General features: G+C 43.8%; 8 protein-coding genes and 1 pseudogene across 17 annotated transcripts in view; 4 read left to right on the forward strand and 5 right to left on the reverse strand.

The window, feature by feature from the left end:
• Nucleotides 1-76,215: 76,215 nt before the first annotated feature.
• Nucleotides 76,216-149,902, forward strand: LOC109905457 (latent-transforming growth factor beta-binding protein 4). 3 transcript variants are annotated; one of them, XM_020502835.2, is made up of 38 exons: nt 76,216-76,725; nt 80,348-80,418; nt 85,718-86,003; nt 93,918-94,132; nt 101,833-102,045; nt 111,510-111,746; nt 115,771-116,060; nt 119,611-119,713; nt 121,709-121,771; nt 125,185-125,307; nt 128,145-128,321; nt 132,232-132,651; nt 133,598-133,714; nt 136,094-136,222; nt 136,531-136,656; nt 137,111-137,230; nt 137,398-137,517; nt 137,601-137,720; nt 137,854-137,973; nt 138,122-138,361; nt 138,464-138,583; nt 138,710-138,829; nt 138,918-139,037; nt 140,126-140,251; nt 140,363-140,488; nt 140,848-140,976; nt 141,154-141,279; nt 141,834-141,959; nt 142,145-142,288; nt 142,582-142,839; nt 143,226-143,294; nt 144,080-144,208; nt 144,343-144,489; nt 145,017-145,169; nt 145,394-145,700; nt 145,799-146,091; nt 146,336-146,485; nt 148,390-149,902. In XM_020502835.2, the coding sequence occupies exons 1-38, from the start codon at nt 76,439-76,441 to the stop codon at nt 148,521-148,523; spliced, it is 6,354 nt and encodes a 2,117-aa protein (XP_020358424.2). In that variant the 5' UTR covers nt 76,216-76,438; the 3' UTR covers nt 148,524-149,902. The 3 variants fall into 3 exon arrangements, with proteins under 3 accessions (XP_020358424.2, XP_031646349.1, XP_031646350.1); XM_031790489.1 differs by lacking the exon at nt 125,185-125,307 and having other exon boundaries at nt 76,329-76,725; XM_031790490.1 differs by lacking the exon at nt 111,510-111,746 and having other exon boundaries at nt 76,330-76,725.
• Nucleotides 149,903-153,401: 3,499 nt separating this feature from the next.
• Nucleotides 153,402-160,426, forward strand: LOC109905456 (estrogen-related receptor gamma-like). The gene is made up of 7 exons (XM_031790495.1): nt 153,402-153,707; nt 154,066-154,487; nt 155,923-156,039; nt 156,544-156,654; nt 156,765-156,926; nt 157,100-157,369; nt 159,206-160,426. The coding sequence occupies exons 1-7, from the start codon at nt 153,649-153,651 to the stop codon at nt 159,448-159,450; spliced, it is 1,386 nt and encodes a 461-aa protein (XP_031646355.1). The 5' UTR covers nt 153,402-153,648; the 3' UTR covers nt 159,451-160,426.
• Nucleotides 160,427-160,448: 22 nt separating this feature from the next.
• On the reverse strand, nt 160,449-171,620 carry LOC109904769 (SH3KBP1-binding protein 1). Of its 4 annotated transcripts, none has more exons than XM_031790493.1 (18): nt 171,402-171,619; nt 171,144-171,211; nt 171,012-171,065; nt 170,794-170,839; nt 170,608-170,681; nt 170,441-170,499; nt 170,254-170,334; nt 169,988-170,158; nt 167,636-167,726; nt 167,334-167,524; nt 167,034-167,149; nt 166,730-166,817; nt 166,462-166,578; nt 165,811-165,999; nt 165,410-165,565; nt 165,004-165,285; nt 164,767-164,899; nt 160,449-163,882 (listed from the first exon to the last, which is right to left on the reverse strand). In XM_031790493.1, exons 6-18 carry the CDS (start codon nt 170,475-170,477, stop codon nt 163,216-163,218), a joined length of 2,319 nt encoding a protein of 772 aa, XP_031646353.1. In that variant the 5' UTR covers nt 170,478-170,499; nt 170,608-170,681; nt 170,794-170,839; nt 171,012-171,065; nt 171,144-171,211; nt 171,402-171,619; the 3' UTR covers nt 160,449-163,215. The 4 variants fall into 4 exon arrangements, with proteins under 4 accessions (XP_031646353.1, XP_031646354.1, XP_031646351.1 ...); XM_031790494.1 differs by having other exon boundaries at nt 165,811-165,981; nt 171,402-171,616; XM_031790491.1 differs by lacking the exon at nt 171,144-171,211 and having other exon boundaries at nt 171,402-171,620.
• Nucleotides 171,621-173,778: 2,158 nt separating this feature from the next.
• LOC109904770 (spectrin beta chain, non-erythrocytic 4) lies at nt 173,779-235,999 on the reverse strand. 4 transcript variants are annotated; one of them, XM_031790497.1, is made up of 37 exons: nt 235,616-235,999; nt 225,318-225,491; nt 224,547-224,698; nt 223,932-224,105; nt 220,475-220,566; nt 220,229-220,309; nt 220,016-220,131; nt 219,671-219,783; nt 217,502-217,689; nt 216,197-216,314; nt 215,828-215,986; nt 215,231-215,533; nt 214,830-214,980; nt 213,524-214,394; nt 213,200-213,337; nt 210,931-211,687; nt 208,914-209,116; nt 208,061-208,151; nt 203,484-203,630; nt 190,458-190,721; nt 186,529-186,753; nt 186,104-186,193; nt 185,731-186,009; nt 184,991-185,121; nt 184,047-184,251; nt 183,380-183,625; nt 183,153-183,287; nt 182,726-182,970; nt 181,900-182,038; nt 181,698-181,782; nt 181,323-181,519; nt 180,027-181,123; nt 179,877-179,946; nt 179,462-179,745; nt 178,087-178,254; nt 177,929-177,971; nt 173,779-177,733 (listed from the first exon to the last, which is right to left on the reverse strand). In XM_031790497.1, exons 2-37 carry the CDS (start codon nt 225,466-225,468, stop codon nt 177,467-177,469), a joined length of 8,175 nt encoding a protein of 2,724 aa, XP_031646357.1. In that variant the 5' UTR covers nt 225,469-225,491; nt 235,616-235,999; the 3' UTR covers nt 173,779-177,466. The 4 variants fall into 4 exon arrangements, 3 of the variants coding, with proteins under 3 accessions (XP_031646357.1, XP_031646356.1, XP_031646358.1); XM_031790496.1 differs by having other exon boundaries at nt 173,785-177,739; XR_004203102.1 differs by lacking the exons at nt 173,779-177,733; nt 177,929-177,971 and having other exon boundaries at nt 178,144-178,257; nt 178,449-179,745.
• Nucleotides 236,000-237,451: 1,452 nt separating this feature from the next.
• Nucleotides 237,452-240,143, forward strand: LOC109905459 (flavin reductase (NADPH)-like). Its single transcript, XM_020502836.2, has 5 exons — nt 237,452-237,645; nt 238,401-238,562; nt 238,881-238,970; nt 239,072-239,203; nt 239,545-240,143. Exons 1-5 carry the CDS (start codon nt 237,561-237,563, stop codon nt 239,697-239,699), a joined length of 624 nt encoding a protein of 207 aa, XP_020358425.1. The 5' UTR covers nt 237,452-237,560; the 3' UTR covers nt 239,700-240,143.
• An 812-nt stretch (nt 240,144-240,955) lies between these two features.
• On the forward strand, nt 240,956-244,487 carry LOC109905460 (cell division cycle-associated protein 4-like; annotated as a pseudogene).
• A 5,349-nt stretch (nt 244,488-249,836) lies between these two features.
• LOC109905461 (potassium channel subfamily K member 6) lies at nt 249,837-266,195 on the reverse strand. Its single transcript, XM_020502837.2, has 3 exons — nt 265,729-266,195; nt 253,493-253,888; nt 249,837-251,199 (listed from the first exon to the last, which is right to left on the reverse strand). The coding sequence occupies exons 1-3, from the start codon at nt 266,042-266,044 to the stop codon at nt 250,967-250,969; spliced, it is 945 nt and encodes a 314-aa protein (XP_020358426.1). The 5' UTR covers nt 266,045-266,195; the 3' UTR covers nt 249,837-250,966.
• A 1,539-nt stretch (nt 266,196-267,734) lies between these two features.
• Nucleotides 267,735-274,539, reverse strand: LOC109904771 (uncharacterized). The gene is made up of 6 exons (XM_020501915.2): nt 274,093-274,539; nt 270,968-273,417; nt 269,918-270,117; nt 269,635-269,759; nt 269,065-269,179; nt 267,735-268,783 (listed from the first exon to the last, which is right to left on the reverse strand). Exons 2-6 carry the CDS (start codon nt 273,162-273,164, stop codon nt 268,655-268,657), a joined length of 2,766 nt encoding a protein of 921 aa, XP_020357504.2. The 5' UTR covers nt 273,165-273,417; nt 274,093-274,539; the 3' UTR covers nt 267,735-268,654.
• An 8,178-nt stretch (nt 274,540-282,717) lies between these two features.
• LOC109905462 (periaxin-like) overlaps nt 282,718-288,358 on the reverse strand; it is a 25,180-nt gene continuing 19,539 nt past the window's right edge. The window contains exons 7-8 of one of the 2 annotated variants that reach the window (XM_031790499.1): nt 287,435-288,358; nt 282,718-286,690 (exon numbers count right to left, since the gene is read on the reverse strand). The exon at nt 287,435-288,358 is cut by the window's right edge and continues 7,129 nt beyond it. In XM_031790499.1, the coding sequence (XP_031646359.1) occupies nt 283,224-286,690; nt 287,435-288,358 (4,391 nt within the window). In that variant the 3' untranslated portion in view covers nt 282,718-283,223. The other variant, XM_020502839.2, reaches the window with a different exon arrangement.

The following is a 288,358-nucleotide window of genomic DNA, read 5'->3' on the forward strand; positions in this document are numbered from 1 at the left end:
ATTAATAATTATAATAATTTAATTCGTAAATTAGTAGTATGGCTCATCCCTTGTTCAAAAACTGCCTTTTTCCCTTTATCTAGACTACACCCTCTCACTTCCAGTTAATTGAAAATGGAACCATTTTTAAAAACATTGGCCTTTCTAAAATAAGCCAAACAAAGCTGGTTGCAATTCCAGTTTCATCCTCCAGAAAATACAACAAATATTACAAGAAATAATATGATTCAAATATACTTATTGACAAAAAAATGTTCTTTATAAAAATACGATATTATGAATAGGAAAGGTGGAGTTGTCACGTGCTGTTAACAAACATATGAAAATGTTTTCTCTATCCAAAATTACAACCAACTGATTGCACCATTACAGCAACAAAAATGAGGGATGGGGAGAAGGTAGGGATCTTGTTTGTTTGCCCTTTATTAAAGAACAAAATTGGCAAAAAACTAAATTATTATTTGTCATAAATTAAAATATACCAGTTTTACTTGAGGACCAACATGTTGACCGCAGCGCCATACAGGTTGCAAAATAGTTGGAAGAGAATTCTGATGTGCCGATTCCTTGGCAATTGGTTTATAAACTGATATAACAAAACAACACTTGATTCAAAGGGAAGGAGGTTCTCACCCAAGAATTGACGGTACATGGCCCCGTCCATCGTCCCTTTGATGCGGTGAAGTTGTCCTGTCCCCTTAGCAGAAAAACACCCCCAAAGCATAATGTTTCCACCTCCATGTTTGACGGTGTGGATGGTGTTCTTGGGGTCATAGGCAGCATTCCCCCTCCTCCAAACACGGCGAGTTGAGTTGATGCCAAAGAGCTCCATTTTGTTCTCATCTGACCACAACACTTTCACCCAGTTGTCCTCTGAAATATTCAGATGTTCATTGGCAAACTTCAGATGGGCTTGTATATGTGCTTTCTTGAGCAGGGGGACCTTGCGGGCACTGCAGGATATCAGTCCTTCACGGCGTAGTATGTTACCAATGGTTTTCTTGGTGACTATGGTCCCAGCTGCCTTGAGATCATTGACAAGATCCTCCCATGTAGTTCTGGGCTGATTCCTCACCGTTCTCATGATCATTGCAACTCCACAAGGTGAGATCTTGCATGGAGCCCCAGGCTGGAGAGAGATTGACAGTTCTTTTGTGTTTCTTCCATTTGCGAATAATCGCACCAACTGTTGTCACCTTCTCACCTTCTCATTGATTGCTTCTGTGGACAGGTGTCTTTTATACAAGTAACAAACTGAGATTAGGAGCACTCCCTTTAAGAGTGTGCTTCTAATCTCAGCTCGTTACCTGTATAAAAGACGCCAGGGAGCCAGGATTCTTTCTGATTGAGAGGGGGTCAAATACTTATTTCCCTCATTAAAATGCAAAGCAATTTATAACATTTTTGACGTGCGTTTTCTGGATTCTTTTGTTGTTATTCTGTCTCTCACTGTTCAAATAAACCTACCATTAAAATTATAGACTGATCATTTCTTTGTCAGTGGGCAAACGTACAAAATCAGCAGGGGATCAAATACTTTTTTCCTTCACTGTACACCTTAGCCAAATACATTTAAACTCAGTTTTTCACAATTCCTGACATTTAATCCTTGTAAAAAATCCCTGTTTTAGGTCAGTTAGGATCACCACTTTATTTTAAGAATGTGAAATGTCAGAATATTAGAGATAATTATTTCTTCCAGCTTGTATTTCTTTCATCACATTCCCAGTGGGTCAGAAGTTTACATATACTCAATTAGTATTTGGTAGCATTGCCTTTAAATATTTTAACTTTGGTCAAACATTTCGTGTAGACTTCCACAAGCTTCCCACAATAAATTGGATGAATTATGTCCCATTCCTCCTGACAGAGCTGGTGTAACTGAGTCAGGTTGTAGGCCTCCTTGCTCACACACACTTTTTTAGTTCTGCCTACAAATTGTCGATAGGATTGAGGTCAGGGCTTTGTGATGACCACTCCAATATCTTGACTTGGTTGTCCTTAAGCCATTTTGCCACATTTTGCAACCCATTTGCAACCAAGCTTTAATTTCCTGACTGATGTCTTGAGATGTTGCTTCAATATATCCACATAATTTTCCTACCTCGTGATGCCATCCATTATGTGAAGTGCACCAGTCCCTCCTGCAGCAAAGCAACCACACAACATGATGCTGCCACCCCCCTGCTTCAAGGTAGGGCGGGTGTTCTTCAGCTTGCAAGCATCCACCTTTTTCCTCCAAACATAATGATGGTCATTATGGCCAAACAGTTATATTTTTGTTTCATCAGACCAGAGGACATTTCTCCAAAAAGTACGATATTTGTCCTCATGTGCAGTTGCAAACCGTAGTCTGGCTTTTTTATGGTGGTTTTGGAGCAGTGGCTTCTTCCTTGCTGAGCGGCCATTCAGGTTATGTCGATATAGGACTCGTTTTACTGTGGATATAGATACTTTTGTACCTGCTTCCTCCAGCATCTTCACAAGGTCCTTTGCTGTTGTTCTGGGATTGATTTGCACTTCTCACACCATAGTACGCTCATATCTAGGAGACAGAACTTCCTGAGCGGTATGATGGCTGTGTGGTCTCATGGTGTTTATACTTGCATTCTACTTTTTGTACAGGTGAACGTGGTACCTTCAGGCGTTTGGAAATTGCTGCCAAGGATGAACCAGAATTGTGGAGGTCTAACATTTATTTTATGAGCACTTGGCTGATTTCTTTTGTTTTCCCATGATGTCAAGTAAAGAGGCACTGAGTTTGAAGGTAGGCCTTGAAATACATCCACAGGTACACCTCCAATTGACTCAAATTATGTCAATTAGCCTATCAGAAGATTCTAAAGCCATGACATCATTTTGGGGAATTTTCCAAGCTGTTTAACAGCACAGTCAACTTTGTGTATGTAAACTTCTGACCCACTGGAATTGTGATACAGTGAATTATAAGTGAAATAATCTGTCTGTAAACTATTGTTGGAAAAATTACTTGTGTCATGCACAAAGTAGATGTCCTAACCTACTAGCCAAAACCATAGTTTGTCAACAAGAAATTTGTGGAGTGGTTGAAAAACGAGTTTTAACGACTCCAACCTAGGTGTTTGTAAACTTCCGACTTCAACTGTAAATATATAAAAATGTATATGCCCACACAATCAGACTGAGCATTTCAATGACAAAAGGGGGCTCAGGAAAATAAGTGATAAAAAAACATATCTGGAGTTATTTTCATGAAACATACAGTGATTATTTAAAAAACTAAATTTAAAAGACTGCATGGGGGCTTGAAGAGCTGGAATGTTTACCCTTAAAGGGATACTTTGTGATTTTGGCAATAAGGCCCTAAAGTGGAGTACTTTTTTCAGTTCTTAAGGAAAGTCATATTACAGATTCATATATTGAGAGACTAATAGCGAGGTATAAGAAAAATAGAAAATATATAACTCTCAACTTTGATTTGATGGTCCTAGAGCAATGCACGATTCACGATGCCCCATGGTTCTGCAGACGTGGAGAGATGTGATAACAACTCGGACGGGGACTCCAATAACTACTCTCAAGTGTTGCTCTGAAAAACCTGTGCTGGATCATGCCTGGAGGTGCATCCTAAGCTTCAGTAGTGATGTGGATACTGAAATGTTCCATGGGGATACGGGCAAGACACATTCTGGGAACTATTTAGAGATACTCGAGGGTGAAACACTTGGGCAATTGCTTAAAATATTACTTGAAGATGAGTTGACAAGAGGTATTGGAGAAAATTGCTCAAAAATATGTGAGCAACTGCTTTCTCCTGAATTCAAGGAAATGACTCAGACAAACTATGTAGATCCTTTGATCATGTGTTTGGACAGTGTCTATGAGGGATATGATTTTTAGATAGTCATGTTTGTCTATGTACTTTATTTTTCCCTTCAAAGGCTCATTTTCAAACTGCTAAGTATGTGTGTATAGATGTGCTACCTGGTCAGATGGAGTATATTATACTGAACAAAAATATAAAGGCAACATGTAAAGTGTTGGTCCCATGTTTCACGAGCTGAAATCAAATTAAATGTATACGCACAAAAAGCTTATTTCTCTCAAACTTTGGCCACAAATTTGTCTACATCCCTGGTAGTGAGCATTTTTCCTTTGCCAAGATAATCCATCCACTTGACAGGTGTGGCATAACAAGAAGCTGATTAAACAGCATGATCATTATACAGGTGCACATTGAGCTTGGGACAATAAAAGGCTACCCTAAAAGGTGCAGTTGTCACGCAACACAATGCCACAGATGTCTCAAGTTGAGGGAGTGTGCAATTGGCATGCTGACTGCAGGAATATCCACCAGAGCAGTTGCCGGAAAATATGATGTTAATTTCTCTACCAAAAGTCGCCTCAGCCATTTTACAGAACTTGGCAGTACGTCCAACCAGCCTCACAACCGCAGACCACGTGCAACCCCTCCAGCCCAGGACCACCACATCCGGCTTCTTCACCAGCGGGATTGTCTGAGACCTGCCACCTGCTGATAAACTGTGGATTTGCACAACCAAAGAAATTCTGCACAGACTGACTGTCAGAAACCGTTGCAGGAAGCTCATCTGCGTGCTCGTCGTCCTCACCAGGGTTTTGACCTGACTGCATCAGCATTGTAATATACTTCAGTGGACAAATGCTCACCTTCGATGGTTACTAGCACGCTGGAGAAGTGTGCGCTACACGGATTAATCCCGGTCTCAACTGTACCAGGTAGATGGCAGACAGCGTGTATGGCGTTGTTTGGGCACGCGATTTGCTGATAATGTTGTGAACAGAGTGCCCCATTGTGACGGTGTGGTTATGGTATGGGCAGGCATAAGCTACAGACAACAAACAATTGCATTTTATCAATGGCAATTTGAATGCACAGAGATACAGAGATGACGAGATCCTAAGGCCCATTGTCGTGCCACTCGTCCGCCGCCATCACCTCATGTTTCAGCATGATGATGCACAGCCCCATGTCACAAGGATCTGTACACACATCCTGGAAGCTGAAAATGCCCCAGTTCTTCCATGGCTTTCATGCTCACCAGACATGTCACCCATTGAGCCTGTTTGTGATGCTCTGGATCAACGTCTATGACAGCGTGTTCCAGTTCCCACCAATATCCAGCAACTTCACAGAGCCATTGAAGAGCAGTGGAACAACCTTCCACATTCAACAGCCTGATCAACTCCATTCGAAGAAGATACGTCACATTGTAAGAGGCAAATGGTGGACACACCAGATACCGACTGGCTTTTCTAATCCACGCCCCTACCTTTTCATTTAAGGTATCTGTGACCAACAGATGCATGTCTGTATTCCCAGTCATGTGAAATCCATAGATCAGGGACTAATTAATTTATTTCAATTGACTGATTTCCTTACATTAACTGAAATTGTTGCATGTTGCATTTATATTTCTGTTGAGTGTATACACCTTTCAAAAACCTATCAAGTGGGTAATGTCAAATGTTGCAATAACCAGCAAGATTCCAGGAAACCTCTCAACTTCAAAAGGCATAATGCACAGTACAGTGCATTCGGTAAGTTCGGACCCCTTCCCATTTCCACATTTTGTTACGTTACAGCCTTGTTGGAAAATGTATTAAATAAAAATGTTCAAACTTAATTTACACACAATCAATTCCCCATAATGACAAAGTGAATAAGTTGAATTTTTTTGGCAAATTATGAAAAATGAAAAACAGAAAATGCCTTATGAATATACAACCTCCATACACTTAGGTTGGAGTCATTAAAACTCATTTTTCAACCACTCCACAAATTTCTTGTTAACAAACTATAGTTTTGGCAAGTCGGTTAGGACATCTACTTTGTGCATGACACAAGTAATTTTTCCAACAATTGTTGACAGACAAATTATTTCACTTATAATTCACTGTATCACAATTCCAGTAGGTCAGAAGTTTACATACACTAAGTTGACTGTTCCTTTAAACAGCTTGGAAAATTCCCCAAAATTATATTATGGCTTTAGAATCTTCTGATAGGCTAATTGACCTCATTTGAGACAATTGGAGGTGTACCTGTGGATGTATTTCAAGGCCTACCTTCAAACTCATTGCCTCTTTGCTTGACATCATGGGAAAAGCAAAAGAAATCAGCCAAGACCTCAGAATTTTTTTGACACCTCCACAATTCTGGTTCATCCTTGGGAGCAATTTCTAAATGCCTGAAGGTACCACATTCATCTGTACAAACAATAGTACACAAGTATAAACACCATGGGTCCACACAACAATAACACCGCTAAGGAAGGAGAAGCGTTCTGTCTCCTAGAGATGAACGTACTTTGGTGCAAAAAGTCCCAATCAATCCCAGAACAACAGCAAAGGACCTTGTGAAGATGCTGGAGGAAACAGGTACAAAAGTATCTATATCCAAGGTAAAAACGAGTCCTATATCAACATGACCTGAAAGGCAGCTCAGCAAGGAAGAAGCCACTGCTCCAAAACCACCATAAAAAAGCCAGACTACGGTTTACAACTGCACTTGGGGACAAAGATCGTACTTTTTGGAGAAATGTCCTCTGGTCTGATGAAACAAAATTAGAACTGTTTGGCCTTAATGACCATCGTTATGTTTGGAGGAAAACAGGGAAGGCTTGCAAGCCAAAGAACACCATCCCAACCGTGAACCACGGGGGTGGCAGCAGCATGTTGGGGGGTGCATTGCTGCAGGAGGATCTGGTGCACTTCACAAAACAGATGGAGCAACATCTCAAGACATCAGTCAGGAAGTTAAAGCTTGGTCGCAAATGGGTCTTCCAAATGGACAATGACCACAAGCATACTTCCAAAGTTGTGGCAAAATGGCTTAAGGACAACAAAGTTTAGGTATCGGAGTGGCCATCACAAAGCCCTGACCTCAATCCTATAGAAAATTTGTGTGCAGAACTGAAAAAGCATGTGCGAGCAAACCTGAATCAGTTACACCAGCTCTGTCAGGAGGAATGGGCCAAAATTCACCCAACTTATTGTGGGAAGCTTGTGGAAGGCTACCCGAAACGTTTGACCAAAGTTAAACAATTTAAAGGCAATGCTACCAAATACTAATTGAGTGTATGCAAACTTCTGACCCACTGGGAATGTGATGAAAGAAGTAAAAGCTGAAATGAATCATTCTCTCTGCTATTATTCTGACATTTCACATTCTTCAAATGAAGTGGTGATCCTAACTGACCTAAAACAGGGAATTTATACTTGGATAAAATGTCAGGAATGGTGAAAAACTGAGTTTATATGTACTTGGCTAAGGTGTATGTAAGTTTCCGACTTCAACTGTAAATATTCAGACCCTTTGCTATGAGACTCGAAATTGAGCTCAGGTACATCCTATTTCCATTGATCATCCTTGAGATGTTTCTACAACTTGATTGGAGTCCACCTGTGGTGAATTTTATTGATTGAACATGATTTGGAAAGGTACCCACCTGTCTATATAAGGTCTCACAGTTGACAGTGCATGTCAGAGCAAAGACAACCATGAGCTGGAAGGAATTGTCGTGGAGGTCCGAGACACGATTGCGTCGAGGCACAGATCTGGGGAAGTGTACGAGCATTGAAGATCCCCAAGAACACAGTGGCCTTCATCATTCTTAAAGGGAAGAAGGTTGGAACCCCCAAGACTCTTCCTAGAGCTGGCCACCCGGCCAAACTGAGAAACGGTGGAGAAGGGCCTTGGTCTGCGAGGTGACCAAGAACCCGATGGTCACTGACAGAGCTCCAGAGTTCCTCTATGGAGATGGGAGAACCTTCCAGAAGGACAACCATCTCCGCAGTACTCCACCAATCAGGCCTTTACGGTAGAGTGGCCAGACGGAAACCACTCCTCGATAAAAGGCACATGATAGCCCACTTGGGGTTTGTCAAAAGGCACCTAAAGGATTCTCAGACCATGAGAAACAAGATTCTCTGGGATGATGAAACCAAGATTGATTCAGAATATGTTAATGCCCCCAGAGAGGCAATTCATCTTGCAGCAGTCATAAAACATATCACATAACATTTTTTTTAAATAAATAGCCCCGGATATTTACAAGAAAATATGCAGGGTAAGTGCAGTTTCATAGTGCAAGAGCTAAGTGTAATTAGTCTAACATTTTGTTAAGTTGCAGAATTGCATTCGGAATAAGAGTACTTGACCCTATTTTTATTTTTTTACCTTAGGTAGTCTGTATCTGCAGCCAGAGGGAAGGAGCTGGAATTCAGGATGGAGTGGATGGGAAGAGTCGACCACTATTTTACTCCCCTTAAGGAGGCCTCTGCCCAGGTAGAGAGATGACAGTTCTTGATGTTGCTGCCCCATGATTTTTCTGCAAGTCCTGACTATCTTGCCCAACCTATTTTTCCGTGCAACTTGATATTCACAAACCAACAGGTCATGTAGTTGGACAGAATGCTCTCAATGAATGATTTATAAAAGAGAACCATGATGGTTAGATCAACATTTTTTTTTTTAAGTGCAGTTTCCGTAGGAAATACAGTCTGTTGGCCTTTCTTAAAAAGAGCGTCAGTACACTGATTGTTGTCAAAGATTAACCCAAGGTTTTTGTACTCTTCCACTATTTCAATGGGCTCACCTTTAATCAGTGATGGTGTGTGCATGGTAACATTGGTAGTGAACTCTTTGGCCTGAATGCCAAGCATCATGTCTGGAGGAAACCTGACACCATCCCTACGGTGAAGCATGGTGGTGGCAGAATCATGCAGTGGGGATGTTTTTTCAGAGGCAGGGAGTGGGAGACTAGTCAGGATCGAGGGAAAGATGAAGGGAGAAAAGTACATAGAGATTCTTGAAGAAAACCTGCTCCAGAGCGCTCAGGACCTCAGACTGGGGCGAAGGTTCCCCATCCAACAGGACAACGACCCTAAGCACACCGCCAAGACAGCGCAGGAGCGGCTTCAGGACAAGTCTCTGAATATCCTTGAGTGGCGCAGCCAGAGCACGGACTTGAACCCGATCAAACATCTCTGGAGAGACCTAAAAATAGCTGTGCAGCGACGATCCCCATCCAACCTGACAGGGTTTGAGACGATCCGCAGAGAAACATGGGAGAAACTCCCCAAATACAGGTGTGCCAAGCTTGTACCATCATACCCAAGAAGACTCGAAGCTGTAATCGCTGTCAAAGGTGCTTCAACAAAGTACTGATTAAAGAGTCTGAATACTTATGTAAATGTGATATTTCTATTTTTATATACATTTGAATACATTTTAACAAAACTTATGTTGCTTTGTCATTATGGGCTACTGTATGTATATTGTTGACGGGAAAAAAACTATTTAATCCATTTTAGAATAAGGCTGTAACACAATGTGGGAAATGTCAAGGGGTCTGAATACTTCCCGAATGCACTGTACACACACTGATGTCAGTGAAAGGTAAATGCGGTGACAAATGTGCATGATCATTAGGCTATAATTTCCATCTGATTATAAATGTATGGCAATGATTATGCTCATTATTAGGCTGCTATGAGTAGTAGCGGTGGTAGTTGAGGTTTGCTAGTATAAGTAGTAAGTTGCCAGGTTTCTACTCAATTTTAAAAAGCACAATATCCCAGATGGAACCATTTGCCAGAGGTGATCAATTTCCCGCAGTCGATCATTAACCGACAGCAAGAAATAGCCTAATCCCTTTTGAGCCCGCTGATGCACCTGATAGCCTACCTTACACAACACAACACTGCATATCATCTCAGTCACCTGTCTGCATCCAAATGCCATTCACCTGTCCCGAAGTAAGTGAGACACTGCAGACTACTGTTGCCCTACACGTGCTATGACGCAGGCTACCTTGAAAAACCGCCTATCCGAAATCTCAAGTGTTAACCTCATTACTTTGATGAGCGTAATTGTAGCCTTAACGCCGTGATGTCATTGAGCTCTAACATACTACAGTTAGAACGGAAGGTTTCTTACCTGCGCGGAAATCAAGGATAACTCCATCATTAGGTTTGTGGGGTTCAGAAATCGGCAGACTGTTAGAAAATTAAACACACTAACGGTGTGTAAAATGTACGATTGAGTAAAAGGAAAGCTTCGTATTCAGCGAGGTCTCACCAGTGTTGAACACTACTACGCTTCCCTGGCACAGCGCGCTCTTGATTCGTCTTAACGCACTTAATGGAATAGCTTTTTTTTTCCTCTGCCGGAGTGGATTTGTGCTGCAGGCGCGCAAGGCAACCTTGCAGAATTATTGATGCAAGTTTGCCTTTAACAGTTAATAAACTCTTTTGACACTTATACCCCCTACATCTCCTTCCTCTTTATCTTCAGATGATTTTGAGGGGAGGACATTATACTGGAGATGGATTGACATTAAATAGGCAAACTCTGTTATTCCCATTGTAACCAGGATTGGACTGGCCATTTGGCATTTCGTGCAAATGCCAGATGTGCTGGTCCATTTGTAGCCTAGTGGGCCTGTTTTCACTAGTTTTTTTTGTGCAATATTATAATTATCTGGCTAATAATCGGGGCCTCAAGGAACAAAAAATGCCAGAGTGGGGGCCTTGAGGAGGAAAAAATGCCATAGATTATTACTGGTTCCAGTCTGGCCCTGCTTCTAACTCCGACATAGAAAACATGTTGATGGGGTCATTTTTAAGAGGGATATTACCCAGATTTACCCTCCTAGACCTGTAGTAGGCTAAGGTCATACGTGGATTAAGAAATTGTTTTTTCATGAAGACCTAGAAACAAGAGAATCCCAGTGGAGAGACGGAAGCCGGCCAGGCTCTAATGTCTTGCCATTCACCTTCACACCCCTGGGCCAGACTACACTCAATCATAGGAAGGACCTACTGAAGAGATTTCAGTAAAGACTTAAAGGTCAAGACCGAGTCTGCGTCTCTCCCACGGATAGGCAGACCATTCCTAAAAAATTGAGCTATATAGGAGAAAGCCCTGCCTCCAGCTGTTTGCTTCAAAATTCTAGGAGCAATAAGGTGGCCTGCATCTTGTGACCGTAGCGTACATCAGGACCAAATCGGAGAGATAGGTACTGTAGGGGCAAGCCCATGTAATGCTTTGAAGGTTAGCAGTATAAACTTGAAAATCAGCCTTGAACTTAACAGGAAGCCAGTGTAGAGAGGCTAGCACTGGAGTAATATGATCAAATGTTTTGGATCTAGTCAACAATCTAGCAGCCGTATTTAGCACTAAATTAAGTTTATTTAGTGCTTTATCCAGGTAGCCGGAGAGTAGAGCATTGCAGTAGTCTAATCTGAAAGTGACAAAGGCATGGATTACCTTTCTGCATAATTTTTGGGCAAAAGGTTTCAGATCTTTGCAATGTTATGAAAAAAGCTGTCCGTGAAAGATTCTTGATATGTTTGTCAAAAGAGAGATCAGGGTGATGAGTAAATCCAAGGTCCTTCACAGTTTTATTTGAGACGACTGTACAACCATCAAGATTAATGGTCAGATGCAACATCAGATCTCTTTTGTTTCTTGGAACCTAGAACTAACATCTCTGTTTTGTCTGAGTTTAAAAGTAAAACATTTGCCTCCATCACCCTTCCTTATGTCTGAAACACAGGCTTCCAGGGTGGGCAATTTTGGGGCTTCACCATGTTTCATCGAAATGTATCTGTGTAGCTGTGTATCATCCGCATAGCAGTGAAAGGTTGACAATGTGTTTCCGCATGACATCACCAAGAGGTAGAATACATAGTGAAAACAATGTGTCTGAAGGAAGGACTCTGCCTACCTGGCTCACTGTCCCGACTCACCGTCCCTTTTCCCTCCCTCCCTCCGCTGAGAAAAGGGGACACAGTCTTCCAGCTGATGGCGAAACTTAAATCGCAATGCATTACTTTTGCTGTCATCAAGGCAAAGGATTTGGATTTGTTTAACCATTTTTTTGGTTGCTGCATGATTCCACATGTTATTTCATAGTTTTGATGTCTTCATGTTTAGTCTACAATGTCAAAAATAGTAAAAAATCAAGAAAAACCTTACAAATAAAAACGTGTGTATATATATATATATATATATATATGTATGTGAGATGAACAAAAAAGAAATGTCCTCTCACTGTCAACTGCGTTTATTTTCAGCAAACTTAACATGCGTAAATATTTGTAAGATTCAACAACTGAAACATAAAGTTCCACAGACATGTGACTAACAGAAATGGAATAATGTGTCCCTGAACAAAGGGGGGGCTCAAAATCAAAAGTACCAGTCAGTATCTGGTGTGGCCACCAGCTGCAATACGTACTGCAGTGCATCTCCTCCTCATGGACTGTCACGTTCGATATAAGGCAATGCAGTGCTAACAGGCAACTAAACATAAACAATATCCCATAACCCACAGGTGGAAAAATGCAACTTAAGTATGATCCCCAATTAGAGACAACGATTACCAGCTGCCTCTAATTGGGAATCATATACATACCCCAACATAGAAAATAATAAACTTTACTAAAACCCCTAGTCACGCCCTGACCTACTCTACCATAGAAAATGCAGGCTTTCTATGGTCAGGACGTGACATGGACTGCACCAGATTTGCCTGTTCTTGCTGTGAGATGTTACCCCACTCTTCCACCAAGGCACCTGCAAGTTCCATTTCTGGGGGGAATGGCCCGAGCCCTCACCCTCCGATCCAACAGGTCCCAGACGTGCTCAATGGGATTGAGATCCTGGCTCTTCGTTGGCCATGGCAGAACACTGACATTCCTGTCTTGCAGGAAATCACGCACAGAACGAGCAGTATGGCTGGTGGCATAGGCAAGCTGGAGGGTCATGTCAGGATGAGCCTGCAGGAAGGGTACCACATGAGGGAGGAGGCTGTCTTTCCTGTAACGCACAGTGTTGAGATTGCCTACAATGACAACAAGCTCAGTCCGATGATGCTGTGACACACCGCCCCAGACCAAGACGGACCCATCACCTCCAGATCCCAGAGTACAGGCATCAGTGTATTGCTCAATCCTTTGACGATAAACGTGAATCCAACCATCACCCCTGATGAGACAAAACTGCCACTCGTCAGTGAAGAGCACTTTTTGCCAGTCCTGCCTGTTCCAGCAACGGGAGGTTTGTGCCCATAGGCGATGTTGTTGCCGGTAATGTCTGGTGAGGACCTGCCTTACAACAGGCCTACAAGCCCTCAGTCTCTCTCAGCCTATTGCGGACAATCTGAGCACTGATGGAGTGATTGTGCATTTCTGGTGTAACTCGGGCAGTTGTTGTTGCCATCCTGTACCTGTCCCGCAGGTGTGATGTTCAGATGTACCGATCCTGTGCAGGTGTTGTTACACGTGGTCTGCCACTGCAAAGACGATCAGCTGTCCGTCCTGTCTCCCTGTAGCGCTGTCTTAGACGTCTCACAGTACGGACATTGCAATTTATTGCCCTGGCCACATCTGCAGTCCTCATGATTCCATGCAGCATGCCTAAGGCACGTTCATGCAGATGAGCAGGGACCCTGGGCATCTTTCTTTGGGTGTTTTTCAGAGTCAGTTAAAAGGCCTCTTTATTGTCCTAAGTTTTCATAACTGTGACCTTAATTGCCTACCGTCTGTAAGCTGTTAGTGTCTTAACGACCGTTCTACGGGTGCATTTTCATTCATTCTTTATGGTTCATTGAACAAGCATGGGAATAGTGTTTAAACCCTTTACAATGAAGATCTGTGAAGTTATTTGGATTTTTACGAATTATCTTTGAAAGACAGGGTCCTGAAAAAGGGCTGTTTCCATACACACACACACACACACACACACACACACACACACACACACACACACACACACACACACACACACACACACACACACACACACACACAGAGACAGAGAGAACAAAAATGTAAACGCAACATGTAAAGTGTTGGTCACATGTTTTATGAGCTGAAATAAAAGATCACAGAAATTTTTCATATGCACAAAAAGCTTATTTCTGTCTCACATTTTGTGAACAAATTTGTTTGCATACCTGTTAGTGAGCATTTATCGTTTACGAAGATAATCCGTCCACCTGACAGGTGTGGCATATCAAGAAGCTGATTTAAACAGCATGATCATGATCAGCACCTTGTGCTGGGGACAATAAAATGCCAACCTAAAATGTGCAGTTTTGTCACACAACACAATGCCACAGATATCTCAAATTTTGAGGGAGCATGCAATTGGCATGCTGACTGCCACATGTCGCAAGGATTTGTACACATCCTGGAAGCTGAAAATGTCCCAGTTCTTCCATGGCCTGCATGCTCCCCAGACATGTCACCAATTGAGCATGTTTTGGATGCTCTGGATCGACGTGTACCACAGAGTGTTCCAGTTCCTGACAACATTCAGCAACATCGCACAGCCATTGCACAGCCAGAGTGGGACAATATTCCACAGGCTGTAATCAACCCTTTGCGAAGGAGATGTGTCGCTCTGCATGAGGCAAATTGTGGTCACAACAGATACTGATTGGTTTCCTGATCCTCAACCCTACCTTTTTTTAAAGGTATCTGTGACCAACAAATGCCTATCTGTATTTCCAGTCATGTGAAATCCATATACTAGGCCCTAATGAACTTCATTAGGGCCTAGTATCAAATCAAAATCAAATTTTATTTGTCACATACACATGGTTAGCAGATGTTAATGCGAGTGTAGCGAAATGCTTGTGCTTCTAGTTCCGACAATGCAGTAATAACCAACAAGTAATCTAACTAACAATTCCAAAACTACTGTCTTATACACAGTGTAAGGGGATAAAGAATATATGAATGAGTGATGGTACAGAGCAGCATAGGCAAGATACAGTAGATGATATCGAGTACAGTATATACATATGAGATTAGTATGTAAACAAAGTGGCATAGTTAAAGTGGCTAGTGATACATGTATTACATAAGGATGCAGTCGATGATATAGAGTACAGTATATACGTATGCATATGAGATGAATAATGTAGGGTAAGTAACATTATATAAGGTAGCATTGTTTAAAGTGGCTAGTGATATATTTACATCATTTCCCATCAATTCCCATTATTAAAGTGGCTGGAATTGAGTCAGTGTCATAGTATATATTGTTGGGTTTGTATTTGTTGAGTATATATATATATATGCAATAGACATATTTTATTATTATTGTTATTGAAAGTACTACTCATATGGGTTGGGTTGGGTTAAGGCCAAAATGTAATAAATATGCTAACTTTGATCATTTCTCAATGATGCTTTTAGATGCAATGTCAGATATATGTCAACAATCCTACTTCCAATGGACTATGCTATGCATTAAATTGTGAAAGTCCCCCAAATCATTATTTTGTTGTCTTGGTTTTATACGAAATCACACTCTATACTAAGATTAGAGAAATATATCCTTTTGAATATAGAAAACATTCCTCTCTGGGTTACTTTGAAGGAAGGGATGGTAAAGCTCTCCCCTGTTGGTGAAACGATTACATACAGAGAAGAATCAAGAAACATGTCACCCTTTCAAAACAGATTTAACTTTAGGGTTTTCAGTGGTCTTATTCAACATTTCCATTTGGGAATGTAATTGTTTTAAAAGATAGAATTTCTTGAAGCCTTGAGTAACTCACGAAGCTTGGCGTGACATCTGTCCATTAACTTTCAGGAATTGAAATTATCACTGCATGAACCAACGCCTAATTATAGTAATTTTCTTTTCACCCTCTTGGACATTGCCTCCATGTTAGATAATAATGACAGCCACCTTCCCTGAAGCCCAGATGCCCAGTGTACAGCTTTCAGTGGCTATTATTTACCCATTCACCCCCCTTAGTTTTTAATTTCAATAGAGAATAGGTTATTAAAAGCCTCTCAGTTTTTGGACTAAAATGTTTATTGCATGAATCCTATTATTTTCCACAGGGAACCTGGTGACTGCTTCAGTCATTTTCAGAAACAGATCTGTCTATCTAGCGCACAATGACATATTAGCAGAGATTCTCTACACAAAGAGCTTACACTTCTAGCCATGTATGTCTTCCCTCAATAAGTTGTACCTTTTGATTGATGTTTGGATTTTAATAAACATGGACTGATTTTCGATTATGAGAGGAGGATGCTGCAGAGGAGCCGGACTGAATCTATGAACAGAACATTGTTCAACTGCCAGGACACTGTTGTTTATTGGCAGATAGATTTTCTCTCTCACTTCCAAATGAGATGCTTCTCCCACAAGACTACATGATAATCAACAACAAACATTAAGCTGGTTACTGACGTGTGATGTGTAAATCACTCCCTTTGGCATTGGTAGAAAGTTCCCGGAAGGTAATGTAGCATGTTCTCTGGACTACTGTAGCTTCAATGACCTGACTCCCGGTAGGCATAGTTTGGCTTGGTGACATGCCACTATCAATCTCCTCGTTCCAGGTAAGGGCCATGATGTAGCTCGACAGAATCTCCACACTAGATCACTAGATTCACGATGATGACTGAATGGATTTGGCCTAGTTAGTTTCGCAGGTTTAGAAGTCACCGCCATTCCTTTGTTCGTGTGGGCGATGCTCTACTGAGCCTATACCAGGAGCAACACACATTGAAGTTACACTCCCCTACATATTTATTAGGACGGTGAAGCTAAAACGTTTCATTTGTCTCTATACGCCAGCATTTCGAATTTGAGATCAAATGTTTCATATGAGATGACAGTAAAGAATGTCACTTTTTTAGTTCTTTGAGGGTGTTTTCATGCGTATCCGTTTCACGCTTTAGAAATGAAAGCACTTTATGTATCTAGTCGACCCATTTGAAGACGTCATAAATATTTTGACAAATTCACTTTGATGTGCATTAAAGAAGTCTTGTATGTGTTCCCGTATTCCTACGTATGGGAGCATATGTCAAACTTGATTCTGGCGTCAACACATCCAAGTTCCCATTCTTTGTTGTTGCAGTTGCAACGAGTGTGGCTGTCTCAAATACTATGCCACAATTTTTTTTTTTGTTCAAGCAATTGACTTGCTTTGTTCACTTTGTGGATGATCTTAAAACCCTTTTGAGTTGGATTTGTACTAGATTCTTCTGACAGGACCCCTGTACCAAACCTCATTCTATTCACATGTAACACACTCTGCACATGTAACACACTCTGCACATGCAACACAGCTTCTGCTTCTAGTCTTGACGTCCAACTGAAGTACAGTATTTTCGAATTGCTCTGCCAAACGTGTAGATACTTGAGACAGAGTCTGTCTGAGAGTGTTTCAGCCACAGCTATAGACCTTTTCTCTTGCCGTCTTCTGTATCTCCCTTTCTGTCTAAGATGAACGGGATTCGGGTCAAATTCATCCAAACCTGAATCGATATCTGTCCTAAAGCTCTGTGCCAAGGGCACTGTATCCCTAAAGTAGGAGTGAGCGTCACAAAGCAAATCAGGAGAGACTTCCCCTTTGGCAAACAGTAGTATTCCACATATACTATTTGTTTAGTTTTCAGTAGTACCTATTCCTCATTGAGTCAAACACATTGTTACAACCACCAATATGAATAAGCTACTACTATTAGTACTACTGTAGTGCTATAGATAATGTGTACCAGTGCTACTCCTTATGTGCTATTACTACACGTATTATCATAACAATAGTATATGACTTCAAATACCATCTCTCTTCTCTCTACTGTATGTTCATAATTACTTGACCCCAAGGGGATTGACCCCACACTCCCAGTCACAGCATTCATAATGGTACTGTGTGGGATGTGTGGCGGCTCAGCAGTCATAAAATTAAAGGCATACATTGGCAGGCGAACCGTAATAGTTATGAACATGCCTCAACCCGCCCCACACTCCCTTAGCCGACAGATGATTAACCTTTAACTGCAGTGGGCTAAATCAGGGTCACACAGAGTGTTTCCTGGTAGTCTTAAATCTACTTTAAAACAGAAGAATACACCTCACACAGATGGTAATGGTCTTTAAAAAAGAAGAGACCCGTACCATATCAGATATAGAGTTAAAATGTATAATACTGTATGTTGATTTTGCATTCCAGTGTTACACTTTATACACACCACAGAAGACCGTTTGACATAGAAACACCAGAGTTTTTGGCTGCTTTTTGGAAAGAATGTATATTCATTATGAAAAATATGAATAACGTTTCACCCATGAGGCCACTAGGTCATTTGGCTGCAGGAAAGGACTACGCCTTCTCACGCGTGTCTGGACTGGGACAAGTGCTTGCGGAGGTTCCCATGCTGACCGTGACCACCATCCTACTATACCCAGCCCACTTGTGTCATCATAGCCAACATCCCCATGAGCTCCCCAACCAGAGCAGGATCTAAAGTGATTTGAGAAGGAGGAATATGAGGGGACACTTGGGAAAGCCTGATATCTTTATGTTGCATTGAGCAGTGTTTAGCTCCAGCTAGTGCCATATTGTTGCATGGCTGGAGATCAAAGATGAAAAGAGTGTGTTTTACATTACCATTCAATTGTCTTTAGTAATTTCTCATGTGGAAACAATGGAGTTATTATGTACTGGAAAAGGCATCAGTTGGAGCTTACAAACTCCTTAGGGTGTGATTTTGCTCAAGAAAATGTACAAGGGATGCATATAGTTAAACGGAGTCTTTTGTAGTTCAAGAGAAAATTAACTGAAAGATTCTGTAAACAATTGTTGCTGTCTTGTAGGCAATTCTAACATTGCCAAGCTGATAATGTTATCGATTTCTCTCTCTAGAGATGCGCAGCTATTAACGATCTTCCTACGTCCTGCTGTATCCACCCACATCCCAATGTCCCATTCCTTGCTGCTGGGGTGGATCAGAGAGCAGCGTGGGTGTGCACCTCTCGGGCAAGGGTTGTTTTCATTTTGGCTCGCAGGCCAGCTGAAGTCACAAAACCACCCGTGGCAGTGTACTTTTGTGTACGTTTCTGAGAAAAGCGTGATGCTCGCTGTAATTCGCCAGTCAGCGTGCATCCTAGTTGACATTGTTTTGTGTTTTGTTCGTGTTGCATTAGCAGCTCATGACAATGCTTACAGTAATGTAGCTATAGCATGCGACCGGGAGAGTGCATGGAGTCTTGTTCAAACGAATGAGAACATAATGGGGGCTGATGCTGACTAGTGTATTGTGGATATGCTGAGTAGCTTGTGACGTCCACTTGCACATCTGCAGGATTAGTTGCAAACATCACAACAAGTACACTCAGCAGAGCCAAACCTACTCATGTTGATTTAATAGCCTCTCCAAAATAGCTGGAGACCGGTTAGTTTATGGGATATCCCAGTCATTGTACTGATGAACTTCACGTCACTCCTGACAACAACTCTGTGTGGATGGCTTTCTCTTCAAACCTCAATATGTCCATCAAGTTATGGGACTCTTCTTACTTCCCCAGTCATGCCTTCTCCTTCAGTCCTTGCAGTGAATGCACAATCTTTAACAATTTTGAATTGTGATTCTCAGTAGCCCTCTCTTTGATTCTGCACCTTAACCCTCTACTTCAGTCGTCTACTTCAAGGCATTCCTAGTCGATCACCAAACATTTCTGTCAAAAAGCCAATGATAAGGGCATAAAGGCTTGTGCTCCTTTTCATTTTGTGTCGCACAGTTGACTGTATGTGCACTTGATTCAGAAGCCCTGCCTACCGAGTAGGCAAAGTGTTCCCATTTTGAACCATTTCATTCTTTAAAAAAAATAAAACATACTCCGCCTACATGGCGGACCTTAGAACCTACTGCTCTGACCAATCGGATAGCTCAAATCACGACCTTGGACACACCACAGTTTGAAACTAGCCTACGTGAGGTTTACTTGGGTTTTTTTCAGAACTTTTAAAACAATGACCAGAGAGAGACTAATGGGTTATAATGTGGTCTGAGAATAACAAAATTGGTAGGCCAGGCATATAGCCAATATGACTGCACAAACCTCCATTCCTACAGAACTGTTTTTATTAGCTTAATGCTACATTTTTGAAGTCACGTTTAAAACCAATTCTGAGCGGTAAATCTCGGCTCGCTTTCTGACTGCGAAAGTGACTCAGAAAAGGTTGGTGACCACTGCTCTACTTTGTTCACTCAACATTAGGTATTCTCTCGTTCACTTTGCCAAGTTCATTTATCCCATTGAGACCCATTAATGCTACAGTGCACATGTGCTATGGCGTGTTTGTCCCTATCACATAGATAAAGCCATTGTTGGAGAGATGGATAGCACACTGTTGCTAGGTCAGTTAGGGCATGTTTCTCTTCTCCTGGCAGTATTATATGCAATATTATTGGTAAAGCCATGCAAATTCCTAATTTTGCTCTATTAATGGGCAAAGAACTTCAAATAGAGCTTATTACGGATTCTGCTTATGGGAGGGATTTTCATAATGGAGGGTAATGGAGTCAAATAATCTTCTGAAACTTGCCCTAGGTCTTGAAAACAAAGATAATACAGTGCAATTTTGCATTTCTCCTCAAAAAACAACAAACAAAATAAAAAGTGGTGTACTATGAAACACATTACATATCTGGCATTCTCAAGTTCATAATGTGTCATTAAATTCATCAGGTTCGAATTCATAATGGAATTGGGAAAATATTCATTTACTTTGCATGTTACTTCAAATGGAAGTAAGACTTTTAAGGTCACCTTTTTTGGGGGGATACCTCTGAGCCATTTTAAAAATGAAAACATCTCAAAATAGCGAACAAGGTGAAAGAGCTCAAGTGTAATGCTTGCAGCAGCATAGGACTAGCTGCTCCTCTTATCACAAAATAAGACACGATTTGGTTGTTATTAACAGATGATGCCTCGGGATGACAAGAAAAAGTAACCTCCCCATTTCTCTTTACACTTCCAAGACGATAACTGTGCTATGCAGAATGTGCCGTTTTGAAAGGCAATTATGTCACAGCTCTCAATTAAAGTGCACCCACTGGCAAAGTGGCATTTATTGTCAAGAGAAATATAACAAAACACAATGTATGTTTTAGCTGGCATTATACATAGACATCAAACAGAATAAAACTTTTCAGTGCCCCTAACTTCTGGACTAGCACTTTTTTGGAGCAGGGTTGAAGCAAGGTCAGGTTTCCAGTAGTAGTTGTGAAAGTAGCATCATGTTTTCTCTGAGCCAGAGTGGCAGTTTAGCTTAAAAAAGAACTCCCCCTTTCTGGCACAGAGTGTGAATGTACCCTATTACGGATGATGTTGCTGGTTCTGTGAAAACGGTTGCTGTTCACGAAAACATTAGGAGCACCTGCTCTTTCTATGACAGTCTGACCAAGTGAAAGCTATGATCCCTTATCGATGTCACTTGTTAAATCCACTGAAATCAGAGTAGATGAAGGGGAGTAGACAGGTTAAAGAAGGATTTTTAAGCCTTGATACAATTGAGAAATGGGCTGCAGTCCAAACTCAAAGTAGACAGCCCTTGTCCCTAAAACGTCAGACCTTGAATGTCGTTTTAAATTGTCACATCCTAGTGTACCTTAAATGTCCCTTGCCCAAGCGAAGGAGAGTGATGATTGAGAGGCAACGTCCTTGGTGGAAATCTTGAAGTTGAGCTTAAAAGCACCCAAACCTCAAAGCTATTAACATACTGAGCAACCTAACAGAGCTAGAAAGCACTCCTGTCAGGTAGCTAGCTGCTGTTACCCATAGCTTGGTAATTTATTCAAATACATTTCAGAATTCTCAAAATATGTTTATGAAGCTAGCTATGTTTTATGGGCTCCTCACTACGAGACTAAGTGAATTTGCCAACGTTAAAATCAACGTCATCTTGATTGATGATTTGGAATGAGTTGGACCGCAGAGTGAAAGAAAAGCAGTCAACGTGTGTTCAGCATACGTGGGAACTCCTTCAAGACTGTTAGAAAAGCATTCCTCAAAGCAATCCTCATGAAGCTGGTTGAGAGAATGCCAAGAGTGTGCAAAAGCTGTCATCAAGGCAAAGGGTGGCTACTTTGAAGAATCTGAAATATAAAATATATTTTGGTTTGTTTAACGCTTTTTTGGTTACTACATGATTCCATATGTGTTATTTCATAGCTCTGATGTCTTCACTATCATTCTACAATGTAGAAAATAGTCCAAATAATGAAAAACTGTGGAATGAGTAGGTGTCCAAACTTTTGACTGGTACTATATATTTTTTAGCAAGCTAGCGTCATAATTTTGTCTAACATGCTGTGAATGCAGAAGTGTTGATTAAATTTGACACTTCTGCCACCAGAGTTTGACACATGAATATAGTTTGCATTGATTTGTGGGTCATATTAACCCCACAAGTGATCAAAGTTCCTCACTCACTCCCTCAAGCTAAATCGAGGACCGAGGGGTCAACGTTTGTGAATTGGACCTACACTTAAGATGGGAATCAAACAAACTGCATCCGGTATCGACAGTGATTCCCCCGAGGGAAAGTGGCTAACAATAGGGCTGAGGTGGTAAAAATAACATTTTGGACTGTAGCCATGGATTGTGTATGTGTGCAATTCAGAGGTTGAATAGGCAAGACAAAATATTTAAGTGCCTTTGAATGGGGTATGGTAGTAGGTGCCAGGCGCATCAGTTTGTGTCAAGAACTGCAACACTGCTCGGTTTTTCACGTTCAAGTTTCCTGTATGTATCAAGAATGGTACACCACCCAAAGAACAGCCAGCCAACTTGACACAACTGTGGATAGCATTGGAGTCAAGCATCCCTGAGGAATGCTTGACACCTTGTAGAGTCAATGGCCCAAATAATTTAGGCTGTTCTGAGGGCAAAAGGTGTGTACTCAATATTAGGAAGGTGTTCCTAATGTTTTGTACTCTCAGTGTATGTTTTGAATCTTCTCTGCCACATCTTCATAACAGCAGAACATACAGTGCATTCGGGAAAGTATTCAGACCCCTTGACTTTTTTCACATTTTGTTACGTTACAGCCTGATTCTCCTCATCAATCTACACACAATACCCCATAATGACAAAGCAAAAACTGTTGTTTTTTTACATTTTTGAACATTTATAGAAGAAAACTGAAATATCCCATTTACATAAGTATTCAGACGCTTTACTAAGTACTTTGTTGAAGCACCTATGGCAGCAATTACAGCCTCAAGTCTTCTTGTGTATGACAATACAAGCATAGTACACCTGTATTTGCAGAGTTTCTCCCATTATTTTCTGCAGATCCTTTAAAGCTCTGTCAGGTTGGATGGGGAGCGTCGCTGCACAGCTATTTTCAGGTCTCTTCAGAAATGTTCGATCGGGTTCAAGTCCGGCCACTCTTGAACATTCAGAGACTTGTCCCAAAGCCACTCCTGTGTTGTCTTGGCTGTGTACATAGGTTCATTGTTCCGTTGGAAGGTGAACCTTTGCCCCAGTCTGAGGTCCTGAGTGCTCTGGATCAGGTTTTCATCAAGGATCTATATGTATTTTGCTCCGTTCATCTTTCCCTCGATCCTGATTAGTCTCCCAGTCCCTGCTGCTGAAAAACATCCCAACATCATGATGCTGCCACTACCATGCTTCACCGTAGGGATGGTGCCAGGTTTCCTCCAGACGTGATGCTTGGCATTCAGGCCAAAGAGTTCAATCTTGGTTTCGTCAGACCAGAGAATTTTGTTTCTCATGGTCTGAGAGTCCTTTAGGTGCCTTTTGGCAAACTCCAAACAGGCTGTCATGTGCCTTTTACTGGGGAGTGGCTTCCGTCTGGCCTTATTGGTGGAGTGCTGCAGAGATGGTTGTCCTTCTGGAAGAATCTCCCATCTTCACAAAGGAACTCTGGAGCTCTGTCAGAGTGACCAGCGGGTTCTTGGTCACCTCCATTATGGTGTATTGTGTGCAGATTGATGAGGAAAAAAATATATTTAATCAATTTTAGAACAAGACTGTAATGTAACAAAATGTGGGAAAAGTCAAGGGGTCTGAATACTTTCTGAAAGTACTGTAGTCCTTCTGAGGGACTATATTGCCTGTATGTTGCTGTTGTGCCCTCAGATCAAGTTAAACTCGTTGTGAGAAATGTATGTTTTTCAAAGCAGAACCATAGGGATCTTCCAAGACAATTGTGGGAATTGGGAATTGTATTAGCTTAAAGGTAATGCTTCCACACCACTGGGATAATCTGCACTCAAATGTCATTAAACTGGCATGACTGTTACAACTCGCCAGATTTCCTGCAGCAAATCAATGTGAAATCCTCTCAAAGCCTGTTAGGAAATTCACTATGCTTAAAGGCCCAACGCAGCCATTTTTATTTCAATTTCAAATCACTTCTAGGTATCATCCCCCTTTTTCTCCCCAATTTTCGTGGTATCCAATTGCTGGTAGTTACTGTCTTGTCTCATCGCTACAACTCCCGCATGGACTCGGGAGAGGCGAAGGTCAAGAGCCATGCGTCCTCCAAAACACAACCCAACCAAGCCGCACTGCTTCTTAACACAGCGCACATCCGACCCGGAAGCCAGCCGCACCAATGTGTCGGAGGAAACACCGTACACCTAGCGACCTGGTCAGCATGCACTGTGCTCGGCCCGCCACAGGAGTTGCTAGTGCGCGATGAGACAAGGATATCCCTGCCAGCCAAGCCCTCCCTAGCCCGGACGACGCTAGGCCAATTGTGCGCCGCTCCATGGGCCTCCCGGGTCGCGGCCTGCTGCGACAGAGCCTGGGATCAAACCCAGAGTCTCTAGTGGCACAGCTAGCACTGCCTTAGACCACTGCGCCACCCGGGCCCCTTTGTTTCAAGTTTTAATGTCACATGCACAAGTACAGTGAAAAGCCTTTGTTGCAAACTCAAAACCCAACAATACAATAATCAATAACAACGTATTGCTACTAATAATAAAGTAAATATGTAAATGAGCATACTATATACCCTCCTCATTTGTTATTGGTCTATGAACTTATACTGCCTGGTGATGTCACCGGGTTAGCCAAAACCTCATCCATGCAAAACCTGCTGATTAGAAGGCCCTGAGTATATTGTATTTTCAACCAGAAAATAAGTGATCATATTTTTCCACACTTTTTACAGTGTTAGTTTCATCAGCAATATGATACAAAACACTGGAAATACTGAATTTTGACTGCACAGTAATAATTTAAAAACACTGCACAGTGGGCGCTTTCCACTGACTTTGCTTTTCTTTCTGTTGTCTAAAACAAGTTACCTTGTCATCTTAGTCCAATTGACCAGAGGTTTGACTGCAGGGATGTTACTACCTGTCACGACTCCTGCCGAAGCTGGCTCCCCTGCCTGTTCGGGCGGCGCTCGGCACTCGTCGTCACCGGCCTACTAGCCGCCACCGATCCCTTTTCCCTTTTCTGTTAGTTTAGTCTAATGAGTTGCACCTGTTCCTATTTGTGTTTTCTTGATTTGCTTACCTATTTAAGCTTGTGAAGCCCGCCCTTGTTTGTGCGGGATTGTATTTTGTTCACGTCTTGTATCGGAGGTGTTATTGTGCTCCGGACCGCTGTTACCCCGTGTTTTGGGTTGGTCTGTGTTTTCCGACCTGTGTTTTGGGCATGACCATTCTGTGCCGGATTAAAGTGCATTTCTCCGTGAACCCTCTGCTCTCTGCGCCTGATTCCTACCTTCCCCTCCTAGTCATCCGTGACACTACCTTTAAAGTGCTCAGCAGGTAGTCCCTTATTTATGTTTTTATTCTTTAGAAATGCACCTAGTGCACCATAGAGACTGTAGAAAATGAATGTGTATACTATAAGTTCATGCAGGGCAGGAGCAGAGAGACCAAACTGGTACTTCTGACCTGAGTCAATGACCACTGGGTGTCTAGACCCATGACAGTCTGGTGAATTTTATTTTAACCTCTTGTGCATGTCACACCCTAATCTATTTCACCTGTCTTTCTGATTGCCTCTAGCCCCCTCCCTGTTTCGCCTATCTTCCCCAATATCCCCTGTGTATTTAAACCTGTGTTCTCTGTTTGTCTGTTGCCAGTTTGTCTTGTATGTCAAGTCAAGCAGCATTTTTGTTCTCAGCTCCTGCTTTTCCCAGTCTCTCAATTTCTCACCATGCCATGCCTATTCTGATCCCGCCTGCCTGAACACTCTGCCTGCCCCTGAGCCTGCCTGCCTGCCGACCTGTACCTTTGCCCCACCTCTGGATTATTGACCTCTGCCTACCCTGACCCTGAGCCTGCCTGCCTGCTGTCCAGTACCATTAACCAACCTCTGGTTTACTGACCCCTGCCTGTATTGACCTGTCTATTGCCCCTGTTGGATTATTAAACCTTTGTTCATTTGATGTGTCTGCATCTGGGTCTTACCTTCATACCTGATAGTGCATCCAATTTAGTGTGTCTTCAGACTGACCTCCCAAATATGTCAGCAATGTGGGTAAGGATAGACATGACAGCTCCAGAAGACACTTGGCCAGGCTAACATGTTCAAATGCATCTCTGGTTGGACATCGAACCATCCAAAATGGCATGAATCATTAAGCAAGGCTGGCTGAATGCTATCCCTAGACATCCATGCTACGGATCTGTGTGCTCGCTCAGTGGGCACCAGTACACAGGAAATCAGACATTCCATGGACAACCTATTGCAAACACACACACACTCACAAACAAACACACCGAAATTTAGAATGCTACCCATCTGCACGTTAAAACTGGTTCATACTCAGACTCATTTAGCCTTCCTGATGATGAGGAACTATCACGTTATGCTCTACACCAGGAGTCTCCAAGATGGGGGGATATCCCTCTCTCTGCCCTGGGAAATGCTTTATTTATCCCAAACAACATACTGGAGAGAGGGACACATTTGCCCAAGGTGCAGTGACTTCACTGTAGTGCAAAAGGCCACACACACACCCACACACACAAACAGTGAGACATACACAAACAGAGTCACGCACTCAAACAGTATACCCACACAAACAGATAAAAAGAGCCTCTAATGCTGAGCTGCACGCAATATCTTTCACAGATGAGCTGATTCTCCCTCCCCTCTCTCCTCTGTCTACACTGGCTACGGTACAGCTCCAAACTCTGTCACTAACATTCACGTCATACAAACATGCACAAAGCACTGATCCCAGGTCAGGTCCTATACAATGGAACAGTCCATAGGTACCAGGGTGGTCAGACAATAGACACCCTATTACATGACTGAGTGGTTGATGAAGATGAAGCAGGGTGGTTTAGGGTCAAACGTTTGACAAGCAGGGTCTATGATGGTTGAGGGAGAGTGTGAAACTATAACCTCACATGCATTGTTAATTAGATTGCAAGGCAGAGAGAATGGAGGGGACAAAGAGGAGGAAATCAAGTCACATTGTGCTGTTTCATACCCGAGGAAGGAGTTTGTTCTTCTGCCATTTTGTCTTTTTAATAGTCTGTCTTAGATGAGTTAGAGGCTACAGTATATGCTGAAACAGTGCTTTCATGTGCTGTTACTGTGAATTGAGAATTGTCAAACGAGGCTATGCAGGTGGGAAATTAGGGTCAGTGTTCATAACGCTCACTCCAGTGTCACAGAACATGAGCATGGAAATAAATGAATCTGAGAATGAGACTGATTCATCCAGATCCCTTCATTTAACATTTACCAAAGTGAAGTAATACTGCTCACTTTAAAATGCAATATATCAAGCTAAATTCCATTGCATATCTCTTCACAAATCTACACAGGAAAAAAAATGGAATGGCTTCCCTCTATTCCTGCCAGTAGTCATTTAGTTGGTTGGTCTGTGAGCCAGAGTTCTAGTCTTCCTGTATAGTTAATGTACTTTGTTCCCAGCGAGGGGAGAGGTGGAAAGGATGGGGATGGGGCAGCAGAATGCGAGAACAGAAGATGGCAAGCTCTAGTAGCATCCAGGGTCAGCCCTGTGCCCCCGGTCGTGGCAGTCGGGCTACTGTACAGACCACCCCGGACGGACGGAGGGAAGACCGGGCTGCCATGAGCCTGGGGGTCTCAGTGGAGCAGAGCATCATTATGTAGCTCCAGTCCCCTGAGCGGCTGCTTGGCTCCGTCTGTTACTGCTGGGGCCGCCCCACCCTGTACTCGCACATCGTTGTTCCCAATGGAGATCCAGCACCCTCCGTCACCCTGATCTGTGCCCACTGAGCCCTGGCTGGGCAGGCACCCATGGAGGGGGGGGGGGGGGGGGGGGGATGGGTGCCGGTAGAGATAGTGGCTGTGTGACAAGTACTAAGGCCGTGAAGGGACAGGGATTGACAAAGACCCTGGCACTCAAAAGGTTAAACTTCACCAACCAGTAATAAGATGACTCTCATGCAATGAGATGCATTCAGGACTTCTGATTTGTGCAAGGCCACAGAGAGCCAAAATACTTGTTTTAACCACTGCTAGTGGTCGAGGGGTTTTGAAAACCGTATTCTCTCTCGGTAAGAATAACCTCCTACATAAATAAAGATGAGGCATGCATTTACAAGTGACCTCATTTGACCTGCCCAAAACGCCCCATCATCTCGTTGCATTACATAACTAATGGATGCAGGGGTTGACGTAATCTACAGCTGTGGGAGGTTTGCAGCGCATCACAAACACTGCTACCAGAAACAGGTGAAAACAGAATAGGACCTTTCTAAGAATCAATAGAACTCCCTCTCTCACTTTTAGCATACTTCAGAATCCATCAGGATGAGCCTAAATGGTGGGATGAGGTCAACACATCTCATGGACCATCCACCACTTCACTGATAAGCAATGCGAGGAAGAGCCGTCCAACTGACTTTACCTGTCAGCTAAAATGATTAGTTGCCTACGCAAAGTCTACCAGATTCTCTCTTTCACACACACACATACGTACACATACATTTTCCCGTGCAGTTCTTATAACATACTTTCAATTCAGGTTTTCTGACCAGCAGAGGGCAAGCACGCATTGTGTGTCTTCATCACGGAAACATGGAATAACTTATACATGGTTGGTTAGATGAGAATTTTGGAATGGTGGATGTTGATTTCTGGAGGCTGCCATCAAGGGGAAAAAATAAATAAAAATCTGTTAATTCACTTCAACAAATCACAACCCGCCATAGGATATCAACAGTGACAATGGTTAGCTGCTATTTAAGTAATAGTTTGACTGTCAAATCCATGTGTTGGTGTGTGGCCAGCAACTTTTATAGAAGGGAATTATCCGTGCCAGATTTGAGTTTGAAAGTTAACTCTGTGTTCTAAGTTCTAACCCAGCTCGTGACAAAACCAAAGGTACAAAACAAAAGATATTGATCCGTTTTAAACAATCCATCTTATGTCAGTGATGAACGTAAACTTCTATACAAACATCACCAATCTGAGGTTAAAAGGCTGTGTAATTCCCCTCAATTTGATGTGTTCAAAATGTGAGCTTGTGTCATGTAGAAACAGTGTCCACATCAAGGAGAGTAGCCTATATACAAATTAAATATGGAAAAAAATGATTACATATTTTAATTTAGTATGATAGTAAATAATAATAGTAAGTAATAATCACATATTTCACTAGTTTAACCATTTAGAAAGTTTAAAAATGCTCTTATGCACAATTTAACCGGGTGCTCTAGAAAGAGTTGGGTAGCCTACATTACGGGAACATGTTGTTCTGCTGTTCTCAGTTGTTGCTCATATGATAAGCAGGTTTTTGTTACATGAGAAATATAAGGAAAGCTATTACTGCCACCAGTACAGGCATTGTGAAAAACACAAGACTCGTCGTTAATGAATTGCATGGCATCCGTTGGCAGTTTGATGTGCGTGAGTGATGTAGTGATGTCCCATTCCCTAGGCCTTATGGATCTCTCCCTACCACTAGTTGTGCCGTTTTCGGTGCCACTCCCCCACCAAGGAACACACGTAAACGCGGGGGAGGGTTGAGTCCAAGTGCTCAGCAGGTAGCCCCTTATGAATGCACCTAGCGGACCCATAGAGACTGTCGGAAGTAAAGGGTGTACTGTAAGTTAATGCAGGACAGGAGCAGAGAGACCAGACTGGTACTTCTGACCTGAGTCATTGACCGCTGACAGTCTTGTGAATTTGTTTCCAGCCTCTCCTGCACATCCAATTAAAAGTGTCCTTAGACTGACTTGTTCATTCCAAATGGTGCTCATGCACCCTCAAGTAACCTGACCTGCAATGTCGATGTGTGTAATGAGGAACATCCTGACGCTGCCCTTCTGAAATTATTAAGACCCCTAGACTTTTTCCACATTTTGTTAAGTTACAGCCTTATTCTGAAATGAATAAAAAGATAAACATATTCATCAATCTACACACAACACCCCATAATGGAAAAGTGAAAACTGGTTTTTAGACATTTTTGCAAATGTATAAAAATAACCACACAGAAATACCTTATTTACATAATAATTCAGACCCTTGCTATGAGACTCGAAATTGAGCTCAGGTGCATCCTGATTGGAGTCCACTTGTGGTAAATTCAATTGATTGGACATGATTGGAAAGGCACACACCTGTCTATATAAGGTCCCACAGTTGACAGTGCATGTCAGAGCAAAAACCAAGCCATGGGATCGAAGGAATTGTCTGTAGAGCTCCGAGACAGGATTGTGTCGACTCAGATCTGGGGAAGGGTACCAAAATATTGCTGCAGCATTGAAGGTCCTCAAGAACACAGTGGCCTCCATCATTCCTAAATGGAAGAAGTTTGGAAACACCAAGACTCTTCCTAGAGCTGGCTGCCTGGTCAAACTGTGCAATCAGGGGAGAAGGGCCTTGGTCAGGGAGGTGACCAAGAACCTGATGGTCACTCTGATAGAGCTCCAGAGTTCCTCTGTGGAGATGGGAGATCCTTGCAGAAGGACAACCATCTCTGCAGCACTCCACCAATCAGACCGTAATGATAGAGTGGCCAGACGGAAGCCACTCCTCAGTAAAAGGCACATGACAGCCTGCTTGGAGTTTGCCAAAAGGCACCTAAAGGACAATCATCCCATGAGAAACAAGATTCTTTGGTCTGACGAAACCAAGATTGAACTCTTTGTTTTGAATGCCAAGCGTCACGTCTGGGGGAAACCTGGAACCATCCCTACGGTGAAGCATGGTAGTGGCCGCTTCATGATGTGGGCATGTTTTTAAGCAGCAGGGACTGGGAGACTAATCAGGATCGAGGGAAACGGAGCAAAGTACATAGAGATCCTTGATGAAAACCTGCTCCAGAGCACTCAGGACCTCAGACTGCTGTGCAGTGACACTCCCCATCCAACCTCACCGGGCTTGAGAGGATATACAGAGAAGAATGGGACAAACTCCCCAAATCAGGTGTGTCAAGCTCGTAGAGTCATACCCAAGAAGACTCAAGGCTGTAATTGCTGCCAAAGGTGCTTCAACAAAGCACTTAGTAAAGGGTCTGATTTCTTTTTAATTTTTAAAACATTTGCAAAAATGTCGAAAAACATGTTTTTGCATTGTCATTATAGGGTATTGTGTGTAGGTTGATGAGGAAAAAAACTACTGAATCCATTTTAGAATAAGGCTGTAACATAACAAAATGTGGAAAAAGTCAATGGGTCTCAATACTTTCCGAACGCACTGTATGAAACTGCTTCCTACAGTTACTGATGGGCATGCGCCTTCAATCTGATTTATAGGACATAGCCTGCAGTATGCTGGGTATTCAATGCAGGTCTACATTGCATGAAACTTTTAACAACGTTTTTACATTTGAGTAATTTAGCAGACGCTATTACCCAGAGGGTTAAGTGCCTCGATCAAGGGCACAGACATATTTTTCACCTAGTCGGCTTGGGGATTCGTTCCAGTGACTTTTCTGTTACTGGCCCAAAGCTCTTAACCACTAGGCTACCTGAAGGGCTTGACATAAATTCATGATTTACCATAGGCCAAATAGGTGACTGTAAATAGCATTGTACGTTGCAAGAAACCACTTTGCAAAATACAATTCATTATTAGTACCATGCAGTAATCAGATAATGTAGACTACCCCTCTGCCTATTGGCTTATTTGCATATTCAAGCCTGTTTCAAAATGCAACACTGTCAGTGAGTACTACCTGACTCGCTTTTCAAAGACTGCTTGAAATGTAGCCTACACATGTTGTGCTCTTGTAGGAAGCAGTAACTCCCCATTGCTGGCCTATACTTATCTGTAACTGGGTAAATGATTTGCTAACTAGCAAAGAATATCAACAAAATGTGCTCCCGCTCTGGCTCTGCCTACAACAAAATCACAGACTCAATCTTGCAAAGTTAGATTTGTTTTGGTTTCTTGCTATGAAAAAGGGCTGATATAAGGCTGATTCGATATGCTGCGAACTCAGTGAAGTTCAATCTTGCGTATTTGTGCAGTTTGGCATTATCTGCGCTGCACGTGCGCAGATTAGAGGGAACATTGCTCATCTGTACAACACAAGACATGCAACCAGAGGTCTCTCCACAGTCCCCAGGTCCAGACAGAGGCTGGGAAATGCACAGTATTAAATAGAGCCATGATTACATGGAACTCTGCCACCACAGGGAACTCAAGCTAGCAATAAAGCCAGATTTAAAAAAAATATATATATATATATATTTTAAACATGAATACACAGCCATATATATATGTTGTATTGTAATTTGCACTGTATTATGTATTAGACTAAGATATTGTGTGCATGTGCTGATATGTAGGCTATGTGTGATGTTTTAAATGTATGTACTTCAGTCCTTGACAAACCACGTTCTGTACTATGTATAATGTCATGTTTCATGTGGACAGCAGGAAAAGTAGCTGCTGCTTTTGCTTCAGCTGATGGGGATCATAATAAATACCAATACCAAACTCTGTCACTACCATTCACATCATACCGACATGCACAAAGCACTGATCCCAGGTCAGGTCCTATACAATGAAACAGTCCAAAGGTACCAGGGTGGTCAGACAATAGACACCCTATTACGTGACTGAGTGGTTGTGGAAGATGAAGCAGGGTGGTTTAGGGTCAAACGTTTGACAAGCAGGGTCTATGATGGTTGAGGGAGAGTGTGAAACTATAACCTCACATGCATTGTTGGTTGGATTGCAAGGCAGAGAGAATGGAGGGGACAAAGAGGAGGAAATCAAGTCACATTGTGCTGTTTCATACCCGAGGAAGGAGTTTGTTCTTCTGCCATTTTACTGCTTGCCATGTGGTAACAGAGAGAACAGTCTATGACTAGGGTGACTGGAGTCTTTGGCAATTTTTAGGCCTTCTTCTGACACCACCTGGTATAGAGGTCCTGGATGGCAGTAAGCTTGGCCACAGTGATGTACTGGGGCCATACGCACTACCTTCTGAGGCCGAGCAGATGCCATATCCATTGCACTGTATTACATATTACAGGTAGGAAATTAGGGTCAGTGTTCATAACGCTCACTCCAGTGTCCCAGAACATGAGCATGGAAATAAATGAATGTGAGAATGAGACTGATTCATCCATATCCATTCATGTAACATTTACCAAAGCAAGGTAACACTACTCACTTTAAAATGCAATATATCAAGCTAAATTCCATTGCATATCTCTTCACAAATCTACACAGGAAAAAAAACATGTTGTGGCTTCCCTCTATTCCTGCCAGTAGTCATTTCGTTGGTAGGTCTGTGAGGGGGATGGGCGCCGGTGGGGACTGCAGCAATTTCTGGTGCCTGGGTCTCGCTGACATCCATCTTTTGCAGAGATAGTGGCTGTGTGACATGACGGCATGATGGAGTCAAATAGGCATAAAGTACTGAGGCCGTGAAGGGACAGCGATTGACAAAGACCATGGCTCTCAAAAGGTCAGACTTCAGCAACCGGTAATAAGATGACTCTCTCATGCAATTAGATGCAGTCAGGACATCTGATTGATTTTTGCAAGGCCACAGAGCCAAAAACCCATGACAACAACGTTTAAGACTTGTTTTAACCACTTCTATTCTTGAAAACTGTATTTTATCTCAGTGAGAATAACCTCCTACATACATAAAGATTAGGCATGCGTGACCTCAGTTGACCTCCCCATAACACCCATCATATCTCATTGCAGGACAAAACTAATTGATGTGGGGGTGGATGTAATCTACCGCTGTGGGAGTTTGCAGTGCATCACAAACACTCTTATCAGACACAGAAGGTGATAACAGAACAGGACCTTCCTAAGAACCACTAGAACTCTATCTCTACTCAGAATCCATTTTTCCATTGACCTCGTTCGCTTCTTTGTCAGTGTTCTCCTGTGGCTGCCTACTGCCTTCACTATGATGTAACTACTTAAATGTTAGGATGCTCAAATCAGGATGAGCCCGATCGGTGGGATGAGGTGAACACATCTCAGGGACCAATCCACCTCCTCACTGATAATGTGAGGACAAGCCATCCAACCGACTTACCTGTCAGCTAAAATGATTAGTAGCCAACCCGAAGTCTAGCAGATTCTTTCGCACACACTTTTCCATACAGTTCTCATCACAAACCTTCCCCAGCAGAGGGCAAGCATGCATCGTGTGTCTTTATCAAAGCCAATTTCACTCATTTCATGTAATGCATTCTTCATTACTAACACTAGAGGGTGGAATGGCCAAATTTAAATCCCAAGTATGTGTATTGACTAAAGTATAACCATGCAGTACTGTAATAATACTCATACACACACATTCTTCAACGTACAAGGCACTTTACTCCTGAACGGATCCTGTTCTCCAACCTCTCTCTCTCTCTCTCCCTCTCTGTTTGTTGCTCTGACGCTCGTCGGATGTGGCAGGGCCTGCAAACCATTACAGACTACAAAGGGAAGCACAGCCAAGAGCTTCCCAGTGACACGAGCCTACCGGACGCACTAAACTACTTCTATGCTCGCTTCGAGGCAAATAACACTGAAACATGCATGAGAGCACCAGCTGTACCGGAAGACTGTGTGATCACGCTCTCCGCAGCCAAAGTTAGTACGACTTTTAGACAGGTCAACATTCACAAGGCTGCAGGGCCAGACGGATTACCAGGACGTGTACTGTGAGAATGTGCTGAGTGTCTTCACTGACATTATGAAGCTCTCCCTGTCCGAGTCTGTAATACCAACATGTTTTAAGCAGACCACCATAGTGCCTGTGCCCAAGAACACTAAGGTAACCTGCCTAAATGACGACCGACCAGTAGCACTCATGTCTGTAGCCATGAAGTGCTTTGAAAGGCTGGTCATGGCTCACATCAACACCATCATACCAGAAACCCTAGACGCACTCCAATTTCCAAACTGCCCCAACAGATCCACAGATGATGCAGTCTCTATTGCACTCCACACTGCCCTTTCCCACCTGGGCAACAGGAACACCTATGTGAGAATGCTATTCATTGACTACAGCTCGCTGTTCAACACCATAGTGCCCTCAAAGCTCATCAATAAGCTAAGGACCCTGGGACTAAACTCCTCACTCTGCCCCCAGGTAGTAAGGGTAGGTAACAACACATCCGCCACGCTGATCCTCAACACAGGGGCCCCTCAGGGCTGTGTGCTCAGCCCCCTCCTGTACTCCCTGTTCACTCATGACTGCATGGCCAGGCACGACTACAACACCATCATTAAATTTGCCGATGACACATCAGTGGTAGGCCTGAACACCGACAACAACGAGACAGCCTATTGGTAGGAGGTCATAGACCTGGCCGTGGTCCAGGCACACCATGACAGTCGTGAAGCGGGCACAACAAAACCTATTCCCCCTCAGGAGACTGAAAAGATTTGGCATCGGTCCTCAGATCCTCAAAAGGTTCTACAGCTGCACCATCGAGAACTGGTTGCATCACTGCCTGGTATGGCAACTGCTCGGCCTCTGACCGCAAGGCACTACAGAGGGTAGTGCGAATGGCCCAGTACATCACTGGGGCCAAGCTTCCTGCCATCCAGGACTTCTATACCAGGCGGTGTCAGAGGAAGGCCTAAAAATTGTCAAAGACTAGAAATTGCCACCCCCTTCCCCTCCCCTCCCCTCCCCTTTCCACACCACTGCCACTCTCTGTTGTCATCTATGCACTATGCATAGTCACTTTAATTAACTCTACCTACATGTACATACTACCTCAAATACCCGGTGCCCCTGCACATTGACTCTGTACCGGCACCCACCTGTATATTTTATAATTTTTTACTGCTGCTCTTTAGTTACTTGTTACTTTTATCTCTTATTCTTATCCATATTTTTTAAGGTTAAGGGCTCGTAAGTAAGCATTTCACTGTAAGGTCTACACCGATTGTATTCGGCGCATGTGACTAATAAAATTGGATTTGATTTGATTTGTGTGTGTCTCTCTCTCTGTGTGTCTCTCTCTCTCTCTCTGTGTGTGCGTGTGTCTCTGTCTCGCTCTCTCCCTGTGTGTGTCTCTCTCTCGCTGTGTGTGTCTCTCTCTCTGTGTGTGTGTGTCTCTCGGCAGGGTTGGAACAAAGGAAGACATTTCAAGTTTCCTCAAAATACTACAAAAATAGACTTTTGTGAGGTGAATGCTTCCATGTCTGCACACGTGCCTGCTTGAAAGCATGTGCATACATGCATGCGTCGCTCGGGTTGGGGTGATTGGGTTGTTATGCCTGCAGCTTACTAAAATGAAAACTTCCGTCCCATCTGTTTTGGTCCTGAGCTATAATTCACCCAGACAACTTTATGCTAATCAGTGCCATTGTAAACAGTCTGTCACATTAACTCATCCTCTGGGTCAGACAATCTATCCTCTCACACTGAAAATAGTTTTCAAATTGATGATCCCCAGACATTCATCATATAATAATGAAAACTATTGCGGTTCTTAAGGATTGATTACATCTTCAGTGCTTATTTAGATGGAGAGATCAGTGAGCTGGCCAAAATGAAGGAAGGAATGAAAGGAACGGTGTGATGACGCCATTGGGCAGCCCACTGAAGTGTTGCGTACACAGTGACCTCATGTGACCAAAGATCATGACCTCTACAACTATTCCTTCCCCTGAGGTGTTAACCCTCCACAGCTCTTCCATAATAGTGCAGTTACCCCTCTTCATTATATAAACTGGCACAAGTCATATAAGCTTTTCTATGTGTGTCGTTCTTGGCGTGCGGTGAACTACAGATCTAAAGGGTTAATGATCTCAACATTATGTTGCAGTATTGTTTCTGTAGCATCTTAAACATACTTTTTGCCTCTAGTCAAATGAAATCTCTCAAAGATTTCGGGTTCTGTGAAATGACAGGGAATCAACACATGATAAATCCTGCCCACCTGCTCCTCTCATAGGGTATCTGAGACATCCATCATGATGGGAATAGAACCTGACCTCCCTGTGTCTAGGGTTTGCTCTCACCATCATAGCCAGTCACATCTAAGCTGACAAGTGTATTCAGAAAGGCAATCAGGGTGGCTTTAGCCTCATGGTAAAGTGCACAAAGGGCATTCTATAGGCCAGTAAGCTGTGACAGGTCCACATAGCAACTATGGACCACTAACAATTGGAAGAGAGAAGGGGCTCTCCCATTTACTTTTCCCAAATTCTCTGATTTTCAACAGGCTCCTTGGGGATTTATGGATGTGACAGACAGACTGAGATCTGTAGCAGCTCTGTCATGCACTGACCAAAGGAGATAAAGTCTTTGTGTTGAAATCAATGACATGCAATTTTCTATGGTGACAGACACAATGCACAAGACACAGGGCAAATGCCTAAAAGCACACGGACCTCCGTCTCAAGGCCCGGAATGGAACCTTAGCTATTTCACTGAACCCTTTTCAGTGGTACCAACTTTTTCTGCAAAACTTTTTTTTTGTGGACTCCAGCTTTGAGAGAGAGAGAGTTAACTCACACACAAGAGTTAACTATAGATAACAGTTAGGGACAACAAATCAATAGAAGCACAACAAGGGGAACTCAAATAAACACTTGCTGCAGAAGGATGATGGAAAAGAAAGGAAAAACAGATCACACAAGATAAATCGGTTAGGTCCTGAGTGGAAGCACGGTAGCTCTAGGGGTGGGGGCACAGGGTGCCTTCAATCATTTTTCAACTCGAACTAGCTAGCTAACATTAGCTAACTAGCCAACTAATTTCAACTCGCACAATGATATTGACAGCTAACTAACCCAGATTTGCAAGTTAGGTAGCTAGCTAGCCGGTTAGGTGAATTCCAGCGCAGAAAAGTGGTAGTGTGTTTGCTTTTGATCAGATGAACATCCTGATTATAGTGTACTCGAGAGTAATGGAGGACACATTGATCAGGTAGGTAACATCTGATCTGGTCAAAGGCTAAACATACTACCACGTTTCTGTCCTGGAACTCACCTTTCCATCAGAGATAATGATATAATCAGTGCTGTGCGTGTTTGTATGCATGTGTAAGGAGGTGCCCCCTTCCACGGTCCCTTTTAAATTAGGTGTGAATCATAGGTACTGATGTGTTCCGACTGGTGGATTCTGCTGGGTGAGAATGTGATATAGGGAAATTAAAATTGAAATGTAAGACAAGTCGCAGACGTGGAAACTATTAAGTTGAAACTGTAGCAGGAGGAAACTCCACACGATTCAAGGCAGGACTGTATCTTACCTAACGAAACCCATAGTGGGTGTTAATGTAACAAAAATGCCTGGAAGTTCAAGAGATTACAGGTTACCCCAGGAAACCCATTGCGGGTGGTAACTGTAGACAACAAGGTAGCTTTATTCACATCAGGGGGAATTTAACGAACAAGATTGCTGCGTTCACATCAGGGGAACATAGCAGGGGTGAACCTTAGGTGCATACGATATTATATATGGCTCTGTTCACGCCAGGGGAGCAGAGCAGGGGTTAACAACTTTGGTGAAACCTCACATGGTTTCATGTGTTGCACTTGCATTTAGTAGAGTCTATGAATCACATAATAAGGCACAGTAATGGCGTCAAACAGAAGAATCAAGGACACGGACGGTTCCTGAGGTTGTGAGATTCTCTCTAAAACTATAAACAATTTCCTAGTCACCAAACATTTCTGACATGCAGCAGATAGGAAGATAGAGGTGAAGCAAGAGCGTTTACTCCGCTCAAAAAAAACAGTTCATGAAAAATAAGTACACAAAGTGAGGAATTTTTGTATTTGAGTGAATAGAAGTTCCCTAATGGTAAGGTTGTTAAGAATGCACTGATATAAGTAGACTTGTGGCATTTCCATTATTAATTTTATTTGTACTGTAAACTGACAAAAAACATTTTAAAATAAAACTTCCTCTTCAGTCCTCCCGCTTCAGTCCTTCACAATACCATATCTCCCTTCTCAGGCTCCGAAGCCTGAGAGGGTGGTACGGCTCGTGCTCCACGTAGCGCCTCCGCCAAGAAGTATTCCAATCCCGGCACCAGTCTTCCGCAGCCACAATGATGTCCATCTTTCTGGACTTCCTCTCCACCTTGGCAATGCCATTAATCACCATAGCTTATAAGGCGACACCATGGACTCTTCAGGAGGACCACTCGAACCCTCAACCCTTTTAACAGCTGCTGCATATGAAATGCTCTCGACAGCCCTGACTTTGATCGCCTCATTCTCTTTCACCCTCGTTGGGCATTCCAAAGATGTGACTTCATGGTTAAAAAGAAAACACGTTTATACAGACGTGTGCCAGTTGTTCACATGCGTATCTGCCCTCTTATTGGCTAGAATGTTCCCACCTGATCTCATCTCCCTTCAATCTTTGAGGACGTGTATTTCCATTGTTAGACCGGTCACTCTAATATCTTGTCAATATCATTATAACTGTCACATGTCCTTTCAGAATCAGTGTGCTATATAAAAACAAGGAGTGGGAACCGTGTAGCGATAGCTTGACCCCTAGACCTTTTTTCAATTTCAGAGAAAGTATAAATATGCACAACCCCAGCCAAAAGCAAAGCACTTTTAAAGGATAATATTAACCCTTGTGTGGTGTTCATGTTTTAGTTATTCACCCAATGTTCGCTGGTCTGATGGACCCACAACATTATTGGGTTTTTAAAACAATTTACGTAGAAATACTTAATACATACATGCTTAGTATTTGCCATTTACCTCTGCTAGATCACATTTACCAATAAAATAACTGTTTGTTTTTTAAATAAAGTGTGATTTTTGAAAACAAAAATCAATTATAATCAAGACATAGTTGGAATAAATCATTTTTATCTTGAAAAAATATAAATGAAACAAGGTTTTCATCACTATTGATGTGTATTGCTTTGAACTGAACAAACTGACAAATGTTACATACAGTATTTTATTGGAAATGATAAATGAGCCCCATTGAACACAAACTACACACCGCATGAGGGACAGAGTTTTACTGTGTGTTGCAAATGTATTTATTGCACTTGATGCATGTGTACTGCGTCTTCCTGTTCTTCTTCGCAGCGAAGTTCTTGTTGTTCCGGCTGCAATCTAGAATGATGAAAACATTTAGTTCAGGAATTTTACTAGTGTCTCATTCACTCACATATATACAGTGGGGCAAAAAAGTATTTAGTCAGCCACCAACTGTGCATGTTCTCCCACTTAAAAAGATGAGAGAGGCCTGTAATTTTCATCATAGGTACACTTCAACTATGACAGACAAAATGAGAAAAAAAAATCCAGAAAATCACATGGCAGGATTTTTAATGAATTTATTTGGGGGAGAACTTGCACAATTGGTGGCTGACTAAATACTTTTTTGCCCCACTGTAGTTACAGCAGGCCACGGTGTCAGTCACGCACACCTGCAACAAAGTCAAAGTTATTCAGTTCAAACAAAAATGTCCTTTAAATCCATGCTTCTCAAAAATAATTCAATTCAGATCTTAGAGTTCGTTCCCAAAGAAAAGCAAGTCCACAACAACAACAAAAAATACATTTTAATCCAATGGGAATACACGCATAACCTTTCATTCTGTTTAATTTCCTATCACATTTAATGTGGAGACATTACATAATAGAACATCTTCGGTTAGAGCAAATGGAGTTTGTGTTGAAATGTATAATGCCTGCATGTCCCCAGGCACCCTCATTTGTTGACTTCTGTGTTCGAAAAAGCCTTGGTTTCATGCATGTCAACATCAGAAGCCTCCTCCCTAAGTTTGTCTTACTCACTGCTTTAGCACACTCTGCTAACCCTGATGTCCTTGCTGTGTCTGAATCCTGGCTCAGGAAGGCCACCAAAAATTCAGAGATTTCCATACCCAACTATAACATCTTCCGTCAAGATAGAACTGCCAAAGGGGGAGGAGTTGCAGTTTACTGCAGAGATGGCCTGCAAAGTAATGTCATACTTTCCAGGTCCATACCCAAACAGTTCGAACTACTAATTTTGAAAATTACTCTCTCCAGAAATAAGTCTCTCACGGTTGCCGCCTGCTACCGACCCCCCTCAGCTCCCAGCTGTGCCCTGGACACCATTTGTGAATTGATCGCCCCCCATCTAGCTTCAGAGTTTGTTCTGTTAGGTGACCTAAACTGGGATATGCTTAACACCCCGCCAGTCCTACAATCTAAGCTAGATGCCCTCAATCTCACACAAATCATCAAGGAACCCACCAGGTACAACCCTAACTCTGTAAACAAGGGCACCCTCATAGACGTCATCCTGACCAACTGGCCCTCCAAATACACCTCCGCTGTCTTCAACCAGGATCTCAGCGATCACTGCCTCATTGCCTGTATCCGCTACGGAGCCGCAGTCAAACGACCACCCCTCATCACTGTCAAACGCTCCCTAAAACACTTCTGTGAGCAGGCCTTTCTAATCGACCTGGCCCGGGTATCCTGGAAGGACATTGACCTCATCCCGTCAGTTGAGGATGCCTGGTCATTCTTTAAAAGTAACTTCCTCACCATTTTAGATAAGCATGCTCCGTTCAAAAAATGCAGAACTAAGAACAGATACAGCCCTTGGTTCACCCCAGACCTGACTGCCCTCGACCAGCACAAAAACATCCTGTGGCGGACTGCAATAGCATCGAATAGTCCCCGTGATATGCAACTGTTCAGGGAAGTCCGGAACCAATACACGCAGTCAGTCAGGAAAGCTAAGGCCAGCTTCTTCAGGCAGAAGTTTGCATCATGTAGCTCCAACTCCAAAAAGTTCTGGGACACTGTGAAGTCCATGGAGAACAAGAGCACCTCCTCCCAGCTGCCCACTGCACTGAGGCTAGGTAACACGGTCACCACTGATAAATCCATGATTATCGAAAACTTCAATAAGCATTTCTCAACGGCTGGCCATGCCTTCCGCCTGGCTACTTCAACCTCGGCCAACAGCTCCGCCCCCCCCGCAGCTCCTCGCCCAAGCCTCTCCAGGTTCTCCTTTACCCAAATCCAGATAGCAGATGTTCTGAAAGAGCTGCAAAACCTGGACCCGTACAAATCAGCTGGGCTTGACAATCTGGACCCTCTATTTCTGAAACTATCTGCCACCATTGTCGCAACCCCTATTACCAGCCTGTTCAACCTCTCTTTCATCTCGTCTGAGATCCCCAAGGATTGGAAAGCTGCCGCAGTCATCCCCCTCTTCAAAGGGGGAGACACCCTGGACCCAAACTGTTACAGACCTATATCCATCCTGCCCTGCCTATCTAAGGTCTTCGAAAGCCAAGTCAACAAACAGGTCACTGACCATCTCGAATCCCACCGTACCTTCTCCGCTGTGCAATCTGGTTTCCGAGCCGGTCATGGGTGCACCTCAGCCACACTCAAGGTACTAAACGACATCATAACCGCCATCGATAAAAGACAGTACTGTGCAGCCGTCTTCATCGACCTCGCCAAGGCTTTCGACTCTGTCAATCACCATATTCTTATCGGCAGACTCAGTAGCCTCGGTTTTTCGGATGACTGCCTTGCCTGGTTCACCAATTACTTTGCAGACAGAGTTCAGTGTGTCAAATCGGAGGGCATGCTGTCCGGTCCTCTGGCAGTCTCTATGGGGGTGCCACAGGGTTCAATTCTCGGGCCGACTCTTTTCTCTGTGTATATCAATGATGTTGCTCTTGCTGCGGGCGATTCCCTGATCCACCTCTACGCAGACGACACCATTCTATATACTTTCGGCCAGTCTTTGGACACTGTGCTATCTAACCTCCAAACAAGCTTCAATGCCATACAACACTCCTTCCGTGGCCTCCAACTGCTCTTAAACGCTAGTAAAACCAAATGCATGCTTTTCAACCGGTCGCTGCCTGCACCTGCATGCCCGACTAGCATCACCACCCTGGATGGTTCCGACCTAGAATATGTGGACGTCTATAAGTACCTAGGTGTCTGGCTAGACTGCAAACTCTCCTTCCAGACTCATATCAAACATCTCCAATCGAAAATCAAATCAAGAGTCGGCTTTCTATTCCGCAACAAAGCCTCCTTCACTCAAGCCGCCAAGCTTACCCTAGTAAAACTGACTATCCTACCGATCCTCGACTTCGGCGATGTCATCTACAAAATGGCTTCCAACACTCTACTCAGCAAACTGGATGCAGTCTATCACAGTGCCATCCGTTTTGTCACTAAAGCACCTTATACTACCCACCACTGCGACTTGTATGCTCTAGTCGGCTGGCCCTCGCTACATATTCGTCGCCAGACCCACTGGCTCCAGGTCATCTACAAGTCTATGCTAGGTAAAGCTCCGCCTTATCTCAGCTCACTGGTCACGATGGCAACACCCATCCGTAGCACGCGCTCCAGCAGGTGTATCTCACTGATCATCCCTAAAGCCAACACCTCATTTGGCCGCCTTTCGTTCCAGTACTCTGCTGCCTGTGACTGGAACGAATTGCAAAAATCGCTGAAGTTGGAGACTTTTATCTCCCTCACCAACTTCAAACATCAGCTATCTGAGCAGCTAACCGATCGCTGCAGCTGTACATAGTCTATTGGTAAATAGCCCACCCTTTTCACCTACCTCATCCCCGTACTGTTTCTATTTATTTACTTTTCTGCTCTTCTGCACACCAATATCTCTACCTGTACATGACCATCTGATCTTTTATCACTCCAGTGTTAATCTGCAAAATTGTAATTATTTGCCTACCTCCTCATGCCTTTTGCACACATTGTATATAGACCCCCCCTTCGTTTTCTACTGTGTTATTGACTTGTTAATTGTTTACTCCATGTGTAACTCTTTGTTGTATGCTCACACTGCTATGCTTTATCTTGGCCAGGTCGCAGTTGCAAATGAGAACTTGTTCTCAACTAGCCTACCTGGTTAAATAAAGGTGAAATAAAAAATAAATAAAAAATAATGGGGAACATGGACAGCTGCCTGCTGGGCTGTGTCAGCATCTTGTCAATATGATAGATCATCTTTGCATGCATTTAGAATGGCTTCCACACACAAAAAGGTGTATTGCCGCCACCAACTGGACACTTTATAGTGTTTGTAATGCATGTATGGTGTACTTGTCTAGATGATTATGCTGGAGACATGGCCTTTGCTTTAGACATAATATAACTTTAGGAAGTGGTACCATTTTCCATTTGTATTTGAATACTACTGTAATATAAACACTACATGAAAATACAGCTGATTTCATGGCATTCGTTTTATTCTCAGGATATATACACTTTTGGTAGCAACATTGTAATATAGCACAATTTTGCAAACACAAATACATAGAGTTAGACAATTGCATGGAAATGCAGAAATATAATGCTCCGTTATAATGCCCCATCCTCCCCTTTTAACCTTTAACATAACTTATAACCCTGGCAAAAAGATGAGTTTCGATTCTTTGTACGGAACTATCCAATATTTCCGTATTTCAATATTTCATGACTTTAAAATAAGAAAGAAGGGTGAAACATGTTCATCTTGTTCAGACACATCTGAATCATCCACCAAATATTCCCTTTAGTTCCAAAATGCAGGTCACTCATACATCATGAATCAAGTTGAATTGTCTGAGTTAAAGTCTGGGAAACAAAATCTAACCCACTGCATAGACAGAAGATACAATTCAATGAAACGTACACGGTGGAAAATAACCGGTGTAGCATCACACCAATGTGAAATAAAACAAAAACACATTTTGATTTTAATAAAAGGATGCACAAACGGAGTGATTTTTCTACCCTAAATACTGTATGCAAACTGGTGAAATGAATGGTGTTGAGAAAATCGGAGCACACACAGGGCAGTGAGGACACGCAGTAAAAACTCACATTCTGAAGTTCCATTTTTACCCACGAGTCCCTGAATTGAAGTACTTCTGTCAGTTCAGTTTAAGTAGTGGAATAATGAGACGGAGAAGGAAGCCACTCTGGCTCTGGCTCTGTTCTGGGTTGAGGAGGTGCCACTGTCCAAAGGGACAGCAGATGGTCTTGAGTCTGCTCCGGGCTCTTCCCTCCCATTGGTCCCTGTTTACTTCTCGCCTGGTCCAAAGCAAAAGCTCTATAATGTCAGAAAGCCCTGCACTGCCGCTAGCTAACTATATACCGGACTATATCGTACACACCCATACACACACACACAAAGAAAGGATGGTCGACTCCATTTTCTAGTGATGCGTTGCACTGTAAAGACTTGTTTTAACAAGATTTGTTATTCAGTGGTTAGCTGTGTGTAAACAGTGTTTTGGGAATTTGAAGCATGCTTACAGTCAGTATCTTTGTGTTGTTATGATATAGGACACAGTAGAGCTGCATGATGTTGTATATCACTTAGTATACATCACCATGCACTACAGCCTAGACCAGTGTCCGGTCCTCGAGTACCCCCCGACAGTACATATTTTTGTTGTGGCCCCAGACAAGTACACCTGATTTTACTTGTCAACTAATCATCCAGCCCCTGGCAAGTCGAATCAGGTGTTTTTGTACGGGGCTACAACAAAGGCATGTGCTGTTAGGGGTAGCCTACTCAAGGACCAGAGTTGGGAAACACTGGTCGAGACAACAATCAGCCCAAACATGCCACGGTATTGGGTAGTTTAAGTAAGTTTATCTGGCAATAGAGTCCATTCTGTCCATCCCCATTACTATTCACTCCGATTCACTTCAGTGTAGAAGCTCAGTGGGACGGCATAGTGAACTGGAATCATGTCCTTATACCAATATACAGTGATGATGTTAAAAAAGCATCAGGAAGCATTTCCCATTTCAGCTACCAAAGTGTCTCTTCGATGACATCAGTAAGGCAAGTGTTTTTTCAAGGTGAGGAGTGTGGGTCTGTGTTCTGTTCAAGTACTGAACTCTTCTGGAAGCACTGGCGATTGACTTGAGATGTCGTTTTGCAGCCAGGTTGGCAATTGGGGCAAAACAAATGTGCTAAACTAGTGTATGAGTGAAACTCGCGGAGGTGACCATGTAATGCTAGGCTACACAGCACAGCAGGATCTCAAAATCTCAAATCTGATGCCCTGCCGGTTAAATAGTCTGACATCAATTGTAAATGGAAACCCAATAGATTGCTTTAATTGGTGCAGTGACAACCCATACTCAACTTTTCAATTGAAATTGGCATGTTGGCTACAATGGGAGTGAGGGATAGTTTCTGTGAAAGCACATTACATTCCAAAGATAAAATCGAATGAATTACAGCGTCATACATGAATGTGGGGAAATATAATGATCATAAATGTTTAATAATGATATAAATGAGCTTTGACTCTTATCAGTCTCTTTTGTTATTGCAGCAAACATTTATAATCACAAGATGAAACGCGTGCATCAAACAGGTGTATGAAGCAAGAGTTCCATGGATATTCTCATGGTATCATGTCTTCTCAGGTTTGAGCTTGTTAGTAGAAAAGAGTATGTTGAGGATGAAGTGAATATTGAGGCCTGCTCCACGTACAGTGCGGTGATATTGGGGACTCAATAAACAGCCTCTCTTTTTCACTATGTCAGGGTGAATGTCATATCCTTCAGCTTTGGAATGTGGTCCAGGTGACAATGCCGTTTTGACCAGGATAAAATCCTCCATCCCTTCCACAATGGGGAGGGTCTTTGTGCTTGTTGACAAATGTTAACACTAGCCAACCATAAAGTGTGAACAAGTCAGAACAAAATGGCCAACAATAGAGTACAGTTAGGAAAATGTGTGGCCAATTAATAATCAAACAGGGTGAACTCTACAAAAAAATACACGTGAGAGGGTCTGTACAAAACAATAGAATCGTCATCAAAGAAGCGGTGGAAGTTTCCTATGTTTTTGATATCAAAATGTCTGCACATGAATACGCCTGCTCTTCCTCACCCTTCTGAGCCTAAAGATGGAATGGACGGCGGTTTGGTCAGGCACTGCTTCGATTTTGGGGGGCAAAGCTCAATGACACTGCTGGTCTTGACGGGCTTGGTCCTACTCCTTCTTGGTCCACCTCCATTTTCTTCCTGTCGCTGCGCTGCGTTCCCCTCTCCCTTGGTGATGTGTGTGTTAGCCTGGACCGTGGTCCAGTACTGGTTGGAAGGTTGCGGTGGTGGTGGTGGTTGTCAGATGGTGGTGTATATGTAGACGAAGATGACCACTAACAGGTTGAGCACGGTCCCGATGATCCCCAGCACGGCCAGGATGCGCTCCTCTTGGTCATCCACAGGGTCTGTGGCGTGGGCGTGGCAGACATGCCGGCCGTGGGGGACCATGTTTACCATTAGTGAGCCCCACCCCCACAGGGTGCTATGCCTACAGAGGGGAGGAGAGAGATGAGTGGGATACTACCATTTACCATTGTATGTGTTTATGCTGTACTTTATGTAGAGGTCTCCAATTCAGACATTAGAAGGCAGGCAGACAGACAGACAGGCAGACAGACAGACAGACAGACAGGCAGACAGACAGACAGACAGACAGACAGACAGACAGACAGACAGACAGACAGACAGACAGACAGACAGACAGACAGACAGACAGACAGACAGACAGACAGACAGACAGACAGACAGACAGACAGACAGACAGACAGACAGACAGACAGACAGACAGACATTGATTACGTTTAATTTTAGACAAGCTGGCATTTCACATGATTCAAGGGATGAAAAGTTAATGAAGAACAAAATCAAGCTTGACTTTTTTCTTATGATTTCCCATATTTGGTTAACCCTTGCTATGGTTCCAGCATGACAGTGAGATGTTGGGCTGGCCAGCCCAGGGTCCCTGCTCCTGTCCCTTTTCCATGCAACAGCCCCATGTGTTAATTCAAGATGATGCTCATGTGAAACTGAACGTTTTATCGTCCAATTCCAGCCTCATCATGGGCATGACAGTTCTGTGCTACTTTGTCAATGAGGGGCCATTCAAGTGGACTGAAGTAGAGAGGACAGATTGTAGTAGGTGTCTGTGGAATGCTCTTACTGATGCAGCTTACAAGAAGTGAGCCCAGGTCAATTTGTGACAAGACAGAAACAAACTTTCTCCTGTACTGCACTTGTTGGCTTCTCGCTGCACAACACAGGGCCAAACAGAATAAACAATATAGGAGCCAACCGAAGTTGTGGCAGCATAGGGGGCCCCGGTGAGGCCTGGGAGACACTGATGTCTCCCTCCCTCTGCTCTGATGTGACTTAGCCATTCAGCGGTGAAACGCGATTATTTCCAACCCAATTAGGGGGAAATACATGTGGCACCTCCTCGCTCCAGGCCCCAGCCAGGGAGTCACTCACGCACACATGCGCATCCGCGCTGGCCTCTCAGAAGGGGAGGAGAAAAAAGACTGTTCCCCTGCCAAATGATGAGAGAGAGAGAGAGAGAGAGAGAGAGAGATGAAGAAGAAGAAAACTAAATAAAGAAAAAGTAGAGGGGGAAGGGGTATAAAGAACATAGATAGTAAAACAGAAATAGAAGGAGAGATGTGGCGGTCTTCAGCAGTGTTCTCAATAGACACCACACTACCTCTTGATGCAACGGAAACAAACAGGCTTCAATGGTTTTAAAGTGTCTCCAGTGGAACATTAACATTGAAAGATGCTTTTCCTGTCTACATCCAGGTATTGGTTCTCAGTTCTGCACTCCACTTTGACTTATCCAGCTTTATCGGATCTCATCATAACTGAATTTACGTGCAACTGATAGCCTACTGGCGCTCTGTTGTTCACTCCATACCCAAAGCCCCATGTGTAACAGTGAGTCACTGGATGCTGACAGTGGACAGGGATCTGATGGGATGGGTGGGGACGAGTCACGGTATGTGCTCCCTAGCCCAGCTCCAGTGTCACTGAGAAAACCCGTAGCAACGTGATGCCTATTTTCCTATAACCAAGGCATTACCAACCCAACATACTGTATGTTATCTTTACAAGCATCAAACAGCATTGAAAATAATTGTATGTAGATGGTATTAAAACACTTTCTTTAGATATATCGCTCCTCATACAAGTTGCAGGCATATACTGTATGTTCCTCATTTACCCACCACAGCTATGGATTACACTAACCTATTCTTTAAGATCCACATTGGACTGAGGTAGATGATAGGAAATTGATGCTCTATTGGAAAATCCCTCAATGGCCCAGACACTGTGATTGACATGGCAGCCAGCCCAATCGGAGGCATATTCACAACCATCATCAGTAAAAGAGAACGTGTAACCCGGTTAGTTCGAGTCCTTAGCAATGTTCTATCTTAGCCAGTCTGCACACAATACAGGCCTGTTCAGAAAGCATGTATTAGTGATGGTTCAGCGGCTCGCTGAGGTTACAAGACGTCGCCCTGCAACATTAATATCATAAGGGACCCGAGCGAGACGCCATCGATGATTAATGCACTTGAATTTGCTCATTAAAGAGCGCGAGTACAGCGGAGTTAGAAACAGAGAGAACAGTACTGAGGCTACTTGCATAGCAGAGCCTGGGTGGACCTCCATCTGCAGTCCCCATTAGAGTCAACTGAAAACTATTACAGTATCGTTAAATGGCGTTCAAATGAGACCAAAACAGCAGCTCAGTCCAGACGTTTTCTCTGCAAGAGTCTAATGGAAGCTTCTTGATGTTTCATTGTTCTGAAACCTCTTCAAAGGCAACCCCCAAAATCTCCAAATACATTTTCTGAAGACACAGAGGACATGGTCTACTAATGGACTGCACATCTGAGCACTTTACATCTCAAGTGTAATGGGGAAAGGTTTTGAGAAATAGTCCAATGTAATTGTGTGTACATCTATAGTACTAAGTACCTTGCCCTGCTCCCTCTCCCATTTTAGCAGCGGCAGGTAGAATTCTATTGGATTGCCCTCTGTACACTGAGCTCGATAAGGAGCTATCTTTAAGTTCACAAACAACTGCTGCTGGCTTCCAGTCAAACCTTTTAAGCACTAAAGAGAGATCGGAGCTAGTTATTGATGAAGTGTTGGCGACATCGGACCGTTCACCTTGAGGAATCATGCGAGCACGCACACCTGCACGGCAGGTCCAGAGAACTCCGGGTCACCGCTGCTCAGAGAGGAGGTTGATAACAGAATGTTCCCAGTTTTACTCAACACTAATTGCCAGTTAAATCAATCATGCTAATTACTGTCAACGAGTAGAGATCCATTCTTATGTCGTTTGTTACTACTATTGTGGTGTTACTGGCAAACAGCAGGAGAGAAGTGGTACTGTACACATGATCGAGAAAATACAGTAAAACCTTCCATTACAAGGCTTTGTGCAGCTTCAGGTTTTTCCTGGCTGTGGGTTGGGCTGGGCTGTGCTGTCTCTCCTTGTGCCACAACATTATGTTTTCAGCCAGAGGTGGAAATATGAAGGAATAATGAAAGTGAAACAGAGTAAAAGAAAGAGATACACTACATGGTCAAAAGTAGGTGGACACCCCTTCAAATGAGTGGATTTGGCTATTCAGCCACTCGCGTTGCTGACGTGTGTCTAAAATTGAGTACACCCGCCGTGCAATCTCTATAGACAAACATTGTCAGTAGAATGGCCCGTACTGAAGAGCTCAGTGAGTTTCACTGTGGCACCGTCATAGGATGCCTTTCCAACAAGTCAGTTTGTCAAATTTCTGCCCTACTAGAGCTGCCCAGTAAGTGCTGTTACTGTGAAGTGAAAATGTCTAGGAGCAACAACGGCTCAGCCATGAAGTGGTAGGCCACACAAGCTCACAGAATGGGACCACCGAGTGCTAAAGCGCATAGCTACAGTCACTACCGAGATCCAAACTGCCCCTGGAAGCAACGTCAGCACAAGAACTGTTCGTCTGGAGCTTCATGAAATGGGTTTCCATGGCCGAGCAGCTGCACACAAGCCTAAGATCACCATGCACAATGCCAAGTGTCGGCTGGAGTGGTGAAAAGCTTGCCGTATTGGACTCTGGAACAGTGGAAACACATTTTCTGGAGTGATGAATCACGCTTCACCATATGGCAGTCTGGCAGACAAATCTGGTTTTGGCAGATTCCAGGGGAATGCTACCTGCCCGAATGCTGTAAAGTTTGGTGGAGGAGGACTAATGCTCTGGTGCTGTTGTTTATGGTTTAGTCCCCTTAGTTCCAGTGAAGGAAAATCTTAACACTGCAGCATGCAATGACATCATAGACGATTCTGTGCTTCCAACTTTGTGGCAACAGTTTGGGGTAGGCACTTTCCTGTTTCAGCATGACAATGCCCCGTGCACAAAGCGAGGTCCATACAGAAATGGTTTGTCGAGATCGGTGTGGAATAATTTGACTGGCCTGTACAGAGCCCTGACCTCAACCCCATCAAACACCTTTGGGATGAATTGGAAGGGCTACTGTGAGCCAGGTCTAATCGCCCAACATCAGTGCCTGACCTCACTAATACAGAAATGTTCCAACATCTAGTGGAAAGCCTTCCCAGAAGTGTGGAGGTTGTTACAGTAGCAAAGGGAGGACCAACTCCATATTAATGCCCATGATTTTGGAAAAAATATGTTTGATGAGCATGTGTCCACATACTCTTGGTCATGTAGTGTATATTTAGGAGATGTGGTTTATTTTGGTCCTGCATTTAAGTGGTCTATGCCTTTTAGCACCCATAGAGGCTGGAACTTGCTTAAAGTTTATGCCCCATAAAAGGATTAACATATCTCTCTCTCCAGTGGAGGGATGCATACAAAGCTCAGCCACTTGTGCGATGCCAAGTCTTCAGTCATCAGAATTGGGTAGAAACAAACCAGAAGCACAACATGCTCAGAGTTGTGTTGTGGCATGGAGGTATGGTTGGTAAGCATGAGCGTGAGTAATGAGATACACCAATCGAAAGAACAACAGAAACGTATCACTAATTGGCAGCTGTGTAAGGTGTCTCATTTGAAATGGATGAAACCGCCTCTTACCATCATATCTGCCATTACAGCCTGGATACCTGGCTAGTTCTGTATTCAACGTTGCTTTGCCAAACGGCAAGTAGTTTCGACAACAACATTGTCTTGGTACTAGAGGTTGAAGTGGTCGGTCAATGTTTCAGGCCAGAAGGATCTGTCTGAAAGCCCCAGACCCAATGATATGTTGACTGTAAACGCTTCTCTTGTGGGACGAAACACAAACATTTGTCAAAGGATAGCATATTAGTGCTGGATATGTGCACCGAAGAAATTACAATGGCACGGTTACAGCCTTGAACACGGAGATAAAAAACGCAGAGACATGCCGAACCTCAGATTTGCTCCCCGCTCTATCTTTCATCGGTCTGTCACACATTGTCTCTCATCTTAAAATAATCATGAGATTTGCATGTTGCAAAATGCATATTTTACAGAAGTACGACATATCATGGGCTCTGGGGCTTTCAGACAGATCCTTCTGGCCTGAAACATTGACCAACCACTTACAGTATAAGACAGCACTTAACATAGAAACTCTCCATTTTAACTCAGAGCTGATACCTTTACTGAAGAATGCCGATGAGAATAGGTATTGTTTCAATAAATGCATATCAATAATTACTGCAGTGGAGGCTCCTCAGAGGAGGAAGGGGAGGACCATACTCCTCAGTGAAATTTAATGAAAAATGTAAATAGTGAAACATTTTTAAAAAGTTATCCTTTTCAAATAAAACTATATTATATACAGTTGAAGTCGGAAGTTTACATACACCTTAGCTTAAAACATTTAAACTCAGTTTTTCACAATTCCAGACAGTTAATCCTAGTAAGAATTCCCTGTCTTAGGTCAGTTAGGATCACCAATTTATTTGAAGAATGTGAAATGTAATAATATTAGAGAGAATTATTTATTTCAGCTTTAATTTCTTTCATCACATTCCCAGTGGCTCAGAAGTATACATACACTCAATTAGTATTTGGAAGCATTGCCTTTAAATAGTTTAACTTGGTTCAAATGTTTAGGGTAGCCTTCCACAAGCTTCCCACAATAAGTTGGGCGAATTTTGACCCAATCCTCCTGACAGAGCTGGTGTAACTGAGCCAGGTTTGTAGGCCTCTTTGCTCACACACTCTTTTTCAGTTCTGCCCACAAATGTTCTATAGGATTGAGGTCAGGGCTTTGTGACGGCCACTCCAATACCTTGACTTTGTTGTCCTTAATCCATTTTGCCACAACTTTGGAAGTATGCTTGGGGTTATTGTCCATTTGGAAGACCCATTTGCGACCAAGCTTTAACTTCCTGACTGATGTCTTGAGATATTGTTTCAATATATCCACACAATTTTCCTATCTCATGATGCCATCTATTTTGTGAAGTGCACCTGTCTCTCCTGCAGCATGATGCTGCCACCCCTGTGCTTCACAGTTGGGATGGTGTTCTTTGGTTTGCAAGCCTCCCCCTTATGGCCAAACAGTTCTATTTTTGTTTCATCAGACCAGAGGACATTTCTCCAAAAAGTACGATCTTTGTCCCCATGTGCAGTTGCAAACCGTAGTCTGGCTTTTTTATGGCGGTTTTGGAGCAGCGGCTTCTTCCTTGCTGAGCGGTTCTGGGATTGATTTGCACTTTTCACACCAAAGTACGTTCATCTCTAGGAGACAGAAGGCGTCTCCTTCCTGAGCGTTATGACGGCTGCGTGTGACCATCGTGTTTATACTTGTGTACTATTGTTTGTACAGATGAACGTGATACCTTCAGGTGTTTGGAAATTGCTCCCAAGGATGAACCAGACTTGAACACAGACAAATCTGAGGTCTTGGCTGATTTCTTTTGATTTCCCCATGATGTCAAGCAAAGAGGCACTGAGTTTGAAGGTAGGCCTTTAAATACATCCACATGTACACCTCCAATTGACTCAAATGATGTTTGATCAGAAGCTTCTAAAGCCATGCCATCATTTTCTGGAATTTTCCAAGCTGTTTAACGGCACAGTCAACTTCGTGTATGTAAACTTCTGACCCACTGGAATTGTGATGCAGTGAATTATAAGTGAAATAATCTGTCTGTAAACAATTGATTGAAAAATGACTTGTGTCATGAACAAAGTAGATGTCCTAACCGACTTGCCAAAACTGTAGTTTGTTAACAAGAAATTTGTGGAGTGGTTGAAAAACTAGTTTTAATGACTCCAACCTACATGTATGTAAACTTCCGACTTCAACTGTATATATTCATATGTCACCAAATAATTGGTTAAAATACACTGTTTTGCAATGAAGGTCTACAGTACCTTCAACAGAACTCGCTGGGGTAGCACAATGCTGCAGCCAGAGGACAGCTAGCTTGTGAAAGTATTCACCCCACTTGGCATTTTTCCTATTTTGTTGCCTTACAACCTGGAATTAAAAATGATTTTTCAGGGGTTTGTATTGTTTGATTTACACAACATGCCTACCACTTTGAAAATGCAAACTATTTTTTATTGTGACAAACAAACAAGAAACAGAAAACTTAAACATGCTCAACGTGCATAACTATTCCTCCCCCCCAAAGTCAATACTTTGTAGAGCCATGAGAATGGTGGCAATAACAGCTGCAAGTCTTTTGGGGTATGTCTCTATAAGCTTGGTACATCTAGTCACTGGAATTTTGCCCATCCTTCAAGGTAAAACTGCTCCAGCTCCTTCAAGTTGGATGGGATCCACTGGTGTACATTCTCAATTGGATTGAGTTCTGGGCTTTTTTTTAACCTTTATTTAACCAGGCAAGTCAGTTAAAGAACAAATTCTTATTTTCAATGACGGCCTAGGAACAGTGGGTTAACTGCCTGTTCAGGGGCAGAACAACAGATTTGTACCTTGTCAGCTCGGGGGTTTGAACTTGCAACCTTCCGGTTACTAGTCCAACGCTATAACCACTAGGCTATTCCAAGACATTTAAATGTTTCCCTTTGAACCACTCGAGTGTTGCTTTAGCAGTATGCTTAGGGTCATTGTCCTGCTGGAAGGTGAACCTCCATCCCAGTCTCAAATCTCTGGAAGACTGAAACAGGTTTCCCTCAAGAATTTCCCTGTATTTAACGCCAGCCATCATTCCTTCAATTTTTACCAGTTTCCCAGTCCCTGTCAAGGAAAATCATCCCCATAGCATGATTCTGCTGCCATCATGCTTCACTATGGGGATGGTGTTCTCGGGGTGATGAGAGATGTTGGGTTTGCGCCAGACATAGCATTTTCCTTGTGGCCAAAAAGCTCAATTTTAGTCTCATCTGACCAGAGTACCTTCTTCCATATTTTTGGGGAGTAGCCCACATACCTTTTGACGAACACCAAACGTTTGCTTATTTTTTTCTTTAAGCAATGGCTTTTTTATGGCCAATCTTCCGTAAAGCCCAGCTCTGTGGAGTGTACGGCTCAAAGTGGTCCTATGGACAGATGCTCCAATCTCCACTGTGGAGCTTTGCAGCTTCTTCAGGGTTATCTTTTGTCTCTTTGTTGCCTCTCTGATTAATTCCCTCCTTGCCTGGTCCTTGAGTTTTGGTGGGTGGCCCTCTCTTGGCAGGTTTGTTATGGTGCCATATTCTTGCCATTTTTTTTATAATGGATTTAATGGTGCTCCGTGGGATGTTAAAAGTTTCAGATATTTTTTTTATAACCCAACCCTGATCTGTACTTCTCCAAAACTTTGTCCCTGACCTGTTTTGACAGAAGGCGTCTCCTTCCTGACCTGTTTGGTGCCGCTTGCTTGGTGGTGCCCCTTGCTTAGTGGTGTTGCAGACTCAGGCCTTTTCGAACAGGTGTATATATACTGAGATCATGATCATACTGGAACACAACGAGAAAGTAAGAAGAAACAGGGATGTTCTCAAGCAGCTTGTCAAAACCACTGCGTTTTTGGGCAAGCAATAATTTGCTTTAAGAGGACACGACGAGAGGGAAAGTTCTGCCTACAAGGGCAACTACAAGGAGCTTGCAGACGTAATTGCACGTTACAATGCTTTAATGGCTGAACATTTTGAACTTTTGACTGTCACTTCTGAATGATTTGATAGCTTCTATCGCATCATCCATTAAAATATTAAAGAGAGGTTGATGCAGCGCATATTTTCAAAATCCTCCGGTCTTCATTTAGCAAAGATGATAACACATCACTCCGGGCCAGACACAAGAAAAAACTCATGACATAAATGTTGCAGCAGCCTAGGCTACACCTAAACATTAGAGATCTGACATGCAGTACGGGATGAAAACTAGACTATTATTCAGTCTGATCAACTGTAGACTACTAATAAGAGCAGCTGCATACAGCCTATGTGCCCTGTCCATCTGGTCAGGGTAAACCAATTGGTAACGTTATGTATTTAGAAAATGTGAATGTAATCAAATTTGGGGTGGCTAGGCTGCCTATATGTTTTTCATCCAGAATTATTAACTGGATATAATGAATCAACATAATAGTGATGAAGGCATTCAGTTGCATAGGCCTGCATGATGCAAACATGCATAAAGCAAGCTCAGCCCTGTGAGTTCCATTGTCTATCAGTTGTTATCTATGTGTCTGGGTAGAGGATATCCCCCTCCTAATCTAACCTAAATATAATTTATGTCAACAAATGTAAGGTAGCTGCAGTTTGAATGGGTTTTCATCCCCCCAGGGCCAGGAGTTTTTTTTCAAGATTTCTTTTTAAACCACGTGACCAGATTAGGACAAACTGGTCCCATCATAGCCCATATTAAAACATTTTACAACTGATTAAGCACTGTCATACCTTATAGGGTCCAGAGTTTTCCTAGTTAGGTTAACGTATAAGGACAAACTCCAGGTCCCAGGGGGTAAAAACTGCCCCACTGCTCTGGAACTGATGGTGGCACCAATCTGCTTGCAGTGGTCAGTTATCATCAGGTACGTGGATGATCAGGGCTTTATTCAGGAAGTTTCTTGAGCTACTTTGATGTGTCAAGTGGGCGAGATGCACAGTCTGTGTTTAACTTTATGAATTTTGAGATGTCTGAGTTTAAGTTCTTCGAGATTCGTTGTCCAAACCTACGAAGGCACAGTTGTAATGGAATGTATTTTCTATTTGTATTTACAGCTAAGTCCCCTCCTGTTCTCTGATTTAAGAGGTGATGACTACTCCACTACCATTGTCAACTTTCTCCTGGCATGAACTGAAGCCACATCTCATGTGACCGCTCATCCACTGGCACATTGAATGTTTCCCCTCCAAGAACAGAGTACCCTTATCCATTTTCTCTCATTGCTGTACAGTCGTGGCCAAAGGTTTTGAGAGTGACACAAATATTAATTTTAACAAAGTCTGTTGCCTCAGTTTGTATGATGGCAATTTGCATATACTCCAGTGATCAGATAAATTACAATGAATTACAAAGTCCCTCCTTGTCATGCAAATGAACTGAATCCCCCCAAAAACATTTCCACTGCATTTCAGCCCTGCCACAAAAGGACCAGCTGACATCATGTAAGTGATTCTCTCGTTTAAATAGGTGTGAGTGTTGACGAGGACAAGGCTGGAGATCAATCTGTCATGCTGATTGAGTTCGAATAACAGGCTGGAACCTTCAAAAGGAGGGTGGTGCTTGGAATCATTGTTCTTCCTCTGTCAATCATGGTTACCTGCAAGGAAACACGTGCCATAATCATTGCTTTGCACAAAAAGGGCTTCACAGGCAAGGATATTGCTGCCAGTAAGATTGCACCTAAATCAACCATTTATCGGATCATCAAGAAAATCAAGGAGAGCAGTTCAATTGTTATGAACAAGGCTTCAGGGCGCCCAAGAAAGTCCAGAAAGCGCCAGGACTGTCTCCTAAAGTTGATTCAGATGTGGGATCTGGGCACCACTAGTACAGAGCTTGCTCAGGAATGGTAGTAAGCAGGTGTGAATGCATCAGCACGCACAGTGAGGCAAGACTTTTGTAGGATGGCCTGGTGTCAAGAAGGGCAGCAAGGAATCCACTTCTCTCCAGGAAAAACATCAGGGACAGACTGATATTCTGCAAAAAGGTACAGGGATTGGACTGCTGAGGTCTGGGGTAAAGTCATTTTCTCTGATTAATCCCCTTTCCGATTTTTTGGGGCATCCGGAAGTCCTGTGTCTTGCCAACAGTAAATCATCCTGAGACCATTCATGTGTGGGGTTGATTCTCAGCCAAGGGAGTGGGCTCACTCACAATTTTGCCTAAGAACACAGCCATGAATAAATAATGGTACCAACACATCCTCCGAGAGCAATTTCTCCCAACCATCCAGGAACAGTTTGGTGACGAACAATGCCTTTTCCAGCATGATGGAGCACCTTGCCATAAGGCAAAAGTGATAACTAAGTGGCTCAGGGAACAAAACATCGATATTTTGGATCCTTGGCCAGGAAACTCCCTAGACCTTAATCCCATTGAGAAACCCACAAATTCTGACAAACTCCAAGCATTGATTATGCACGAATGGGCTATCAGTCAGGATGTGGCCCAGAAGTTAATTGACAGCATGTCAGGGCAGATTGCCAAGGTGGCATAGCAGTTCAGACGTCTTTTGTCCTCGTCTTGTCGTGTCCTGTATATATATATATTTACAACTTTTTCACATACATTTTATTTTTATTTTCCATCAACTCATCTTCAAAACACTCTCCTGCAACCCGCCTCACCAATGTATATTTATAAAAAAGTATTATTTACCTCAGATCTGTAATCCTCCAAGAAGCTAGCCAGAAACTCCAAGAAGCTAGCCTGAAACTAGCCAGAAGCTAATCCAGAAGCTAGTTCAGAAGCTAGTTAGCTCCTTTACTGGCAAATCGTTAGTATTCAGCTAACCACGGTTTGTGGTCATCAGCTATCCTTTAGCTCGAAAATCTATCGCCAGTTCTGTACGGCGCAGCGCGGCTCGGAACGGAACATACCGGACCAATTTTTCTCTCCATGTCCCTGGATTTCGACTGCTCTCTGGACATTCATGCCCGGATCTCACAGCTAGCTAGCTGCTATCCGTGTGACTATCGGCCTTCGTCGATTCCGGAGCAAACATCAATTATTCCGGAGCTAGCAAGCTCCGTCAATCACTCCTGAGTTCCATCAATCACACCTGGGCTGCAGTCACCTATCCGGACCCGTTTTACTGCTTTCGCGGAGCCCCACCGGGCCTTCACAACGGGACTGCCGACGTTATCTACCCGAAGGAGTTATTCGGCTGGCTCCTGAACGCCCATCTGCGGCCTGCTAACCGTTAGCTGTCTTACCGGCTGCTATCTGAATAGACAATCGGACAATTTTTTTTATATATATTTATTTTTATTTTTTATTATTATTATTATGTTTTCTTCTTGGGCCTCTATAACTATATCTATTGTTTTTATTTTTGTTGTTGTTGGGTGATTTGGATTAATCCCCTCTACCACACGGAACCCCACTAATCTACTGACGGAACGCAAGAGGTAGCTAACAACAGACCTCCATCCTATGCTAGCTTGCTACCGATGCCCTGGCTAGCTGTCTAAATCACCAACCAACCTCTCCACTCACCGGACCCTTTTGATCACTCGACTAAGCATGCCTCTCCTTAATGTCAATATGTCTTGTCCATTTCTGTTCTGGTTAGTGTTTATTGGCTTATTTCACTGTAGAGCCTCTAGTCCTGCTCACTATACCTTATCCAACCTATTAGTTCCACCACCCACACATGCAATGACATCTCCTGGTTTCAACGATGTTTCTAGAGACAATATCTCTCTCTTCATCACTCAATACCTAGGTTTACCTCCACTATATTCACATCCTACCATACATTTGTCTGTACATTATACCTTGATGCTATTTTATCGCCCCCAGAAACCTCCTTTTACTCTATGTTCCAGACGTTCTAGACGACCAATTCTCATAGCTTTTAGCCGTACCCTTATTCTACTCCTCCTATGTTCCTCTGGCGATGTAGAGGTGAATCCAGGCCCTGCAGTGCCTAGCTCCACTCCTATTCCCCAGGCGCTCTCTTTTGACGACTTCTGTAACCGTAATAGCCTTGGTTTCATGCATGTTAACATTAGAAGCCTCCTCCCTAAGTTTGTTCTATTCACTGCTTTAGCACACTCTGCCAACCCGGATGTTCTAGCTGTGTCTGAATCCTGGCTTAGGAAGACCACCAAAAACTCAGACATTTTAATTCCAAACTACAACATTTTCAGACAAGATAGAACTGCCAAAGGGGGCGGTGTTGCAATCTACTGCAAAGATAGCCTGCAGAGTTCTGTCCTACTATCCAGGTCTGTACCCAAACAATTTGAACTTCTACTTTTAAAAATCCACCTCTCTAAAAACAAGTCTCTCACTGTTGCCGCCTGCTATAGACCACCCTCTGCCCCCAGCTGTGCTCTGGACACCATATGTGAACTGATTGCCCCCCATCTATCTTCAGAGTTCGTGCTGCTAGGCGACCTAAACTGGAACATGCTTAACACCCCAGCCATCCTACAATCTAAACTTGATGCCCTCAATCTCACACAAATTATCAATGAACCTACCAGGTACCTCCCCAAAACCTTAAACACGGGCACCCTCATAGATATCATCCTAACCAACTTCCCCTCTAAATACACCTCTGCTGTCTTCAACCAAGATCTCAGCGATCACTGCCTCATTGCCTGCATCCGTAATGGGTCAGCGGTCAAACGACCGCCACTCATCACTGTAAAACGCTCCCTGAAACACTTCTGCGAGCAGGCCTTTCTAATCGACCTGGCCGGGGTATCCTGGAAGGATATTGATCTCATCCCGTCAGTAGAGGATGCCTGGATATTTTTTTTAAATGCCTTCCTAACCATCCTAAATAAACATGCCCCATTCAAGAAATTTAGAACCAGGAACAGATATAGCCCTTGGTTCTCCCCAGACCTGACTGCCCTTAACCAACACAAAAACATCCTATGGCGTTCTGCATTAGCATCGAACAGCCCCCGTGATATGCAGCTGTTCAGGGAAGCTAGAAATCATTATACACAGGCAGTTAGAAAAGCCAAGGCTAGCTTTTTCAAGCAGAAATTTGCTTCCTGCAACACTAACTCAAAAAAGTTCTGGGACACTGTAAAGTCCATGGAGAATAAGAACACCTCCTCCCAGCTGCCCACTGCACTGAAGATAGGAAACACTGTCACCACTGATAAATCCACCATAATTGAGAATTTCAATAAGCATTTTTCTACGGCTGGCCATGCTTTCCACCTGGCTACTCCTACCCCGGACAACAGCACTGCACCCCCAACAGCAACTCGCCCAAGCCTTCCCCATTTCTCCTTCTCCCAAATCCATTCAGCTGATGTTCTGAAAGAGCTGCAAAATCTGGACCCCTACAAATCAGCCGGGCTAGACAATCTGGACCCTTTCTTTCTAAAATTATCTGCCGAAATTGTTGCCACCCCTATCACTAGCCTGTTCAACCTCTCTTTCGTGTCGTCTGAGATTCCCAAAGATTGGAAAGCAGCTGCGGTCATCCCCCTCTTCAAAGGGGGGGACACTCTTGACCCAAACTGCTACAGACCTATATCTATCCTACCGTGCCTTTCTAAGGTCTTCGAAAGCCAAGTCAACAAATAGATTACCGACCATTTCGAATCTCACCATACCTTCTCTGCTATGCAATCTGGTTTCAGAGCTGGTCATGGGTGCACCTCAGCCACGCTCAAGGTCCTAAACGATATCTTAACCGCCATCGATAAGAAACATTACTGTGCAGCCGTATTCATTGATCTGGCCAAGGCTTTCGACTCTGTCAATCACCATATCCTCATCGGCAGACTCGACAGCCTTGGTTTCTCAAATGATTGCCTCGCCTGGTTCACCAACTACTTCTCTGATAGAGTTCAGTGTGTCAAATCGGAGGGTCTGCTGTCCGGACCTCTGGCAGTCTCTATGGGGGTGCCACAGGGTTCAATTCTTGGACCGACTCTCTTCTCTGTATACATCAATGAGGTCGCTCTTGCTGCTGGTGAGTCCCTGATCCACCTCTACGCAGACGACACCATTCTGTATACTTCCGGCCCTTCTCTGGACACTGTGTTAACAACCCTCCAGGCAAGCTTCAATGCCATACAACTCTCCTTCCGTGGCCTCCAATTGCTCTTGAATGCAAGTAAAACTAAATGCATGCTCTTCAACCGATCGCTGCCTGCACCTACCCGCCTGTCCAACATCACTACTCTGGACGGCTCTGACTTAGAATACGTGGACAACTACAAATACTTAGGTGTCTGGTTAGATTGTAAACTCTCCTTCCAGACCCATATCAAACATCTCCAATCCAAAGTTAAATCTAGAATTGGCTTCCTATTTCGCAACAAAGCATCCTTCACTCATGCTGCCAAACATACCCTTGTAAAACTGACCATCCTACCAATCCTCGACTTTGGCGATGTCATTTACAAAATAGCCTCCAATACCCTACTCAACAAATTGGATGCAGTCTATCACAGTGCAATCCGTTTTATCACCAAAGCCCCATATACTACCCACCATTGCGACCTGTACGCTCTCGTTGGCTGGCCCTCGCTTCATACTCGTCGCCAAACCCACTGGCTCCATGTCATCTACAAGACACTGCTAGGTAAAGTCCCCCCTTATCTCAGCTCGCTGGTCACCATAGCATCTCCCACCTGTAGCACACGCTCCAGCAGGTATATCTCTCTAGTCACCCCCAAAACCAATTCTTTCTTTGGCCGCCTCTCCTTCCAGTTCTCTGCTGCCAATGACTGGAACGAACTACAAAAATCCCTGAAACTGGAAACACTTATCTCCCTCACTAGCTTTAAGCACCAACTGTCAGAGCAGCTCACAGATTACTGCACCTGTACATAGCCCACCTATAATTTAGCCCAAACAACTACCTCTTTCCCAACTGTATTTAATTTTAATTTATTTATTTATTTTGCTCCTTTGCACCCCATTATTTTTTTTATTTCTACTTTGCACATTCTTCCATTGCAAAACTACCATTCCAGTATTTTACTTGCTATATTGTATTTACTTTGCCATCTTGGCCTTTTTTGCCTTTACCTCCCTTCTCACCTCATTTGCTCACATTGTATATAGACTTGTTTATACTGCATTATTGACTGTATGTTTGTTTTTACTCCATGTGTAACTCTGTGTCGTTTTATCTGTCGAACTGCTTTGCTTTATCTTGGCCAGGTCGCAATTGTAAATGAGAACTTGTTCTCAACTTGCCTACCTGGTTAAATAAAGGTAAAATAAAATTGCAGAGGTCTTGAAAAAGAAGGGTCAACACTGCAAATATTGACTCTTTGCATCAACTTCATGTAATTGTCAATAAAAGCCTTTGACACTTATGAAATGCTTGTAATTATATTTCAGTATTCCATAGTAACATCTGACAAAAATATCTAAAGACATTGAAGTAGCAAACTTTGTGGAAATTAATATTTGTCATTCTCAAAACTTTTGGCCACGACTGTATGTAGAGTCATTCACATACACAATCACATTATTACACATCAATGATTTTAGTCCTTGCTTGGACTAACTCATTCTTAGCTCTTTTGTCTAACTGTGTACTGTGTTGTGTTATTGTTTTTTTGTCTTCCCAGTCAAATCCTGACCTGCACTGGTCAAGCCTCTGAACACCTCAACTCATGCCTCATACCCTTATTTAATCACTGATCCCTTTCCAACACTGTAAGTAGCCCTCTCATTCTCATTCCCCATAATATTGTACTATAAATGTATTTTTTAATCTTTAGATTAAAATAATTAGTCTTTGACGATTTTTGAAACACACTTGTTCGTCTCCGTGTGTTCCGCCTATACGTCTCCCATCCTCCGCCATTTTCAAGTCACCAACCTCCACTGACGTACTGTATATATCTAATGCTTAGGGGAAAGAAGTTAGGACAATTCCAGTGGGGTGGAAAACAGGAAGCAAAATCCTATTTATACAATGCAAATACAATACGATGGATTGAAAGAGCTGCAATTCAACACATTGCCTTACTGAACGTTTTGGATTCTCAATTTAGATAATACTGTTATTCCACTGGATGCCTTGTGAATGCCTTGTAGGCCTCTGTCATTGTGAACAATGGTTGTTGATCCATACCTAAATGATCATGGACTGTCTTGCCTATAGAGTGATGTGAAAGCACTAACATAAAACGTCCAAATAGACACCATGCTGCCGTCCTATCCGTTGCCCCTCTCTCTCCCTCAGTCCAAACCACTACACGGTTGCCTCTGATGCAGAGGTTATTGCATAATGTGGCAAGAGTCTGGCTGTCTCATTTTAAAGATATGGTGTTGACATTTCCCAAAAACGATCACACTATAACACACTATATTAGAACCCTTACTAAAACAGCACGGACACACACACACTCATATACAGACACGCACAAACGGTACACACGCGCGCTTACACACAGCGAGATGAGTCACAAAGAGTGATGGCAGAGGAACCAGAGCCTTATGACGGCCCAGACATCCACGGGCCTCATTATAAGCTCCGATGGACAGGCAGCGTGGGAGGGAAGAGTGGCGCCCAGGGCCAACGGATGACTGTCAGTTCGCTTCCCATTCTTTCGTTCATCTTTCGCTTTTTCCCCGCTCGGATTAGTGACTACCCGTCCTTCCGACCAGAGCATCCGGGCTGGATTCAATTCCTCGCTTCGCCCTTTTCCGGTGTTATTCCCATTAGCTTCACCAGTGACCTCTTTTTGGGATCTGCTCCTTGATGTTCAAGAGGTGGCAGGTTAATCGTGCCCTTTCCAATTTCACTCCCTTTCTCTACAAATGAAATTAAAATTGACTGGCAACACCATTTGGATGTGGTTGTCGTGGTGGTGGTGGTGGTGGGGGGGGGGGGGGGGGGGAGCAGCAGTCTTTCTATTTAGATCTGCAGCTCCTCTATCTCCACCTGTCCTCCAACCAATGAAGCTGAGAGATGGTGGCTTTAACTGGCTCAATCTAATCAAATACAAGTTGATTGTTAGTGATTGAGTGGTATTTCAGAGAGTGTTTGGAGGATAAAATGTAAGAAGCAAGGGGGATATGCAGAGGCTATTGAAGGAGAAAACAGACCAGAGACCACTCTGCTTCCCTGTGGCTTCCAGCTACATTCTGATTGATCAATCCCTCATCCCCTGGCTGCTCTGTGAATGAATCTGACCTGTGGAAATGCCCTGTGTAGCCACACATGTCTGGGATGAAAGCCCCTGTGTTGATAGTGATAGATGGACATGCTTCTGAAGAACACTCTCAGACATAGGGACATACACCCAGGGGGCCAATTCACACTTGTCAGCCATGCAAAAATTTTCAAATCGATGAGGGAACGCAGTACTGACACCAAACGGTTACATGGGAATTTTCAAAGTGGGAAAGTTGCAGTCCCCTGATTTTCTACACGAATATGTCAAAAAAATCTGCTACGTCACATTATGATCATAATTCTTAATTTTATATTCTTCAAACGTGTCAAAAGTAAGCATGTGGTTTATCAGAACCATCAAAAAATTAAGTCAAAGGGAGTCCAAAGGTGCAGCACAAGTGTAAGCATTTGAACATTATCCTACAGGATGCGTGTGCTTTCAAAACTATAGTCAATTCTCTGCCTTAAGCGGAGGGCTTTTCAGCATGAAGCTGTCTGACCATATGACCTATTCGAAACACTGACAGGAGTCATTGTTGCAGATGCTGGAAATCACATAGTGGACATTTAGTTTTTATCCCTAGCACCACACAGCTGATTCAAATAATCCAAGCTTGATGATGAGTTGGTTATTTGAATCAGCTGTGTAGTGCTAGGGCAAAAACCAAAATGTGCAACCAGGGGGGGGCTCAGGGGCCTGTGTGATGTCACACTTTTACCCCCAGCTAATATACCTGACTCCAATAATCAACTAATCATGATCTTCTGTTTAGAATGCAATTAGTTTAAATCAGCTGTGTTTGCTGGGGATGTGGAAAAGGTTTGACACCCCTCCGCCCCCGTAGACTGGAGTTGCCCATCCCTGCTTTAGAGTCAACAACAGCCTGACCTCTGACCCAGCTCACCTTCCACACAAACCCCTGTGGGAGCAACGTAGATAGTACCCTTCAACAACATGTTCAGTGACACTTTCTCTGTTTGGCTTTTTGTCTATTCGATAAGCATTGAGAAGCTGTATTGGATAACATGTTTCTCTCTTTTTCCTCTCATAGCGCACCGCGACACAATGACACTCATCATGCACAGACAGACAGGCAGACAGCACACGAATGCACACACAACCTCTCCATATCTCTATGACTGTAATGTGCAGTATTGTCAACTAATGACTTGCATACTCACCACACATTGCACCAGGGAGGTAACCAATATGCTCCTTCTTTTTTGCTATTCCAGTACCCTCGCCATGTCTCCACCGTCCTGCCAAGCTCCTTCTCCACCCCCTCCCTATCCCCCGGCACACTTCTTTCTTCCTGGTCCAGGTCTCTCGCTGTTGGGAAACAGTTCAAATGTCCTGCTGCAGCACCGATTTGTTTGCAGTTAGTCTCTGTTTCACTGAAGCGGTCCCTTTGAAACTCTGACGCTTTTAAGTGTGGCTTTGGCTTCTCAAGTAGAATAAATCCTTACCTTGACTTTGTATATGGTTCAACTGCTTTTCAGTCCTCCAGAAGGAAGAGTCCCACCTGATCTTTTCCTCAGGTGTCAAAGAGCCTCTTTCGTTCGTTTTGTTTCCACTATGGAGGTAATGGAACATTGATGCATGCTTTTCCAACATGCCTGTCGTTATCAATATTTGATAAGAACTCTTGCTGTTTGAGCTTGATTCCCACTGTCCTTGTCATGAGGCGGTGGACAATGCTTTTCCTCCGCTTCATAGAGTTGAAGTCCCATCTTCTGTCCCAGAGGTCTGTCTGCTCAGTGTCAGTTCTGTATCAAAGTCTTAACATAATATAATCTGATCCATTGCACTTGTTGTGGACCTGCAGACAGTCTTCCCGCACCCAAAAGTATGTATTATTCAATTTTATCTTTCTATTTCTCCAAATAAGATCTGCTGCTGGTTGGAGCTGTATTCAAGTAGGAGGCGTCTTCCGTAGCGACAAAAAGGTCTGGGAATGTCGCCATAACAGAAATCAAGCCAATGGGATTGGATGAGAGGATTGTGAGATATAAAAAATCCAAAAATAAAAAGAGATCCCCAAAGAAGCTGCTGAACTGACAGCAGAGGAGTTAGGGGAGGAGGAGAGGGAGGGAGGTTGGCAGAGAAACGTATGTGGGGCGTGCGATGGAGGGGAGGGGGACAGGTGGGTCAAGTTGCGTGTCGAGCGGTCCTCTGTCACACCTATGGAGGCAAATAAAGGCAAATAAAGTTGTGAGTAACAGCCACAGAATCCCAGATAGGGCTTCTATCGCTCTCTCTCTCTCTGAGGCTGTCAAACATACTCCATATGCTCATCCATCCATCATTAACTCTTACACTCCCTCTCTTCTTCGGTCCTTCTCTTGACTTCTCTGGGTGTCACCTGGTTGGCGGTCAGATACCCAGCTTCTCCTCTCACAGGGACGGATGATGATTTATAACCTGGTGGTTAACCTGTAGTGGAATCCCTTTTTGTTGCTGGTCCACATTTTCATGATCCTCCTCAAGTCTGAAGGAGGATCCATCACTCTCAGGTTTACAGGTTTGCACCTTTCCACAATCCCACTGTCCCTCTCTTGCTCCACATGCGTCTCTGTGTGTCGCTGAGCAGCTCTGCCCCCCCTCCCTTTCCCCTCTTTCTCTCTCTCCCCCTCCACTTCGAAGCTCCTAGAACAGCTACTAACTGACAGCATCCAAAATCCATTCATAATTCTGCTTTATAAATCACCCATGTTCCTGGTTATGCGCACACTAACACACAGAAAGATACCAGAACACACTCTGGGGAGACATAAATAATGGAGTGCTAGGTTACAGTAGTAGTATGGTTATATATAGAAGACAACAAATTTCACTAAATATATATGGCCCGGAACAACAATTTGAGCACTTCTCACAAGGCTGTTACCACAGAACTAGTCTACGGCTCAAGAAGAAGCATCAGTGCTGCCGTAATAACAGTCCCCATTTCTGGCATAGCACCAGCATGAGCTGCTGTATTCTCTACAGTCCTCCAGTAGCACCGGTGTCAATGTGCCTGGGACTGTGGCCCACTGGCCTCCAGCTCCATACCCACTACCCAACGCCACCATCTGGGCACTGACAGCCAGCACACAGCTTGACAGAGAGGGAAGCACGCTCGCTGGAACCAAGGAAGAGGCATTGTGGTGTTGGTGCCATTAGGTTGTTGAAATACAATGAATGGAACAGACCTTACACTGCAAGGTTCTCACGTTCTTTGCTACATGTTCTGTAGAGGTACAGCTAGTACACATACAGACACAGACACCAACAGGCACACACATACGCACACGCACACACCCATGCACAACCACGCACGCACACACCCACACACGCACACACCCACACCCATGCACACACCCACACCCATGCACAACCACACCCACACCCATGCACACCCACACCCATGCGCACACCCACATGCGCACACACCCATGCACACACCCATGCACACATGCACACGCATGCACACACACACACACACACACACCCATGCACACACAAACCATGCACACACACAAGAAAAGTACAAACATACATTATCGCATTATCAGGGATTTAAATTACATGAATGAATTCTTTGTCGCAAGATGTGATGAATGAAAATCAATTCCTGTAGCTTAAGCTTTATTGCCGAAAAACTTTTCAATCAACACCGTAGGTGGTGAAATTTCCTTTATTTTATTTTTTAAATGTCCTCCGCCAGCTGGAGCAAAGCCACCAAATAATTAACTGGAACCATGGTAATGGCGAGGAGGAGAATAACCCTTCCTGTAGGCTGAATGGGCACATTGGCTCTCGATTAGCAGAACAGGGGATAGAAGACACACTGTGAAATAAATGGGCTACAGTAATTGGAAAGTGTGTGGGCACTGGAAAGAAAGTGAGGGAGTGGGAGGTGGTTGGGGGGTGGTTAGTCAGAAGGAATGCAGTCAGTCCCTTTCTAACTTATTACTCCTTTATTTTCAGGAAAGATTATCTCTTTTTACCCGAAGAAAATACTGATAAGAACACACACAGACAGATGTGCACACGCGCACACACACACACACACACACACACACACACACACACACACACACACACACACACACACACACACACACACACACACACACACACACACACACACACACACACACACACACACACACACAAACACTCTCTCTCTCCACTCACCTCTTCCTCCCGTTGCAGGATATCCTTGAGTCTGACTTATACCATATTCAAACAGAATGTGGTTGCTAAGGAACTGCCTCTGTTGAGACACCTGCTGCATCAGAGCCAACCTGCTGATAACAAGTCAGATAAGCAAAAAGAAAGGGAGGACTGGGTAGGGATGGGCTGTTATAAAGCATTCAGCGTGTTATACTTTAGAAGATATTTAGGAGCAGACTGAGTCATGCACTCTGTGGTGCCTCTGAAGGCAGAGAGACATGTTCCCCCCTTAACGCCCCCCTCCATGAGAGACTCTGTGGAGATGTGACTGAAAAGGAAATGCAGATGATAAAATATTGACTCAGTCAGTACTACAGGGACCTCTCTTCACCAGCGTTCTGCAGGAGGCTTAACCGAAGCAGCTCAAAGTCCTTCATTCGCAGCCTGGTCAGGCATTACTGATAACCTAGCTTGCCAATTTCTGGAAAGGCAAAGGAAAAATATCACACCCATTAAAGGGGTTTTTAATGGTTGTGATATTTGCACACTATGAAGTCGAACTAACGGTATGACATTGTGAAAATGATGATAATGCCCTATTTAAGAGCTGTTAAAAAAAATGTACAGTAAACGCCTGTTCAGGTGGGATGGAACTTTTGGCCAACATGACGTCACAATTTGATAATAGGCCAATGACTGTATATCTGGGTAAGCGGGCGGTCTCTAGACCAGCCAATCAGGGGTGTGCATGTAAATATCTTCAAATGTGTATCCTAACACCCGCACGATCAGACTGAGCATTTGAAAGGCCAAAGGAAGCTCAAGGAAAAAAAGAAAATGACAAAGAATACATGGGGCTTTAAGTTTGTGTAATTCAAATGGCTATCACACTCCTTGAAGTGTCCCCCCTACAGTCATACCTTGGTAGAAGCCCCTGAAGCTTCTGATCTGGAAAGAGACAGAGGCCCGAGAACCTGCAGAGAGTGGAAATTGGGAGATAGATACCCCAAACAACAGAAATACCTTATTTACATAAGTATTCAGATCCTTTGCTTTGAGACTCGAAATTGAGCTCAGGTGCATCCTGTTTCCATTGATCATCCTTGAGATGTTCCTACAACTTGATTGGAGTCCACCTGTGGTAAATTCAATTGATTGGACATGATTTGGAAAGGAACACACCTGTCTATATAAGATCCCATAGTTGACAGGATTGTGTCAAGGCACAGATCTACGGAAGGGTACCAAATAACTTCTGCAGCATTGAAGGTCCCCAAGGACACAGAGGCCTCCATCATTCTTAAATGGAAGAAGTTTGGAACACCCAAGACTCTTCCTAGAGTGAGCAATCGGGGGAGAAGGGCCTTGGTCAGTGAGGTGACCAAGAACCCGATGGTCAGAGCTCCAGAGTTCCTCTGTGGAGATGGAAGAACCTTCCAGAAGGACAACCATCTCTGCAGCACTCTACCAATCAGGCCTTTATGGTAGAGTGGCCAGACGGAAGCCACTCCTTAGTAAAAGGCACATGACAGCCCTCTTGGAGTTTTCCAAAAAGCACGTAAAGACTCTCAGACCATGTGAAACAAGATTCTATGGTCTGATGAAACCAAGATTGAACTATTTGGCCTGACTGCCAAGCTTCACGTCTGGATGAAACCTGGCACCATCCCTACAGTGAAGCATGGTGGTAGCAGCATCGTACAGAGAGCAAAGTACAGAGAGATCCTTGAAGAAAACCTGCTCCAGAGTGCTCAGGACCTCAGACAGGGGCAGAGGTACACTTTCCAACAGGACAACGACCCTAAGCACACAGCCAAGACAACGCAGGAGTGGCTTCGGGCAAGTCTCTGAATGTTCTTGAGTGGCCCACCCAGAGCACCGACTTGAACCCGATCAAACATATCTGGAGAGACCTGAAAATAGCTGTGCAGCGACGCTCCCCATCCATCCTGACAGAGCTTGAGATGATCTGCAGAGAAGAATGGGAGAAACTCCCCAAATACAGTTGTGCCAAGCTTGTAGCGTCGTACCCAAGAAGACTCGCGGTTGTAATCGCTGCCAAAAGTGCTTCAACAAAGTACTGAGTAAAGGGTCTGAATACTTATGTTTTTACCTTGTTATTATGGGGTATTTTGTGTAGATTGATGAGGGAGAAAAGCAATTTAATCCATTTTAGAATAAGGCTGTAACGTAACAAAATGTGGAAAAAGTCAAGGGGTCTGAATACTTTCCGAATGCAATGTATCATATTAATGTTAGAGGTAACAAGACCTCAAAGTAGCACACTTTCCACAGAATTTGACAGTACATTAGTGCACATCCCCTTTTGATCACTTCTATTCCAAGCTGTGGGTGTAGCTCAAGTTCCAGCATAAATGACATCAATAAGATAATATTTTATGAAAAGCCAGAGTAGAAAAGAACTTCCTAGGGTTTGTGTGGCTCGAGGCTACCACCCACATCCCAACACACACCCACACCATGACCTGTACACAACCATATGATGTATGCGATCAGACACTACACGCCGCATACACAATCTCAAACTCACTCATTCACAATTACCATCTGCATCATTACCCCTATCAAGCCTGTTGCACATTGGAACTCTCCTCGAGCACAATGCTGCTCAGTTCTCCCAGCTTGCAACTACAAAAATCCCTGTTTCTACGGGAATAGAAAGGAAAGAAAGGCTAAACTAAGTAAGGCACTCACGTGGAACAGAACAGAGAAAGATGCCTCTGTGCATACCAATAGTGGAGTGGGTGTGTGTACACCGTAGAGACTCATGGAACTCCATGCTACGTAAATTTGCTTGCGGTTCAACTCCCTCCCTCCCTCTTTACCATAGTTCATACAGCTAGCTGGATCTGGAGTCATAGAGATCTCATTGGTCCAAGATGGCCAATAAAATATATCGTTGTTGCAGGGGCCTTCTTCAGTCATGGGAGAAGTGAAACGTAATGTGAATGTAATTGACTTAATGGTATGATTACACAAAGAAATGTCAATGTGCCACTGAAATGCTAGTACTGATGCCTATCCTATCATATGGCCCATTGGCCTCCATCTTATCAATCAGATCAAAGGCCTGCTTTGCTCCACTGATTGTCAGCCATTGAAAGATGGAGCCTGCAGCGATATAAGTTCCATTCAGCAGGATATCCCAGGGTAATTCACTATTTCCACCACTGTCTTCATTAGAACATTTCCACGACCCCAGGGAATGTGGAGTCTTACAGGCAGAGCACTTGGCAGGCCGGGGAATCTCCCAGGCATAAAACAGCCCTGACAAAGATAATGAAGCTAGCTTTGATTGCTCAGGTTAATATCGAGAGATGGGTGTGTTTGGGTGATGATGATTATAGTTGGAGTCTAAGATAATCAGAGTTACATTAGAGGTTCGATAATGACCCTTCTCTCATTCCCCTGGCCAGTGGATACAGCTCTTCAGTTCCCCTAGCTAACACTAATCCACCCCCATGGGAGCTATCTACACCATGCATGGGATTGTGGCTGATTGTGGCAACCAATTTCCTAATTTAGTCCAATGTCAGTCACATGTCACATCAAATAGGAACTGGGATATCTCTAAGCTTAGACTTAGGCCCGGGTCTTAGGTTTCTAATGCTGCAAAAACGTTATCTCCATAGTGTGCCAGGCTGAGGTCCTCCCTATCTAACCTGAGTGTACAAAACATTAGGAACACCTCATTTGCACTCCTTTTGCCCTCAGAACAGCCTCAATTCAACGGGGCTTGGACTACAAGGTGTCGAAAGCGTTCCATAGGGATGCTGACCCATGTTGACTCTAATGCTTCCCACTCCTGAGTGTCGCAGCGGTCTAAGGCACTGCATCTCAGTGCTAGAGGTGTCACTACAGACCCTGGTCCGATTCCAGGCTGTATCACAACCGGCTGTGATTGGGAGTGCCATAGGGCGGCGCACAATTGGCCCAATATTGTCTGGATTAGGATTTGGCCGGGGTAGGCCGTCATTGTAAATAAGAATTTGTTCTTAAAAACTTCTTATGGCTGCAAACCCGTTAACGGGATTGATATGACAATAGCCAGTGAAGGTGCAGGGTGCCAAATTCAAAACAACAGAAATCTCATAATTAAAATTCCTCAAACATACATGTATTTTATACCGTTTTAAAGGTAATCTTGTTGTTAATCCCACCACAGTGTCTGATTTCAAATATGCTTTATAGCGAAAGCACCACAAACGATTATGTTAGGTCACCACCAAGCCACAGAATAAACACAGCCATTTTTCCAGTCAAAGATAGGAGTATCAAAAAGCACAAAGAGATCAAATTAATCACTAACCTTTGATGATCTTCATCAGATGACACTCATAGGACTTCATGTTACACAATACATGTATTGTGAGTTTACATTGGTGTGTTATGTTCACTAGTTCCAAAAACATCCAGTGATTCTGCATAGCCACATCGATTCAACAGAAATACTCATCATACATGTAGATGATAATACAAGTTATACACAGGCAATTATAGATATACCTCTCCTTAATGCAACCGCTGTGTCAGATTTTTTTTTTTAACTACTACCATACCCCGTTCAATGGCACTTATATCTTTTGTCTTGACCTTTCAACATCTGAATGGCACACATGCACAATCCATGTCTCAAGGATTAAAATTCCATCTTTAACCGGTCTCCTCCCCTTCTACACTGATTGAAGTGGATTTAACAAGTGACATCAATAAGGGATCATAGCTTTCATCTGGATTCACCTGGTCAATCTGTCATAGAAAGAGCAGGTGTTCCTACTGTTTTATACACTCAGTGTATTTGGACTTTTCTACAATACCTATGAGAGGCCATGTGATTGAGGGCTGGGTTGAGACGGTCTCTGACTGCTCCGCAACGTGAATGTCCCCATGCGGAATAGTTTCATGGGCATTTACCCTATATTCAATTATCCCCCTGCAAGATGTATTTATCATTGTCATTTCTCTGGTACCTAGGCGTTAATTTACATCCCAGTTTCACGTTAAAGAAAAAACCCACTCAAATATGAATTAGTCCACTGTTCATACATTCCCAAATTGTTTTGCATGTCAGCAATCAAGTTTTCAAGATGTAGAATTTTCAAGAAGCGAAGTGTCACTTGCCACATCATCATGACGCTAAGTTTTGCATCATGCAAAATGCAATATATCGACTCCGTAAAAAACATACACTAGGCTAAAACAAAGACAGTTGAGTCATTCAATTTTACATGTCAGTCATCTTATTACTTAAGTATTTCAGATTACTGTCTCGCTTGCCATTACTGGTGAAACAGAACCTTTACCAAGCATGAAAAATTATACAATCAGAAACTGTCCTTTGCCACAATTACTTTGCATATCTGTACCATTACTGCCATCTAGCGGCTTTTTGAATACCCTTCACCTCTGCACATTCGCAAATTGTTGTCCTATTTCAAATGCAATAGCACCAAGTCAATGGTGGAAGACATGCTTCTGCTTCGGGGGTTTTTCAATACATTTCAGATACAAACGATCTGTCTCAGTCTGAACTTTCATAGTCAAATATGGAGATCTGTCAAACATCTTACCTAAAACAACACTTGGTTTCCTTAACTTCTCATTAACTCATCCTTTTCCAGGAGGTATAAGGCATCCTTGGAATCAATGGGACAGCGCTCAACCTTTTGGTGGTGGTGTTTGTGTATGTTTACATTCCAGTGCACCATGCATGATGACAGAAAACTGCTGCCCTTAATAGCATAGATTGATTATTTATCCACACACAAAGTACATGCACAGGGAGAGGACAGAACGCAAAGTACACGCACAGGGAGAGGTTATGCATTCTAATGTGTAATCACTGCAAGGCATGATAGCATACATGTTGCAAATCATAAAGGTCCACTGAGAAAGAAAACGTATGATGGGGTGGCAGGTAGCATAGTGGTTAAGAATATTGGAGCAGAAACCATGAGGTTCCTAGGTGAAAAATCTGATGATGTGCTTTTGAGCAAGGCACTTAATGATTACATACCGTTTTACCTACTTCATACAAATATACAGTACTGTATTCCAGTCAAGGCTCATCCTATGTACTTCTATACACACATGATCTATTAATTTACTGTCCATAAGGTCAAAAACAAAACAAAAACGATGAAACGAAAGGAATAAAAACAGAACAAGTGGAGGTGTTTGGGCAGCACATAATTTGGGAAAGGCCGGGCATATACACACCATCACAAACATATCTGTTTATGTTCCAGACACTGTGTGTATTGTTAGGTTTTACTGCATTTTTGGAGACAGAAACACGAGCATTTCGCTGCACCTGCGATAACATCTGCAAAATATGTGTTTGCTACCAATAACACTTTATTTGATTTAACCCTAATTGTTCCTATAAGTCTGCTAAATGACTAAAATGAATAAATCAATTGCTTATTGAATCTTATTGAAACTATGAAACTATGAGTGTGCTGTTGCAAATTGTATTATTAATAAACGTCCTCGAGGATGCTGGCAACCTCGACACAGGGCAGACTCTGCTGTAGGCTGTGGTGGTCACCCCTCTATTTCCATGTCTATGCGCTGGTCCTACACATATCTGATTGGCTGTGCTGTCCTTATATTTTAGAACTCCTATCCCATTGGCTCAAAGTTTTTAAGGCGAACTTTAAACCGACTTTACCATTTTCTAATGGGGTAGGCTCCGAATAATGCAAGAACTAAGAGTGGAGTCTGAAGAGTCGCGTTTATTTTCTATTTGAAAAGTAAATGATCTAGCCTATTAACTTCATTTGCAAAAATAGGCCAAACTAAGACATGTGCTCAAATTGTATATGATTGTTTTGTTTTGGCTCACCTATTGCATAAAATTGTTTTCTATTTCTTAGTTTCTAAATTGTATTTTTCTTTTAACAATTTCCTGGTGATTCCGTTGCACTTGGATTATTTATAGGGTCGATTTGTAACGCAGAAGATACTTCTAAAGATGTCAAGCAGGAGATATGCTAACGTTTTCGTTCTTGGAGTGACATTTCTTGTATTTCTTACATTTTCGAAATGTGGGACACTAGTGAGGCGTTCAGCCCGTAAAGGGCACGAGATGCAGAGGCGAACGGCGGGCAGGTACCAACACGCAACCGTGAATGATCAAGTTTATCAGACTCAGTGGAGAATGACGACGACTTCAAAACCCAAATTAAAACAGAAACAGTACCATTTTAATGGAAAGAAATACTGGAAATACGCAACTAATGTCACACTTCAGTTAAATGGGTGAGTAGCCAGTAATAAATGTAGATTACAACCTCGGAGCCCGACAGTCAAAAGCAGGTGTTTTACAATAGCCTACATAACGTAGCCTATAGTATAGAGAATCAGACCATGTTTCAGTGTCCTTTTGTCGTTTGATAGTTTCATAAACATTTTGATTAAGACGGTACACATTTGGGGGTTCATTATTTTGTCTAATGGCTTGCCAATTATTGTCCTCTGGAAAGTCAGGCTACTAGAAAATAATAACTTGTGCTTATAAAGTACATTTCTTTCAGATGGGTAGCCTCCTTCAAGTGATCTGTTTCAATTATCCATCAAAATGGTAGACCACAATCCAATGTCATTCCATCCTAAAAATTTACACAGGTATGTATGTTTGCACAAGTCCCTCTTGGATTGTGAGAAATTCTTCTATTTGACATAAGAGTTATCGATGTAAGTTGTATGTGACTTGACTGCACCTTTTGATGAAAGTGCATGACAACAAGTGATAAATGGACCCAAAGTCAAATCACACAGGACTGGGAAATTGGCACTTCATGCACAGCAAAGTTCATGGAGTTTGCCACTTTCTGAACTGGCCAGATTAGAGACTCAACACATCATCCGGTGAAGTATTCCCCTGACCTGCAGAGGAAATGTTGATCCTTAAAGCTAGGGTAGGAATTTTGATTATCCCATTGCATTAGTACATTACAGTACTTCTGGTCATACCATGAGCGGAAAACAGGATACAAGCTCTCTAAGCAATTAACAGGATTAATCATTACTTCCCATTTTCCAGACTGCTTTATTTGGATGCCTCAACTCATATGTTTTCAGTCAGTGAAAAAACATTTCACTAATTGAGATAAACTAGTACACACAACTAACTTAGCACCAACAGGCCATTTCTCTTTGGGGGCCATGACCGTCCCACTCTGCTCTATTTAGCCCCAATGCACAGAAGGAGCCTGGCTAAATGTCCAAAATAAACACTGTCATGGTTCTACTCGGGGGGGGGGGGCTCTGGGGTGGCGGTTCAGCAGTTCAACCCGGGCTTAGGTGAGCGACCGACCTTCCCCGGAAACTGGCATCGCTTCAAAGCCTCTTTGATGAGGATCTTTAGCACCCCACGTCATTTAAGAGGGTAAAATATATTATTGATCTTCTCACCGGGGGTGAAGTGGAGGGAAGTGGGACAAATCCCTGAACTCTGCTAGAACAAGAGCATGAATTGACTTGGCGGAGCTGCAGTGAGCCTATAGAGTGTGACTGTGTGTAACTAAGGCTCTCTTTGTGTGAGCCTTTTTATTCACAGCCACAGAGCTCCTCTGAAACATTGCAGCATTATGTGCTTGTACTGTACGGCAGGCTATAGGCCCTAACGCAACACATGCCGCAATGCAGAAGCTCTTGGATTCTCTTGTGTTCCAGAACATTAGTCCTGTTCCAGAGCAGAGAGACCCTAGAACTAAAGAATCTGCATTCAGTCTGAGCCTTTTAGAATAAGTCCTCAAAGATGAGAGGATAGAAAGCCCAAGTCTAAGAGTCAGGCACTTCAGAATCGGTGCTCAGTCACCAGAAGAAAAGGTTGAAGATAGAAAGTTGGATAGCCTATGGCAGTGGATGGGAGCAGTGTGAGTATGCAGGCTCTTAATGGGGTGGCTCCTCCACCCAGATGACAGGTCCCACTTAGTTCTGTAAACACAGGGGCTGGGGATTATTCTACTGTATTAGAGCAGTGTCAGCACCGCGTTAAGACTCGACTAGAGATAAAAAAAAAAACATCCAGTATTTTTCCATTCCACAACCACCGCTGCTGACAACTCCCTATTTGGGGTGAAAGCAACCCCTCCACCTTGTCTCAGTGGTCTCTGCATTCAGCTGTCAGGTCGCGAGGGAGGAGGAGGCGCTGACCGCACCGAATGAACGGCACTCATCCCATCGCCAGCTGACCCCTTCCCCTGTGCCTAGTCATATAGGACCGTCATGTGACCCATGCCCTCTCTGTTGAATGAGGCCATGTGCAAATGTTCACACATCCACTAGCTGCTATCTAAAAACCGTCTTCATAGTTGGCAGAACCCGGGTGGTGTTCAGTTCTCAAGACCTGCACTGAAGGGAACTGTCAGTCTGAGAGAACAATGATATGCCTGTCACAGTCCTGTTTGGGTTTGGTTAGGAAGTTTGCACATCTTTTGTTGAGATCAATTGGATGTTGCTGGTCAATTTTTAAAAAACTTTACAAAATGTCTTCAGGATTGTGTCCAAACTGAAAGATCCGCAATTTAGCGTTGATATAGTTGTAATTCCGGCGCATCAATGGTCTGACAGTCTGTTTTGGTAGTGACATCTGCTGAATTAGCCTCCACCTTGGCCTGGGGTTGGGTTCAAAAGTCATTCAGTCTCCAGACAGGCTCACCTTCCTCTGGGTGAGTTCACTGCTGGGTTTGAATAGGGGCCCTGCCTCTGCTACTTTGCAGACCCCCAGTCAGACCCTTTTGGAAGAGGCTCCTGGCCCACTATTTGCAAACACACAATAAACCCAGAAAACTGTAACTAATCAGCAAATCCCACAAAGGAGATATAAGGGGAGCTCGGTGGCGCGGGTCACGCTGAGCTGTCACTTTGAAGAGGGCGTCGTCACCGTGGCTTGTGTTGGCGTGCTAATTGCCTCTTCTCCCAGAAGCCCCCTGGATAAACAGGCGGGTGCCCCAGAAACGAGACTCTGCAGAGGACCCTTAATCCGGTTTTGTTTACCCAATCTGTGGAGCAGAGGGGGCAAGTGGCTGGCCCAGAGACAGACAGATACGGCCAGACCAGTGTGGGAACACAATATCTGTCATGCATTGTGCACAGGATGGACAGAGGCCCTTCTCACCCAGGGCAACCACACCATGGCCCCTCATTCATATTCATAGCTCCCCTTTTAAACAAACTGAATCTATTACGTCCAAAGGCAAGTGTAAAGACAAGGAGGTATTAACTGTTTCACACTGAAGCAACAGTACATTTCTGGGGGCCCCAAGTAGTGTTTTATGAATATCCAGGAAGTTGTGAAAATAGGACCATGTTTAGATCCTTTTGTGATCAAATTAACTTGAACTGTGTTATAAAGCAGTAGTGTCTGTGATTTCTGTGTGTGGGGTTCCTGTCTTTAAGCGTAACCTTAACTTATGACAGCCTAAACTATGTACTGTCATAACTGCTGCCAGGGGCGGATTGCCATTGGCATTTCGGGCAAATGCCAGATGGGCTGATCTATTTTTAGCTTTGTGGGCCTGTCTAACTTGGATTTTTTTGCACAAAATTATCGTTATCTGGCTAATAATGTTGGCCTCAAGGAACAAATGGGCTGTTGTGCTGGCCTCGAGGGGAAAAATGGTCCAGTGTGGGGGCCTTAAGGAAAAAAATGGTCCAGTGTGGGGGCCTTAAGGAAAAAAATAGTCTAGTGTGGGGGCCTTAAGGAAAAAAATGGTCCAGTGTGGGGGCCTTAAGGAAAAAAATGGTCCGGTGTGTTAGAAATGCCAGGGCCAATTTCTGGTCACAATCTGCACCTGACTGCTGCAGTGATCTGATCCTATAAACTCTGCTATCTTTAATATGTCGTCTGTCTGTCTGTCTCCCTTGCTCTCTGCAGGACTAACGTATGTGGAAACAGGTGCTGCCACGGATGGACCGTTTCACCCAAGACTCAGAAATGCACCAAACGTAAGATTCTCATGTTCACTAACCTTTCTCCAAGCATAGCAGGACTGTCAGTCCTTCCATAACGTGTAATGTTGTTCTACATTGTTGGGGAAATATTATATAAAGATCTCATCATACCGTATAATGGAATATCATGCATAAATATTTTTTGTTGCAAGGAGCCACCTTATACAGTAGGGGATGGTTGTCCTTATATCACCACGACAACCAGAGTTTTCTTGCCCATAGGGTGCACAGGGGCACGTGCCCCCTCAGATTTGTCCTGTTAACAAAATATATATAATAACTCTGTAATACTACTAACCACCAACAATTTTATGAAGTTGGGTTAAGCTAGCCCAGATAGGTTCCAACTTCATAACTAGCTACCAAGAAGCCATTTCAGGCTATCAATCAAGTGAGTTATTAACAAGCTAGCTACTCTATCTTAGCTGGCATGCCTGCTGGCAAGGTTGGTAGACTTTAGAAAAGCGAGCAATAACTAAATATTCTGAATAAGACTGCCATTTCTTTTATTATTTGACCCAGATTTTAGCAGATAAGTATACTAGTTTCTTTAATTAAAAAAATTAGCCACCAGTCAGGAGGATACAGACAGCTCAAGAGGTAAGCTTAGATATGCAGAAAAATACATATTTGTTTTTACATAGAATTAAACCTAATGATTATGGCTCTAGATTGCAGGAAAAAGCTGTTTCAGGCCTAGCCCCCCTCCGGACCACCCCCCCAGCCATCCTCACGTACTTTATGCCCCCTCAGATTTTTGGAGGACATGACACCCCTGATAACAAAACTCTCTATCATGGTACTTGTGATTGATCTATTCCCAGTACTGTACTGTATATAGATGGCAAGCTGTCAGTAGTTGGTTTAATAAGGAGTGAGCGAGCATCAATCAGGCTCTATAGGACAATGGAATGTTCTCTCCACCCAGCTGGAAGTTGTAATGTCACATCCAACATCAGCAGAACCCAGTCCAACCTGTGTTTCCTCCCATTTCACTCAGCCAGACATCTGGAGAACGTATGATTTCATTGTATCATCATTTTCTGATTATGATGGGGGTGTGGATGGCAAATGTGAATTCCGGTCAAGACCTACACAGTTTACAGATATACTATCTTAATTTGACCTTTTTAAACCTCGACCACACTACAATTTGCATTTCCTGCTACGCCGGAAAATTCTCTGCAACAACAGATTGATCAAATTAAGATAGGACACCTTTCGACAGCACACATAGTGTGCAGTGTAGCAAAAAGCGTCCGATATCGATATGTTTCGATATGTTATGAAAGTGAATATGTCATGTGTTGATAGTGTTGAGCACCTCTGGTCTTGAAGAGTCTGTCGTAGGCTGCATTTACACAGGCAGCCCAATTCTGACCTTTTTTCAGATAAGCTCTGAAAAATATATGATTTGAAAAGACCAATTAGTGGGAAAAAGATCAGAATTGGGCTGACTGTGCAAACACAGCCATAGTGGTCTGTGATGATGGCCTAACTTGGACTTGACCCTGGACCAGCGGGCCTTTTGCTAAACCCTTGACAGGCCTGGGCCCATATTCTTAAAGCGTCTCAGAGTAGGAGTGATAATCTAGGATCAGACCCCCCCCCCCCCGCCCATATAATCATATTAATTATGATCTAAAAGGCATAACTGATTCTAGATCAGCAATGTAACTCTGAGGCACTTTGTCTACACACAATGCGAGCACTACTTTGTCTACACACCATGCTGTACACAGAGAAGAGGTCGGGACCTTTTAAGAAAGGAAGAGCTCCTATTCATGTCTGTCTCCCAACACATCTCTGTGGTGTAATCATTATAATCCACACCTCCATAAACCTTGTCGACGGGGATGGGACACCTTTACATGTTCCAACCCCTTGACCCAGAGGATTTAAAGGGCCAGTGTCATGTCAAAACAACCTGGCTCAGCTTTCCTGCATAGCACGGCTCTGCACATTGTCAGGAAGCACAAACTCACTGCGAAACTCACACTCACTCACACACATTCATGCATGCACCCACAGAGGCACACACACGCAGGCATGCACACACACAAATATACTCCCATAATTCCTTTCCCCCTCTAAGGTGTATTGATCAAATATAAAAGCCATACTGAAAAGGCGACTCTGAAGTGGAAGCAGATTTAGGCCTATATTCAATCAGATCAAGCGTTAACCGGCGATGGCCGACACCCACATAGCCAATGTTTTGGTGTTGTTGGCGGTGGAACTGCGTTGGAGCTGTCGAATCGGTGAGCAGCTGCTCTTCTGATCTTTGTCATGAAACCACACCTGTCCCACTCGTGTTAGAAGTTCAGAATGAGAAAGTGTAGGCTATATCGAAATATGACCCTCAAATTGAAAATCATTAAACAAAATAATGAGGATTTCTATAATCCTAATCGAGGTGTAGATTCATTCTCACATTCCAGTGTTCACATTTGAAAGCAGTGCTGCATGGGATTTCTCTTCGTTTTTTTTCAATTGATAACATGTATTGGTCAAAACTGAAGTCACATTGTCAAAACTCTTCACACAGTCAGAAAAACAGAAGTGTATGTGGACCAAACTGTGAATCATTTCTCATTGCTTTCACACAAAATGCATTCAATGACCACATTCTCCAAAATCCATGAACTCTGTTCTCATTCATACTCCACCACCTAAAAAACTATATAGTTGCAGCACATGTTTTCAAATACAAACACATTGTTTCCAAAACTGTTAAAAACACATTCAAAACAGAATGATGGCAAATGTATTGCATTTCTGCTGTAACCAGATTGAAACATATAGAACATTTTAGCAGAATATTTAATCATTCCAAACACAGCTGATTGCAATTTCAGCTGAAAGCCGACCCAAGTGTCCTGTTTTTAGTCTCGTTAACAAACAGACAAAAGAGGATGGCTTCGGAATGATTTAGTTTGGAAACATGGATCAAGGAAGACCGGTTGGTGGGGAAAGTAGACTGCCAGGGTTGAATTAGACATTCCAGAAGATACTTTCCAAGATGCATCGCCAGAGAAGACATAAGATGTGATGTTGATGAGAACTTGTGGCCAAATGCAGGAGAGAGGGAGAACTAGAACCCTCACAGTACTCTACAGTATGAGTGATTATACTATACATGTTGATGAGAACTAGAACCCTCACAGTACTGGACAGTATGAGTGATTATATTATACATGTGGATGAGAACTAGAACCTCACAGTACTGTACAGTATGAGTGATTATATTATACATGTGGATGAGAACTAGAACCTCACAGTACTCTACAGTATGAGTGATTATATTATACATGTGGATGAGAACTAGAACCTCACAGTACTCTACAGTATGAGTGATTATATTATACATGTGGATGAGAACTAGAACCTCACAGTACTCTACAGTATGAGTGATTATATTATACATGTGGATGAGAACTAGAACCTCACAGTACTCTACAGTATGAGTGATTATATTATACATGTGGATGAGAACTAGAACCTCACAGTACTCTACAGTATGAGTGATTATACTACACATGTTGATGAGAACTAGAACCCTCACAGTACTCTACAATATGAGTGATTATACTACACATGTTGATGAGAACTAGAACCCTCACAGTACTCTACAATATGAGTGATTATACTACACATGTTGATGAGAACTAGAACCCTCACAGTACTCTACAATATGAGTGATTATACTACACATGTTGATGAGAACTAGAACCCTCACAGTACTGGACAGTATGAGTGTTATATTATACATGTTGGAAAGAACTAGAACCCTCACAGTACTCTACAGTATGAGTGATTATACTACACATGTTGATGAGAACTAGAACCCTCACAGTACTCTACAGTATGAGTGATTATACTATACATGTTGATGAGAACTAGAACCCTCACAGTACTGGACAGTATGAGTGATTATACTACACATGTTGATTATGCTTTTTGTTGTTGTAATTATTATTGCAGCCCTGGAATTTCAGGAATTTGTTTTTTGTTTCAACCTTTTATTTTTCACAAGTAAATTACTACATGCAAATATATAGAAAAAATAAAGGTTATTGAAGCAAATTGCTGCATGTATTATTCATTCTTGTTACACATATATTTTAGTACAATCAATAAAGTGAAAAGGTGTTATTCTTATTCTATAATGAAATGCTGATTTACGTGAAAAATCATTCAAACTTCAAAGAGTTCATCATTTATGTAATGCTCCCTGTTGTTAGTGTTTTTTAGATCAGTGTGTTATGAGTGATAATGTTATGCTTTCTGAGTGAGAATTGTTGCCAGTGTTCTGGTCGAACGAGCTTATTCTGAGACATGTGTGAAGTGTTTTGGTGGTCTGAGTGAGTTTTGGAGGTGAGATTAACTGTTTGGCCAAATGCATGTTGATAATGCAGACTGTATGAAGAGTTTTGGAAAAAGTGGCTTCAGTATTGACCGATGCTTGTCAGCAATTGAAAACAAAACTGTAATGTGACTCAGTGCAGCCAATGACAATGTCCGCATTATGTATAACGCCGCTCGTGCTTTTGGCAGCCCTTACGCAGTTCCACGTCCAGCACCACCAAAACAGCTGCTATGTGGATGTCGCCTGAAGCCAATCTGATTGAATAGAGCCCTTCGTTAGATTCAGTCCACTGTGCACTTTGAGCCTCACTTCTGGTTGGTCACATTGTGCTAGCCTTCGTGCGAAAAAGCCACGGATAAAAAGGGTTTCCGTGCACAACCCCTGAAAAAAATGTCAGTAAGCGGTGCCCATCGCTGTTGATATTCATGGAGGCGGCCAGGAGATTTGTGGTAAGCTGCTGGGTTTGGGATATGCTGTTGTTGTCTGTGTCCAGTGGGCCATTACTGGAGCCCTCCAGGGGGTTCGACCCGGGCACAATGGCGCCCAGCCAGGGATGATGGGAGAAACCAAGAGCCTGGAACTGGGGGTGGGGGGGCCTGCATCATGTATGCATGAATACCCCCTCCCTGTATCCAGGACCATGGCTCTCGCCCTCCTCTCCTCTTTTTTTCATTCCTTAGTTCATTTCAGGGGAGTGAAATCTTGACCGTTCCACCATTGGCTGTTTTTCTTGTTTAAGTTACAGTCCACATTAAGCTGTTTGTCCTACTGAGTTTTTATTGAGATAGTAAAATGTGCCGCACGAAGTGGTCGAAGCAGTTATCCTCTTACGGTTGAGTTTCTGCTCTAGCATCTTAGCCCTCTCAACCACAGTCCACTGTTCTGGTTTTATGAACCTTCTCCTCTCTCTCCCCCTACTTGAAGCAAGATGCCTTCCACGTTGCCACAACGGAGCCGTGTGCAGGCAGCCCAACATCTGTGAATGCCGAACGGGCTTCTACGGGGCACGCTGTGAGTTTGCAAGCGTGACCTATGGCCTTGTAGGCCTACCCTGGGCCTTCCTGCGCCCCACCAGCCCCATGGTCAGCACCACCACCACCCTCTCACCAACCACCGTCATCCCCAACACCACCCCAGTGCCCACTGAGACCACAGCTGCATGGAGGACAGAGGGGACACCAGTCAGCACTGTGCGCTGGAAACCTCTTACGTGAGTTTTTGACTTCTGTTTACTGTGCACTGCCTTGATTTACTGCATCACCAGCTTGTGCCATTTAGTCCCTTCTCTACTCCTCCATTTCCTCTTCCTCCTCTCAGTTTGCTGGCTTTGATGTGCCAGTCTCCAGTCAGAGGCCTGGGTTAGCCCAGCATGTGGGCCACAGGTGCAGAGTCAGAGTGTCTGTAGCGCTTAGTTTGGTCCAGCTGATGCAGTGCAGGTGTTGGGATCAGGGCACCTTGCCAAATGGTAGAAAGGGTTGGCTCAGTGCCAGCCTAGGGGTAAAGATAGAGTACAGTATAAAATATAAGACTTATGACAATATTTTGCAGCCTCAACTGATAAAGAGGTAACCCTTAAATTTGTGGAATGTGAAAGAAAGCTTCTATTAAAATTGACTGTGGAGTGAAGTTACCTAGGATAGTCAGCAGGTGGAACTGTTCTCCAAATAAAATCTACTGTAAATAATAGTGGAACTAATACTGTACTGCAAATGGAGCCAGTGTGTGTGTATGTGCGTGTGTTCTTGTTCATAGTAAAGAGATGTGGTTTTTACAAGGGGTCCTAGGATTTTATTTTCAAAACCGTTAATTATGCAGACAATGGTCAGAGTGAGTCATGTAAAGAGACCAAACAGCCCTTGAAGTCATGCAAGAGGATTACCTGTGAAAATAATATACTGTATATTTATGCTCTGAAATGAAAAAGAAAGCTTTTAGTCTCCGTAAGTCTTTTGCCAAAATGTGAAAGTTGTTGGTGGACGACTACTGTTGGAAACTTTTAATGTTCATCATTCATATAATAGTTCAAGGGTTCTTCACCTTTTTCACCCAAATAAGACATTCTGTTTTCCTGGGACCATGCTCATAAAAACATGCACCCTTTTGGGTCGCGAACCCATAGTTTAAGAAAGGCTGCAATAGTTATTCATGTTATTCTCTTCAAGTCGTCTTGTTGCGTTGTTGAAATTTGGTTAAAAATACCCCAAAAATCATCATGTTATTTATTGTATACCATACTGCAATGTTAGTTATTTAATGTATACACCATACTGCCTCGTGTAGTGATTCAGCATACCCTGCAAGACATGTAGTGCTAGGGAGAACTTTATAGCGTTAACACTAGCTGTACTGAAGCCAGTCACTTACAGTCTAGCTGTTTCCTTTAGTTGAGGAACATTTCCCCTAGCTGCGTACAGGCTGTCTCCAATGAGGACTAATGAAGACAACAGAGTTTCCCTTTACAACCCCCAGCAGCCACTGCTACTCATTCACAAAACAACAAAAACACTGTATGCAAAAGAGAGATCCACTGGAGGGCCTGAGGCGTCCAGCTCTGTGGGAATTTGGACCAAATCACCGTAATCGTTTCTGATGATGTTGATGGTGAAATTGTATGTTGTTGCAGTGACGACCTCAACATAGTTTTTTTCTTAAAAAAACAAACATTTTTACACGAAGTCTGTTGAAATTTACAACATAATACATGTCTTTGTGACTACTACTTGATTTTGTGTATTCTATTGTTGTGGCAAACCAAAGCTAGAGCATCACCACCCTATGTCACATGCATCACTACAAACAAAGCAGTCTTTCAAAAAGATTTAAGGGAGCGTTGTTTCATTTGAACCTTGTGTCTGCGTACAATAAAACCATGTCTTCTGGAGACGAAAAAAACACAGTGGAGAAGTTAAGCCCAGCAGTGATTTAATGTGTCTTGGAAAGGACGGAGCGTTTTCTCTCGTCTTTGGCTCTGCTCCTCGTCTCATTCCTGAGTTCACATTTCACTAACCCTGCTTCCTCATCCATGTAAACAGTTTGATCTCGGCAGGCTTCAACACCACAGTATGTTGGATTTAAACTAATCACGTCTCTGTGGCTGTGTCCCAAATGGCACCCTATTCCCTGTGTAGTGCACTACCTTTGACCACAGCCCTATGGCCCCTGTTCAAAAGTAGTGCACTACATAGGGAGCCATTTTGGGACGCAGACCATGTGGGGGCATTAGTACACTGCTTTGACTCGAACCATGGAATGGGAAGCACGTTTGTGTTTACTGTGAACCAAAGCAGTCTGATAATGTACAGTATGTATGCATTACTATGGCCATTCTACAGGATTACATGTAATCTGCTACACTGTGCTGCTGTCGGTCAGATTGATGGAATAGGTACAACCACTGTCCATTGACCATCTATCTCTGCTCTGTTTGCTGTCCAGTCTAAGTCAAGTTAAATGCCTCAGACCACCAGGCCGGCTCCCTGTCATCACACACGGACACGCGCACACTCATCTAGGTTTAGTCTGGTCCCGAGACAGTTAGACATAAACCCTATTTCTTCTTAGAGTATGACCCCAATGCCTCTGCATAGTTTGACTTCTCCTTATCTCTATTCTCTGTTCTCTTAATGATTCTGCCCAGCAACAACACCCTTGAATCAGGTTATTAGATTGACTTTTAGCGACGTGTCCAAATAGTTTCACAATGTTTTTAGGTAAACAAATTCACTGTCCAAAGATTTTCAACCTCTTATGGTGGCACGTTGCTCCAACTTGGTTTCAAGTTACTCTGAGTTGATTTAGGCAAGCTTTTTGGAACACTCTTAAAGGGGGTCCTACTCCAACGATTCTCATTGTTTTTCACTCAACGATGCTAATGCTAAACTGTAACTAAGTAAATATCTTGGGTCACTGATTCACCAGGTCCGTGGTACTCAACAGAAGGTAAATGCATAATGTAGTGTAGGTGAATACTCCTAACAGGCCCATGCTGTGCTGTACTCGTGGCTCGGACACAGATGGACTCTGTGTAAGATCACCCTGTCTGCAGGCACAGTGCACTCTCTCAGAATTCCACAGAATGTTATAGGCATCTGAAATGATGCCGAACCGCGAGCTGTCAAAAACAAAAGTGCTGTAACCTGGGGACGGCATTGCGCAAGACATGAGTGGTGTGTTAAGTAAACAGTGATCGCATCAAAACATAGGGATTTGGTGGATATCTTTATTAAGTAAACATGGGAGGAGAATGTATTAACTTGGTATGGTGGAGCCTGTAACAGACTGAGGTCTGTCACCCCAATTATGATTTCCCAGGCTTGAATGAACTGGCCTACCATTTGTTTGGTTTTCATTCACCACACTCCTCCCTGTAATGAAGAACACTGGCTTTATCCCTACTCCCACTATGCACCTCCGCTGCAGCTGTTTGATGTTGGATGTTTGTTTCAAGTTCTGTCCCCCCCACACACACAAGTTATGGTCGGTCAAGTGCAGGTCAGGGCTACATGTTCAGCTGGGGAATATCGAAATGATGCTATCACCAAAACATTTCCAACTTCAACGTTCAAGTGTCTCTACTACGAGAGATTCTTACATGGCTGACCAAACTGGCTCCTTTCGCGCACAGTTGATTTTGTCTATCTTCACCAGAGAGGTTCATGACACGCAGGTTAAAATAACAAAACCAACTGTGAACCAACTATATTCATTTGGGGACAGGTCAAAACACACATGAAACATTCAAATTGTATTTTAGCGCGTGGCTACGTAGACTCCCGCATGCAGTTTGGAGGAAATGATTGAATAACATGTGTAAATTGATTTTGCAACACTCACACGTGCAACGCAAGTGGTTTGTTCAGCATGTTAGTGATTCACTTAGTTTTTTATTTGTATTTCCACAAGGGACGTATAATCTATTGGTTCACTGGAGTTTGTCAAACTAGGCTTTATTTGACAAAACCAATGTTTTTCAAGGGTCAGCACTTGAGATAGTAGTGAGTAGTCTTGGGCCGTATACCATATATATTGTATACCGGGGTATTTGGAAATAGCCACGGGATGGTTTTTCCATCCTGTGAATTTTTGGTCTTTGAAGTTTTTCAATAAATTGTCATATTTGTATCTAATTTTTAAGTAAATACCTGCAGACAACTTGTTCAATACATTAGAAGGTAAAGCAGATCGCGCTCTTCATTTCACCTGTCACATTATTTTACATTGAGGCTGACCGTAGTTCCCCAGAACAGTTGAACCAGCTGTTTATTTGGTTTAGCTTGCTAGTTAGCTAAGTAAGTGGCTGAATTAATAAGGAGACGGGGCATCATATAGTGTTAGCTTTCTGCCATGTTTGAGAAGTCAAAGCTCTTTGGATGAGTTAGCCATGGCAGCTGTACAGATATCTTGATTTCCTAGAGTCCCCCCCCCCCTCTCCTCGTCCCCTCAATCTGCTCCTCCCCCATGTTCTCTGAGCAGAGCAGGCATGTCGTTGCCCTACTGTCACGTTGTGTAATGATAGACAGGTTCAGAAATACAAAAATAGGGGCTTTTATTTCTCTACCCAAAATAGCGTACATCATAAATAATGACGGGGACGAATCCCAAAACATGCGTGTGTATATACAGTTGAAGACGGAAGTTTACATACTCCTTAGCCAAATACATTTAAACTCCGTTTTTTGTGTGTGTTTTTTTACAATTCCTGACATTTTAATCCTAGTAAAAATTCTCTGTTTTAGGTCAGTTAGGATCACCACTTTCTTTTAGGAATGTGAACTGTCAGAATAATAGTAGAGGGAATGATTTATTTCAGCTTTTATTTCTTTCATTACATTCCCAGTGAGTCAGAAGTTTACATACACTCAATTAGTATTTGGTAGCGTTGCCTTTAAATTGTTTAACTTGGGTCAAACGTTTCCGGTAGCCTTCCACAAGCTTCCCACAATAAGTTGGGTGAATTTTGGACCATTCCTGCTGACAGAGCTGGTATAACTGAGTCAGGTTTGTAGGCCTCCTTGCTCGCACACGCTTTTTCAGTTCTGCCCACAAATGTTCTATAGCATTGAGATCAGGGCTTGTGATGGCCACTCCAATACCTTGATTTTGTTGTCATTAAGCCATTTTGCAATAACTTTGGAAGTATGCTTGGGGTCATTGTCCATTTGGAAGACCCATTTGCGACCAAGCTTTAACTTCCTGACTGATGTCTTGAGATGTTGCTTCAATATATCCACATAATTTTCCTACCTGTTATTTTGTTATTAGTCTGTTATTTTATGGTGGTTTAAAGGTTATGTCGATATAGGACTCGTTTTACTGTGGATATAGATACAGTCGGGCAAAAAAGTATTTAGTCAGCCACCAATTGTGCAAGTTCTCCCACTTAAGTTAAGTTCTCCCATTTGCAAATAAATTCATTAAAAATCCTACAATGTGATTTTCTGGATTTTTTTTCTCATTTTGTCTGTCATAGTTGAAGTGTACCTATGATGAAAATTACAGGCCTCTCTCATCTTTTTAAGTGGGAGAACTTGCACAATTGGTGGCTGACTAAATACCTTTTTGCCCCACTGTACACATACTAATCAGAGGAAATGGGAACCGGGTGTGTGTAATGAGACAAGACAGTCCGGGTTTGGTGGTAATGAATCCAGTTCAGTGACGCCTAGAAGGCTGGTAACGTAGACCTCCGAAGCTGGTGAACGGAATGAGCAGCAGTCCTGGGGGAATCCATGACACCTACTGACTCCATACACCACACAGACACAGTTTGTACACATGCTGCTCCAGTGTTGTTCTTTCAGACAAGCATGCATCAAAACCTTGTTCATTAGCACAATATCTCTCGTTCACATTTGCTTATAAATTACCAAACTCACCAAAAATGACTTTTGGTAGCTACTTCCTATATTCAGTACCAGTCGAACATTTGGATACACCTACTCATTCCAGGGTTTTTCTTTATTTTTTACTTTTTTCTACAATGTGTATTAATAGTGACATCAAAACTATGAAATAACACATGGAATCATGTAGTAACCAAAAAAGTGTTAAACAAATCAAAACATATTTTATTTTTGAGATTCTTCAAAAGTAGCCATCCTTTGCCTTGACAGCTTTGAACACTCTTGGCATTCTCTCAACCAGCTTCATGAGGTAGTCACATGGAATGCATTTCAATTAACAGGTGTGCCTTGTTAAAAGTTAATTTGTGTAATTTCTTTCCTTCTTAATGCGTTTGAACCAAACAGTTGTGTTGTGACAAGGTAGGGGTGGTATACAGAAGATAGCCCTATTTGATAAAAGGCAAAGTCCATATTATGGCAAGAACAGCTCAAATAAGCAAAGAGAAATGACAGTTCATCATTACTTTAGACATGAAAGTCAGTCAATCTGGAACATTTCAAGAACTTTTAAACTTCAAGTGCAGTCGCAAAAACCATCAAGCGCTATGATGAAACTGGCTCTCATGAGGACCACCACAGGAAAGGAAGACCCAGAGTTACCTCTGCTGCAGAAGATATGTTCATTAGAGTTACCAGCCACTGAAATTGCAGCCCAAATAAATGCTTCACAGAGTTCAAGTAACACATCTCAACATCAACTGTTCAGAGGAGACTGTGTGAATCAGGGGCCAAAAAACACGAGCAATGGACATTAGGCCGGTGGAAATATGTCCTTTGGTCTGCTGAATCCTCTGTGAGGCACAGAGTAGGTAAACGGAATGATCTCCGCATGTGTGGTTCCCACCGCGAAGCATGGAGGCAGAGGTGTGATGGTGGGGGGGGGGGGGGTGATTTGCTGGTGACACTGTCTGTGATTTATTTAGCATTCAAGACACACTTAACCAGCATGGCTACCACAGAGTTCTGCAGCGATATGCCGATCATTTGTTTTTTTAACAGGACAATGACCCAACACACCTCCAGGCTATGTAAGGGCTATTTGACGGAGAGTGATGGTGTGCTGCTTCAGATGACCTGGCCTGCACAATCACCCGACCTCAACCCAATTGAAATGGTTTGGGATGAGTTGGAACTCTTTCAAGACGGTTGGAAAAGCATTCCAGGTGAAGTTGGTTGAGAGAATTCCAAGAGTGTGCAAAGCTGTCATCAAGGTAAAGGGTGGCTGCTTTGAAGAATCTCATTTATAAAATATGTTTTGATTGGTTTACCACTTTTTAGGTTACTAAACTCAGCAAAAAAAGAAATCCCTTTTTCAGGACCTTGTCTTTCAAAGATAATTCGTAAAAATCCAAATAACTTCACAGATCTTCCATTTCTGTTAGTCACATGTCTGTGGAACTTGTTCAGTTTATGTCTCAGTTGTTGAATCTTGGTATGTTCCTACAAATATTCACACATGTTAAGTTTGCTGAAAATAAAAACAGTTGACAGTGAGATGGCGTTAATTTTTTTGCTGAGTTTACACAATTCCTTTGTGTTATTTCATAGTTGTGATGTCTTCACTATTGTCCTACAATTCACTATTGTCCCTTGTGTACTCAACCGGTAATACCGTAAATCCCGGGATGTAAGTCCTCGGTTTAGTCAGTGTGTCTGCCCCATCAAACTGATAACTGTGTATAAAAATTGTTTTTTAAATAACATGGATGAACATCTCATGGGATTTCTTTCATTTCTTGGCAGATGCTGTAGGAGAGTTGATGCTGATCAAATAAGTATCTAATTGAATGAACAGGCTATTGTTGCTTGCTTAATACACTACAATAGTGTATCTGATGTACCCCCATGTAATAATACAGTGAGTAAATCTTTAGTCCAGGGATTTTAGCAGGCTGCCAATCTACTGTAATACATTTCTGTCAGTAGTAACAGACGCACAGCACACACTCTTAGTTACCATAATTGTTGACGTTCTCTGTAGTCTCCCGTGTCCAGTCTGAAGTAGGCCCAGTCTGCTGACTGTCTGTTCTGTCTCCTGTCCAATCTGAAGTAGGCCCTTCTGCTTGCTGACTGTCTGTTCTGTCTCCTGTCCAGTCTGCAGGAGGCCCAGTCTGTTGACTGTCTGTTCTGTCTCCTGTCCAGTCTGTTGACTGTCTGTTCTGTCTCCTGTCCAGTCTGAAGGAGGCCCAGTCTGTTGACTGTCTGTTGTGTCCCCTGTTCAGTCTGCAGGAGGCTCAGTCAGTGCTGCTAAAGAAGGCATTGGCCCGTGGGGGTCGAGGTGACAAGATGACCTCCATCCTGATGAAACACATCGAGACAGAGCGGAAGAAGCTTCAATCAGCCTCACCGTCAGACCTACAGGACACCCGGACCACCAGTGTCAAGAGCTTCCACACCCAGAAGGGCCAGTACACCATCCACATGAGCCCACCTGCAGGTGAGTACAGACAGGCCCTTCACTTAGACCCCCAGCCTCTCTTACTTTGATGACACTATGTGCTGATAACGTAGGTTGTTGTGATGAGTAATATGATAATGATCAGTTATCATATTCTGTCAGGTTCCTGCTTGTTGTGATTAACAGGGTGTTGATATGGAATGCTTTGCTCCCAGTGGACTGGTGGTGACAAAGTCATGCGTTTTAGAATGGATATTGTGTTGGTACATAGCATGGAATTTTCCATGAAAACTTACCACATCATAAACAAAACACCCTGATGTTATTTGAATGATTGAGCCCATTTCCTAGTTGTTTACACTTAGGTAATGGGATAAGGTTATCGGTGAGTAGATGCGAGTTTCAGACCAGTACGGACCCTGATAACCCATTGTGACCAATTCCTGCCATTGTTTTCCTTGGCCCACTAGCATAGGTAGAGTAATGGCCCAGATGATAGACCATGTTTAACTAATGGGATCCCCCAAATCTCCTGTCCCTATGACCTCATGGCATGTTGAAATGGCCTTCTGTGGTGGTGGATGGGAACCAACCTAATCTGAAGGGTGAAACTGGCATATTATTCACGAGGGCAGACACAATCTTCCACATCGTCTGTGGCACCAGTGACCTATGAGAAGTTCCAGTCCCTTTAGCTCAGATTTGAACTACATAGTACCGGAATCTAATAGGAAAATGAAAATGACCTGGGGTTGGTGGAAAATGAAAATGACCTGTTTGCAACTGGCATTAGTTTGCCTGCCATAATATGGAGAACCATGCTTTAGTTTATGTTCTGAATGTACTTCGAGTTGTCTGGTGTGGTATTCATTTTTTGATGCGACACTAATCTCTGACAAATTTACACTACTGATTTGTAGGGTAGTGTAATGGTCAATCAGTGCTATTCAAGACATGATCTCATAGCAAAATAGCACATTAGTTGCACTTACCCAACACCACAAGCAAGAGCACTATATTTCTCTCAGCAGCCTGGTTTGCTTTTAACAGTGTAAGGCCCATTCTAAGTATTGTACAGTTGTGTCTATATACCACTACTACGCCCTACTCTCTTTTAATATCCAATAGGTGGCCGTCACTCGAACAGAGCATGTTGTCTCGCATGGAAAGAGAGAGTATCACTCTATATAATGCTTGATTTTCCCCTCAAAACCCAATTTAAATGTCTGCTGTAAAGCTTTAATCCAAGTTTCCAAGTCAGAGGAGTAAGGGTCAGGTTTAGCATTTTTTTCACATTCTTTTCCAGAAGTGAGACAGTGCCTTGAACATTTTGAGTAATCTGTCATTCCACAAGAGCTCAGGGTCCTGGTCTTTTGTATCCTCTGACCTCTTTAAGTACCCAGGCACTTTGAGTTTTTTTCCCCTGCAAATATTTGTGTAAGAGGTCCTTCTCTAAATTCCTCCATCGGTTTAATAGCTTTAGTACCCCTCGCCCCCCTCTTCTCTTGAGTGGCAAGCAGGAGCATTGTGGATGAACAGTTGCTGTGTATGAACAAAGCCATTGTAAGCACAAGAGAGAGAATTCATTCCCCCTCCCTTTGCAATCCCCTATAGGCTAAGATTTGACCGGGCCATAGACCAATGAAGTGATATTAATTTTTTTAATTTTTTAAGTCACCTTTATTTAACTAGGCAAGTTAGTTAAGAACAAATTCTTATTTACAATGACACGTTTAGTCCTCCCTGTCATTTCAGGTTTCGCACCTGTCAATCACTCTTGGTAATCTCACTAAAGAAACGTAATTTTAAAACTAACAAAGAATTAGCCCACCCCGTTTAAGGGTCATAGGCCAAAGTCTGCTGTGTAATGTGGGCAGCTTTTTCCAATCGTCCAATCTCTTCATAATGTTGATCTGCTGTTTCGCCTTGAACCTGATTAAAACAAGGCTGGAGTAAAAACCTTGCAAACATAAAGGCCCTCCAGGACCAACTTCAAAGGCCATTGCCAAAGGCCACCATCGTTCACGGAGACGTATACACACTCGACCTAAAAATTAAAGAAATGGAATCATTTATCTGAGCAAACCAGAAATCTTTCAATATATAACTAAATATAATACATAGGAAAGTTGTACTGGACTATGGTAGGTGAAGAATCAATCTATCTTTTTAGACTGTTAGAGTATTTATCTGGTCAATATGTCAGTGTATTATTTGTTTGTAACAGTGTGTTTATATGTGAAAATGTGATTGTGCTTAAATGTTTAAATGATTAGTCCAAAAGAGGACTAAAATAAATCCTAATAAAATCAAACCTCCATGAAGATAAACCACACACACACACACACACACACACTTCAGTATAACACTTCAGTTCCATTCTTGATCCTTTACACAGCCACTAGACTGATTGATAGTATTTTGGTAGCTGTTGCTTCCATGCGTGGAGGGGCATTCTGTTGTACATGGAGCAGAGCTTCCTGTTTCATAATTGGAATAATAGTCCTATCTGTAGAAAATGTGGATGTGTGTGTGCGTGTGTGAGTAGGACTGGACTGGTCTGGACAACTGGCAGAGCGATTGAGTGCACTGAGACAGAGACTCGGGCTGCACTAAACGTCCTGCACGGTGAAACGTTGCGTTCGGATTCGTACAATTTACTGGCTATTTAACAGCTTTTTCCTACAGTACCAGACAAAAGTTTGGACACACCTATTCATTCAAGGGTTTTTCTTTATTTTTACTATTTTATACATTGTAGAATAATAGTGAAGACATCAAAACTATGAAATAACACATATGGAATCATGTAGTAACCAAAAAAGTGTTAAACGAAGCAAAATATATTTGAGATTTGAGATTCTTCAAAATAGCCACCATTTGCCTTGATGACAGCTTAGCACACTCTTGGCATTCTCTCGACCAGCTTCATGAGATAGTCACCTGGAATGAATTTCAATTAACAGGTGTGTCTTGTAAAAAGATAATTTGTGTAATTTCTTAACCTTCTTAATGCATTTGAGACAATCAGTTGTGGCAAGATAGGGTTGGTATACAGAAGATAGCCCTATTTGGTAAAAGACCAAGTCCATATTCGTCGCCAGACCCCCAAGGATGGCAAATAAGGGTTGTGAGGAGGTTCGGCTAGTGAATGGTGAACAACACCCTCCTAGCTCACAGCTGTGGGAGACGTACACCACAAACCGCTCCTTGAACAACCTGCAGAGCCACCCGCCTCTGCTCTTCCCTCACCTACATCATGTTACACACAAACACTGCACACAGCAGGCTACATGAGGCAACAAGCTCAAACTTTAAAGCTACGAAGTATGAACGTCCGTCTATGAGTATGTGTGGGGTTGTATGTGTGTGTACGGGTGAGAGGGAGAGTGAGAGAGACGGATACGTAGTTAAGACATGCGGCCTGCAGAGAAGGTGAATTAAAACGTTCTAATGGCGGTCTACATTGTAACCAAGCACCAGCTAGTGCACACTCAGATGTTTAGTATGTCCCCATTTGTATTGTGGCTGATGGACACTGAGTACACCAAACATTAAGAACACCTTCCTAATATTTAGTTGCACCCCCTTTTTCTCTCAGAGCAGCCTCTATTCGTCAGGGCATGGACTCTACAAGGTGTTGAAAGCGTTCCACAGAGATGCTGGCTCATGTTGACTCCAATGCTTCCCACAGTTGTGTCAAGTTGGCTGGATGTCCTTTGGGTACAGGTCATCTTCAAGTCCATGCTAGGTAAAGCTCCGCCTTCTCTCAGTTCACTGGTCACGATGGCAACACCCACCCGTAGCACGCGCTCCAGCAGGTGTATCTCACTGATCATCCCTAAAGCCAACACCTCATTTGGCCACCTTTCCTTCCAGTTCTCTGCTGCCTGTGACTGGAACGAATTTCAAAAATCGTTGAAGTTGGAGACTTTTATCTCCCTCACCAACTTTAACATCTGCTATCTGAGCAGCTAACCGATCGCTGCAGCTGTACATAGTCCATCGGTAAATAGCCCACCCAATTTACCTACCTCATCCCCATACTGTTTTTATTTATTTACTTCTCTGCTCTTTTGCACACCAGCATCTCTACCTGCACATGACCATCTGACCATTTATCACTCCAGTGTTAATCTGCTAAATTGTAATTATTCGCCTACCTCCTCATGCCTTTTGCACACAATGTATATAGACTCTTTTTTTTCTTTCTTTTTCTACTGTGTTATTGACTTGTTTATTGTTTACTCCATGTGTAACTCTGTGTTGTTGTCTGTTCACACTGCTATGCTTTATCTTGGCCAGGTCGCAGTTGTAAATGAGAACTTGTTCTCAACTAGCCTACCTGGTTAAATAAAGGTGAAATAAAACATTTAAAACATGTACAAATATTATGGCAAGAACAGCACAAATAAGCAAAGAGAAAAGTCCATTATTACTTTTAAGACATGAAGGTCAGTCAATCCGGAAAATGTAAAGAACTTTGAAAGTTGCAAAAAACATCAATCGCTATGATGAAACTGGCTCTCATGAGGGCCACAGGAAAGGAAGACCCAGAGTTACCTCTGCCGCAGAGGATATGTTCATTAGAGTTACCAGCCTCAGAAATTGCAGCTCAAATAAATGCTTCACAGAGTTCAAGTAACAGACACATCTCAACATCAACTGTTCAGAGGAGACTGTGTGAATCAGGCCTTCATGGTCAAATTGCTGCAAAAAAAACACTACTAAAGGACACCAATTAGAAGAAGAAGAGACTTGCTTGTGCCAAGAAACACGAGCAATTAACATTAGAGCGGTGGAAATCTGTCCTTTGGTCTGTTCAGTCCAAATGTGAGATTTTTGGTTCCAACCGCCATGTCTTTGTGAGAGACAGAGTAGGTGAACGGATGATCTCTGCATGTGTGGTTACCATCGCGAATCATGGATGAGGAGGTGTGATCGTGTGTGGGTGCTTTGCTGGTAACAATGTCAGTGTTTTATTTAGAATTCAAGGCACACTTAACCAGCATGGCTACCATAGCATTCTGCTGCGAAACGCCATCCCATCTGGTTTGGACAATGACCCAAAACACACCTCCAGGCTGTGTAAGGGCTATTTGATCAAGAAGGAGAGTGGTTGAGTGCTGCATCAGATGACTTAGCCTCCGCAATCACCTGACCTCCACACAATTGAGATGGTTTGGGATAAGGAAAAGCAGCCAACAAGTGCTCAGCATATGTTGAAACTCCTTTAAGACTGTTGGAAAAGCATTCCAGGTGAAGCTGGTTGAGAGAATTTCAAGAGTGTGCAAAGCTGTCATCAAGGCAAAAGGTGGCTACTTTGAAGAATCTAAAATCCAAAATATATTTTGAATTGTTTAACACTTTCTTTTGTTTACTACTTGATTCCATATGTGTCATTTCATAGTTTTGATGTCCACTATTATTCTACAATGTAGAAAATAGTAAAAATAAAGAAAAACCCTTGAATGAGTAGGTGTGTCCAAACTTTTGACTGGTACTGTATAGCTAGAAAATACTAGCCTTGGAGCATTTTTATGGCAGTATTTGAAAAGTTATAAGTGAATGCTAATTGGACTACAGTTTTTCCACTGGCTAATATCCCTAATAAAACACTCAAAAAGGAGGCAAAACAATCTGCTGTGACCTCATTGACCCGTACTATAAAACATTGTGAACACCTGTCCTGAGCAGACACCAATACCTCCTCCTCCTCCCCCAGCAAGACAGGAACCCACAGTCCAGACCCAGACGGCACGTCCCAGCGGTAGCATGGTAATTTACTGTGTGTCCTAGCCTACACCAAGGCCCTCCCCTCTCTCTCTCTTTCTGGCAGTGTATCCCACCTCCCAGCCTCCAAGTCCTGGCCCAGAATGACGCACCACGTTGAGCTACAGGTGTGGATCAGACCAGTGGTGCAGTGCCTCCACAGGTGGTTCAGACACTTCATATAAGGGATGACCACAGTACCAGTGTACCTGTAGTTTGTTTTATAGCAGACGCTCTTCTCCAGAGCGACATACAGGAGCAATTAGGGTAAAGTGCCTTGCTCAAGGTCACGTCGACACAATCTCAAGGATTCAAATCAGCAACCTTTCAGTTACTGGCCCAACCCTCTAACCACTAGGCTACCAGTTCTCTCTGGGTTCTAGTTTGGTCCATTCCCATGAGCTATATTACGTCATTCTCCCAGATTTGTTGATGACCCGTATAAGCTTAAAGTCAAACATAATTCTTTCAGTACTTAACCTTACCAAGCCTTTGATGTGACCTAGGGCCTTTGTGAAGTGGACTGGCGCGTGCCTCGCTCGCTGTCCTCACAGGTCTTCCAGGTTTTATACTGATGTAGTAATACTGGTGAAACTGGAGATATGGTCTGTAATGGGGCACCTGTGTTTGAGCCCAGTCCAACGCAGCTGTTGGTCTTCCAAACTCGACAAGGAATTTCTGCTTAGCTTTGTTTCGGGGTTAATCATAAGTGAACATAAAGAACACGTCATGTTTGTAAATCTAACGACCATACAGTTTTAGCTAATAACTTTTTGACATGACAATGAATTTCTTTGTCAATTGGTTTTATATTTTCCATTCTTTACCATTCCTTTCCTAGCTAAATAATGAGGTGTTTCCATCAACCTCCTTTTTTCCCGGGGTTTATATTCCGGGGTTTATATTCATGAATGACCATAAAAGGATTCTTTAACATTTGTCTCCTATAGTTTTCTCAGGTAGTGAAAGTGATGTGATTTCACCCTAGATGGCCTACAGGTCCAAGTGCTTAGAGCGGTAAGAGTGATGTGAGCCAGTGCAACGTGGATGCAACGTGGATGGCACGTTGCTCGGGCATGAGCTGGCTCGGTAAGGCAACAGGTTTAATGCACATTGTGTAAGTCACAGAAGAGCCTGCGGGGCTTGTGAAATGACATCTCAGAAAATGCGTAGCGAAAGGAAAATAATTTCCCTCCTCTTCCCCCTTGCCTTATGAGCAGAGAGAGAGAGAGAGAGAGAGAGAGATGACTCACCACCACAGTTTACAATGCCAGCGAGGACCTGAAACTCAAACCTTGCCCCCCCCCGAACCCCCCCCTCCCCGCCCTCCTTGTGGTCTATTCCTCAGATGACAGGACGGTCCATGTTATGAAACTAGAGGGGGGAGGGGGAGTATAAGGAAAAGGGGGGGAAACAAAACAGATTACAGTTACAGCATAACGGCAGGGCACAGAGACATGGTTAGGGGCTGCAGTGGAGAGTTAACAGTACAGGGTGATAGATTGGATCCCTTATAAACATTGTGTTTGGAGGCTCGACCAGAGTATTCTCGCTATACTGCTTCCAAATAAGTGGACAGGCACTAAGCAAGCTTAAAAAAAAACACACTTGGTGCTTCTCTCGTCAAGGTTCTTCATTTCTTTGGTTGGTGTGTTTAGGAAAAAAAGGAAAGGAAGCACTGGGTCTGTTATTTTTTTCCTCTCTCTTTCTTCCTTTCCCTCCTCGTCCTGCGCCAGTTGCAAGAGAGAGTGTGATTGAACAAAGCGTAAGAGTAAGCGTGGAGTTCACTGGCCTTCTCTCACACCTCTTCCTGCCGTTACGCGGCAGCTCTTCTTCCTGGACCTCTGTGGTGCCTCTTCTCCGTGGGATGCATCGGCAGTAATCGGACGGCACCATGCTCCAGCTCAGACCCAGGTTCAGGCTCCTACCGCTGCTCTATCTCTGCTTCGTCTTCTTCCCCCTTCCAGCCAGAAACCAGACCGCCGGCCACCGAGGAGGAACGGCAGCAGGGGCAGGAAGGAGAGGAGCTGAGCGCATCAAGGTGCTCTTCACCCCGACTGTCTGCAAGGTGCGCTGCACCCAGGGACGCTGCACCAACTTCTGCGAGCAGGGCAATGTGACCGCCCTCTACATCAGTGAACAGGGGGACCGGGCTGCGCTGGGACCGGGCTTCAGAGTCTGTAAGTTTCTTACGTTATCTCATTTCTTACCTCTGTTTACCATCTCTCTCTGTAAGCGTGCAGTATACTGTAGTCTCTCATAGCCATAAGTAGCCAGAGGAGTCACTGAGACCTCCCACCCTGGGGTCCAGACAGATTGACATTAGGGGTAAGCCACTGGGACTGATGAGCTGGAGGTGTGTTTGTAGCATCACTGTGGTTTTTAGGTCGGTGGTGGAGACCGGTTTGGGAGAATGGTATGGGTTAGACCTTAAATGTGGACAGGTTGGAGGGATGATAGAGTAGCCCCTTGGCTCTGCTGGCCTCCTTATCAGGTATTCACACCGTCTTGAGAGGCGACCATCCAGACATGTGCATACACTGTATATTTACCAAGGCTCAGAGCCCATCCTTACATGAGATCCACCTCAAATAGTGACGTGTGTGTGTGTGTGTGTGTGGGGGGGGGGGGGGGGGGGATAGGCAAAAACAGAAAGATTATCTCCCTTCCAGCATCTTGAAGAATGTATGACCAAACATCAGGGTTAATGTACTCTTTGATGGATCCATTCTACATGCCAGGGAATCTCTGTCTCCTCTCAGACTGTGTGTGTTTGTATGTGATCTTATGACAGTGAATAATTTGTTCTTTGCATGTTCTTTGCATGTATTCTGTCTGTTGCCATATTAATAGTGTTGCCATCTGCATGGGCGAGACAGACAGAGAGCTCTCCGCTATCTGGTCTCAGACCATCCATGAAACATTATGACTTGTTTTCTTTAATGAGAATGGTCCATATATCCATAGAAATTACACTGAACAAATATATAAATGCAACATGCAGCAATTGAAAGATTTGACTGCGGTCCAGTTCATATATGGAAATCAGTCAATTTAAATAAATTCATTAGGCCCTAATCTATAGATTTTACATGACTGGGAAAACAGATATGCAACTGTTGGTCACAGATACCTTAAAAAAGGTAGGGGCGTGGACCAAAAAAACAGTCAGTATTTGGTGTGACCACCATTTTCCTAATGCAGCGCGAGACATCTCTTTTGCATAAAGTTGATCAGGCAGTTGATTGTGGCCTGTGGAATGTTGTCCCACTCCTCTTCAATAGCTGTGCGAAGTTGATGGATATTGGTGGGAACTGGAACACGCTGTTGTACATGTCAATCCAGAGCATCCCAAACATGCCCAATGGGTGACATGTCTGGTGAGTATGCAGGCCATGGAAGAACTGAGACATTCTCAGCTTCCAGGAATTGTGTACAGATTCTTGCGACATGGGACTGTGCATTGTCATGATGAATGGTACGATAATGGGCCTCAGGATCTTGTCACGGTATCTCTGTGCATTCAAATTGCCATCGTTAAAATGCAATTGTGTTCGTTGTCTATAGCTTATGCTTGCCCATAGCTTTCCAAGTGACTGGTCTCAGACGAGCCGCAGGTGAAGAAGCCGGATGTGGCGGTCCTGGGCTGGCGTGGCTACACTTGGTCTGAGGTTGTGAGGCCAGTTGGATGTACTGCCAAATTCTCTAAAATGACGTTGGAGGCTGCTCATGGTAGAGATATGAACATTAAATTCTCTGACAAAAGTTCTGGTGGACACTCCTCATGCCAATTGCATGCTCCATCAAAATTGGATGTGGTATTGTTGTGTGACACAACTGCACATTTTAGAGTGGCCTTTTATTCTCCCCAGCACAAGGTGCACCTGTGTAATGTTCACGCTGTTTTAATCAGCTTCTTGATATGCCACATGTGTCAGGCGGATGGATTATCTTGGCAAAGGAGAAATGCTTACTAATAGGGATGTAAACAAATTTGTTCACCAAATTTGAGAGAAATCACCTTTTTGTGCGTATGGAACATTTCTGAGATCTTTTATTTCATGGGACCAACACTTTACCTGTTGTGTTTATATTTTAGTTCAGTATACATTCCATATCAGACTTTCCCTTCAAGTCATTTTGACGGAGGTTAGTGAAGTGTGCCTCTAGCGATCCACATTGAGACTCTGGGCAAGCCAGAGAAGACATGAGATGAAGAGTTTTGCAGGCCAGCTGGATTCAGCCGATTCTCTGTTTGTTGTTGCTGAGTGTCAAGAAGACGCACAAGCTCAGTCTCCTACTGTATATCACTGCTCTCACACTTAACACCAAGCCCAGTCTCCTACTGTATATCACTGCCCTCAACATGCAGGTGCACGGAGGAGATATATCATGAGGTCTTAAAACACATGCAGGGTTATATTCACGCTCCGTGGCAGAAAGAAAATACAGGGGAGGAAATAAAGTGGTATCTTTACCGCCCCTCCCCTTTCTCTCTCACTATCTCTCTTTATCTCTTTATCTCTCTCTCTCACCATCCCTCTCTCACCATCTCTCTCTCTCACCATCTCTCTCTCTCACCATCTCTCTCTTGCTCTTTCACCACCATCTCTCTCTCTCACCATCTCTCTCTCTCACCATCCCTCTCTCACCATCTCTCTCTCTCACCATCTCTCTCTTGCTCTTTCACCACCATCTCTCTCTCTCTCTCTCTCTCTCTCTTAGCCTCTATGTATTCACCCTTCCTCTTGTTGCCCAGTTTGTTGTAATCCTGCGCTAATCACTTCTGTAATTCGTGGGTGCAACTTCTTTACACACTCACTGCCTCCTAGACTGAGACGTTAAGACAGACCGACACAAGACTCCAAATCCATCCTGGGATTAAGTGGAGATTAGCTGCATTTGTTCAGTAATAAAACTACATTTCAGTGACCAGACCACGGCTGCCTCGTGTCTGACTAATCCGAGAGATTGTGTGTTTTTGTCTGCATTTTGATACGCTGGGCCAGAATGATTGTACTTCCTCATAGTTTCTGAACAAGCCTTTGTTTTATGTTCTGAGCCAGAGTGCCTTAACCCTACACGGGGGCCTTGTAGATGTTTGATAGTTAAGATGAGAGGAGTTAGTTGCATAATGTTTGGAAATGATGGACGGACACAACTAGGGACGTTGCATATTTTTATTTTTATTGATTTGTTGAACTTTTTATTTAACTAGGTAAGTCAGTTAATTAAGAACAAATTATTATTTACAATGACGGCCTACAAAAAGGCAAAAGGCCTCCTGCGGGGACAGGGGCTGGGATTTTCTATTTATTTATTTGTATTTTATTTAACCTTTATTTAACTAGGAAAATCAGTTAAGAACAAATTCTTATTTACAATGACGGCCAATCCCGAACGACGCTAAGCCAATTGTGCGCCGCCCTATGGGACTCCCAATCATGGCCAGATGTGATGAAGCCCGGATTTGAACTAGGTACTGCAGTGACCCCTCTTGCACTGAGATGCTGTGTCTTAGACCGCTGTGCCACTCGGGATAAAAAAATAAAAATAAACATTTTAAAAAGGATAGGACAAAACACACGTCACGACAAGAGAGACACCACAACACAAAGAGAGACCTAAGACGACGACATAGCATGGCATATGAAGCTAATCACAGCCTCGTGTTTCCTGTAATAGCATTATGTCCATCGGTGCCCGCTTGTTGCCATCATCACATCATTTATATAACAACCTCTGGTTTAGAGGGGGTGGGAATGAATGCACAAGATGACCATGTGATGTCATGTTTAAGATGACTGCCTTGAAGATGGCTCTTGAATTACCTAGATTATATAACATCGAAGTAAACTTGGAGTCACACAATGACATATCGTGTGGTCCTCCCACTATGTCGGGAAAGCATGCAATTTATCCGGCAACGGATGAAATAAATGAGGATGAACTTCACAGGGTGGTGAACGTGCTCGGTGATGAGCTTGATGCTCCTTTCCAGTAAATATCGAGGGTCTTATTCTGGTGACATGATGATGACGCTTGGCTGTCGTTTGACAAATAAAAATGATCTCGTTCTTTTGTCCATAATAATCTCATCATGTAGGCTATACGTGCGCTCTAGCCAACAGCGTGCCGATAGCGCTCAGCATTCTTTGTGAGAAAACCATCAGTAGAGTTGAAAATGCACAGAAACTCGTAACTTTTTTTTTTAAGTACTTGTGAATTTAACCGCAAAATGTATTTTTACGTGCACTACGTCATCACGTACAGCCTTTTATCTGCAAAAAGTACATTTGATGGAAACACATCTCTGGTGGGAAAATGTGCATATTGTTTTCAATTAGGATTTTAGAATATTATCATTCAAATCTGTCGCCTATTGGATGGAAACCTAGCTAATGTAAATAGCCAGGGTAGGCATTTGATTAACTGTTCAGCAGTCTTATGACTTGGGGTTAGAAACTATTCAGGAGCCTTTTGTTCCCAGACTTGGCGCGCCGGTACCGCTTGCCGTGTGGTAGCAGAGAAAACTGTCTATGACTTGTTTGGCTGGAGTCTTTGGCAATTTCTAGGGCCTTCCTCTGACACCACCTGGTACAGAGGTCCTGGATGGCAGGAAGTTTGGCCCCAGTGGTGTACTGGGCCATACCCACTACCCTCTGTAGCGCCTTGTGGTCGAATGCCCAGCAGTTACCATACCAAGCGGTGATGCAGCCAGTCAAGATGCTCTCAATGGCGCAGCTGTAGAACCTTTTGAGGATCTGAGGGCCGATGCCAAATATTTTCAGCCTCCTGAGGTGGAAGAGTCGTTGTTGTGCCCTCTTCACAACTGTGTTGGTGTGTTTGGACCATGATAGGTCCTTTGTGATGTGGACACTGAGGAACTTGAAGCTCTCGACCCGCACCACTACAGCGCCGTCGATGTGAATGAGGGCGTATTCGGCCCCTCCATCTCCTGTAGTCCACGATAAGCTGCTTTAACTTGCTGATGTTGAGGGAGAGGCTGTTGTCCCAGCACCACAATAGCCAGGCCTCTGACCTCCCTATAGGCTGTCTCGTTGTCGGTGATCAATCTGGCCTACTATCGTTGTGTCATTGGCAAACTTAACGATGGCCTCGGAGTCGTGCGTGCTGTAGGCATGTTTCCACATGTAGGCCTATGTCTACAGTCAACTTTGAACATTGCATTCATTCATAATAACCCAGAGTTGCTAAGCTTTAAATAGCTGCCAACCCAGTTGTTTGTTTTCCCATCACCTGAGTAATGAGTAATACCCCATATCTTGTATAAACGGGCTCAGGGAAAGTCACCTCCCCTTTTGGCCGCTTACCACACGTCTGGTTTATAGGCTTGTTCCTAGACTGAATGATGTCAGCGCGAAGTCACACTTACGTACAAACAAGACCACCCCCCCCCATGCACACATACCATGTTAGTGGCCGGTAACATGTCAGGTGGGGTAGCATGAAACAGACAGACCAGGAACAATGGTCTCATTCTCCTCTAGCACCATGCATGTTAAATTAGACAGACAGTAGACAGTGCTCCACTGTACACGTGTGTAAATTACACTATTGTTTTCTCTTGCCATACGTACAGTATAGTCTCTCTCTCTCTCTGGTCCTATTGGCTATGACCCAGTCGATGCCCTCTATCACAGACATGTGAAAAAATGCCTGGTCAGGCAGAAGTGGCCAACAGAGCCCAAAATGTGAATATCTCAGTGCATATTTAACCGTTCAAAGAGAGACCAAACTGCTATTCAAAGCGAGGTGCTGTGGCAAAGTTGATCTGGGGTGGTTTGGGATAACTGCCATTATGATTCGTTTTATTGTTGCAGTTGGACCTCGTGATCTCATGCTGATTGCCAGCTGCACTGAGGCAAACTAGATGAAACACTACAGTGAGTCTAGTTGCATGTAAGCTTTTCATTGTACCGTGCACACTACTCTGTGTCCTTTGATGAATAAACTTTGATTTGATTCCAAATTGCCAACTGCTTTGTTTGAGTCAAGTTGCATTGCTGGTATTAATTCTGCATTCACCTGATAAATACTCTTCAGCTCTCTGCTGTAATGTATCTTCCTCGCCCACACTGAGGAGTATTCGGGGTTGACTTGCTAAGGGTACAGGCCGGGTGTGCATGAGGACATCATGGGTTAAGCATCTCTGTTCAGGATGTGGAAACTATGTCCAGCTGAACCTGCCTTCTCATGCATACAAATAGGGAGCCCAAATGGCATGTTTCTTTGAGTTGCCTCAAAACATCTCCCTACACACACACACACACACACACACACACACACACACACACACACACACACACACACAATTTATTATTCTTTCCAGGGAGGTCAGCCTTGAAGTACATACAGCATCCTCCAAGGCCTAGCTGTAAAGCCTGGGGAGACAGGAAGTGATTTCACGGGGTTCCACTGGTGTCCCACCATCATTTAGACAGGTAATGTGCCTCTAAACACCAATTAAACAGCCTCTGGTGAAAACTTAAGCTCTACATGGTGTGATAAAGCTGTTGTTCCACACTGGCCTGAGAGATGTACTGCATTACATGGATATGAGTGCAGTGAAAGGGTAGGGATCTTCTTTGAGAAGAGAGGGCTGACATCGTGGGTCTCATGGAGGGCCTGAGAGGAACTGGGTAGCTGCATCACTGTTTTTCATGGGAGGCACCTGCACCTTTGTCTGGTTACCCATCCACACTGCTCTGGCCAAACGCCACGCCCACTAACATTTCTTCTCCACAATGAATCAGGTTTGCTTCCTCCCCAACGACTTCTCGAATGCGAACACATTCAAACCGTTCTGATTGGTCCCAGAAACCGATGGGTTGGACCAGAGCTGGTCTACATGAATCAGGAATCACGTCATTTTGACATGAGCACAAACGACGTCTAGGATGGTAGGTTCAGACTCATGGGTGGAGCGATTGATAGAGCAGCGGAATTCAATTCAGGATGAGTCGCCAGGCAACCTGCACCCTCCCCTCTCTCTTTCTGTCTTTCTCTCACTCTGTCTTTCTGCCTCTCTCGTTACCCATTCGGTCCCTCGCTCTGCCTGTCTTGTTTTGTCTGTTCTTCGTCTCTCTTTCTCTTTCACTCTCTCGCTCTCTCTTTCGCTCTCTTTCTCTCTCTCTCTCTTTCGCTCTCTTTCTCTCTCTCTCTTTCGCTCTCTCTCTTTCTGTCTTTCTTGATCTCTCTCTCTCTCTCTGTCTTTCTTGATCTCTCTCTCTCTCTCTGTCTTTCTTGATCTCTATACCTAATTTCTCCTCTCCCTGTGTAAAATCTGGTGGATGGTCCGTTGCATCTGGAGGGACGCACACATCCGACTCGGAGCAAACAATTAGGTCACCTTCTCAGTTTGCATACTGCACATGACCTCATCACCACGGCTACGCCACAGTTGGGAATACACACACTGATACACTGCATATGCTCAACTCATGATTTCTCCACCGGAAACCTACTCCACACAGCAGAACGCTGCTGCTCTAGCCCCGGAAGCCGGACACAGGCTCTCTGCGATAGGAACCTAGAGAACTCCTAAGCCACTGTACTGTAAATTCCTCTTGTAAAAAGCCTTTTCCTGACAAAAACACCAACCTTTTTCCTGTTCCTCGCCATGGCCTCTGGAACAATGGGCAAGAGCATGACAGAAACTGAGAAAAGAGACCTGTACGGTAGTTACCCCGACGCTGACACACTCACTGGAGCCCAGAGGACTTCGTATTCAGACGGAAAATCAATTCTGTGCCACCCCTAGGGAAAGGAAGAACACTCAAAATGATGGATCAGTGTGTACTTTGGACAGCCTTCAGCTGCCGTCGTCTTTCCAGGTTCCGAAAGGCTCTGGGAAAGGTGAAGGCCTATAATCAGTGTGACTGTCGGGACCTCATACAGTCCAATAGTTGTGTTTTACAGTATCCTCTCCAAACCACTCTGATGAGATGTTCACCTCAGAGGAAACAGCTTTAGCTGAACTCTCTGTCTTGATTGCAGGCTCATTTGAGTGGTAAATTACCACAGAACACAAACGCAAAGAGTGTACTCTTAAGGATCTAACACTTTTTTTTTCAATTTTGGCCTAAAATGACATATTCAAATCTAACTTCCTGAAGCTGAGTCAAGGATATGCATGTTCTTGATACCATTTGAAAGAAAACACTTTGAAGTTTGTGGAAATGTGAAATTAATGTAGGATAATATAACACATTAGATCGGGTAAAAGATAATACAAAGAAAAAAAACATGCGTTTTCTATATTTTTTTCTCCATCATCAAGACTTAGGAGTCTAGGTGCATTTTAGATTTTGGCCACGAAATGGCAGCAGTCCATGTGCAAAGTTTTAGACTGATCCAATGAACCTTTGCATTACTGTTCAAAATGTTGTATCAAGTCTGCCCAAGTGTGCCGAATAGTTTTTTTTATATACATTTTCAGGTACAAAACTGTGCACTCTCCTCAAACATTAGCATGGTATTATTTCACCGTAATAGTTACTGTAAATTGACAGTGCAGTTAGATTAACAAGAATTTAAGCTTTCTGCCCATATTAAAAATGTCCTGGGAAATGTTCTTGTTACTTACAACGTCATGCTAATCACATTAGCACACGTTAGCTAAACCGTCCCGTGGGGGACCCACCGATCCTGTAGAGGTTTAAGAGAGAGCAGGTTTGTGTTCTACCCAGTGACAATATGGATAGAAAGTCACACAAGTAGGTTAATCAGTGCATTCATATTTGTCTCTTTCTCTCTCGCTCGCTCACTTGCTCACTCTCTTTCTCCTCCCCTTCACTCTCTCACCCCTCCCTCCCTCTGTCATACTGCGTCAGATATTGTTTACTTACGAGGTTGAGTTGATCCTTCTGGCCCAGTGTACGATGGACAGACAGTTGGCCAAGGAGATGCATAATGGACTGATTATAGATGCTGGAAAGATAATTCTGTTCAGCTAACTGCCAGGCATCTCTCTCTTTCTCTCTCTCTCACTCTCTCTCACTCTCTGTCTAGCTGCAGTGCCATGGTCAATTAATTTCCATGGACTTGGGCATGGGCCAGGGCCACGTTTTCCAATGTTATTATTATTATTATTATTATTATTATTATCATGAGCATTAATACAGCACAGCCATGTGATATGGAAAGCATGTGGTGGTGGACAGAGTAAGCAGAGGCATGGTTTTCATCAGAGTGCTGCTTGTCTTCACTTGTTTTCCATTCATTGTGATAAAAATGGGGGAAAAACTGTTTACAGTGTGTCCAAACTGTCTATCAATTGTACATGTCACAGGGACACGTGTTGGATGTTTCCCCTTGTTTTTCTTGGTTGGCCAGGTGGGCGTAAAAGTGTTCGACCCCGCCCTTTGTTTTGTAATGAGGATCTGAATCGTGAGTTTGTATTGTTACATTTGAACGACAACAGGCAGGAACTCTTGGCCCTAATGGTAACTGAACCTTGGAAATCACTACAGGACATCAAACAATATGGTTATTGTTTCTCTCAGTGCCGGAGTTCAATTTCGGTTGTTGATGTCTTGGACTCCATGTTTCTCCCTCACTGCGGTCAGAGTTTACAGAGCCGTTCTGTTTCCCTCCCTCCCTTCCTCTGTTTCTCCTCCAGTCCTGTGCCCCATGTTGTGTCAGAACGGAGGGGTCTGCATCCAGAAGGACCGCTGCCTCTGCCCGCCAACCTTCACCGGCAAGTTCTGCCACATCCCCGTGGCCGCGCCCTCCACCAATGACATTGAGAAGCCTCCGCGCAGCCCCTCGGTGCTGGCCAGTCAGCAGCTGCTGTCCCAGTCGGAGTACATTCTCCCCCTGCAGAGCCAGCAGCAGAGCCACAGTCAGCCCAGCGGTGGTAAGTGTGACAAGGCCCGGCCTCGTTGGTGGCAGTGGTGGGATCTGAATGGAGATGAGTAAATGTATACGTCAGACAGAAATCTTCAAAGCAGAGTCCAATATCTCTAGTGAAGGAGCCTCTCCTTGACAGTAAGACTGGGATAAAAAACGTCAAGTAGAACTCTAGAATGAGCACCACGACAGCTAATTCTCTGCATATTGATGGACTGATACTGAAATGAAAGAAAACAGCGTTTTCTTTTTTTAAACGATCGAATTAACCCTCATTATTTGCCTGATAATGCATGACAAATTATGATTACGTCTGACATTTGGTCATCTGTGGTTTTGGCTTTGGATGTGCAAAAATGGTCACCTAAGGTTCACGCGTCCACACAGTTACATAAAGTGTGTCTTTCCTGTAGATGAATTACTTGTCAAACTGCACCGTGTGTGCTGCGCTAAAGATGGCAGTTATACATGACTGTTTTCCCTTGGCCAGGACTCAACACTTGAATTGTACCTATTGGTGCCAATCGGTAATACGCCTTGATACACGGACAGAAATTCCTCTAGGACTCTGAGACACTCACAATCACTCATTTCCCATTGTTTTGACATCATTACAATGCACATTGAGAACACTCCGATTCGGCTACTTACGAATACTTGCTCTCACTGACTTTCCAAATGTGATTCTTTGGATGTTATGACAGCCAGATGTTTCTGACCAAATTGAATCAGTTGACATACAGTACACTCTTAGATGGTGAAGTATATTTGTACATCATGAAGAAAAGCCCAACACTGACGTTTCCCTGCATGGCGGTATTGAGACCCTGGAAAATGCACGTCATCATATTTGCCAATCGCAACAAACTACGCAGTTGGTGAAATCTGAAGCTTTAACAGTTACACTGCAGTTACAGATGGCACTTGTTTCAGGACACAGTATGGTTAGTAATCTGCTGCTGCCTTTGAAGATGTTGTCATAAGAATGTGACCCTGAGCACATGTGTATTTATCCATGCTCTATAAAGCTCAATGACATCAGTGTGACTTGTTTTCGCTCCAAGGGGGGCTGGTGAAACACAACCGAAATCTAAACAGTATGCTGAGCTCATACTAACAAATGAAATGTCAGGGTCAGTTATGTTGACGAGCTGCTTCTAAAAGTCCACGCTCGATTCCAGGACTGGGAGTGGAGATCTGAGGGCTTACACACTGAGGAGGCCTACGTCGAAGTGGGGGTCTTAGACTTAGCTGACCTGCCAATATAGTACCACAGTATGAGTCATAATACCCATAAAGCCTAGCGGTCCAACAAGGAAATGGTTCCAATCATTTTTTTCACCATTCATTTTTTCCCATAGGGGATTTTAGAAACACTTAAAGTAAGGGCTGTGTTTAGTGTAGGCTTACCCTGGCGTGATGTTTTGATAACTGTGTAAATCTCTCCAGGACAAGGTGACTTTTATCAATATATTCACCTGTATTTTACCCCCCCCAAAAATGAAAGGCTAATTAGCTACTAATGTGGCTATCGTGAAGAACAACAAATGCCATAATGATCTGGACGAGACTGACGAATCGAGGCAAAGGTAAGGATCTCTGGATGAACTATTAATGATCTAATGTTAGCTAAATTTAGTGATGAATAAATTAGTTCCTTTTCTTTAAATTGACAATTCTGTGAACTCTCTTGTGCAAGTTCTAAATTGACACAATACCTGCTAGCAACGGTGTCAGCTGGAGAAGATGTGGAGGAGTTTGCAGGGATTTTGTAGTCTTGCATGATGTCTACTTTAATGCTAATTAGCATTTTCAAATATATTGATATATTGATGTCACCTTGTCCGAGAGAGATTTACATGGTTATCAAACGTCACGCCAGGGTAAGCCTTCACAAAACAAATTAATAGTGGAAAAACGATTGGAATCATTTCCCTGTTTGATTGCTAGGTATTATGGGTATTTTGATACCTACACTGTGGGACTCTATTCTGTAGTGTTTATCATAAAACGTCTTTGTCCATGCACATCTCGCAAATCCACTTATATCAGCAATATACTAATCCTCTTTCTGATGGCAATTTTGCTACACTGATATTTGTTCTAGTGCAGCCAGGACGCTTACATTCTATTTCCTTGGCAACTTGTGATGCAATTTAGCATCACAACCACAGTTTGACAACCATCAATTGTACCACCACTTAGGGCTATGCAGCCTGTGGTGAACATCATTCAGTAATTTCCTCTCTTCGCTTTAGGAGGAGTTTTTGAATGTTCAGTTCATCTCCTTGCAGCTAAACGGCTAACCTTTCATGCGTGAACCTTGTGAGGTCACCTTTATTTTTTAGTGTGAAAAACAGACAAAGGACGAGACCTCTGTTGTGCTGTAAGGACCAGTTGTGAGGACGAGGTCGGCCATTACTGCAACACTGGCCTGAATGACACAGCCAGACAGTGTGAAGTAGTGAACAGGCAATTGAAAACGGGAATGAGAACCACAGTGTGATGTAGTGAACAGGCAATTTAAAAACGGGAATGAGAACCTACGTAGTACATTTTGTCACAACTCAAGTGGGGTGTAGACAAGCAGCGAGTAAATTCCAAATGACCTCAGAGTTAGTCTATGAACGGTTATGCGGATACCCTGCAGGGGTGAGACAATGGGATTGCTTGGTAACTACGGAGAACTGACGCCTGAGGCATGTTTGGATCCAATTGAGCCTTCTAAAATCCACAGCACGATCATAGAGCAAAAGACCCGTTTGCACTCTCATTGTTTTGGGGAAAATGAAAACACAGTCCAAACTGCATCTGTAAATGAAACATTGAGTTGGCTGCATATCTCCAGGGCCCTCGTGTAAATGGTTGCGTAAAGCCCCGAATAGTAAACCAGGTGCTATGGGCCTGATATTACGGATGGGTAAGAAGCGAAGGCTCCCAAGGTCCTGGGTCTTGATTTTAATGAGCCTTGTTCTCCACGTTCTCGTTTTTTCAGCCTAGAACAAATCGTGCACAACCCGTTCCTTTAGCATAAACAGATCTGGGACATTCAGTCACCCAGGGTTAACTGATTATCTCCTTGCCTTTTTACTCTGTAAATAAAGCCCAAGAAAAGGTTGCGGTATGAGTCAGAGTCGGGCCTTCCGCTCAGTTTGGGCCTCTTGGCAGTGTGGTAGCGACACTGTGGGGGAAACGTTGTGACAACGTTTCACTCCAGTCTCTAACCGATATGAGGCTGCCATCATGACTCGCAGTAATTGCATGTTTTAGGAGAACAACCACTCCATTTTCAGACATACAGGGGCATGGATACCCCATGCACACTTACGATCTGCTGTAGTAACAGGGCTTCACACTAGCTTCCTAACAAATTTTATTTTTTTATTTTTTAGTTCATTACAGGTAGGCCAGTTGAGAACAAGTTCTCATTTTACAACTGCGAACCTGGCCAAGATAAAACACTAAAGAAAACCATTCAATATTTACCTTTGAATTTCAACCACATCAAAGACCGTGTCACGCACCAAAGGCACCTCACATACATGGCAGCTCCCATTCATATCCACTTTCTTTTTCACAAAAATGCAAAGTCAATCATTCAGCGGGTGGTAAATGTGAACGACCAGGACAGCGTTCAAGTGAGAGGTCCATCATAGGATGACCTCTGACCCCTGGAGGCACAGTGGGTCAGGTCTGGCTATGTGCAGAGACTTTGTGGAGTCAGCAATGTTTGCTAATGCTAACCCCCTCTAGCTAACCCCTAACCCCCTCCCAAGGGGCACAGTGGTCTAAGGCACTGCATCTCAGTGCTAGAGGCGTCACTACAGACCCTGGTTCGATTCCAGGATGTATCACAACCACCGTGATTGGGAGTCCAATAGGGCGGCGCACAATTGGCCCAGCATCGTCTGGGTTTGACGGGGTAGGCCGTCATTGTAAATAAGAATTTGTTCTTAACTGACTTGCCTAGTTAAATAAAGCTTAAATAAAAAATCTATTAAACCCCCACTCCTCCCTCTCTCTCCCCCCAGCATCTGGCTCATCCATGGTGAAGGTGCGGGTGCAGCACCCACCAGAGGCCAGCGTGAAGATCCACCAGGTGCTGAAGGTGGGCTATGGGCCAGGCACGGTTAGGGAGCAGTCGGAGACGGTCACCTGGTCAGCAGGCCTCTCGGGGGCCAGCACCAGTGTTCTGCCAGGGGAGAGGGCCGCAGCCACACCACCTAAACCCAGAGTCCAGGCCCAGACCCTCCACGGTAACTCCACCAACACAGAATCTTCTGTGTTCAAGTACTGCTTCAGGGAGGTCCGCAACGGCCAGGTGAGACTTCGCAGAGGAATTTCTTCTACTATTGATACCTACAGATATCTGCCAAAATAAAGGAAACACTTGAGTAAATGAGGGAAACAAATTATATTGCAAGCAGGTGCTTTCACACAGTTGTAGAATTAACATCTCATCATGCTTAGGGTCATGTACAGTGAGGGAAAAAAGTATTTGATCCCCTGCTGGTTTTGTACGTTTGCCCACTGACAAAGAAATTATCCGTTTATAATTTTAATGGTGGATTTATTTGAACAGTGAGAGACAGAATAACAACAAAAAAATCCAGAAAACGCATGTCAAAAATGTTATAAATTGATTTGCATTTTAATGAGGGAAATACAGTGCCCTGCGAAAGTATTCGGCCCCCTTGAACTTTGCGACCTTTTGCCACATTTCAGGCTTCAAACATAAAGATATAAAACTGTATTTTTTGTGAAGAATCAACAACAAGTGGGACACAATCATGAAGTGGAACGACATTTATTGGATATTTCAAACTTTTTTTAACAAATCAAAAACTGAAAAATTGGGCGTGCAAAATTATTCAGCCCCTTTACTTTCGGTGCAGCAAACTCTCTCCAGAAGTTCAGTGAGGATCTCTGAATGATCCAATGTTGACCTAAATGACTAATGATGATAAATACAATCCACCTGTGTGTAATCAAGTCTCCGTATAAATGCACCTGCACTGTGATAGTCTCAGAGGTCCGTTAAAAGCGCAGAGAGCATCATGAAGAACAAGGAACACACCAGGCAGGTCCGAGATACTGTTGTGAAGAAGTTTAAAGCCGGATTTGGATACAAAAAGATTTCCCAAGCTTTCAACATCCCAAGGAGCACTGTGCAAGCGATAATATTGAACTGGAAGGAGTATCAGACCACTGCAAATCTACCAAGTCCTGGCCGTCCCTCTAAACTTTCAGCTCATACAAGGAGAAGACTGATCAGAGATGCAGCCAAGAGGCCCATGATCACTCTGGATGAACTGCAGAGATCTACAGCTGAGGTGGGAGACTCTGTCCATAGGACAACAATCAGTCGTATATTGCACAAATCTGGCCTTTATGGAAGAGTGGCAAGAAGAAAGCCATTTCTTAAAGATATCCATAAAAAGTGTCATTTAAAGTTTGCCACAAGCCACCTGGGAGACACACCAAACATGTGGAAGAAGGTGCTCTGGTCAGATGAAACCAAAATTGAACTTTTTGGCAACAATGCAAAACGTTATGTTTGGCGTAAAAGCAACACAGCTCATCACCCTGAACACACCATCCCCACTGTCAAACATGGTGGTGGCAGCATCATGGTTTGGGCCTGCTTTTCTTCAGCAGGGACAGGGAAGATGGTTAAAATTGATGGGAAGATGGATGGACCCAAATACAGGACCATTCTGGAAGAAAACCTGATGGAGTCTGCAAAAGACCTGAGACTGGGACGGAGATTTGTCTTCCAACAAGACAATGATCCAAAACATAAATCAAAATCTACAATGGAATGGTTCAAAAATAAACATATCCAGGTGTTAGAATGGCCAAGTCAAAGTCCAGACCTGAATCCAATCGAGAATCTGTGGAAAGAACTGAAAACTGCTGTTCACAAATGCTCTCCATCCAAACTCACTGAGCTCGAGCTGTTTTGCAAGGAGGAATGGGAAAAAAATTCAGTCTCTCGATGTGCAAAACTGATAGAGACATACCCCAAGCGACTTACAGCTGTAATCGCAGGAAAAGGTGGCGCTACAAAGTATTAACTTAAGGGGGCTGAATAATTTTGCACACCCAATTTTTCAGTTTTTGATTTGTTAAAAAAGTTTGAAATATCCAATAAATGTCGTTCCACTTCATGATTGTGTCCCACTTGTTGTTGATTCTTCACAAAAAAATACAGTTTTATATCTATATGTTTGAAGCCTGAAATGTGGCAAAAGGTCGCAAAGTTCAAGGGGGCTGAATACTTTCGCAAGGCACTGTAAGTATTTGACCCCTCTGCAAAACATGAGTTAGTACTTGGTGGCAAAACCCTTGTTGGCAATCACAGAGGTCAGTCGTTTTTTGTAGTTGGCCACCAGGTTAGCACACATCTCAGGAGGGATTTTGTCCTACTCCTCTTTGTAGATCTTCTCCAAGTCATTATGGTTTCGAGGCTGATGTTTGGCAACTCGAACCTTCAGCTCCCTCCACAGATTTTCTATGGGATTAAGGTCTGGAGACTGGCTAGGCTACACCAGGACCTTAATGTGCTTCTTCTTGAGCCACTCCTTTGTTGCCTTGACTGTGTGTTTTGGGTCATTGTCATGCTGGAATACCCATCCACGACCCATTTTCAAGGCCCTGGCTGAGGGAAGGAGGTTCTCACCCAAGATTTGATGGTACATGGCCCCGTCCATCGTCCCTTTGATGCGGTGAAGTTGTCCTGTCCCATTAGCAGAAAAACACCCCCAAAGCATAATGTTGCCACCTCCATGTTTGACGGTGGGGAAGGTGTTCTTGGGGTCATAGGCAGCATTCCCCCTCCTCCAAACACGGCGAGTTGAGTTGATGCCAAATAGCTCCATTTTGGTCTCATCTGACCAGAACACTTTTGCTCAGTTGTCCTCTGAATCATTCAGATGTTCATTGGAAAACTTCAGACGGGCATGTATATGTGCTTTCTTGAGCAGCGGGACCTTGGGGGCGCTGCAGGATTTCCGTCCTTCACGTCGTAGTGTATTATCAATTGTTTTCTTGGTGACTATGGTCCCAGCTGCCTTGAGATCTTTGACAAGATCCTCACATGTAGTTCTGGGCTGATTCCTCACCGTTCTCATGATCATTGCAACTCCACGAGGTGAGATCTTGCATGGAGCCCTAGGTCGAGGAAGATTGACAGATATTTTGTGTTTCTTGTTGTCACCTTCTCACCAAGCTGCTTGGCGATGGTCTTGTAGCCCATTCCAGCCTTGTGTAGGTCTACAATCTTGTCCCTGACATCCTTGGAGAGCTCTTTGCTCTTGGCCATGGTGGAGAGTTTGGAATCTGATTGATTGTTTCTGTGGGCAGGTGTGTTTTATACAGGTAACAAACTTTCTGATTGAGAGGGGGTCAAATACTTATTTCCCTCATTAAAATGCAAATCAATTTATAAAATTTTTGACATGCGTTTTTCTGGATTTTTTTGTTGTTGTTCTGTCTCTCACTGTTCAAATAACCTACCATTTAAATTATAGACTGATCATTTCTTTGTCAGTGGGCAAATGTACAAAATCAGCAGGGGATCAAATATTTTTTTCCCTCACTGTATAAAATGCTGGGCAGGCCCAGTTGCCCATTATTTTTGGCTACCATGTCTAGAAGGTGCATTAAAGCTGTTCCGGTGCCTCATGGTGGCCCAACATCCTATTAAGACACTTTATGTTGGTGTTTCCTTTATTTTGGCAGTTACCTGTGTATATGTCATATGCATCAAGTGATGTAGCTAGGTCCAATAGAAATGGGTGGCATCTCTCATTGTGGTTGTGCCAGTTTAAATCCAATGCTCTTTTCTTCTCCTCTACCCCCCCCCTCAGTGCAGCTCACCTCTCCCAGGACTCAGGAGTCAGGACACCTGCTGCCGAGGGATTGGATTGGCCTGGGGCATCAACGAGTGTGTCCTATGTCCCCCTAACACAGGTAAAAGACCCCCCCCCCCCCGCTCTAGTACTCACCAGTCTGACCTGGCTCTTTTGTCCGTGTCGCTCTTCTCTTCCGCTACGCTTGTACTCTCCTCTCAGTCTTTCTATCACCAAGTGGGTTCATCCTTTATCTCCCATTTCTTGCGTAGATGCCCCCCCCCTCCCCCCCACACACCTTCTGTCCCCTTTGTGTACCTACCCCTCATCTCAAAGCCAATCATTGTATACCAGAAACAAATGGGGAGGTCACTGCTGATTAGCAATCCCAGGTGAAACAATAACAAATTAGTTACACCTGTATTACACTGATCATATGTACTTTGTCTTTTGTTTATGTATACATGTGTATAGCTGATGGAATGTATTGTAGATGACACCTGTACCATGTTTGTATTTTGTATTATTGCAGAGTGACACTTAAATACATTTTTCGAAAACATATGTCCCATGCTACAGTCTAGTGGCTAGCCTACCAGCTTGTTCTTGTTAATCTCACCTTCACTACTTTATTCACATTGACTCTGGTTTTTCAAACGACAGGGATGCTGTAGATTGGAGTGGAATTCCTTTTAGAAACCTAAAACCAGATGGCCTTGCTCTGTTGTCTGATACTACGGAAGTTCTTATTTCATTATCACATTATAAACCAGATATACACAGCACATAAAGTTATGTTTTACTCCAGACCTGACTAACCTGACTGGAATGTACTTTTCTCTTAGCCATATTTGTCCATAAGTTGGCTTTACCCTCTCGCCTCCTAGACCATATCAACATCATGTCAAAAAGTAGTGAGCTAATGTCTTTCCTCACCGCTAATCATTTTAACAGGAACCCAGACAGTCATTATTCTTTTTTAGGTAACTCTAATCAGCCATGCCAGTGAAAGAATGTACTTACTTGTAATTACTTGTTTTAGATAGCAAAGCCTCAATCAACATGGTCTTGTTTGTATCTGCTCCTGTTAGACTAACAGGGAATTCATACTATTCCACAGTATTATTATTGCTATCAGTAATGGACATATTATGTAATAGATTAACTCCACGCTTAGCCGGAGCCAGTAAGAAATCTATGGCATTATGTCGGGTCATTGATCAATACAGAAATAAATCACTGGGCTGTTTTTCAGTCTGGAGAATATCATGGTTTTCCTCATTTAGATTTAGACTACAATGAAAACCTCATCAATTGCGACGTCTCCCTCCTTGCAAACAACTTCCCTAAACATTCCCATAAATAAATGGTTGATACCGAACAATGGAGGCCTTGTCCAAAACTCTGGCCAGGGATCACGGTCGTTTGAAGCACTAAGTACTTTCAACTTTCCATTTCCTTTGAGGAATGTCCTTTGAATCTTTACTCAGCGACCTCAAGTCACTTCACAACTTCCCACTTGTCTCCCAAACCTGTAAAGGTCCTCCGAATAGAGCTTTGTTGGATGTGAGAGGAGAGACAGCTGGGAGGGAGATTGTTAGCAGACAGGTGACCAGTATTGTGTGATTTAGGCTGCCAACAGTCAAGCAAACAATTGGGAGTAACATAGCTAGTTAACTCGCCGGAGATGGGATTGTTAGCCAATGTTAGAAAAGGGGGTTTTCCACTCTAGACTGACGGTGAGTCGTCATGCTCGTATGGTAAAAACCCTTTATTTGTTTCGCTTGGTTTAATTGGCCCAGAACGCTCCGGTGTATCCCATGGCTCCTATACGCTCGGCTCTCTCTCTCTGGTGCTACATGCTGCTCGTCTTCCATGGTGGGATCAGGGACTGTATATACAGTACACACAGTTTGAGCACTAAAAGAATCTGAAATCTCGTCCAGGCTCTGCAGGAGAAACATAGGCAAGAAAAGATTGACCCATCAGTATGGTTGTAGACACAGCTATTGGCACTACATGACTAGGTATCCCCTTTCCCTTTACATCAGTAGGGCTCACATAGGGTCTCTCGAGTATTGCTGTTTAATCATCATTATGTGAATTGCCTTTTCAGGAAATGGAGTCGATGGGAGCTGTCCGACTGGATTTGAGAGGATCAACGGCACCCAGTGTGTTGGTGAGTTCCATCTGTAGAATTATGGTGGTCGTCTGCAATCTTAGAAAAACGGGTTCCAAAAGGGTTCTTCAGGTGTTCCCATACCTTTTTGGTTCCAGGTAGAAATATTTTGGGATCCATGTTGAACCCTCTGTGGAAGGGGTTCTACCTGGAACCAAAAGGGTTCTACCTGGAACCAAATAGGGTTCTTCAAAGGGTTCTCCTATGGGGACAGCCGAAGAACCCTTTTAGGTTCTAAATAGCACTTTTTATTCTAAGTGTACTTACATCCTATCTCGGCACTTTTAATCTCTTTGTCTCTGGAAACAGGAGAACTAACCGGAAGAGATGTGTGTTGAAATGTCACAACATTTTATATGACAGTATTTAACAAATACCAGGTCAAATAGGTGTGGAAAAGAGAAGCATTGCAATGGTCCATCTTCGTAATATGGCGCCTCTCATTTTCATGTGATGTTTCGAGTGGATTAATGTACGATATCACTTCATCAAGTCAGCAGCTGTCTGTTTCGCTTGTCATATTCCATATAGACTCAGCTCACCCACACACACAAAGCTCTTTGAAGCAGCTCGTCATTCAACCCAGTCTTGTCACTTGGCCCAGAGATCTAGCGCTGAATAGTCTGAGGCGATCTACTCTGAAACCACAAGCCCTGCCTTGATTATCTGCCGCTATGGAAGGGCCGCTTCATCCGTCTCTGTAGAGCCTGATAAGATATGAGAGGGATAGGAGAAAACAGAGCACTCATCTCCCCTGATGGTAACAAGCAAATGCTATCATGCTGGCTATGAATCATTCAGGCCCGTTCAAAAACATGGAATGGCACTCAGATGGGAAATACCAATGGGGTTGCGCTCATTCATTGTGAATCTGCTATTTATCTGAGAGGGGCACATACCCAAAGGCAGGTCACTTCGACACATTGCCACTCATCCGTATGATCAAATGCATGTGCTGTAGTTCTAGTTGACCCACCTGTTCATGAATTGCATATTGTAAAAACATCACCTGTGACTCTTTAGAATAGGATTGGGGCTACTGGGATTATACACGCACATTAGTTAGCAGCTGAAGTAAATAGAGAGAGAAAAACCACATTGATCTGTAAGTTAATTTCGGTAACATAAAGGAGCCTCACTAACATGCCTCAATGGAAATACGTATTACTGTTATTTGGCAGGAGGAACTTTTTCATTCCTGCATCTACATGGAGATATTTAACATACAGTCGTAACTCAATTGGATTAGGTGCTGACCGGTGATGATGCAAACCATATTTGCAACGTTGCCTTTGAATGTCTATTTGTAGCAAGAAGGTCTACAGTGAATTGGGGATGAGTTCAGTTCACTCCTATTACCCAACAGTTCAGTTCACTGCTATTACCCAACAGTTCAGTTCACAGATAATTACCCAACAGTTCAGTTCACTGCAATTACCCAACAGTTCAGTTCACTGCTATTACCCAACAGTTCAGTTCACTCCTATTACCCAACAGTTCAGTTCACTGCTATTACCCAACAGTTCAGTTCACTGCTATTACCCAACAGTTCAGTTCACTGATAATTACCCAACAGTTCAGTTCACTGCTATTACCCAACAGTTCAGTTCAAATCAAATCAAATCAAATGTATTTATATAGCCCTTCGTACATCAGCTGATATCTCAAAGTGCTGTACAGAAACCCAGCCTAAAACCCCAAACAGCAAGCAATGCAGGTGTAGAAGCACGTTCACTGCTATTACCCAACAGTTCAGTTCACTGCTATTACCCAACAGTTCAGTTCACTGCTATTACCCAACAGTTCAGTTCACTGCTATTTACCCAACAGTTCAGTTCACTGATAATTACCCAACAGTTCAGTTCACTGCTATTACCCAACAGTTCAGTTCACTGCTATTACCCAACAGTTCAGTTCACTGATAATTACCCAACAGTTCAGTTCACTGCTATTACCCAACAGTTCAGTTCACTGCTATTACCCAACAGTTCAGTTCACTGCTATTACCCAACAGTTCAGTTCACTGCTATTACCCAACAGTTCAGTTCACTGCTATTACCCAACAGTTCAGTTCACTGATAATTACCCAACAGTTCAGTTCACTGCTATTACCCAACAGTTCAGTTCACTGCTATTACCCAACAGTTCAGTTCACTGCTATTACCCAACAGTTCAGTTCACTGCTATTACCCAACAGTTCAGTTCACTGCTATTACCCAACAGTTCAGTTCACTGCTATTACCCAACAGTTCAGTTCACTGCTATTACCCAACAGTTCAGTTCACTGCTATTACCCAACAGTTCAGTTCACTGCTATTACCCAACAGTTCAGTTCACTGCTATTACCCAACAGTTCAGTTCACTGCTATTACCCAACAGTTCAGTTCACTGCTATTACCCAACAGTTCAGTTCACTGCTATTACCCAACAGTTCAGTTCACTGCTATTACCCAACAGTTTAGTTCACTGCTATTACCCAACAGTTTAGTTCACTGCTATTACCCAACAGTTCAGTTCACTGCTATTACCCAACAGTTCAGTTCACTGCTATTACCCAATAGTTCAGTTCACTGCTATTACCCAACAGTTCAGTTCACTGCTATTACCCAACAGTTCAGTTCACTGCTATTACCCAACAGTTCAGTTCACTGCTATTACCCAACAGTTTAGTTCACTGCTATTACCCAACAGTTCAGTTCACTGCAATTACCCAACAGTTCAGTTCACTGCTATTACCCAACAGTTCAGTTCACTGCTATTACCCAACAGTTCAGTTCACTGCTATTACCCAACAGATGCAGTGTAAGTTAGGCCAGACGGTTGTATAACCTGACTGCTGGAAAAGCATTTCTCCAGGAAAAGCATGGAGCCAGATTGTATGAGACATAATGACAACACCAGGCCCCGTTGCATCACTCACTCAATCTCCCTAACTCCCTGAGAGTCACACCTCATTGTCGTAAAGCTGCTACCATATTGATGAGGACGGGGTTGGATAAACACTGATATGTTTATGTTATGGTTTTCTTTTACACTCCCGTTGGATGTCGCCAGACTTTTTAGTGTTTCCAAGACTATGATTTCAGGGTTGGGGCTAGTTCTTCCAAGTTCTCAGAGAATTAACTCTAAGCACAAATGTTTGTCATGTCTAGCTACCCTCATTGGGTTTCAAGTCAGTCACTGTTAATATCCCCAGAATATGAATGTCCTCTGTGACCAGGGCCTCCCCTGCAAGTACTGTACACAGTCTGTCACTCAGTCAGTCAAGGTTCAGCTCTCATTATTAGTGGGGAGCCCTATTATCTCCCCGGCCTTCAGGAAGAGGGTACACGACAGTTTCCTGTCCGTGGATCCTATGAATGGATGGATGGGGTTAGGGAATAGGGATGTGACTGTAGTGTTTCCCTTCCTAGATGTTAATGAGTGTTTGCAGCCAGGCTTCTGTGAGAACGGCAACTGTGTGAACACTCGAGGGAGCTACAGTTGTGTCTGCAGGCAAGGATACATACTGGACGCCTCTCACGGGATCTGTATCTGTAAGTAGCCTACAGGGCGCTCCGCTTGAAGGAGAGGAAGGGAATACTGTGCTCGCTGTGCCGCGGGGTCTGGAATGAGCAGGAATAACGCATGGCTGAGGTGCTATGGAGGTGAACTGTACAAAACACTATACACACAACTTCACATACAAAAACATGTTGAGTAAAGAGACCAGGTAAAACAAAAAAATCTGTTTTTAAAGATAATTTCCTGCAATTCTACACATTTTGTCATGGCTTATGCCGTGTTTTATGCTATCTGAGTGACTCAAGCATTAAAACAAAATCAATGGGGGCCCCATGTCTTCACATTTTTGGGGAATTTTAGATCCTCCCCGGCCGTCTAGTTTTAATTTTGGTGATTGTTAGCTCTCAAAGATGATATTATAAAAAATATATATACAGTACCAGTCAGACGTTTGGACACACCTACTCATTCAGGGGTTACTCTTTATTTTTACTATTTTCTATATTGTAGAATAATAGTGAAGACATCAAAACTATGAAATGACACATATGGAATCATGTAGTAACCAGAAAAGTGTTCAAGAAATATATTTTAGATTATTCAAAGTAGCCGCCCTTTGCCTTGATGACAACTTTGCACACTCTTGGCGTTCTCTCAACCAGCTTCATGAGGAATGCTTTTCCAACAGTCTTGAAGGAGTTCCCACATATGCTGAGCACTTGTTGGCTGTTTTACCTTTACTCTGTGATTCTGGAGGCCAGGTCATCTGATGTAGCACTCATCCCTCTCCTTCTTGGTCAAATAGCCCTTACACAGCCTGGAGGTGTGTTGGGTCATTGTCCTGTTGAAAACAAATGATAGTCCCACTAAGTGCAAAGCAGATGGGATGGCGTATCGCTGCAGAATGCTGTGGTAGCCATGCTGGTTAAGTGTGCCCTGAATTCTAAATAAATCACAGAGAGTGTCACCAGCAAAGCACCACCACACCTCCTCCTTCATGCTTCACGGTGGGAACCACACATGCAGAGATCATCCGTTCACCTACTCTGCGTCTCACAAAGACGAGACGGTTGGAACCAAAAATCTCAAATTTGGACTCATCAGATCAAAGGACAGATTTTCACTGGTCTAATGTCCATTGCTCGTGTTTCTTGGCCCAAGCAGGTCTCTGCTTCTTCTAATTGGTGACCTTTAGTAGTGGTTTCTTTGCAGCAATTTGACCATGAAGGCCTGACTCACACAATCTCCTCTGAATAGTTGATGTTGAGATGTGTCTGTTACTTGAACTCTGTGAAGCATTTATTTGGGCTGCAATTTCTGAGGCTGGTAACGAATGAACTTATCCTCTGCAGCAAAGGAAACTGTGGGTCTTCCTTTCCTCTGGCGGTCCTCACTTGAATAAACTTTTTTTAAGTTCTTGAAATATTCTGGATTGACTGACCTTCCTGACTTAAAGTAATGATAGACTGTCATTTCTCTTTGCTTATTTGAGCTGTTCTTGCCATATTATGGACTTGGTCTTTTACCAGATAGGGCTATCTTCTGTATACCAACCCTTCCTTGTCATAACACAACTGATTGGCTCAAACGCATTAAGAAGGAAATTTTAACAAGACGCACCTGTTAATTGAAATGCATTCCAGGTGACTACCTCATGAAGCCGGTTGAGAGAATGCCAAGAGTGTTCAAAGCTGTCATCAAGGCAAAGGGTGGCTACTTGCAAGAATCTCAAAAATATCAAATATAGTTTGATTTGTTTAAACACTTTTTTGCTTACTACATGATTCCATATTTGTTATTTCATAGTTTTGATGTCTTCACTATTATTCTACGATGTAGAAAATATAAAAAATAACAAAAAAAACTTTTGACTGGTACTATATATAGCTCCATTATCATTTCTACATACTTTTTAAGTTTACACTGAAAATGTTGTCGTTACCAAAAATCATTTTCAATCTTTTGGAGTGGCGGAAACTATTTAGCAGCTAAATGAATATAGTGGAAACACTCTGTAGGACAGTAGACTACCTCATGCAATAAATATTTCCATTATCTTTATTCATCCCAAAAATGAGTTCAAATTCCACACGCTTTTAGATTGAACAATATTCAGTAATACTTTACATTAACTGTGCTGTATTATGTCATACATAAAACATACATTACACATTTATACGCACATCATAAACATGACATTACAGCGCCTGAAGTTCTGTGACACTTTGGCCTGCTTATTCTAACCAGCATTTTACGATGGTCAGTGCTTCTGAAATGCTGGTTGGCCTGTGACCCCTGTGTGTTGCCTTTGGATCTGACGCAGTTTGGATCTGCTTGTCTGTGGGCTCCCTCTATCCAGTCCGCCCCAACTCCTGGCTCTAACTGCTGGAAGCTGTCTGTTTTGTGTGCGTCGTTGACTCTGAGCGGTCATCTTTAAATAATGGAATGCTTTGAACTTTTCTGTTTTCTTGCACTCTGGATCGATGGTTTAACAGCGATTTATTTCCGACGTTTCTTATTTTCTTCTGACTTCAGTTACTTCTGCAACTCATTGTCTGTCTCCAGTTGAATAGTTCTGCGTTTCTTAACCCGACTAAAGCAACAGAATGCCTACTGCTTTCTAAGCTAAGATCAAGTACCAGAGAATTGTGACACAAAAAGCATAGACGAAGAGTACACCATCGTTATATTTCAAGACAAATTGCCAATCAACAATCAGCATGTGTTGAACCTGCATGTTGGGTTTTGTGTATTCTTTTGCTTGAGGCCTTTTTGGAAATGAGGCTGTTTCTGTATGGCTATAATAAACGCTATCTTCTCTCTACCATTCTCCCATTGGCATGTCCTCACCCTGTCTTCTTCCTTGCAGCCCATAGGGTGATCTCGGAGGATAAGGGCCAGTGCTATCGTATCCTGAACTCTGGCTCTGGCCGTGGTAGCTGCTCCGTGCCTATCCTTAGGAACATCACCAAGCAGATCTGCTGCTGCAGCCGCGTGGGCAAGGCCTGGGGAGAGAACTGTGAGAGGTGTCCTTACTTTGGATCAGGTGAGCGTCCCTATTCTGATTCAAACCTCCAGATCATACTGGACCGGCATTGGATAATCAGAATGCAGCTAATGACCAGTGTTAACATCTTCCTTATGTCACAGTATGAACACTGATCAAAAAATACAAACGCAACATGTAAAGTGTTCGTCCCATGCCAGAAAATGTCCATACTCACAAAAAGCTTATTTCTCTCAAATGTTGTGCACAAATGTGTTTACATACCTGTTAGTGAGCATTTCTCCTTTGCCAAGATAATCCATCTACCTGACAGGTGTGTGATAGGAGAATTGTGTTCTCCAGGTACATCACTCAATTGAATTATATTACTCTCAGTCTGCAAACCAGAATTTGTAAGATCCTGGTCGAATGAAAACAGACAGAGGCCCAGTCTACCACAGTTAAATGTTTATTCACGGGAACGTTCTGAAGTCAAGAATACAAATCAATTAATTTTATACTGGCTTCTCACGCTCACACATACACACAAACATACGCACACACATACACACAAACATACGCACACACATAGTCACAAACATACATACACACGTACACACAAACATACGCACACACATATACACATACACATAAACATACGCACACACATACACACAAACATACGTACACACGTACACACAAACATACGCACACACATGTCCTGCTACGCACACACTGTCTGTCTCACTTCCCAGCCGACAGAGATAGTGACTTTGTCCTTGAGACGTACTCCCTGTTCTCTCCCAAATCGCTAGTCAGGTCGGCACCAAGCTCAGACAGTCTGTGTTTAAAATACCATAAAGACATTGTTTTACCCTAATTCTGACTAGGACTACACATTTATTGATTATGATTTCATACATTCTAATCAATTCCATACAATTATATGTTTCAGGGCGGAATATTCTAATCATTCAATTAACAGACAATTCTCACCTATCAGTATGATATATCAAGAAGCTGATTAAATAGCATGATCATTACACAGGTGCACCTTGTGTTTGGGGGCTATAAAAGGCCTCTCTAAAATGTGCAGTTCACACAACACAATGCAACAGATGTCTCAAGTTTTGAGGGGATGTGTAATTGGTATGCTGACTGCAGGAATGTGCACTAGAGGTGTTGCCAGATAATATAATGTTCATTTCTTTACCATAAGCCGCCTCCAACGTTGATCGAGGGAATTTGTCAGTACGTCCAACAGGCCTCACAACTGCAGACCACGTGTATGGTGTCATGTGGGCGAGCGGTTTGCTGATGTCAACGTTGTGAACAGAGTGCCCCATGGTGGCGGTGGGGTTATGGTATGGGCAAGCATAAGCTACGGATGACAAACACAATTGCATTTTATCGATGGCAATTTAAATACACAGAGATACCGTGACGAGATCCTGAGGCCCATTGTCGTGCCATTCATCTGCTGTCATCACCTCATGTTTCAGCATGATAATACACGGCCCCATGTTGCTGGAAGCTGAAAATGTCCTAGTTCTTCCATGACCTGCATACTCACCAGACATGTCACCCATTGAGCATGATTGGTATGCTCTGGATTGTTGTGTACGACAGCGTGTTCCAATATACAGCAATTTCACACAGCCATTGAAGAGGAGTGGGACAACATTCCACAGGCCACAGTTCTATGCGAAGGAGATGTGTCACACTGTATGAGGCAAATGGTGGTCACACCAGACACTGACTGGTTTTCTCTGTCCAGTGTCTGTGTTTTTTTGCCCATCTTAATATTTTATTTTTATTGGCCAGTCTGAGATGTGGCTTTTTCTTTGCAACTCTGCCTTGAAGGCCAGCATCCCAGAGTCTCCTCTTCACTGTTGACGTTGAGACTGGTGTTTTACGGGTACTATTTAATGAAGCTTCCAGTTGAGGACTTGTGAGGCGTCTGTTTCTCAAACTAGACACTAATGTACTTCTCCTCTCGCTCAGTTGTGCACTGGGTCCTCCCACTCCTCTTTCTATTCTGGTTAGAGACAGTTAGTGCTGTTCTGTGAAGGGAGTCGTACACAGCGTTGTACAGGATATTCAGTTTCTTTGCAATTCCTCGCATAGAATAGCCTTCATTTCTCAGAACAAGACAAGACTGACGAGTTTCAGAAGAAAGTTCTTTGTTTCTGGCCATTTTGAGCCTGTAATCGAACCCACAAATGCTGATGCTCCAGATACTCAACTAGTGTAAGGAAGGCCAGTTTTATTGCTTCTTTAATTAGAACCAGTTTTCAGCTGTGCTAACATAATTGCAAAAGTGTTTTCTAATGATCAATTAGCCTTTTAAAATGATAAACTTGGATTAGCTAACACAACGTGCCATTGGAACAACAGGAGTGATGGTTGCTGATAATGGGCCTCTGAAATCTGCCATTTCCAGCTACAATAGTCATTTACAATATTAACAATGTCTACACTGTGTTTCTGATCAATTTTATGTTATTTTAATGGACAAAAAATTAGCTTCTCTTTCAAAAACAAGGAAATGTTTAAGTGACCCCAAACTTTTGTCAAAATCAAAAGTAGCAGTCAGTTTCTGGTGTGGCCACCAGGTGCAAAAAGAACTGCAGTGCATCTCCTCCTCATGGACTGCACCAGATTTGCCAGTTCTTGCTGTGAGATGTTACCCCACTCTTCCACCAAGGTACCTGCAAGTTCCCGGACATTTCTGGGGGGGAATGGCCCTAGCCCTCACCCTCCGATCCAGCAGGTCCCAGACGTGCTCAATGGGATTGAGATCCGGGCTCTTCGCTGGCCATGGCAGAGCACTGACATTCCTGTCTTGCAGGAAATCACACACAGAAGGAGCAGTATGGCTGGTGGCATTGTCATGCTGGAGGGTTATGTCAGGTTGAGCCTGAAGGAAGGGTACCACATGAGGGAGGAGGATGTCTTTCCTGTAACACACAGCGTTGAGATTGCCTGCAATGACAACAAGCTCAGTCCGATGATGCTGTGACACACCGCCCCAGACCATGACGGACCCTCCACCCCCAAATCGATCCCGCTCCAGAGTACAGGCCTCAGTGTAACGCTCATTCCATCGACGATAAACGCGAATCTGACCATCACCCCTGGTGAGAGAAAACCGCAACTCGTCAGTGAAGAGCACTTTTTGCCAGTCCTGTCTGGTCCAGCGACGGTAGGTTTGTGCCCATAGGCAATGTTGTTGCTGGTGATGTCTGGTGAGGACCTGCCTTACAACAGGCCTACAAGCCCTCAGTCCAGCCTCTCTCAGCCTATTGGGGACAGTCTGAGCACTGATGGAGGGATTGTGAGTTTCTGGTGTAACTCGAGCCGTTGTTGTTGCCATCCTGCACCTGTCTCGCAGGTGTGATGTTTGGATGTACTGATCCTGTGCAGATGTTGTTACACGTGGTCTGCCACTGCGAGGACGATCAGCTGTCCGTCCTGTCTCCCTGTAGCACTGTCTCACAGTACGGACATTGCAATTTATTGCCCTGGACACATCTGCAGTCCTCATGCCTCCTTACAGCATGCCTAAGGCACGTTCACACAGATGAGCAGGGACCCTGGGCATCTTTCTTTTGGTGTTTTTCAGAGTCAGTAGAAAGGCCTCTTTAGTGTCCTAAGTTTTCATAACTGTGACCTTAATTGCCGACTGTCTGTAAGCTGTTAGTGTCTTAGTGACCGTTCTACAGGTGCATGTCCATTAATTGTTTATGGTTAATTGAAAAAGCATGGGAAACAGTGTTTAAACCCTTTACAATGAAGATCTGTGAAGTTATTTGGATTCTTACGAATTGTCTTTGAAAGACAGGGTCCTGAAAAGGGACGTTTCTTTTTTTGCTATATAAAATATGTGTGTGTGTGTGTATATGTATGGGTATGAAACATACTAACTAATTCAATCCTGCTTGTGGCGTTCTCTGTTTGCTCCTGAAAGTTGCTTTCAAGGAGATCTGCCCAGCAGGGCCTGGCTACCACTACTCTGCCTCTGTCATCCAGTTCAACCAGAGGTTGCTGGAGCAGCACGGGACTGGAGGTCCCCCTGTCATATCCCAGAGCACGGGACAGACCAGGCCACAACAACCAGCCAGAGGTGGTGGACAGACTCCCCAAACTAGTCACCAACAATCTTCAGGCTCTCTCACTCCCCAAACCAGGCCTCAACAACCAGGTATCACTACTCTGCTCACCACTCCGACCAGACCCCAACAGCCAGGTGGTGGTGCTCTCACGCTTCAGACCAGACCCCAGCAGCCATCAGTGGAGCAGTGGAGCAGTGGAGGCTCCCTGTCCTCCCAGGGCAGACCACATATTCCAGCCAGCTCTGTTACAGCAGGACCCACCCGGGTGGTGACCGGTGAGTAGACAGTAGCCCCTAGCAACCTCAAGGAGATTCCTCAATGTACAGTGATTATGAAGAGTTTAATTCCAGAACGCAATATATCAATATTCAGAAATGTTTGTAAAATGCCAATAATTAAAACCACATCTTATGAAAGAGTATATATAAATACATTGTAAGGTCATTTTATTTTCGAGAGACAAATGATCATGCTTTGTGGCAAAGCGCTATATATCCGCCCCAACCAACAGAACGGTTGCAACAGTTGCATGTAATAAAGTAATGATACGTAAATAATAAAATATACAAATGATCTATTTGTTTCAACTAAATTGTGCAAATATCATAGTCCATTTGTATTCAGAGGGTGAACAGTGTCGTGTGTACTATGTGTGTACTATGTGTGTACTATGTGTGTACTATGTGAGTTTTCTTTTTGGACATGTTAAGCAACTTTTGGAACAATTGTATGGTGGTTTTACAGGTTTTTTTCATTCGGATAAATCAAGGAAAGACGTTTGATTCATTTGCAAGGCGCGCTGTTTGCAGCCTGTAGTCTATTATTGTTTCTTTGTCGCTGGATCTAACTCTCTAAACACGTCTCTGGATATAGCACCTTTTGGTATGAAACGATACGGATATTTAGCATTTTGCAACCAAAAAAACAAACAATTCTAAAGCACATTTAAAGTCAATGTTTTTAAAGTATGAGAACTGCCATAATTCATACACATAGAAAAAAAATGCGGTTTTGGAATCAAACCCTTCATATACTCTTGTTATTTCCACATAGCAACATCAACTAATGAGACAGAATTAGAATGTTTAAAGTTTGATGTTTGTGTCCAGAAGGCTGTGAGAAAAGAACATTCTTATCAAGCTGCCTCTTCTCAACAAGCGGAAGCTCTAATGTGTCTAGACATTCTCAGTAAATGTTTAGGTCCGGTTTTGGTTTCTCCAGCTCGGCCCCTCACTCAGACCCAATGGCCTCCAGTTGACCGACGGCCAGTATCTCCAGTGAGACCTGCCCAGCCCCTCCCACCTCTGGTCACGCCCCGCCCACCCATCCCCAGGCCAGGTACCGTAAATCGTACACCACAACACCACAGCCACAAAGTGTTTTTTCTTGATACAGTAATGGCTCCAAGAATAGGTCAACTGCAGATAAACGCTGGTTCAACTTTCTGGCCTCTCACACTGCCAACTCCATGTCATTCCCTGTTAGAACTCTTAACTATGGTACTCCACACCTGACTCAAGAACAAAGAAGCATATAGTTTGAGCTTTTCTCACTCCCCAGTACAGACTCCAAAGTTCTCCATTGAAGTCGACAACTGGTCTTCCTGTGTCTGTTCTGCTCTCATTTTATGTGACAGCACTTGAAAGCATGAGTTCACATTTAGAATGGAACAGAATAATGAGTGCTTAAGAATCATGGGTAGATGGAGTTGAATTCTCTGGTAGCGTCGATTTTTACTGGCGGTTTTATCCACCTTCAAAGACATCAGATGTGTTTCTGGCTCTGGCCTTTTCTGGCTCCACTAGAGTACTTAGCCGACGCTGTCCCACACACGCATGCTCACACACACCTCTACTTCAACGTCAACAAAACAAAGGAGATGATCGTGGATTTCAGGAGACAGCAGAGGGAACACCCCCCTATCCACATCGATGGGACAGCTTTGGAGAATGTGGAAAGTTTTAAGTTCCTCAGCGTACATATTGCGGACAAACTGAAATGGTCCACCCACACAGACAGTGTGGTGAAGAAGTGTGGCGCAACAGCACCTCTTCAACCTCAGGACGTTGAAGAAGCCTCACTAACTTTTACAGATGCACAATTGAGAGCATCCTGTCGGGTTGCATCACTGTCTGGTATGGCAACTGCACCGCCCACAACCGCAAGACTCTCCAGAGGGTGGTACGGTCTACACAAAACGCATCACTGGGGGCAAACTACCTGCCCTCCAGTACACCTACAGCACCCGATGTCACAGGAAGGACAAAAAGATCATCAAGGACAAAAACCACTTGAGCCACGGCCTGTTCACCCCACTACTATCCAGAAGGCGAGGTCAGTACAGGTGCATCAAAGCTGGAACGGAGAGACTGAAAAACAGCTTCTATCTCAAGGCCAGCAGACTGTTAAACAGCCATCACTAGCACAGAGAAGCTGCTGCCTACATACAGACTTGAAATCATTGGCCACTTTAATAAATGGATCACTAGTCACTTTAATGCCACTTTACTAATGTTTACATATCTTGCATTACTCATCTCATATGTATATACTGTATTTTATACCATCTATTGCATCTTGCCTATGCCGCTCGGCCATCGCTCATCCAGATATTTATATGCACATATTCTTATTCCTTTACTTAGATTTGTGTGTATTAGGTAGTTGTTGTGTAATTGTTAGAGTACATGTTAGATATTGCTGCCCTGTCGGAACGAGAAGCACAAGCATTTCGCTACGCTCGTAGTATCATCTGCTAACCAATTGTATGTGACCAATATAAATTTGATTTGGATTTGATTTGACACACACACACACCTCAACTTCAAAACCTCAGTCGATAAAAAGCGTTTTATATTCTTTAATGCATTTCTTTGCAATACAAAGAGAGATTCAAAGAGGGAGTACCCTCACACGGGAACTCTGGCTCAAGAGATAAGCAGTAAACTGATGGGTACAATGCTCTGTTTGTGCCGCAAAATGTTTGCCTAATGTTAGCCAACTGCTCACCACCTGTTAGTTTCCCACCTGTTAGTTTATCACATGTTGGCAGGTTTGAATCTCCAGGAAGGGGCCGTCAAAGAGCTGCTAACTATTTTTCTTGTGAGAGAGGTGCCCGTTTTGCGCTGTAACTTGGAATTGAATACTGTTATGCCCACAGCCTTGAATCTGCCCCATAACAACTGAGTTCTGAGACTATAAATCCTCATAATGATCCCTGAGAAATATGTGAGCTGCGCTCTTAGAAAGAAATATGTGCCATTTCGAACTTTAAAGGGTTGTCCCCATAAGATCACTTTTTAAAGGACCTTTTTTTGGTTCTGGGTAAAACCCTTTTGAGTTCCATGTAGAACCCTTTCCATAGAGGGTTCTACATGGAACCCAAAAGAGTTCTACCTTGAACCAAAAAGGGTTCTCATATGGGGACAGCCGAAGAACCCTTTTGGAACCCTTTTTTTCCAATGAGTGTGGAATGGGATGAATGTTTGTCAGAGCTTCGTTGTTCAGCTCTCCAATGTAAACAGAGATCAGGCAGCCAGATGAAATCAGAAGCTCCTCACACCATTTGCTGTGGCTGTGTCATCCCCTCTTCCCTCTCACAACCTCAGGCAGATGAGATGACAACTAAGATCACACTTTGGAGTCGTTTTTGAAACGGTGACAGACATGCTAACTGTGTGTGTGTGTGTGTCTACGTGCATCTGATTGGGCATCCAGTGCGGGGTGTGTGTGAGACCATGCCCCAGGTGTGTGGACAGGGCCGTTGTGTGAACCAGCCCGGAGGGAGACATACCTGCATCTGTAACGAGGGATACCAACTCAACGCTCAGCAGACTCGGTGTCAAGGTGAATGTCGTTTTGTTTAGGGCACTGTTGCTCGTTGAACTATTTACCTGCTATTGGGAAGCATCAAACACACATACACATCCCAATGTTGGCTATTCCTGATGCTGCAATGGGCCTCAGCTGTATTTATAGTGTGCGGTCATTGAACATGTGCTAGTCATTATGGATGAGTCCGTTTCAGGCTGGTTACGGTACCACAAGCATCTCACTGCAATCCCCTCCCGTGAGGGGCCGCTGGATTACAACCTGTAGGGTTGGTCAGGCTCCTCTTGACCTCTTTAACCCCACTCACTCCCCCTTCCTTTCAGACATAGACGAGTGCAGGGCGTCTCCCCCGCCCTGCGGCAGCGGCCGCTGCCAGGACACAGAAGGGGGCTACAGGTGCAGCTGCCCCTCTGGATACCAGCCGGGACCCCGGGGCACCAGCTGTATAGGTACAGCCCCGCTCCACTGTACACACCACTCACACACACACACACACAGTCGCTGGCCACGGCAGCTGTGCGCTGGACGTTTATTCAGACAACAGCTACTCTGTATTGTTGGGTATAGAGAGAGACCTTTCTGGCATCCCCCTGACTTGGAGGTCAAGGGTTAGGAAATGGGGTCTGGTACTCTGGTCAGTGTTCTCTGAGAGTCCCTCGTGTAGCCAGGCGGCTACAGGTGTGTGTGTTCTGCGGGCTTCAGAGCCAACTTCCAACAGACGAAGTGTCAAGGTAAGAGGGGAAGCGTCCTCAACATCAGCAAGTATTATGTTCATGACTGGGATTGTTATAAGGAATGTTATGTCGATTGTGATAGCTGTACAGTAGTCCTTCTAGAAGAAAATAGACAACTGTTAACTGTCAAGTCTTTGAGTAAAGGACAAACTTTTTTTTGGTGGCATAGATATTGACGAGTGTCGTCAGGTTCCGAACCCCTGTAACAACGGCCGCTGTGAGAATAGCCCTGGTAGCTTCAAATGTGTCTGCCGCACTGGGTACACGCTAGAGGGAAACGCATGTAAAGGTAAAGAAGCTATCTCTGCATCTATTCAACATTATTTCACTACTGAAGGTACTGTCCTGTATATGTTGCCATCTTCACTCACCAACGATTGTGTGATGTTTATGAAATGATACTATTGGTCAGTTGGACATATTAAACTTCCTGTCTATCATTCTCCCTTTCCCCAGATGTGGATGAGTGTGAGGACCCCTTGAGGTGTCCTGTTCAGGCCTGTGCCAACTCTCCAGGATCATACAAGTGTGTGTCTTGCCCGCCAGGCTTTGGCCTGCTCAACGAACAATGCTCAGGTAACACCCCTTGTCCTGAAGCAGTCATACACAAAACCAAATAATAACCTTTCACTAACGGTCTGTGTCGCCCCCTGTTGTAGACGTTGACGAGTGCCATCAGACCCCCAGCCTTTGCACCAATGGTCGTTGTGAGAACACTCCTGGGAGCTACAGGTGTGTTTGCCACACAGGATACAAACTACAAGGCAAGACCTGCACAGGTACCAGCGACGACTCCACCCAGTGTATTTACCTACATTCCCTCTTTTTGAACCTGTCAGCGAAAGGAACTTTCGATCTTCGGAAAATAAAAATCTGCCCGTCTATTCATGTTCTGGCTCTTATCTGTTTCAGATGTGGATGAGTGTGAGGACCCTTTGAGGTGTCCTGGTCAGGCCTGTGTCAACTCTCAGGGTTCTTACAACTGTGTGTCCTGCAAGCCAGGCTTCAGCATGATCAATGGACATTGCTCAGGTAAAATCCCATTGCCTCTGTATGTTCTGAGGTATACCTGTGTGCCTGTGATCCATCCATCCATCCATCCATCCATTAGTACATCCATTTAGAGTGTATTTGAAATGGGCAATTACCTTTTTCAGCAATCTCCTCTCCATTCCTACAGATATAGATGAGTGTCGTCAGACCCCCAGCCCATGCACCACCGGTCACTGCGAGAACACCCAGGGTAGCTACAGCTGTGCGTGTCTCACTGGCTACAGACTACACGGTGATACCTGTACAGACGTGGATGAATGTGCAGACCCGTCCCAGTGCCCTGGCCAGGAGTGTGTCAACTCCCTGGGCTCATACAAGTGTGTGTCCTGCAAGCCCGGCTTTGGGCTGGTCGACAGACACTGCACAGGTAGGACACAACATGGCCTTTGTCAACACTCAATCATGTAGATCCGATCACTTACACAATAAGCCGTAAGCTTAGGTCTTTTTGTTATTGTTGTTGTTTCAGATGTTGACGAGTGTGAGAACGCTCTGCAGTGTCCTGGTCGGGAGTGTATCAACTCTGAGGGCTCCTTCATATGTGTGGCCTGTAGCCCAGGCTTTGAGGCTGGAAACGGACAGTGTACAGGTGAACAACCTTCTCAACCCCACACACACACACACACACACACACAGAGAAACACAGAGACAAACACACACATGTGTATTCCATATTGATAATTGTGTCAATACTGATGTTAACACCTTCACGCAGATATCGATGAGTGTCGCCAGACCTCCAACCTATGTGCCAACGGTCGCTGTGAAAACACTCCGGGTAGCTACCGGTGTGTTTGTCGCACCGGGTTCAAACCGCAGGGCAGCATCTGTAGTGGTGAGGCTGAATGTGTCTGACTTTTACATGATGACTCGTGCTCCATATCACTCTGCTAGATGTGTGACCTCCACCTGCTTCATTTTAGACCTGGATGAATGTGAAGATCCCTCACAGTGTCCTGGGCAACGGTGTGTGAATTCTGAAGGCTCCTACAAGTGTATCGCCTGCAAAGCGGGCCACGGCATGCGAGATGGGTTATGCGCAGGTAAGACTAGCTGCCTGTTAGGCAGTATGTCAAGTCAAATCGAGGCATTCTGTCCATGTAGTCGACGTGTTTTTTTCTTCACTGTGTTTTGCTGCTCTCACACTTGCCTGCTGCATTTGTTTCTGGGAGGGAAGGCCGTGGCTCTTTTACAGCCAAGGGGAGGAGGTGATTTGTAAACGGCGGCAGATTTCTGCCTAATAAGGAAACACGTCACACACGCCTTCCACTTGAGATTGCGTTCCATTCATACTGCTTCGTGGAATCAGACAATCACGTCACTAACACTGTTGGCGTTATCAGTGACGCAGCTTTGACTAAGACAGTCACCATGGTAAAGTTTGCTGCAGAATCGAGCTGTTTCAACAGCTGTTTATATAAACTGCACAGAGCAAATGTGACCGGGCAATTTTTCATCATCCGACAGTAGGTGATGAGTGAGCAAAGGGGGTTGGCCACCCATTGGCCCTCTAGGCCCAGTTCCACCCTGCAGTCAGCACTCTCCTCTGCATTCCTCTCCTCTTCTCTCCTCACTTCACCCTTACTGGCTTCGGTTACTCCTCTTACTCACTTCCAAGCAGTTTTTTTGTCCCGTGGGACACACAAATCATCAGCTTTAGTATCATTTCAGGACACCGTGCTCCATCCCACCAGAGTGCATTGCCTCTACCTAAAATTAAAAATTAAAAACGGGACCACGTTAAAAATGCATATGAATGTACCGGTTCTGCAGTGATATGAGAATCACTCAGAGGTATTCAATAGACGTCTGTTGGACTGGGTCGACGTGAACCAGTAGAGTCTGCAACAGATGTTTCGACTTCAAAGGGGATAGCGTGTAAATCAGAAACACCTTAGGTTTGGATGTAACACTTGGGAATGGATGGATGTCTCGTTGGCGAGGTCTCACTGTCAAAAGGTTATATCCATAAGGGACAGAATCAATTGGTGCTGTGTTGATTTAAGAGAAACCACTTGAATGCTGTTTAACCCCTTTTTAGGGGGGGACAGAAAGACCTATACATGAAGCAGTGGTGTGTCTGCGTGCCAGTACCAATGAGCACCCCCCCCCCTCTCTCTCCCATCCTCAGATGTGGATGAATGCCAGAGCCCCGACACCTGTGGTGCAGCGAGGCTGTGCGTGAACACGGACGGCTCCTACCGCTGTGACTGTCAGCCAGGCTACAGAACCGCTGGCCTCGGACGCCAGTGTAGAGGTCAGTACCGACGACAGTGATGTCGGTGACGTGCTGTGATGATGTGTATATACCACGCTGCGGGTCGCTGCCTCTTTTCTGTTTCACGCTGTTTGTCTTGCCTCTTCACAGACGTCAACGAGTGTCTAGAGGGGGAGTACTGCTTCCCCAGGGGAGAGTGTGTGAACACAGAGGGCTCCTACCGCTGCGTGTGCTCCCAGGGATACACCACCAGCAGCGACGGCGGCTCCTGCCTGGGTGAGGCCTCTACGCCATCTCGCACACACCACGGGCATTGCTGTAGGCTACTCTTAAACCTGCAGAATGGAGACGTCTCTACTCATGACATAGACACGACATGGGTTGTTTACTCTGCAATTTAAACTGCCCATTAACTTTGACAACTCTTGGCAGGGCTATACTGGTAATCACTCATAATTATAATCAGTTATCGGCTACTTTACACAGATGATATTACTCATAGCCTCTCACACAGTGAATGACATCAAATGAAACGACATGGGCACAACGTCATGATAAAGGATTGCTTAGCTTGGCGGTAGGCACAGCGGGGTTGTCTGTGGTGATGTAATGGCGTGTTGTCATTGCGGGTCCAGATGTGGATGAGTGTGCCAGGTCAGGCCCGGGGGCGTGCCAGGATGGCCGCTGTGCCAACACAGAGGGCTCCTACCAGTGCCAGTGCCAAGTGGGATTCACCACCAACCCAGAGAAGACAGCCTGTCTGGGTAACTCAACACCTCAACTACGTGTCCCTTTATGTAACACGCACAGCTTTCGAGCCTATGGGGATGCTGAAGTGTGTGTGTGTGTGTGTGTGTGTGTGTGTGTGTGTGTGTGTGTGTGTGTGTGTGTGTGTGTGTGTGTGTGTGTGTGTGTGTGTAATCCCCCCCTCTCTCCCCCAGATGTAGATGAGTGCTCAGAGGGAGCAGTGTGTCGGTCACAACGTTGTGAGAACACCGTTGGCTCCTACCGCTGTATCACCTCCTGTGAGCCGGGCTACTGGGTCACCCACACCGGAGAGTGCGTCGGTCAGTTCCATCTCTTCATCATCCTCATCGACTTCATCCTTCACTAAGTCTGGTCCACATATAAGAATATATTTGTTAGATTATTTCTTATTTCTCTTATTTCTGAATCCACTTGATTTATTATGCTACTGAAAGGACCAGAGGAACTCAGTCAGTAGAGATTGAATGCCGTCCTCGCTATACCGTCATACAGTTTAGCCATGATAGTTTGTGTAGGAATGGTTGGCAGGTTGCACACAGATGTGGGATCCAGGCTGAGGGCGGGCCGTAAGGGGTTGGTCGTCATGGCAGCTGTGTTTGATTGATGTGTCCGGGTTGGTGGCTTTCGCCGCCCAGATATGTGACACACACACAGACCGACACACGCATTATGAAACAGATCTAGGGATGTATCTCATTGTGTTGTTTTCACCAAACTGTTGCTTTATACCTTTAAACAATTTAGTCAAGTTTGTCCTAACTGTAATGAAGACCATGCTAGAGACCATATTTCTGATTCACATAGGAGGGATGTCATCTCTCTCTCCACTTCTGTTTCTTCTTCTCTCTCACAGATATCAACGAGTGTGCCAATGAGACCGTATGCGGGGAGCATGCGTTCTGCCAGAACCTAATTGGAACATACCAGTGCATGTGTGACCAGGGCTACACAGCCACCAGCGATGGGAAGGGATGTGTGGGTACGTCTCAACACAGATGCACGAGTCTCTGATAAGTGTACAAACGTTGCCATTCTGCTGTCCTATCATCTGTCATTGTCTTTGCTTCATTTAGTCTACATGGTTATACGTCTTCGCCCTATATTTTTCTCTCTCTCTCTCTCTCCTTTCTCTGCATCTCTCGCTTTCTCTCGATCTCTCTCTAGATGAAAACGAGTGTGAGACTATGCAGGGCGTGTGTGGCACGGCGCGCTGTGAGAATGTGGATGGCTCCTTCATGTGTGAGTGTCCAGGAGAGGGGGAAGAGTTTGATACGCGCTCAGGACAGTGCCTCAGCACGCCCCGACCAGGTACTGTACGCTGTCCAACACTATTCTGCTTTTCGAGGATTATCTAGATACGCTTGTTTTTTACCGTACGAAAATATACATTTCTACTCCCTGATGGGAATTACACTTTCCCTGCTTCAAATGCCATCACAGCTTTATTGGCATTTAACATCAGTTTGTGCAACAAGTGCCCATTCAAACACCTTGGCGTTGCTGCCCCCTGTTGTTCATGAGGGAACACTGTACTGTCTTGGTGGTCAGCAGCGCAGCCATAACCACACACACCTCAAACATCACATCCACGTGTCTCACAGGTCGTCCGGCGTACCCTGGCGGCTCCTCCTCTTCTTCGTCTTCCTCCACCACCGGTCTCGGTCCCCAGCGTCGGCCCGATGCGTCCCAGCTGCCCCTTGCCCGGCCTGGCGAGTTCAGGGAGTGTTACTACAGCACCGGGGAGCAGAGCTCGTGCAGCGTCCTGGCCCACAACACCACCCAGCAGGAGTGCTGCTGCACCGTGGGCCAGGGCTGGGGCATGGGCTGCCAGTACGACCCCTGTCCTCCGCTAGGCACAGGTAGGGACCAGTGGTCAACACTGATGTCAACAGTATGTCTATGGTATGACTATGTCTCTAGCACAGGAGGTTGGTGGCACCGTAAATGGGGAGAACAGTCTCGTGGTAATGGCTGGAGCGGAATAAGTGGAATGGTATTAAATACCATTGCCATTCCGTTTGCTCCATGTCGGCCATTACGTTGAGCTGTTCTCCCCTCAGCAGCCTCCTGTCGCCTCTAGGGTATATACTGTATGTCTATGTATAAGACTAAAGTCAATATGTATGTCTATGGTAGACTCCTAGTCACATCCACCTGACAACCCACTCAGAAAAAGCTATCCCTGATGTCGTGAAGTGTTCCTCTCTGATATGTCTTGTTCTTGTTTCCTGTGGGTGCTGTTCAGCCGAGCACCAGGCGTTGTGCCCCAGCGGACGAGGATATGTTACCGGGCCAGGAGCATTTAGCTACAAAGGTAACGACGGTCTCACAAGGTCTGCCATGAGAGGTGACTGTATAGTTCCCCTAAGGAAAAGCACCTTTATTAAATCTGCATTCTCTGTGAGAGCTTCCCATGTCTGGAATACACTGCCATCAGACACACATAACTGCACCACATATCACACTTTCACAAAATTCTTGAAGACATGGCTAAAGGTCAATTAGATTTGTGAACATGGTCCCTAGCTGTGTGTTGCCGCTTTCCATGTTGTCTGTTGTCTGTAGCTTGTGAGATGTGGAAACACTTTGTTGCTTTTATGAATTTTGTCTTGCTGCTTTTTGTTCTATGTTGCTCTGTCTGTATGCTACGTCTTGCTTGTCCTATGTTGCTCTGTCTGTATGCTATGTCTTGCTTGTCCTATGTTGCTATGTCTTGCCTGTTCTATGTTGCTATTGTCTATATTGTAATTGTTTTTAATAACCTGCCCAGGGACTGCGGTTGAAAATTAGCCGGCTGGCTATCACCGGCACTTTTACTGAAACGTTGATTAATGTGCACTGTCCCTGTAAAAATAAAAAATAAACTCAACTCAACTCACATACACACACGGCAGGTAGCCTAGCGGTTAGAGCATTGGACCGGTAACCCGAAAGGTTACTAGTTCAAGTCCCTGAGCCGACTAATTGAAAAATCTTGAGCGAAGCACTTAAACTCTTATTTCTCCAGAGTTGCTGTCAATAATGGCTGATTTTGACACACATGATTTGTATTCATGTTTGACCTGTACCTATAATCCAGGCCTGTCTCTCCTCTCACAGATGTGGATGAGTGTAAGCTGTTCCACCCTGAGGTGTGTAAGAGCGGTGTATGTGTCAACAACATCCCTGGCTACTCCTGCTACTGCACCATTGGCTACTACTACGACGACGTGTTTCTGGAGTGCATCGGTTAGCGGCCTTTCTTTATCAGTGATATTGGGCTGTTTTGACCCAGACTTTATCATTTGTGATTGAACTTAATGGATGTACATAATGAGTAGGTTCCTAAAATCTCATCTCGCTCTCTCTCTCTCTCCTGGTAGATGTTGATGAGTGTGAGGCAGGGGAGGACAGCTGTCCAGGGGGAATCTGCGTCAACATATTAGGCTCACACATCTGTACCTGCGAGCCTCCTCTTGTGTTGGACGACACTCATCGCAGCTGTGTCAATTCCACTGACCTCGCCGTGGGTACGACCACACACACTGGGAGACGGGAGTCCCCAATCACTCTCACCTCATGAGTCCCCAATCACTCTCACCTCATGAGTCCCCAATCACTCTCACCTCATGAGTCCACAATGACTCTCACCTCATGAGTCCACAATCACTCTCACCTCATGAGTCCACAATCACTCTCACCTCATGAGTCCACAATCACTCTCACCTCATGAGTCCACAATCACTCTCAGCTCATGAGTCCACAATCACTCTCACCTCATGAGTCCACAATCACTCTCACCTCATGAGTCCACAATCACTCTCACCTCATGAGTCCACACTACTCAAATGTCACGTATTAGCTCAAGCTGTGAGGTCTCTCTCACTGTCTCTGTTTTTAATCTCTCTCTCTCTCTCTCTGCCTTTCCCCATCTATCGTTCCCTCATTTTTCTCCATCTTCCTTTGCCTCTCTTTCTCCATCTTCCTTTTTTATTCATCTATCTGTCTCTCTTTTCCATCTCCCCCTTCATTCCTGTCCTCTCCCTCATGCCTCCAGATGAGAACCTATCGTTCTGCTGGCAGTTTGTCACAGCAGACCTGGTGTGTCAGAGCCCCCTGCTGGGTGGACAGGTCACCTTCACTGAGTGCTGCTGTCTGTATGGAGAGGGCTGGGGACTGCATTGTGCTCTGTGTCCTGCCAGAGACTCAGGTACTACTGGACTGACCACACACTCACTGATGCGCTACTACGGCCACGCTGAATGTGGATCACTATTTACATTGAACAATCTGCTGTGTTAGCATTTTTGTCATAAGATAGAAGCAAAATGGTGCCCTGTGTTTCGAAACAGTGTTGTGTTTATGGGCATGTTTAAAGTTTGGGGAAAGTGTCATTTTTGGTCTACGCCTCTTTTCCTTCTCTCCCTCTGTCAGAGGACTATGAGGCTCGCTGTAACGTCTTCCTGGGGCCCCCAGAGTTTCCTCCCCCCTTCCCTGACCCCTACGGGCCGGACCCAGGGCCAGGACCCGGCAGAGGAGGAGAGGGAGGAGGAGGGGTGGGGTATCGCGTGCCCTATGGACCGGACTCCTTCCCAGACCCCATCCCCCGCAGGCCTGAGTACCCCCAGCCTGACTATGACGACTACACACCAGCGGGGGGCAGCAGGTCTGGCTTCAGAAGCAGAACGCCCAGCACCTTCAGCGTCCCAGAGAGCCCATACAGACGGCCCTCAGGATACATGTAACACACTGCCCTATTCACCACACTCACTCATTCACATACATCATGTAAGACGCAACATAGGTTCTCATCAAACATGTTGGATTTCTCCCTCCCAGTCCTGAGCGGTACTATGACGAGGACGACTATGGCCCGCCTGACGCTCCTCCGAGACCCCATTTCCGGACCCTCCCAGACCCTCGTTCTGAGCTTGCCTTTGGGGCGCGACCCCCTCCCCCCATCCGAGAGGGCCTCCCTCTGAGTCTGGCCCCCCTCTCGGACAGTGACCCCTACAGTGAGGAGGAGGAGGAGGAGGAGGGGCCAGAACCCTGGCGTGTGGGACCCCCTTTCCCTCCGTTCCCTGACAGACAGGGGCCAGGTGGTGGTGGTGGCCCACGGAGAGTCTATGAGAGTAAGCCCTCTCTTAGTGAGCATTACTGGATTTACTGTTGTAACTGTAGCCCCTAGGGCTTTCAATAGGTCAAATTAGTAGTCTTGCTGGAAGGCATTACTGTCATTTTGCCGATGCTGCTGCATTACCCAAAATATTTCACATTCATTTTAAGATATGAACTTAACCTAGGCCCTGTAAAGAATGTGTGTTTGATTAGCTATCTGTTCATAGTTCTGACCACCTCCTCCTCTCCCCGCTCCAGGACGATATGAGCCGTATGCAGGCCTGAGCACAGAGGACTGTGGGATACTGCACGGCTGTGAGAACGGCAGGTGTATCCGGGTGGCGGAGGGATACACGTGTGACTGCTACGAGGGCTACGAGCTGGACATGACCTCCATGGCCTGCATAGGTAGGTATCCCTCCTCACACAATCCACAAGACAAACCCTTCAACTAATCGCAATTGTCTATATGCAAAACTCCCTGCCTTTCACTTGTCCTTCAAACCTTATGCCTTTAAATCTATTCTCTTATTCTCAGATTGACATTTATGTTACAGTAAAATCTTTAGATTTACCAGTGCAATGGAGAACCTAGACATGTCATAGATTTTGTATATATTTACCGTTTTACACATCTACCAGAACATACGGTGCATTCGGAAAGTATTCAGACCCCTTCACTTTTCCCACATTTTGTTACATCACAGCCTTATTGTAAAATGGATTAATTTATATTTTTTCCTCATCAATCTACACGCAACACCCCATAATGACAAAGCAAAAAAACAGGTTTTTAGACATTTTTCCTCATTTATTAAAAAGAAAAACAGAAATACCTTATTTACATAAGTATTCAGACCCTTTACTATGAGACTTGAAATTGAGCTCAGGTGCATCCTGTTTCCATTCATTGTCCTTGAGATGTTTCTACAACTTGATTGTAGTCCACCTGTGGTAAATTCAATTGATTGGACATCATTTGGAAAGGCACACACCTGTCTATATAAGATCCCACAGTTGATATTGCATGTCAGAGCAAAAACCAAGCCTTGAGGTCGAAGGAATTGTCTATAGAGCTAAGAGACAGGATTGAGTGAGGCACAGATCTGGGGAAGGGTACCAACAAATGTCTGCTGCATTGAAGGTCCCCAAGAACACAGTAGCTTCCATTATTATTAAATGGAAGAAGTTTGGAACCACTAAGACTTTTCCTAGAGCTGGCCGCCCGTCCAAACTGAGCAATCAGGGGAGAAGGGCCTTTGGCAGAGAGGTGACCAAGAAACCGATGGTCACTGACAGAGCTCCAGAGTTCCTCTGTGGTGATGGGAGACCTTTCCTGAAGGACAACCGTCTCTGCAGCACTCGACCAATCAGGCCTTTATGGTAGCCTGGCCAGACGGAAGACACTCTTCAGTAAAAGGCACATGACAGCCCGCTTGGAGTTTGCCAAAAGGCACCTATAGGACTCTGAACATGAGAAATAAGATTCTCTGGTCAGATGAAACCAAGATTTAACTCATTGACCTGAATGCCAAGCGTCACTTCTGGAGGAAACTAGGCACCGCTCATCACCTGGCCAATACCATCCCTACAGTGAAGCATGGTGTATGCAGCATCATGCTGTGGGGATGTTTTTTAGTGGCAGCAACTGTGCGACTATTCAGGATCGAGGGAAAGATGAACGGAGCAAAGTACAGAGAGATGCTTGATGAAAACATGTTCCAGAGCGCTCAGGACCTCAGACTGGGGCGAAGGTTCACCTTCCAACAGGACAACGACCCTAAGCACACAGCCAAGACAACGGGACAAGTCTCTGAATGTTGAGTGGCCCAGCCAGAGCCTGGACATGAACCCAATCAAACATCCAACCTAACAGAGCTTGAGAGGATCTGCAGAGAAGAATGGGAGAAACTCTGAAAATACAGGTGTGACAAGCTTGTAGTATGATACCCAAGAAGACTCGAGGCTGTAATCACTGCCGAAGGTGCTTCAACAAAGTACTGAGTAAAGGGTCTGAATACTTATGTAAATGTGATATTTCCTTATGTATCTATTTTTTAAGCAAAAATGTAATAAAAAAATAATAATAAATGTGTTTGCTTTGTCATTATGGGGTATTTTGTGTAGATTGACAAGGGGGAGAAAAAAATATATATAATCCATTTTAGAATAAGGCTGTATGTAACAAAACAACATTTGGAAAAGTGAAGGGGTCTGAATAATTACCGAATGCACTGTATACACATTTGGACGTTCACTGATTCACATGCTTGTGTTTTCAATTGTGTCTTTGTTCTGCTTCTTATGCCCAGACATCAATGAATGTGTGGATCCTGACAACGCGTGTGCGAACGGCCGATGCATCGACACAGACGGCTCCTATCGCTGTGTGTGCCACCAGGGCTACGTCATGTCCCGCCGGCCCAACCACTGTGTGGCAGCATAACACAGCTACTACTTTGAACATTGTCTTCCCCCACTCATCAGTCCTATCTGCTACTGGGGAAGTGTTCCCTCTGGCCTCCACAGGCTCAGGTCAGGGGCTCACGAAAGTACCTGTCCATTTTCTGACCCGAGAGAAAAGCTAAGAGGGTTGTTCTCTGAAGAAAACGCCGACGTAACTGATGCACAGTGTCTGAGAGAGATTTGAGTCCAAAGAACTCTGATATTAATACGGTTTGAGTTCTATACAAGCACACACAACTCATTATGTATACACATGAGCTCAACCAAGCACATACACTCGAGACTGCTATTATAAAGCAGGTAAATAAATATGTCCATTCGCCAAACCTTTCCTTTGATGTTGAAATGCGTAGTGGTGAAAAAGAGGTTAACGTACATTGTGCAGAATCCTAACGATACGAACACGTATCTAAAGGTAGGATCCGGCCCATTGAGATGGCTCACTTTGAGCTCAATCGTGATCAACACACCGTGTTCTGTGCCTCGACCCTGAGGCAGACGGGAACCATTGAATGGGGCCAGTGTAGTCTCTTAAGACAAAGATGACAAGCTACTGCTACAGACGAGCAGAGCCTTTGTCTAAGACAGAAACTCTGTCTGTGGATGTTTTGTTAACGAACGCTCTCTTTAGCTGGAATGTACAGAAAACACAGCAACATCACGACATCGCTGAACCAAATGTCTGTCACTCTAAAATGTCAGTGACTAGAAATTCTCTCCATTTGTTGATTTTACAATCCCGCCGGTGTTTGGTTTTGTGATTGCTTCTTGTATTAATTTATGCTGTTTAAAGTTAAGTTGCTCTTTATGTAATGATAACTTCTATTATTTTATAGAAATGTATATGCGGACGAGGAAGCTACACATCACTGACGTGTCTGTACATTTTATTTCTTTAGACTTTTGTAGCCAAATTTGATTTTTTTTTTTTCATGAGAATCGAATGTACCTGAAAACTGATATAAGATAGTTGACTTTGTATTCACAATTTGAAATGTTGTTTGTGTGATCAAAACACAATCCGTGATAAAATACCATGTACATATTTACAATTGAGAACTTTTTTACCAAATGACATCTGTTTCAGTGAGTAGAACCTTCTCTGTAAATGTTCCTACTTCCTGATGTAGTTTACAAGCTGAAACAAACCCGAAAGCATTTCCACCTTTCAGCACCTAAAGATGTGTAACACTATGCACTGTATTTGTGGATGACGTAGCTCTTGTGTACTTTTTACTCACAACTTTGTACATTTTTAAAATTTGTTTCTGGAATTTGTTAATTGTTTTGTCAGTGATTTTTGTATCATTATTGCTATGAAAACGATTTGAAAATATATTTGCACACTTTCCATTCCAAGTGGCTTTTGGATCTCATTCATTGTGACAGAATCGTATACACTTTTACTTTACAAGGTAGTTGTTATTAAGTAGTAACATATTGGAAGCTGGTTCAGTGGTGTAGGTATAACACAGTATTTTGATTTAGCCTGACGATTTAAACCTAATTATTCCCCAGTTTTGTTGTTCGCTACATACTTTGTGGTGACGAGGGGCACAAGGGGCGTTGTAGAAAACAAAGCAATCAGCGATTGGATCATCTCTAACCAATCAGAGTATCAAATGCCAATGGCACATTTTCAAACCGCCGCATGTGTTCTAGCTTTGTCTCAACCTATTGGTTTTTGGACCAATCAGAATGTGTTCCAATTTGGTGAAGGGTCGCAGAGGTACTCAGATCCAGACTCATTGCGGAGAAGTGGCGTTTAGCCGGAGTGTGGGTAGCCAGGCTAATTTGGATTAGCATCATTATCACTGTCCCTATCTTGCACTGTCATAACAGCAATTTCCACCTCTCTCACTCATGGTTTGTGGCTAGGCCTCTAATCCATTTACCTGCTACTCGAACCCTAATTCCCAGTAGTGTTTATAAGGATCCCATGTCTAATCTATTTTATAGGCCAATCCTTCTCCACCACACACTATGAAAGCTGATTAAAGAGGTTCACTTCGTACTTAATTATCTCTTGCGGATTGCAAGTGCTAGTGGAATATCTGCTTTTTCTGTCTGCTCTCTCCCCCTTCAGCCTCAATTAGTCGGACCATGGACTCTACAAGGTGTCGAAAGCGTTCCACAGGGATGCTGGCCCATGTTGACTCTAATGCCCACAGTTGTGTGAAGTTGGCTGGATGTATTTTGGGTGGTGGACCATCCTTGATACACACGGCAAACTGTTGAGCGGGGGGAAACCCAGCAGCGTTGCAGTTCTTGACACAAACCGGTGCCCCTGGCCCCTACTACCATACCCCGTTCAAGGCACTTAAATGTGTTGTCTTGCCCATTCACCCTCTGAATGGCACACATACACGATCCATGTCTCAATTGTCTCGAGGCTTAAAAGTCCTTATTTAACCTGTCTCCTCCCCTTCATCTACTCTTACTGATGGGGATTTAACAAGTGACATCAATAAGGGATCATAGCGTTCAACTGGATTCACCTGGTCAATCTATGTCATGGAAATAGACGGTGTTCTTAATGTTTTGTACACTCAGTGTATTTCACTCAGCCTTAAAACACGTAGTCACTATGGAGCCTCTATTAAATGACCATTAAAGCAGTAAGAGTACCTTATAAACAGGCATTAGTAGTATTACAGTTGTGTTACAATGTAAGCCTGTTACAATGTAATGATATGGAATCAGGGACCAGATGAGATAACAGTAGGCTCCTGTTCCGCTGGCTCCATCACACAGAGAGAGAGAGAAAAGGAGAGAGAGTTTAGTCCTGTCTGTACCATTGACCTGTACTGTGACAGAGCATGAAAACTGGTCCCAGGTCTCAGTACACTCCCAGGAAGCTACAGTATCACTTGATTTCACCCACGAGCACTGATGGTGCTGTTTGTGTTAACAGGGTCAACTGAGTCTCTCTCTCTCTCTCTCTCTGTGTGTGTGTCCGTGTGGGGAGAGGGGTGGGGGCATCTTGCTGATGCAGCCGTTGTTGGATTAGGGCTGAGGAGGAATAAGAGAAGTGTCAGACTAGACAGTAATCCTATCTCCCTGTACTGGGGGCCTACTGTGGTCAGAACCGGGTCAGTGTGCTGCTGCGCTGTAATACATTTCACAGCTGGGGGATGACAAGGGCAGGGAATGTGTGCCAAAAGAGAAAATGCATCAGTGGTCCACTGTGGGAACCTTTCATCCCAAATCATTTGGAGATGGTGGATTACCATGTGTAAATATATCAGGAAACTAGCCAAAATCATATTTGTTTGGAAGAGCCACAAAAACATGATTTCATCGTGTATTGGTTAAATAATATGCAAATATATTGCTTCGTCTTTTTCTATAAGTTCCATTATTTTTCTTTTTTGATCATCTATTTTGGAACAGTGTACACAATTCAAAGTGATGATGACCGCAATGGCTCACTTATTGGGATCCAGCTGTAATTCAGGTGAAGAGGGTATCTTGAGCCAAGCCTCGCTCTAACTTGAGTTCTTTGTCCTGATCTTTTCCACATTCTGATTGTGCCCACATTTTTGGACAGGTGTAGACCATCAAAAGACTCATTGTGATCTGATTGTGATCAGATCATCCTGCCCACCTCCGGAGGTAGTCAGACACACAGTGTGTCTGAATATCTTACAAGTGTAGACAGATCTGGACATACAAACATTTTAAATCATAATTATTTTGCCCATTGAATAATTACATCAATATGTTTCTTACAATAAATAAATACATATTATTTGGAAAGAATAGCTGTGAAATAGTTTGCATAAAAGGGACCAGGAAATGTGGTCACAATGCAGACACAGTAGAAGGATAACAGAAACATATTACTGCCATGGGTAGACACATTTCTGGAAATGTGCGCACAATCAGAATGCAGACAAGACCCGGACAAAGGACCCATGTTAACACCAGGTATAAACGGGGCTTGGGTGTCTGATGACTAGATTTGGATATTCTAGCTCCTCACAGGGTTTTCACACATCCGGGTTGTCCAAAAGTGCTGCTTCAGCACCCCTGCCAATGCACTGGCAATGGATGGCTCCTAATCCTCACCCTCCAGCTACCCTAACCCTCCTACCTAATCACCCCCTCCCCTCTCACCAGCTGTAAGCCCTGTCCTGTACATGTACCTGACCTACTGACAAGTTCCAAGTAAGAGTCCCCTCTCTTTTTCCACTCCCTCCCTCCACTCCCTTTATCTAGACTAATTCTATCCCTTGGTTTTCCGGTCTGTTCTAATTCCCCCTGCCTGCCTCTCACTTTCGCTCTAGCTCACTTTACCTGACTTTCACAGGTTAACCATGCAAACTCACTTCAAAGAGAGAGGCCTATGTGAGACTGGGAAATCTTAATTAGCATACTTCAGTAATAGTGATGCATTTTTGGTTCAGGAACTAGAATACTACTGTTACCAATATGCAATTTCTCGCTTTCAAAAGTGAGACTTTGCTGCGAGGAACAACAAATACCTGGAAGCAAAGAGGATGCCGTGTCCGTGAGTCTGGTCTGAGTGCTTTCTCTGTTTACACCAAACAGCATAAGAGGGAAATGCTGGTCCCACAATGACAGAGGTGAGGGAGAGAGGAGTCTGGAACACAGACGAGCAATGGAAAAAATGACTAGTAAAATGCATTTAATGACAACTGAGCAAAATCAACAGACATAGTGCATGGTGTTCCGTCATAAGCAATAACGTGTCATCTTATCACCTCACTTTGATAACACTTTGTCACAAAGAGGGAACAGTGAAAATCCTATTTTAACAAATCTTGTTCATACGTTGACGAGTGTATCATGTATAAACGTTAGCTTGTGTGTAATATGTAAATATGTATGCTAAACACAATATAAGTGAGAAGAGAATGAAACCATCAACAAACGTTCAGTGCTTGTCCAGGATTAGTCCGCCAGGCCCCGCCCCTTTCTAATGACACAGGACTTCAGCTAAATAAACCTGCCGCTATAACTTTGGCTCTTGTCTCAAGAGTCCTCCCTCTGTCACTATCTCTATACCGTTGGCTCCCAAACCAGGATACTAGAATACTATTACTACCTTGACACATCTCCTTGAGACTTTCTTCCTTGATATGGATCTAAAGGGTTTTTGCCTGAGTGAAAACGTCAATTTTCTCAGCCAGCACAACCAGTAAGTCATTGAGATTTATGTTATTTTTTTGCAATTCCTATCATAGATACGTTTTTATTGGTCATTCATCTGATTGCCATCATTTGTGTGCTGTTCATTTGTGTTTGTTTTAATTAAAGCATTAGATAAGGCTTAATTTAGTTGTTTTTTTAAAAGTTATTATTATGTGTCTGTAGAATAAGTGCAAAAGTTGATTTCCTCCATTGGGAACATGAATAGAGGTGGTGGTCCTTGAGGTGGCAGACAATCCTGGGGTCTGCATGCCACACTGTTATTGTAGCAGCTCACAGAATCCACAATGGGGTATTATTTCAGTGAGATTATATTTTTGTCATGATCATTTCAATTGTGCCATCAGCCTGTTGGTCTCCTCAAACACCGACGACGCTCCTTCACCAGATGATACATGTAACAAGACGGATCCCCCCAGCCCTACCTTCGCCCTGGACAGCACCACGCCATTCAGTCCAAGCTCGGACAGCAGTGGATACAGTTTATTTTCACAGGGTCACTCGATGGACCCGGAATCCCCGAGTTCGAGCAGCAGCGGCAGCGTTGTCAGCGCAGCACCGGACACTAGCGGCGCAGCTAAGTTTTGGTCGGAGCGCAGTTTGGCGCTCTCGGCGCACGTTGACTCCATCCTCAAATGTGACTACCTATCGTCTCTGCGCCCTGGACCTAAAAGGCTGTGCCTAGTTTGCGGCGACTTTGCATCAGGATATCACTACGGAGTAGCGTCGTGTGAGGCATGCAAGGCTTTCTTCAAGAGGACTATTCAAGGTAAACAAAAGTGTATACGTTTTTGCAAAAAAACGGATAGAACATCAAATCAAGCGTCTGTGATGGTGTGTGTTGCGTGCACTGTGTGCGAGCGTGCACGTGTGATACATTTAGGACATGACGAAGTTCTTGGCTAGGTTTTAATTAATAAAATAATCAATAATCTATTAGAGGGGGAAGCTCAAATGAGGCTGATTGCGGCATACACAGATTTCCAATAGTTATGTCAGCCGCAGACTCAGCTATGGGATTGATTTTTGTGTGAAGACTCAATGTGCTCCATATTGGTTGATGGCCCCAGAAATGAGTTATTGTCCCCCACGATGAAATCTGTGGATCTGTCTCCGTCCGTCCGTACGTTCGTCACACGCGACAGGCCTATCTCAGACAGCACTGGTCCGATTTTGACGAAACTTGGGTGAATGATGCGTCTTGCCATAGATATCTGATTTCTTAATAGAATCCGAAATATTGGATTTTTGCTCTCTGAAACTAGAGAGGATTATTCTCTGCTCATGTGTTCCAAAATAACTGACGCATGATATTGATCTAGTGACGCCTGATGCATTAATGACTGATTTTCAACAATATTTTACTATGTGCCTAATTTCAAGTATGCTTACAGTTGAATGAAAATTACTTTATCTAATTATTTTATTCTCATTTATCAAAAGTGGATTTTCATAATGCTTCTTTTAGCAATAGTGGCCGTCAAAGTGTGAACATGCAGATAAAGTGTTATTGTGCCTAAAACACCACACAACACATTTACATTTCTTGTGAAAGGCAATCTGAAGAGGTGCCAATCTCCTGTTAAAAATTCTCCTGTTAAAAATTCTCCTGTTAAATCTCCTGTTAAAAAATAATCTCAGAGCCTCTTGGGACAGGGGAGGGTTTAGGGGGAAGCTCATTGATTGAGGGCTCTTGGCCCCTAGATCACCCCCAGATCCAGACCCTTGTCTGGGTATAGATGGGTGGGAGAAATTAGTCAATACTCTATTAAATCCCTTTTTGTCTTGTGTGAGGCCAAACGTTATAACACTTGTGATGGGAGTTAGGCTCAGTGTGAAATAACCAATCAATATCTGTATTTTGTCTGGGCTTCTATTGATTGCTGTGTGAAAGCTCAGTGTGCCAGTGAACACAGAGGCAATTGACTTTTTTCATGGTGCCACAGACAGTGAAACTCAGTTAACCACCAGATGGCAAGGATAAGCCATGGTGGCACACCCCCTAAACACACACTTTGTTTTACAGCATGACAATTTCACCTTTAGGCTGACTGAAAAGTTAAGCATCAAGAATGCACTGTAAGAAAGATACTGTAAAATGCAGTATCACCTTTTGGATGACATTATTGCGACATTGGCCTTGCTGACTGGTAACCTCAAGTATCCAGGGGGTGTAAACAGAGCTGTGCTTTCTGTGTTTCCAGGTAACATTGACTACAGCTGCCCTGTGATGAACGAGTGTGAGATCACCAAGCGTCGCAGGAAGTCGTGCCAAGCGTGCCGCTTCCAGAAGTGCCTGCGTGCCGGCATGATGAAGGAAGGTGAGACTTGATGACCAACTCATCTCAATGGAATCACTCGGCTCAATAAATGGACATGCTTAAGCGTACAGGCCCACAGAGCCTACCTCTTTTTGTATTTATTAAGGATCCCAATTAGCTGCTGCCAAGGCAGCAAATACTGTACTCTTCCTGGGGTCCAGCAACATTAAGGCTGTTATATAAAATGTAAAATATTACATGATGTTACATTTCCCTCAGGCCACTACTCAACTACCACATATCTACAATACAAAACCCATGTGTACGTGTGTGTAGAGTGCGTGTCTTATCGTGTGTGTGTGTGTGTCTCTGCACAGTCCCCGCTGTTCCATAAGGTGTATTTGTATTTGCATCAGTTACCTGATGTGGAATAGAGGTCCATGTGGCCATGGCTCTATCTATTATCACTGTGCACCTTCCATTGTCTGTTCTTGACTTGGGGATTGAGGATCAATCGAAGAGGAAACATGATGATCACTGATAATCGTGTTTGTGTCACTACAGGTGTTCGCATGGACCGAGTCAGAGGAGGACGTCAGAAGTACAAGAGAAGGGGGGACTCTGGCCTCTCTCTTTATACGAAGGCCCCAGACACACACGCTGTCAAGTCCAACGGTGTGTACCCTTTGTCGTGCAACACTCACACACTCCAATAAGAGCCGTGTCAGTCACAAACGGGAGTACATAAGAGTACATTACTAATATATCTGTTTGACCTCTTTCAGGAAACAAAGTGATCTCCCAGCTCCTCTTGACAGAGCCAGCCCCCCTGTGTGCCACGCCTGACAACTCAACCAATGATGACAACCTTAAAGCCCTGCTGACGCTATGTGACCTCCTAAACAGGGAACTCCTGGTCATGATTGGCTGGGCAAAGCATATCCCAGGTACCCACTTCTGTTGCTCTTGTATGTCTTGTTAAATAAGCATGAGTCCCTTAGATAAAGGTTAAATAAAAAATACTATGCAATGCCATTTTACACTGGTACAAATGGACAAGGTAAACTTTTTATACTGTGAGAACCCATGGAGTGTTACATTTCCATATTTGCCCTTCCAGGCTTCTCTGCCCTTTCATTGGTGGACCAGATGGCCCTGCTGCAGAGTGGTTGGATGGAGACACTGGTCTTGTCAGTGGTGTTTCAGTCTTTGGGCTATGGGGAGGAGCTGGTGTTTGCTGGGAACCTGCGTCTGGACCAGGCCCAGTGCAGAGCGACAGGACTCTCTGACCTCTACACCGCCCTGAGACAGCTGACCACCAAGTACCAGCAGATGAACCTGAGCCAAGAGGAGGTGGTCACTCTCAAGGCTATGGCCCTCGCCAACTCCGGTACTAACTACATGGCATGCACTGGATATCTGTTATCAGTAGTTTGGTGTTGTCAGCTGTGACAGAGCAGACTCAAGAGACGTACACTACCAGACAAAAGTTTTAGAACACCTACTCATTCAAGGGTTTTTCATTATTTGTACTATTTTCTACATTGTAGAATAATAGTGATGACATCAAAACTATGAAATAACACATATGGAATCATGTAGTAACCAAAAAAGTGTTAAACAAATCAAAATATATTTTATATTTGAGATTCTTCAAATAGCCACCCTTTGCCCTGATGACAGCTTTGCACACTCTTGGCATTCTCTCAACCCGCTTCACCTGGAATGCTTTTCCAACCGTCTTGAAGGAGTTCCCACATATGCTGAGCACTTGTTGGGTTACTTTTCCTTCACTCTGCGGTCCAACTCATCCCAAACCATCTCAATTAGGTTGAGTTTGTGGGATTCCAAGACTCCCCCAAAATCTATTGGAATTCCAGGTTGTAAGGCAACAAAATAAGAAAAGTGCCAAGGGGGGTGAATACTTTTGCAAGCCACTGTACAATCCCTCTTAGAAAGCATTATAAGAGTGGCAGAACTACCAAAAATATATGCTACTATCTAATCTGCCTGGCTAATGTGTACAATAATTAATTGTGTTAAATTCAGCTTTAAATCTACTACACCATCCTCAGGCAGCCCGACATACAGCCACTCCTTCAGGACTGTGGGGAGAGTTAGGGTTCTATTCAATCCGTATCGTGGAAGTTCAGCGTTGCAGCGTGATTGAAATGTAAAGGTAATGTTCCCGCGTTAGCTGAGACTGTATTCACGGTAAGCGCTGCATATGTCGGCTCAATTACCTTCACATTTCTATCACACAATCTTTAACGCTTCGGCGATATTGACTGAATAAAGCCCCTAAAGTGTGATCCGCAGTGCCTTTCCCTCGGGGTGTGTCCTTGAACACACTTTTTCTCCAGGTTCAGGGTCCCCTAGCAGGGCAAGCCTGTTAAATGATGGTCTATGACTTGAAAAGCCACTAGTTGTCAGGGAATAAATGAGTGGCTAGCCCCCCATATTGGCAAACGTCCCTCACAGGTCCCGTATTTTAGCAACGACATTCTCACAGCATTACCCAAGTCAGTATCAGCCCTCCACTTAAATTCCAATTTTTAACTACTATTAATACATTTGATATGACTAACGTTGTATTTTGTTTGTTAGGGGTCATTCTGTGAACTCATGTTATACTACATACTTTTGTGGCGACAACTATCTATGCATTTTAGTTGAATAATAGTTATTCAATCACTTCTGTATAAACTGGCACTCTTCAGACCCCCATGACAGAGAGAGGGGAGGTCTAAGGTCTCTGCCAAATCTGTTCTCCAACACCCACTTCTCTCACCCCTCCCCTCCCCGCTGTTGTTCCCCAGACCCCAGCAAGTGAAAACTGATCAATATCCGACAGTGAGAAGGCTGCTTCTGCCCTCAGCCCTAATCAATAAATCCATCTGCAAATTATCACAGGAATTCAGAAATCCATTTGGCGAGTCTGGCTGCGTTAGCCAGACACACCGGGGCAGTCACACCGCCTGAGGTGGCTAGAAGGATCAGAGGAGGGAGCATTTGTTTTTACATTTACAGTCCTTTCAGGAAAAATGAGGGTTGGCCGCATGCAACTTAACCTTGGCCCGTCCATTAGCCCTCGATGGAGAAACAAATGAGGTGGACAATGGGATCTGACATGCTGTCATGCCGAAACAAGGGGAGGTTTAACACCCGATTCCACCCACACCCAAACACCCACAGGCCTCGCTTGACCTTGTCTCTCCCCGCTCAGATGCAGAGAACCTGGAGAATGCGGAGGCAGTGCAGCGGTTCCAGGACGGACTCCATGAGGCCCTGCAGGAGTACGAGAGCTCCCAGCACACAGCAGAGCTCCACCGGGCAGGCAAGCTTCTCATGACCCTTCCCCTGCTCCGGCAGACTGCCAACCGCGCCGTGGACACCTTCTGTAGACTCCACCTGGAGGGACGCGTACCCATGCACAAACTCTTCCTGGAGATGCTGGACGCCAAAATATGACCGTTCTACTACACCTAACCTCCCATTGGCCCCCACAAACCTTAACCAGGTGCCCCATTGTTGAGGGGTCAGAAGTTCAGGGCTTGGTGAACTCGCAGTTTTATGACAAGCCATGGTGTCATGGAACAAGACTGACTTATAAGTCAAGGGCTCTATTCAATCCGTGTCGCGGAAGTTCAACGTTAAAGTGTGATTGAAATTGAAAGGCAATGTTCCCGCATTAGCGGCGACTGCATTCACTGTAAACTTGCTATCGTGCAATCTATAACGCTTCAGTGATAAAGACTGAATAGTCCCAAGTATAGCATATTTTTGAGGTACTTTTTCAGTGGAGAGTATGTACAAATGTTCTTATATCATGGCGATTTTCGAGCCATGACATTCAGTCAATATGAAAGGACGTTACTCATGTGAAAACATAATAGCTCTACGGTTATTGACGATGCATTCTGGTAGCTAGAGACCACATAGCCAAATGCCTCCAAGCAGTTAGCCAGGCTGAACCAAACTATTAGTACTGCTATCATTACAAAAACAGCACATTCTTCTGACTTCCCTGCCTTACCATACTGTACTAAGAAGGTGCGAAGCCATTTTGTATTTTATTTATGTATTTATTTATTACATGATCGCTGTACAAAGACATGAACTGCTTTCATACTAGCACGTATGCTTTTGAATAAAAATGCTTTTGGAATTAAATGCGTTTATAGAGTGTGACAGACATTGCAGTGTGAACATTGCGTTTCATGTTGAGCCAAAAAGTATGCTCACTGTAATTAGTTAGTTGTATTCGATTAATGAAGACCAGATTAGAAAAGTACAGCCATAAAAGCTAGATATGTGACTAACTGGAGGGTACTGTATATGAAATGCACTCAGCATCCTTGGGTAACATTTTGCTGCTGATAAAGCAATCCCACTGTTGCCAAAATTATTACGATTATTGTTAGTTAATGGACAGACAAATATACTTTGTACAGAGACATAACATTGAATGTTTTACATTTCCATTCAATATGGTTTCTTTTTTTATATAGTCAGAAAATAGGATCGAAATGAACAAAAACATGGGATATTGGGTTAAATGACTACCTTTGGTTTTGTACAATTCCTAACCCATTGGGGAAGATACAAAAACACAGGTACGTGAGGCACTGGGTCGTGATCTGGAAGACGACTTGAAAAAGAATGGTCAGTCGGTCTGATGTAACGAAAGATGAACGATAAAAGTTACCATTGATCTATAGATTCTCCATCGTTTCCTCTTCAACAGTCACCACTGTTGATACTGCGTGTACAGTAGGCTTGTTGATTCATTTAAGCTACAGAGAGCCAACAGTAGTGCAAAACAAGAAGACTGAAAGAAATCTGTAGAGGATATCAGAAAAGTTTAGAAGGTGTGGGCCTATACATCACTTCAGCCTGCAAGCCCGTGATGGTGGAACCCAGTGTTTGGTAAAGACTACTACAGGTCTTTACATTTCTCTTAAAGGGCAACTTCACCACTTTTCAACCAAATCATCAAAAGTTTAAACATTTTAAAAACAGTGATTTTCAAACACTGAGGTTCACCGTGGGGAGCAAGGAAATACTCTCCCTTGGGCTAGAGACTCGTTGCAAGTTTTGAAAATCACGTTTTTTTCTCTCCCTTTAATCCTACACTGTGATGTCAGAAGCATTTAAAAAATATTTTTAACCATAGACACATACGTAGACTCTGGTTTGGTGCTGAAGAATGAGGTTGAAAAATTCCCTTTTAATTCAAATAACCATGACATTCCTGCCACCTGACAGGTGTATCAATAAGCTGATTAAACAGCATGATCATTACACAGGTGCACCTTGTGCTGGGGAATAGAAAAGGCCACTTTACAATGTGCAGCTGTGTCACAACACAATGCCACAGATGTCTCAAATTTTAATGGAGCATGCAATTGGCATGCTGACAGCAGGAACGTCCACCAGAGAATTGAACGCTCATTTCTCTACCAGAGGTGAGCATTTTCTCACTGAAGTCGGTTACAATGCCGAACTGCAGTCAGGTCAAAACCCTGGTGAGGACAAAGAGCACACAGATGAGCTTCCCTGAGACGGTTGATAGTTTGTGTGGAAATATTATTTGGTTGTGCAAACCTAGTTTCATCAGCTGTCCGGGTGGCTGGTCCCAGACAATCCCGCAGTTGAAGGAGCCAGATGTGGAGGCATGGGCTAGCATGGTTACACGTAGTGAGGCCAGTTGGACGTACTGCCAAAATCTCTGAAACGACGTTGGAGGTGGCTTATGGTTTGCACAGCCAAATAATTACATTTCCGCATAAACTATCAGAAACCGTCTCATGGAAGCTCATCTGCGTGCTCATCATCCTCACCAGGGTCTTGACCTGACTGCAGTTTGGCATCGTAACCGACTTCAGTGAGAAAATGCTCACCTTATATGACCACTGGCGCTATGGAGAAGTGTGCTCTTCACAGATTAATCCCGGTCTCAACTGTACTGGGCAGATGGCAGACAGCATATATGGTGTCGTGTGGGCGAGTAGTTTGCTGATGTCAACGTTGTGAACAGAGTGCCCCATGGTGGAGGTGGGGTTATGGTATGGGCAGGCAGAAGCTACAGACAACGAACACAACTGCATTTTATCGATGGCAATTTGAATGCACAGTGAGAGGAGCTATAGGAGGACAGGCTCATTGTAATGGCTCAAATGGAATGAATAGAAATGAGTCAAACATGTGTTTCCATATATTTGATACGGTTCTATTTATTCCATTCCAGCCATTACAATGAGCCTGTCTTCCTCCCACCAGCCTACACTGATGCACAACGATACAGTGACGAGAACCTGAGGCCCATTGTCGTGCTATCCTGACATCTCATGTTTCAGCGTGATAATACACAGCATCATGTCACAAGGATCTGTACACAAGCTGAAAGCTGAAAATGTCCCAGTTCTTCCATGGCCTGCATACTCACTAGACATGTCACTCATTGAGCATGTTTGGGATGCTCTGGATCGATGTGTACGACAGCGTGTTCCAGTTCCTGCCAATCTGCTGGTACTTGGTGGTCAGCTGTCTCAGGGCGGTGTAGAGGTCAGAGAGTCCGGCCGCTCTGCACTGGGCCTGGTCCAGACGCAGGTTCCCAGCAAACACCAACTCCTCCCCACTGCCATTGAAGAGGAGTGGGACAACATTCCACAGGCCACAATCAACAGCCTGATCAACTATGCGAAGTTGTGCTGCACAAGAAAAATGTTGGTCACACCAGATACTGACTGGTTTTCTGATCCACAACCCTACCTTTCTTTTAAGGTATCTGTAACCAACAGATGCATATCTGTATTCCCATGTAAAATCTATAGATTAGGGCCTAATGAATTTATTTTAAATGACTGATTTCCTTATATGAACTGTAACTCAGTAAAATCTCTGAAATTGTTACATGTAGCATTAATATTTTTGTTCAGAGTAATTGAATAAAATGCACTGCTCTACCAAATGCAACAGAACACATTCATACATGGCTGGAGTTATAATTTGCATCACCAATACATTGACCATTTGGATATATTGTATACGAATATTGCCTACGTCACAGCTGGCCTTTTTGAAAACAGAGGAATGACATTTGATATGGATCCTTGATGCTAAACAAGGAAAAGTCCATAAATATTACAATATGTGTCGTTACTAAAGCGCACATGCTCAGGAACACAAAACGCGTCCTTTGTTAGTCCACTCACTCATACATCACAGAGCCAGTCAGAAGCTGGTCTCATTCATAGGGGGTTTAGGACTGGTGGGGGGCACAGGGGAGGAGCTCTCTGGGGTGGCTGCTGCAGCCTCAGGGGGCGGGGCTTCTGTAGTAGGGGAGGTGTCAGCTCGACGAGGTGACACGGGGGTCTGGGAGCGGGTTGGACTAACGATTGTAGCAGGGGCAGGGCTGGGTGAGGTGGGCTGTGGCTGACGCAGTGATGAAGATAAAGACGAGGCGGGAGAGGCTGCAGGGGGGATGGAGAAAGAGGCGGGGGTCCGTAGGCCCAGTCTAGCCTCCAACTCTGAGCATGCGGCCAGGCTGCGCCGCGTGCCCACCTCAGCCCCTCCTGCAGAGTCCGAGACCTTGGCAAGCTCCTGACAACGTTCCACGAAGCTGCCCCTGCGCAGAGACCCCATGCCACCGTCCCGGTCTCTGTCCTGGAGGGCGGTGCGGCTGGGCCGGGGGCTGCCACTGCTGCTGAGGGAAGCCTGGCTCAGACCCAGGTGGTGGGGCTGGAGGCCCAACCCCACCATGGAGAGATTCATATCCCGGGGTTTGGTGAGGGGCACCGGAGGAGCCTGACGGGGCAGGCTACCAGAGAAGGGACCCGAGTTGCTCACACCTCCTCTGGTCCCGCGCTCCCTGGAGCTCTCACTCAGCTGGGACTGCAAACTGCAGAGAGAAGATAAACATGAAATAATATGATCAGTGGCATGTAGATGAAAAAAAAATCTACCAGCCCACAGATTTTCTGCTTTGTAATGTATTAGTATGTATTAGTAAGAACTAATGTGGTATATTGCTCAATTTCATTTCATTTTTTATTTTAACCAAAATATCAGATGAGACAAAATGTTCAGCTGCCCCTTTAAGGGTGGAAGGCTACCGTGGTAACGGGGCTACTGGAGTCATGTCACGTGTGTCTGTAAGTTTTTGGATGTGACTAGTAGGACAGAGCGTCGACAGCGTCTCTTCACTATCAGTTGAAGCAGCAGATTTTAGCTAACACTGAAAAACAACTGCGCGTGTGAAGAAAACAATGTGAACACGAGGACAAAGTCTCACTTTGCTAACTTGAGTAAATTAGACCAACTTTTATGCTTGTGCCAGCGCCTCCAAGAATGAATCTATCAGCGATTCACTCACAGTGCGTGAAGCTGTTGCTGCGTGAGGTGGAATGTAGGATTCCTATTTCTTTGTGCGATTGGCAGCCATGAAACTAAACAGCAGAAATACTGTACTTTGAAAACAGCAACTTTTTCCTGCTACAAATCGCAACTCGCACACACATGCTCATACTTGACTATTTCTTTTATTCACAAACGCAAATGTAATTCTCACATTGTAGAGCCATGCCAACTGACCACCTCCCAACATGGCTGGTGAAGTAGACGTTCTTGTCCGCCAATACCTAAATCTACCGGCATTTGATGGGTGGCGGGTGTTCATTTTATGCCCTGAATATGATGTAATCTTGCAAAAAGGGAGAGCATCAGTGAGTTAACGTATGAAGCTGTATGGGGACATGTAGCAGGTGCCAATGGTGGCTGGTGTACCTGGAGGTGGAGGCTCGGGGGGTGGAGGAGTGGGTGAAGGAGGCAGCGGGACTCATGTCGGGCGTACGGGTCAGAGCCAGGTCACACTGGTCCAACAGCTCCAGGAGCTCCTCCTCTGTGGGGCCGCCCAGCGCTGAGGGACAACCAGACAGAGAACCCAATGTCTATGACACATCACTTAACAAAAAAGCAACAAAAAAAAAGGTCAACACAAAAAGCCACGCAGGTCGTCTTTACCCCTGATGTCCACTTTCCCTGCGATCTCCATGGCGGTGGTCAGGTCCCACATCTGGATGCTACCGTTGGCGTGGCCACTGAAGAGGTAGCGGCGGGGACGTGAGCCGATGCGGCTGGACCCCTCGCACTCGTGCACCATGAAGGAGGTGATGGAGGTGCCGTCCACAGAGCGCACCTCGCACACCCTCTTCCCGTTGGACGAGAGGCGCACGTAGAGTCTGTCTGTGTCGGGGACGACCCTCTGGATAAACACCTGCTGGTCGTCTCGCTCGCCATACGGACCTGTTAAGAGAGGAGCGACGCTCGGTACGGACCATTGCAGTCCTTTCCCTATTGCATCTCTGAAATGTTCACTTCTTATTTAACATTTAAAACCAGTGTCCACTTTTGACACCTGTCTGCTCACCTATCTCAGTGCCGGCAGCACAGCCCCCGTGGCCGTCGATGTCCTCCAAGGAGAGGATCTTGAAGGAGGTGAGGGGGGTGGAGCCTGGCTGGGTGGAGATCATGCCCCTGAAGCGAGTCACCGTCCAGGTCCGCACGTGGTTGTTGTCTGCACACACTGACAACATGACACAACAGGGTTAGGCCAAACATCTGCATGACGGGCCCATCTTGCTGCTTTGTCAGCAGCGTCAATGTTTAATGTAATTGCTGTGTCAGCCGACATCCAAACATCAATCGATCGATCCTAATGAGAAATGTAGCTAAATTAATGAATGTGCCTCATTAGCGGAGACGGTAGAATACGCCGAAAAATGAACAATCACCCCTAGAAGGTGGAGGCTCCCGGCCAACCATTCTCACCTGATATGAGGTGTTTCTCAGAGAGCATGATCTTGGTGACGGGGCTGCGGTGGACCGAGAAGGTCTGGAAGAGCTGGGGCCCAGAGCCCACGGTCTCCGGGTGCTGCACTATGACCCGCACCGTGCCCGAGCTGGTCCCGTAGGCGATCTCGATCCAGTTGCCGCTGTCGCCTGACGACACATTGGGGACTTTTATCCCATACACCATTTTAGCCTCAACGCATGCTGTGTTATGTACCGTGCATATCAAGACATGGAAGTGGATAGTCAGCCGACAGACCCAAAAAGGGAAAGGTGAGGCATTAGGATCGAAATTGATTTAAGTTAGGGTTCATTTTAGGGAAGTGAGGTTAGGTTAAAGATCAGTTTAAAGGTCAGGCAAAGAGTTAGCGAAATGCCACCAGGAATCATTCAAAATCTGCCAGCTGCCTATACAATTACACTGCCTATAAAATGACCATTGCTGACCATAACTGGCAAACAAGTTTTTCAGAAAATGATTGTTTAGCACCATGCATCTATTAAGATTGAATTTCCAATAACCACGATTGACTAATTGATACTTGTTAATCCTTAAAAAAATAAAAAAATAAAATACAGGAAAATCTATTAATTTCAGTGAAGTTCAAAATCGAAAACAGGCAGACATACTTGTTTTGGGCGTGAGGTAGACACTGAGAGCAGTGATGGCGTCCTCCGTGGGGTCGCGGTACAACTCTGTCACTAGGAGGTCATTGTCCTTCATCCTCAATGGAAACTTCTGAACATCTGTTGCCAAGATCACGTCAATGAGAAGTCTATACATTACAAGTGTATTCATATACTACAAACAACTTGTGACTGCATTCTTCTATACGGAAAAACTATTTGAATAGTTTTCCATTATTGCGTCATAGGTAGAAAAGATGACTTCCCTTACCTATATAATATATGGACCCATTGTTACAGCCTAGAATTAGGAAGGAACCGGCAGTATCATAGCTATTAATGGGAACCACATCTTGATTCTGAAAACGGAAAGACAAAAGGAAAACATGAACAACTGATGTACAATACACATATAATATATTGCATTTAGCCAACGCAACATTTTACACATGGGTGGCCCCGGGAATCGAACCCACAATCCTGCCGTTGCAAGGACCACATACATTATTACTACACATAATGTGATGTGTTCTGGTAACGTGACGTCCTTACAGAATGTTTGGACACAACTTCACCTGCCAATGTTTGGTCACCGCATTCCATACTCCCACTTTCCCTGTGTGGCTGGTGGCAATCAGCTGGTTCGCCACGAAGAAGAGAGCCTCCACGGGGACATTCAGACTGAACACACCTGGAGGGAAGCAGGTACAACGGAGACCTATTAGCACACCCACAACTACCTAGAAAAGTGGTCTCTTAAAATACTAAAGTCAACAAACATCCGGAGTGAGTTAACTACATCATAGCTATAATATTGGTTTTAAACACTGGCGCTTTACTTTTAGAGTTGTGAGTTCATCCGTTTGCAGACTGACCTATCTCGTTGCCGTTGCCGTCGGGACAGATAGTCCACAGGATGATCTCTGTGCCCGAGGCCACGGCCACCATCTTATCGTTGTCTCCCAGGGAGCCGCCCATCACCTTGGCGTTGAGCGCCACCCCGTCAATCACCCAGTCCAGGCGGGGGCTGGTGAACACCTGCTGCCAGCCCGTAGACTCCTTCACTCTGATGGACGAGGACGGCGCAGTTTAACACCCTCGACTGTCCTTACCCCCTAAAAGAATTACTGATTCATATGACACTGTGATATCGTACACGGAAGTCCCGTGTTCTTACCGGTAACAAACAACAAACTGGGCATAAGCCACAGCGATCCAGTTGTGGTGGCCACAGATGATGCGGACCATGCCTGGGTCTGCAAGCTGAGCTGTGTCGGAAGGGAAAGAGGAACAGGCGTGGAGGAATGTGAACCCTCCTTTTTGATAATATTCCCTTAACAAATAAAATGGCTCCAGGTTAGAGCGTTTACTTTTCAATACAGGGACCACCGACGGTTCACTCTAAACCCTAGCTGTCTCCGTGCACAGACCTGCACCTTGAGACTATCTGCGTCGGTTTGCACCGACTCCCCACACATCCAACCCCTTACACATAAACTTACAAAACAACACAGTCCTTTTTTTTGGAGCCACACTCGCTCGGCGCCAGCCCCGCCCAATATCCGACATCAGGACAGATTTTTCTCTGCATCCCGACCCACCCACATAGAATTACTAAGAGAGCTGATCCTTGACTCTATCAATTTTTTTGATTGTTTTTATAACTCCAGAGTAATCGACAATTAGGCCATTCCCCGTTCCCTGCATGAATGAGTTTGTCTGCATCTCTATTCAACATTTGGATAAAATGAAACCATGCCATGAATTAAGAATGATAGTCCTATCTTCTTATTTTCAAAGCAACACTTCACAACTCAAATTGCTTTGAAAAAGAGACTTCCAATTCCCAAATTAAAGCCTATAGCCAACATAACAAAATACCCTGACATTCAATATGGGTTAGATAACCAACTAGTTTAATTGAAACTTAAACATTTCCCAGAATTTAATAGGCTATAGGGCTGCAAAAATTGCTTGTATTCATTTAGTAGGCTATTGGCTACTCAAACTTTTACCAGCTGCAGATTTAAACTTTATATGGCCTGCATACGGTCTAAATGAACGATAGCCTGAATTAATGTAGCCTAATAATTAACTCCTCCGTTCCAAAAATACTGAATCTTAGGAGTAGATTCCTACAGGAAGATGGGTTTTCATTTTACTAAATGGCTTGGAAAGTCACGGTATTTAACCAACTTTAAAGTTATTTTTTAAGAGAGTGGTGTGTGTGCGCAGGCAGCTCGAGATTATTTGATTGACAGCTGTCGAGTGATGGACGTTAGACCCGCTTCAGAAGCGGCATTCCTTTACAGACAAGTAAAATACCCATTCAGCGGTGCTTCGAAAACTATCTCCAGAGAACATTTCGTGTCGGCATTTAAAAAGTCGTAGTGTACCCAGACAAACTAACATGCCGTAGCCGAGGCGCTTTCAAGGGTATATGACTGCGGTAGATAAAACTACATTGCCCAGCTCTAGCGGTGATAAATACGTAATAGGACCATTATTCTGCATTGTGAATTGACATGGAATTTTATGATTTTTTTCTTACCGTTTTAACGGGAAAAAACTATTTAAAAAAAAAAGGCAGTTTAAATGTTAAGCGATAGAATGCATGTGACAAATGGAATCTACCTCTTCTATTACTTGTTGTTTTTTACTTGACTCTCATTGTTATTATTGATATTGGTTGTACTGCACTGTCGAGGGAACTACCACATAAGCATTTTGCTGCACATTTTCAACATCAAATTTTACAAGTCACACACATATTTAAACAGATGTTATTGCGGCGTGTAGCAAAATGCTCGTAAAATGTGCATGTTAAATGAGTATGTTAAATGTGCGTGTTAAATGAGTATGTTAAATGTGCGTGTTAAATGAGTATGTTAAATGTGCGTGTTAAATGAGTATGTTAAATGTGCGTGTTAAATGAGTATGTTAAATGTGCGTGTTAAATGAGTATGTTAAATGTGCGTGTTAAATGAGTATGTTAAATGTGCGTGTTAAATGAGTATGTTAAATGTGCGTGTTAAATGAGTATGTTAAATGTGCGTGTTAAATGAGTATGTTAAATGTGCGTGTTAAATGAGTATGTTAAATGTGCGTGTTAAATGAGTATGTTAAATGTGTGTGTTAAATGAGTATGTTAAATGTGTGTGTTAAATGAGTATGTTAAATGTGTGTGTTAAATGAGTATGTTAAATGTGTGTGTTAAATGAGTATGTTAAATGTGTGTGTTAAATGAGTATGTTAAATGTGTGTGTTAAATGAGTATGTTAAATGTGTGTGTTAAATGAGTATGTTAAATGTGTGTGTTAAATGAGTATGTTAAATGTGTGTGTTAAATGAGTATGTTAAATGTGTGTGTTAAATGAGTATGTTAAATGTGCGTGTTAAATGAGTATGTTAAATGGGCGTGTTAAATGAGTATGTTAAATGTGCGTGTTAAATGAGTATGTTAAATGTGCGTGTTAAATGAGTATGTTAAATGGGCATGTTAAATGTGTATGTGAGTCCGAGGCCTTACCACCACTTATCCTCTCCTCCACCGTTGCTTTACCCAGTATGCCCGCGTTGCCCAGGTTGGGTGGCATAGTGTTGCTGCGTCTCACTGGAGCGCTCTCCATGGGCAAGGCACGCCCACCCATATACTGAGGCCCCGCCACACTATGACGGTTCCGCCGCTTCGCCGGGTACACTGGTCCAGAGGAGGAGATGATCAGGAAATCAAACCTAACACACACACTTTGCCTGCCCTTGAAGTGTATTCAAATCTAGAGTAGATCAGCCTACCTGGAGGTGGGAGATAGCCATTGAAGAGCACGTTTCCACAGGAGGATCGGTCCAGCTCGTCACAAAGCTGCAGCTTACGCACTGAGGAAGAGAAAAAAAGTAACCAAGGTGGAGACACTAACACACACAAAGAAAGACAGCCTCTCATTCACAGCTGTATTTGACTAGCTGCTGGCCATTTTCTTACCCAACGGCGTGATTCCATAGAACTCTGCTTCATGCATGAGCAGGTGCACATTTATGGACCTAAAAAGAAAGGTTAAGAAATCTAACTTGGGAAAACAACTTACCATCAAGGCTGACTATATATTTGACTTATTAAATGTAAACGAATGTAACCAGAGGAATCAGCACCTGGGAAACAACTCTTTGGTGCGCAGGAAGTTCAGTATGGGAGTAAAGAGAGATGGGTCCCGATCTATGAAGATCTGTGGGAGATACAGTTCAGCAGTACATTACAAATGTGTTATATGTAGGCCTAAGTGGTTGCCACTATCAAATAGTTTTATATATACACATAGCCCATCTATGACAACTTACCGCTCCAGTTTCATCCTTCAAGGTTGAGATCCTCCCACTTAGAAGACTGGCAGAGACAACACAACTCACTAGTTAGCATCACTTTGTAAGGTCTACAGCAAATGACCATATGCCATTACTATGTCCAGGTAATGAATGAGTTGGAGTGAGTCATTATGAAGACACCTGTGACTTTAATAAAGGCATTGGCCTATGTCTCAAAATAAATAGCTACCTACCTTGAGAAAAAGGAGTCTGGGACCCATGCCAATGTCTGTTTGGAGGTGCTGAACCTGAAACAACACGATCACTCAAATGAGCATAGTTTGATCATGTTCAAAACCATTAAGAAATTAGCAAGCGAACATTACCTAGAGTTGCACGTTCCAGCCGCACTGTGAAGTCAGTAGCTAACGTTACTGTCAGAGAGAACGTTAAGCTGGAAAAATATTTAACTATGAATAGTTAGTTTGCTAACTTAGGACAATGTTACATGCTGGCTATCTAGTTAGCTAGCTAGCCAGCCAGCCAGCAACTTTTAGATAGCTAACGTTAGTTAGCATCCACCCACCAACAATAGCTTGCTGGCGGTAACTTAGCTAGCTATTCAAAGTAATCCCAGTCCTCACCTTTTTCCTCCAACGTTTAAATGGATAATGTCTCCGGTCCTTGCCATATTAGCCATATTTTAAAATGTGGGAATGTTCATGCATTGCCCACAAAGTAAATAATTGAGTTAGTCCATCACAATAAGTATTTAGACAAAGACAACGTTAGCCACATAATTGTTTCTGCTGCAACTTCCTGAAAGCAGAACGTCTTACTGTGGTGTCTGACAGTCGACAACAACCAAATTGTCATCGCCACGGCGCCACCAGGTGTTCTGGAGTGCAAAGTACAGGCACAGTTTACCCAATCACTGTTTTTACAGTATATTTATTTTTTATTTAATTAGGCAAGTCAGTTAAAAACAAATTCTTATTTACAATGATGGCCTAGAAACAGTGGGTTAATTGCCTTGTTCAGGGGCAGAACAACAGATGTTTATCTTGTCAGCTCAGGGATTTGATCTAGCAACCTTTTGGTTGCTAGCGCAAGGCTCAAACCACTAGGCTACCTGCCGCCCAGTAGGCTCCCTGCCGCCCAGTAGGCTACCTGCCGCCCAGTAGTCTACCTGCCGCCCATTAGGCTACAATCAACGTTTGACATAATGCATATGATCTGGTCAGTATATACACTACATGACCAAAAGTATGTGGACACCTGCTCGTCGAACATCTCATTCCAAAAGCATGGGCATTAATATGTAGTTGCTGCTATAACAGCCTCCACTCTTCTGGTAAGGCTTTCCACTAAATGTCGTAACATTTCTGTGGGGACTTGCTTCCATTCAGCCACAAGAGCACTAGTGGAGGTAGGGCACTGATCTGGGCAATTAGGCCTGGCTCGCAGTCTGCGTTCCAATTGATCCCAAAGGTGTTCGATGGGGTTGAGGTCAGGACTCTGTGCAGGCCAGTCAATTTCTTCCACTCCGATCTCGACAAACCATTTCTGTATGCACCTCACTTCGTGCATTGTTATGCTGAAACAGCAAAGGGCCTTCCTCAAACTGTTGACACAAAGCTGGAAGTACAGAATCATCTAGAATGTCATTGTAAGCTGTAGCGTTAAGATTTCCCTTCACTGGAATTAAGGGGCCTAACCCGAACCATGAAAACGAGTCAAAGAGCATTATTCCTCCTCCACCAAACTTTACAGTTGGCACTATGCATTCAGACAAGTAGCATTCTCCTGGCATCCGCTAAACCCAGATTTTTCTTTTGGACTGCCAGATGGTGAGTGTAATTCATCACTCCAGAGAACGTGTTTCCATTTCTCCAGAGTTCAATGGCGGTGAGCTTTACACCACTCCAGCCGATGTTTGGCATCGCGAATGGGGATCTTAGGCTTGTGTGCGGCTACTCAGCCATGGAAACCCATTTTATGAAGCTCCTGACAAACAGTTCTTGTGCTGACGTTGGAACTTGGCAGTGAGTGCTGCAACCGAGGACAGACAATTTTTACGTGGTTCATCACTCAGCATTCCCATTCTGGGAGCTTGTGTGGCCTACCACTTCGTGGCCTACCACTTCACAATAATAGCACTTACAGTTGACAGGGGCATCTCTAGCAGGGCAGGAATTTGACGAACTGACTTGTTGGAAAGGTGGCATCCTATGACAGTGCCAGGTTGAAAGTCAACAAGCTCTTCAGTAAGGCCCTTCAACTGCCAATGTTTGTCTATGGAGATTGTATGGCTGTGTGCTCAATTTTATACACCTGTCAGGAATGGGTGGGGCTGAAATGGCAAAATCCACAAATTTGAAGGGGTGTCCACATATTTTTGTATATATGGTGTATCTACTCAGGGTGGAGGTGACAGTGACATAACAGACAGGAAGTAAAAACAGAAAGTTCCCCTCACAACTGGGCTCCAAGCAACTAGGCACATTGGTTTACAGGCATGCTGAACATTATCACAATGAATCAAAGCATTATTCATTCAATACATGTAAAACTGCGTAAACAGATCAAATGTTTGAAGGTCTGTAGTTGTTAGCTTCAATAATATTATGTGGACTTGCTGCTATTTTGTCCCTGGCTGTAGTAGCAGTGACATATTAATGTATGTTTTTATGCATGAGCAGTGTTAATACTAAAATACTTATCAAATACAGTAAATTAACCGAACTGCTTTGCTTTATCTTGGCCAGGTCGCAGTTGTAAATGAGAACATGTTCTCAACTTGCCTACCTGGTTAGATAAAAGGTGAAATACATTTAAATTTTTTATAAAAAAATATATTTAAAAAATACTTTACACCTTTTTCTAATTATGTAAAGAAGAGTGAATGTAACTAGAAGTATTGGTCCAACATGGCCCTTTGGCCTGCATATATTTGTAGAGCCAATTGACAAGACGTTGGCATTGAACTGCACATGCAAACAAAATTAACAACACAGGGAGTTTTTTTTTTCAATATCACAATTTGTATTTATCATTTCAAAGAAACAACTGTACACAGTCAATGGTTTTAAGTTGGATCTGTTTTATACATTATTATTCATTCATTCACCTTTTCCATGTACGTAAGTGTGTCACCCCATTATTGTTCAGTGATTGTATAGCGACGGGATGAGACTTCAAAACATGCAGAGCAGTATCATAATAGCGACTATGTAATTCATGCAACTTCTGTGTCCTGATATTGTGATGTTTTCCATTGATGTTGTACAAATGAACCATTTGCCCCATGAATATTCCCCCCCCCCCAAAAAACAACAACATTTTTTCCTTTTCACAGCAAAAAAAAACCTAACGTAATTCTTTCTTTACAAAAAATACATTAAGCAATTACATATTGTACAGGTCATCAAGCTGTTGAAATTTGCAAACACATCCATTCAGTAGTTCCCTAAAAACAGTGGTGCTCTAGGGTCAAAGGTCAGGAAATGAACAGTAGGTGTTGAGCATTGACTTAGTTAAACAAGTAACCCTGGATGAAAACAGCAACGAAATCATTATTCCCTGAAATGAAAAAAAGAACGTATTCTAGAAAATACGGATTTGAGTTTATAATGGCATTAGACTATTGATTTGTAACGGTTGCGGTGTGAATGCTTTCATGAAGGAAGCACTCCAGGACTTAACGCACATCACACATTACAGATGCCCAGTTACGCAATGTTCTAACATAACTGAAACATCACGACTGCACAGCTAATACAGAAGCATTGTATCAATAATGAGATTCCTCTCACAAGTCTCCCTGTGACACGCTAATGCTTGTGTGCATCAACTGCAGGTTATAAAATTGTGCTTTCTAGTCATTAACAACATCCAGCTGGTTTGTAATTTGAAAGTCTATAAGCTCAAATTGCCCTCTGTGCGACAGAAAAGTACAGGATAACATGGATCGGGCCCTTGGCCAAGACAACAGACGGGTTGGCCAACATTTGGAAAAATGACTACTGGTCATTTATCCAGATAGCTACTGAATGAAACCTTAGCATGAATAATTGTATAGGCATGTTTGGCTTTAGGATGTAATTGTACTTCATGCTCTGTAGCTGGAAGTCCAGCTGTTAGTAAAGTGTAACAAGCAAGACAAGATAAACAGCCATATGAAATCTCATATCACGGTTGAACATGATACGCTCACACTTTTCAGGCTGGTGTACTTCATGTTCATTCATGAAAATAATTCAAACCTCATTCTCCTGTAATCCAATAAACACATTTCCCTCTAGGACCCTGAAGCACCACTGCTCCTCAAGCAATAGCACTGTGCAATGGGGGAGCGTTTTAGTGCAAAGGAAAAGTTGCATATAAATTCTCGTTTCGCATCAACAATGAGTTCCTGGCCACCTCACGAAGCCACCATAATACTTGGACCGCATACCATCTGTTTAGAGTGAGACTATGGCATACAAATAGGAGATCTGTGACAGGAGTACACAGAGAACGCAATGGTAAGCAACATTTCCAAACAAAGTTACCATTCGGAGACATCCAAATTAGTGTTAAGACAGTTACGTACATCAATTTGAGACCAACTCGTTTTTATTGAGCATATTGTTTTTGGAATGAGACCATCCTCCATACGAGCTGCCCAGGCAAGATTAGAGTAGACTTAACAACAGATAGTAGTGAATACTGCACAGTGAAACTCCTGAATGCAAGAATTCAGCAGACTAGCAGTTTATTGCTAGAATCCTCCCCACTACACTATGCTAATTGTACTGTATGCCACGCAGTCGTGTGTCATACGAGTCTCAAAATTCACCACAGAATCTCATAGATGTCCACAGTGCCCTATTTGAGTGTGTCCTCTGTCATGTATTGTACTGCATTTCACATTCCATGTGATAGTTGTGTTCATTCAAAAATAAGTTCTGCTGATCCTTGCCTTGTTGTGTCCAACAAGCGTTATGGATTGCACTGATTTGGCATTCAACGCCTATATAGATGCATAAAATGTGTTTTAAAAAAAACAAGGTAGAAAAAGCTACTCAGGAAAGAGCTCATGATATTTGCACTGTACTATCTCGTCGCCGTCACTCCTCACTTCTGTACAAATCTCTGATGTAAGGAACAGGCAAAGGATTTGTCCACTAGCTTCCATAATGCAAGACTTCCCGTTACCAAATATGGCTTTGCAGTGCTAAGACAAACAGACAATTGTATTGTATGATGCATGGAGAGGAACAAAGTGAACATTGTTGCTGATAGCTACATACTGTGAGAGGAACAAGAGATTTATCCCAAGCAAGACATGCATGTGATTCATTCATCCAGAAGCTTTTGTTTACATCCATCTGACATCGACTTGCACTCCTGAGGCCTTGGAGTGACCAATCGGCACCGTATTACTTCTGTGTGGCCCCTGAACTTAGATCCTTGCTGTGTCCTCATCAACTCCTGTGGTTAGTTGAGCTGTTAGAAGCCTGGCCTGTGGAACGGCAGTGCCTGGAAGACTGAGGGAGAACTGAGGACGCAGATGTGAACAAAAAAACCTGAGCTATGAAAACCCTGGGAGTAGTGAGCAGCTGAACAGACACACACACACACACACACACACACACACGCTCAGACACACACAACTTAATTTATCTTTGACTGTCTATAAAAAGCATTGTGATATTTTCTGAATGGACAAAAATAATGTTGACTGGGTATGTGGATTGCGATTACCACCATCTGATAGTCTTTGAGAAGAAAGGGGGAGGATTTGGTCTTGTGAGATGGCTTCCAGTCCTATCCCTCTGGTGCTGGGTGGCTATGGCTGCTGGGTCCCTGGGGGCCTCTCGGGGGCCCCAGATGAAGGCATAGCTGAGTATGGCCGTGGGGGCCAGCCTAGCCTCCGGGTAAGGGTTCCAGGTCATCCATTCAAAAGCCAGAACAAGCTTTGTGAAGACTGTTGTTACCTGCCTCTTCTCTTTCTCCTCTGGCTCAATGTTGAATTGTACAAATTCAATTTGGATGAGTTTGATGATATTACAGTTTTGTACTGAAGAAAGTCAAAGTGAGAAAAGAGAGTCCAGAAAAGAATGATGGCAGAGTGAACGAGCAGAAATACAAAAAAGGAAACAGAAAATAATTGTTCTCCAAAAAGAGGCCAGTTGTGTCAAACATTTAGGCATATTTCATTCTCTTTTGTTTGGGAGTATACAATTGGATGTTCTAGACATACAATACATAAATAGACAGACAAGAGTTACATACAGATACAGCTCATCTCTTACAAAAAATAAAACGTAAAACGTTAGGAGCTACTTTTTCATACTACCAGTGACAACCCTCTTGTTACATGAGTGTCCATCTCTCTCACATTGCTGCCCTGACGAGGAGGATCTGCTTTCTGCAGTGCACCGGTGTCACCACTAGAGGACAGAGGTGGAACGAGCCAGGCAATAAGTGTTAGTGACCAGGTCTGACACCCTCAGAGCAACAGAGATAAAGAGAGAGGGCAACGAGGAGGGGCACACTGATATTCGTGCTTCAAATCCCTCATGTCAGTTCACCAGGGTGATTTTCCTGTCTTTTTCGACACTAAACAGAACTGACGCAGACAGATGAGAGGAAAGGGTTGGGTCTTGACTGGGAGTCTTTTATACCCCTCTCCCTTTCCCCCACCCACCGCACAACATCAAACTCATTTCTTCTTGCTGGACTTTTCTGAACGCTTGGTGTCCGATTTGGTCTCACCCTTATCCGACCTCTCAGAGCGCTCGGCTCTCTGCGGCCTTTCCCCCCGGTCAGACTTTTCTCCCCGCTCTGACTTGTTATCGGCCTTGCTACCGTCGCGGCGCGTGCCCTCGTCCGTGGATGAGGTAGTAGGCTGGGGCTGACCCCATTTGGCAATCTCCTCATGCTCTGCGATGCTCTTGTTGATGTTGGTGGTCCAGGCCTTTAGATCATCCTGTGACTCGGAGAGAGAAAGGGAGATGAGAGAGAGCATGGGACAGGACGAATGATAAAGAACAAGAAAGGGAAAGAGAGAGGGTGAGAGACAGAAAGAAAGTTATTTGGCACACGGACAAACATTGCAGAATCACATTGTTAATATATGACTGTGTTTCCATGAAAGAGCAGTCAACTTTTAAACGCCTTTTACCTCATCCTTTGCGTGGAACAGAAATTCACTTCCGTCTTTCGTTCTGAAACAGAAGGACAGAGAAGTTGAGGGTAACACACAAAATGGCTATCTGTACGGTAGACAAGACAAGCAGCATCACCGTGATTGACAGACTGCCTAAAAGGCAGAGTACTAACTTAAGAGTAAAGACGTTTTTCTTCTTCTTGTATCCAAGGGTGACGTCGCAGTGGCAGTGGCCGAGGTTGAGCATGGGCTCGTTGTTGTAAGGTGTGGCGGTGTTCTTAGCGTCCTTATAGAAGCCTATCTCTCCTTTGTTCAGCACACAGTACAGGTTGACCCAGGATCTGCTGTAGGGGCGGGAGGGGGGGGGGAAACGGGGCGCGTTCAGCAAAAACCAACCACAGGTTTAATGCCACCTAACCTCACTCACCTGGGGGAGTTCAAGATGACTGGCCGGAGTGGTCCGAGGGGGAACACACTGCCGAACAAACAATGAACCGCCGACCGTAGCGTGCATAGGTGCATACACGTGGCTTACCTTTGTGGAGAGGTAGGAAGAACAGCCAGCAGCAAGGAGCAACAGGAGAGAGGAAAAAAAAACAGAGAGTTTGGTTAAATGACAGTATTGGTATTAGTGAACATTCATCTCACCTCTTAAGATGATTGAGTGAAACAAACAAAAAGCTAGGCTTTACCTTGGCATGTACATAGCATTACATGTACATCAGAAACATTCATCCAATTGGTGAGTGAGCAGTGGGTCTCATTTGTGGGATGAGTCTGTTGCGTTGCGTGTCAGCCATGGCCTCCAGGGGGCAGTGCAGCAGCGAGAGGCGGACGGTTCAGTCTCCGGGGGCCAGAGACCCGTGGTAGGCCACCAAGCATGGCCGACTGAACGAAACGTCTCTCGGGAGGAAGCGGAGTGATGTGTGGGTCTCTGCAGGGACCTGTGCGTGTAGCATGGCTATGGCTGCATATCGTACTGGCTATGGGCCAGAACCAGCACCAGGTTCGACCTTAGGCCCAGCAACAACATCCATCAATCAGACCGCTCTCCGTCAGGGGCCGTGTTGGTTAGGCACCATGCATGTGGCAAGCAGTGGAATGGCTGGTGGCTATCTCTTGGTTGAACTCTCATTCTGATACACTTCTGATCAGAGGCTAAACAGAGATCTGAAGTTTCAATAAAATGCTAGAAGAGCATATGTTAAAGCAAATGGCTATTTTCAAATAGGATGCTAGAACATATGTCAACCCAGAATTCTATTTTCAATAGGTTACAAGAGCATATGTCAACTCGGGTCGTAAGCACCAATAGGAATGTCTGAACATACAGTATGTCAGACCAGCGCTAAAGCTCCAATAGGATGAGCATATGTCGACTGAGACCTAAGGCACCAATCAGATGCTGGAACATATGTTAATGCCAGTGACATGCAACCAATTGAATATTTCGTAGGTAAAGTCAGTTGTTTTGTTAGCTTAGCATGCTCATAAGATCATGCCTGGTTGTTTTGTCAGACTCCCCCCGTCAGGAACCTGGATGCCCACCTGTTAGAGCTCTTCCTCATGGTCTCGATGTCCAGCTTGCGGAAGAGGAAGCCCTCGTGGTGGGCTGTGTGGCTGGGAGGCTGGGGGACCGAAGGGCTCACGCCCTGAGCCACCCCTGGCTCCGGCGCAGAGCGCGACCGCCGGGTGGTGGCCTCTCCTGCAGATGGGTCCTTGGGCCGGGGTCTCCGCCGGGGCTTAGGACGATCCCTTGCTCGCGGCCGGTCTGGCCGTCCGGAAGACTTCTCTGGCACGCCGTTCGGCACTTTAGGGACCTCCCCTCGTGCCTGAGGGGAGAAGAGAGAAGGCAGAGCTTAGACTAGAAATACAATATACAGCCGTTAAACACTCATTAACAGTATTTATGTATAGATAACTGTGCAATAAAGGCGGCATAGCTGGTGAACAGAAGACTCACCGTTGCTGCCTCTCTCTCTTTTAGCTGCTCCACTATATCAAACAAGGTCTGGCCACCTGACTTTTTCTCCCTGTAATCAGCCAAGACAAAAAGTGATACACCTTTCTGCAAACAGCACTTAATGACACTAAGGCGCAATGTAGTACTCACGTAGAACGTCTGTCTGACTGCTCCTTGGCTGTGTCGTGTTCACTGGACTCCTGTCTTTCCGTCCGGTGGCGGTCTTTCCTCCGGCCCTCGTGTCCGTGGCCCTCCTGCTCGCTGGACGTCTGCCTTTCCAGCTTCCTCTCTTTGCGCTCGGCCCGTTCCCGCCATACCTCCTGGGGCAGCTCATCACGCCGCGCCTGGATCATCAGCGCCTCACTAGAGTGCTGGCGCTCCAGCCTGGCTTCCCTGTGACTGTCCCTACTGTCCCTACTGTCTCTGTCCCTGTCTCTCTGCTGGGGCTCCGACCGGCTGCTCCCCGCCCGGTGGTCTCTGCTGCTGGGCTCGCTGTTCAGCCTCTCCCTGCCCATCCCCTCCCTCCCCATCTCCTGGAGCACCACCTCGGCCATCACCGGCATCACGGGCGCTGGCTCCATTAACACAATATCTCTCTCCCTCTCTCTCTGCTCCCTCTCTCGCACCTCCTTCTCTCTCGCCTTCTCCAGCCTACAGGCCACCAGCATGGGCGTCACCATGTCGTCCATGTGTTTGATCTTAGGCTGCCGGAGGTACTGCGAGGCTTTCACCTCCACTGCGGCGGCTGCCCCAGTCACCAAGCTTGCAGCTATCCCTTTGGCCTCGACCGCGGGGGTGACCAATCCTGCTGCCAACCCTCTGGCTTCAGAGGCGGCAGTCCCAAATCCTGCTGCCACCCCTCGGACCTCCATGGCGGCAGTGGTCCCTAAATTTGTTGCCTCCACAGCGGCTGTTCCCAGCCTGGCTGCCACCCCGACTACACCCCCAGCCACTCCCCCCATCACGGGGATGGCCCGGGCCTCCAGACTGCTGCGGTAGCCACTGGAGCCGTTCATGATGGGGGTGTAGTTGGCTACGGTGGAGCCCAGGCGGCGGGCCACGGAAGAGGGCGAGGGTTCCTGGGGGGGCCTTTCGGCTCTAGGCTCGGCCTGCTCGTAAAGGATCCGTCTCATCAGGGGGGAGCCCTGGCTCCGGGCAGGGGACATCTCCTGGGGGTCCAGGAACACCTTACGACCCAGCAGGGGGGTGGGAGGGAGCTTACTCTGCTCCGCTTTCATCTTCTCCACCTGGAACCAAATCGAGGTTAACTAAACATCAGCACTTCATTGTAGAATCTCCTCTACAACAAAATTAAGCATAACGTAAACACGAAGCCATTTGACAAGTTACTTCAAACAATCTGTGCTCTACAACCTCTTGTAAGCAACCAGAAGAAAGACGGCATCAGCTAAGGGTAGTGTTAGTAAGCTAGGGATAGTGACGGACCGTGGTGAGGCGTCGTAGCGAGCTGAAGCGCTCCTCCCAGGTGGCGGCGGCCTTGCGGAAGGCCTCGTGGCGGCGGATGAGCTGCTCCACCTCGTCCACGCTGGCGCCCAACTCCTTGCTGTTGATGAAGGGCTCCTGGGCTGTGAGCCAGGCCTCGGCCACCACCGCTTCCTGGGCAAACTGATGCACCTCCAGCACTGAGGCAGAGGAGAAAGAGGAACTCAGTGTCTGAGAACAATGGGAATCAAATTGTAGCTTACTGTGGTTCAAACTCTATTATGGAATGCCTTGGGATAATATCATTTAGAGACTTGAGGTGCCAGGTACTAGAGTAGTTCCATTCAGGTAAAGAGGGAGAGGGACAGAGGGACTCACTGTGCTGCAGGACCTCCCAGTGTTTGTCCCATTTCTCAGACAGCTCGTACTGCTTGGCCACCACCGTATCCAGCTTCTCCTTGATCTAAAAAGACATAGCATTTCCATTGAGTTTAATCTAAACTAGTGACTGTAAATGTCATCTAAACTACAGTACCATCCTCCATGTTCTATGGCAGAACCCTGTCAACAGTGCTGTTACCTCCTCAGCAGCAGGGTTGCGCGCGGCCAGCAGCGTCTTGCCCATCTCGATGCACTGCAGCACACTCTTACTGCGCGCCTCCACCTCGCTCTTCAAGCTCTGGTGGTAGTTCATCAGTACCTCCACTGAGGACACATCCCTGAAAGGACCAGAGAGTCCAGAGCCCGTTATATCGCTGGAGGGAATGCTGACAGTGAAGGAGAAGAGTACAGTGTTACCCACCATTGAAGACAAGGGACAGAAAATAACACTATATTAAAACTCGCTCACAGTGCATTGCTTTGACATTTTTTCATGATAATTTTTTGCTCTCTGTGTTTTCTGTGCTCTCTCTCTCTCTCTCTCTCTCTCTCTCTCTGCATCTCTTGGTGCAGCTCTCCATATTTGGCATTTCCATAACATAAATTAGTTCCGTTTTGAGTTATATTATGATAAGGTACTAAAATCAAAACAGGCCCCTGAACTTGCAGCTCAAACCCATCTGGTAGACAGACAGAGGGATGACACAGAGCAGTATGAGATACACCATACATACAAACTGTAAATATAGATATTTCATTGAATGTTTAACGAATGCCCCATTCACATAAAAAGAAAATACAATCTTCCAGTAAAGAGATACACAACTTCCTTTTGGATTCTAGCTGAAGTACATTATGCATCTTTCAGCCTCTCCTAGGTGTTGAACTAAGGTTGCTAGGCCTATAGTATTTTCAACAAAAGGGTCAACTTTTTTCACCCTTCTTTTTTTTCTCTTGCCCACCTCACTTTAATAGAAAGTGTATGCCTCAACCATAAATATGCAATTGTGACCCCAATTGTATACCTTGGATTGTCCCCTGTGCCGATCTGAGAGATGATGCTGTCCATCCACATGATCTGGTCTCGCACCACCCCGAAGAACCGCAGCTTGTCTGTTGCCGTGGTGATCTGGACTCGGCACTCCTCGCAGGAAGTCAAGAGCTCCTTCCAGCAATGCATCACTTCCTGTTCCCGGCCGGCGATGGCCTCAGCCTTCTGCCCGGCGTAGATGGTCCGGAGCTGACCCGCACTCTCCTGGAGCTGCCTCACCTGGACACAGACAGACGGGTGGTAATTACATAGGAATGCCTAAAAACACTGCAAAGATTACTGTAGTAATGTGATGAGAAATGTAATGTGACGTGTTACCACATTGACTGCTTGTTTTGTTCCGTCTTCCTTTTTTAGCCTTATGTGCACCTAAACTAAAGTGACAGTGGGCGGGGCCTCACCTGAGTGACGAGCAGCTGGATGTCGTGCTCGAAGCTCTGCATGAGCCTCTGCAGGGTGCTGGTGTTGGCTGTGCCACCCTGGCGCGCCCGCACCTCGGGCAACCTCCGCTGCTTATCATCGATTTGGGCCAAGACCTGCAGCACAATGCGATAACGGCCCATCAGAGACACATCAAAACACGACACAGACCTGTATCCCTTGGCACTTCTTGTGGTAGAAACGCTACCTCGCGGCAGTCGGTGAAGAACTTGTGGAGCTGGTGCGAGGCGGCCAGCATCTGTGCCCGGGTCTCCATTAGCTCCAGGAGGTCGGCCCAGGCCTCGTTCACGCCGTCCTTCCACTCGGCGATGGTGGCGGCGTCGGCGTGGCCGTAGTCGATCAGCTCGTCCACCATCTGGTTAACCGCCGTCACACGCTCCTGACCCAGACTGCCCGTCTCCGACGCAAACTCTGTGAACTTCTCCTGCAGGATCTGAAGGGAGGAGGAGGAGAGAGGAAGAGAGGAATGAAGGGATGATCAATATCTGTTTGGCCAAGCTAAGCACTGTTGCTAAAACGGTAATGGGCTACTTAGAAAAACTAAATCCATTGAAATACATGCTACTTCCTTACTAAGCAATAATACAGTGTACTGTATACCATTCTTTGAGCCATATTAACTCCGTTGCCAACAGTCTTTAGACACACGCTATAACAATAGAGGCCATACAGCAGAGGCTTTTATCCAAAGCGACTTACAGTCATGCAGGAATTCATTTTCTACGTATGGGTGGTCCCAGGAATCGAACCCACAATCCTGGCATTGCAAGCGCCAATGCTCTACCAACTGAGCTACAGAGGACTACCAGGATTATCAGATTGTTGAATGTTTTGTCCATTCAGGTCCCACTGACCGTGACGTGTTCAAAGTCCTGTCCCAGTTCTGGCGAGCTGGCCACCACCTCCCTCTCAGCGATCCACTGCTCCAGCTCGTCCACCTCACGGTTGAGCTGGTAGAGCCAGTACTGCTGCTCCAGACGAGACTTTCTCTCCTCCACCAGGTCCTTCAGAGACACGTACAGCCGGTCCATCTGACACTGACGCTTACTGATCTGCTCACTGAGACACACACACACACACACACACACATACACACACACACACACCAGAGACAGGGTTAGAGACGAATAGTAAACACAGGGTCAAATTGAGGGATAATGTGTGGGAGCTGAGATCCTGCAGTGAAACTAATTTGGACATGTAAAACCATGAGCTGCTGTTGAGTTTCCAGAAGGAGTAAATGTGAGGAGGATAAGACTTACAAAGCAAACTGAACAACATGAGAACGACATGGACAACCCATAAAAAAACCAATACCCTACTAGTGCAGAGATGCAGGTCTAGCATCGACTAACAGCTAAGACCTAAGATGATAGCGTCACTAGCATCGACACCAGAGACAGAGAAGTATTACGGACCCAGTGCTGACCCTGATGTCACCATGATTCACTCTGCTGCCATAACAGAGCAACAGGAGTCTATGACTGGCCTACTCTACTGTGCTGTACTACCTTCTCTACAGGGGTTACGTCATTCAAGCAGTCTGCCATTTACTCCCGGGTTACTCCTCAGCACCCAGTAGACATAGAGTGTAGAGGCCCTGGGTCCTCTTCAATCAAGTCACAAAATGAGATCCTTAGTTCTCGTATATGGGATTTCCTTTGAGCTTTTAAGGCAGTATTTGAAATGTGCATTTCATGACACACTCACTTTACAGCTACTATAACCAACGTTCGATCCCACGAAAGTCTTCTTGTAGTGTAGCGTGGTGAAAGGTTTGTGGGGCACCAACACTGACCTGTCTGGATGTCCCATCTCCAGTAGTTGCCTGCACTGCTGGGAGAGAAGGCCTATCGTCTCAGCGTAGTCCTCTATCGTCTGCTCCAGTACCAGGTGCTTCTTCAGTAGCTGCAGGGTGCTGGGCTCATCCTGAAGGGGAGGCCACAACACTCTTGACAGTCCATTCTCACAAACTTCGAAATGCTAACAATTCAAGGGGAGTGTTCATCACAGGAGGTTGGAGGCACCTTAATTGGGGAGGACGGGTTCGTGGTAATGACTGGAGCGGAATCAGTAGAATGGTATCAAACACATGGTTTCCAGGTGTTTGATGCCATTCCATTTGCTCCTTTCCGGCCGTTATTATGAGCCGTCCTCCCCTCAGCAGCCTCCACTGGTGTTCATGTACAGTTGCTGATGTCTGGAGGGACACAATGACATTGTACTACACCTATGCACATACAACTTTTCCCTCTTCCAAAAGAGGGTAACTGGGCAGATTAAGTACATCAGCGCCTGGAAATTTTTTTTATTTAAATTTTTTTAATGTTACCTTTATTTAACTAGGCAAGTGAGTTAAGAACGAATTCTTATTTTCAATGACTGCCTAGGAAAAGTGGGTTAACTGCCTGTTCAGGGGCAGAATGACAGATTTGTACCTTGTCAGCTCGGGGGTTTGAACTTGCAACCTTCCGGTTACTAGTCCAACGGTCTAACCACTAGGCTACCCTGCCGCCCCATTGGCTCCTAGCCGCCTACCTTTCCCTTTTCCTCGTTCATCATGTGCAGCTCCTGTTCGCTGAGCCAGGCCTCCACCTCGGCCGTGTCAAAGTAGTACTGCTGGGCCTGGTACATGGCATCCAGCACCAGCTGTCTTCTCTCCGTCTCAGCCCACAGCAGACCCCACAGCCCGCTGAGCTGCTCCAGGCCCGCCCGCACACAGTCAGCCTCGGGGCTGCGGATGGAGGCGATGACATTAGCTCTTTCCAGGACGTCCTCCACCCTCGCCCGATGGCCCTGAAGCTCCCTCTGCAGAGTCTGCGGGTGGGGGGGGGACAGAAAGACGATGTCCAGATAGATAGATAGACATGTACTGTAAAGATGTGGTTATCCTCAGCTAGCTGCCACACACCTGGTTCTTCTTCATGAGCTGCTGTACAGCCTGTAGGCTGGAGCCGTGCTCCTGAGACGTGGCGGCAGGCAGCCGCTCCTGCACCCACAGCTGCAAACACATCACAAGTTAAACTAGCAAAGAAGCACCTGCAAACTCTGGTAACTGTTCTAGGGTTATCACCAGCATGGTATTGCATCAGTTTAGAGTTACATGCATCTTTCTTCAAGATAAATCTTCAACAACAAAAAAAGGGGGGTTAGTCGCCGACTTAAGCAACACTTCGACCCTTGTCGATGACACTTGTAAGTCACACTTTTAGAAGCAAATGTATGCGCGAAGTGGTCTGAGTAGACTGGGGGAGGTGTGCGGGTGTTCTCTAAGTGTCTGTAAGTGTGCGTGGTGTGTGTGGGTATAATCAGAGGACGATCAGGACGGCCACTCACTATCTCGTCCTCCAGGTCCCGGCCCACTTGGTGAACCTCCTTGGAGGCCAGAAGGATGCGCCGGCGCTCCTTGAGCGGCTCGATGAGGCGGACGATGCGCGTCTCCACGGCGGACTGGCGCTCGCTGACCGTGTCCATGACCTGGCCCTGCCGGGGGACGGAGGCCGCCGCCACCTGCAGCTCCCCCACCTCCTTATACCACTCCTCCATCTGACACTCCATCGTCTGGAGAGAGGGAGCGAGGGAATGTGAGAGGGAGTGAGAGAGGAGGTAGAATGGACGCAAAGGGGGATGGAATCGAAGCGTTTGAGGAGGGGCGAGTGAAGGAGGAGGGAGAAAGGATAGGTTAGGAAATAAAGAGCGGGAGGGAGGAAGTCCATGTGACAGCGAGACGCCTGGTGTGTATTGAGGGGATACATTGGTTCATCTATCGATCCCCTCTCACCAAAATATCCAGACAACATCCAACTCAGGAGTCAGCCACTGATGGATTTCCTAGGTGTACATGATCAGTTGCTCTACTGGTCAGTCTGTCATAACAATTAATGAGAAGTGTTTGGATGATAGTAGTTAGATCTACCGCAATTGACTACAAGGCAATTACTTCTCCAGAGCTGTCAGGTAATTCTGAGGGGGGTGGTGATTCTCACCAAGGCAGTGACACTCATTTTGGGACACAAGCATCAGGTTGAGATCACCAGGGAGGTGAAGTAGTGTCACTGAGGCTAACTACTTCGAAAAGTGGGCCAGATGCAAAGAGTTGTTGCATGGGTGCCATGGTAAAGTGAATTAGAGTAGGAGGCAGAATGAGGCCGATCAATCCCTTACGAATTCACATGACGATTTGACTTTGGGAATTCTTAGGAATTGGGAGGAAAAGAGCCTTTGGGACGGCTGCCTCGGTACCTTCTATCTGGTTAAATGTATCCCCTGACATTCTCAGAGACACATATCAGAGACTAGCACGAGAATAAGCACACTTTCTATTGGCTTACACAAATGTTACCCCATTGAATCACAAATAAAACAAAACATGGGAACATTATTTCTAATTTTGACAGAAATGGTCCTTGAATTAATAGACAGGACCATTTCTTAGTCTCACACAGACACACAGACACACACAGTGGAGTGGAGATTTTCATACATTTCCATATGAAGCCAAATGTTAGAGTTTCCGGGGTGAGACAGTGATTCTGCTCACACCATAGATCACAGGGTGAACAGCAGGACAGGATGAGACAGTGATTCTGCTCACACCATAGATCACAGGGTGAACAGCGGGACAGGATGAGACAGTGATTCTGCTCACACCATAGATCACAGGGTGAACAGCGGGACAGGGTGAGACAGTGATTCTGCTCACACCATAGATCACAGGGTGAACAGCAGGACAGGATGAGACAGTGATTCTGCTCACACCATAGATCACAGGGTGAACAGCGGGACAGGGTGAGACAGTGATTCTGCTCACACCATAGATCACAGGGTGAACAGCAGGACAGGATGAGACAGTGATTCTGCTCACACCATAGATCACAGGGTGAACAGCGGGACAGGGTGAGACAGTGATTCTGCTCACACCATAGATCACAGGGTGAACAGCAGGACAGGATGAGACAGTGATTCTGCTCACACCATAGATCACAGGGTGAACAGCAGGACAGGATGAGACAGTGATTCTGCTCACACCATAGATCACAGGGTGAACAGCGGGACAGGATGAGACAGTGATTCTGCTCACACCATAGATCACAGGGTGAACAGCGGGACAGGATGAGACAGTGATTCTGCTCACACCATAGATCACAGGGTGAACAGCGGGACAGGATGAGACAGTGATTCTGCTCACACCATAGATCACAGGGTGAACAGCGGGACAGGGTGAGACAGTGATTCTGCTCACACCATAGATCACAGGGTGAACAGCGGGACAGGGTGAGACAGTGATTCTGCTCACACCATAGATCACAGGGTGAACAGCGGGACAGGATGAGACAGTGATTCTGCTCACACCATAGATCACAGGGTGAACAGCGGGACAGGGTGAGACAGTGATTCTGCTCACACCATAGATCACAGGGTGAACAGCGGGACAGGGTGAGACAGTGATTCTGCTCACACCATAGATCACAGGGTGAACAGCGGGACAGGATGAGACAGTGATTCTGCTCACACCATAGATCACAGGGTGAACAGCGGGACAGGGTGAGACAGTGATTCTGCTCACACCATAGATCACAGGGTGAACAGCGGGACAGGATGAGACAGTGATTCTGCTCACACCATAGATCACAGGGTGAACAGCGGGACAGGGTGAGACAGTGATTCTGCTCACACCATAGATCACAGGGTGAACAGCGGGACAGGGTGAGACAGTGATTCTGCTCACACCATAGATCACAGGGTGAACAGCGGGACAGGATGAGACAGTGATTCTGCTCACACCATAGATCACAGGGTGAACAGCAGGACAGGATGAGACAGTGATTCTGCTCACACCATAGATCACAGGGTGAACAGCAGGACAGGATGAGACAGTGATTCTGCTCACACCATAGATCACAGGGTGAACAGCAGGACAGGGTGAGACAGTGATTCTGCTCACACCATAGATCACAGGGTGAACAGCGGGACAGGATGAGACAGTGATTCTGCTCACACCATAGATCACAGGGTGAACAGCGGGACAGGATGAGACAGTGATTCTGCTCACACCATAGATCACAGGGTGAACAGCGGGACAGGATGAGACAGTGATTCTGCTCACACCATAGATCACAGGGTGAACAGCAGGACAGGATGAGACAGTGATTCTGCTCACACCATAGATCACAGGGTGAACAGCGGGACAGGATGAGACAGTGATTCTGCTCACACCATAGATCACAGGGTGAACAGCAGGACAGGGTGAGACAGTGATTCTGCTCACACCATAGATCACAGGGTGAACAGCGGGACAGGATGAGACAGTGATTCTGCTCACACCATAGATCACAGGGTGAACAGCGGGACAGGATGAGACAGTGATTCTGCTCACACCATAGATCACAGGGTGAACAGCGGGACAGGATGAGACAGTGATTCTGCTCACACCATAGATCACAGGGTGAACAGCGGGACAGGATGAGACAGTGATTCTGCTCACACCATAGATCACAGGGTGAACAGCGGGACAGGATGAGACAGTGATTCTGCTCACACCATAGATCACAGGGTGAACAGCGGGACAGGATGAGACAGTGATTCTGCTCACACCATAGATCACAGGGTGAACAGCAGGACAGGATGAGTGAGTGGTAGTGGCTGGAAGGAAGCAGAAAGAAAAAGATACTAGCATTAGAGTATAAAGAGGGATAAAAGAAAGAAATTAAGAGAGAAAAAGGAAAGGACAGGAAAGGAAGGAAGAAAGAATGAAAGGAAGGAAGGAAGTAAGGAAAGGAAGGAATTCAAGGAAAAGAAAGGAAAGGAAAGAAAAGGAAAGATTAGAGTACCCATGAGAGAAATGAACTGAAGTGAAAAGGTTACTGTACCCCTGGATGGAGGTTGGGTGGTGGAGCATACTGTACACAAAGCACAATTACAGGCTGAAAGGGAACTGCAAGTAGCCCCTAGGGGCAGCATGCTGTTGGAGAGTAGAATGAGAGACGCATGATGAACTGATAAGATGTATGGAACCAGTAGTAGTGACAGAACAGAGGTAGAGCATCCTGGACAGGAAAAAAACCTGAACCACCTCCTACTATATAGGTTGTTCACACAGAACAACCCTAGGTTTTTGTATATAGAGAATACACTGCGATATTCAACTTTAACCTACATTTTCATTATGTATGACAATAGCTTCACCATACCCAAAAATATTCCCAACTGATCACAAAACCAAAAACTGTAACAGTAGTTGGACCATATAATGAAGAGGAAGAGACCTGGAGCTTCTTGAGCTGCTTGTTGACGCTGGTCAGGTCCTGACCCTGGTCCACGTAGCCCAGTTGTCCCTCCAGCTGGTGCAGCTGATGGTCCAGGCTGGTGTAGCTCTGCACCAGCAGGTCAGCCCGGTTGGCTTCAAACAGCTGGCGGGCCTTGGCCTGGGTGGTGCTCTCCAGGTCCTGCCAACACTCGTGGATCTCCCCCAGCTTCCTCCGCACCACCGGGCCCAGCTCGGGCTTCTCCTGGATCAACTGCTGGCCCTCCTGGAGGATGGAAGGGGGGAGCAGGTGGAGGATAGGAAGAAGAGGTTGAGAGAGATATAGGATGGCGGTTGAAGGTTAGGGTAATGGAGAGGGAGCATGAGGAGATGGAACAGGGAGAAAGGGAGATGGGGGGGGGGTTAGAGTTATTAGACATTGATGAGTGGAGGTTATAATAACATGAAAAATAAAGTCTCATATCACTTATGGAACATTGGTGTCATAAACAATCTACTGTCGTAAATGTAGGATTTTATCCATTGAAATCATTCTGTAAATAGTTCCATCATAGGCAGAAATAATTTGTGACTACCACGTTGGCAGTTTACCATATGGGAGCATACATTTAAGCACTTTGTTACACCTGCTGATGTAAATTTGATTGATACGGAGTTGGCTATGGTTTTTCTAGATCTTTAATCTGGTAGGTAAATTAAATGGTTTCTAAGCAATCAAGTAAAATGACATAGAAAATGCCTTCCATTGTTAGCTTGTAAGCTTGAGCTGTGACTCAGTGGTACACCTTTATGGAGGCTACAGCCTGGGCTCCAGACCAGCTGCTCCTGACACTGGCCTATCAGTGCACATCAAATTGGGTTAGGAGGGCTTGCTTGGCCCTGGCAGCCCAGAAAACCACTTCACCTTTAGAGGTCTGAGCTCACAGATAAAACGCACTTCTCTTAACATAATTTCACTTCCTGATTGAATCATCTGGTATGGATCTCTCCTTTGTCTGTCTTCATCGGTTTGGAGGTTTCAGGTTTGACTCATTTCTTGTTGATTTCATTCATGACACACTCAGGTCTTTTCAGAATAGACCCAGATATAAAAGCTCTCTGCATAGTCACGATTCTTTCCAGTAAGCCTAGCTTAATCGCATAACAACCGCAACCCCAGAGACTGAGCCAGCGAATGAGAGGAGAGCACACTGAGTTGCTGCCTGCCGTGACAAACCATCACAGACTCAGAGAGGCAGACAGACATACACTTGCTCTCTCTCCTGTGCGCCTGAGTGCACGCAAGTGTTCCGAGCAACGGGGGTTGTAAACTACGCAATCATCTCACTTAATTTTCACCGCCATGGAGACATTAGCCAGTGACGACCGGAGAGGAGATTTAACTTACCCATGATCTAACATCCCCCCCCCCCCCCCCATTGTAATTCACTCTCTGTCAGAGGTGGGTTGTGTGTGGGGGGGCTGGATCTGAGTGAGTCAGCACAGCAGAGCTCACAGATATTACGCTCAAGGACATAAAACAAGGATGGCCTGCCTGAACTCACCATTTCCCCAAGGCACCATAAAGAGCCTATAGGGCCGCCCCCACAAAAAAATCTATTTGCATTTCAAGCCACTATAATGTAATTCGCTGATTGGAGTTAAGTGCATTTCATGTGGAAGGATTGAAATGCTAGTTAGTTAGTTCCCTTTGTGATCAGTTAAAAACAGTCCCGTTCCCCTGAAACACAGTACTTGCTTCTGCTTAAGGCTCAGAACAAGAAAGCATAGAAATATCTCTATTGTATATACTCCAGTTGGGAGGACATTTGCTTTGCCGCTGCTCTTAACGGCTGCACCGTCAGTGGAGTATCCTCTTCCCTCTGATCCAGCACCGTCTTCTCATGATCTGCCCACACAAAGGATGTCCTCATTTGGAGAAGCACATCCCAGCTGTACTGTGAAGGGACACACTCCCAACAGGGCCAAAATATCTCAGCATGCATATGTTACTTTCCTGATCACCGGATGAGAGGTGCAGCAAGGGTATTCTACCCAACTCGTAGACTTTGTCAGTACAAATGTTCAAAACAAGTTCATCAGTAGCCAAAAGGACCAGGAAAACTTGAATTACCATTATGACCACACAAATAACAGATGGCAAGGAAAAACTGAATCGTCACTATGTGATCATGTATGCAATATCAAACATCTGTTATTGAATTATAATTACATCAAGTGTGGCCATTGCGTTTGGCTGGTTGTGTCCACGGAAGCTATTGTGTCAATATTACTCCATGTGTGAAGGCCCGAAGGCATAAATCTGCCTGGGAGGACCAGACACAGTCACGTGATTATGCTGGGGGTACCATGGCAATACGTGCCAGCAGGCATCAAGAGGAGTCAACATACAGTGCCTTGCGAAAGTATTCGGCCCCCTTGAACTTTGCGACCTTTTGCCACATTTCAGGCTTCAAACATAAAGATATAAAACTGTATTTTTTTGTGAAGAATCAACAACAAGTGGGACACAATCATGAAGTGGAACGACATTTATTGGATATTTCAAACTTTTTTAACAAATCAAAAACTGAAAAATTGGGCGTGCAAAATTATTCAGCCCCTTTACTTTCAGTGCAGCAAACTCTCTCCAGAAGTTCAGTGAGGATCTCTGAATGATCCAATGTTGACCTAAATGACTAATGATGATAAATACAATCCACCTGTGTGTAATCAAGTCTTCGTATAAATGCACCTGCACTGTGATAGTCTCAGAGGTCCGTTAAAAGCGCAGAGAGCATCATGAAGAACAAGGAACACACCAGGCAGGTCCGAGATACTGTTGTGAAGAAGTTTAAAGCCGGATTTGGATACAAAAAGATTTCCCAAGCTTTAAACGAATCCAGCCTGTCGGTCACATTTGGCCTTGTGTTTTAAGTTATTGTCCTATTGAAAGGTGAATTTGTCTTCCAGTTTCTGTTGGAAAGCAGACTGAACCAGGTTTTCCTCTAGGATTTTACATGTGCTTAGCTCTATTAATTGTGTTTTTATCCTAAAAACACTCCCAAGCATACTCATAACATGATGCAGCCACCACCATGCTTGAGAATATGAAGAGCGGTAATCAGTGATGTGTTGGATTTGCCACAAACATAAATCAAATGAAATTGTATTTGTCACATGCGCTGAATACAACCTTACCGTGAATACAACCTTACCGTAACCAATCATGCAGTTCAAGAAATAGAGTTAAGAAAATATTTACTAAATAAACTGAAGTCAAAAAAATGTATCTAATCAAAAAGTAACACAAGAAAATTACATAACAATAACGAGGCTATATACAGTGGGTACCGGTACCGAGTCAATGTGTGGAGGTACAGGTTAGTCGAGGTTATTTGTAAAGTGACTATGCATTGATAATGAACAGCGAGTGGGGGGAGGCAGGGGTCAATGTAAATAGCCTGGGTGGCCATTTTATTCATTGTTGTTCAGCAGTCTTATGGCTTGGGGGTAGAAGCTGTTAAGGAGCCTTTTGGTCCTAGACTTGGCACTCCTTTACCGCTTGCCGTGCGGTAGCAGAGAGAAGAGTCTATGACTTGGGTGACTGGAGTCTTTGACCATGTTTTTGGCATCCCTCTGACACTGCCTAGTATATACTGTAGGTCCTGGATGTCAGGAAGCTTGGTCACAGTGATGTACTGGGCCGTACACACTACCCTCTGTAGTGCCTTACGGTCAGATGTAGAGCAGTTGCCATACCAGGCGGTGATGCAACCAGTCGGTGCAGCTGTAGAACTTTGAGGATCTGGGTACCCATGCCAAAACATAACAGTTTGTATTCAGTACATAAAGGTAATTTCTTTGCCACATTTTTTGCAATTTTACTTTAATGCCTTATTGAAAACCGAATGCATGTTTGGAATATTTGTATTCTGTACAGGCTTCCTTCTTTTTACTCTGTTATTTGGGCTAGTATTGTGGAGTAACTACAATGTTGTTGATCTATCCTTAGGAAAAAACTATCATATCCATTAAATTGTTTTAAAGACCCCATTGGCCTCATGGTGAAATCCCTGAGCAGTTTCCTTCCTCTCCGGCAACTGAGTTAGGAAGGAAGCCTGTATCTTTGTAGTGACTGGGTGTATTGATACACCATCCAAAGAATCATTCATAACTTCACCATGCTCAAAGGGTTATTCAGTGCCTGCTTTTTACTCTCCTACAAATAGGTTATCTTCTTTGCAAGGCATTGGAAAACCTCCCTGGTCTTTGTGGTTGAGTCTGAGTTTGAAATGCATTACTTGACTGAGGGACCATACAGATAATTGTACAGTATGTGCGGGGTAAAGAGATGAGGTAGTCATTTAAAAATCATGTTAAACATTATTATTGCACAATCATCCATGCAACTTATGTGACTTGATAAGCACATTTTTACTCCTGAACATATTTAGGCTTGCCATAACAAAGGGCTTAAATACTAATTGACTCAAGACATTTCAGCTTTTAATTTTGAATGAATGTGTAAAAGTGTCTAAAAACATAATTCCACTTTGACATTATGGGGTATTGTGTCTAATGCCACTGACACAAAATCTCAATTGAATCCATTTTAAATTCAGGTTGTAACACAACAAAATGTGGAAAAAGTTCAGGTGTGTGAATACTTTCTGAAGGCACTGTATGTTGGTCTGTTGTACTTCCAATGATGTGTAGGCAGGTTGCTTAGGATTCCAACCTTCTCAAACAGCCTAATTCATACACTTAGAGGAGGTGGTCTCACAATAATACAATGTCTCTGTTCTTTCACTCTGTACTGAGTGAATGTTTATTTCTCTAGCTTGTTGAAAAACAAGAGTCTAAAACAATTTCATTTGATCACATATAGCTAACGGAGTTAGCAAGCGTGGCATTTTCTTTTGACTGCACACAAGTCTCGCAAGCAAATTTAATGATCATTATGTGCAACCCGCACCCGGGTGCTACTTTTTACTTGTGGTAGGCAACTTCAGGTTTTTGGGTACACAGTGAAAATGAACTTGACACTTGCAAATGTGGATTATAATGACGAAAATAAAATTGCATTGACATTAATACATAAGGTAAGGAATAGAATTTGGATCTTCTAACAGTCATGCGTCTGTTCTGGTGTGCATATGTATTATAAATTAACAGCGTGGCGGTTTCCCCAAGTTCAGTGTATCTAACTGCCTATAATAGCATCCAAGGATAATCAATAGTTTATTTGTTTGTGCTCTGGTTACACACAACTGTCCAGGTCAGCAGTTTACACATTTTACTACACCCGCAATTACATCTGCTAAATATGTGACAAATAAAATTGTATTTGATTTGGACTTCAACCCTGTGAAAAACCTCCCATAGCACAATATACCTAGCTTGTTAGCTACCTTCCTTTTGCTTCTCATCCAACCCGGCGTTAGTTAGCTAGCTACAGCTGTTAGCCTTATACTAGCTAGCTGCTACTGTTGCGTAGAAAACGAGTTGCACCCGGTTTTGGAACTCAAATTCAGCAGGAAAGATGTTAGCATTGTCAGAAATGCTATAAAAAAAAGGTAGCACATCATTGGTTTATATTGGACAGAAATGTGCACGTGAGAGCACTAAATTGTGAATTGAATCAAAACTGTTGCACCTAAAAACGTTTTCAGTCCAAATGGATCTAAGTCTAATGGTCACTTTATGGACTATGTCGCCTCGTTTTAATCCGATGTCTAGAATTTGAGCTAGGTTTGGGCAAAACATTGTCTGACAATCCTAATGCTTATGACCCTGTCAAAAATCCGGTATAGTGGTTCTCGGATCATGTTGGTTGGGAGATTTGAATTTAACATTGAGTTTCAACCAACGCATACTATAGTCGCACAACTGTTTAACAATGTATTTCCATATCAAAGCAATGCAATTAGAATAATGTAGACTGCAAACATGTTAAAAATATTTAACAAATATTGGGCAGGCTATTGAACTAGGCTATAACGGACTAACATTCGAATTGGAGTTGATGACAACGCTCTGATAGGCCATTGAGAGACCAAGCGTCGACAAACTGTCAACTTAATCATTCATCAAAAACTCATCCCTTTTGCGACACCGCCAGCTAAAGCGCCCATAATTCTGGTTGTGAAAATGTCCGAAATATTTCTGACACACCCCAAACATATAAAGCTGCCACAAGCGCTAAGATGTACTATTACTTTAGGTTTGTCAAAATAGTGCCCTTTATGTATAAAGTATGAATACAATGTGAGCATGTTTGACAAATGATACGCTAAGGTTAATCTAAAGAAACCTGTTTTTTTTTTTAGATCTATTTGATTTGATTTATGTTCCTTGTGTCCAGTTAATTCTTTTTGTATATGGTGTTCAGTGGCTAAATCTTCACTTGCAAATAAAAGGCCTCAATCTGATCTGCATTACTGCCTCCTCACCATTCAAATAATGCCATTGGGTCAACTTTACAAGTCTACATGATGTACTTGGCCTTCCATAATATTATAGCACAGTATCTTGTATTAATTAAGAAAAGCAAAAATGTTGCCAAGATATTGTGAAGAACCGGTGTTAACAGCAATGTTCCACTAACTATTAAGAGGACACTGTGATAGCTAGGTATTAGCAATGTCCTGACACGGTTGAACATGGAACTGTATGACATAATTGTCTGCCTCCCTCTACATTCCTACCATGTCCTGTCGTCTAGGAAGCTCTGACTGTTCTCTCTCTCTCTGCTCACTCGCCCTCTCGGCTCACACGCTCCATACAGTGGGGCAAAAAACTATTTAGTCAGCCACCAATTGTGCAAGTTATCCCACTTAAAAAGATGAGGCCTGTAATTTTCATCATAGGTACACTTCAACTATGACAGACAAAATGAGAAGAAAAAAAACTGAAAATCACATTGTAGGATTTTTTTAATGAATTTATTTGAAAATTATGGTTGAAAATAAGTATTTGGTCACCTACAAACAAGCAAGATTTCTGGCTCTCACAGACCTGTAACTTCTTCTTTAAGAGGCTCCTCTGTTCTCCACTCATACCTGTATTAATGGCACCTGTTTTAACTTGTTATCAGTATAAAAGACACCTGTCCAACCTCAAACAGTCACACTCCAAACTCCACTATGGCCAAGACCAAAGAGCTGTCAAAGGACACCAGAAACAAAATTGTAGACCTGCACCAGGCTGGGAAGACTGGATCTGCAATAGGTAAGCAGCTTGGTTTGAAGAAATCAACTGTGGGAGCAATTATTAGGAAATGGAAGACATACAACACCACTGATAATCTCCCTTGATCTGGGGCTCCACGCAAGATCTCACCCTGTGGGGTCAAAATGATCACAAGAACGGTGAGCAAAAATCACAGAACCACACGGGGGGACCTAGTGAATGACCTGCAGAGAGCTGGGAGTTTGATAGAGAGCATTTGGATGATCCAGAAGAAGATTGGGAGAATGTCATATGGTCAGATGAAACCAAAATATAACTTTTTGGTAAAAACTCAACTCGTCGTGTTTGGAGGACAAAGAATGCTGAGTTGCATCCAAAGAACACCATACCTACTGTGAAGCATGGGGGTGGAAACATCATGCTTTGGGGCTGTTTTTCTGCAAAGGGAACAGGACGACTGATCCGTGTAAAGGAAAGAATGAATGGGGCCATGTATCGTGAGATTTTGAGTGAAAACCTCCTTCCATCAGCAAGGGCATTGAAGATGCAACGTGGCTGGGTCTTTCAGCATGACAATGATCCCAAACACACTGCCCGGGCAACGAAGGAGTGGCTTCGTAAGAAGCATTTCAAGGTCCTGGAGTGGCCTAGACAGTCTCCAGATCTCAACCCCATAAAAAATCTTTGGAGGGAGTTGAAAGTCCGTGTTGCCCAGCAACAGCCCCAAAACATCCCTGCTCTAGAGGAGATCTGCATGGAGGAATGGTCCAAAATACCAGCAACAGTGTGTGAAAACCTTGTGAAGACTTACAGAAAACGTTTGACCTCTATCATTGCCAACAAAGGGTATATAACAAAGTATTGAGATAAACTTTTGTTATTGACAAAATACTTATTTTCCACCATAATTTGCAAATAAATTCATTAGAAATTCTACAATGTGATTTTCTGGATTTTTTCTCTCTAATTTTGTCTGTCATAGTTGAAGTGTACCTATGATGAAAATTACAGGCCTCTCTCATCTTTTTAAGTGGGAGAACTTGCACAATTGGTGGCTGACTAAATACTTTTTCCCCCACTGTATATTGCAGGGCCTGCAAAAACACAGGGGTCAAACTCTACTCCCAAAGGGGTTAAGGAAAGTGTGTGTGTGTTTGTGTGTGTAGGATACGAGTCGTGGGATGCCAAGGACCTAACAGATGGAGTTGCAACTATAAAAGGCAGTGATTATGTTGTTATGGCATCACTATTAATGGAGTGTCAGGGTCACTGCTGATAATGCTGAATGCTTTTCATAATATATAACCCAGAACACACACACGCACGATGTACACACATTCTCTCTCTTTTGTTTCAGAGTGTGAGAGAGAGAGAGAGAGAGAGAGTCACCTTTGTAACTTATCCAGGAGGTCCCTATTATAATAATAGTGAGGGGTCTAGAGAATAGAAGGGTGAGATTCACATAATTAATTGGGCTCATATCTACAATAAGTATCTGAAAAGCGAGGGGGAAGGGGAAATAAGAGCCCATTGGGCTTTGGGTAACAATAGCATTGAGAGAAACAGCGGTAGGCCGAATTTGTAACAACTTCTACATACTGCAGGGACAAGCACTAGATCCAATGTTTACAATCCCACCTGAAGCATGTTGAATTCTACACTTCCAAAATTAGGTTCGACACCCAAAGACACCGGGTCGTTATCACATTGAACATCGTGTAACAAAATGTCCATCAACTACGTTGTATTGATTTTCAGAATATCAAGGTGGATGTGGACATAGGTGTGACTTTCCATTTAGAAACAAGAACCCTAGCTGTAGATGCCATCTACAGACCTAGCAACTAAGGGGTAGCCAACTAGCCGTCTCACCTGCATCGGATCCCTGTAATTACAGTAGTGAGGGCATACATTTTCATTATTTTTCAGTGAAGTCATACATTTTCTGGTACTCTTCACACTAGCCCTTTAATACGTCACTTCCTGCTGGACAAATTACCTTCACACATGAGGTATGCCGGGAGGGGACAGGCAGTTGCCTGGCAACCACTGCAAGCGCGGCCACATATCCGTATCCGGCAAAGTTGCACCTTCCAACAGCTGCCGGGCATGTGACGTCGGGGAGAAAATCCACCACGTAAAAATGTCTACCACCTTAGAACAGTGACAGTCACAGGGTAAGAGGATCACCTGCTTCAGAAGGCTGGTAGGTTCAGTAACACCAGAGATTCTAGCTGCTATATAGGCGGAGACTTTATTTACTCAAAACCTTGGAGACAGTCCTAGACCCTTTCATATATAACCAATTTGCTTTGGGTAAAATGTTTGATAGAGAGCACAGCTCTTGAAAATCCAGGAGGGGGAAAATAATGTTTCCCAGGACTACCCTAACTCAAACCCATTGGGTTGTAACACTAGCGCCGCCCCAACAGATTTATCACAGCTACAGCTTGCTAGGCCTGTCCCCTTGGGTAGTCTTAACATTGGCTATATGAAATGGATTCTTGCACCCACGTAAGACCACCAACTTGCCCTTTACAGAGGGCTACGTTCGCCTACGGCGATCTCAGTGTTGCCGTTACAGAGGGAAATCTATAAGCAGGTCAGAGTGTATCAACACAGATGAGTAAAATATATGAGACAGAATACCGGCGAAAACAGACAGTATTATAACCTATTCTGATATGGTTTTATAGAAAAATGTCTGCTGTGCAAGTACAATAGAAAGTTCACATCCATGAAAAACATAATGAATGCCAAATGCAAAACCTCTCCACTGCTATTCAATATTATGGTATAGCCTACAGTATTAATATAAGCCATGCAGTGTAGGTTTAAAAAAATATATATCGGAATAAAGGCTATTCTTTCTAAAATACTAAGATCTTTCTAAGGCATATCTGATATTCATGTCTCAATCTGAGAACAAAACCATGGTCATTATCCTGAATCGTGAACAGAGATAAAACTCAATGTCTCGAGTTGACCTGTGTTTGAATTTGTCAAGCAAAGAGATATTCATGAACCTCTGTGGTTCTACACATGTCTGGATTCCAAGCTAGATTCCATAATATACAGTGCATTCTGTAAGTATTCAGTAAGTATTCAGACCCCTTGACTTTTCTCTAATCAATCTACACACAATACCCCATAATGACAAAGCGAAAACAGGTTTTTAGACAAATACATTTATATAAGTATTCAGACCCTTTCCTCAGTACTTTGTTGAAGCACCTTTGGCAGCGATTACAGCCTCGTGTCTTCTTGGGTATGATGCTACAAGCTTGGCACACCTGTATTTGGGGAGATTCTCCCATTCGTCTCAGCAGATCCTCTCATGCTCTGTCAGGTTGGTTGGGGAACATCACTGCATAGCAATTTTCAGGTCTCTCCGGAGTTGTTCGATCGGGTTCAAGTCCGGGCTCTGGCTGGGCAACTCATGGACATTGCCCTGAAGCCACTCCTGCGTTGTCTTGGCTGTGTGCTTACAGTCGTGATCCCTTTGGAAGGTGAACCTTCGCCCCAGTTTGAGGTCCTGGGCGCACTGGAGCAGGTTTTCATCAAGGATCTCTCTGTACATTGCTCCGTTAATCTTTCCCTAAATCCTGACTAGTCTCCCAGTCCCTGCCGTTGAAAAACATCCCCACAGCATGCTGCTGCCACCACCATGCTTCACTGTAGAGATGGTGCCAGGTTTCCTCCAGGTGTGACGTTTGCAATTCAGGCCAAAGATTTCAATCTTGGTTTCATCAGACCAGAGAATCTTGTTTCTCATGGTCTGAGAGACCTTTGGGTGGCTTTTGGCAAACTCCAAGTGGGCTGTCGTACCTTTTACTGAGGAGTGGCTTCCGTCTGGCCACTCTACCATAAAGGCCTGATTGGTGGAGTGCTGCAGAGATGGTTGTCCTTCTGGAAAGTTCCTCCATCTTCACAGAGGAACTCTGGAGCTCCGTCAGTGACCATCGGGTTCTTGGTTACCTCCCTGACCAAGGTCCTTCTCCCCCGATTGCTCAGTTTGGCCGGGCGGCAGCTCTAGGAAGCGTTGTGGTGGTTCCAGAATTCTTCCATTTAAGAATGATGGAGGCCACTGTGTTATTGGGGACTTCAATGCTGCAGGAATTTTTTGGTACCCTTCCCTAGATCTGTACTTCGACACAATCCAGTCTCAGAGCTCTACGAACAATTCCTTCGACCTCATGGTTTGTATTTTGCTCTGACATGCGCAGTCAATGGTGGGACCTTATGTAGACATATGTGCCAAATCATGTACAATCAATTGAATTTACCACATGCGGACTCCAATCAAGTTGTAGAACCACCTCAAGGATGATCAATGGAAACAGGATGCACCTGAGCTCAATTTCGAGTCCTGTAGCAAAAGGTCTGAATACTTAAATTTGCAAAAAATTAAAACAATTCCCTTTGTTATGTGTGTAGATTGATGTGGATTTAATCCCTTTTAGAATAAGGCTGTGATGTAACAAAATGTGGAAAAAGTCAAGGGCTCTGAATACTTTCCAAATGTAGTGTAAATATATTTTCAATAATTTTCAGATTTGACAGATATCAGGCAACCCCCATACTCTCTCACACAAACACACAGAGCAGGTCACCAGTTGGCATGGCTTCAGATGAGACACATACACACAGTAGGGCTGTGCTACGGTGTGTTTAGGGTGTCTGTCGCAACATGTTTATTCTGTTTTTCCCACCAACGTTATGCCGGGGGCCCTGGGGGAGAAAACTGTGTTTCTGTTTGGGTACACAGCATCACTGGGAGGACATGTGGCTTATCATACTGTACCTAGAAATAATTTACTGTAAGAGGAGCTATATGCAGATAACATTCTTCCAATTATTCTCCTGAGCTTATCGGCATGCCCATGGGCGCGCCTCCAAGCAATCGTTCCCTTGTACAGTAGCTGCAGTAAGCACTTTCCAATACCACTCCAGTATCTATCTACGCAGATGACCTGAATTTTTATCTATAATGGATCGTACCCCCTGACGCCACTGCATTACACTTCTGTATATACTCAGGCCTAAATGGCCTCCACGTTCCCATACTGACAGTGTTCAGTGAAAACGCTCGCTTTCCCACTCAACTTCATGTGCACCTAGTGCAGCCCTGTTCCGGTTAGGAGGAATAGACTGGATATAACAGGGTACAATGAGCCACAACCGAGCCAGTGGGTGTCCTTGTGTTACTTGCCTAAAGCAATTATCCCACTGATATTACAGTTTGTATCAATCTGATAGGGCAGGCGGGGCCCATAGATATGATGTGGTGATGTGACCAGTGGAGATTTCAGGCAAAGCTGTTCGTGGTGAGCTAATAGGCACATCAGGGAATCTCTGGTTTCACCAGAGCTCTTAGAGACGATTCACTGACATTCAACCATCCACTCGCAGTGCCCGTGATTGTGCTTTTATTCAACTAACGGTAAACCAAATGACAATTCTCGTCCAGTTTATGCGTGTTTTCTGTGTCACACTCCAAACAGGCTTAGAAATCATGAATATCTAAATAAATCATATAAGAGCATATAAAAATTGTTACGAACCACAAATATTGCAGGTACTATTGTTAGTTGATTTATATACAGTATATATGCTGGTCTGATCACATTGTAACAAGGAACTTTGTATTTCTAACCTACAAAACAAAACAAATGACGTAGTAAAGAATGAGTTGACACCAACTTACCCTCCCCATCCCCAACCACACACCCAAAACTCTGCCACCCCCAACAGAGCAGCCAGCTCAGTCTCCCCTTCCCCATTCCTGAGCATCAGCTCATGGTAGACACCCACCCCCAGCCTCTGTGTGGAGCCCCAGCGGTAGTGTACTCACCCTCTCGATCTTCTCCAGCCACTCCTTGTTCTGGGCCAGCTCGGCCATGAAAGCCTGGTGCTTCAGCCATTTCTTGTGCAGCTTCTGCGTCTCATCGCGGGACGTGTCACGAGCCATGAGCATCTTCTCTGCCACCCAGTCTCCAAGCTGAGGGACAAGGGACAGAGCTGTCAGTACAGGGTGATCATGCCACTCAATGCATTTGTACTGTCATCTAGTTGGACAATGTAGGCTACAAACAGATGGATGCAGAGTAGCATAGATGCACACATACATAAGAGACACACGCACACAATACCTGTACAAGCACAAACAGAGACGTATTCAGGCTGAACATATGACCATAGTCATGTGAAAACCTAAGAGATAAATGCAAACAAAAATGAACACCCATGGAAATAATAGAAAAGCAATCATCCAAAACACATAAACACAGAGACACACACACACGAGGTCAAGCACATGCATATTAAACACATACGGCAGACACATGAATGCAGACACACGTGTTGTACACACAAGCATACATATGGTAACAGCAATTCATTCACATGTACACAGAACACACATAAGCACACGTCAACACAAGCACATAATCCATTGGCACATTAGTTATAAAAGCAAGCTAACCATTACATTTAGGGCCAAACATACAAAAGGACTTGCAAATATCCCTGCCCATTCAACATCATCAGTACAAGCAATATCTCCATCGCCTGCCTGCCACCCACATATTTCCACCCCCATCCTCTGAACTAGTCTCTCTCGTCCTCGACTGCTAGTCCCCTGAGATTTAACGGGAAATCGGTTCCATTTACCGGCAGGCAGCGTTTAACGGGAACGACTCATAGAGTTGTGATGGGTGGCGGTACGTATCCACATCCTCGACCTGCCCGTCCAGGTAGGAATAAAGCACAAATCCCCACAGTCAAAGAGAGATGCTGCAGGAATCAAAACAAACAAGCAGCAAGGCAAAGCTGCCCCCCCCCCCCCCCCAAAGAAAAAACCCAGATAAGATGACGTTGAGGCTGCACTAGCCCCTCAGCTGCTGCGTTGCCGTGGCGCGTTGCTCTGGCTGGTGTGTTCAACCCAGAGAGAGGGAGATAGACGAGAAGGAGGCGGACCACTGACAAGTGAGAGAGAATGAGAAATGGAGAAATGAAAAATCTCCCCAAAACAATAAACTCGCAGGCTCCAGGAGCAGGTTTGCCCCTCCCCATGAACCCTATCCTCTCCTCCTCATTCAGCCCCCACCTACAGATAGCTGGGCTGGGATTTGGAGGCATCCGTGATAGCCTGGAGGCTCAGTGGTTGTGGTTAGTAATGCTGTGAGGTGAGGGAGGGAGGAAGGAGGGATTAAATGCGGGAGGAGGGGGCCGGCGTTTGATAGTGTCAAGGGGGGGGTGGAGGGGAGAGATTCTGCTCCTCTGGCTCCTCCAAAGAAATCCAGACACGAAATCCAGACACCTCACGACTCCCTCTATCACATTCCTATTGTCTTTCTTCTCCACCCCCACCCCTTTGCCTGGCTCTCTCTCGCTCTTGGTTTGTCCCTCTGCTGCAGTCCTTGCCTCTTCCAGGTGCACGCGGCTATATTCTGGGCTGTCACAAGCCCCAGTATCTCCGACCCTGCTGCTGCTGCAGTGGCTGAGCAGTGCGAAGTGATCGAAAGCTTGCACTGGATCGAGCCATCGAGGGAGAGCCAGCGAGAGAGCGAGAGAGAGGGGGGGTAAGCAGCAGAAAGAGAGAGAGATCCTACGCTGTTGTGAGGCGTCACCAGGGAGAATGCTCTGCACTTGAAATTACATCACTGAGTGGGGGGGGTTAATGATTTACTGCTCTGCTTTCGTTTAAAGGGTCCACGGTATATTCCTCTCCGACGGCCCCGCTATTCTCCTCAACCTCTTAGCATCCTACTCTCTGGAGGCGGGGACCACCCCTGGATGCTCCCCTCCTGACCAGAGAGGTCAGTTGGGTCACAGGCAGATAAGCCCCCCCCTGGGACTCCAAATGAATTCTACCCATATGGAGACTGGGAGGCAGCAGCTTATGGGAAATATAAGAACGGCGCTCATCAAATGGACTCCAGTGTATCACTGCTTTAGAGATGATGAGCCTCTGCCTCCAGTCCACAGTCAGGTCAGATCAATGTGATGTGCCACTAGAGATCCTGGGTTCGAGTCCAGGCTCTGTCGCAGCCGGCCGTGACCGGGAGACCCATGGGGCGGCGCACAATTGGCCCGGGTTGTGTCAAGAAGCAGTGCATTGTGTCAAGAAGCCTTGCGGCTTGGCTGGGTTGTGTTTCGGGGGACGCACGGCTCTCGACCTTCACCTCTCCAGAGTCCGTACAGGAGTTGCAGCGATGGGACAAGACTGTAACTACTACCAATTGGACACCACAAAATGTGGGTGTCCAAATGGTAACAACCAACCACTGGATGTGCATCAACCCTTTTTTTCTCAAGCCAGTACAGCTGTATCATAAGAGTGAAAGTTAAGAACACACTTCTGCACATTCTTACAAACTGTCGCAGTGTGTGTCATTCTCATACAGTAGGCCACACACTGGAAGAGAAGCCTTCTACCACAGATACACACTCCCTATACCCTGAATTAATGATATAGGGAAGTGGTGGTGAATTATTCAACGCAGAGAGAAAGTTGCAGAAACAGAATAAAGCTCTGTGTTAGATAGGGTAGCTCAGGGGCACACTATGAAACCCTTTGAACAGGTGATATATCCAGTAGAGGTCGACCGATCATGATTTTTCAACGCCGATACCGATTCTTGGAGGACCCACAATGCCGAAACTGATTAATCAGACTATTTTTTTTTTTGTTGTTGTTGTAATAATGACAATTACAACAATACTGCATGAGAACACTTGTTTTAACTTAATATAATACATCAATAAAATCAATTTAGCCTCAAGTAAATAATGAAACATGTTCAATTTGGTTTAAATAATTCAAAAACAAAGTGTTGGAGAAAAAAGTAAAAGTGCAATATGTGCTATGTAAGAAAGCTAACGTTTAAGTTCCTTGCTCAGAACATGAGAACATATGAAAGCTGGTGGTTCCTTTTAACATGAGTCTTCAATATTCCCAGGTAAGAAGTTTTAGGTTGTAGTTATTATAGGAATTATAGGACTATTTCCCTCTGTACCATTTGTATTTCATTAACCTTTGACTATTGGATGTTCTTATAGGCACTTTAGTATTGCCAGTGTAACTTTTGAAAGGCTATTAGCACGCGCTAACTAGCCAGCCATTTCACTTCGGTTACACCAGCCTCATCTCGGGAGTTGATAGGCTTGAAGTCATAAACAGAGCAATGCTTGATGCACAACGAAGAGCTGCTGGCAAAACGCCAGAAAGTGCTGTTTGAATGAATGTTTAAGCGCCTGCTTCTGCCTACCACCGCTCAGTCAGATACTTAGATACTTGTATGCTCAGTCAGATTATATGCAACGCAGGACACGCTAGATAATATCTAGTAATATCATCAACCATGTGCAGTTAACTAGTGATTATGATTGATTGTTTTTTTACAAGATAAGTTTAATGCTAGCTAGCAACTTACCTTGGCTTACTGCATTCGCGTTACAGGCAGTCTCCTTGTGGAGTGCAACGAGAGAGAGGCAGGTCGTTATTGCGTTGGACTAGTTAACTGTAAGGTTGCAAGATTGGATCCCCTCGAGCTGATAAGGTGAAAATCTGTCATTCTGCCCCTGAACAAGGCAGTTAACCCACCGTTCCTAGGCCGTCATTGAATAATAATAAGAATGTGTTCTTAACGGACATGCCTAGTTAAATAAAGATTAAATAAAGGTGTAAAAAATATATAGATCGGCAAATCTGCACCCAAAAATACCGATTTCCGATTGTTATGAAAACTTGAAATAGGCCCTAATTAATCGGCCATTCCGATTAATCGGTCGACCTTTAATATCCAGGTTCGGCGCTGGACACTGAATATGGCTCTTCTGACACATAGGCACACAGCACAGCTTAAACATGGCAGTCAAAATCATGTCAATCATAGCAAAGCATCATCTTCCTTTACAACCAAATGACAAATATCCACCGACTATCAACTAGGTCCGCCTCTCTGAAGGGGTTTGCCAGAAGTTGACTGTCCAGTCAGAAAGATCCAGCAGGTCAACAACGACAACTAATCACATCAAAACCTCAGAAGAGTCCATCTCGTCTGTCGCTCACATCCCCAAGTTAATCATCTAACACAGCAGCCGGCTGGCTCAAATCATTGAACTTACATAGACAAAGAAAAAAATGTTGTCAACCCTGATATAAAGATTGAGGAAGGGATAGACCTCACCACAGGTCTGTCAGATGTCATCAATTTCAGCTAAGCAGAGTTTTAGTATATCACTGAAGGATCCAGCAACACAATTTCCATCTGGAGGTTTGAGCCTGACCTCCTGTGGTTCCAAGCAAAGCCATGTACAGCACAGCTCCGAACACAAGCCCTTTTTTTAACCCCTACATCCTCCCATTAGTTATTCCATTGATATGCCAGCGTTGGTTGTGACATTTTTTTTCATTTTGTGTCCTACCTCGTGGCAGTCCTGTAGTAATCTCTGGAGCCCCCACTGGCCGTTGAGCCTCTCCAGCCACTGTTGGGCCAGCTCCCGGTTCTGGTTGCCTCTGTGGAGGAGAGTAACATAGAACCATTCATTCACACAGTGCAGCAATCACTCTACTGGTATCTGCAACTGTAACTCCATGTATGAGGTTGGTGGCTTTGGTGCAGCACACCGAGCTACAGTGAGTCCATTGTAAAGATCAGAGTCGGCCAACAGCCTCATCTAAATATCTCCCTAACATGTGGTCGCCCCATGTGCCAACGACCTCATCTAAATATCTCCCTAACATGTGGTCGCCCCATGCTATTGTTGGCGTGGAGGATGGAATACGGGTTGACTAGGCCCCTCCTCGCCTCACCCATCAGTATGAATGTCATGCTCTGCTGTTAAAAGAAAGTATTAACAAGGGGAGTTTCTTTTCGGTTGCTTATGCTTTGTCTCCTCGTGTGTACCATTGTGTTAGTGAGTCCCACCTGCTACCAAGACCACTGCATTATCACCATAGTAATTAACTCGTATTTCAAGGATGAACAACATTTTCTATTTCAATATCCATAGTGTATTCAAATATGGTGTTGTGCCTCTGCTAAGTGACAAGTGACACATCTACCTATACCTCATGCATTTCAGACTTGACCACAGCCCCCCGTATAAATAAGGACAGGTGAATCTTCAGTCATTTATGGGTCGAACTAGCCTCACATTTCATCTTCATGCCCCTGTGCCCTTCTAAACATAGCCAGAGATGTTTAAGAAAGATTGTAAAATGTCTTTGCTATACATTCACATGGTCAGAGTGGAACAATCCTATGTCGCCACCCACCTGTTAGCGAGGGTGTCCACACGCTCCCTGATACGGTCTGAGTAGATGTTGCTCTGGCTAATGAGGCTCTCTCCGGCCTCGATGACAGCCTTGATGCGATGCAGGTTGAGCTCCATGGTGGTGGTAAAGTCCTTGTGCTTCTTGATGGCAGCCTCCACCGTCTCCACCGTGGCGGGGAGCTCAACGTGGGCCAAGGCTGACTCCTGGAGGGGGACGGGGAGAATGGACAGAGTCAGAACCACACGTCAGTGACGAGTTTGTAAATGTCCAAGAGATTAGAGGGAATAGAGTGAAAACTGAGAGAGAAAATGGGAATATTACTGTAACAAGCCCGTGTGTAGTATGTGCTCGCAGACATGGGTATCATCTCATGGCATTTTAGCAATAACTACATTAGCATGTTTAGTACATGCAAAGAGGTGCAGATTCTATTTCGCTGAATGATAAATATGCTGATCTCTAAGGACTATAATGAGGTCAGGTTTCAGTCACTATTGGCAAGGAACACTACATTGTTTTCCTGATCAATGGATGTCTGAATTGCGACGGCTGAATTGTTGTGTTCAACACAACCACACGTAAAGGAAAGCAATAGCGTAAGGACTTTCCTGTATGTATGGTCAGATACACGCTACAAGGGTTGAGAGAAACATGGGGGGGGAGACCAAAAACAAGTCATGGCACTCCGTTTGACAATTATTAAAAAATGAAACCCTTTGGCCTCTGTGCCTAAGGGAGCACTGGGTCTCTGGTAAAGGTATGTCAGCAAACCAGAACAGACATGCTCTGACACACGGACAGAGCAGTCGGGGGAAATGCGTGACATTTCAACTGGAATGGAACACTGTTCTGCACGCAAAGTCCTGCAATGGAGTGCACTTTATAAAATGGTGTGCATAATTCCGGCATGCATAGCCTATAGACCGCCATACTGTACATACTCACACACATGACACAATAAAGGACGATATAATGTGCATGAATATAAATGCAAAACAAACATTTTTTAAATGAACTACATGTTGACATTTTAACCTTATTGTCATGTCTACTCCCGCTCCAGCGCTCGACGTCGCCGGTTTACTATCCACCGGTCCTGGCAACCCATCATGACGAACACCTGGCAACCTTCATGACCCACATGACCCTCACGACCTACACCTGGCAACCCTCATGACGCACACCTGGCAACCCTCATGAAGCACACCTGGCAACCTTCATGACCCACATGACCCTCACGACCCTCATGACCTACACCTGGCAACCCTCATGACGCACACCTGGCAACCCTCATGAAACACACCTGGCAACCCTCATGAAACACACCTGGCAACCCTCATGAAACACACCTGGCAACCCTCATGAAGCACACCTGGCAACCCTCATGAAGCACACCTGGCAACCCTCATGAAACACACCTGGCAACCCTCATAAAGCACACCTGGCAACCCTCATGACACATATCTTGCTGGGATTTCCTGCTATAGAGCCTCCTATGAATTCTACATCTAGGCTAGTAATCACAGGCATATGCTGTGCTGTGTGTAACTGTAAAAGCAACCCTCTGATCATTTCCACAATGCCCTTTACACATCCTTTTTGGTTCCAGGTAGAACCCTCTGTGTAAAGGGTTCTCCATGGAACTCAAAAGGGTTCTACCTAGAACCAAAAACTATTCTTCAAATGGTTCTCCTATGGGGACAGCGAAGAACCCATTTAGGTTCTAAATAGCACCTTGTTTTCTAAGAGTGCAGGCCTGGGGTTTTCCCTGGCAGCATAGCGGGTATAGAACGTTGGCCCCTCACTGTAATAGCACTGTGCTTCCACAGCATCCATATCTAGTACAGTCAGAAGTCATATTGTACCGTCTTTAGCTATTCATGTTTAGTAAGAATTACTGACTAACAACACAGATTAGCTCATGATGATTTGGGATGAATTTACTCAGTAGGACTAACTACTAGACGTTGCTAATGGATATACTGGTGTTGGGATGTCCAACAAGAGTCTAACTGACCTGGTTGTTGAGGAAGGCCTCTGCCTGCTTGACGTCCCTCAGGAAGAGGTGGAAGATGTGCGCCTGCACCAGCACCTCCCTCCGGCTCTCCCACATCTCTAGCAGCTTGTTCCAGCCCACATCCAGCTTCTGGAGCCACTGCTGCAGCGCCGCGTATGGCAGCGGCGCCTCTTCGGCCTCCAGCAGCTCATTGACCGCCTGCAGCCGCTCGTAGTCCTCCTCGTACCTCCCGATCTCCTCCTTCAGCGCCGCGTGGCGGTTGATCAGCCTCTCTGCCTCCTCCAGCGCGTTGGGCAGCTCGTCGCTAGCTGCCGCCGTCTGCGTCTGCACCAGCCACGTCAGGAAGGAGTCCAGGTCCTGGATGAACTGCTGCAGCCGCCCCGCCACCATCAGAGAGTCCTCGCAGCCCTGCAGCGTGCGCTTCAGCTCCTCCCACTCTACACTGATGCCCTCGAAGGGCTCCAGGACCTCCATGGCCTTGGCCGGGTGCGAGATGGCCAGTTCCTCTGCCTCCTGCTGCAGGTGAAGCAGCTTGGGCTCCAGCACGGCCAGGGCCCCCTCCATGGTGGAGAGTCGGCGCTGCAGGGCCAGCACCCCGCCCAGGTCACTCCCCACGTACTGAGTGGCGTCGATGGCCTTGCGCTTCTCCTGGATCTGGGACTTGATCTCAGCACACTCCAGCAGGTAGTTCTGGAGACGGAGGACAGAGTCCAGGTGGTCCTTCTTCTGCTCCACCATCTCCACGATGCGGTTCCATCTAGAGGGGACAGACAGGGGCACAGGGGAGGGCGGGTCAGACGGGCACACGGGTGGGGAAGAGACAAGAGCACAGGGTTGTGGAGGGGGGAGGTAACAGACAGGGGCACAGTGGTGGGGAGGTGGGCAGGGTTAGTCTGCATCCGCTTGAAGCTTATAATTCACATATAATTCAGTCAGTATACTAAAACATACACTAAGTATTAAATATTGTTACAATTTTCATTTTGCCCAAGAGGATGGAATCAATAGTGCAATTGATCAAATGCATTAATGAGGGACATTGGTTTTGCTTGTTAGTTGTCATTTGCATCTCAAAGGTTTTTGTCTTTTTCTTCACACAGGCTGTTAATATGGTCCCCATGCAAAAGAACAGGCATGGATTATAGTCATTTAGCGAAGCATATCTGACATGACGTCATGCCAGAACCCTATAGCCAGAGGCTTCAAAGGGTATCAATATCATGAAGCACCATTGGCCAGATATGGTCAAAGCATTAAGCAAACCTGAACATCAGAAGCCGAAGTCTACCTAAACTATGTCACCGAGATGTACAATATCAATGAACGCTATATTTAGTCACAACTAAAACAGTTTGAGACTGAGGGAGAATATAGTAAAGCCAAATAGAACACATTTTGGGCAGGTTGGTCTTGCACCCAGTGTGGCAGGCAGTCGACACAGATGGTCACCCTGAGATAGGCTTTGTATGCCAAAGTCAGGAGGAACTGGGCCACTGTAGCATTTTACCAATACCATCATCCACCACCCTGGCCCTGGCCTTAGATCTGTCTGCCTGTTTCTCGATGGTGTCACTAGGGTCTCTGGTCCAATCAGTCCCCTTCCAGGTCTATCAGCAGGGAGCATGTGATCATCATGGTTTCTGTTTCTCCCGATCTGGGCCAAATAAGAACAGTGGACCAGATTCTTCTTAACAACCCTCCTCCCTTCCCTTATATGGTAGGAAATTATCTAAGAATGAGGTAACTGGGCCACTTTGAAAAAAATATCATCAATGCACTACACCCCATGTGCTGTACATGGATTGACAGATGTGTTTCTATGGCTGCGTTTACACAGGCATCCCAATTCTGATCTTTTAATTTCTTTTTGAATTGGACTTTTGACTAATCAGATCTTTTCAGAATCAGGCTGCCTGTATAAAACGCAGCCTATCTAGCGTTCAGTTAGATTTTTTTTAAAACCTGTGTTGATGAATCTCTATTCAACAAAACATAACTCCCATGTTATTATGCAATGCAGATAAGTAACGTTTTCATCACATATTGGTTCTGTGTGGGTAAACAGAGAGACCTGTAGGTCTATGTTATGTCTGTTTGTGGAGTAGACCTGGGGTGCATTCATTAGTGCGCACCATAGGAAACTGTTATCAAAACATTCTTATTGGTTAAGTTCAGTTTAGTCCTTCCCCGTTTTGGCCTTTTGCTTCTGTTTGGTTTCTAGTGAATACACCTCGGAGTTGGTCAGTCAGAGAACAGTGGGGTGGGTTACCTGCTGTTGAGGTGGTCCTGACAGCCTCTGACCTCTGTAGAGCTGGGGTGACCACTGTCCAGGAGCTGCTGCACTATCTGGTTCACGTCCAGGATCCTTCCCATCAGGCTGTTCATCTCCTGGTCCAGGCTCTCAAACCTACAGAGAGAGTGTGAAATGAGAGGAGGGAGAATGTGTGTTTTAAAATGACAGTGTTATGTAGCCCTTATGGGGGAGGGTTCAAGGAACGGATTCCCTAAAAATGTATGACTAACTTTATATACTTAAAGCCTGACTTAAATCTAACATTCTCCCTATGATCTCCACCGCAGACGGGAGCTGTACCTATGGGCTATGACCTCCACGTCCTCCAGCCTCTCTGGAACCTCCATCTTGTTGAGCCACTGCTCCTTCTCGTCGATCCACACCTCGCAGGCGTTGACCTCGCTGAACATAAGGTAGACGGCCAGCGCGTCGTGCAGCCACTGCTGCCTCAGGACGGCCACCTCGGCCACCTCGGTGTACAGCTGCTCCGCCTCGCCCATTCTTGACTGCACCTCGTCCAGCTCCCGGTAGTGCAGTGGCAGCGCCACCATGTGTTTGCGCAGAGTTACTACATGCAGCCGGTGCTTGTCCACGGCCTCGCGCACACCCCGGTGCTTCTTGAGCAGTGACTGGGTGGAGTACTCGTCGTGGCCAAAGTCCTCGCTGGACACTAGGCGGTAGGCGTCCTGCAGCCAAGCCAACAAGTCATCAGTCTCCGTGCTGAACTGGAAGAAGTTGAGTGCCTCCTGCAGGTGGCCCAGTCTCTGCGCTGCCTGGTCCTCCAGCCTCTTCCACTCCCCTTTCACCTCCATGATGCGCTCCTGGATGCCCCCCGTGCCAAAACTCTTCTCCATCAGGATCTGCTTGCCCTTCTTCATGGTCTGTTGGAGGAGGGAGCGGTGGGCCAGCAGCTCCCCAGCCAGGGTCTTGTGTTTCTGGAGAAGCCGCAGCACGCTGCTCAGGTCCTTGCCGCAGGTCTGGGCGGCCAGGATGGAGCTCTTCTCGCGGATCCAGGCCTCAGACTCCTCCACCTCCTGGAAGAAGGCCCAAAGGTGCTGAGACTCCTCCAGCTCCGAGCGCCGCTTGGCCGCCAGCTGCTTGAGCTCCTCCAGGCAGGTGCTGACGTGGTTGACCCGGTTGCAGATCACCTGGGGGTCACAGGGCTGGTAGCCTGTGAAGGAGAGAGAATAGGGAACAGGGGTCAGCACTCAATATACATGTCTTTATTAGTGATACAAAATAACTGTAACATCCACAAAATTGAAATAACTCAATTAATTCACTTCTGTATTGTAAATGGATCTTCAGAAAATAAGTTGTGGAAAGTCACGCTTGCCCTCTTGTGGGTCTCTCAGGAAGTGCCATTGTCATCTTCACCACTCAATGTACAGTAAACTGTACTCCTACACACTCTTAATAAAAAAACACTCCTTTTTTTGTTAACTGTGCTTTTTCCTGGGACCATGGGAGACATAACAGCAATAGTCAGTATTTCTAATCCTATCGTATCCAAATGTTTCCTCCCTCAAAATCACCAAGTTGTTATCAAAACACATTCCACTTCTCACTGAAGATGATCAGACATCAAAGCCATCTGATGTCTTACCTTCAATGGTGGTGAATTTGAGAGCGGCTGTGTTAAGGGTCTGCACCCTCTCTGCCTGCACTGTGATGTCAGCTTCCTGGAGGCTGTGTTTCTGCAGCAGGTCATCCACCTCCAGCAGATGCTTGCCGAAGTCTTTGGAAAGGAGCTGGACCTGTGGTGAGAGGGACGTTGGTCACCTTCCTGACACTCAACAGTGCTTCCACTGACCATGCTGCCTGTACTGAAACGTCAAAGTCAATTTCTCAAGGGTTTCTCACTGTTTTTTCATGTACTGTATCTCCACATTACCATTTCATGTGTACACAAATGTCAACCCACAGTCTATGCTGTTGAGTCGACACAACTTAGAGACGGTATAGCGTTCATGTAACGTCAAATGTATGACACAATACTTGTCTCACCTGCATGTCCTCCATCCAGTCGATCATGTAGACCATGTCCTGGAAGGTCTTCTGCAAGGCCAGGTTCTTCTCCAGCCGGGCCTTCCTCCCCACCACCAGCTCCTTCAGCAGGCTCCACTGGCCCAGGATGTTCTCCTTTCGGGCCGAGATGCGCCGGATGTCGTAGTAGCCTTCCGTCTCCATCTCCCCAGCCAGCTCCACCACCACCCCGATGCGCTCCTCGTACGATGAGATGTCCGCCTCAATGGCCTCGTGCTTCTTCATGGCGGCTTCCACCGCTGGCAGGTCGTAGCCAAAGTTATCCTGGTGGGACGGGACATTCAGTCAGGCAGAGGATCACTTAACTACAGGCAGGTGATTGTGGAAGGGTTTACCCAGTCAGAGAAATGCAGTCATGGGAAAATACATCTAAATATACCAATGTATATTTAAAAGTAATTCATGTTAACAATACTTTGCCATTGGTTCTAAAAAAGACATTCTATAGACATTTCATTCTCAATCCACAGCTATAAGACTATTGCTATATAACTGTGATGATATGGCCCCTGTGTGATATGTTAGAGACATCTGTCACTTTGGCCCTGTGGTCCCTACCTGAGACACGAGGCGCTGGTTCTCGTTGAGCCACGCCTGTCTCATGGTGGTCTTGTGGTCAAACCGCTGGGCCAGCAACTCCAGCTTCTCCTGGCGAATCAGCTCCTGCCGTAGTGCCACGCCTCTCTCGTGCTCCGCCTTCTCCAGCCTCTCCCACGCCTAGCCAAATGAAAAACAGAGGAAGATGTACCCATAATGCAGCATGGTAACAAACATAAAGAGGAGTAATTTGCACGGATTTGCTACATTTTAAAGAACCTGATATAGATAAAGAACGATTTTATATTTGCCAAGACCTGTCCAGTTGTTGCATTATCTGCCCAGGCATTTGAGACACTCCTTATTCCCACTTATACCAGTATTCATTACCTTATTGATATCAGAGATGAGTTTCCCTTCATGGGGCACGTATGGTTTCTGATTGTTAGCTCTGAGCTTGCTTTGGATAGTAAAGAGGAGCACCTCCAGGTTCCCCTTCTCCTGGAACCTAGCACAAGACAAAGTGTGTTTCACAAACATCCTAAGACACAGTACTGTGCACAAAGTGGGTTCCGTTTGAAACCTAAAATCACAGGTGTCATATCCCAGATCCTGTAACTTAAAATAACCATCTGCTCAGAAAGTGATAACAGACCTGTGTTTTTCCCTATTATTAAGTTACTAGCGGTAGTGACGGTCATGGAATTTGAGGACGAATATCGGTCAGCCAAATGACCACGATCACCGCTATAATCGTTTGAATACTGCACGAATGCCCGACCGCCATGTCTTCAGTCAGCTGTTTGTTCCACACAAAAAAACGCTTATGATGGTTTTCATGACGGTCTTCATCCATAGTCGTCACTTACACAATCATCGTGCCAGTCCTATGAATTACGCCACTCATCAATAGATTATCCGTGACAGTTCCTGCAGGCTTGACCTTCACAGCAAAGGCCTTCATTACTACATGTGACCTAGCTCCACACACTGTCTAGTTGTAACCTAATTCAAAAATAATAAGTGGTCATCCCTGAGTCATCACTGAGCAGATTCCAGAGTCATATGATAGGTGACCACCTCTGGCCATCGAGGGCTGCCAGGGCAACTAGGCTGGGTGAGAAGCCGGGTAAGGCCACAGAGATACTAGTCACCAGAGGAGATGTCTATCTTCTAGCCACAGAGAGAAAGGGCCTGGAGACACATTTGGGTGTCACATCACTTAGATCCAGTCCCTTTCGGTCAAATAGGGCATGAGTCACATGGCACGGCTAACTGGGTGCTTAATTATGCCAGACATGCCAGCTTAGGGCCTCATGCTGGGACTCATGCTGGTACTACTGTGCCCACACCCATCAATGTGTAGTTTTTTTGTTGTTGTTGAATACCGCAACAGTTAAGTCATACAGCACATATCAAATGAGAATCAGACGAATCAAAAGCATTTGTCTGGGGGCATTCGCTGAGAAAATAACATCAAACTATAAGAACTATAAAAGGGTGAAACTATTGACTCAACCTAAATCATGTCCTAAAACTAAAGCATCCAAAAATTGTTTAGTGATTGTTTAGTTATATTTGTATAAAACAAAAGTTTGAAGTTTGAAACCTTCTGTTGTATGAACCACTATACAGTAGATTTTTTTTAATTTAAATGTGGTGCTATTATGTGTCATTTGCACAGTGTTGACTTACTTGATGGGCTTCTCGATGGTGCAGTAGGTGGTGAAGGCTTGAAGCTGTTGCTGGACACCCGTTAAGGAGTTGGCAAACTTCTGGTTGCTGATGATGCCTATGGTCTTCTCGATCCACTCCAGGAGCTCCGAGGCCAGAGCCTCATATCGATCGATCATCTTCTGACCGTCAATGGCACTGTCCAAGACCTGTAGAAGACATAAACATTTAGCATGGATGGATATTACGTAGGAGTGAATTAATTCATAGCTTTTGATAGTGGATAGATAATAGATTGAATGGTTATCAGTTTGTTTTGACCTACACAACTACACTGATGTGAGCACAACGTACAGTATGATATACAGAGCCTTCGGAAAGTATTCAGACCCCTTCACTTTTTCCAAATTTTGTTAGGTTATTTTCCCCTCGTCAATCTACACACAATATCCCATAATGTCAAAGCAAAAATTGGATGTTTGCTAATTTATTTAAAAAAAAAAAACGTAAATATTTAATTTACATAAGTATTCAGACCCTTTACTCAGTACTTTGTTGAAGCAACTTTGGCAGCGGTTACAGCCTCGAGTCTTCTTGGGTATGACGCTACAAGAATGGCACACCTGTATTTGGGGAGGTTCTCCCATTCTTCTCTGCAGATCCTCTCAAGCTCTGTCAGGTTGGATGGGGAGCGTCACTGCACAGCTATTTTCAAGTCTCTCCAGAGATGTTCGATCGGGTTCAAGTCCGGTCTGTGGCTGGACCACTCTAGGACATTCGGAGACTTGTCCGGAAGCAACTCCTGCCTTGTCTTGGCTGTGTGCTTAGGGTTATTGTCCTGTTGGAAGGTGAATCTTCACCCCAGTCTGCTGTCCTGAGTGCTCTGGAGCAGGTTTTCATCAAGGATTTCTCTGTACTTTGCTCCATGTACTTTGCTTACAATTGGCTCATTCATCCCCCTCCTCTCTCCTGTAACTATTCCCCAGGTCGTTGCTGTAAATGAGAACGTGTTCTCAGTCAACTTACCTGGTAAAATAACAGTAAAATAAATGTAAATAAAAAATAAATCTTTCCCCCGATCCTGACTATTCTCCATGTCCTTGCCTTCTGAAAAACGTCCCACAGCATGATGCTGCCACCACCATGCTTCACCATAGGGATTGTGCCAGGTTTCCTCCAGATGTGACGCTTAGCATTCAGGCTTGGTTTCATTAGACCAGACAATCTTATGGTCTAAGAGTCTTTATGTGCCTTTTGGCAAACTCCAAGCGGGATGTCATGTGCCTTTTACTGAGGAGTGGCTTCCGTCTGGCCACTCTACCATAAAGGCCTGATTGGTGGAGTGCTGCATAGATGGTTGTCCTTCTGGAAGGTTCTCCCATCTCCACAGAGGAAGCCTAGAGCTCTGTCAGAGTGACCATCGGGTTCTTGGTCATTTCCTTGACCAAGACCCTTCTCCCCTGATTGCTCAGTTTGACTGGGTGGCCAGCTCTAGGAAGAGTCTTGGTGTTTCCAAATTTCTTCCATGTAAGAATGATGGAGGCCACTGTGTTTTTGGGGTCCTTCAATGCTGCCGACATTTTTTGGTACCCTTCCCCAGATCTGTGCCTCGACACAATCCTGTCTCGGCGCTCTACGGACAATTCTTTCGTCCTCATGGATTGGTTTTTACTCTGACATGCATTGTCAACTGTGGGACCTTATATAGACAGGTTTGTGCCTTTCCAAATCATGCCCAATCAATTGAATTTACCACAGGTTGACTCCAATCAAGTAGTAGAAACATCTCAAGGATGGTCAATGGAAACAACAGAATGCACCTGAGCTCAATATCGAGTCTCATAGCAAAGGGTCTGAATACTTATGTAAATAAGGTATTTCTGTTTTCGCTTTGTCATTATGAGATATTGTGTGAAGTTTTCTGAGGAATTTGTTTTATTTCATCCATTTTAGAATAAGGCTGTAACATAACAAAATATATGGAAAAAGTCAAGGGGTCTGAATACTTTCCCGAAGGCACTGTACATATTGATCACGTTACTCATGTGTTCAAAACATACAGTACATATCACTGTATATACACTGTATATCACTGTATACTGTAGGAGATATATACACAGGTTCCAATGACAATTGTTCTGCCACGTACAGTAGGATCCAGGGTTAAATAGTGTGTCAACATTCTCCTACCTTTCCCACTCTCTTGCCCTCTACTCGAAGGGCTTTCATCTTGGAGAAGTAATGGTAGTAGGACACAACATAGGTTATTATCGACTTCTCATCTGGGTTCTCCGTATTCACGTCTGCAGAGTCACACAGGAAGGACAACAATACACAAACACTTACAGCACACACATACAATATATAACAATCACGCCTTCACATGAAATCATTCCAGGTCGTATAAAACAGAACTATGGTCGCTGTAGTTGAAAGTCTACGAAGGTTTGCACATTTGAGATATGTGTCACCAAATGCCCATGAATTGCTGAGGAGGTTGTCGATCTGCTATTTGAATTCTCTGTGCAGTCTTACCTTCAGGGTCCAGGAGTTTGGTGAGCCCCAGGTTCTGCTCAGCAATGTTGAAGGCTTGCTGGAGGTTGTGTGTGGCATTGGACCGGATCAGCTTATGGAACTCAATCAAATCAGGCCTGTAGTAAAGTAGGTCACTTAGTTCACTTTCTACATGGTCACATAAATACATATTATAAAGCAAGACTTTATAAGGCTTGTTTAGCCAATGCTGACCTGTGTCGGTGAATGAGAGCGTTGAAGGCGAGACCATCTCTCCAGCACGTGGTGAAGTTCTGGATGTTGACCTCAGAGTAGCTGTGGGACAGTTGACACAGAACACACTCACAACCATTGGTCCAATGCATATATCCTATATAACTAAAGACATGGCATGAAACAATAGTAGTAAAACAACTGTCAACACCCTGTCAACAAAGGTTGACGTTCAATTTTGGCTTTTGGTTCAATTAAGACACTCACCCAGCGGTTTTCATCTGGCACCAGAGTAGTAGGGCATCCTTTGCCGACCGAGTCTCCCTGTTGTCGTCACACTCGATCTTAATCCCCTGGATCTGTATACACAGGGAAGGAGAGCAGAAGACAAACAACCACGGTCAAGGAAATCAGCCTCAAAACTGTCCTCAGTTCAGTAAAATCACCAGATTACTACGAGGTTGAGAAGAAAACAGTTAGGAAACACACCCATGTTGCTGGTAAGTTTCAAACACACTGAACCCAAAACCCAGTGCCTTTCAACAGCCACACCAGGAGGTTATTCATTATGCAGATTCCGTTGCAAACAGTTTGGTCTGTTTCAAAATGTTGTGCAAAAGAAACCATTTACTCTAAACAAAAAACATTTTGCAATGAAAACAAGAGTTAGTTTCTATTGGACAAATTCAGGTAGGTCCCTCCCCATTTCGTTCCATTTCCTCTGTTTGCTTCCGTTTGGTTCTTAAATGGTAAACGGTTTCCGTTGCAAGACGTAATGAATACAACCCAAGAGTCACACAACTGCATTGCATGTCTCATCACTAACTCGCACACAGACATGTGCCTGTCATGTTGGGAGGAAGGCCACAGAATCATGACAACATCACTGTGCGCCCTCATCATCTACGACAGCCATTGGCCCAATCATGTCACCCTGACATGATACATGTTAATGGGAGGGTTGACACCCTAGAGTCTGCTAGACCATATCAAACAATCGCACTTCATCCGCTCACATACTGTACATGCTCACTCACACTGGAAAGCAACTGGAGGTTTATAGGACTATACTGCACGCACAGTTTAGTCTCCACCTACAGGGAACGGTTATTTATGATTTAAATGATGATAGAATAACACTACCGGTATGTATAAAGAGAAGGACTAGTCATTGTCTAATTGAACAACTATTTTTCAAATAAACTGCTGCCCAAGAAACCAAACAGACTTTTTACAAGAGCCAATGAGGACATTCCATCTCTAAAATGTCCTGCTCACATTTCAGAACAGGCAGATTTGAAACACCCTTGATCGCAGTGCATATCATCCAACAATAAACAAGAGTCCTGAGAAAAACAAACCATCTGGCAGTGACAGAGAGGCATACACCACGCAGGTCACAATTAAGTAGAACAAACACAACGACGCGGAGCGAAGCGACTAGAAAGGAATAGTTAAGTTACTAGATATAATGGAGGAGTCAAGTGTTTACGAGGGTCTTGAAATCGGCTCCTGGAGGACATTTACCTCCTGGAGTCCTCTTTTCCCCCATTTCTCTCGCTGTGTCTGCTGCCTGCTGCAGTGGCTAGGTCTTACCTGCTGACTGGGCAAAGTAAACTGAAACAGTCCAAGGGTAGGGGAGGGGTGGAAGAGAGGGAGAAAGAAAGAGAGAGGGAGACAGAAAGGGAGGAGAGACGTAGTAAACTAAAAAGAGGAGTGTGAGGGGAGAGTGACAAGACAACCCCAAACGGTTGCAGAATCGGTGACCGAGAAGGAAGTAGGAGTGGCAGAGAGAGGAGGCAAGGGTGGGGAGGAGGATAGGCCCTGATTGCATCTAAGCCCTGCCCGGAGCCCCACCCCTTGCTCCCTACAGCACAAATCCGTTTCCAATAACGCGCTTCTCCTCTTTCACTGCTAGCAAAATTGAAGAGGCCATCGACTCGCTGGCTCCACAGTCAGTGCAGTAGAATGGGATGCCGGCCAAAAGTGCCCCAGCCAACCCATAATCACTGTTAGAAGGCAGAGCGATAAGCTATTCCATGCTAGCCTCTCCTTATGATGCCGTAGGAACCACTAGCCTATGTCCCTGAATCATATGTACAGAATAACGCTGATTTGAATAATGCAAGACATGCGTTTATGCTGAGACCACCACTGTCCTGAGGCGACAACAAAAGCCAAATGATTTTGCGCTACTTACAGTACATGCCTGTCACTTGTCTGTGGTATCGCGTCCTGTAAGGCCTTGTGCCCATTGTATGTGTACAGTGTCTCTGAGGCGGATGTCAGACAGTGTGTACCTGTTTGAGATCCAACTACGATCAGGACCAGAGTGACATTCAAGCTTTGCTAATAACGTCACACAGTGGCGATGCGGCATGTTTCAGGGCTTCTCCATACAGTCTTTTGGCCAGTCTACAAATCACTCTGATTTCTGCCCTTTCGCTCCTAAATGAAGACGGTGCTGAAACCAGCATGCCTGTTGTGTCAAAATCATGACAATAATATACACCGATTTTTGGCCTACTTCTGTTTTACCGCTGGGACACACGAGGTGGATACCTTTACCCAACTAGTGCTAAATCTGTCTCTTTCTCAGATGGGTTCACCTTAGCTCAAAGACTGATGAAAAAGAGTGACAAAATGTGCGATAAGACTTTGTTCTTGTGTTTGAATTAGGTGTACTATAACGTCGTACCCCAGGCTATTGCACACAGCCTGGGATATCAACGATTCAAAGAGCAACTCTGAAATCATTTGTTTTTCAATTATCATAGAACCTCTGGTAGCTGGTAGATGCAGTTGTACTAAACATAGCGGTTCCTGTTTTCTTCATACAAATGTGGCTCTATCTTCTGAACCGTTTAAGCCCACAACTCAAGGACTCTTTAGAACAGAGTGGACAAGACCAGGCACTAAATCAATGATGATGTTCTTTTCTACACGTAAGATCATACAAAATTATTGCCCGATGATCTTCTGAACATCCCAATACCTTTCTGATGGTTTTCAGTCACTTCAAACTGTATTGTCATACTAATTTGTAACAGACTGCCATAGCTCCAGTTAAAAAAAAGGAAACATTGGCAATTGATCACATCCCTTTTTATACATCGCGCATTTTTGGAAATATCAAAATGGGGTCACGGGCCAAATAAAGTTTGGAGACCACTGCCTTAGTAGGAGTGCCCATAGAATTCAATGGGAGGGACCTACTGAGTAAAGTACTTTGTGAGAGATTAAGTGAATGCCTATGCGCCAGTCATCCTGTATTGGCTAAAGAAGGCCAAGTTTGAAGCGCTGGTTCATCAGACTATTCCTGACTCTTGGGGCAGATTGTCTACGACGTCACACCGTAGAACATGTACCAGTCGGAAACAGGAGTTTGTAGAAACAACGGTGCACACCCACATGAGGTTCATCATCCACATGCTGACTGAGTTCAAAAGTACCCCACGGGGACAAAGAAGGAATAGAGCTACACAGCACTAGAACATACCGTCCCCAACATGAGACACACACAGGCCTGCAGGAACTGGATGCCCAAAATACCTCAGCAGAGGTTAAGCTACCAGCAGGTCTTAAGGACAATCCCAACAGGGGACAGGTACGGCCCCACAGGAGTTGGCTGCATGACAAAATAAAGAAAATGTAAATACAACCACAACGGAAACGACAGAGACAGACAACACCAGGCACCAGGACGGGTGGGCAAGGTCACTACCTGGAAGCGAAGGATGATGGTCCAGATGAGGCCAAGGGTGAGGCGGTGGTTGCCGTCGACGATGTCGTGAGAGCCGACGTTCTCCAGGTGGACCCTCTGCTCCTTGAGGAACTGCAGGGCCTTGTCCACGTTCTCCAGGCAGTGGATCCGCATGCGACCCCGCGTGGGCCTCGGCTAGGGGATGGAGGGATGGGGGAGGGAGAGAAGGGTGAGAGAACATCGAGGTAAGGAGGTAGAGGGAATGAGAGAGAGGAGTCATACTTGAATGGTCAAAGCAATCTGCAGGGGAAATACAGGAGAAATACTGCTTTGATCTCATTGCCTTTACAGTAAGACAATATTTTTCCTCATTAAAAACGCAATGGCAAAGAAAGCGTGAAAAATGCTGTTCCCATCCAATTGTCAAACCACATAGACGACTATTCTCACACATGACATATAGCTGCAGTGCTGACAACATTCATGAAACATTTAGACGTGACTGGATAATATTTGTAACAAAAATAAACTACAATGCAGAGAGAGCTCTTTGTTGAATCGTTTGTGCTTGTTCTCCTAGCATCTACTGACTTAAAGGTAGCCCGAGGTTGTGAACCAGAGAATGGGTTGACCAACCAGCATCTCCCCAGACAGGACCTCCAGCAGCCTTGTGAGCATGTAGCCATCCCGAAGGTCGTTGTAGAGGTCAGCAATCCGACAGGACACTCTGGCCAGGTGGGAGTTCACCCACTTAGTGAAGGTCTTCTTCTGGACAGCATCTCTCTCTTCTGCAGGGGAAATGAAATAAACACAAGGCTTACAGATGTAGGATATTAATAAAAAACAGTTTGCTACTGCAAGAAAATAAACCTGCAGCAACAGGAAATGTGAATTATTATGTGGAATTGAATGGACATTTTTGTAGGGGTTGATCCATTTTATGTTAGGGCAAATCAAGTCTGCCATTTTAGTGGAAATGGAAATGGATATTACTAACTTTAGAATAGTTTTTAAACCTTGAACACACTACAAGTTTGCATTTCCTATGGTGCAACAAAAGAGTAATCAAATTAAGTTCCTACATCTGTAGTTCATCCGGATAGAGTTCTGATCAGTGATGTAGTTACTAAATCTCTCATCTGAGTCGTGTCCCCAGTCACTACTGGTCCAGTCCGAGTCCTGGACTCAAGAACTACAACACTGGCTCTGATATATAAACCATACCACCTTGTCAGTAGCCCCCTGTATGATAGATCATCAATCAAGTCCTTCCACAACTTTGAACATCCATCAGGTATACTGGAAGGTCTACGAAGCTTGTGTGTTTTGTAAGTGATCTAGCTGTGACTGAGGCAGGTGAAGGTGCTGTTGTTCCTCTAGTCCAGGATAGTCTCTCTATCCACCCACCTGCCAAGGCCTTGATGCGGGAACACTCAAACAGCTTGGAGCTGGTGACCTCGGTTTCCCAGTGTCCCGAGCTGCTGGCCAGACGGGTGTTGTTGTTGTTGAGCTGGCGCTGGGCCTCCGCGTTGTCCAGATCTGTGGAGGCATTGGCCATCGCGCCTATTTCCCTGAACAACTCTACAGACACACAGCAGGAGAGAGTTAGGTCGAGTACATTTAGGATGCGGATCACACTTCATGCACCCTTTATCACCCCCATGGAAAGAAATGATACTGTACGAAGGTAAATACATCATCTCAAACACCATGGCAGAAAATCTGAATCACAACAATTTGTCTTTAAGGGAGGGCTATGAACAGCCATAGATATCTACGATTTCTGAAAACAGAAGCATAAGTGATCACTTACGCTTTGACGACTCATCCATATGCTTATCCAAAGCATTTCTGATTCTTAATAATAATTTCTCATTCGTGACTCATGCATTTGCATAAAATGCATAACAGAAGGAGTTTGGCACGCTCTTCTTCCCCGATCATGTCTTATAAAAAAAATGACCTTATTGAAACAACCGGTTCATATTGTGTCTCTTTCACATCAAGTGGGATGAGAGCAGTGCCGTCAGTAAACAGTACAATATATTAAGCAGAGAGCTTACTGCCCTTATCCCCCATCCCTCTGGCTCTTTGTCATGTTACACTCATGTCCGTATGAATATGGACATGTTCAAGCGTAAGTGTGCAGTGGGAGACTGATTGAGGTTGAACTCTTTTTTTGTTACAATACCAGCGAATGTCCTTGAGGCAACTCACAAAGCACAAATATTCAAAAAAATCCCCCTCCCCCAAACCTCGACCCCTGATTCCCCTCCTCTGTTCTCCTCCCATCCCCCACATTTCCCTTTCAGCATTCAACACCAAAACCATACAGTTTAATGGTGGGTCCCCAGATAAAACAAACACTACCTGTATGGGCTAGATAGATCACACAACACATCATCAAAATAAAACACAAAACATCACTGAAAGACTAAATGGACCAAAATAGAACAAATATGACACTTTGACATCTTGGCAGATAAGACAATACACAATAAATATGTATTTCCTACTCAGTTGTCCCCTGCACTGAAACAGCACTCAAGATGTGAAAAACAGGAGTAAACACTAAATACATGATCAGTACTCTTACTAATTAAAAAGGTTGAAATATTCTAGACTTGTGTAAATCACATTTTCTGAGGATTACGGAAATGCGATTATCATTCAATATGAAGCTGGGAGGGGTCTGTGTTACTGAAACTGTTAGGCTTGGGATCAGGGCAGAGTGTGAATTATACCGTAACATTTGGGGGTCTCTATTTTATTTTCCACAGGACTATCTATTTTATGGGCTTAATATGACCTATAGTAAAGACATGTATTTTAACCCAATGAGTCCCCCCCTGTATCGCAGGCACATGTTGGACTTCTAACCCTTTTTTAAAAACGTGTTTAAAAAAGGTCTGTGTCCTTTAAACAAAAAAAAGTATGTGGAGTTCAAGTATTTTGAGCTTTCTCTATGAAAGGCTGACTCTCACGAAGGAGGACATGTGACATGTTTTGCTCTAGGACGCTCACTAGCTACACAAAAGTCGTTAGAAGTTAAGGGGTTCCGCTACATCGAAGATCATTGGAAATCCCAGGACATAGTGTCTATACTGTAATAAGCTCACATACAGTGCATTCAGAAAGTATTCCGATCCCTTGACCTTTTCTACATTGTTTCGTGAAAGCCTTATACTAAAATCGATGTTCAAAAATAATTTATCTTCAATCTACACACAATATAGCATAATGAAATAGCAAAAACTGGTTTTTAGAATTTTATAAAAATGTGCCTCGACATAATCCTGTCTCGGAACTCAACGGACAATTCCTTCGACCTCATGGCTTGGTTTTTGCTCTGACATGCATTGTCAACTGTGGGACCTTATACAGACAGGTGCGTGCCTTTCCAAATCCTGTCAAAACAATTGAATATACCACAGGTGGACTCCAATCAAGTTGTAGAAACATCTCAAGGATGATCAATGGAAACAGTTTGCACCTGAGCTCAATTTTGAGTTTCATAGCAAAGGATCTGAATGCATATATACATAAGGTATTTCTGTTTTTTAGGTTTAATACGGTTGCAAAAACTTCTAAAAACCTGTTTGCACTTTGTCATTATGGGGTATTGTGTATAGATTGATGAGGGAAATAGTTTTAAAAAAATACATTTTAGAATAAGGCTGTAACGTAACAAAATGTGGAAAAGGTCAAGGGGTCTGAATACTTTTCGAAGGCACTGTAGTTGCTGTCACAAACTCCACACAGCTGTCACTGACTAGTTGGATATTAATTTCCCAGTGAGCGAACTATTTCTGTACTTACAGCAGTCATATAAATACATTTTTATCAGGTTTTTGCATTGGCGGACCTTATTGCTCTAATAAAATTGAGTTAAAACACATGAATGCAACTGTTATTGTAAAATGGTTTTGTGTTCTATTTGTTGTACTGAAAAGAAGATGGTAAAACACTTCATTGTGAGGCTGGATATAAGGGCTGGACATGCAGATAAATTAAACTCAGATGAATGAAAAGACGATTTTTGCTGGGATCTGACATGGTTCATGGTAAACATGTATTAGCTTTTAAGGGGGTATGAACACAACCAGTCATGTTTTCTTCTGATTGTCAAATAAATCACTTCAAAAAGTAGGCTACCTGCACATGTTTGTCCACTCCAAAATAATTCCAGCATTCAAACATTGTACTGTGTACCCGCCATTTAATGAATGGAAAGAGACATCTGTTACAAAACACCTAAAGAGTAACAACATTTGTCGATTGTCATTAGTAGGCCTACACCCTTCTTGCCTGAATTCAGGACCCCATGCAGTCTTTTAATTGTATTTTTCAATGAACACAATATTTTTCTTAATTTATTTCCCTCAGCCTCCTTAGGCCACTGAAATGCTCAGTCCAAATGTGTGGGCATGGAGATATAAATTTGAATATACAATTTCAGTCAAGGTTTTTTCTTAATTTTTTACTATTTTATACATTGTACAATAATACTGAAAGCATCAAAACTATGAAATAACACATGTGGACTCATGTAGTAACCAATACCGTGTTAAATCTAAATATATTTGATATTTTAGATTCTTCAAAGTAGCCACCCTTTGCCTTGATGACAGCTTTGCACACTCTTGGCATTCTCTCAAAAAGCTGAACCTGGAATGCTTTTCCAACAGTCTTTAAGGAGTTCCCACATATGCTGAGCACTTGCTGGCTGCTTTTCCTTCACTCTGCGGTCCAACTCATCCCAAACCATCTCAATTGGGTTGAGGTCGGGTGATTGTGGAGGCCAGGTCATCTGATGCAGCACTCTCCTTCTTGATCAAATAGCCCTTACACAGCCTGGAGGTGTGTTGAGTCATTGTCCTGTTGAAAAACAAATGATAGTTCCACTAAGTGCAAACCAGATGGGATGGCGTATCACTGCAGAATTTGTGGTAGCCATGCTGGTTAAGTGTGTCTTGAATTCTAAATAAATCAATGACAGTGTCACCAGCAAAGCACCCCCACACCTCCTCCTCCATGCTTCACGGTGGGAACCACACATGGGGAGATCATCCGTTCAACTACTCTGCGTCACACAAAGACATGGCGGTTGGAACCGAAAATCTCACATTTGGACTCATCAGACCAAAGTACAGATTTCCACTGGTCTAATGTCCATTGCTCAGGTTTCTTGGCCCAAGCAAGACTCTTCTTCTTATTCATGTCCTTTAGTAGTGGTTTATTTGCAGCAATTCGACCATGAAGGCCTGATCACACAGTCTCCTCTGAACAGTTGATGTTAAGATGCGTCTGTTACTTGAACTCTGTGAATATTTGGGCTGCAATCTGAGGTGCCGTTAACTCTAATGAACTTATCCTCTGCAGCAGAGGTAACTCTGGGTCTTCCTTTCCTGTGGCTGTCCTCATGAGAGCCAGTTTTATCATAGCTTTTGATGTTTTTTTGTGACTGCACTTGAAGAAACTTTCAAAGTTCTTGAAATGTTCCAGATTGACTGACCTTCATTTCTTAAAATAATGATGGACTGTTGTTTCTATTTGCTTATTTGAGCTGTTCTTGCCATAATATAGACTTTGTATTTTACCAAATAGGGCTATCTTCTGTATACCACCCCTACCTTGTCACAACTGATTGGCTCAAAGAAGGAAATTCCACAAATTAACTTTTAATTAAGCACACCTGTTCATTGAAATGAATTCCAGGTGACTACCTCATGAAGCTGGTTGAGAGCATGCCAAGAGTGTGCAAAGCTGTCATCAAGGCAAATGGTGGCTACTTTGCAGAATCTCAAATATAAAATATATTTTCATTTGTTTAACACTTTTTTGGTTACTACATGATTCCATATGTGTTATTTCATATTTTCGATGTCTTCGCTATTATTCTACAAAGTACAAAATAGTAAAAATAAAGAAAAACACTTGAATGAGTACTGTATGTACTGCCCTGATTGGATGATAGAATCATCTAGAGCCCACACCCTTACCCCTAAATAAAATATACAAAAATAAGGCACATGGTATTCAACCTGTCAGTTGGAGCTGGAGTTGGACCCTGAAAAAACGACACACTTCCACAGGTGTGTTAGGCTACTTTGTTTTGTCATGAAAATTAAAGGCATACATGACGAATCTTAATTTGCTATATCATTGTTGTACTTTTCAATAGGTTACCAGAAGATCCAGAACAGGCAGGACCGGAACTGCCTTTTTGCATGGTGAACCATTCTGGCCAATACCCTATCAGCCAACCATTTATTGCAGAATGCCATGATTATCTACAGGGCAGACTATAGACCTCTGCGTTTCAGAGGCAGAACACAGAAACTAATACTTAGTATACAGTTGAAACAATGTTGCAAGTTCACTAGCAGGCTGGACCTAGTTGATAATGTTACAAGTTCGCTAGTGGGCTTGACCCAGTCAAAACAATGTTGCAAGTTTGTTAGCGAAAGCTCAAGACAGACAGAGAAAGAGGGAGACAGGCAGAGTAGAGAGATGAATGCAATGAAAGAACCTAAGCGTGTATTTTCATATTTACCACTGTAGCAGTATAACATTTCATTTTAAACAAACAGGATAATGGTTCAAATACAACTTTTGTTGTATTTCGGGGGGGCTCATGTCTCATTCCGGGGGCTGAGCCCCCCTTGGCCCCCCATAAATCACATACTGGAGTGTACTTATCTCTCTCTCACTCTCTATTTCCTATTGCAAGTGTTGTTGTACACAACCATTGACAACCATCTAATACATCAAGAAATAAAGGTTGAGTCAGAAAGAAATGGCAACAAATATTGGACATCTAAGCAGCCAAGTGAGACATACAAAAGAAAATGTCAAAAGAGCCTCAGAGGGACCTCCACTATCCGCTTCTATAGAATGATGAGCCCAGACATTCTGAAAGATATAAACACAGAACACCCATCAGGAGAGTATTCTCAATTCCAGGAACGAGGTCATCAATAAATAAAACATATTATATTTCAGGAATCAATTGGAAATGTACAGTAAATACATATCACACTGAGATCATACCGAGATCATACTGAGATCACACTGAGATCATACCGAGATCATACTGAGATCACACTGAGATCATACAGAGAGAATACTGAGATCACACTGAGATCATACAGAGAGAATACTGAGAGCATACTGAAATCATACTGAGAGCATACTGACATCATACTTACACATCTTTCTACATGATCAAATCTGTCTCAGATCATGTCAAAGGATCGATGCAATGCTCAGTGATATTCAGTTAGTCCTAAATTCAATGCTCAGTGAAATTCAGTCAGGCCTAAATTCTATGCTCAGTGAAATTCAGATTTAGAGAGAGCTACAGTACTGTAACAATCACACCACAGCCCCCTTCCTCTCCAGATGTGGATAATTTGTATGTGTGTGTGTGTGCGCGTGTGCGTGTGTGTGTCAATGTGAGTGTATGTATGTGGGTGTGTGTGCGTGCGTGTGTGTGGGTGTGCAGGAGACGCAGAGGAGGGTGTAGTGAAGCATGAGTCTGATGTTTCACAGCTCAACGCGTTCCAGTTGGTTGTCTCATTCCCCACCAGAATGTTCCCTGGATACCCAGAGCGCCTCCTACAGTAACTCCAGAGACTGCACCCGTAGGCGTCAGCAGTACATCTCCATGACCGCTCAAGAAGCTGGTGTGTCCTACAATCACATACTACCAGATACTACTAGCCCATTGAGCCATGAAAGCGGGTGGTAGGTCACACACTTACTGAACAACATACATCACCTTTATACAGAAAGACCCCACATGTGTTGCACAAAATAACGCACTACACACATGGTTTTCAAGGGACCGCACGCAAATCAAAATGCCATGGTCATGTACTGTATAGTGAAGGATGTCACACTGATGGTAGGCCACCACACAGCCACAATGGTCGCCAATGCATTAAGGCTCCATCCAAACTGTCACACTGTCATATGTGTCAAATGAATTGGCCTGTGCTGTTGCTAGCCTTTGGTCGCCCCAGCAGGCCTTTCCTAGACCTACCACCTGGTGTCCCTCCAATAAGACAGTTTTTTAGCTTAAGGATCCCACTGACTGACGTGATGTGGTTCTTCCTGGTAAACAAACACAGCTGTCAGAGTCTCAGCGTGCCAGAGGCCCCTCTCACATATCCAAGACGCTCTGCACTGAAACAACAACAACACTGTTGCTCTCCAGCAATAATCCAGCCCACATATGCTTCTGCTTCTACGGGGACAATTCACTATCCGGGGTGGCCAGACTGTAGGCTGCTGTTGTTAATGGCAGAAACATAACCTACGTCAAGCTGGGAAACAGCTAGCGTGGCGATCAGGCTAGCCCTCAACAGAGAATCCAATGATGATCAGACTAAAATGAAGCAATAACAGATTGTCAGGCAAAAAAGGATGACACAGGGTTCAATACATGTCCATGACACCTCCAGAAGAGACACAACAAGTCAACATGCCTAAGCCCTTTGATCCGTCTGATGCTGGGAGAAGGTCAGAGACAGTCGTCTGCACCACACCACGGCAGGCAAGGTGTAACCATTGAAGTTGAGTAAACACTGAGTCCTTACTGTTTCTTGTTTCTTTCTTCTTCTTCTCGTTGCAGACTGCCTCTGCCCTTTACAGCTCAAATGAGTTGTAGATACTGCAATAGTCTATAGTGACATATGCACAATTTAGATCGGCCATCTTTGTTTTTCGCCAGTTTGTTTCTGGCTCTTGTTCATCATTCTCCTCCAAAGCACTCAACATTATTATTGCTCTTTGGCTATACCGTGTCACCCAGCTACAACTATAAATCTCCAGCCTGCCGGCATGGAGTAAGACTCAGGCTGTATCCCCCCACCCATCCCCCTTTCCCATTGCCCAAAACATGCTTCCGGAAAAAATGGCCCTGGTACAGTAATTCACAACACCTCCTCAACCCAAAAAATTATTCCCAGGCAACAAGCCAGCTGCTCCAGTAGCACTCTGCCTGTGACCTTCGCACTTCCTACTTCCTGTCTGAGAGAAGCAGAGGTCCTTTGAGGAGCTATGGAAACCACTGCGGTGGCACAAACTGTATGTATGGAGATGCAGAATTATTTCAGGGATCTCTTTCTGCCGTATTTAAATTCTAATCTGATTGTGTTGTTTCTATCCTGAGTAGCCCCTCTTTGCAGAAATATGTCATGAGTCTTGATTACATGTCCCCCCCCCCCCTTTGCAAAGCATTGATACTGCAAAAGATACAGAACATTTTAAAACCTATATTTAGTGTCGCTAAGTATTCCAGGTCAACATATTTCCCTTCCTGAAAATCCACCTTCAGTACACGATTAAATGAACACGTCTTGACAATCATCAAAGTGAAGCGGTTAGTTTTTTTTTTTAGCATTTCAGTTTCAGGAATAGATACATTTACATTTAAGTAACTTAGCAGACGCTCTTATCCAGAGCGACTTACAGTAGTGAGTGCATACATTTAGTTACTTTTTCATACTGGTCCCTTGTGGGGATCAAACCCGCAACCCTGTCGTGGCAAGCACCATGCTCTACCAACTGATACGAGAGTGACAGCCTGACCCCAAACTCTTTTCACTGTGTAAGGAGTTAGGGGGCTAAAGAAACTAAGACACTAGAGGATAGAACAGAAGAGAGGAAGAAGTTCCCTTGAGCATAGACAGATGCCACACCACATTACACACCACAGAATTGAGGACCTTTAATTCTGTCCCCCTCAGGCTGAGGACTGGTCCCTCATCTTACTGGTCCCCACTCCATTTTCATTCAGCTTTTCATCCATCTTTTACAAAGATTGGTGTATCAGTGGACATTTTTACCTTGACTTTTACGCCCCACACAATATTACTGTCAATTTGCATACAATGGAGAACACTGTGAGTATTGGCTATATGGCTAGGTTATTTTCTGAATGCACACTTCCGTAGTATCAGTAGAGACCCAGGCCTTTTATTGTGTTTAAAAGTAAAGACAATGGGTCCTATAGTCTGCTGTGTTCAAGGGACAGAAGACCCATAACACACACACACAAAAAACACCCGTTCGTGTAAGCCTCTGACCGTATCTGAATCAACTTCACTTAAGTCTATCAGACGTTATACAGCGTCACATTTCCAGAAGTAGACCTATTGTCTATGCAGATTAAAAAATGATCTGTAAATATCAATGGCGTGTATCAATCACTGTCTCACCACAGGAAAATGTAGCCTGTAGTGTCAGTTTGAATGGCTCACATAGGCCTACAACGACAGCAGGCCTTGTCAAACGATTATTTTAAAAGTCCTGCAACATTGTCCTATAATGGATGGATATACTAACGTACAAAATATACTAACGTTAAACCATAAATTCTCACTTGCATTCAGAATAAAGTGGCTATTGACATCCCTTTTGCCTTTGCCCACAAACTTTGCTAAAGAATCTGAATTTGACATGTTTGCGTCCCATGACAGATCAGTACAATGGACAGCGCCAGCGGTAGTATCGTGACGTCACAGCACGAGTCTGACTGTGTTGCAACAGATCGCTCCAGTCATTTCACAATTTGAACAACTGTGTGTGACCAACATTAACACCACTGACATCCGTAGAACAGGCTACGCCCAGCCCTACGGTCAACAAAAAAGCTATAGTTCAGTGAACAGAATTTAGGCTTGATCCACACAAACGCTCCTCACATTAGATCAAGATTTCTCATGTCAAACCTGCATGACTAGGCTGTCATTAATAGTAGTGCCTAGTGGTGGCTATCCAAGTTGATGGTGAGGTGGGCTACTACAGTGTCGACGCAGTTGTGCGCAAGAAGCCAGGGCAAAAGAGGATATAAATGGCAGATATTTGTTTATGGAATATTGGCATGTTGTCAAACTGCTTAACTCCCTATTGTGCAATCACTTTTAACCTTAAAATGACACATACTGTATGACCTGCATCCCTACCACCGCCGTCTCATTGGTCCATACCACACTTAGGCTATGATCACCGTCCCCTGCACCATCCCATATGAAGTGCACAGATCTTTTCTTTGGATTAACACTTTTAAGCAAGGAAGTGGCTGCATTAAAATGATGCAGCCATGCTATAAATGTCATATGTCTAATCTGCTGTTGGATAAAATAGCATTTCAAGTTGGACTACTTTTAGTTAATGTAGTTGCGGTCAAATAACGTAGCCTAAGCTCCATATGGCTATAGACTACTATATGTACAAGCATGTTGTTTAATGCCCTTCTTACGTTACTTCTTTCAAGAATAAGGCTCCATTGTGACATGCAATGAATGTTCTAAAAGTGCCATACACTTACGTGCGTTTAATCATCAGGAACATGCGCGGACCAATTCTAAATAATTAAACATTGTATAAGGCCTAACCTAACCTGTGCCCATATTTGCTATTCAAAGCCTGTGTACAAATAGTAGCCTGAATATTATGTTCGGCCAACACAAGTGATCTAAACAACAGCAAATGCCTAATACCCAGCAAAATAAAACAGCATATAATACGGCCCTATTGAATCACTGCAGTAGCCTTAGCCAATGCAGGCCGGTGTTGCTGCATCTCCCACGAACACGGGCATCTCGAATTGTTCATGCTCAATGATATTTAAAATTTAAAAAAAAATATATATATATATATAATAACACATGCAACCTATGCTACAACGAACTTACCTTAGCCTCAATTTCAGATATGAGTTTGTTTTTCACCGAAATATACGTAAAAATCAGTCGATGTGGTGCCAGTATCAATGAACCAGTGAGCAAATTATGAACAGAGCCTCGCGACGCGGTGTTTCTTCGCTGGCATAGTAGTCAAGTAGCCTATATCCTCAATCGAACTGTGGGATCAGGATGAAGATATCTGGCTAATAAAGGCAGATAATGCGGCAATACATGTCAATTCCCTGCCGTGGCTAGTGGGACCACGCGACTGCCATGAAAGGTGTCTTTCAGCCAGGCTAAAATGCTTGATCAAATAATCCAAGCCGGTGGGCTCGGATATATACTGTCCACTTGATAGCCTACGCGCTCCCTCTCCCTCCAGTCGTGATACTGCTAGAGAGAATTCGGCATTAGTGCGGCGAAGGAACCCACCTCCGTATAGCGAGAGAGAAAATGAGGGGGGGGGGGGGGGGGGGGGGGTCGACACACACAAAATAAATGAATTCCAGTAATAACCCGTTATAAATGGTGTCTAGGGTTTACAGATAGGAAAATCATTCTAGTGCATCTCTATCTCCACGAAAGTGTTTGAAGCCCTCTTCTATTCCCAGTGGACATTGTTCATTTGACAACATGTAATGTGCAACTATTGGAAGTTTTACTTCCCAGTATGACATGAACTACCTTAAAACAAGTGGAATTATTGTCAAGTAGGCATATTATTAAAAGTACAAGAACATAAACTCACTGTATTACTGGTTTATAAACTGATAATAACGTTGATAACTACATTTCAGTGGGAAGTATGAGGGCTGAGGATGCTGCAGCACCTCCTGAAAAATCTGACTTCAAAAACATTCATTTTTAAAAAGCACACCCCTGAAACGTCTATGGATAACTAAATAAAGGCTGTGTACCTGAAAGTGACATACAAATGTATTTACTTCAACCTACAGTAATCTCTCCTCGCTGATAAATTACGTTAATGTCACCTAAAGAAGAGCATTTCATACAGGGAGCATCTTGTGGCATGCATCTATGAAGGAAAAGTGGGCCTATGCTATTTAACAGAGGTAGTTCCCCCCCCCCCCCCCAGCCACTGTATCGCCATGAGTCCGACGAGCTAGACTATGTGAACCACATGCACATAACCTTGCCAGAGACCTGAAGATGTGTAATAGTGTAACCGATGTCAGTGTGCTGACAACAATTTAGCTTCGGCCACTGTCCCTGTCCCAATACTGGGCTCGAGACAGTGATCATCTGCTTCGCAACACACGACCGCCCTTCTTGACAACAGTACCAACTATTTGTACTAAACAAAAGGTAGCAATTGGATAGCTCCATCGGCGAAATGCCAAGCTGCAGTAGCTGTTGAGTGAGTCTACGGCACGTTCTTAAACCCATTACAATAGCACCTCCCCGAACAAATGCCTGCAGGCTTTAGGTCAGTGGGCTACTACATTCTTGTGGCTCGCAATGTGGATCACAGGAGACGGTTGGAATCCCAGTCAGTCACCTTGGTGCCATAACAGGATGGCTGTCGCGTGGTGGAGGAGGTTGAAGTGTAATGAAGGTGATTCGACAAGAGGTAGCTTGAACATTCCTGCAATTTGGTCTCTTGACTGATTTTTGGAACTGCCATGCTTTCAGATCTTTGGATCTCCAAACTGAGAAAAACAGAATACATTAGTTGAAATTATCTAAAAAGGAATATATATCCTGCACAACTACGGCACTGTTGTGACGGTGTGCGTTTTCTATTCATTGATGGGGCTGGGAGGAGTCTGTTGCGGAAGTGAGCCTTTTTTGGTTATCTAAAAGGGGCGTTTCTCAATGTTTCAAAGAGGTTCATTCTGCGTGTATGTTTTCGGGTACATTGTTGCACGCGATCCACAAAGTAAGAAGTTGTAACGTTCTTCGGTGACCAGTGATAGTTTCGCAATCTGTTATTATGTCAGAATCGATCAAGAATGTTGCAATATTTGGGGCCACGGGAATGACCGGACTGGTGACATTACCACTGGCTGTTGCAGCGGGTAGGCAACGTTTCTAAATTACATAATTTACTCATTATTGTGGGGGATTATAGGTTATTTACACAATCCCTCATATATCAATTGCTGTGTAGCCTGGTCCAAAAGTGATCGGAGTGTTCTGCCTTGTTCCTAAACTATGCTGAACGTTATTCATTTGATTTCCTATGCAATGCTATAGGACAGCAGACATCTGTCATTAGCATATGCTATACTAAAGTAATTGGAAGTGTAATTTGCCACAGCCTTCCTCTGGGGGGGAAAAGTTATTCTATTTGATTCTATTTGTGTTTTTATTTTCTATTCTATTCCAATCTGATTTGTTCTATTCTGTGCTATTAATTACATAGTTTCAAAATAATAGCAAAAGTGCTAAAAAAATCACTTTCGGCTTATTTGATTAACAAGGGTGTTCGTTTCCTTGCTCGGAGATCACGCGACAAAAGTGTTGAGTCATGCAAGTCGTTATAGTGTTCTGCTGATGATTGGGATGAGTGCATTGCAGTGCGCGGCAGATACGCGATGAAGTTCGCTGTCCGCTTATCGTGCTTATCCAGAACACTGGGAAGGCCTAATCAATTCGACCCACAGCCATGCTCTAGAATTGAGATCCATTCATTGAAAATGAACTAATTGCCTGCATTATATTTTCCTCTCATCTTCATATTCCCATCAGACTCAAATACCTATGGATTATTGGTAGATGATAAAACGAGTCAATAAATTCATAATGCTTCTTTGTACATCATTATCCACAGGTTACAATGTGACAGTGCTGGTGAGAGACCCTGCCAGGCTGCCTGCAGAACACAAAGCCTGCAGGGTGGTGGTGGGAGATGTCCTCAATAAGGAGGATGTGAAGAAGACCATGGAGGGTCAGGATGCTGTTATCATCATTTTGGGCACCAGAAGTGACCTCGGTAAGTTTAGGCAAACTTTAATCGGTAGGCTATAGGATTTCTAAGTTAGTAAAAACATATGTTAAGTTGTCTGAATAAAACCAAGTTATAACAGATATGTTATACAAGCTGAAATATATCTTGAGGTGCAAATCAAAAAGTGTTCTGGGGTCTCATTAAAACACGTTTTCTGTTATGAGTTATATATGTTTTGTAATCATGTTCAGGGTGAGTTGCAGTAACTAACTGCACTAGGGGGTTGCTGCACTAGGCCTACATATTTTAATGCTTAGGCCAAGATAATGGTCAGTATGTTCATGTTTCAGTTGCAATCCACAGGTCCCACAACAATGATGTCAGAAGGAACCAGAAACATCTTAGACGCCATGAAAGCTCGGGGGATCCGCAAAGTAGTTGGCTGCATGTCAGGTACAGAGTCTTGGACAGCCAGGGTCACAGCATCTTTCCAACTTCCAATAAACTACCATATAGAAAGCATATCCTTATATTGTCCCCATCTCTCTTCAAAGCCTTCCTCCTATGGGACCGGTCTAAAGTGCCACCCAGGCTCCTGCCGGTCACAGAGGACCATGATAGGATGTACATGGTGCTGAAGGAGTCAGGGCTGGACTTCGTGGCTGTCATGCCCCCTCACATCGACGGTTAGTTGTCGCCCTTCCCCAATCAGTAGAAATGTAGTACTGTACTACTATACTGTAAGTGGTTCCAGTGATGACATGATAGGCCTATCATCACTCCTCACACACTAGCCACTGAGCAAAGACGTAAATGAAACATCTATTCAATGTTGGTTCAATGTAATTTCATTGAAATTACATGGAAACAATATTGATTCAAAGTATGTGCCCAGTAGGTATGTACTGGATGGATTAGTGTTATTCAAGTGATATTAAACATTATACACATATTGAGTCAAAATGATCTGAATATGTAATCATATTAGGTGCCTTACACTGCTAAATATAAATGCTATTCCCAACAGATAATCTCCCTTTGACTGAGAAGTACACAGTGACAGAGAACATGCTGAAAGGGCGGGTAATTTCCAAATATGACCTGGGACACTTCTTCGTCAAGTGCTTGTCCATCTCTGACTGGGACAGGAAGACCGTTGGGGTTTGCGGGGAATACAGTTAACCCTAACAAGACAGAGCCCTCCTTTTTCCGTAAACCACTTACCACAGCTGGCCAATCAGACACCGCAACTTAGATCTTATTTTTACAGGCCAATCTTTCTTGCTTGAAAGAAATAGCAGCTTTTGCTTTTGCTAATGTTTTGTAATAATTTTTATCTTGGATATTATAATGTATGACAAATGTAATATGTCAATAATCTTTGTAGTTGTGTGTGGGATTTTTTAATTAACTACGTAGCCAATATCATTTAAATATCAATTTTACTTTTATTTTTGTATATTTTTTAACCCAACAGCAATTGAATGTTGACTGAGTATGTGCAAAGTGAGTCATCAATTAGGCCTATGTGCTATTTATAGCCTAGGCCTACTTGTAGCCTGATCGTGTGCTGTGTCAGAATTTTATAGCTAGCTTTTGAAATAAAGAGTTTTTTAATACAACGTAGTTGTGAAGTGGCAGTCTTTATGTGTCACATTCTTTAAAATAATATGTCAACAATATTTATCAGAGGTATTTGCTGGCACTATGTAGCTATTGAGGGTGAACAGCTGAAATTGAGCTTGAACCAAAGTCTGTGGTTATAGGTGAACTAGCACCTGACCTCTGCCATGAAAGTCTTAAAGGCTTCTTGGCAGAGGCAGTAGTACACTCACATACAGGGTCACTATTCCCCATCTCTAGAAGTGTCACATACACAAACACCTATGTGAACTAGTGTTGCCAACTTAGCGACTTTGTCGCTATATTTAGCGAGTATTCAGACCCCTCTAGCGACACATTTTTTAAAAAGCGAATAGCGACAAAACTAGCGACTTTTCCTGGTGTTATTGGAGACTGACGTGAACTCACGTATCGTTCTTACTCTTCTCAACAAGCAGCGGGGGCTGCCGTGGGCCCCACCCCCATCCCAAAGCACTCACAGGCGGCCCAGTCCTCACACAGCAGTCCCTCCCAGCTGCAGTCAGAGCAGGCGATGTTCACCGCTCCGCATCCAGACTGCAAATGAATAGCGCACGCGGGAAGCCGCCGCTGGCTGATCCCAACCTGGCTTACGTTTAAAAAAAGGTTTTACCTGAATTAGAGCCAGACTAGTCACCATCATTTTTTCACATTGTCATTGACCGTTTTTTCTATTGTCTCTTTTTGGTCCATTTAGATTGTTAATGTAGATTGTATACAAAAAAAATACTAATGTTATGGTTAAAAAATGTCATGTTTTACTGTGACTAGTTGTAGGCTCCTAAGTGGACCATAAGGTTAGAAAACAAACCAAATAAATAAAAATTAAATAAAAAACGAAGTAACTCCACCAGTGTCTCTTTTGGGTCACTTTTGCCGGTCCCAAGCCCAGATAAAGGAGAAGAAAGTTCATTGGTAGTTCTAAACATATTTAGGGTGTTTTTTACTCACTTTGTGTCTCTCCCAGACGTCATTCCTCTCTCCTACAGTGTCCATCACAATTACATGCACATGGGCAATTATACAAATTAGGCAATGACGTTAGTTAGCGACTTTTAGGACAGCCAATATCTGCTTTCCTTACTGAGCAGTTGGCAACACTGATGTGAACAATTCAAACAAAAGCTAGACTGCTGGGACTACCCTACCACTGTCAACAACATTTCCTTTATCTACTGCAATTCTGACGAGTTTGAATTTCTAATTTGGCGAATGAGAAAAACATATTGGAAGCTTTCTGTTTGAATATAGAGACAAACAGGTTGGCATATAATGACTTGCGTAGCCTAATATCACAGCAGCATGGGTATGCAAAGCATTCAGTAACTTGGGCAATGTAGCTCGTCCATAGCTGGCTTTGTCAAAATAGCCTAGCCTATTGTAAACCCAAAGAAAATTGCTTGCTTATCATAAACTCATGTTTTTTAAAATGGAAATACAAAACGTCATCGGGTCTAACATCAATTCACAGGCTCTCCTTCGATATAATGTTGTTTTTTGGCGAAAATTAAAACGTTTCAGTTTGTCACTTTCACGAGGTTGAGGTAAGAATATGTTCAACTACTTAAGACATCGGCTCGAATCTAGGTTGTGTTTTTAGATTTCGAGAAAATTAATAAATATTTTTTCACTTCCCTCATTGACTTATCAAACTCCGGCCTGGTCTGTTTGGTCAGTATTTTGGCAAGAGTGAAACCTCTCGCTTCGCCTCTTCACTGGTGAAATTTAAATCTCGGGCGGGAACGAGTTTACTTTTTAGTTTGCCGGTGGGTTTTGTACGGAGCCGGCGAGCTAGGCAAACAAATAAGACATATTTGGACCTAACATAATTCATTACTTATCTATATCGAAAAGATAGCTGAAGACAGATGAACAGTTGCACACAACAGGTTTGTTGTAGTTTTGCCAAATTGTGACAAACTAGGTAGTGGAGAAAACGCTACATCACTAGCGTTTTCTCACTAGCTAGCTTGCTAAATTAGTTAGCTAACCAACGTTAGCTAGCTACTAGCTATATTGCTAGCTAGTTATTATATTCCCACACTGTAGTAAACTCACAATGTAACGTGTCTTGATGTGATCTCTAAAGATTCTTATCAAGTGTTGTGTTCTCCATCTAGCTAACTACGTTAGGTCGAGGAGGATGATGATGATATCCAAGGGACAGAAGCGCAAAGTCGATGATGTCGTGGGGGGCATGCGTAGCGGCACTTGGGAGAGCCAGCGGCAGTCCGTGCTTGGCATCTCCCTTGTCAAGTACCACCGCGGGCAGGAGCTGATGGAGCCTAGTTTGCGCCGCTCCGTGTTGATAGCCAACACCCTGCGGCATATACACCTAGAAAACACGCCTCCATATGGGTTAGTTAACCTGACAGGACCAGTGCCACCCATGGTCCCATCTAAACCCTGCATCCACAGGGAGTCTGGTCTGGGTGTTGTAAACAGTGCCTCAGGTGTCGAGGACAAGGAGGATGTCTGGATGTCCTCAGAGAGTGACTTCTCCCTGTCAGCTGCTGTCTCCTCCATTCTGTCACCTCAGAGGACACCTTTCAGGTCCATTGAGAACCTACCTGGAGACCTGGGGCTCAAACGGAGCTGGGTGGCTTTTGGTTGTGTGGAGGAGGTTGTGTGTTCCAGCTACCTGCAGGATGTAAAACTAGATGAACTTTTCCATGACATCGACACATCAGTGTTTGACAGGGAGATGGGGGTCCGAGCACTCTGCTGCAGCCAGTGACGAGCTGCTTAAGTACTTACCCTCTCTGTCCTCCGTTCCGTCCACTTCACCCTCTCTCTTATCTCTCAACCAGAGCTTCAGGGACCTGCATGAGCTGGAGCACATCATGGAAATACTGGTAGAGTCTTGATCACCAGAACTTTGAGGAAATTAGGACATTATAAAGAGAACAAGACATTGAAATTGAGTGTTTACTCTGTCCAGTTGATCACATGGTTTAGTGAGTGAAATGCTCTATTTTTATACAAAAGAAGAACAGGCTGAATGAGAGACTAGCCTACTTTTTCTAGTAGTGATGTTTTAAACGTAATATTCCTTATTCCTAGCTATATCAAGAGATTATATTGTAAGATGTTCCTAATAGCAAAGCAGTTCAGACTGATGTCCAAGAAATTCATTAGTGGGTAGGTAGGAATTGATTCAGTTGGAATTTTTGAATATCATTACATGCCTCAGGCATCTATTTAATTGAAGGTAGATGACAATTTTTTTATGTGTAAAAACATTAACCTGAGGGGAAATGTCATCTTTGAAGAAATCCCCTTCACTGGTCTTACTCCAGTAAGTAGAGGGTTAATATTGAACACATTCTCACATCCTTCAATATCACAAAAGTACAACTGAACTACAATAGTACTGCATTGTATTGGTCAATATGTTCTGTAGTAGTAGTCTAACTTGCTTAACCAGTATGCATAATTAGGCTACATATTGAGATGTGCCACTAACTTACAGCTGGTTTTGGCCATTAGGAAATACAAATATTACCTAAACCTGAGTTACTGGCTGTGAAATGTCATGGTCCTTACCAGTAGTTCAATATCAGGTTATAACAGCTGGAGTTAATATAGAGGAATTCCTCAGTTTGGTTCTGTCGTGCGTGCAATGATGTCTAAGGGGAAAAATAGTGTTTGCTTGCTGTAATGTCCCAGACAGAAGTGTCAGTTTCATCATTAAGGGTTTTATTAAGGTCTATTGTGTGGCATTTTTAGAAAATGTCAAACTAGGGTCAGAAATGGTTCAAAGGATGAGTTATTTATAGAAAATTCCTATTTAAATGTCCAGCTAAATATGTGATCTATATGTTACACAATGGCAGTTTATATTTTTTATATTCTTGTTTATATAATGTATTTTGGCTCAATGCTCTGAAAAAGCAAATTATGCTGACATTTTTCAATGAAAGACATGTAAGTGCACTGTCAAATGTATGCAAACACAATGTTAATCTTTTTTTATACATTCTAAAATTAAATGGGTTTGTGCCAATCTTTTCAAACAATGACACTTGTCTCAACTGCGAATACAGTACAGTAGATTCACACCTTCGGTGGGGATCCTACTGCAGAACACCAGCAAGCAGCCAGAGAAAATACTCAACGTCCCGTTCTGACCCCAAGTGGACATGGTCAGAACAATGCAAGTGCCTCACAACGATGCAAATGCAGGTGGAGTTGTGCTGTTGAATTGTTAAGGTGCATGTGAAAATGTCATACGTATGTAGTAACTGATAATGTAATAACTGCCCATAATGTAATCGCTACTAATGTAATAACTTTTGCATATATAATGTAATAAATGCTAATGTAATACATGGCCAATAATGTATATATATATACTGAACGCATAGCGTAACATTAAAATGAGTAGGTAGCGATAACGCTGACGTCATCCAGGTATTCATGTGGAAAACTCCTGAAGGTTCATAAAGCAGAAAGTATTTTAATTTCAAACATGCCCAGAGGAAGGATATGGAATCCACTTGGGTAATGAAGGGAGGGACGTATGACGCCCTACCCAGCAGACTGTTGACTAATCGCTTCCACGTTGTCAGGCTGCGTCACGCGGTTGCTAAAATAATTATCACGCAATCCCTTCTCAAAATCAGGTTATGAGTCGAGAAACATGCCTATTTTCCTCGAAAGTACTTAATCTCGTTTCCAAAGCTATACAATATTACAGATAGCAAGTTAAGTATCTCATATATTGGAAAATATTTGTAATATTGTTGACGAAATTCATGCTAATGTTGACTTTTTGAGCTTTCGCCCAAGTGACTCCCATTCACTCCTTGTCCTATAATAGCCCGAAATTCACCGCGAGGCCCATTGACGTGGCATGGGCAACGGTTCCCATCTCCTCAAAAGTATATCTGCCCTTGCATATCGATCTGCAGGTTGAACATGGTGAGATTGTAGACGCCGAAATTGCTAGTGCAGTTTGTTTAGGCGATTTTACAGTTAACTAGCTACTTTACATGCTGATATTGTCTTTGGTATTATGTGTAGCCAGCCCAATGAGCGAGCATTGCATTGCATTGTGGATTTTGTAGTCGACTTGAGCTGCAACAGATTTCCAGAAGGATTTTCCATGTTGCTACCAACCTTATAATGCCAGAATGAAACATTTGTTCACCAAAAAAATATTGTTCTCACATGTTAGTATTATTTAACACTAAATTAAAGGAATTAGTGGTTTTGGGTGAATTGTTCTTTTTAACGTCAACGGCATGATGGTGGAAGCTTCCTCATAGCCTGCCGGCCCGTAATTGGTCTGTGTTAGCACGTGGTCCTGTGCGATGACAATGAAGACAAATATAAACGCAGCGTGCAACAATTTCAAATATTTGCACTGAATTACAGTTCATATAAGGAAATCAGTCAATTGAAATACATTAATTGTAATTAATTTAATCTATGGATTTCACATGACTGGGAATTACAGATATGCTTCTGTTGGTCACAGATACCTTAAAAAAAAGTAGGAGCGTGTATCAGAAAACCAGTGAGTATCTGGTGTGACCACCATTTGCTTTATGTAGCACGACACATCTCCTTTGCATAGAGTTGATCAGGCTGTTGATCGTGGCCTGTGGAATGTTGTCCCACTCCTCTTCAAGAGCTGTGATAAGATGCTGGATGTTGAAGGGAACTGTAACATGCTGTTGCACACGTCGATCCAGAGCAACCCAAACATGCTCAATGAGTGACATGTCTGGTGTGTATGCAGGCCATGGATGAACTGGGACATTTGCAGCTTCCAGATATTGTGTACAGATCCTTGCGACATGGGGCCGTGTATTATCATGCTGGAACATGCTGATGGCAGCGGATGAATGGCACGACAATGGGCCTCAGGATCTCATCACGGTATCTCTGCATTCAATTTGCCATCGATAAAATGCAATTGTGTTAGTTTTTCGTAGATTATGCCTGTCCATACCATAAACCCATCGCCACCATAGGGTACTCTGTTAACATTGACATCAGCAAACCTCTCGCCCACACGACGCCATACACATGGTCTGCGGTTTTGAGGCCGGTTGGAAGTACTGCAACGCAAACAACATTGGAAGCGTGTTATGGTGGATACATGAACATTACATTATTTGGCAACAGCTCTGGTGGACATTCCTGCAGTCAGCATGCCAATTGCACGCTCCCTCAAAACTTGAGACATATTTGGCATTGTGTTGTGTGACAAAACTGCACATTTTAGTGGCCTTTTATTGTCCCCATCACAAGGTGCACCTTGTGCACCTAACTTTTTAATCCTCTTGTTGTTATGCCACACCTTGTGTGTGGATTGATTATTTTGGCAAAGGAGAAATGCTCACTAACGTGTGATGTATTGTCTGCTTTTTTGCCCTTTGTGCTGTTGTCTGTGCCCAACAATGTTTGTAACATGTTTGTGTTGTCATGTTGTGTTGCTGCCATCCTGTGTTCTCTTAGGTCTCTCTGTATGTAGTGTTGTGGTGTCTTGCTTGTCCTGATGTGTTTTTCGTCCTATATATATTTTTTTATCCCAGCTCCCGTCCACACAGGAGGCCTTTTGGTAGGCCTTCATTGTAAATAATAATTCATTAACTGTGTTACGTAACTAGGAGTGGTGGGTGCGGAGTCAGGCACAGAGAGCAGAGGTTTAAGGAAAACCGTATTTATTCCGGTGAGAAAAGGTCATTCCAAAACAACAGGAGAATAAATGACCGACCCAAAACAGGACACAAACAGTCTGGAAAAATACAAACAATACCATCCAGGACAGAGAAACAAGCCCGCACAAAAGCTGGCGTGCATAACAGGCTTAAATAGCCCTAAACCAAACCCCAAACGAGAAACAGGTGAAATCAATAAGACATAACCAACAGAAAAGGGAATCGGTGACGATGACCGCCGAGCGCCGCCCGAACAGGAAGGGGAGCCAACTTCGGTGGAAGTCGTGACAAACTGACATGCCTAGTTAAATAAAAAGGTATGTAAACAAATCTGTGCACAAAATTTGAGAGAAATAAGCTTTTTGTGCATATGGAACATTTCTGGGATCTTTTATTTTGAAACATGGGACCAACACATTATGTTTACATTTTTGTTCAGTGTAGTAGTCAGAATGGATCACTATTTAATTAAATATCTCAATTTGTAGCGAACTTTCAAATTGAACTTGATCATAAACTAATTTGAGGCCAAAACGGGCTTCTAAAAAAAAAAGTGGTTTGGCCGTTCTGGAGATCGTAATAGGCTTTCGACACAGCTAAGTTGCTACGTAGTAACAGAGCAGCAGAGTTCGTGACATCACGCTCCAGACATCAATAATGTAATAACCTAAAATAACTCTAATGGCATGCATATTAAGAAACACTGAATTTGCATCCATTGCCACAACAGACTAGCAAGGGGGGGTTACTATTGAACTTCCATTTTGACCTTGCAAACAGTGTCGACAGGGAGGGGAAAAAACTGCTCAATTTGAAGACACCTTTCAGTCATGCGAATAGACAAATTGTAATTATCACAAAAATATTCAACATTATTTTTTACTCCTTATCCCAGGATAGACCAGGCTACTTTGCTTTAGAGATTAAACCAGACCCATTAAGATGGAGATGGAACCAGACTCATGTCAGACGCTCACTCACTCACCCCACCCATTGGTCCAAGGCCAAAATCCATGTTTTTTCCACTACTTTCAATTATCTGCCTTACAATCCTCATGAGCCTCATATGGAAGTCTTGCACCTTTTCTTTTTCAAGTCAACCAATACAAGAAACATTTTAATACAACGTTGCCTTTATGGCTCCATTTTACATACAGTCAAAGTTAGAACTTTACATACATGTAGGTTGGAATCATTCAAACTCGTTTTTCAACCACTCTACAAATGTCTTGTTAACAAACTATAGTTTTGGCAAGTCGGTTAGGACATCTACTTTGTGCATGACACAAGTCATTTTCCCAACAATTGTTTACAGAATATTTCACTTAAAATTCACTGTATCACAATTCCAGTGGGTCAGAAGTTTACATACACTAAGCTGACTGTGCCTTTCAACAGCTTGGAAAATTCCAGAAAATGTCATGGCTTTAGAAGCTTCTGATAGGCTAATTGACATAATTTGAGTCAATTGGAGGTGTATCTGTGGATGTATTTCAAGGCCTACCTTCAAACTCAGTGCCTCTTTGCTTGACATCATGGGAAAAATCAAAAGAAATCAGCAAAGAACTCAGAAAAAAAAATGGTAGACCACAAGTCTGGTTCATTCATTTCCAAATGCCTAAAGGTACCACGTTCATCTGTACAAACAATAGTATGCAAGTATAAACACCATGGGACCACGCTGCCGTCATACTGCTCAGGAAGGAGATGCGTTCTGTCTCCTAGAGATGAACGTACTTTGGTGTGAAAAGTGCAAATCAATCCCAGAACAACAGCAAAGGACCTTGTGAAGATGCTGGAGGAAACCGGTACAAAAGTATCAATACCCACAGTAAAACAAGTCCTATACTGACATAACCTGAAAGGCCACTCAGCAAGGAAGAAGCCACTGCTCCAAAACCGCCATAAAAAGCCAGACTACAGTTTGCAACTGCACATGGGGACAAAGATCGTACCTTTTGGAGAAATGTCCTCTGGTCTGATGAAACCAAAATAGAACAGACTATCGTTATGTTTGGAGGAAAAAGGGGGAGGCTTGCAAGCCGAAGAACACCTTCCCAACTGTGAAGCATGGGGGTGGCAGCAACATGTTGTGGGGGTCCTTTGCTGCGGGAGGGACTGGTGCACGTCACAAAATAGATGGCATCATAAGGGAAAATTGTAGATATATTGAAGCAACATCAAGACATCAGTCAGGAAGTTAAAGCTTGGTCGCAAAGGGGTCTTCCAAATGGACAATGACCCCAAGCATACTTCCAAAGTTGTGGCAAAATGGTTTAAGGACAACAAAGTCAAGGTATTGGAGTGGCCATCAAAGCCTTAACCTCAGTCCCATAGAACATTTGTGGGCAGAACTGAAAAAGCTTGTCCGAGCAAAGAGGCCTACAAACCTGATTCAGTTACACCAGCTCTGTCATGAAGAATGGGCCAAAATTCACCACAACTTATTGTGGGAAGCTTGTGGAAGGCTACCCAAAATATTTGACCCAAGTTTTTAAAAAATTATGGCAATGCCACCAAATACTAATTGAGTGTATGTAAACTTCTGACCCACTAGGAATGTGATGCAAGAAATAAAAGCTGAAATAAATCTCTACTATTCTGACATTTCACATTTCAAAGTGGTGATCCTAACTGACCTAAGACAGGGAATTTTTACTAGGATTAAATGTCAGGAATTGTGAAAAACTGTCTAAATGTAGTTGGCTAAGGTGTATGTAAACTTCCGCCTTCAACTGTATGTTCTGGTCTTGTGTAGATATTACAGATAATACAGTCCCATACTGTTATCATATCTAAGTGTGTTGGAATTCATATGTCACAACCTCCAACATTTGTCTGCTGGGAAACAGTAGTATGGGCACTCCAACATTATTCCCCTGGTTTAATGAACTGTCCAATTACATTCCTTTAGTAATATTAAATAAGGATTCGGGAATGTGGTGTGGCATGTAGTCCACTATTACTGAAGCATGACACTTGATATTAATGAAAAAACAAGAGTGAATTTAGTTGAGTAATTTTGTTATTACATTGGTTAAAATTATTATATTTATAAGTTACCCACTTCAATGTGATAATCAATGGATAATGTAATAATTACATTATGCACAAAAACTTTAGCATTTTAAACATTGGCAATCTACATTATCGGCATTTATTAAATTGTAAATGAAAAAGCTATTACATTATTGTCTGTTTTTACATTGTCCAGCTTGAACAATGTAGCAACTGACAAACTTCATATGCTAAAGTACATTACTTTCACAATGACAGAAAATCCTAATATTTAACTATAGTCAACTACACATCAGAACACAGATACTTAGTTTTTATTTTCAATCCTTTTATTCCCTAAATTTGTTATCCTTCAGATGATATACTTAATGTATTTGAAACACACGATCATGTTACACAACAGGCAAAAACAAAGCCATAGGGGTCCTGGGAATGTGCTCCATCATATGACTCAAGACAAAGTCTCAAGCAATTGCTTTTTCACTTAATTACTGGGGAGGGGCAACAAACTCTTTCAAAGATGGCCACTATAATGAGTTTGTTTGATTTGGAAACATCCAATATTTCTGTACGACCTTCCTTGATCAACTCTGACCTAAAACCACAAAAGTGTACATGAAAATACATCCACAAGAAAATATCAGTATATGATAAACATACATACACACATTATATATATATGTATATGTGTGTGTGTGTATATATGTATGTACATATATATACATACACACACACACACACATATATATATATATATATATATATATATATCTGAAACAACATCAAAAAGTGACAAATAATCCTCATCAGTCCCAACCAGAAGTGTTCTCTACAGGTTATGGAACAACAACCTTCTCCCACCTTGACGAACAACCCCTGCCAAGTGTTAACTGGGTGCACTGGGACATCTGTAGAGTTCTGTTTCTTTTTGGTTCAGTTGAGCTGTCGTAGCAGGAAGGTCTGACCTGAGCCGTGAGTTGCCTCACAGCAGTAACGATAGTCTTTGGTGCCTAAGTATGGTCAGGTTTTCAACTCATCCCGTGTTGCTGTAAAACAGTGACTGTTTAGCTGTTTCACCTGACTTATGTAAAGGAGAACAGTCCAGAGTGGAGTGAGTCCTTATCGGTTGATGGTGTTATAGGAGGTCTGGGAGGCTGGATCCAGGGGCTTGGCCGAGGCCTCTGCCTCATGCTGGTCCTCAGGGTCGGCCTCGATAATGGGCTCCTTATCCTCCTCTGTATCCTCGTCACAGTGGGGGAGCTGGAAGAAAGAAGTCAGGCCATGCAGGTCGGCCATCCGGTGGAAGGCACGCAGGACCAGGTACATCATCATCAGCCCGAGAAACAGGTACACTGCAGAGGACAGAGAGTACAACATTAATTCAACATCAGCTCCTTGAGCTGTGGGAAGAAGCATAATACATGGACATAAGTTACTCGTCTCACAAAGCACAAACTCACCACACTGGTGTGCTCATGGTGCATTCCTAATGGACAAGGCGGCCTCACGATATAGTTATGATTTTATGCCATATCATGGGTCATTTGTTTCAGTGCAGGTCAATAAGCAGAGTAGACTTACACCTCCCTTGTGACTTAAATTCTGTCATGCCATGTGGGGTATATATATATATTTGTAAATACTTTTTCCTCCCCAATTTCGAGATATCCAAATTGGTAGTTATTGTCTTGTCCCATCGCTGCAACTCCCATACGGACTTGGGAGAGGAGAAGGTCGAGAGCAATGCGTCCTCTAAAACACGACCCTGCCAAGATGCACTGCTTCTTGACACAATGCTTGCTTAACCCGGAAGCCAGACGCACTAATGTGTCGGGGGAAACACCATACAACTGGTGACAGAAGTCAGAGTGCATGCGCCCGGCCCGCCACAAGGAGTCGTTAGAGAGCGATGGGACAAGGACAACCCGGACGACGGGTTGTGCGCCGCCTCAATGGTCTCCCGGTCGTGGCCGGCTGTGACACAGCCTGGGATCGAGCCCAGGTCTGTAGTGATGCCTCTAGCACTGGGTTGCAGTGCCTTAGACCGCTGCGCCACTCGGGAGGCTTTGTAGGGTATTGACAGGAAAAGTGTATTCCGATATGAACAAAACAACCTATTTTCGAGTAGTTGCTAATCCTCCTAGGAAACGAGAACAACCAATCAGGAGGATCTGGCATACATAGTCAGGGCCCTATGTTTTGGTTGATCATGTCAGATGACAAGAGAATTACACCCAAAATTAAAGCAATCGTCTGAGGATGGTGCTGGACCATAATATGACATAAAAAAAAAGTGAACGAACAAGCTTTAAATAAAAGTTCAAATCCAGGTCATGTGACATGATCAACCAAAACACAGTGCCCTAAAACAAGGCAACAAGTTGCATATTGAAGCACAACGCACGTGCAGGCGGACCCCGAGACAACGCCACAGAGCCAGCCACCACAATGGCAGTACAACAAACAACTAGGCTCTAAACAGTGAGGTTATTTTGAGAGAGAATAACAGGGTAATTCAATTATACCTTAAACTAAAAGCATGACTCTGATAAAATGTCATGTGACAATATGAAATCCCTCCCAGTGCAAGTGGGGTAGATGGTGGTGTGGTCTCGTTATCTCCCTACTGCAACATGTCCTTAAGATGAGCGCAATCACACCACACATTGCACTCTTCCCAAAACAAGAAGCCCACTTCAAATTCACACATGGAGTATACCAACCAAATCACAGACATTGTGAGATACATGGAGGGGGCAGTGGCGCGACACCGTTTAGTTTCCTCCTGAAAACCACAAGAGGGCCTCCTCAGACTTTTACAAATATACTCAAAAACAATAAACCGTACTGCATCTATGCAGTATCAGAATTACATGTCTATGGTCAACACAGGGATAAGGAATGCATACATTTTCTTTCATCAGCTGAGCCAGGTTAAAAATCGGGAAATTCACACCAAGTCATCATTCTGAACTAATATCTCCTGAAATTTGGCCCATAAGAAGTCTAGACACTGAGCACAATGTAGAGCAGAGGTGTCCTGTCCTGTCCTGTCCTTTCTCCTCTTCAAATGAGGAGTATTTCAAATAGATCTTACAATAAGCACATTTTAAAAACTAGAACAAAACAGCATTTAGTAGTTCTTAAATCACTTCCTTGGACGTTATGGACCCTTTTGACCGGAATGCACTACCTGAGGGGAGGAGAAGCACTCAGGAGGCGCCATTTCTCACATCCGAGACGTGAACGTTTCTGAGGTCTCATTGAGACAAAGGACCATATTCCACCAGAGGGCCTAGCTATCTCAGTGCTGGAGAGGTGGTGTTGGGCCGAGCGTCTCCCACTTCACATCAGGTGTCTGCACATGGTCAAAACTGTCAAGTCCACTTATTCCTATACAAGTCCCTGTGCTTAAAACATTGATGCAAACTCCACCCAATCATTCCCATCACTGTTCACACTATTATTTCCTTGTTTTCTATTCATAGGAAAGAGACTTCAGGGCAAACAATTCTAACACGACATCGTGAACACAAATATTTAAGTTGAATGTGTAATGAGTATCACAGAATTTATATGACATCAGCCTGAGCAGTGTCAGTGTGCCACGCCCTGTTGTCAAACACAGACTAGTTCATGACTCACCCATCACAGAGATCTTATAGAGCGACCTGAACTTCTGTCCGGGCTTCTCGCCGGGCACGTAGTCGCCCAGGCCGATGGTACACAGCGTGATGAAGCAGAAGTATATGGCGTCCAGGAAGGACCAGGTGTCCTCGATGTGGCTGAAAACCACGGCGGGTACCACGAAGAATCCCAGCACCACCAGCAGCAGCAGGATTGCAAAGTGGACGGCAGTGGCGGCGAGAGGGTCCAGGCCGATCCTCTGGCGGCACATGTCGATGGGCCCGTAGGTCACCGGGTGCATGAGCCTCTGGACGCAGGCGGTGAGCACCAGCATGGTGAAGGGCACTCCCAGCAGGGCATAGAAGATGGAGAAGGCTTTGCCGGTGTCCGACAGGGGCGTAGTGTGCCCATATCCTGGGGAGGGTGAGAGAAAGTATGAGAGAGAGAGAAAAAAGAGCAAGAGAAAGTGTAGAAGTTATTAGGATCCCATACAAGCAAACACAACATAATAACAGATAACATGCCATTGCCTGAGGTTACTGATCTCACAATCCAACAAATTAAAGCTATGATGGGAACAAGTCGGTTAACATTGAACAAAATCAAAGTTAAAACCTGATGGGGATAGGGCTGATTGCTGCCCCCTTTGGGGTGATTGCGTGCCCATGGTAAACAGGAAAAAAATCTGTCAAAAATTGCTAATATATGCAATTAAAAATTATTATTGAATAGAAAACACTCTGAAGCTTCTAAAACCGTTTAAATTATGTCTGTAAGTAAAGCAGAACTCTCAGGGCACTCATTCTCCCAAACTCTCTCTTGTCATCCAAAAAGTTGGCCCAACTTTGACGTCATCGCCCCCACCCTTCCCAAGCACCTACAGTCCTGGGAACAGTTCCTATGCCTTCAGCGCGGTGTCCGCTTTCAATGGGGCTTCTCATTGTGTGAATCGCACGCTCACGAGAGTAATGACGGGCCGAAACCTTTCGGTCGCGCGAGAAAACAGGTTACTCTCATGCGCATTCCGCTCCTGTGGTGTCTTTCTTCCAAGATTGATTAAACGATGCGTGTGTTTCTCTTTGTCCTGAGAATTGCTGTGAAGCTATATAACATGCTAACGCTGTGTTCTGAACCAAGTTTGACAAGTTTAGTCGACATATAATATGTAATTTCGACGTTTTGGTGCGAACTAACTTTACTTTTTGGCTGCATTTCAACCGAAATATGTCGTGTTTGATAACCGAAAGACACAGACTTCAAAACTAAAGCTGTTTTTGGTAAGTATAAACCCTTCCAGGTCTTCTGATGGAAGAACAGCAAAGGTAAGGGAACATTTATGTGTTAAATTTGGGTTTCTGTGGACTCCGAGATAGAGGAGCCAAAATGCTAATTCCTGAGCGCCGACTCACATTATAGCCTAGTGAACGAAATCTGTAAAGTTAAAAATAAATGTAACACAGCGATTGCATTTAGAAGAAGTGTATCTTTCTATATATATGTAGAACATGCATATTTAGTCAAAGTTTATGTTGTGTATTCCATGTTAGCTGACGGCGTGTGCAGAAGCCATCGTCATTTCTCCGGACATTTGAGTAGCATTTTTTTAACAATGCGTCATTGTAAACAGAGATTTATGGATATTTATGGCATATTATTGAAAAAAACAAATGTACTGTGTAACATGTTATATTACTGTCATCTGATGAAGATTTCAAAAGGTTAGTGAAATTATTTTTCTTTTAATCCTGCGTTTGGTGATTGCATATTTTGTTCAATTTGGCTATGGAAATTAGCTGTGTCTTCGGTGTGTATTCGGTGGTGGTTTGACATAAATATGTGCTATGTTTTCACCGTAAAACATTTTAGAAATCTGACTTGCTGGATAGATAAACAAGTTGTTTATCTTTCATTTGAGCTATTGGACATGTTAATGTGTGGAGGTTAAATATTTCTACGAATATTTTTGCATTCCGTGCGCCACCGTTCCAGCTGACGGTGGGGGGGCTGGTCCCCAATTGGGAACCAACATCTTTGTCAGGTTAACACAATCCATGATAGAATCAGCAAACAATCAAAAGGTGAACCAGTAATAAGCTGAAACCTTTTTAAAGTAGGCTACCTAAGGGCCGATTTCTTTCATTTAAAGAGTAGCCCGTTTTGAATAATCCCTCTCAAGCTAAGCTACCTCCCTTTTCCAACCCCAAAAAAGAGACATTCTAGAAAGTCCTCTCACTCAACAAAAACGAGCTGATCGTGGACTACAGGAGACAGCAGGAGAGTGAACACGCAACTTGTAAAGTGTTGGTCCCATGAAAAAAGTAAAAGTGCAATATGTGCCATGTAAGAAAGCTAACGTTTCAGTTCCTTGCTCAGAACATGAGAACATATGAAAGCTGGTGGATCTTTTTAACATGAGTCTTCAATATTCCCAGGTAAGAAGTTTTAGGTTGTAGTTATTATAGAAATTATAGGACTATTTCCCTCTATACCATTTGTATTTCATTAACCTTTGACTATTGGATGTTCTTATAGGACTTTAGTATTACCAGTGAAACAGTATAGCTTCTGTCCCTCTAGTTAGCGCGCGCTAACTAGCTAGCCATTTCACTTCGGTTACACCAGCCTCATCTCGGGAGTTGATAGGCTTGAAGTCCTAAACAGCGCAATGCTTGACGCACAACAAAGAGCTGCTGGCAAAACGCACAAAAGTGCTGTTTGAATGAATGTTTACGCGTCTGCTTCTGCCTACCACCGCTCAGTCAGATACTTGTATGCTCAGTCAGATTATATGCAACGCAGGACACGCTAGATAATATCTAGTAATATCATCAACCATGTGTAGTTAACTAGTGATTGATGGATTATGATATGCCCGCAACATGATTATGATTTTATAAGATAAGTTTAATGCTAGCTAGCAATTTACCTTGGCTTACTGCATTCACGTAACATGCAGTCTCCTTGTGGAGTGCAACGAGAGAGAGGCAGGTCGTTATTGCGTTGGACTAGTTAACTGTAAGGTTGCACTACCCTCTCCAGAGGGTAGTGAGGTCTGCACAACGCTTCACCGGGGGCAAACTACCTGCCCTCCAGGACACCTACACCACCTGATGTAACAGGAAGGCCATAAAGATCATCAAGGACAACAACCACCCGAGCCACTGCCTCTTCACCCCGCTATCATCCAGAAGGCGAGGTCAGTACAGGTGCATCAAAGTAGGGACCGAGAGACTGAAAAACAGCTTCTATCTCAAGGCCATCGGACTGTTAAACAGCCACCACTAACATTGAGTGGCTGCTGCCAACATACTGACTCAACTCCAGCCACTTTATTAATGGAAAAATTGATGTAAAAAAGGTATCACTGGCCACTTTAAACAATGCCACTTAATATAATGTTTACATACCCTACATTACTCATCTCATATGTATATACTGTACTCGATACCATCTACTGCATCTTGCCTGTGCCGTTCTGTACCATCACTCACTCATGTATCTTTATATGCATATTCTTCATCCCTTTACACTTGTGTGTATAAGGTAGTTGTGAAATGGTTAGGTTAGATTACTCATTGGTCATTACTGCATTGTCGGAACGAGAAGCACAAGCATTTCGCTACACTCGCATTAACATCTGCTAACCACGTGTATGTGACAAATAAAATTGGATTTGTCCACGATCAGCTCCTTCAATTTGTTGATGTTGAGGGAGAGGTTATTTTCCTGGCACCACTCCGCCAAGGAACTCATCTCCTCCCTGTAGGCCGTCGTTAACATTATGCCTGCTCATTGCAGGTCGCTGTACGAATATGCAGGAGTACTATCGCCTTATGGTGAGGATAGCCGAGTTGCAAGCCCGGCTTCAGACACAATCATTAGGTGAGGGCAATTTAAGTGTAGGAAAGGAAGACACAGCATCTTTGCCACCAGGAAATAAAGGTAGTAGTGTTCATAAGGCTGGGCGTGCCGCTAGTGACCCACCTCGACAACATCCTGTGAAATTGCAGAGCGCGAAATTCAATATACAAAAGTCGTAATATTAAACATGCATGAAAATACATGTCTTACATCGTTTAAAAGATTATCTTCTTGTTAATCCAACAGTTGTCAGATTTCAAAAAGGCTTTACAGTGAAAGCATACCATGCGATTATCTGAGGACAGCGCCCCGCAATACAAAATCATTAAAAACATTTTCCAAACCAGCAGAGGCGTCACAAAAGTCAGAAATAGCGATAAAATAAATCACTTACCTTTGAAGATCTTCCGCTGTTTGCAATTCCAAGGGTCCCAAGTACACAACAAATGGTTGTTTTGTTCGATAAAGTCCTTCTTTATATCCCAAAAAAGTCAGTTTAGTCGGCGCGTTTGATTCAGTAATCCACCTATTCCACTAGTTCAACACGCATACAAAGGAATCACAAACGTTAAGAATAAACTTCATCCAAACAAGTCAAACAATGATTCTAATCAATCCTCAGGTACCCTAATATGTAAATAAACAATACAATTTAAGACGGAATGTAGTATGTTCAATACCGTAGATAAAAAAAACTAGGTGCGCACCCTCATCCACACACGCCACAAGACTACAGTCAAAATGAGAGCCATCTTGAAAAACTACAAATTCCAGCTAATTTTTCAAAAAACAAGCCCGAAACCCTTTCTAAACACTTGACATTTAGTGGAAGTCATAGGAACTGCAATCTGGGAGGATTTCCTTTGAATTTCCCATAGACAGGTATTTTCAATGGGTGGTGTCATCAACAACAACAAAATTCCAGATGGATTCTCCTCGGGTCTTTGCCTGCCATATCAGTTCTTTTATACTCACAGACATTTTCAGTTTTATAAACTTCAGAGTGTTTTCTATCCAATAATACCAATTATATGCAGATCCTAGCTTCTGGGCCTGAGTAACAGGTAGTTTACTTTGGGCACGTCAGTCATCCAAACTTCCGAATACTGCCCCCTAGCCTTAAGAAGTTTTTAATCCTCCTGCACAGTCTTAGCAGCCGGACAATTTTCTCAAGGCTTCTGGAAAGAAATGCTGTCGGCATGATCAACCGGTGTCACTCATTCAGCCGATAGAAACTGTCAACCGGTATTCACCACTAAGCAACGAATTTGAGTCAGAGCCTTCTCAGGTCTCTCCTCCACCCGTTACAGGGTCTGAGCCGCCGAAGCCTCCCACCATTAGCTCTGACAAATTGAAAACCCTAGGTCATTGGTGACTCCATTACCCGCAATATTAGACTTAAAAAATAATCATCCAGTGATCATACATTGTTGACCAGGGGGCAGAGTTAATGACGCAAAGTCTAATCTGAAGATGGTGCTGGCTGAGGCTAATACTGGTGAGTGTAGAAAGTATAGAGATATTGTTATCCACGTCGGCACCAACGATGTTGGGATGAAACAGTCAGAGGCCCTAAGCGCAAAATAGCTTCAGCGTGTAGCTTTGCTAGAAAGACGTTTTGGCATCGAGTAATTGTCTCTGGCTCCCTCCCAGTTACGGAGAGCGATGAGCTCTACAGAAGACTTGCACAACTTAATCACGGGTTGAGAACTCTCTCCCAAAAGATTGAATTAGTAGATAATTGGGCCCTCTTTCTTGGGACTCATGCAGTGGTGGAAAAAGTAGCCAATTATCATACTTGAGTAAAAGTTTTTTTTAAATACCTTAATATAACATGACTCAAGTCACCCAGTGAAATACTACTTGAGTAAAAGGTCTAAAAGTATCAAAAGTAAATGTAATGGCTAAAATATCCTTAAGTATCACTAGTAATATTATAAATCATTTCAAATTCCTTATATTAAGCAAACCAGATGGCACTATTTTCTTGTTTTTATTTTAATTTACGGATAGCCAGGGGCACACTCCAACACTGGAGGGGTGATCTCATCTTATCTATCAACATAGACAGGGCTCTAACTCCTCTAGCTCGACAATGCGATAGCAAGCCTTAGTAGAGTTTACCATTAGCACAGCTCAGTTTTCCCCATCGAGACAGCGTCTGTGCCTCAATCTAGGTTGGGCAAAACTAAACATGGCGGTATTCGCTTCAGCAATCTCACTGGAATAAAGACCTCCTCCATTCCTGTCATTATTAAAAGAGATTGTGACATCTCACATCTCAAAATAGGACTACTTAATGTTAGATACCTCATTTCCAAGGCAGTCATAGTCAATTAACTAATCACTGATCAAAAACTTGATGCCATTGGCCTGACTGAAACCTGGCTTAGGCCTGATGAATATACTGTGTTAAATGAGGCCTCTCCTCCTGGTTACACTAGTGATCATATACCCCACACATACTGCAAAGGCGGAGGTGTTGCTAAGATTTATGACCGCAAATTTACATTTACAACAATAACAAAAAAGACTGCATTTTCTTCTTTTGAGTTTCTAGTCATGAAATCTATGCAGCCTACTCAATAAATTGTATAGCTACTGTTTACAGTCCTCCTGGGCCGTATACAGCATCCCTCACGGAGTTCCCTGAATTCCTATCGGAACTAGCAGTCATGGCAGATAATATTTACATGGAGAAGTCAAAAGACCCACTCCAAAAGTTTTTCAGGACATTCATCAACTCTGGATTAAAGAAGCCCTTCCAGACTCCCTCCAGCTATCCAAGGATGTCGCAGTACAAACATCTGTTAACCCCAATAGAAATCTAGAATGCTGTCGTAGATTACTGAGAATTTTCTAGATAAAACAAATTGTAGTAAATTTGACTAAATTACTCACTCAGAATGTATTGTACCAAGTATAATATATTATACTTAAATATTATTAACATAAATATATATATATATATTTTTTTTTAACCAGAGGACAATATTCAGAAACTATTTCATAATCCACAAAGTAATCTATTTGATTGTTACAGAAGTAAGAATTGTTGTCAATGTAAAAAAAAAAGCTAAAAACTATTCAGAGACTATTTCAAAATGTAGATAACCTCTCTCAAAAACATTTGGTACAAACCAGGCCTGACATAAGATGTAGAAATAGTAGCCTACTTTGACAACAATTCAGTGAATTGGATTTGGTGGCGGACAGATTGGTGTTAAACACCAGATCTGAAGAAAAAAATAAACTCATACTACTTTTAAAAACAAGTCTAAAACCCCTGCCACTTTCACTTTAGGCCTAGGCTGGGCTTCCAATCATCTCCAACCCCTCTTCCTCCCTCCCTGCCTTCTGCTGCTGAGCCCAGACTCTACACATCATTTCACTGACTTTCACTGACCTAAGAGAAACAGACTGAGGGAGAGAGAGGAGCAGAGCAACCAATAGGATACAATTGTGGTCAGAAACGTCATCGCTCTCTCTCACACAGTCTCTCGACCATACACACTCGTCTTAATAATCACCTCTTAGGGGTTTCCATAATAAATTGTGTGATAGTTACTCGCCTCCCATTCCACCCACCCGCACACATTATGATGCTATACAGCACTTTCAAATCAACCAAAATTATTTTATAAAACCCTTTAGTGGCCAGATTGCACACCATTAACTCAGAAACAAATGTACAGTGTGTCAGACTGATGGATAATCAGACAGGAGAGAGTACACAAAGACATTCATGAATATGTTCATAGATGGGTCAGATTATAACCATAAAGACTACATAGGGTTCGCACACTTCAAGACCCATGGTCAGATTACTTTCCATGGATGGTAAGAAGTCAACGTATGTCGCACAACAGTTTATAGATTCAACACAACCACAGTTTATTTATTTAGGATGTAGAAAATAAAATGTTAAAAGACGACACTATGTGCAATTTAGCTAAACAGGTTTAGAATAATTCCTCATCTATTTTTATGGGCAAACAAAGTTAGATGATTGTCTTTGTAGGGAGGGAGCGAGATGATCCGGGAGTGTGACAGCGTTGTGAGCGAAGCACAACGTTGCCTCCAACTCTCGTTTTCTTGCCTGACAGGCAAACTACAGATGTTAGCTGCTTCGTTACAAAGCTGGGACAGTTTCGAAAATGAATCGCTTTGGTAGAAATAGGACAACAAAAGGAAACGTGTTAGCTGGCTATGTAAACAAATATCATTGCAACTCCACTGCACGGGCATCTACCCTAAAACTACAGATAAACTGTCAAATAATAGGAATGCGAGGCAATGTATAGCCTATAAATATCTATACCTTCCCCCCAAGTGAGGATGGCCTTCACTTCAGCAGTGATGCGTCATGAACTTCGAGGAAAACATCATGATCATTAGAAAACAAGATGAAGGACTCCTCTTAGTGTATGCATATTTCTCCAAAACTTAGTTGTACAGTCTGCACAGAACTGCCAGGACCACGGATCAATGGAGACAGTAGTTGTTTAAAAATATATATATCCTGTATCTCGACACAGTAACCAAATACAGTCATGGCCTAGAAAACTTCCAGCTGTCGACTGGACGCTATTCCAACTAAACTACTGAAAGAGCTACTTCCTGTGCTTGGCACTCCTATGTTGAACACAATAAACATCTCCCTATCATCTGGCTGTATACCAAGCTCACTAAAAGTGGCAGTAACAAAGCCTCTCCCGAAAAAGCCAAACATTGACACGGAAGTTAAATCTCTCATTCCTTTCAAAAACTTTATTAGGAACACCGTTCCACAGGGATGTTGACTCCAATGCGTCCCAGTTGTGTCAAGTTGGCTGGATCTCCTTTGGGTGGTGGACCCATTCTTGATACACAGGAAATTTGTGTGGAAAACCCCAGCAGCATGGCAGTTCTTGACACAAACCGGTGCGCCTTGTACCTACTACCATACCCCGTTCAGAGGCACTTAAATCTGAACTCATCATGAGGCTGCAGACGCTCACCCACACCCATATCCCCTACACATTGCTCGCAAAACATCTTAGTGACTCCCCCCTTGACAGTAGAGATTTATTTTTTTACATTTTAAAATTAACTTCATGCAATTCTACACATTTTGCAATGGGGCATAGAATAGATTAAGCAATGTTAAAACAAATTTCATGCAATTCTACTCATTTCGCCATGGGGTGGAGCGTCAAATTAGCTGTTTTACAGTTAATTTCCTGCAATTCCACACTAGTCAGTGTGGAGAGAAATGATGTCTGAGTGAGACTAACTTACAAAATCAACAGGGGCCCCACGGCCAGTAATTCAACCATGATAACATCTTTTCGATAGATAAATTATTTTCGCGGCTAGCAAAAAGATGTTAGCTGACATGGGCTAATTGACTCACTATCAGTGACTGAGTAAAACTGCTGATGCACAACCACATTTTGAAATTGTACCTTGTTTAGTGTAGTCAGTCTACTATTCTAACTTGCAACAACTTGTAAGTTGAGACCCTGAATGAGTCAGTGGAAATTGATCTGAGGGTCTTCAAAAGGAGGGCTGCCAGTTGCGCATCCCTGCTCTAATAACTAACCTTTACGGCAGGGGTGAGCAACTCCAGTCCTCGAGGGCCTGCTTGGTGTCACACTTTTAATCCATCCCTAGCAAACACAGCTGATTAATCAAATTGCATTCTGAACTGAAGATCATGATTAGGTGATTATTGGAGTCAGGTGTGTTAGCTGGGGAAAAACTTTGACACCAATCAGGCCCTCGAGGACTGGAATTACCCACCCCTTCTCTATACAGGATCGGTGTCCCCCCATGGGACAGTTGAGCTAACGTAGGCTGATGTGATTAGCATGAGGTTGTAAGTAGAGGTCGACCGATTATGAATTTTCAAAGCCGATTCCGATTATTGGTGGACCAAAAAAGCCGATACTGATTAATCGGCTGATTTTAAAAAAAATGTATTTGTAATAATGACAATTACAACAATACTGAATTAACACTTATTTTAACTTAATACATCAATAAAATCAATTTAGCCTCAAATAAATAATGAAACATGTTCAATTTGGTTTAAATAATTCAAAAACAAAGTGTTGGAGAAGAAAGTAAAAGTGCATTATGTGCCATGTAAGAAAGCTAACGTTTAAGTTCCTTGCTCAGAACATAAGAACATATGAAAACTGGCAGTTCCTTTTAACATGAGTCTTCAATATTCCCAGGTAAGAAGTTTTAGGTTGTAGTTATAGGAATTATAGGACTATTTATCTCTATACCATTTGTATTTCATTAACCTTTGACCATTGGATGTTCTTATAGGCACTTTAGTATTGCCAGTGTAACAGTATTGCTTCCGTCCCTCTCCTTGCTCCTACCTGGGCTTGAAGCAGCGTTACCCATGCAGCGCAAGGGGAATAACTACTCCAAGTCTCAGAGCGAGTGACGTTTGAAACACTATTAGTGCGCACATCGCGAACTAGCTAGCCATTTCACATCGGTTACACCAGCCTAATCTCGGAAGTTGATAGGCTTGAAGTCATGAACAGCGCTGTGCTTAGAAAGAGCTGCTGGCAAAACACACGAAAGTGCTGTTTGAATGAATGCTTACGAGCCTGCTGCTGCCTACCACCGCTCAGTCAGACTGCCCTATCAAATCATATACTTAATTATAACATAATACACAGAAATACGAGCCTTAGGTCATTAATATGGTCGAATCCGGAAACTATCATCTTGAAAACAAGACGTTTATTCTTTCAATGAAATACGGAACCGTTCCGTATTTTATCTAACGGGTGGCATCCATAAGTCTAAATATTCCTGTTACATTGCACAACCTTCAATGTTATGTCATAATTACGTAGAATTCTGGCAAATTAGGCGGCCCAAACTGTTGCATATACACTCACTCTGCGTGCAATGAACGCAAGAGAAGTGACACAATTTCACCTGGTTAATATTGCCTGCTAACCTGGATTTCTTTTAGTTAAATATGCAGGTTTAAAAATATATACTTCTGTGTATTGATTTTAAGAAAGGCATTGATGTTCATGGTTAGGTACACATTGGAGCAACGATACGCACCGCATCGATTATATGCAATGCAGGACATGCTAGATAAACTAGTAATATCATCAACCATGTGTTGTTAACTAGTGATTATGATTGATTGTTTTTTATAAGTTTAATGCTAGCTAGCAACTTACCTTGGCTTCTACTGCATTCGCGTAACAGGCAGTCTCCTCGTGGAGTGCAATGGAACCAGGTGGTTAGAGCATTGGACTAGTTAACTAAGGTTGCAAGATTGAATCCCCCGAGCAGACAAGGTACAAATCTGTAATTCTGCCCCTGAGCAGGGAAGTTAACCCACCGTTCCTAAGCAGTCATTGAAAATAAGGATGTGTTCTTAACTGACTTGCCTAGTTAAATAAAGATGAAATAAAAAGGTGTAAAAAAAATTGTAATTTTTTTTCTTTTTTCTTTAAATCGGCCAAATCGGTGTGCAAAAATACCGATTGTACCGAAAATACCGAAATTTCCAATTGTTATGAAAAACTTGAAATCGGCCCTAATTAATTTGGCCATTCCGATTAATCGGTCGACCTCTGGTTGTAAGTAACAAAAAATTCACAGGACAGAGACTGATATGGGCAGAAAGCTTAAATTCTTGTTAATCTAACTGCACGGTCCAATTTACAGTAGCTATTACAGTGAAAGAATACCATAATATTTTTTCAGGAGTGCACATATTATGAAATTGAAAATGTATTAATAAACCAATTAGGCATGTCTTGATACAATATTCTGAACATATATGCAATGGTTCATTGGATCAGTCTAAAGCTGTGCACATACACTGCTGCCATCTAGTGGCCAAACCCCAAATTGCACCTGGGCTAGAATAATACATGGCCTCTTGCATTTCAAAGATGGTAAAAAGAGTAAAACGCATGTTTTTATCTTTGTATTATCTTTCACCACATCTAATGTGTTATTCTCCTAGATTAATTTCACATTTCCACAAACTTCAACATGTTTCCTTTAAAATGGTATCAAGAATATGCATATCCTTGCTTCAGGTCCTGAGCAACAAGCAGTTAGATTTGGGTATGTCATTTTCAGCGAAAATGGAAAGAAAGGGTCCGATCCTTATTAACGCACTGATACTGGGGCAAGGCTACCTGAAAATCACAAGGGCCCATTGATGCGTGGTATGTTTTGGTCACGGAATACAAAAAAAAATGCCCAGTTGGAACTGCAATTGTAATCTATAAACAATCAGTGTTTCCTTGAGTATCTTGCAATATTAGCACTTACATTGTTTAGAATTGTCTTATATGGACCAACCGAAACGATGTACGCCTAACAAAGACAAGTATAGGCTATTTACTTACCGACTGTCGTTACTAAAGTGTTGGCGAAGAACAAAGAAGAAGCCAAGTCCCAATTTGAACTCGCAGAAGAATTCGGAAGGATAGATATTCCATACTTATTGGCTTGTAAAACTTTCTCCAAAAAGTTTTCAAGTGATGTTGCATTGACGCAACTTTGGTTGAGAAACTCTTCTTTCAGGACTTGTATGTCACTTTTTAGTTTGTCCTCCACCGGCCGTTCGATGGTGGAGAAAACGAGCGCTCCGAGCAACAGATAAGCAACATAGAACAGTATAAAACCTGTAAGCAGTATCCAAGATTTGTACCCCGAAGACATTTCCCCCTTTTTCTGCTTGCAATGTCATCTGCCAAACTGTTACTTTGTAGCCTACTTCCGTGGCCCCGTCTCCTCAAGTTAAGTTTAGGCTGTCCTCCGCCCCACTGGTACAAGTTTGACAGGGGTGTGTTCAAACGCCTAGAACTCTGCAGATAAACATTTTGAGAATATACTGCTCCCTACCGTTCCTAATGATAACCGCATGTTCTTGGTTTTTTACGTTGTATTTCGATGTCAACGTTTCAATCCTCTGAATAAGCCCCAGAAAATAGACCAAGAACTGATCCAGAAACAGTGAGGAGGGCTACAACACATTTCCTTTTCTGCCTACTCTATTACCCTTTTCCCCAGAGGGTTCTCTTTGGGGTTTACAAAACTGGATGGGGAAATATAGGGAAAAGGCTCCAACAATCCCTAGGTGAAGCCATAGACTAAATTATCCAGTCAGTCTCAGATTTGTGAACACTGAAGTGAGGCCAAAGGACCAAAAAGGAACTAGAGCACATCACCTCACCCTCCTAGTTTCATATGTCCATAATGGCTTCATATGGTTATTGCAGACAGAGATTGCTTCTCCTTGAGCTTTTATGTAAAACTAATACATGTGATTAGGGGACCCATCGGATCACATGCTGCAGCTGAGGAAAACAGCATCACCAGGGTATGTTTTTCTTCTTGCCAGCCATGCACTGAACTATAGCAGGGCAATGTGCGCAGTGCAGATTAGGCAAACACCCTGTTGACTTTATTTGAGAGCTTGCCAAAAGGTAATCTACGACCACTCACATATTTTCACAATAACACAATCAATGCCACATTATCTGGTGAAAACAGAGCCTCTGACTCAGCAAGTTCTTGTTAACCAATTCAGCACCACAGACAGCCCTGGACTACTGCATTTGAAACCCAGGGGGCCCCAAAACAGATTTTCTTTTAGGAAAACAGCTAACTTTCTGCATTTCAACACATTTTGCCACAGGGCAGAGAGTACAAATGTGCAGTTATATAATGCTATTGTACACATTTTTATCATGATTTAAAGCACATTTCCTGCAATTCTACATATTGTGCCATGGGACAAAGATAAAAATGTGCTGTTTTATAGCTCATCTCATGCTATTCTTCACATTTTGCCATGAGGCTGAGGTCATTGTGCAGTCTTAAAGCAAATTTCCTCCAGTCGGTTAGGGGCCCCGGGGCACGTGCCCGTTCGGTAATCCGGGCCTGACCACAGAGACCAGCATCCAGTACAGGACCTCCCCTTGGGCCTCTTACCTGTCATCGTCATTCATCGGAGAAGTCACAAATATGCCATTCTGATAGGGGGACATACTTGGCCATAAGGTTAGAGTGGGCATAAATCGAGAATTGCTTTGCGCTGTCAGTTTTCCTCATTAGCAGTCTTAGGATAATGACTTGAAGGCTTACTTTGCAGTCTTGCCAGTGGTAATGGTGTGCTAATTCAATGTATGTCACTTGTGTTGATTTGCCAGTGCAGTTTCCCTTTGACCTGTGATACTTCATTCTAGCGCCGTACACCATTCTAATTGACTGACACATGTAGCCTGTAGAAGTACTATTTTTTGCTGTTTTGGTTTATAGTGAGTAGTGTGTCAAATACGCAAATAAGATGACCATTTAGGTACTTCTAAAAATTACACAGCAACAACATTAGCAAAAGCTTTGAGGATGGAAAACAGCAATCACCGTGTCATTTTATTACATCAATGAACAAGTTGACAATCTTTTTTTATCCATTTGAACCACTCAGAAAAGAAAAAATATCAGTATTTTTCCCTTGGAATTATGTACAAATGACAAACATCAAATACATTTTCTGTAGACCTACTGAGTTGCCCAGGGTTGCCCCCACACAAAGAAATGGAGTCTTAATATGACATGATTGTGTTTTTGTGATCTAAAACAAACTTGTACTGGTAAAATAACACTCTTTGCCTGTACAAAACAACGTAATTCTGAGAGCCAGAAACACCCCAATTTAAAAAGGTAATCATTTCAGTAAACATGGTCATTATGTACTGAAATAATAAGAAAAGGAGCTGTGATCCATGTGAGCTCCAATGTTAGCTAAACCAACAGTATATATTCTGCTCCAGAGTTGTCACTGGCACACAGTTGAGCCAGACCACATGATGGGAGAGGACAGTGTGTGTTTGTGTCCAAGTCCGTGTGTGTGTGGGGGAAAGAGGGTGGGAGTGAACGAAGGGGGAGGGGTAATAGAAATCCACTTCTCCTGACAAACAAATTACTTTAACATTTCATAGAGTCCCTAAGAATGTAAACATCTGCATGTATTTTAGGAATATTTGTGAGACAAAAATAATAATTTGTGCTTCATTTTATCCAATTTGTCACAGGTATGCATCTATTGATCCAACTCCAGGGAAATGTCAAGCAAAACAGGGCATTATTAAGGGTCACCATATAGTCAGCTGGTCCAGTTGGTCCATCCTCTGAGTTCTGAATCTTGTGACATTTTTTGTTATTTCTCCCCATGGAGATGAAGACCGTGACCCATTAGTGGTTTGGCATAGAAGGGCATAGTAAAGACAATGTGTTGTTGACAGTCAGGGAAAGTGGAAATCTTGATTATTCCATGATGTTCTTGTTGACATCATAAGATAACCGTCTCTTCCCACAGGCCTGTGCGTGCTGACTGGACGAGGGGAGGCCAAGAGAGGGACTGTAGTTGGCTGCTCTATGCCCAGTCATATTTTCCTGCAGACGTGAACAAATGATGACTCTTCTAAAGATTTACATGAACTGTAGTCGTGATCCCATTTGCTTGTTATCCGAGTGCCAGTGCAGATAACAGTCCAATGACCACATGACGAATGACCCATTTATACATTCAGTTTGCTCGAACATGCTGTAGCATTTGTCATGGTGATAGTATAGCTTTTTAAGTTAAGGCTGTATCATTTCTGCCCCATAACAGGAAACAGAGCAGGCCTGTTATCACATTCAACCATGCATTACACTGACTACATGACACTCACCGTGTCATACTGGCCCAAATGTAGCGACTGTAGAAGCCGTTCACGGGAAACAGCATTTGCCCTCTTATATTTCAAGCCAAACATCTTCTTCAGGTCATGGAACCCATCAAGTAAGCTACAGCGACAAACAAAGATATGCAAAGTAAATGAATGGAACAACTGAGCTCCACAGTTATGAATGACACCACAGCCTAGTAAATCATTGTGAATCTATCATTCAACCAATACCGATTCAGTGCATGAAATATTGTCTGACATGCAGCTTATCTCTAGTTCTGGGTTGAAACAGCAGGGTCGTTGTTGGGTGGCGGTGACATTTCATGCTATCTTGAAGGTCATAATTTCTTCCACTAGATGCCAATATTTATAACAACCATCTCAGAATGCTAATTCCAATTTCATGAATTGTAGAACTATAAAGATTCCAGATTATGCTTCCAACGGACTTATTAACATGCAAGCTGAGAAGAAATACGAGTCGGATTTTCTGCTAATGCAGGATCAAACTTCCAAATCATTCCCCGAGCTGGATTTTAATAAAATATCATTGTGGTCTCTTGACCCACTTACCCATGATCCTCTGCAGAGCTTTCATGATCCAAGATGCTTCTGAGGAGCTGGCTGAGCATGGGAACAGCATCACAATCATACAGGGGAGTAGACAGTGACGGGAAGGACTCCACAAACACATTGTTCTGACAGATGGAAAAAATGAAAGATGAAGAAAAAAATTGTATGTATCATTTACAGTCAGTCCCATGGACCATGTATTCCTGGAGATATAGGAAATAGGAATATGCAAGAAGTTGACTCCTGGACTTAGTCACTTCTGAGGAAAGATTTGAAGGCCTACCACATTTCCCTTGGCAGAGAATCTTCCCCTCGTCTTCTCCACAGCATTTGTGGGCCACCACTGTCCTCTTGTGTCATGTCCCTCTCCCTCTGAATCCTTTGGGAAGGCTGTCCAGGCATCCTCTGGTGGTTGGAATGAGAGGTCTGGCCAACATGAGGTCCAATGGGTCGACTCGTTGGTGATGGAATGGTTTTCAAGTGCTGCATGGGAACATTAAGAGGGCATCAGAAATGTATCGTTAGACACTAGCTAGTTTCTATTGAGTCGATATGATCGGTATTCCATGCACTGAGTCGACCTTAAAGTGCAGGGACGTGGTGTATGCTCCAAATAGGCAGCTAGTTCACATTCCGTCCTCATTCAATGACTTGAATGGCCCACAAATAAAGTACTTTGTTTCAGTAGCTGACCTGTTTTTGAAACTTTGTGGAGTGTCATTAAACACCTGATTTATACACCTTGGTTAAAAGCCCATGCAAGTGCCACTGATTTAACTGACATATGACAATCATGACAACAACGCTTAAATATATATATTTTTTTATTGCCATCAGACACAAATGATTAGGAGTTTTGTCTTTGAGGTTCCATGGGGATGGAACGTTTGGATGGATGGGCTCTCTCCCTGCGTGTTCCAAATCGCAGAGGAGCTGCCTGCCTGGGTCTCTGTCTCTTTAAACATGGAGCCCCAGGTCCTGAGGCTAACACGGCTTACATCTCAAAGCCGACAGCACTAGCACTACATTCCCAGCAGCGCTTTCAATAATTAATACCTTCACATGAGCTTGGGAGAGGGCCCTCAAGAATCCAGGTCAGTCCTGACTAACTGATTAGTAACGGGAGCAACACGTCTACATGCCCTGGCTGCCGCATGGTACAAACCACAACAAAGAGAGTTACCACTACTGTTCACATTATGCTAATGTCACAGAGGCAGCAGTAATCTAACTGGAGCATGTGATAGTCACTAGAATTTTCTGTTGCATGTGCGTCGATGTCTTTAACATGGCTCAAAGCACATTTCTGAGGTGCGGTAAGCTAGGGACTTACCAACACTCTCACTTTTCCCAGAAGGCACTAGGGGTGATGCAGTGAAGCGGTCGTCCCAGGGCGGCTGCTCCTCTGCCTGCATGAAAAGCCCAAAGTCATCCTCCACCTCCGGCCCCCCATCCAGGAACCCACCGTTGGAGGCCACCTTGCTCTCGTCCCAGCCCCTCTTCCACTCCTGCTCCCCTGGGCTCCGTAGCAGAGGCACCAGAGCCCAACCTCCAGCGTCTGTCTGCCCCCCATTTGGAGCAGGGAGGCCTGTTGCCATGGCTCCTGAGGAGGCCGGATTAGGCGGCGAGTGTGTGACAGAGGTAGCAGGGCCAGCAGCAGCAGAGGCTCGTAAAAGGGAATTAAACTGCCCAGTCCCTGCCTCCCTCCACCCTCCTACGGCCTCCTCAGTCAGGGTAGCTGATAAATCTGAAAAACACCTCTCTTCCGTGAGCACCGTAAACACCTCTCTACATGTGAGGTCGGACTCATGCTCCTCCGTTGCCCAGCGAGGCCCTCGCTCAGTTCTCTGGGATGTGATGTCTCCCCCTACCAGCCTGGTCTCATTGTCTGTGCTCCTGACCTCAGGCAGTATCTCTCCATGCTCCCCACAGAGTTCCCTAATTTCTGATGCTGTTGACTGGATTCCCTCCTCTCCCTCACAGAGGCCATGCACAGATTTATGGAATACTTCTTTATCCACTACCACAGGATATTTTTCTTCTGGCAGACATTTCACACAAAGCTTATTGTATTGACTATCTGATTTACTTTCCTGATTTATCTGACCATAAGCAGTCTCATCAGTAGCAGTCGAAATGCTGCCCCCTGCTGGTCTGGGTGGTTGAGTGGAGCAGTCTTTGAGGCAGCCTCTCTCAGAGCAGCAGTGTCTCTCTGAAGTTTGAACATCGATCCACCTGTTGGGCAGCTCCCCCTCAGCTATCCCCCCGTTCCCCCCTAGACTCTCAGAATCACACTCTGTGGACTTGATATGATCCACAAACCCAATCACAGCACCCACCATGCCATCAAAGTCTTCCACATGTCTCATGATACCACTGGCCACATCCTTGCCTCCAGTATGGATGTCTGTATCGCATAGTTTGTCCTGGAAGTGCTCCTTGTTGAGGGAGGTTTCAGGATGCAGCCCCTCCTGTGCGCGTGGGCTGTCTGGCTTTCCCCGGTCCCCGACGTCACTGCTGCAGTTTTCTGGGTCAGCGTTGTCTGGAGGCAGGGAGGAGTCACAGGGCTTTGACCGGGTGAGACCAGTCCTGTCCTGCACTTTCTCCTTAATCCCCTCCACACTGCCGCTCGACTGATCCTGCTCACATACAGAAGCAGTTTCCCTCTGACCCTCGCTGCTCCCCTGTCCTCCTCTCCACCCGTGACACTGGGTGCAGGTCTTGGTCTGAGCGTGACTGCATTTGGGGCTTCTAGTACTCCCTCGGTCTTGTTTTCCACTCGGAGTGTCCTGGCCAGTTGTGGGAAACTCCCCTTTGTCCCTGCTTTCCTGGCTCCCTTCCAGGGTGCGCTTACCAGAGTCCTCCGTGCTCTGGAGTGCTCTCCCCTGGATGGGAACCACAGGCTTGCAGGACGTCCTCCACCTCCGGGCTGACCTCGATTTGACCTGGTACAACTCTGAGGCCCCTCCCATATCCCACACCCCCATTTTCCCAACCGTGGAAGAGTCCCTGACCCCTCCCACTTTATCCCTCAGCCAGCTGCCCACCAGCGTGGAGGGGGACTGAGGAGCCAGACCTTGAGTGCAGGGCCTTGGGCTGCCCGTGGAGTAGAGGCACCTTCCACCCTCCGTCTTGAGGAACAGACAACGTGTCTGAGTCTGACCACCTCCCTCAGAGGCCTTCAATGTTGCCACAGTCACCAGTGCCCCCAGGCCTGTCTGTCTGGGGTTGGAGGCATAGTTGGAGTCCAGCGGTAGCCCCAGACCATAACCCAGCCTGCCCCACTGTCCCACTGGGTAGCCATCTGCAGGCCTGGGGCACGTTCCTTGGGACCTGGGGGGAGGTGCTGCCCTCCTGCGGTTCTTGGAGCATGCAGCCCAGGCCCGAAGGCCCTTGACTAAGGGCATGTCCCCAAGCTCCAAGCATCCTGTGAAGGGAAGATAGCTTCTTTGGCACTTCTGCAGCACCTCCCTGGGGGAGCAAGACATCTCCAGGCATGGGTAGTTGTTGTTATTGTTCTGCTGAATCATTGTTGCAGCCTTCAGATGATTAAGATATGTTTGATACTATTGGCTAATGTACAAATCTTCAAACTTCAATGTACCAAGGAGGCTTCAACTACTGAAGAATAGACACTCAAAGTAATGATGCGCTGTGTATTTCGGGAGTAATATTCAGTGACAGTGCTGTCAACAATTGTTCTCCATCCAGATACACAGCTTCAGAGTATTTCTGTCAAGGGGTGTCAGGCATGTAAAGACAGTTCAGACTAAATAAAACAACCTAGGAGGAGAAACAAATATTTGATCAGAGATATATCATGGAAGACATTTATGCAATAACTCATTTAATTTTTTGGAAGGGACATTACTGTACAAAGACTCTCAAAGTCAAATGAAGCTACAAATCAATATCTGCAAGAGCCCACAAGAGAGATTGAATGTAGCGATCCTCACACAATATTTACTACCTATTTTTGATTGGTGTTTTGGGGCACAATCAAATGCCGTATTGTATGTGCTCAAGTTTAAAAATATATATATATATTTTTTATATATATATTTTAGAGAGCCTCATTTTTAACCACAAAGAGCTTACATTTGTTAACCTAAACGGTATAGTTATAGTGGACATTATCATGATATATTATGAAGTAGAGGTTCTTGACCAAACAAACAATGTTAAATTCATATATGCCGTGGTTGATAGGGCACAGTAGGCTATATAGGTGATGCATGTATGATTAGCCCAGAACCAGAGTTTTAATCGGCTACGGGCATTCAACATGTATCAATTGCTTTAAAGCCTACCCGTATGAATATTTAATAAGGACGGTGGCTATAGACAATACAAATCAGAGTTTCCAAAACAGTCGCAATATCTTTTTATTTTAAACGGACGCTGTTAATATAGCCACCACAACTCAATTTTATCATCATCCTTGCTTGCTTATCTTACCTTATCATACCCAGATTCTCAGAGCGAGACGTTGCCAGACGTGTAATTGCCGTTGCGTGTTGTTTGCTAAACCTTAACCTTCATTTGATAGGTCTTGTAGAATAATTTCGTGCGTCTCCCACGAACACGACTCCCTGAACATCGGCCGACGAGGGTTTCTATAATCTACTATAATTTGTTTAGAGGTGGAAAAGGTCCACTCTGCCTGCATCGAAGTCAAAAAGGCTGTTTTAAAAATGAAATCAACATTTTCTGTGAGTCTCTTTGATCAGCTTATTCAAGCCAGCCAGCAGCTGCGTCCTTACCGCAGTAGCCTACAGTACGTGCGTCCAGCAACCAGAATGTCGACGGCAAGATACTTGCGTCCATCCCACTCACACACGTAGCCTAAGCATCATCGCTGTAGCCCACTCTTGAGGTGTGCTGCGTTCATGTGCTAGTCGGAACTAATGTAGTATCATGTATACCTATAACCAGTTAGCAAACCGGAAACTCGGAAAAGTTCGACTAGCTAACTGATTATAGTTATACACGTGCTGCGTTTCAACCAGTTAGCAAGTCGGAAATGTCCGAGTTTCCTTGTACCGACTAGCACTTGAACGCGGCATAAAATTTAGTAGACACAATAGCGACAGGTGACGATGGTTACAATTACAGCTATTGCGTAGACTAGACTAGAATATGATTGTACATTAGCACATTGTACTGCATTAGGATATATGCCTATGCACTAATGACTAATGTGCCATATGGGCTCCAGAGTGGTGCAGTGGTCTAAGGCACTGTATCTCAGTGCAAGAGGTGTCATTACAGTCCTTGGTTCACATCCGGCTGTGATTGGGAGTCACATAGGGCGGTGCAAAATTGTCCTTGTAAATAAGAATTTGTTCTTAAATGACTTGTCTAGTTAAATAAAGATCAAGTAAAATGATGTTTTGGGATAAGTAGGCCACTGAGTGTACAAAACATTATGAACACCAGCTAATTCCATTAAATAGACAACCAGGTGAATCCAGGTCAAAGCTATGATCCCTTATTGATGTCACTTGTTAAATCCACTCTAATCAGTGTAGCTGAAGGGGATGAGACAGGTTAAAGAAGGATTTTCAAGGCTTGAGACAATTGAGACATGGATTGTGTATGTGTGCCATTCAGAGGGTGAATGGGCAAGACAAAATATTGAATTGCCTTTGAGCCGGTATGGGAGTAGGTGCCAGGATCACTGGTTTGTGGCAAAAACAACGCTGCTGAGTTTTTTATGCTCAACAGTTTCCCTTGTGTATCAAGAATTGTCCACCACCAAAAGGACATCCAGCCAACTTGCCACAACTGTGGGAAGCATTGGAGTCAACGTGGGCCAGAATCCCTGTGGAACACTTTTGACACCTTAGAGTCCATTCCCTGACAAATTGACGTTGATCTGAGGGCAAAAGTGGGGGTGCAACTCAATATTAGGAAGGTGTTCTTAATGTTTTGTACACTCAGTGTAAGCAGATGAACATGACTCCCTGAGCATCGGTCGTGCATGTTGCCAGCAAAATATTGCATTTTAAATAAGATATCACTCAAGTTGTATGAGGCTATACTGTAAATCACAACATTTGTATCAACCATAACTGATCAAATGAATTAATGTGGTAAAAATGATCAATTATATATTCGGGTTATACAGTACATGTACCTAGAAGTGAAGTGGTATGGTAAGGTCAACCTGAACCTTCACTAGGTCGGATAACAGTCTATGGGATTTTCTCATTTGGGCAAAAGACTTTCCTCTGTCCTCTCTCCCACGTCCTCTGTGCTACGTGACCCGGAAAGCGATGTGGCTGAGATAGAGATTGAAAGAGGCCTCATCATTGTAACCTTGCCATTATGGCGTTCGTGACATCTCCATTTTGAAGTAATCAATTTTCATCTTCACTATTGGCTGATCCCTCCTGATAACCCGGTCGGACATAACTCCAACGGGGTCACTAGGAGGGATCAGCCAATAAAGTTGGAAATCTCACCCAGTTGACTACATTAAAATGGTGGAAGCCCTCAATTGCATATGCCCATGCTAATTCAGTAACATTGGGAAGTATTCAGACCCCTTGACTTTTTCCACATTTTGTTAGGTTACAGTCTTATTCTTAAAATGTATTCAATTGTTTTTTCCCCTCATCAATCTACACACAATACCCCATAATGACAAAGCAAAAACAGGTTTTAATAAAGGTTTACAAAGGTATAAAATAAAATAAACTACAAGATCACGTTTACATAAGTATTCGGTCCCTTTACTCAGTACTTTGTTGAAGCACCTTTGGCAGCGATTACAGCCTTGAGTCTTCTTGGGTATGACTCTACAAGCTTGGCACACCTGTATTTGGGGAGTTTCTCCCATTCTTCATTGCAGATCCTCTCAAGCTCTGTCAGATTGGATGGGGAGCATTGCTGCACAGCTATTTTCAGGTCTCTCCAGAAATGTATGATAGAGTTTCTGGGCTCTGGCGGGGCCACTCAAGGACATTCAGAGACTTGATCCTGAAGCCACTCCTGCGTTGTCTTGGCTGTGTGCTTAGGGTTGTTGGAAGTTGAACCTTCGCCCCAGCCTGAGCACTATGGAGCAGGTTTTTATTAAGGATCTCTCTGTACATTGCTCCATTCATCTTTCCATTCATCTTTGCCTCAATCATGACTAGTCTCCCAGTCCCTGCTGCTGAAAAACAACATCTCCACAGTATGATGCTGACACCACCATGCTTCACCTTAGGGATGGTGCCAGGTTTCCTCCAGACGTGATGCTTGGCATTCAGGCCAAAGAGTTCAATCTTGGTTTCATCAGACCAGAGAATCTTGTTTCTCATGGTCTGAGAGTCTTTAGGTGCCTTTTAGCAAAACTCCAAGTGGGCTGTCATGTGCCCTTTACTAAGGAGTGGCTTCTGTCTGGCCACTCTACCATAAAGGCCTAATTGGTGGAGTACTGCATAGATGGTTTTCCTTTTGGAAGGTTCTTCCATCTCCACAGAGGGACTCTAGAGCTCTGTCAGAGTGACCATTGGGTTCTTGGTCACCTCCCCCGATTGCTCAGTTTGGCTGGGCGGCCAGTTTTAGGAAGAGTCTTGGTGGTTCTAAACTTCTTCCATTTAAGAATGATAGAGGCCACTCTGTTCTTGGGACCTTCAATGCTGCAGAAATGTTTGGTACCCTTTCCCAGATCTGTGCCTGGTCACAATCCTGTCTCTGAACTCTACGGACAATTCCTTCAACCTCGTGGCTTGGTTTTTGCTCTGACATGCACTGTCAACTGTGGAACCTTATATAGACAGGTGTGTGCCTTTCCAAATCATGTCCAATCAATTGAATTTACCACAGGTGGACTCCAATCAAGTTGTAGAAACGTCTCAATGATGATCAATGGAAACAGTATACAGCTGAGCTCAATTTCGAGACTCATAGCAAAGGGTCTGAATACTTTAAGTAAATAAGGTATATCTGGTTTTTGTTTTTAATATATTTGCACACATTCTAAAAACCTATTTTAGCTTTGTCATTATGGGGTACTGTGTGTAGATTACTGAGGAAATCGTTTTATTTAATACATTTTAGAATAAGGCTGTAACGTAACAAAATGTGGAAAAAGTCAGGGGGTTTGAATACTTTCCGAAGGCACCATACGGCCTTTGGGCCACCAGAGGCTTTTATAATTCTCTATGGTGTCAATTTGTTAGTAGGCAAGTGGAATTGTCCTCCCCTCATCAATAGCCACCTTTCATCAGGATACTCAGGTGTATCCTACCATGGAAGCATGTTGGAACTCGGCAGTGAGTTTTGCAACCGAGGACAGGCAATTTTTACACGCTACGCGCTTCAGCACTCGGTGGTCCTGTTCTGTGACCTTGTGTGGCCTATCACTTTGCGGAGTATGCCAATGTTGCTCCTAGATATTTCAACTTCACAATAACAGCACTTATATTTGGAAAGTTGGCATCCTATGACTGTGCCACGTTGAAAGTCACTGAACTCTTCAGTATGGGTCATTCTCCTGACAATGTTCTATGGAGATTGCATGGTTGTGTTCCCTATTTTATACACCTGTCAGTATCGGGTGTGGCTGAAATAGCCAAATCAACTAATTTGAAGGGATGTCCACATACTTTTTGCCATGTAGTGTATCTTACAAATTACAATTTGTTGTGGCTAATGTAAGCTAAGTGGCTAGGGGTTAGCGGTTAAGGTTAGGGTTAAGGTTCTTCAAGTAAGTTTAGACATGGACCTCATCAAGCTAGTGTTATCAGTGACAGCACCAGTGGAGACTAGGACTGGCGAAAGCACCATTCACCTTGACCCAGACGCAACTCCTGTGGAATACCCACCGGGAAAGATTCCCCTTGCTCTCCACACCCGTCTGAAGAAAGAGTTGGAGAGCATGGAGCATTCTGACATCATCACCAAGGTTACAGAACTGGCAGATTTGATGGTGGAGAAACCATGCACAGGCAAGCTCAGAGTATGTCTCCACACAGAGACTTGAACAAGGACATCAAACGCCCCCACTACCCGACGCTACATGACATCACACACAAGCTAGCGGGAGCACACTACTTCAGTGTTATGGCTGCCAGATCAGGCTACTGGTCTATCAAGCTCACAGAAGACTCATCCAAGCTCACAACGTTCAACACACCATTAAGCGAAAGATTGACGAAAACATATGAAGGCTTCGATGGAGTCGTGGCGATTGTTGATGAAATCCTCATCTATGGTCGAACCAAAGAGGGACACGACAGAAATCTCCACGCAATGCTGCAAAGGTCCCGCGAGAGGGGAGCATAGCTCAACCCTGTGAAGAGCACAGTCGACACCACCGAGGTCAGCTACTTCGGACATCATCTCACAGTGGATGGGATCAAACCAGATCCACAGAAGATCTCAGCCGTGAAGGAGATTGAGCTACCAAAGAACTGCGCCGGGCTGGACACAGTGCTTGGCATGGTCAGCTACTTGCCCCTAGCCTCTCCGACGCCAACGCACAGCTCCGTCAGCTGCTGAAGCAGTCCAGTGAGTTACTCTGGGACAAGCAACATGACATTGATTTCCAGAAAGTGAAAGACTTGATCACAAGAGAACCAAGACCAATCCTTGCCTACTACAACCGTCAAAGTATGGACTAAGTGCATTTCTACTGCAAGAAGGAAAGCCCAATGGCTATGCTTCCAAATCTCTCACAGACTGTGAAATCAACTACGCTCGAATGTAAAAGGAGCTGTACTCTATTCTGTTCGGATTTAAGTAGGCTTGGGCGATATCCAGATTGCCACACCTTCATACCGACTTTGTGCCATACCAAGAGATTCGGTAATACCGGCACTGAACACAAGGGGCGCCACTATCTAACCCCACTGAGTCTCTGTAATCCGAAGGTTAGCCATGCTAACAAGTTCATGCAAAATCCCATAGAGAATGCTAACGAGTGCATTGCAAACCTTTTATACAGTTGCTGAACCTTAAGTATTTGCCAGACAGACAACCCAGCTCATAATGTTTTACCAGTAACTAAAGAATGCTACTCACAGTTTGCTGCACGCACAAACAAATATTAGACAGCAAGGCTCTTGGTCCTGGGGCAGCAGGTAACATAGTGGTTAGAGCAATGGGCCAGTACTGAAAGGTTGCTAGATCGAATCCCCGAGCTGACAAGGTAGAAATCTGTCATTCTGTCTCTGAACAAGGAAGTTAATCCACTATTCCTAGGCCGTCCTTGTAAATAAGAATTTGTTCTTAACTGACTTGCCTAGTTAAATAAATAAATCTAGGAGGGGATTCTCTGCTATTACCCAGCAAAGCTTGATTTTGGAAGAAGCTAACCACTTAGCTAGATAGCTAATTGCAGGGCATTTAGCACATTTAAATCAGTTAACTTAATAGTTATCAGTTACCTTGCAAACATTTAGTTGTGAATTCCATACAGTAACTAGATCACCTGGCATGTACTGCACAACAGTGAGTGACTCACAAGGCTCCAGTCGCTCATTGTTGTGTGCTTGTTAACAGACACCACTTGACTGGGGACTACAGGAAAACTTCATGATGAAAAATTGTGACAGGTGAAGAGATTTTCTTTATCTCCTAACGTATTGCAGAAGTTGACTGCAGATATTTACCTGACAGGTTTAAACGGTATTGACGGTATTGAAAAAACATCCTGTGTCTATTTCCAAATACCCCGGTATATGGTATACCACCCAACCCTAGACGTAAGTGTTTCCATTAGTATGTCTATGGATGACAAGCCATTGTGGAATCCGACCACAAACCCCAAACCCTCAATCACGAGGAAACTGCTAGCAGCAGCCCCACCAAGGCTACAGAGAATGATCCTTTAAGTACGACTTCATAATCATTCACAGTCCAGGCAAAGACATGCCTGTAGCATGCTTGTAGAAGTCTCTTACCTACAAGGACAGCAGCCTCAGTGAAGGCGTGGACATGTAGATGCACACTATGTACAGGAACTTACCTGTTAGTGACACAAAACTGAGGGAGATCCGAGCAGAAACAGAAAAGGACATACAACTCACACAGCTGAGGAAAGTCATACAGGATGGATGGCCTGAGAGTAGAAAATTCCCTCAGAGCATCTTACAGTTCTGGAACCATTTTGATGAACTGTCAGATCAATGGAATTGTTTTCAAGGGAGAGAAAATCCTCATTCCTGCCACTCTCAGAGAAGAGATGTTGGTAAAGATCCATGCTGGACACATGGGCATGGAAAAGTGCAAACACAGATCACGGGATATTTTGTTTTGGCCTGGAATGTGTAAACAAATAGAGGACATTGTTGGAAAATGGCCAACCTGTCTTCAATGACGTCCCTCAAACACCAAAGAGCCCATGATATCTCACCGTATCCCAGACAGACACTGGCAGGTCGTGGCAACTGTCCTGTTTACCTGGAACAATTTTTATTTTATTTTATTTCACCTTTATTTAACCAGGTAGGCTAGTTGAGAACAAGTTCTCATTTGCAACTGCGACCTGGCCAAGATAAAGCCTAGCAGTGTGAACAGACAACACAGAGTTACACATGGAGTAAACAATTAACAAGTCAATAACACAGTAGAAAAAAAATAGTCTATATACATTGTGTGCAAAAGGCATGAGGAGGTAGGCGAATAATTACAATTTTGCAGATTAACACTGGAGTGATAAATGATCAGATGGTCATGTACAGGTGGAGATATTGGTGTGCAAAAGAGCAGAAAAGTAAATAAATATAAACAGTATGGGGATGAGGTAGGTAAAATTGGATGGGATATTGGATGGCTAAGACCACTGCCACCACTGCACGATGGAGAGTCAATCAGAATCCAGGAGCATGGCTACTGGAAACCAGCAGTCGTCATCCAGCCTGCTGACACTGAACGGCCGGTCGTATCACGTCCGCACCGCAGAAGGAGATACGTTTTATAAAGATCCTGTCATCCTGCATTTATTATTTTTATACAAAGTGTGCAAAACAAGACAGTTAGGGTTAGGTTTAGGGAAATGGTTTGGGGAAGGGTTCACTAACATACTAAGTAGTTGCAAAGTAGCTACAAAGTGGTAAGTAGTTGCAAAGTTGCTAAAATCCAAAAGTTGTTTTTCGGTTGCTAGACGTTCATGTCTCCCTCATTTTTGAGTTAAGTAACCTTCTGTATTATTTAACCATACCAAATGTAACATATCATATTCATTTAAGTGTCCCGGATTTAGGTTTACTATGTTACGTCTAGTCTATGAAACCAGGCTGGTGGAGAAGGACAATCTCATTTCAAGCAAGCACATTTCTATCCATGTTTACTCTCCTCGCTGACTCTCCTCAATTAAATTTGACGTTTTTCAAAAGGAGGCAAGAGAGGACTGAGGAGGTGAGCAAATCTAATTGATAAAAGGCCCGTGACTATGGTGTGACAATGCATTGAAGTACGTTCAAATTGTCTGCTGTATTTGACAGGAGAGGGCGCTGTTCTCCTAGAAAGACAATAAAATGGAAGACAATACAACTATTTTTTTTTCTTAGGAATATTAAGGTTTATTAATAATATGATCTCTTAACAACATTATTTATAATGCCACTTGATAACACTTTGCTTTGAAAACTGCATATAGTGAAACCATATGCACTGAAAACATGCTAATCACAAAGGTATTTGTAAAAATGTCTCTATACATATAAATACTGTGTTATCTGGTCATGTTCTCTCCTTGTCATGTACCATTCTATATGGTTATTTCTATATGGTTATTTGCTCCAACAGATGTTAAATCTGGTTAATGAAAACTTGTAAACTTGTTTGACAGAGGATTGCTGAGACTCGTCCAATGCAGTTTAGCACACACATTACATTTCTACTTTCTAATTCACCAAAAAAGAAAAGGAACAATATACAATGTCTCAATGGAGACATTGAGACATTGTTTTGTCTGAGAGGTTTTGCATTCATTTTGAAATATTTCAATTAAAGAAAGTACATGTTCTGTTTCTTTAAACCAGTAACCTTAATATCAGATGATAGTTTCCTATTATTTTATCTTGATTCTCATAGAGAGTGTTGAAATGTATTGCACGGGAGAAGCCTTTAATATTACATTTCAAAGTATGGTATAATTACAAAAATCTTAATATATCAGAAAGAAAAAACAATCTTAAGAAAGTAAATAATTAAACCACAAATCTCACACCATCCTCAAGCCTCAGATACATGAACACAAATCACTAATGTCCTTGTTACTATTCGTATCATCGGTAATATGAAAATAATGACATGTTTTTGTATTTACATACAAATTGCTTTTGATAAATTGGTTTGTGTTCTTTGTCAGTCTAATTCTACAATCATGCCCAGGTAAATGTCGGTAAATCAAGTGGGAAGGCAATTGAAAAAAGACATTTCCTTTTGGAAATTAAAATGTGTGGTATTTTTGCCCCCCAAAAATATATGAACAACAATACATAATTAATTGAAATTCAGATTTAAACCAGTAAAACCATCAAATATGATAAAGACTAAAATAGAAGGGGAAAAAAACGTGGCGGAACAATCACAAAAACAGTCGTCACAACAGGGCAGAGGAAAAATATATTACTCTCACATCTCTTCGGACTTTAGTCATTACAATGGGATAGCGATGTGTGGGTTTGACCAGTTCTGGACTCTGTTACCGTATGTTTTGTTGTCTTTGTCACCACGGTTACTGTTCCCTTCTTTGTTGTAGTAACATTCTCCTCAGACACCTCGTGGGTGGAGAACTGCATGCTTGGCATCTGGAGCCGGAAGGTACCAGCAGTTTCATCTAAACCCTGGCACTGGAGCGAGGATCTGCTACCCTGGGGAGAACCTTCTGGTGTAATGTGGAGGATTCCTGTCGAGTGGGGTTTCAGGTTGAATTTGGGGGCCTTGAACCAGGTTGACTGCTCTCCTTCTTCCATCTCCTTTTTGCTGCTCTCAGCCATTGCCTGCCCCCTAGACTTCCCTGGTACAAAACCAATGGAGACCATGGGCGTTTGGGATTCTGAACTATCCCGATCTAGCATTTCTGTCCTGGCCGATGAGGACACCACATTGTCTTGAGTTTCCTCCTCTCCTTTTGCTGTCTTCTTCTTAAATCCCGGGAAGGACATTTTGCCTAAATTCACTTTCGTCCCCTTGGTTTCTCCGTCAGTTCCTGAGGACTCATTGACAAGCTTAGCACTCATTTCAAGGTCCTCTTCTCCACTGCCTATTATTGAATATGGCGAGGAGAACTCTATCTTTGGAAGCTTGAGCTTCCCTAACTTAACTTTATCCTCCTTGGATTCATTCTGGAATGTTGGATCTTTCTCACCATTGAGGCTGGAACTAGACCCCTCACCTTTTAGGGTTACATCAAATGAACTTGTTTTGCCCGGAGAGAAGGTGACTTTGGGCATTTTTAGCATTGCTCCCTTTGACTTGTCATCTCCATCCACATCTCCGTCAATGCTCAAAGCAGCACTGTTTTCCTTGGATCCTGACTTTCCAAACGATGGCTTCATTTTGATCTTTGGCATTTTGATGTTTGCCTCTCCAGACTCGACACTGGTGGACATAGTGGACATAGTGGAGTGGTCTGTTTGGGGATTCACCAAAACAAATACAGCCTTTTTAACTTTGGGCATTTTAGGGCCTTCATACTCAACCTCTGGGTCCTTCAAATGTACTCTGGCTCCAAGTGAAGAAATAGCAGGTAAAGCCACCCCGAACTTGGGTATTTTCATTTTTTGTCTCGTACTTGTATCTGCCCCATGGTCCCCAGTTTGAGATGCTCCAATATCAAAGTCTGTATCTGGTATTTTGGGGGATTTGATTCCAAGATGAGGTAATGTGAATCCATTCTCGGTGCTGGCATCTGTGCCAGTGGACTCGGCAGGGCCTTGTTTACTCTTCAGCCCCACAGGTATTTGAAACTTGATACCACCTTTGTCTTCTTGTTGTCCGCTGTTGATCTGTGCTCCTCCTTGGCCTGCTACTGAAGGACCTGAGATCTCCACATGAGGGAGTTTAAATTTTGGCAATTTGGCACTAATCTCTGGACCATGAGGTTCGCCCTCTTGGCTGGCTCCTTTGGATACTGAGAAGCCCACATCTGGGAGGAAGATGTTTGGCAACACAGAACCACCTGCCTCCGCATCTGCCTCCACATCCGCCTCCGCATCTGCCTCCGCATCTGCACCTTTGCCAAGCTTTGTCCTCTTAATCATAAATCTACCACTGACCCCTTCATTCTCTTTCTCAGTCTTCTTTGTGGCTGCATCTAATGCTTGATCTCCAGTGTTCTTCATTTTTTCCATTCCAATTTTGAATTTGGTGCCTTTGACTTTTGGCCCCTTAACTTTGGTACCAGAAGTTTTATGGTCTAAGTCAGGCAACTCTATTATTTTTCTGTCTTTCTTTCCCGCAACTTTGTGGAAGCCTATATCCAGCTCCAGATCTCCTTTTGGGCACTCTATGTCTATTGTTGGCATTTTGATTTTCATCTTATGGTCTCCCTTTGAATGGGAACCAGTTTTGTCTGAACTCTTCTCATGAACCTCGGCTCCATGGTTGGGGTTTCCAACATTCATGTCCAAATCAAGGTCGGGAGTTGTAAACTTTGGTAAGCCAATCGAAGGCATTTGAATCTTTGCTGCTGCCTCAGCGTTGGGCTGTTTGATTTCAGCATCAATGTCAGCAGATTTTCCCTTTGGCAATGTAATACCAATATTTGGCAGTTTGATTTCTGGCATCTTATATCTTCCACCCTCACCTTCAATTTCCAATTCAGGTGCATTAACATCTACACTTTTTCCTTTTGGAAGTGATATGTCTACCTTTGGCATTTTCACATGTGGCATCTCGAATTTTCCTCCTTCGACTTCCATTTCTGGTGCTCTAATTTCTCCAAACGTTCCTTTCGGAAGGGATATATCTACCTTTGGCATTTTGAATTTTCCTCCCTCTGCCTGAATTTCCATCTCTGGTGCTTTAATCTCTCCAGTTTTTCCTTTGGGAAGTGATACATCAATGTTTGGCATTTTCATATATGGTATCTTGAATTTTCCACCTCCTTCCATTTCCATTTCTGGTGTACTGATTTCTCCAGACTTTCCCTTCGTAAGTGATAAGTCTACCTTTGGCATTTTCATATGTGGCATTGTGAATTTTCCTCCCTCTCCATGAATTTCCATTTCTGATCCTTCAATGTCTCCAGTTTTTCCTTTTGGAAGTGATATACCTATATTTGGTGTTGTCATATGTGGCATCTTGAATTTCCCACCCTCTCCTTCAATGTCCATCTCTGGTCCTTCAATTTCTCCACCTTTTCCTTTGGGAAGTGATATATCAATGTTTGGCATTTTCATATGTGGCATCTTAAATCTTCCACCCCCTCCTTCAATTTCCATCCCTGGTCCTTCAATTTCTACACTTTTTCCTTTGGGAAGTGATATATCAACATTTGGCATTTTCATATGTGGCATCTTGAATTTTCGTCCTTCCATTTCCATTTCTGGTGCACTGATGTCTCCAGACTTTCCCTTCGTAAGTGATAAGTCTACCTTTGGCATTTTCATATGTGGCATCTTGAATTTTCCTCCATTTCCCTCAATTTCCAAATTAGGTTCATGAACAACACCCGTTTTTCCTTTTGGAAGTGATATACCAATATTTGGCATTTTCATATGTGGCATCGTGAATTTTCCTCCCTCTCCATGAATTTCCATTTCTGATCCTTCAATGTCTCCAGTTTTTCCTTTTGGAAGTGATATACCAATATTTGGTGTTGTCATATGTGGCATCTTGAATTTCCCATCCTCTCCTTCAATGTCCATCTCTGGTCCTTCAATTTCTCCACCTTGTCCTTTAGGAAGTGATATATCAATGTTTGGCATTTTCATATGTGGCATCTTGAATTTTCCTCCATCTCCCTCAATTTCCAAATTAGGTTCATGAACAACACCAGTTTTTCCTTTTGGAAGTGATATACCAATATTTGGCATTTTAATATGTGGCATTGTGAATTTTCCTCCCTCTCCATGAATTTCCATTTCTGATCCTTCAATGTCTCCAGTTTTTCCTTTAGGAAGTGATTTATCAATGTTTGGCATTTTCATATGTGGCATCTTGAATTTTCGTCCTTCCATTTCCATTTCTGGTGCACTGATGTCTCCAGACTTTCCCTTCAGAAGTGATAAGTCTACCTTTGGCATTTGAATTTGTGGCATCTTGAATTTTCCTCTCTCTCCATGAATTTCCATTTCTGGTCCTTCAAAGTCTCCAGTTTTTCCTTTTGGAAGTGATATACCAATATTTGGTGTTGTCATATGTGGCATCTTGAATTTTCCTCCCTCTCCACGAATTTCCATTTCTGGTCCTTCAATTTCTCCACCTTTTCCTTTGGGAAGTGATATATCAATTTTTGGTATTTTCATATATGGTATCTTGAATTTTCCTCCTCCTTCCATTTCCATTTCTGGTGCACTAATTTCCCCAGATTTTCCTTTTGGAAGTGATATATCAACATTTGGCATTTTCATATGTGGCATCTTAAATCTTCCACCCCCTCCTTCAATTTCCATCCCTGGTCCTTCAATTTCTACACTTTTTCCTTTTGGAAGTGATATATCAACATTTGGCATTTTCATATGTGGCATCTTAAATTTTCCACCTCCTTCCATTTCCATTTCTGGTGCACTGATTTCTCCAGACTTTCCCTTTGTAAGTGATAAGTCTACCTTTAGCATTTTCATATGTGGCATCTTGAATTTTCCTCCATCTCCCTCAATTTCCAAATTAGGTTCATGAACAACACCCGTTTTTCCTTTTGGAAGTGATATACCAATATTTGGTGTTGTCATATGTGGCATCTTGAATTTCCCACCCTCTCCTTCAATGTCCATCTCTGGTCCTTCAATTTCTCCACCTTTTCCTTTGGGAAGTGATATATCAATGTTTGGCATTTTCATATGTGGCATCTTAAATCTTCCACCCCCTCCTTCAATTTCCATCCCTGGTCCTTCAATTTCTACACTTTTTCCTTTGGGAAGTGATATATCAACATTTGGCATTTTCATATGTGGCATCTTGAATTTTCGTCCTTCCATTTCCATTTCTGGTGCACTGATGTCTCCAGACTTTCCCTTCGTAAGTGATAAGTCTACCTTTGGCATTTTCATATGTGGCATCTTGAATTTTCCTCCATTTCCCTCAATTTCCAAATTAGGTTCATGAACAACACCCGTTTTTCCTTTTGGAAGTGATATACCAATATTTGGCATTTTCATATGTGGCATCGTGAATTTTCCTCCCTCTCCATGAATTTCCATTTCTGATCCTTCAATGTCTCCAGTTTTTCCTTTTGGAAGTGATATACCAATATTTGGTGTTGTCATATGTGGCATCTTGAATTTCCCACCCTCTCCTTCAATGTCCATCTCTGGTCCTTCAATTTCTCCACCTTTTCCTTTGGGAAGTGATATATCAATGTTTGGCATTTTCATATGTGGCATCTTAAATCTTCCACCCCCTCCTTCAATTTCCATCCCTGGTCCTTCAATTTCTATACTTTTTCCTTTGGGAAGTGATATATCAACATTTGGCATTTTCATATGTGGCATCTTGAATTTTCGTCCTTCCATTTCCATTTCTGGTGCACTGATGTCTCCAGACTTTCCCTTCAGAAGTGATAAGTCTACCTTTGGCATTTGAATTTGTGGCATCTTGAATTTTCTTCCCTCTCCATGAA

This window comes from Oncorhynchus kisutch, linkage group LG15 (assembly GCF_002021735.2).
Source record: "Oncorhynchus kisutch isolate 150728-3 linkage group LG15, Okis_V2, whole genome shotgun sequence".
NCBI classification, from domain to species: domain Eukaryota; kingdom Metazoa; phylum Chordata; class Actinopteri; order Salmoniformes; family Salmonidae; genus Oncorhynchus; species Oncorhynchus kisutch.

Bases quoted from the DNA above. Each gene is read 5' to 3' on its own strand.
- LOC109905457 (XM_020502835.2), top strand. From the start codon at position 76,439: ATGTCAAGCAGGAGATATGCTAACGTTTTCGTTCTTGGAGTGACATTT. The intron at 141,280-141,833 runs GTCAGTTCCATC...TCTCTCTCACAG, and splicing joins CCACACCGGAGAGTGCGTCG to ATATCAACGAGTGTGCCAAT. The intron at 143,295-144,079 runs GTAACGACGGTC...CTCCTCTCACAG, and splicing joins AGGAGCATTTAGCTACAAAG to ATGTGGATGAGTGTAAGCTG.
- LOC109905456 (XM_031790495.1), top strand. From the start codon at position 153,649: ATGGATCTAAAGGGTTTTTGCCTGAGTGAAAACGTCAATTTTCTCAGC. The intron at 153,708-154,065 runs GTAAGTCATTGA...TTGTGCCATCAG, and splicing joins TTTCTCAGCCAGCACAACCA to CCTGTTGGTCTCCTCAAACA. The intron at 157,370-159,205 runs GTACTAACTACA...CTCCCCGCTCAG, and splicing joins TATGGCCCTCGCCAACTCCG to ATGCAGAGAACCTGGAGAAT.
- LOC109904769 (XM_031790491.1), bottom strand. From the start codon at position 171,457: ATGGCTAATATGGCAAGGACCGGAGACATTATCCATTTAAACGTTGGA. The intron at 167,525-167,635 runs GTAAGAACACGG...CTCGTCCATCAG, and splicing joins CAGTTTGTTGTTTGTTACCG to AGTGAAGGAGTCTACGGGCT. The intron at 166,000-166,461 runs GTATGTCTGCCT...ATGGGATAAAAG, and splicing joins CTACCTCACGCCCAAAACAA to TCCCCAATGTGTCGTCAGGC.
- LOC109904770 (XM_031790496.1), bottom strand. From the start codon at position 225,468: ATGGCCAATGCCTCCACAGATCTGGACAACGCGGAGGCCCAGCGCCAG. The intron at 183,626-184,046 runs GTCAGTGGGACC...TCCTCCCTTCAG, and splicing joins AGGACTTTGAACACGTCACG to ATCCTGCAGGAGAAGTTCAC. The intron at 177,972-178,086 runs GTTAGTACTCTG...CTTCTGTTTCAG, and splicing joins AAAAACGTCTTTACTCTTAA to AACGAAAGACGGAAGTGAAT.
- LOC109905459 (XM_020502836.2), top strand. From the start codon at position 237,561: ATGTCAGAATCGATCAAGAATGTTGCAATATTTGGGGCCACGGGAATG. The intron at 238,563-238,880 runs GTAAGTTTAGGC...TGCAATCCACAG, and splicing joins GGGCACCAGAAGTGACCTCG to GTCCCACAACAATGATGTCA. The intron at 239,204-239,544 runs GTTAGTTGTCGC...TATTCCCAACAG, and splicing joins CATGCCCCCTCACATCGACG to ATAATCTCCCTTTGACTGAG.
- LOC109905461 (XM_020502837.2), bottom strand. From the start codon at position 266,044: ATGTCTTCGGGGTACAAATCTTGGATACTGCTTACAGGTTTTATACTG. The intron at 253,889-265,728 runs GTAAGTAAATAG...CACCCTCCCCAG, and splicing joins CACTTTAGTAACGACAGTCG to GATATGGGCACACTACGCCC. The intron at 251,200-253,492 runs GTGAGTCATGAA...TGTCCTCTGCAG, and splicing joins CTATAAGATCTCTGTGATGG to TGTACCTGTTTCTCGGGCTG.
- LOC109904771 (XM_020501915.2), bottom strand. From the start codon at position 273,164: ATGATTCAGCAGAACAATAACAACAACTACCCATGCCTGGAGATGTCT. The intron at 269,180-269,634 runs GTAAGTGGGTCA...TTGTCGCTGTAG, and splicing joins AGCTCTGCAGAGGATCATGG to CTTACTTGATGGGTTCCATG. The intron at 268,784-269,064 runs GTGAGTGTCATG...TCACGTCTGCAG, and splicing joins ATTTGGGCCAGTATGACACG to GAAAATATGACTGGGCATAG.